The sequence below is a fragment of the Megalopta genalis genome, chromosome 12 (genome assembly GCF_051020955.1).
Source record: "Megalopta genalis isolate 19385.01 chromosome 12, iyMegGena1_principal, whole genome shotgun sequence".
NCBI classification, from domain to species: domain Eukaryota; kingdom Metazoa; phylum Arthropoda; class Insecta; order Hymenoptera; family Halictidae; genus Megalopta; species Megalopta genalis.
The window spans coordinates 6,115,743-6,363,748 of NC_135024.1; the positions used below are offsets into that span (position 1 = coordinate 6,115,743).

General features: G+C 45.6%; 1 protein-coding gene across 4 annotated transcripts; it reads right to left on the reverse strand.

Moving 5' to 3' along the window:
• Positions 1-42,171: 42,171 nt before the first annotated feature.
• fz2 (frizzled 2) lies at positions 42,172-213,981 on the reverse strand. 4 transcript variants are annotated; one of them, XM_033464996.2, is made up of 3 exons: positions 213,591-213,981; positions 118,860-118,944; positions 42,172-51,316 (listed from the first exon to the last, which is right to left on the reverse strand). In XM_033464996.2, exons 2-3 carry the CDS (start codon positions 118,867-118,869, stop codon positions 49,029-49,031), a joined length of 2,298 nt encoding a protein of 765 aa, XP_033320887.2. In that variant the 5' UTR covers positions 118,870-118,944; positions 213,591-213,981; the 3' UTR covers positions 42,172-49,028. The 4 variants fall into 4 exon arrangements, with proteins under 4 accessions (XP_033320887.2, XP_033320886.2, XP_076381904.1 ...); XM_033464995.2 differs by lacking the exon at positions 213,591-213,981 and adding an exon at positions 162,423-163,066; XM_076525789.1 differs by lacking the exons at positions 118,860-118,944; positions 213,591-213,981 and adding an exon at positions 116,720-116,726.
• Between the last annotated feature and the right edge of the window lie 34,025 nt (positions 213,982-248,006).

The following is a 248,006-nucleotide window of genomic DNA, read 5'->3' on the forward strand; positions in this document are numbered from 1 at the left end:
TTTCCTCGCGTCAAGCCTGAACAATTAACGCTTCGGAATCTTCCGTCCCGGCTTTCGAAGCTTCCTAATTTCCAAGACAAATCAGCTTACGCTCTTTAAACAACTTTAACTCGTTCAATAGGGGCCGCGAAGATAATTAAAAATGTTAGGTTCAGTCACTTCAACTCCAAGCATAATTACTTCCACACGAAAAGCCTCTTTGACAACTTTTTAGAAATATTCTAATCTTCAAGACAAATCTATTTATATCGCTTTATTATTAAATAATCACGGTTTTGAGTAAGAAAATTGAATTTGCACACGCTTTTTTTATCTCTAAACATTCCTATTTTAAAATCAACGATCTCCGTTTCATCCCCGACGGAGTCCGGCATTAATCAATGATTTTCTGATTACTTTAACAATGGATTACGAAAAGTAATCATAGCAACGTGTAATCATTAATCGGTAATCTATAATCGCGAACGAACGATTAATTTATCATTTCACTCGGCGCCCGAATAAAAAAGGTTTTCCGCTGAAATACACGCGGATTGTCTAAAAACTATTCAGAGCTATCATTAGAAATACCAAAAATTTTTCATCTCGATCACGATAAGAAAAGTAATCATTGCGTGATTAATGATTACTGTGTTAATGATGACCAACGATTACATTTTCTTCGATCACTTATGTTAAACATTAATCATGATCAGTTGATTGCCTAGTGATTGTAATCATTAATCACGAACATGATCTCACGTTGCTCGTAATCGTTAATCACGAACATGATTTCGCGTTGGTCGCGATCGTTAATCATTAATCGGATTACTTTTCGCCGAACTCTGATCCACGAAAAATTCTGTGAATCAACAGTGAATCAACCCTTAATCAAGATCCACGCCGATCTCGAGCGGAGGTCGATCCAGAGTAACGGCGTTCGTCGCGAACGAAATCATCGGCGCTATTAATATCTCGCCGGGAACATCCCGGAAAGTGAATTGTTTCGCGGCGATAAGCATTCCGTTTTTTTTTTCCCCCCGGATCGTTCGTGTATCTCGTTGCCGCGTAATTAATTACGAATAAAACGAAGGAAGGAAGGAGGGAAGGAAAGAAGGGGAAGGAAGGGGTGGAAGAGGGAAGGGAGAATCGAGGCGATACACGGGGGTCGAGGTTGGAAATGCTCGATATTCCTGACACGCAGTGTGTACTCGGCTCCGTCCACGGCGTCGACGGCACCGACGTCGGCGTCGGCGTCGTCGTCGGCGTCGGCGTCGAGCCGACGCAGCCACCGGAGGAGGGTCACGGGGGTACGTGTCTGGCGATATGGAAATAATTACCGGGCGGGGCGAGGCACGAATTAATTAAGAGATACGTAAGTAGCGTATATTGCGCACGAGATGCAATTACGTCGTCTTTGAATCTGCGGCGCAGCCAACGCCCGGCAGATACGTATAACGAGCCGCGAGCCGGTCAGCCCAGGCCTTTGACATCGTTCCACAGTGGTCCAGAATTCGGGAATAATTTCGCAAGAAATTTCTGCACGCGTTTTGTACGCGGAAATCGGGAACGAAAGTTGCTGCACATAAAGTATCAAAATTAATGCTAATTTCGGCGAGATAGTTGCCGCGGACGGCGGAACGGGCCCAGTTTGCGGCAGAATTTATGCGTCCGCTCCACCGTGCATGCATAAATCATAACGCGAATGTTAATAAGTTCGCTGGAATCGAAATAATAAATAGTAATCAAGAACGTGGGTTTTTCTCACAAGTGGACGAACCATAATGTTCTGCTAACGAAGTAATATAAAAGCGCACTGTTCGCACATCGCGAACAAGAGGAGGTTCGGACGAATCGGATTATGAATTGCGATTACTAATTGCGGTTATAGGCAGATACATAATAGTTTATTGTTTTAGCGATTTATTGTTCTAGCATCGGGATTCTTTGAATATTTAAATAAACCTACCACGCCCTGGAAGTGATCGACGTGCATTGTTTCGTAACGATGAAAAGACCGTGTCTATTCAGACCTTTCGCCATTTTAATGATAATGTATGCTTTTGAAATGTAAATTGTGAATCATTTTGACGTCACGGTAGGTTCAGCGTCAAAGATGAATTGACGCATGGATTTTGTTACAACGGTGCAAACAAGTATCGTTAAGTTTTTCCTTTTGGTACAACGAGTTTATGGATGAAAATTCTAAATTCTAGAAGAAGAGAAAATGATACTGGTCATCTGTTATATAAACGATTAAATTATGTAGATACTTGCACTCTTAAACTTCGCCTCATCGATATACAAAATCCGCTTCCAAAAGGGTGCAAATTGCAACACTATGAAATTCAAGATATATTTTGCGTATTTACGTTTCGCTTCGCCGTGCAACGGAAACGAAAGTCGGGGAAGTCGGGAACGGTAGTCCACGCGGGCTTTATTGGGCGATTCGAGAGAGTTTAGATGATTGATGGACCCGAGCATTAGGCGGGAGAAGTTTCAAGGCTGCAGGGAGTTGAAAATGGCGAAGGTGATATGGAACTTGTGTGTGTGTGTGTGTTGTTGCTCGATTTCGTATTTCCAACTTCTAGCTGCCGGAGTTTATATTGTCTTGGGTCGAAGCAGGGAGCCGCGACTATTTGTTACCGGGCATCGCAGTGTCGTATTTGATACTTTTATGCAAATTTATAACTTCATTTTCGGGACTATTCTTTTGTTAGAAGAACAAGTCAGCCTTTGCTGCATTTTCCAGAGTGACTCGCGATGCAGATTTTTAGCAATAACCTTTTAAACATGAATGTTATTTCGGTCTTTTGCGTGGAAATAAAATTCTATTTTTTCTTTTGATTGATATTTAATACTCTTGCATTGGCGTCGACCAAAAGAGTCGTGTGTACCTGAGCGAAATTTACAAAGCCTGTTTGATGTAATTTGATGAAGTTCCCGAAAGAAAATTATAATAATTTTGTAAAACTTGATAATTAGAAAATTCCAAAAGGGGGGGGGGTAGAATAAATAAGAAATAAAACTGTTACTTATTAAAAATATTAAGAAAACAATGTCTTCTCAACGATGGTATATCGTTGTTATACACTGAAAGGGTTAAGCATTCAAGTAGATGTTGGCACAAAAAAATATAATATAAATATAAAATATAAATATAAATTTTCTTCTTCATCTAAGATTCCCAAATAGTATGCTTCCTCATTGTACATTAACGTTAGTGCATCCTTAAGCTCTGGATGAAGCAGCAACGCTAACGGATCATTGAGGTATTAGTAATATTAGTATTAATATTATGCATCTCATACTTGACACTAGGTTACATACAACACAGGTTGACGGAATCTGTCAAAATGCCGGGTCACTAATTCTTTAATTTACGATTATTCAGCTTGTAAAAATACACATACGAGTTATTTACTCAATATACGCGATACTTGCGGCAAATGTTACAATAATACCCGCTAAAAATCAGAATAAATGTCTCGCTGTTACTTTTATAGACTAATATAAAACAGCTGTTTTTCCGTAAATCTAGCGTGAACGACCTGGTATCTTCGCCATTCCGTAGATACGCCATTATCTAAAATCGTGTTATGAAGAATAATGGAAGAAAACCATCCTCGTACGAGAGTGAACAGCGACTTGTCCATCATCCTCAGACCCCGCGCAGATCGCGTTACAAAAATAATTGAAGAATGTCCCCACCCGCCGATAAGACGACACCGACGCGTCCCGTGATCCTCGGAGGCGTCCCCTTCGAATTCAATAATCCCTCCCCGCAATTTCCAGAGCCACATCCTGGCTGTGAAATTGCAGCCTCCAGTCACGGGGAAAAGGAGAGGATAATTCGGTAACCTGTGATTCCGATAGCAAGATAGACACCAGGAACCCGATGCGAATCAAAGAGTTCACGTTCGCCGCGTCCGTACATACAATATTGTTAACCATCTGACCCCGTCTCGTCACCGTCCGCACAATCAGCCGCTCCCATTGAAAGGCAACACGTGCAGCGTATGCGGTTAACGCTGTCCAGGATGCATGTCGGTCCGCTTAATTCGCCGCGCGTCGCGTGGTAACGTGGTACCATTCATACGACCATAGTAATTACACGGAACGTCAAGGCCGGAGGCTGTTCGCGCAAAAGACAAGATTGCGGGCCCGCGGTACCGGGAATCGGTGAATTAGCATCGGGCTGAAACGATTCCGGAGCGTGTTACACCGGCGGGCACACGCGGAGGGCCGCGGGATTATAAATAGCGAGCGCGTTCCAAACGGTCTTCCCGATCCAGCGTCGCCCTGGGAATTCGGTTCTGGATCGTGTCGGCTGGATCGTGGATCCGCGCAGTTTAAACAAATCCGAGCAGGGACCCCCGAAACGCCGTCTGAGCCGAGCGCCGTAACGAGGATGCAGAAGGTTGCCGGACCCCGGCATGGGGAAGCCGTGCCACCGCCATTAACACCAATTGTGCTTTCATTAATTTTCATCCGCACTTTCGTGCGCGTTCACGCGCTGCCTGCTCCCCGAAGGTGACGGCCGGGAATCCCGAATCGAGAGCCAACCAATTGCCATGGACTTCTATGTGGCCGCAGATGTTTTCAAGTGCTTTCTCCTTTATTCAGTGTTTGGCACCGCTGTGCGAACAGGCTTGGTAAATGCGGCGAGAATTTAATGTTTTAAATGTTTTTTGTTTTTTTTTGTTTTTAATGTTTATTGGGTGAAATGTTTGAGAAGTCAAATCTTTTCTGAAATTTTCTGCTAGCAGAAATGTTCTACGAAGGATATTTGTAGTCTCCACGATGGATATTTTGAAGCTAATGAAATGAAATCTTAATACTTTCAAAACAGTATTTTTGTGGAAATTTTTAAAAACACTAGTTTCTAATTAACATTCGTCTGCAACAGTATTTAGAGTCTTGACAAAACTCTAAGACGAATGTCTATTACCGAACTTGAAAAGTTGAAGCTCTTCCACGAACTAGCTTCCGAATTTTGAATTTCAACTTTGAATTTGACTGCGAATCTGAATCCGAATTTCTGTATCGCCGAAATAAATTTCAATTTGAATTTGAATTTGTGCTTAAAGAACTTAGATTGATCTTTCCTTGTATACGCAAGACGAATTAGAAACGGTAAAAAATACGAACGCGCGGCACGAAATTTTCAAAAGAGTTACAAAATAATGAAGATTAATCTTGTTCAGATTAAAGCCAGATCGAGGACCGGTTCAGTTTTCTGTGGGGACAGATGTTTTCATTCCGCACCGTGTTGTAAAATAGAGATGAACTTTGCTTGAATTCTTTGAACCCTCGAATGACTCAAGGGATTCATAAATTCTAATTTTCTCGCAGCGGGTGTAAATTATCGTAGCCTGTTCTTTCGAAGGAAGAGACCCGACTGTCCACCTCACTCGTGCTACTCCAGACTCGGAACATAGAACTATAGTAGACAGCTATTACGACTGCGAAGATATTTCAGGCATCATTAGAAAAACCAGGTCTCAGTTCAAATTAGGCTCAGATTCGATAAAAGCACCAACGACGATCTCAAAGGAATAGGTTCGAGTGTACGCGAAAGAAAATTGCCAAAGATTCGAATGTATCTAATCGTAGCAGTCATGAAATCGTGTGAAAAGCGCGTGTCTTGCGAAGCTGAATTTATTGCTCCACCTTGGCGATGGTTCAGTTTAGGCTCTGATTGATGGCTGACATTTCGGATTTGGCGTGATGTGCTCGAGATTTAGGTCAGAGTTAAACAGAAGCCATAAATTCAATCTCGTCTGTTGTGTAGATGCAAAAGTACGATTTACGGCTGACGGAACGACATCGCGAGGACGTTTTCGATCTCGGATGTCGTAGTTACACTTCTTATGAATCGTTTAACAGCTTTATCAAGGAACATCGTGAATATCAATTCGCCAAGGAATTTGTGCTGGCGGAGTCGCGGATTGCTTGTTCATTTACAATAGAACGCGATAACGCCGATAATAACTGAGCGCTATAAATACATGTCACTTTATCGGAACGGGTCTATGAATCACGGAATCAAAGTCTGAAATCCTACATTGTGACTCACAATTATAAATAACCCTCAAGGAAAGCTGTAGGTCGTATAAAAATGATTCTATTAAGAACCTTAGCCGGTCTACTAACATTATCGTTTCGCAATGTACATTGTTCCATGAATTTCCACACGGAAATCATCGGCTCGCTTTGCGTCGCTCGCATATCGACGACACTGATTTTTACCTAGGTTCTAAGAATGCAAAAGAATTGGACAAACAGTTGCTATGGTAGCTTTTAAATATCTTGCTTCGATTGAATTAATTAAATGATTTCGACGTTCTAGTTTAGACCGCAATTTTCAACATTTTCTTTTGAGATTTTTTCCAAAAAATTAAAACACATCGATCCTTTTGTTTTGTTGCAACGTGTTGCAAAGCTTTCAAGCATAGCCACAGCAACCGTGAAAGCACTGTCAACGTAATAGGCTGTAATAAAGCAGCTGTGTCTCATAATATATCCAATATTTTTACATTGAACTAATTGTGTACATAGTATATCCTTAAAATATAGGGAAAAATATGCGAAACAATCCGATACAAATAATACATATCCGTAGCAGTCTTTTCCAAAGATCTCGAAAGGAAACGTTAATAATTGCGGTCTAGGGTAGGGTAACCCCATTAACACAGTTCGAAAATCGCGGGCCGAATCGCTCGAAAATTCCGCAAGCGAACTTCCCACTTTCGCTGAGCAGCCGAGGATTAAACGACAGTGCTCTTGAACGAGGAACTACACTTCGTAGCTACCTCTAGCACCAATCAAGGAGCAATCTCCGTCGTGGACTCTGCGCAGCTTAGCAGTAACACTAGACGTTAAACTCGAGTATCGCACGGGGGAAACGGGCATCCTCTTAGTCCAGCTTAGAGCGACGCTTCAGGAACTTCAGGTGGGGTCCGAGCATCGGATCTTCGGCGAAGAACGCGGCTGGCTCCATAATTTTCAGCTCGGCGACCACGCTCGGTGGGTTCAACTAACACGGTCCAATTAGAGTACAGCGAGCGAAACGAGCGCTGGGCACTGTAAGAAACGCGATACGCTAATAACACCGTAATAGAATACAATATAAGAAAAGAGGAGCCGTATTACCGCCGGGCACGAACACCTGTAGGAACGGAGCCGCGATTTTCGCGAGGAGACCTCGCCGTGCACGCGCGCGACCAGGAGAGACAGAGAAACGGAGAAGGAGGGAAAACGGAGTTCGTGCGGCTTGTTAATTAACTCGCAATCCGGTAATTGGCCGCGATAATAAGTTGCAGTTCTGGCACGCGGGGTCGTTCCGCGGGTCATCGTCGGGCCTATCTGCCGTGGCTTTCTCTCTCTCTTTCTCTCTCTCTTTATTTCTTTCTTTCTCTCTCTCTTTCTCTCTCTCTTTATTTCTTTCTTTCTCTCTCTCTCTCTCGCTCTCTTCCTCTTTCTACTCACCGTCGTCACCCGCAGGAAACATTAGAACGATAAAAAAGGTCCGCCCGGGTCAAGTCGCTTTAATCCGTGGGGGCTGTTAGCCGGCAGGATTCCGAGATACAGCTGCGCAAATTCAACCAGACCCGAAGATTATCTCGCGCGGCATTTAATCGGCCCCACCGTCCTGAAAAATTCACGGTGACGCCACGCCGCGTCGTTTCGCCGGATGTCAACGCGGATTTTCTATTTCGGCTACACGAGATTCCTTGACAACCAGCCACCAGATGTTGCTGGAGCATACGAAAACGTTTGACCTCGAAAAATAAGAAATATCGATCTCTCTTTCTCTCTCTTTTTTTTTGTTTAACGCTCTAGCGACGGATGATGACCGGCCGAATGCTTAGCTGTATACGGCTCATAATTTCCTAAAAGCTGCCGAGTACGCGAAGATTATGCTGTTTGTACGTGCAGTGGCTCGCGAAACTGATCGGAGACCATACTCAGAACGGAGCAACTTTTTTAAAATTAGACTGGATGACCTGTTTTTTTTTGAGATGTTAGAGAGACGAGTTTTAAAAAAATAATGTCTACAGAACTATTTTTTAAAACTCCAATTACTTGGAATGGCGAAACAAAATAAAATATTCACGTATTCGCACAATGGTTTCTAACAATTGTTATTGAAATGTGAGTGCTCTACCCGAATTCACGCTTTTAATAGACATTAGATATAATGTAACAGTATTTGAAAATTTTTATAATTCATTTGCTCACCGTTTTCGCTGCTTTGTGTTTTACTATTTGCAGTCCTTTTTCAGATTGGTCAACGCTGGACAGCGGATCTTTAAGCAAGACCAAAATTTTCCTCGTCGATTATATAACACAGAAATGAGATAAAATTATATTTTCTCTGTTAACGATGTTAACGCAACGAAAGTAATACAACATTATTCTAAAATCCTTTGAGTTTTCACTACTCCGTGTCTCGTTTATCTATTTTCGCTATAAACGAATAAAATCCTCGGACTGGTCATTGCTGAGAAAGGAAACAAAAATCGCATCGATCGCACGTACATAGACAATTTTTAGAAAATAATCAGTATGCGCAGCCGCAGCATCAGATAATGCCACAAACATTTTCGAACAAGCGACGGAAAAGTCTTTCCAGCATTAAGAATTCACCGCGCGTGTTAAGCAACTTCGACAAGAATCCAGAAACTCCGCGAGTATGTTGGAAGGAACAACCTCCGAAGTTCTTCTTTTTTTCCCGAGCGGACTACGGTGAAGCGGTAATCTCCGCGTGAATCTCGGAACACCAAAATCGCGAGGAAATTGTTTTCGGAACGGACAATCAACGCGAGGCTACATTTTATATCGGGAGGCTGTAATGGCACAGATAATACCACACCACGATCGGCTCGCTTATCTGATTCGGCAGCTTTAAAACTTTTAAACTTCCCCGACCGAAATTATCCGAAGTGCAACGTGTACCGCTTAGCTAAAGTGGATACAGAGAATCATTGGCAACCCGCTCCGGGAATGCCTTCGCGTATTTAAGAAAGCCTTTCCATGGTTTCGCTAACAAGATTTAATGGATCGGCGTGTGTCTCCCACATGAGGACTGCGAACGACCGACGATTTCCGCGAAAGCATTCTAGCGTAATTCGTTTAAGTAACTTATAGTCAACCGGTTGACACCGTTCAGGGCTCGTCTATTCTTACATCGTATACGCGGAATCGGTTTCAAAATTAAGCTCTTGCTAATTAACCTTTCGTACAATCTCCAGATCGCAGGTCCTCGTAAAAAGTTGCAAACTGCAACAGAAAGCCCACAAGTTCCAGAAGTTCCAGAATTTCCAAAAAAGTTCCAGAAGTTTCAGAATTACGCTCTCTCTCTTACGCTTTCCTTATTTATAAACGAATCTATCCCAAAATTTTCTACTGCAACAAATTACGGAACAGCAAGCCGGTAAAAAATTTAATTGCCAACGTAATCTTGTATTTTCGATAATCACGTTTCTCCCTTCCGCCATTTCTCCTCCATTTTAACAATAGAGCTAGCAATACAAAAATGAACAATATATTCAATAATTATAATTAATTAAACTAAATAAATAAATTATTCAATAATCATAAAGTTTAACGACAGACCAGACGCGAGCAAAGAAATCGGGCGTTCAAATTGGAACTAAAATGTAACATTCCCTAGTAATTGTTGCAAAACGTCCGTTCCCTCGGAATTACTTACAACAATTATCCAACAGCCGCGCGTGCACCATCGAAGCTCCAACACGTCTTATTAATTAAAGTTCCAGAAGTTCCAGAATTTCCAAAAAAGTTCCAGAATGGTTCCAGAATAGTTCCAGAAAGTCCAGAAGTTCCAGAAATTCCAGCCCCGATCAAACAGCAGTGCATCTCGAACAAACAATCATTATCGATCGAGCCTCGAACGATGAAATTCCTAGTTAAACGTTCGTGCTCGAAGTCAAAGGAAGCGGCCGTCCTGGCTCGTTCACCCCGCAGCGTCGCGTTCCGCGGGAAACGGTGCGTTCGGCGGGGGTGGCATCGTCGAAAAAAGCTGCGCGCCCGGAGGCAGGCAACCCTTGCCATTAACGCGAAAAACAGGCGTTGCGGAACGCATCAGCGAGCCGCGAGATGCACGGGCGGCAGGATACCCGCGGTCGGAGAACGACAAACGCGCGAGGAGCGGAAATTCCTCTGGCAGAAGTGCGAACGAGGCCGTTTAAGTCGCGCGGTACTCCATATTTATACCAGCGCGCGATATCACGCACACACCGGCAAAGCAGAAGGGAACGCAGACGGCCGGGAAAAGCGGAGCAGAACGGAGCAGAGCGGAGCGGAGCGATGCGGAGCTGAGTTCTCGCGCTCTTAATCCACGCGCTGTCGAACGTCGCGGCGCAGGCGGCGCGAGGGGGTGGAAACGCAACGTCGGCCGCCACGCCGGCTTTCCATACCGTTCCCCACTAATTGCTAAATGCTAATGTACGCATACACGCTTTGCCGGCGCCTACTTTCGCGACGTGACAGCCGTAGGACATTATTCGCGACTCGGTTCCCCGATAGGTCCGGAATCGTCGCGCGGATGGCTCGTCATCCACTTTCGAACGGAACGCCCGCGCCCCGGGACGATCGGCATTTGCATTTCATCCGTTCGCTGCTCCCCGACCTGCCCTCCCTTCCCCCTTTCATCCGCCCCCAGGTAACCGGGATTAATCATTCCGGATCGGTACTCGCTGATTTATGAAAACGGAGGAACGCGAGACGCTGCCGCGCACCGATGAGATTCACCGGCTACCCGACTCCCTCTCTCTCTCTCTCATCCTCTCTCTCTTTCTCTTTCTGTCGGAGATTACGCGGAGATTTATTAGTGAACGATGCGGGATTCCGGGTAGCAATGGGGTTCGATCCTTTGTGGACCGGCGACAGCGGTTTTTCCTAAATGAGTTGTTAGCAAGCGCAGAATGGATTGAACATTCCCTGTGCTCGCGGACTTTAGGGGCGCACGGTGTCTCGTTTAGTGCAGTCGATTTGCGCGAGTAGAAATTATTTGCTAAAAAAAAAGTAGATATTAGGTTACAGAGAATAAGTAATTTCGAGGAAGACGTCCAAAGTTCCTTGATTTCATAAGTTTAGTATCTTCATAAAAGTAATTTAATCATTATTTAAATAATTATTAACTGCTTTTATTGAATATGTTTATATAAACGTAGACACTCATTTGTAACAGGGAAAATTAATCAAGTAATGCTAATATTAAATAAAGATTGAAAAGTATCCCTTTTACGTTACAATGAGATTAAGAAAAATAACATAATTGAAATCATTGTGAACAAAATTTACAAACTATTCGAATTCCCTTCTAATATTATTCATTTTCCAATATAACTATAATGAAACAATTTTAGACAGAAAAAAGAAGCTATTACGAACATCGACATAACTCTAACCCTCAAAATTCGGAAACGTCTGCTTCGCGCGTGAGTAAAATTTGATGAAGATTAATCGATTCATCGGGCATCATAATTTCGAGAAAAACGCGTTCTTCGCATCTGCGCGCAATAACGTGCAGCAATTCGTGTTTGCATTGAAAATTAGCGGCGGCCAGTGGTCGCTAAACCGTGCACGGGTGCAGCAATAATTTCATCCGTAGCCGAGATCTCTATTAGGTCGATTATTTAACCGCAAATATTTATGGAAGTATATTGACCATACAGCAATTTGGGTATGTAGGAATCGGGAGCAAATAAAAATTTCCCCGCTCTGTCAAGAGAGATACGATGAATATTTTACCTTGTCCGCCCAGTCGCTTCGTTTGAGGACCCGCCGTAAAGGAAAGCTGCTGTCCACATCGCAGCCGTCTCCGACAGGGTGAACGATGGTCAAAAGCTTCGCGGCTCGTACGAAAATCCAGCTCGCGAGAGGTTGGTAAATATATGAAACGACGCGATGGAATATTCGCACATTAGCGACAGGCCATTAATACCGGGTTCGCCGAGTGGCGTTTCGCTCTTTAGCGAACCAGTAAGTGGGTTACCCGTGTGCGTACACGAAAGAAAGAGAGAGAGAGAGAGAGAGAGAGAGAGAGAGAGAGAGAGGGAGAGAAAGAGAGAGAGAAAAAGAAAGAGAGAGGAAGCACACCCACCCCCGGCGTATAATTGTTTGGACACGAAAAGCTCCGCGCGTAAAACATCGTTTCCTTACGAGCTGGCTCTCTTTGTTTGCTCTTCCATGTTCGTGCGTCGCGGCCCGTTAAATTCAATTTACTTCGGCTGCATTCGGCCCCCGCGGGTATATTTGTCTTCGAAAATGCACCGGAACTCGATTCCGGCCCGAAACAATCGAAACCTGCCCCAGCCCGCTCCCGAGACTATTTCGGTGGCCGGGGATACCAAGTCGGATAACGGCGACTTGATTTTTTCTGGCAAATCACGGCCGACGGTATTTTCGGGACGATCGATACGAGGTATTTTCCCGGCGGATGTATCTGGTAAAAGCTTCCGGAGAACGCGACCATCTTTCATGCGATTAGTTCCGCTGCAGCTACTGCGATCGAGTGTTTATCGCTGCTTTTATATTCGCGCTTCGTCTACAATCTATTTCGAGCGTTCTGGGTGGCAGTTTTCCGTCTCGGCGTCTGCGATTCGCCATTCTGTTCTCGTCTGATAAGCTTCCTCGGTTCGTCAAATGCGCGTAAACAGTGGACTAGAGGAGAATCATTTATTTTGACATGAAATTATTTACGTGGACGTCTGAGGAAGTAATCCACGTTATCGAAATTTAGTTGGGATCATCCCTGTGGGCAAGCATTTCGAATAGCTGCTTCGTCGTTGAAGATGATCATCTTAGATCCACTGTTGAATGTATCTGATAAGTATACAAACATTATCTTCTATAATTACTTCTTCGTATTCTTACCACTTCGACGATCGGAGTCACGTGCACACGATTCCGCGAAAATTAAAATGATCAAAATCGATTCAGCGCAGTCTTTTTAAAAGATCTGTCATAATTATACTTTTAACAGAATTTATATATCATGTATATATTATCAATAAAGTATATCATAATCGCGCTATTAAAACAAAAAACACTCTTTAAAAATGTGTTAACCTGTGGAACCTAAAACAGAGAAATTTCGATTTGCATGTCCACATTCTACGCATCGCGCAGTTGTTAACCGAATTAATTACATTTCGGAAGCGTCTGCCGAGTTTCAGGATTCGAGGTAGCTAGAGCAACCCTCGTCAGCCAGCGACAATCATTAGAATCTGATTTAAAATAATTTGAAGCCGATCGGCCTATTTAATCGAAATTGAGACAATGACGCGGGTGGGAAGAGTATCCAGAAGTGACGTCCAATCTCATTAAAAATCGCGAATGGCGTGTTTTTTTTTTGGTGAATGGGGCGTCGTCGGAGGGGCTCGTAAAAGCCGCCCTCGAAGCCGCTATTGACAGTGGATATCGTTCGAGGATTGCGTCACCGATGACGGGACATCGTTAAACACGTTTCTCTCGTCTATCATTCCCGGCCCGGTGTTCATTGTCGCCCCCCGAAAGCTTTTACCGCGACGGTGAACGCGTTACAACGTATTACATCACGGCCGACGACGCGACCGGCCGTTCCGACGTTAACGAGCGATAGTATTTTCTATCGGGACTTTCGCCGGCTTGATGAGAATCGGACCCGATCCACCCACGAGGGAAACTGTAACTGCGCCGCGGACGTGCAATAATTCGTGATTACGAGCCGCGTTTAATAAACGAGCGGGACACGTCCTCTTATTAAGCCGCGGTCGTGGCCCACATGCGCACCTCGAGCTCTGAATCAGCCTCTTCGGAACGTGCCTTTCGACTCGATTTCCTTCAGGTTTCACGCGCTGTTACGAACGATTTGTCCGCCGGTCGAGCGCGCTCGGTTCTTCTGAAACAGAAAATTTACAGCTGTAAACAGCGTAAATTGGTTTCGTTAATTTCCTGTTCGCGGCACAACGAGCGCGGCGCCCGCTCGCGGATTGAAATTTGCGAGTGGAACACACATAGCGGAACAACAGCCAATATTCTTGCCTCGAAATTTTCTCCTTTTATCCGCCGAGAAACTCATTTCACCTAACTCCGCTTCGGGACGAGCAATTTCCCGGATTAGGGAAACCCCGGGAGCTACACTGGCTACGTATTACAGAAGCCGCAACTGCGACTCGCAATTCTTAGTTTGAAGAAGCAATATAAACAGTGATTGCGAGTTACACTCGTTTTTTTTTCTTTCTATTGCGTTGTTTTGGAGCTTCGTTTAAAAGAAGAGCCGTGTCCTGCGAATATTAGGCAATGAGCGCGTTCGGATCGAAGAGTTGATTGTGGAATAGCGCATACGGTATTAAACGGTTAATGATTTTATTGTTTTAGATTTTTTTACAGGCTCGAATAAGCAGCCTCAATAAAAAAAAAATTAAAATTTGGAATAATAACAGCAAGATCTAGGAATTAAATGGAACAGTTCTCGTTTCATAGTATCTGTAGATTGAAAATAATGTAACAGTTTTTACTGTTCCATACTTAACTCATTTTTGTCACAAATGCGTAAAATACACAATTTAATTATAATTTATAGTATGATATTAAAAGGCATCGACGCATAAACATATTGCAGAAATAATACACCGTTCAGTTGATTATCATTAACCAGTTAACTGTTGCAATCGTTTTTGGAAAGTGTTATACCATAATTATACCGTATATTTTTTTATTTCCTCCGCATTTTGTTTAAATACAGCACTTCAGGAAAATATATAATTTAATAAAAAAATATCAGAGTATATATCCTTCTAAAACAATTACCTGTGGATTTATATACATTTATGGTAAATCTGAATGCGAAAACAGAAAATTAGGATAATCGATCAATGTCGACCAATACGATTTCAGTCTCTCCTTAACAACAAGGAAATTTTATCTTTCACAGAGATTAGTAGTCAATCGTACAAGAAATCTCCGTCGAAATCGCTGTTTCAAAACCGCATCTACGAACTCATAAAAATCGTAGTCGCGTTACACGCGAAATCGGTATCAATTACGGAGGCCGGGCTCGTCCTGCGCCTATTATCGCGCTTCACCTGCTCCGGGGAAGCAACGATGAAATATTGAAATTACGATCGCAAGATCCCACGAAGTTCATGGAATTATCCGATCCCCGTGGCTCGTAAAACGCTCGCGTCCTTAATGGTTTCTGGTGGCGCGGTTTCCGCGCGCTAGCCAAACTTCCTCATTACTGCCGGTCCCCGTCGCGAGCGAGATCGAGGTATCATTATCGGTTAAGTGACAGCCGATTTCGACCACCGGAAGCTCGATCATTTTCACGGATAGTTGAGGCCCGTTGGATCGATCGGTTGTAATTACTGGGTGCTGCGTTACGTGTGGGAGAAGGGTACGCACTCGGCCAATGGCACTTTCCACCTCCGGTTCCCCCGTTCGAACAGCCGGGGGCTGGGCGTCGTCATCATCATCGCCTTCGCGGAAAAGGAATCGCGAACAATACCAGTGCCAGCCCGGCGAGTGATCACGATTTTACGCCTCTTTCGCGCCTGCAATTGCGTGCGCTTGCAATCATTGCGTCGTATTACTGTTGCTCGCGTGCACCTCGATGACGATAAAATTCTGTTCCCGTACCGTATCTAGAATTTCCATACACGCCGGTCTTGTACGGCGCGGCGGGAAGGGGACGGCGGAGGGCCGGGGCGGAGACCACCCCGCGAGCGAGTTTTTACACAAATTGAGATAACAATGCCCGGTCGATTTGAATAACGGCCTCCAACCGGCGGCCCACGGTCCTGTTTAAGAAAATTAATCACCGTGGCCTGGAACTCTTTATTAAATAGTAATCATCAGGTGTGCTAATGAATGATTTTGCGACTTTCGCCGCGAGACGGCGAGACGCGATACTCGACGCAGACGTTGCGCCTTTGCTCGTTTATTAGCGCGCCGCGTGTTACGTGCCACGCGAAGCTTTGGCCCGGCTAATCGCGGAATTACTTCCACCTTTCAGACATCTATTTTGTAATTATCTCGGGCAGTGGCTGCCGGGCGAACGCTTTTTTTTACATAAACCCGCAGTTTCGCGGCTAATGCGGGAAACAAAATCGCGCGAAGGTTTCGCACGTTCGTTAAAAGTTTAGCGCGACGGAGATCGCGGGACATGCTTTCGCTGGCTTCGTGGAGTTGCACGATCACGAACGTGGTGCTCCGTCTTGTTGTAATTTTTCTATCTGAAAATTCATGAATTGCAGAAGATTTCGGAGACCACAGAATTATAGTGACGTAAGCGACATCTTAGAAACTTTTGGCTTACGTCTTAACATGAAATCCGTATATGCCAGAATGTTTAAAAGACGAGCGAAATCAGTTGTAAACCGAATTTTAGCTTAACTCTAAATTATCCTAACGATAAATTCGGCCAATAAGCAATACACGTGATAGCAAATGGTAACACTTCTCGTTTCTCACAATGAGAAAAATGTGACACAGCATGGCACGTACGCCGCTATCATCCTAACTCGCTCAATTGTGAGACGTGCCAGAAACACATGTTTACTCGCGTTGGTTTTCGATCGAAACTCCTGCTTTCTTATCTCGTGAAATTTAAGATAAAGAAAAATGTGGTTAAAGCATATCGGTTCGTGGCATCAGTTTCTTTCACTTTACAAATTTACCCGCGATATAAATGCGGAAAAATCCGCAGTCTAGTTTCTCCGTTTTTAAGTACACAATATTGTCTAGAGAGAATCTAGGATTTCCAGCGCAAATTTTAATTTCGAATTCGAATCGTGCCCGTCAAACGCGCTTCCGCCGTATTTATTTTACGAGACGCAAGGTGCTCCGCCAAAGAGGCCCTTAAAAACGCTGCGATCAAACGAAATATGTTATTAAAAAAAATTCCGAGAAATAAGGGAGAGGGAGAGAGCGGGAGAGAGAGAGAGAGAGAGAAACGAGCAGTATAAACTTTTTTCTGCATGGCGGAGCCGTGAAGCGGCCGGTATCACTCATCGAGCGTGTCTCCTCTCTCCGTCTTCCCGTTGACTTCCTGTCGAGCATTAACCGGGTGTCGGATTACCGCGTTCCATTCCTAAGCCGGCATAGAAACGGACAGCTTAATCCGGGGTCCGATTTGCCTAAGCGACTCGCGCCGATCGGATCCGATCAGAGACAATGCGCCGAAAAGCGGGGGAAGCGAGAGAAAAAAAAGGAGCGCGCGAGGAGTTAATTCGAGCACGAATCGTGTGCAATCGTAATTCACTTATCCGCCGATCTGCGATAACTGTTTTCGCGATCGATACACGGAGGCGTCACGTATCCGTTGCGATTGCCTCCCTTTCTAATTTATTAATAAGATTATCGGCGACGCCGTTGCACGTCGAACGTATTAAAGCTACACCGGCCAGCGATGCTAAGGAACGTTATAATAAATTTCATCGCGCGCTGCTGTTAGCTGAGTGCTGCGAGACGTTGAATTGCAAAATAAAATGCCAAGTGAAAGTGCCGCTTCTGAGAGAACGGTTCGTGCAACGTTATCGCGACTGGCTGTGTTGCAGCGGCTCCGCGCAATTTTGATTTAATTCGTTCCTGGAGAGTAAACTTTCTTCCATTGTTCTGTAATCCCGTGCACGAGGCGGAATTCATTAGCACCGTGAAGGCATTAATTCCTCCGATAATGTGAATAGAGTAGATGTACCGGTTCTCGCCGGCGCACCATTTCTGGCCATCCGTATTATTATTCATATTTTCTTGTTTGCAGTCGGCTGAAGTTCCCGGGGATCGACAGAACTTCGGACTAGTTTATTTTCCGATAAACGTAAATATCGCACGGTAAGTAGGGTAGCTACGTTTACTAAGTAAATGCACGAAACATGTAGAAAACGTACGCCTCCCCCCCCTAAAAAAATAAGGAATTAGTAGAAAAAGAAAATGGAATGCAAATAAAATTAATAGTAATGAGGATGAAACAAAGAAAGCAGAAGAAATGAAGGAAACAAGTTAGAAGCAAAAAGAAGGAAATTGGAAGAACAGGAAATATGTAAATGAGAAATATATAAGTAGAGAAATCTATATAAGAAAAGAAATATATAGGTAAGAGTAAAATAAAAATAAAATAGAACTACTGTTACGTCATCATTATTTATCATTATGCATATGTTGTAACACCAAGATTTTCAAATATCGCAAAGTAAAACATGTAAAAGCGAAATTTGAAAAAATGCTATATTTTAATCATTTATATTCTTCCTTATTACAAATTTATAATGCGTGTAACATTATACTTTTGAGATGGTCGCAAACGGTAAAAAATTGTTGTACCGTAATAATTGTTCAATCGTCTTGTTACCCCGTTGCAAGTTGAATATAAAAACTGAAGGTATTGAATAATTGATTGAAACTCGCGCGTTTCTTATTTGATACAAGACTCGAAGAATATTCCCGTTGAAATTCATATAAATGCTTAACGCGGCCACAACCGGTTCATCTGCCCTACGTGGTTCGTAAAGGTGTTCGTTGAAAAATATTCAAAAGAGTTCTAGAAACTGACTTTACAAATCAATGAGCACACGGCGCCATTAATATTCCGAAAGACCGAAGATCGACCGATTACGCGTTTAACAGCAATTCCACGCAGAGGAAGGGACCTGAAATTCCCGGCTAACTACCGAGGTGCCTTAAACACTCCGCTCGAGGTCGAGATTAACGTTTATCGCCGCGATTCTACCCACGGCGCGCAAAAAATGTAATTAAGGTAACCGGATAGCGATCTCCCGCTGAATCGCCGTCTCGAAAAAGAGCTCGACCCTATTCCTTCCGAAAACTCGAGCAAATTCGATCTCGGCATCGATCTCCGACACGAAACAGCCCGCTCGTAACAAAGGTGACCAAGGATTGCGGCTCGTAAAGCCTCGCAAAAATAAGTCCGAATTTAGCGCCGTTCGCGGCCATAAATCTCGGCCACTTCCGACGTTAAAAGTCGTCCGCGCACCTCGATCAAGTTGTACACCGAGGTTCTTGACCGGTGCTTGTACACCTCGAAAACGTTCCGAGGGTGTGTACACCGGTCCCACCGATCGCGTTGTGGCCTCTATGAGGTCTCGCTCCGATGATCCAGAGGGTTGGCGAGCCGATAAAGCGGCTTGCACAACAGAGAGATGATAATGCATCGACATAGTTCGATGGCCATCGGGATGTCTCGCTGCGATTCGTCCATAAGTGTTCGGTTACTTGGAAAAATCTGATCAGCAGCTTCGTTGCAATTGTTATTATTATGTTGATCGCGAGAGGTGGCGCTGATGAGATTTTAAAACTGTACTTTTTAATGATTCGGACAATTTTATCCTGATTTTTGTAAGCTGGTCAGAATCTATACTTTTTATATTTTCATATCATCTAATAGTCAAAGTGTAAAATTTGTGACTGGAATATTTGGTTTCATTTATCTGCATAAGAATTATTATCCATATGAGGCAACATTATAAATATCATTTTTCTTATCAAATATTAGCAACGTATGTCATTGCAAGACAGAAACTGCAGTTTCAAGTTTTGAATGAAAATTATATTTCTGAATGGAAACGATTTATTGCATGTTTCATGGCAACGTTATAAGGAAGACTGCAGTTTTTTATGCAAAATAAAAATTGTTTGCATCGACTGCAAGATGCCGGAGCTGCGTAAACATTTTGTTTAAACATTGTAATATTGTTGAACACACTACAACACTGGTTTATAATATTATTTATAATCCTGTCATTTTCTTCATAAATGCATAAAATCCACAGTCTAGTCCCAAGTGTCTCCGCACAAATAACTGTCGGAGTCATCTCTTGCTCTAACTATCCTACGTATTTTCCCTCTTCTGTGAGTTCACGCTTATTGCTATCTGCTGCTTTCATTATCCCCGCGATCGATTCTTTTTTATTGGAAAAGTAGTTCGCGGCGGCCATTTTCTATGGTTTATGGAGAGCTTGTCGACACGGCGGTTGGTACTGGCACTATCGGCCATTAAATTGGTTCGCGTAATTGCGCTGTATTAATTCTGGTATTGCGAAATTAATTCTGTGGCTGTGTAGCATAAAAGCGACTTCGCTAATTCAATCGTCGCGAGTTTAGCGATCGATAATTCTGATCGTCGCGCTGCAATGAAACGAACACACATGTACCAGCGCGCCTTCGAAGAGGTTGATATAAACGTTGAACAGGTGCAAAAGTTTAAATATATCCAGCCGAAGAAATACATACAGCGTCGAACATCGCGGCGTGATCGTCGTCCCCGTAAAAATATAAAGGTTCCGAATCGATGGCGTAAATTAACGAACTTCTATGTACACAAAGTTGCTCGCGGTGTACGTATTCGCGTTCATCGACGACAAGGGCGACGATTAAAAATCCACGAAATCGGCTATAAAAACACATATTACGGGATCTTATCTCGAACCGGCGACGATCAACACTTTCCCGGGACGAGTTTCGCATAATTAATCCGTTTTAGATGCAGAACCAGTCGATTCGCAGAAGTTGCGCAGGCTTCGAGCCCGAGCCCGAATAACAGCCGCACGATTCCGGTCAATTATTTTGAAACAGTTCTCGACCGGGCCTCGAAACAGCCCGCCGATTTAAATACCAACGCGAGTCGGCCGTAACATTCCGCACACCCGGCCCGTGAATTTCGCCCGCGGAACGGCGCAACATGATCGGCCGAGTCAATAAAAGTCTGGCCGATCGGTCCATCATCGAGTGAATAATCTCCGATAAAGGGCCAATTTTCTGGGCCGTTAAAATCTCGGTGCCGCGCCAACGGGGGACAGGAGAGGAATCCGGTCTGGCGTCGTTGCTCGCCGGTGTGCGCGTCGCCTAACCGCGATTAACTCGCAAATGTTATGTCTCCAGGATCCTGCGGGACCGTTTTACGATCCGTCCGCACGGCGACGCGCGAAATTCGAAACCTCCGAGTGTGTCTGCGGTGCCGAGGTGTGCCGGTCGAATTAATTCGAGGCCTCGACGATATTTTACCTCGGCTGGAACGAGCGAACGTGTTCGTTTCGCCGCGCGGATCGCGTCCCTCCGGCCTCCCCCGCATCGTCCCGGCCGGGTTTACCGCGCGCGTAGATCGATGGACGCGTAGATCGGCACACGGTAGCCCACCGAAGATCGTGCGAAAACTGTAACAACCCGCGAACAAGACTTTCACTTACGCGCGGACTCCCCATTATGCAATCGCGGCCCGATCTTCCCTTAATTACGGCCCCCGCCGATCCACCGGCGAGATACAACAAATTACCGGATCTTAATTTTCTTTTTCCTCCCGCGCGGTTTCCGCGATCTTCAACGACCGAGGATAAATACGGCGATGTGAGAATGCGCTCGCCGCATCGCCGTGCGAAGTTTCAATCGACGTGTGCGGTAAATAACCGTGGGCGGCTACGGTGTTCAACGGCTACCATTTATGGCGCTAATTGTGGACTGCAGGTGCGCGTTTACGCGGATCCCGATCCATCGGACTATAGGGAAAATCACGCCGGACGTCGAAAGACCATCGTCGGGGCCGCTCGAGCATGTTTAAATATGGATTGAGTAATTAGAACGTGATTTCACGGGTCTCGCGATCGCGCTTCGTTGGATCCGAGCATGGTCGTCGCTTCCTTTGGAAAATTTCCAATTCGCGCGGCATGCTCTGCAAACAATTTACCGGCGAACGGTACTTCTAATCTCTGATTTCTCGTCGATATTTAAGTTGTCGATACTTAATGCCCTCGTTATTGGCAGTCGTCGTTTTTCCGTTTACTTTTCGCCATCTTCGTGCACGTTTGCTCGCGAATTTTACGTATCGCGCGTAAAATGAAAAATAGAGAACATCGCTCGAAAGAGTTCGACGTTTCAGGTATTCTGTTTTCGAGCCGCTGGAATTGTTTGGTTTACAAGTTTTCTTTAACTCTTTTCTGCGATCGCTTTCACTAGATCTCGACTCCGCGGAAAAATCGTAGTAACGTAACCGTGATAATAACGTAATCGCGTGTTGTAGACACACGTGCGGACAAAAGTTAAGAAACTTGCGACGCTTATAAAAATAACGTATCGATGATAGGCATGCCGGAACCAGCTTACGTGTAAAAATCTAAATCGGTGGATTATTTCAGAAACACGCGAAACAGTTCTGCGCAGCCGAGCAATGTAAATCAAGCATGTCAACAATGTGTATGATCGGTGGCTATAAGGTCGGATAAGTTAGTGCGAAAAGAGGGTTAGAAGATCCATGGAAGATGCCTAAGCCGCTATATTTCCTAGTTTACGAGTGAACGCGGTTGATCAAGTATTTTCGCGAGAGATTCCTGGGTGCAGGAACCGCGTGTCGGATGGTGTTGCTCGGGAGCCCAGGTCAAGGGTATGGTTCCCATAAACCTGTCACTTCTTTTCTGGCACTCGGTTAGGGTGATTCTCCGGGACCCGTTCCTTCTTTCCTTTCCTTTTTCTCTCAGATACGTTGCACAGTGGGAAAACCTCGAGTCACAAATCACACCTTTTTTTTTTCTTTCCTCGCGGCGGACCACGCCGAGGAAAAATGAAGAGGACGATTTTCGATGATGCATGGCGGATCCGGTGTTTGTAATTCTTTAAAACAGAGCGTAACAAACATGCGGGAGGTCTTGCCTGAAAAATCGGTTAAACAGTGTCGCTGCAAAATATGTTAGGCATTCGTTAGGCGCGCACGTAAACAGCGATATTTTCCTCCGCGTAGATCCATCGCGTGCCTCGTATTTATTTTTCTTAATTATTTTGAGAGCTGCGGCGCGGACTCTGACGCGTATGTACATTCGGCCATTCTTCGAGCAAACTGGAGATTTAAAATCATCGAAATACTTGAAAGAATTATCTCGAACCGTTCCATTGACTTCTATTCAATTGGTAAGTGATATCGTAAGATAAATGCAGTGCAAACTGGCAACGATCAATATCCACATCGCGTTAAGCTTAATTGAATGAAACGAAAGTTGCCTTGGAACATTACCACTCTTTTTATCGGACTAATAATAGCAATTTCTATCACGAACCAACCGAGTAATCCAATAATATCTTCTCAACTGTTGTTTAAAAAGGAAGACTTCCGAACTGTTCGATTTACAACCGGCGAAGGGGCTTTCCAAGGAATATATAGCATCCGGTGTACCATTTCAATTAAAATAGAACGAACGAGCGCCAGCTAGAAGATTATTAAATGAAACGATGAGCTAGAAACTGGCACAAGCTAACCACGGAAACGGCGGGCCCGCCATGATTGAAGTCTGTAAACTCGCGAAAGACCGAAGACACAAACGGGAATAATGTACGTGGCGTGGCGGTTTATCGCGAGCTAGTTTCTCGCAAGGCGAGCCGTCGCCAGACAATCTCATCTTTTAATCGAACGAAACGAGCCGTGAATAATCGATCCGGCTCACGTGATCGGGTAAAAAACGGCGAGAGCAATTTTCAGCGCAACCGGGAGAGTACGTTCTCGAGGGGCTTTCGAGCGACGATAAGTTTATAATAAGATTGTAATTACTTGTTTTAATAAACTCGACGACAAACTGGTTCTCGGGGCGGGATCTCTGGGCCGAGACGAGCCGTGGTTGCTCGATCGATCGATCGATCGAACGATCCCGGGGAAGCGGACCGCAACATCTTATAATGCCGAGCTATTTCAATTAATTCGATTCAACGCCGCCACGGCTTCGTGTTTCGTTCGGCTCCCCGAGGACGTAGGGCTCCGCTTTACGAGCCTTCGCATCGACTTCGATTCCGTCGTTAACGTCAACTCCTCGATCGCCGAGACGAAACAATGATCGATATCGATTTAACGACGGCGCGTCGTGACAGCACGGAATTCAATTTTACTGAAAAATTTCAGGCACAGTTTCTCTATTCCACTCGTTTCCGTTCGAAAAATTACTCGATATACATAATCACCGATTGATGTTTACATTACGAACGTGAAGATACGGTTTTACGTCACTGTAAAAATTGTGAACAGAGTGCGGATCTCCATGCACATTCTCATTCTTGTAAATTATTTAACAATGCAAATCTGCCGATATTTTCAACTATATCCATTTCCATCACAGCGAGTCAATCTTCGAAAGTTCGTATACGGTGGAAGAACAGTGTGTCTTGTAAAGCTTACGAGTGACAATAAAATAAAAACAAAAAATAAACCTTATAAATATATATATATATATATATATTTATTTATTTATTTATTAATATATATATACTTTTTTATATTTATATATATATTTTATATATATAATAATATATATATATATATATATATTTATTTATTAATATATATATATTTTTTTTATATTTATATATTTATTTATTTATTAATATATATATGTATTTATAAGGTTTATTGCTAAGATTTACTTTTATAGCATATATATATTTACTATAAAAATAAATCTTAGCAATAAAATAGAAGAGTTCTCCGACTGTCAATGTATACAGTTCAGCAATCCAATAAATTCTCTAGCTGTATTGAAGGAAAAGAACATTACTTGTGTCGTTTTTGACTATTCGAACTGTGGATTAATATTAAACTCGAAAAATAAAAACCTAAAAGAAATATCGATTTTTTATTTATAACTTGTTCCAGTGGTTTAAACAATTAACAGAGCATATGCCACACGATAGATTTGGACAAATGAAGTGACTTTTGTTTGAAGACATTTTCCTATCTTGTATAGTTTGCAAATTATAGTAATAAAATGAGAAATAACCGAATATACAGATAACACAGACGTTTTTAAGACATGTTAAAAAACTTCTGGAACTACTGGAACCATTCTGTAACTTCTCTGGAACCATTCTGGAACTTTTCTGGAACTTTTCTGGAACTTTCCTGGAACCATTCTGGAACTCTTCTGGAACTTTTGATACTTTTGGAACTTTTGGACGTCAAATTGGGCGTCCCTTGGACGTCATTTTAGGGCGTACGACATTAAGACTTAAAATTAGACGTAAAATCGGCATCTTTAAGACGTCCGGTGCTTATGGGGTATGTGGATTAATTTCCCCCCTTTAAAGTGAATTTACGCAAGAAAAAAAATTTTTTGCGTAATACGTATCTACGTGTACTCTACATAATGCCAAAATTTCAGAATTTTTTGTTTACCCGAGTTCGCGATCACTCCTTGTAAGTACAATTATTTGAAAATATGTGAACAACGGCGAAGGCGACAATAATTTCCGGTGTTTAGTAGGAAGAATGGTGTTGGCCATGCAAGTTCGACAGTATATTTACCGCGGGTTTCTTGCGAACGCTTTTTTCATACATCCATAAATAAGAAAGATTTACTATCCATTTATGTGCCCCACCCTGCGCATATATCCTCGTTGACTAAGGTATTACGACATCCCGTAAGAAATACGGTTTTTCTTCTTGCCTTTCTCACGTACAACTAATCATTCCCATTTTCCGTTTTGTTGCCATGCTAAGCGCGGTTCTCTAGCGGGGCTACTAACAAGCGTAATCGTTGTTACACCGCCGTAGCCGGCACGGCGTACATTCCGCGGGTGCTGTAATTTACTTATTCGTGGTAGGAACGTAAACGACCGATCCTCGTCCTGGATTTAATAGAACAGAGGACGCAAATCATTATTTGGAACGCTGGCTGTTGCTTAACAGCGGATTTCCACGTACCGTTACCATTTTTCTTCGCTTCCTATCTGTTACACGTTTCTCTCTTTTGCACGCTTCCTATTGCGTGTCGTCGAAGTGTTGGAAGGTACGCGCATTTTATTGGACACATTTAGATTAGTATAATTAATTAATTAATTAAGGACTTGAGGAAAGGAAGAATTAACAATAATTGCAGTACACATTAATCAAAAATAGCATTGCATTCTTGGGAACGAACTGCAACTATTTTCAGAATTCCTCAATGTATCGTGTAACCGCTGATCGAGTTCGATATTTCTTCTTATTCCTAAGATTCAGTTCTGTTTCATTTCTTAAACAATCTTCGTTCGGACGTAGCAACTTTCTCACGAAGCCATCGAGTCAGACAGAAGCAATAAAAGCATCATCAAAACTAAGCAGTAAATAAACAGTAGAGTACGTAAATCATCTCGTACGCGACAAAATTCGAACGAAATTACCCTGAAAAGAAGTGCGCGTCCGTAGAACACGACAATGCCCAATTAGCGCAAAGAAATCAGCCCAGTTAAAGGCCAGCGATACCACGAACGGCCCCTCGAAGCGCGCCGCATCTCGCAGCAATAAAACCGAATAAAATGTGTCGGCGCCAAGAAAAAGAATGTTAAATCCTCTCGGTTATTGTCCAGCAATCCGCTCGAGGATCGCCGGGGTGTTAAACGGAAACGCCGGACGATTTCGCGGCCGGTGTGACGAGCACGCGGCGCTGTTACGTATTTACGACGCCCACACACGGTGCGCCAATCTTAGCCGCGTTCGCGCACCTTCTTTTTCTCTCGTCACGGTTGGTATAAATTCGCGAGAGGTGTCGTCCCCCTTGTTTCGTAGGCTCGCCGATCTTCGATTCGTTCGCGCTTCCAGGGCCTCCGGCTCGGCTAATCTCGGGAAACGTCCGTCCGTTTTCAAATCGGGTTCGACTTGACCCGGACTCAGGGCCGATCGATTCGCGGACTACATACTCCTCTTCTCGAGGGTCCATTAGGCCACCGAGTGATACACGGCCGGGAAGAATTACCGAGCTCTTCTTCCTGGTCTTTGTGCAGCTTCTTCTCGGGCCTGGTGAATTATGGCCGAGGCCCGGAAAAGGGTGACGGATGGAAGATATAAGACGTGAATTATGTTCGGTCATCGTCGGCGGTGTAGCTCTCCATGGGGCGTGGCCATTATCCCTTGTTATTTATTATTGAGGGATTATGCGTCTGATATCATTATTAGCTTAGCAGACTCTGCCTCGGTCCACCGGAAATTCGGGTGAGAAATGGGTTTTTGATCTGGTGATATTGCAGAATATTTCCGTGTGATCATTCTGCATTGTCTCTGCCTGGTTCGGGCCCTTTATGGTACTTTATATTAAATTTAACCCCCTAAATGATTGTACCCAATAACATTTATTGAAAATTTATTTCAGACACCATTTTATTGTATCGGTTTCCTCATTTTTCGTTCAATAAAGAAACCACGTTGCTTAGCAAACCATTCGATGACGAAAAAACGATTGGCAAATTTTAGATCAGATTTTTCTAATTTGATGTGCATATTTTGGTTATGCGACGCTTGCGTACTTTTCTGCTCTGAGTCTCATTTATTTAGGCAACGTTGTATGCGATCGTATTGATTTTATTTTTGTATAAAAATTACGATTATTACAAAGTGTGAACGATATTTTTCTTGGTGAATTTCCATACACAAAAATTGCCACAATATCGAAGTAATTTAATTAATGAAACCGAAGCGAGAAAGTTCAAAATCACAGTGGACAGCATATTTTTAACTCCCTTGCCTTCTCAACGGTAAAATTCCGTTCGTTCGAATACAATGCGAATATAATAACGAAAATGAATTAACGGATTTCAGAATTTTTCTTTTTAAAAATCGTGCAACGCCCCGTGTCCAGGTGTCCAATCGTTAAAATTCGCCGGCATTTCTCGTTCAGCGAAATACCAGAAAAACATTTTCAATCTATTCCAGCATCTCCGGAGCCGCGGCAAGAAGCTTTTAATTTCTCGGTGGAGTTTTTCTCGCGGCAAAAGCGATCCGCCGACGTCTAAACGACCTCGGCGTTTTGCTGGCGTCGCTGATTCGCGGATCGTTTTGCCGGTTTCTTCGCGCTCGTGTCCAACTTGACTGTGACACATCGGTCCGAAGGTGACCGGGTGTGCAGTGTGCGGGCCCGCCGGGCTCCAACAGCGGGAACAGGGATCGTTTGGCTGTCAACAAGAGGAAACATGCGTGTCGCAGAAGCTGCCTGCTCTCCTCCCTCTTCGAGCGGAAGACATTTCCCTGAATTGTTCCCACAAGTGTACGCGCGCTTCTTTCCCTTCGGTTACGAAGCGTCGCGTTGTCTGCACGTTATCGCGGCAACAAGATGCTCTTTATCAACGCATCGTCGGTGAAGTACACCTTCCGTCCGTGTGCCGCGAGAGATAACGGCCGGGACGAGTTAAGGGCGCGCCTAAATTCTGTCCTCGGATGTGAAAACCACTCGGCGGTGTTCTTCCGTAATATTTTAAGCGGCGCGGTGCTTCTATCTCGACGTTCACGGAATTTATTCAATCGTCCCGGAGTCTCTTACTGATTGATAACGAGCCGGGGACAGTCGCTTCCATTTAGCTTTCGGTTCGCCACTGACCTGCGGGACACTTAGAGACGTTAGAGGACAGCAGATAGCGGTTTTCGGTAGGGAAAGTCTGCTCTTAGAGTTACTTTGAATAATCTTGTTGGATCGCTGCGAACACTGGAGATTGCCGACGTTCGTACGCTCAATTGCATGCTTCACAAATACCTAAAAACCAAAGCCAAAAAAGCCCAATGTTACCCTTATAGCTTCTAAACGCGCAACGAAGTTAATCTTCATACGACCACAATTCAACCATTTTCTGTTTCAAAATTCTTTACAGATTTTTGGTCTCTTTATAATGTAACTTGGTGTATTTGTTTAAAACACAACATTTAGAGAAAACATGGTTTGTCGAATTAACTTGTATTCGACAAGAAACTTACTAATGGGTAGTTCATGCTCAGATCTGATTTCCTGTCGTTCCAGATCCTAGGAAAATTTGTAAAAAATGCTAAGATTTTAATCCGATTTAATTTAATTTATTTACATGTAATACCCATTTCAACAATAATAAAAATAAAGCATAATTAATGTTGAATAACGGTGACTCGGTGAAAAACGGGTAAACAGTTTATAAAGACTTGTTTTAACTCTCGTCGTGCCACGACTGAGTTTTTTCGGACCCAGAGCTCGAGGGCTGCGTTGACCGACGAGACACTTGATGCCGTTTGCCGTTTGTTTGTGTTAGAAGAAAGAAACCAAATACAGAAACAAATGTAGCATATGCAATTACTATGTTCAAAAAAGTACGGTAAGATAATAGTAATAATAATAATATTAATGATGATAATAAGAACAACATTTTGGTTCTAAATATTTGTATACATAAGATCATGGGTCCGTCTGGACCCGAACATGGAGCTGCACGTGGACGACCAACCGCCGGTTGTATAATATATGTTAGCCAATATTGGCTGCAAATATGTCAATCTTGTCGCCATTGTTGTTAATGCATGCATACGTGTAAAACGAGTCAGTTGAACAAAAGATGATTACAGGCTTTATTTTACAGCCAAAAAGACGATCAAATGTCCCAACTTTTCTGCAATGCTTACAGATAAAAATTCAACGAAAGCTATGTACAGAAAATTCTCCCTGATTGACTCTCAGCTTGAAAACAAAAATTTGAGAAAACGAGATACGATTATTCGAGCCTCGCGGCTCGTATTTATAGTTGTTGGCGATCGGTGACTATAAAAACGAGCCACAAGGCTCGAATAATCGTATCTCTTTTTCTCAAATTGTCCACTTTTGTGGGCATACAAGCTGAGGATCGATTAGCACGAATTTACTATATCCGTAAAAACAAGAATTCGTCGGGAACGCGTCAACCAACGAGATCAAAGTATAAAATAATATATACATAATATAAATATAATATAAATATAAATATAATATAAATATAAATATAATAATATATATACATAATCCAAGCGGAGAGCAATTGTTCGAAGACCACTAGGAAAAGCCACCAGGCAAAGCACTCGTGTTAACAATGCAAGCGGCTGGTCCAGTTTCATCGTCTTCGGATTAAAGGGAATCAGCTAAGCTCTCGATTCCTCCGAATTCGCTGGCGAATGATATAGTTCAATTTACCGTAATCGCGAAGTGGATCGTCGAACACGAAATCGATCGGCGCGAACGGAAGCCGGACCCCCATTCACGACGGAGCTCTGGCGAGGAGATCGCGGAAGACGCCGCGGCGAGCGTAATGGCAGCGGGAATAGGTTTTGATCCGCGTGTGTCGGCTCTATATTTAGCGTTGGCTTACGATCTGTCGATGTCCGTGCGCGCAGCACAAATTCTGCGGATCGATCAGTGGGAGGACGTCAATGACCGGGGAGACGTTCCACGCCGGAGATCAGGCCTCGACGAAAAACAACGATATCATAAGACCGTGGCCCGGGTTACGACGCGGCCGACAGCCGCCCCTGTGAAAATATTGTTTCAACGGCCGCGGAGGCTTTACGGGCACGGGGCCGTTATTATTCCAGAGCCGAATCCTGTCTTGTTTCGTCGGCCTGTCACGGGACAAATGCGGGATGATCGTGAGTCGATACATTGGGGCGGGTTTCAAGAGCCGAGAATTGAAAACCACGAGCCGCCGCGCGTCATCCGGCCGCGGGGACCCAGATACCCAGACGCCTCCGCTTTCACTAATTTATCGCAATTCGATCGCGGAATTTATAATTTACCCGCTGACACTTTTACTTTCACAATAAACAGCGGCGCGACGCGAAGAAAATTAGAAACTGGTTCGCGTCTCGATTTGCTCTCAACTGCCTGGCCCGCGATTAGTTTCATAGCTAATTAGAATTGATTTGTGCATAATAAAAGGAGATTTATGCCCCAAGATGTATGTTCGACGGAACGGTCACCCGGTAGCTTGTTTAAGATACACGCCCAACGCGAGCCTATTTAATAGATCAATAACTAAATTATGTAACCGTAGCCATTGCCAGCCTCCGTCGATGCCGCATAATTAAACCGCAGACGTTTATGTCAGGTCATATTTCATGACGTAATGCGCTATAGAAATTGAATGGACAAATTGTTTAACCGATACTTTCACCCTGCAGCGAAGAAAATCTACTGAAACGATCGGTTCCGTTAAAAAGTTCTGTTCATATTTTTGTATACATGTAATACATACATATAATATACTAATATACATATGTACACATAATTAGTTCCTTTATTTTATATATTTTTGAATTTAAAAGTTTAATACGTCTTATTTCCACGAACATGAAATTATTTATGACCGAAAACAAATCAAAGACGCGGCAATTGGTTATCCCACAGTAATCGGCTCCAGTACCCCATTGAGAATTATTATTACCTCCAATAATAGCATATTTTAATGGTATAGTTACCATATTATATGTACACATATGGTTATTATATTTTACCAGTTAATTGTAATAAAAAAAGTAATTGTTTCATGACCAATGATTACTGTGATAATCATGACTACTCGATTACTTAGTAATCGCGAACATTAATCATGAACATGAGTTCACGTCGGTCATGATCATTAATCAGATTACTTTTTGCTCGATTCTGTTACAGTCTAACTTGTAGGTACAGTACATTCTCCTTAATTGACTCGGAAACAAAAATGGACAATTTGAGAAGAGGAGGTGCGACTATTCGAGCCCTGCGGCTCGTTTTTATAGTTGTTGACGATCGGTAACTATAAAAACGAGCCGCGAGGCTCGAATAAACGTACCGTCTCTCCGCAAGTTATCCGTTTTTGTGTACAAGCAGAGAATCAATTAGGGAGTGCCACGGATAAATAAATCTATTCCAACGATCGTAAAACACAAAAGAAGTGAGTCACTTCGCGTAATCTGTCGGTGTTCCCAGTGTCAACAGACAGGCCAGCAAGTATCCCCCATTCCCGAGGGAGTCCTTCGATGCCGCGCGCGACCGGATTCAGGTGACCCGGCTAGTAATTAATATAATTAAAAAAGGATAAGAGTTGAAGGAGGCCTGATGCCGCCGCGCCGCGCCGCCCACGCTCTCTCCACGGCTCAGATTCCCATTGAGGTATTGACGCAGGAATGACGAATGAACGGCGGAACGGAGGCGCTGTTAACCGGGGCGCGTTCGTTTAACCCGTTAATCCGAAGACACAAATAATTAATGATCAGCTGCGAGCCGCCGTCTCTCGCAGCTGTTGGCATTGCAAAGGAAGATTAACGGTACAAGGGAATCTAATTTGAATGGAATCGAAGGACCTTCGGAAAGCCCTTGGCTGTCGCAAACGCGCGGTCTCTCTGCGCATATTACGCTCGCTACAGAGCGAGGCCGGCATGCGAACAACCGATCCGCTCTCGAGCACATCCCAGTCGACTACTATCGACTGTCCGACGACCCCTGCGCGCCCGGGTAAATCCGTCCCGGCGTCGTTTTAGGGTGAACTGCCGGCGAGCCTCGATGCCGTTTATGGTCGCCGGAACCATTCGTTTTATCGCCGGCGAAAACTGTTTCCGTCTTGCGCGCGCTCCGCAGCCGAGCCGCGCCTCGACGCTCGCACGCGCAAATCCCGGAGATTTTGATTTTCACCCGTTCGCGCGTAACGACGCTTCAACAAAACGAGATTCCTCTCTCTTCGGTGAATCAATCTCTCGTGGCCTTTCGATGTTCTTCTTGCTTATTTGTTAGGCTGCGGATGTTCGCGCGTTTATGCGATACCCAGATACAAGAAGGTATTTTTGTTATCACAAGTTAATAACATTTTTGGTCTAATATTGTTGCAACGAATCTAGCAATCAGCGATCGGAAATTTCCTTTGAATTGAATGTTTAAAAATGTGCCATAAAAATGGAAAATTGCATAGAGATCCACAGTCTAGTTAATGTTTTATCTTTACAGTTACATCGATTGGAACTGCTACGTTTTTCTTTAACTTTCTTTGAGATCTTTTTGTGAAGAAACTACGACGCGTTTCGAAGTTACGTTCGCTTGGTTTATTTATAAATGTTTCAACAATATTTACAAACTTGTTGGATTTGAAAGAATTGAAAATGGTGGCATTGATTACTTTGAAAGGTAGATGAATTTTTACAAAATGGCCCCACGATGACCACGATTTTGGTCATTTTGTTTATCTGAAATAAAAAAAGAAAGTAAAATTCTTAATTAGCATGAGTTTGGCTGTTGCAGGGGCTAGAGCAACGGCAAAGAGTCGATAACTAAAAAGATCGCAACATATTGAAATTTGATTATCGATTCTGGCAACCTAAAAAAAAAAATAAAAATTGCTTCTAGTTGCAACTGGTTAAGTAAATTTTGAGAAATCATGGTCACCATTTTGAAGAACCTAGCTTCGAGTAAAACACGTTCGAAGTTTTGTATGCCAAATGCAGAATGATAATACGAACGATCAATCAGCTGTAATTTCCTCAACTTTAGGAATTCGAGGTTTTGCAGGCGTATTTTTGAACCAATATTCTCCAAGAAAATGTAAAAAGTAATCGAACTTTTCGAAGATCCGAACCAAAATACTCGCTTAATCGATGAATTGACGAAGCTCTCGTCGACGCGAAACAATTTTCTCGGAGTCCAGTAGAATGTCGAAAATCTGAAAATAATGGAAGTCCGATAATCTTACAAGTCGTTGTCGGTACAATGATGCAGGAGCTTCCGCGAGGAAGTTCCAACTTGGTAACTTCGTTCGGTAAATCATCTCGCGACCGGGAGGCGCCCGATGAAAAGAAAATTCAATTTACGGGCCCGATATCTTAATACGCGCGTCTGGTAATTTATATAGCAATAGATTATCGTCGCGGCGACGATTAATCTGCCCCTGGGAATGAATGCGTGGAACGATCCGACTGCACGGACGACCCTTGACACGCCGATAAGGGATGGTCCTGTGGCAACGTTCGTAAGGCATAAATTGCCCGCACGCGCAAATATAATGAGCGCCGCGATAACGGGCAATCGGACTTCGAGCCTGCCTTCGCGTCTCTCTGTTTCGCTGCGAACGGAACGGTACAGTGGCCTACACTGTTGGAAAAATAACTTGTCCGACGGTCGTAAATAAGACCTGACGAGACGGGACGGGGACGGAGAGGGGGGGGGACACGATAGAAAGAACAAAGCGTAGAAATACAAGTGATAAAATTGTGGTGAAGCGTGCAAGAAAAGCAACTGTACATTTTATAATTGGCATCCTCTATGACTATTTCTTGCGTACAAATCCATCATTGTTTTTCCTAAATAAGATAAATAAATAAGATACTAATCGAGGCTCGTTGTAACTGTTTGAAACATGAAGTTACAAATAAGATACGATTGATTGGAAATGGAGGAATATTAACTGGAAACTATTGTGGAATCTGTTGTTTTTAAATCGTACAATCCTACTTCTCATACATCTAACATTTTACTTATTGCATTTCATTGCACAGAAAATTTTGTTACAGAACAGTTTATAGACTTTCAGTTCACGTACGCAGATACTAATTACAATTAATCACTTAGTCATTGTTATATTTATTATATTATATTATATTATATTATATTATATTATATTATATTATATTATATTATATTATATTATATTATATTATATTATATTATATTATATTATATCATATTATATTATATTATATCATATTATATTATATTATATTATATTATATTATATTATATTATATATTATATTATTTTATTATTATATGTATTATCTATTTTAACCTGATTTAATATGCATTATGAAATAATACATTTTATAAAAGTGTCGCGCTTAAACAAAATATAGAATGCACAATATGAAGAAAAGTTAAATGCTCCGACGCACGATTTCAGGGCAAGTGGTTCAGAAAATTCCAGTTTTTAGATCGCGCAGCAGCTATTTACACCCCGAACGATCACCGGCTAATGAGAATGTCACAAGAAACTCGACCAGAAATAAGCACGTGGTGCTCGCCGTTGGGCAGAAAAAAATTCCAAGTCAACCGTGCAGGTTATCGGGGTATTTTCTCAGTGACGGTTTCGATCCGCACGATTATTATGGCGCCCCAGAAAACGACCGGCAATGAGCCTGTATCCGAGGGAAAACGGGAAACGGTAGCGCGTGCACGATACGATCTAATGTTAGACAGCCGGCGGGTTGAAACCGACGAAAACTACCGGGTCCCTTTTTCCGGCGTCGCTCGCGCCGCGCCGCATGGAAAACGTTCTTTTCGCTCGACAAACAGAGGGGCGAACAGGGTGGGCCCGCCCCCGTAAATTAGTTTTCTCAGGCGCAATTAGTCGTCGTCGATCTCGGCTCGTTGGAGACGAGCGTCTCGCGAGGCGATCGGCTCAGGCCTTTCGGCAAATCTGCTCGTAAATCGTTCCCGAACGTGGTCTCTCGGTAAATAATGGAACCCGGGGATCTATTTCGGAGGCCTGCGGCTTAGACGACGACGTTCGCCGTGTAATTTGTGGAGCTGCCGAATAAATCATGATCGAGACGAAAAGAACCGGGGCGGAAGGGTTGAGAGGGTCGAGATTACGCTCCGCGCTCGTTACGGAGGAACAATTGGAACATTTGTTTTCGGATTAAAATTGAAGAACGAAATTTACAGGCTTTCTCTTTCGCCGCTGCGAGATTTTTAAGCGAACGGTCTTCCCCGTCGCAATAAGTATCGCCGTGTCGCGCGTAGGAGTTGATTTATGGTTAATAGGTTGCCGACTTCGCGTGACACGTTCCTTCAATAATCTGAATGCGGCCGTTAACGGTATTCTCGAATTCCTGCGTTGTAATTCGTTTGTAATTAATTGGATCGTAGATCCACGTGAACTATTTTTGGAAAACGCTCGAGAGTCGATTGTTTCTTATTAGTTGCAACGAACGCGCGCGTCGATCGCATCGAACGGTTTATTGTTTCGTAAGTTGCTTACATGTTTTCTAGACATTGCAAGTTCGATGATTGTGTACGAACCACTAACGAGTCTAATCGAGGAATAATAGCGGCCCGAACGCGATTGTTTAACAGCAAAGGGACAAACTGTTGCGCGGCAGGGTACCTTTTCAAAATAGCGGACCATACGGAGATTATGCGACGTACAAAAAAGAACGGGAGGAACATTTGGCGGCCGCAATCATAAACTTTTCAAGTATCAGACAGAGACGACCGGCTAAATTTACGAGGGTGGGCGCGTACCAGACTACCCTTTTTATCCCCCCATCAAGGATACTTCAGTCAAACACGTGTGAATTTATTGTCCGGATAAATCGTTTCGAGTAACGAGTTGAAGATAAAAAGGGGAACTCGTCGATTATTTGTTCGCACAGGCCTAAACGATCTGCGTTTTTTAAATAACCGAAACGGGCAGCGCGTTCCGCGCGAGGTACGCTCGGTGCTGGCTGCGGAGATCCGTAACGTATTCCCGCAATCCACACGATTTACCGTTCTCCGCGTCTAAAAATGTGAAATGAGTATTTACATCGTCGAACACCTAAATGCCAGGCGAAACCCACCCACACACGTGTCACAAGCCGTCATCCGCGTTCGAGTCAAGTCTCTGCCCACTTGCGGCTCTAGTCTCCACTTAAACAATAAGAGGCCCATCCACGGGGAGGGCAGGGACCACCGGGCAGGAGTCACCGAAAATTTCGTCTCCAGCTGGCCGGGGGAACATGACGCACAGCTAATTAGGCGAGCTGATCGCGAGGCGGTTGACAGGACACGCGAGTCAACAGCAAAATGGCTGCCGCGTCCCGCCGCGGCGCGCAAACATCGGTTCCGATAAAAAGTCGGGACATCACCCTAATGCGACTTTTATGGGACCGTTAGAAAGAGGAGATTACGGTCTTTCAATTCGTCGTAATTCGGGCCATGAGTGAAACTTTCTCGGCATTTTACAGCTGATGGAATTGTGTACGAGTTTCGAGAGAAAAACGCGGTTTCGTGTGCATTTTGTGTGGGAACGAAGACGTTAGAAGAATTATTAATAAATACCGACGTTTTCATCCTATGAATCCGTGTCTTTTTATTCGTGTAAATGATACGGATGATTTTTATTTTGCATAAAAGTCCGTGCACTTTCAATGCTTTAGAAGCTTTTCGGTAAAATTGATGGGGAAGTTTTTTAAATAGTCAGTGTGTTCTCTTCATCTACGGTGAATTCATACTTCTTTGATACGTAAAAAGGTTCTTTTTTCGATCTCTCGTAGATCTCTGAATCTAAGATTTTCTATACTACGTGAAATACTAGAATCGCTGTAATACGTCTCGTTAATCCTTTTAATGTTATTTAGGGCAGGATGGAAAGGAGGCACGCCGATTTATATTCTATATATATAAATTACTGTGTATTGATGTTAAATGACTTTAACTTTACAACGGTCTTAGCCCGCGTGTAACAGTACAGGATTATAAGGAATATACATACAAGGAATATACAGGGTGTTCCACAATTATTTTAACAGCCGAAAATGGGGGGTAGCTGAGGTCATTTGAAGTAACTTTTTCCTTTGCGAAAATGCAATCTGCAGCTTTGTTTACGAGTTATTAACGGAAAACACTGACCAATGAGAGGTGACGGCGCGAAGTTCGAGAGCCCGAGGCTTTGACAGATGGTCGGGACGGACTCGAGCCGCGTTCGAAGTATTGAACAAATCACGAAGCGAGAACTTTCCGGATTTCTTTTTACTACGTGACAGTGATATTTTTAAGAAAAACGCTGTTCACCTTTAGTTTAGAACGTTTGAAGAATATTTACTAATTTTTCGGACCCGAAATAGTAAGTAATTTAAATGTGACGACCGCTTTAATTTTCTAGTGTGCATGACACCTTGTGTGTAACACATGAAATTTTTAAGCAAGGTGTACAGTGAAGGTGTACAGTGACCTTGACATATCAAGGTCATGTCAAGGTCAACATAATAATCGTGTTAAAAGACGCAAGGGATATGTTTGTTAGAGAAATATGAAGAATATTATCAATAACCTTGACATAACTTTGACATAACCTTGACATGACCCTGATATGAACTTGACATGACCTTGACATAACCTTGACATAACCTTGATATGTCAAGGTCATGTCAAGGTCATATCAAGGTCATGTCAAGGTGTACAGTGAAGATTAACAAAGTATGTAAATGTAATTTTAATTTAAATAATTCCGTGTCCGAACACAGTTCTACGAATGGTTCGCAATGCTAATTTAATAAATAATAATCGTGTTAAAGGACGTAAGGGACATGTTTGTTAGAGAAATATGAAGAATATTATCAATAACCTTGACATAACCTTGACCTAACCTTGACAAAACCTTGATATGTGAAGGTTATGTCAAGGTCACTGTACACCTTCACTGTACACCTTGCTTAAAAATTTCATATGTTACACACAAGGTGTCATGCACACTAGAAAATTAAAACGGCCGTCACGCTTAAATTACTTACTATTTCGGGTCCGAAAAATTAGTAAATATTCTTCAGACGTTCTCGCTTCGTGATTTGTTCAATACTTCGAACGCGGCTCGAATCCGTCCCGACCATCTGTCAAAGCCTCGTGCTGCGGTCTCTCGAACTTCGCGCCGTCACCTCTCATTGGTCAGTGTTTTACGTTAATAACTCGTAAACAAAGCCGCACATTGTATTTCCGCAAAGGAAAAATTGACTTCAAATGATCTCTGCTACCCCTCATTTTCGGCTGTTAAAATAATTGTGGAACACCCTGTATACATACACATGTATTGTCCCGAGGTGTGTATATCAATGTCGCCGTGTGCAACTGCGCGTGTCTGCTCAATTGCGTCCCAGCTGTACCGATTAACCCTTAACCGGACTGCCAATTACTACCAGTTATTGTTTCAGTAAATATTGCATATTTCCAATTTAGTAAGTGCAAGTGAATTTAAGTAGAGCATTGCAAACTCGATGAGTTGATACAGGATTACATGAATCTTTAAATAATTACATTGACGAATATTAATGATGGCTTGTTTAAAATTGCATGGGACTGCCGCGGCCACCATAATCCGGTCGAGGGTTAATATACAGATGACAGCATTGGACTCTTTCCCTTGCACACTTAAAGAAGGTAATGTTCCTGTTATTTAGAGTACATAGAATGATACATAAAAATACCGTAAAATATTAAGTCGTCCCATAAGTTCGCGAAGTTTACTCTTCCAACTTTCTTTAAACATCTGTGGAAAGATGATGTTAGGATGCGCAAAGTTTCAGGCACCTCAAGAATCGATAAATTTCGCGTACCATCCACTGGATTGCGAATTGCGAATTGCGTCCTCGTTTAAATTTACTTGAACGTCCAAAATGTGACTGATCTTCTAGACAAAAGTTTCCTTCACGAAATCAATCGAACTACAGTAAATTCTCTCTTACTATTATTGTTGTTCACAATCGACAACGATAAAAACGCGGCGCGAGCCTCGAACAATCGTATCCCCTCGTCTCAAATTGTTCATTTTTGTTTACAAGCTGAAGGACAATTGGGAGTGCTTTCTTTCTTAACCCGAGAAAGATAACCTACGTCGCAGAGGCGCCTGCGAAGACTGTTGATTTTTGTTAATTTTTCATAGAGGTCTAGTGATTTAAGTTTAAAATTACTTAAAATATAAAAAAATATAATATAAATGCATTTTATTTTTACAATAATGCCAAACCTTTAAAATGACTAGATTAACTTAAATAAATATCCATTGTTAGTATAAAATCGACGCCTTAGAAAAGCATGCGCCTCTGAAGCGTATGGTTATCTTTTACGTACGTTGTCATATGGTTATCTTTCTAGGGTTAACGAAACCCAAAACCATGAAACGCACTTCTGGACTTTCACTGTGAAAAATACGAAATGCTCGCCGTTCGCTAGCCTTTCCTCTCGAAAATACCTGTGTTTACAAAACACACCGGGCACCCTTAAATCTCCACCAAACTGTCCAAAACGCTGGCAAGTATCGTCGACGTCCGCCGCAATGTATCCAGCAAGCTCGGAGCATTATTTTGCAATTAGACGCCGACCGTTTGGGATGCGCGTGAAACCGAGAATGTCCGATCGGAACAATCCGTTAAATTCTGGATTGTTTATTAGCCACAAAACGGCGTTCGGAGCGGCGTGGAACGGGCCGGCATGGCAGCCGCGGAAGGCGCATCGGGCAACTGCAATTAGGGAAATCAACGCTCGACCAGTTAGCTCAACGAGTGAATGACTAACGGAGATCCTTATCTTCCGGAGCAGCGGCGGAGGGCCGTAAATGTCCGCCGGTTAATATGGTTTGTTTATGGCGGTGATACTCGAGGTGCACCGGCGGACCATAAATTCGTCGGCGAGGGGGTGGCAGAGCGGTGGTGTTTGACCCCCACCGGCGATGTCTGCGCCGCCGCCGGCAATGACTCACGGAACAAGGGTAGGTTTACTTAGGTAGCGGGTTAAACGGCGATTTTCACCGGACGATCCGTAACGTCGTGTAAATACCGTCGTCCACCACCGGTTCGGAACGGCAGTCTGCGTTTACATTAATTTCCCGGCAGCCTCTGGAGCAGGGAGGAGCGTTATAAACAATCCCATCCCGTTTCCCGGCAACTTTTCTGGCCCCGGACCGCGCCACACCCCTCGCTCGCCGCGTCTTCCAAGACGGGTTTATCTTCCCTAATGGATTCGGTTCGTCTCGCAGAAAGCGCGAAATTTCGGTATCAACCCTTTGAGGTCTCGGCCCGAAGTATTCTTAGCTGAAACGTTCCCCTTAGCAACCGGCTTGCTGCCTTCGATTCTTGGTTTACGCAGCGGGATTCTTCCTCGCGGCTCGCAAATTATTCTCCCGGCTATGTATTCGTTGTCGGCTGAATTGTTCGATTTTCTTTTTTCGAAAATCATTAATTACATGACTCTTTGAACAGATATATTTAGAATATTTTATTCCTAAATATGAGCCGTTTATTTTGAAAGTGATATAAGTCACTTTGTTTTTAAGTCGATATATTTAAGGGTTTGCGTTTTAACACGTTTCAAAATATGGATGCTAACTTTCGAGAAGATTTACTTGTATTTGTTATCTCAGTATAAATAATTTCGTATAAACATGAAAAAAATCACCACTTTTCATTACGGTAAAGTGACTTATGCCACTTTCAAAATAAACGGCTCATATAAATTTATTTTACTATGTCGAAAGAAAATATTATCTTGCCTCCTCTATCGGAATTCGTCTGCATCATTCAAAAAGTTGAGACATTTGTATTCCGAGAATCGTATCGAATCGCAGGTAACATTATATTTTGAAAGAAATCAATTAAGCACAAGATTAACGATGTATCGAAGATCGTTATTTAATCGTTTTCGGCGCGATGAACTCCGACGCGGTACAAAATATATAATGCAACGAGACTGTTTTTATGCGTCTAGCTAGTATGACCTAGTATGACCTACTATGACCTAGAATGACCTACTATGACCTAGTATGACCTACTATGACCTAGTATGACTTAATATGACCTAGTATAATCTGACTACAAGTGACGTGTGTAGTACGGCATACCAACACAAGAAGTGAGATTAATCGAGACATTTCAGCGGGAATAATTACAAATCAACGCGTACGGTAACAAAAATTAAGAACACGAGGCAAAAAAATATTTACACGAGAAGTATGATTTCTTTTCTCTTTCGTGGCAAAATCTCCCATGATAAATAAAAGATGACGAACCTCGTCGCGCCGCACATTTTATTCATTGCTTTCACATTTGTACCTTAGAAGAACGAACGAGAATTTCGAATGAGAAGGATAAATTCGGCGTCCTACTGTAAAAAAAGAAAGAAAGACGTTACGAAAACGACTATCGTTTCGAGGAGCAGACGAAATTATCATTCGTTGCTTGGGATCGTCTCGCAGTAGCGGCCGTCGCGGTTTCGCTCCCAGACGAAAGAATGTAGCCACTTGTTCGAACCACTTAAACAGAAGGGACCGTTCCTTTTCTTTTTTCCCTTTTTTTTTGTTTTATACAAACTGTAGTGCGGACCTCCGGGGCTCTCTGTTTATATTCAGCCATGATTTAAAGCAGGAAATATTTACCCAAGCCATTCCGTGTCGAATCAGCCACTGGTATTTCGCCGATCACAATACAAACAATTTCTGTTGGATAAACGTCCCGGCGGGAAGCAAACACGGCTCGATTCTTGGGAGATATTAGTCTGTATACATGATAAACCGTCCGATGAGACGCGTTGAAGTGCAAATCAAATAGTGAACTCGGTACAATTACTTACCTTCCTTTCGTAAACCATTTATTCGCGTCACGGAACGAAGGTGTCCGTGAGATCGACCGGAAACTCAATAGAAAAACAGTGAATATTCGGGGATCGTGAGGACTGGGTTGCGAAGAAGAAACGCAAGGAACTTAAATAATAATAAAGTATATTAAAAATCGTATACAATTTTGATTTCAGTATATATATAACGATATGGTCGTCGGTCGTCGGTTAACTACTATGGCAACGTAAAAATTGTACAAAAGACGATCTCGAGGATCCGCGTGCTTACAGGATGGGAAAAGAGACATGAAAGAAAGAAAAAAAGAGAGAAAGAGAGAGAGTGAGAGAGGGAAAGAGAGCGAGGCTGAGAAAGAGATATCGAGAAAGAGACACTGAGGAGGAGAGACCGAGGAGGAGAGACTGCGAAAGAGAAACGGAGAAAGAGAAGAGGAACACAGAAAACATAAAAGTCCAAACGAGGAAAACGTGCGAAAGAAAAACGAGAAAGGTGAGAGGAGACACGTTCGCTCGGAAGCGTCCGCGCGACAACTACATTCCGTGGGACCGAAATCAACGGAGGAAACAGAAAAACGTCTCGAAAAGAACCGGTCGACATGGATGAAATATCCCGGAACACACTCGTTACACACAGTATTTTCAATTTTATTGACAATCATCGTGACAAAAAGTGGCTTACAAATACTCGTTATAAACTCCTCCCTCTGGTCTCTCTAACGTCGCGTTCGCTCCTCGATTGTTCCGAGGTTACTCGAACCGGGGGCCGCCGGTGATGGCGTCCTCGCCGCCGCCGCCTCCGCCGCCGCCATTTCCTCACAACCCCTCCTGTTTTTATCAACCGTTCTTCTGCCGTTGACCATCAATCGTCGGCCCAACGAACGCGACATTGTCCGTTCTCGCTCGCGCAACGGCCCGGCGTGATATGTGACGCTAAAAAGGTTCTTTACTTTCTCACTACTTTACAATATTACACGTGTACGTTTTCGTTTGGCAGGGATCCCCGTACCCGGGACGCGATACGGCTCGCGTTTCATTCCTTTCCTTTTCCTTCATTCCCTTCCCTTCCCTCTCCGTCCTCCTCTCGCCATTATTTTTTCCGTTTCTCCTTTTTACGTTTCGCTCGCGGCAGTTATCGTTTCTCAGTCCTTTCGTCGTTTCGCTCCTCGCCCGTGTGCCCGTCCTCACCTGCTCTTCCCTGCCTCCCCCCACCCTCCCCCCGATCGCAAACGAAACGTCTCTCCCGCGGGACCATCGCGTGACCCGCCGAAATTTCCGACGTCGACCGGGAAACACGAGCAAAACGAGACCGAGGACCCTCGTTTCTCGCTCGACGTCGAACCTCGGCCCCGGTCCCGATATCCCCGCCGAACGGACGTCCCCCGACGATCCGGGGATCCAGATCCGAGGACGTTCCACGGGCGTACGTTCTCCGGTTCGCGCGAATCGCTCGAGAAATCGTGAGAGATATCGACATCGGCAGCGAAACGAGCGCGTCCTCGCCGCGGTCGCGAGGCGTCGCGCGCCGCTCCGCCACGGTTTCATATGTATATATATAAATTTCTGTAATATTTATACGCATACTTAAATACCTGTACCTACAACGAGGCGCGGTCGAAATCGTGCGCAACACAGACATACATTTGCGGTACTTCGTCGGTCCGTTCGGACCAGTGCGATAGTTTCCCTTTGGGGAACGTCGCGACTGTATCGCGAGCGACGAAATTGTAATTGGACACCGGAATTATGTCACCACTGGTTAATTACGGCTTTCGGGTCCGATCTTGGTGTATTTATAAACTAGGTAGACCAATTAAATCGTGTTATTTCCGTATAAGGCAACACGTACTGCTATAGTAAATTCTCCCTAATTTTTCTTCAGCTTATAAACGAAAACGGACAATTTGGGAAGTGGAGACACGATTATTCGAAGCTCGCGGCTCATTTTTATAGTATAAAATAATCGTATTTCCTCTTCCCAGATTGTCCATTTCCGTTTGCAAGCTGAAGGAAAATTAGAGAGAATTTACTACGGTTGCTTCTGAGGGGTTTTCTATAACCTGAACACGTAATTACCTCTTTTTAACCCATTATCCGCCAATGTCCTATTTTTGGGGCACTTTTTCAAATTTCTTTTCTTTTAACAACTGCAATTTCTAAATAAAATACAGGCATAAAATAGTGAGAACATATCACGTGCTCCGTGACAGTATTAGGGTCGATACACATCTACGTGATAGGCTCGGATCGTGCTAGCAGCGTGATCGATTGACAGTGTTCACATTAGATGTGCAAGCATGATTCAGGCAGGACCGAGATTCGGAGTTCAACTGTATATTTCTCGGATTTTCCAATGCAACTGTGAGCCTTTCCCGATTAAAATAAGACCAAACACGATATCATTTTTGTAAGATTATAATGATTTTTATGAAAAATATAAACATACTTTTCGTATTAATATTAACTTAAAAATTTTAGGGAACCAATAAAACGTCATCCTACACAAAATCTTTATTTTTGTAGTTTAAAGACCCAAAATTATGCCTAGGTTATGGCAAAGTTATGCCGAAAGTTATGTCAGGATTATGTCAGAGTTATGTCAGAGTTATGTGAGAGTTATGTCAAGTTTACGTCTGACTTATAAATTTGCAACAAAACAACATGCACCGTTTAATTATATGAAATAAAAGTTAAATAAATGCTTATTATACTCGTGTAGCTGTATCATACTTGGTAGATTATGCTTACGCCTTGAAATTAATGATAGAGCATGTGTAAAACATTATTCTTTAAAATGGGTCGTCTTGAACAATACAATTATACTTTTATAAATATGTGGTAACACTACGAATTGAATCCGAAAGGAATCAGGGAATTGCCTTTCTTCAGAATTTAACATTTTATTGAATTATGACCCACACATAGTCATCAAAAGTCGAGCAACCATCTAGCCCTCATTGATTCCTTTTCTGTTTGCGTGTTTTGTGACGTTGAAATGCTTTCTCGGGTTTATTGCATGCAACGTTAGAACGAAAGATTGCGCACTTTGTCCACATCGTATCAGTTCCGTAGTTCCGTCTCGTTTTGTTTTGTTTACGTTGACGTCACTTGCCTGGTGCCGGACGGCCTGGCACGCGTAGTGTGAACACTCCAATGTAAAAATCAAATGTAAGAATGATTCGAACTTGGTCAGACTTGGAGCACGGCCCGAGCCTGGCACGTAGACGTGATTCGACCCTTAAGAATTCCCGCTATTTTGTTTGAAATCATTGTAAATTTCAGGTTGAAACTAATTTAACCCGAATGTCATTTTCTCTCGTATTTTTGAATTGCGGCGGGTAATGGGTTAAATTTTAAGTCGGTCATTTTCTAGAATTTTAATAAATTTATAGAATTTATAATATTAATAATTCTATTTATAATTATATAATATAATTATATAATATAATATAATAATATTTATAATTATATAATATTATATAATATAATAAATTTATAATTAATAATTCTATAAATTTATTAAAATTCTAGAAAATGACCGACGAATCTCAGTGTCTACCGACGTTTAATCCGGGCGAGCTTGGCGGCAGTTTCCTTCGCTAATATCGCACAGCAGTTTCCTACAACTAAGATTGCAGCAGTAAGATGTTGTTCGGCCATGGCAACCGATCTTCGCAACACCTCGCGCAGCTCGACGATTTCTTTTTCGGTATTTCTGTGGAATAAATATACTTCGGAGACATTTCGAACGTACGTATATTTGATTGCTTCTTTTACATCTTAAAAGTCTTCTTCACCGGGTGACATTTATTCTAACGTGTGGCGTGCGATTTCGGCTGCGACTCGCTGTCTATACAATATTCATTTATGTATATACACATATATATTTACGTACCCGACGATTCGATCGTCCGTGCGGCGGTCGACCGTTGCTCGACAGCTACCTTTCCAAGATCGCGCGGACACGGACACGAGGTTCGCTTCTCTCCCTGGCTCGTTTTACACTTTTAGCTATGTTACTCGGGGGAGGGTACACTGAATTCTTTGTCTTCCTACGACGTGCTTGCGTACGGGGCTTAACGTGTATGTATGTGTAGTACGGGTTTCGAGTGTTGTGCGCGTGTGCACGACTCGAGTCGCTCGCCGGGTCAAAGATGAGGAAGATCCTTCGACGGATGATTGAAATGATCGAGAACAGGTCGTCGTTTCTCGGCGGAAACATGACCGAAATGTGTGTGACGCGCGGGGTAGAAAATGAGTTTTGTTTTGATCGATGCTGGGAAATCTTGCTCATCTTTGCCGGAACGATGGTCGTGCGAGGTACAAAAACAGGTTTAGAATCTCTGGCAGTTTCTATACACTTTTGAATGCTACGGTCCGAGACGCGCGTATGTATATATGTATATGTATACGAATACGTGATATACATAAAAGACGGTCAAGGGGCGATTTGTTCGGCGGTAAAAAATTGTTCGACGCGCGAGGTCACGTCGTTGCTAACGTACGCGTGTATAACGTATATATATATGTATAATATATCACGCTCCTTCTGGACGCGTACACCTTGCGCGCAAGATACGTGCCGCTGGAGAACAATACGGTTTCCTTCGCTCGTTGTGGCTCTTGGCCGTGGACTAATCGATCGGAAAATTTGCTGCGTTGCATCTGAGATCGATCATCCTCCAAATCTGTTTGAAAACGTGCGAGAAAAGGCAACGTCGTTCCACGAGAATCGACAAAAATTCAGAAATGTAAAAGAAAAAAGGTCAAAATAAAAATTACAGAATCCATTAAGGATCCCTGATCCGAACAAAATTAATTCCTCGATTTTGTTCGCTGTTCCTAGAGGATTTCTCGGGCGAAAATCTCTCGAGCGAAAATAAAAAGACTCGTTGTCGCCACGAGATCGAACTGGAACCGCGCGGACTTTATGCGTTCGCGAGAAAAATGCGTCAGGGAAACGGAAGAATCGAGTTCCTGTTATAGTTCCGGGAAATAAGACTCTGGTTTGCCCTGTTCGTCTAACCAGGCGTTGGTAAAGTAGGGTCTCGCGGACTCGAATGGATCTTACATCGACTATAACTTTTTAACAACACGTGGCAGTGATACGATCCTCCTTTGTAGGCAGTGTAGGTCTTAGACAATACGTAATCTAACATTGATTAAAACATACGGACTTCTATGATACACTAAATTATTTTGGTGGTCCGCGAGACTCCGGCCACTCTGCCATCAGGTTAAATACGTTTCCTCGAAGGTCCGCGCGGTCGAGTTACAATCGCACGTTTCGGCGCGAAAAAAAAAGTGAACGAAAAATCGGATTGGCGACGATAAAAGTGTGCCGTGTTCTTCTCCAGAGACTCGAATCCATGGCGCGAGGTACACGAGCAATCGGTTCACGCGTTCCTCCGTCCGTGGCAAGACTAGCGGCTCCTTCGAAGCCTCCTCCGGAGGTGCGCCGATCGCGGATCGACGTTCTCTGGCTCGCGATCGGTCGGGATCTATGCTTTTTGTACACGGCTACGCAGACAGGGTCCTCCCTCGAGAGTCGGCCGGCTTTCTTCGAAAGCTTCGAGACGAGGCTCCACGGATTGCGGTCGAGGAAGCGAGAGGAACGCGCGCCCACCGCGACCGTGACGTGCTGTACACCTCGGTGGATACATATTCTAGCCGATCCTCGGATCGAGACTTCTTTTTGATGATCGTTCCTCTCTAATGATATATTTACAGCGGTTCACCTAACACCTAAGAGTGATATTTACAGTTTACGTTTACTCCATCGCTTGCTCATCGACATCTGCGCTATACAGTTGCTCGCGTTACACGTCGCGGATTGACGTCGGCGGCCCGGCACAAGGGTCCGAGCACCGCGCCCGACGGGGGGGCGCGATCGATCACGGGGAATGAGAAAACGCTGGTTTTGTCATCGACTAGCGGTTACGGAGAATCCTAGGAAAAGTAGACAGCAAAGAGAGTCCTGCTCGAGAGGTGCCGAGCCGCGGTCGTCGCGGCACGAGGTCTAAAAGAAAGTCGTGTTTTACACCTATACTCGGTTATGGCTAAGTCAGATAAATAGACGAGACGATACCAGTTAGACGGACATGCGGACTGTACGAGCTCCGCTACGATATAATAAGTAAGAAAAGTGTAGAGATAGATACGAGTAAGAGAACTCACACCGTCCATTCGCGCACCCATTCGCTCGTCGCCGCGTGGCGATCGGCGACGCGGTAGATCGCGTCTCACCGCGGCGCAGCCTCGAGCGTCCATCATCTCCGAGCGGTTCTATATCGTGAAACGTGGTCGCGCGCGGCCGAGTGGCACCGTCCTCGCGTCTCCGATATCACTGTGTCGCCCCCAGCACGATCGCAGAGGGAATCGATCACCGGTCGTGGTCAGTCGATCGGCAAACACACGCGCGCACGCACGCACGCACACACAGAGAGCACTCCGAGTCGCGGATCCTTTTTCCCACGATGACACCGTTGCGTTCGAGGTAAAAGAGAAAAGGATGCTCAGCGCTCGAGGTCTACGGGCTGACGGGCTGGGTCGGGTCGGCTGGTCGAGAGGCGCCGCGGCGGGTCTTGTTGCCCGAAGCGTCGGGCAGGTCGCGGGTACGTCGGAGGTACTGGAGGCTGCGGGCGCCGCGGATCCTCGTCGTCCGCGGGTCCTGGGTCCGAGGATGTTCGCTTCAGACCTCGGTCGCCTGCGTGTAGGAGGGCGCGAGCCCGTGGGCCGGCGTGAGCGGGCCCGTGGTCGACGCCAGCGACCTCCTCGAGTATATGGTGGCCGCGGAGTGCGGCGTATGGGGCGCCGTGTGGGGCGCCGTGTGCGGCGTGTGCCTGCGCGAGGCCGAGGCGAAGGGCTAAATGGGCCCGTAGTTGCTAAGGGCGGAAGGCCTCTCCTGTTGCTGCACCGACTGTTGCTGTTGCTGTTGCTGCTGGTCGCAGCCCGCGGTGTTCATGTCGCCCCCCGCCGACTGGTGACGTCATACGTGCGACAAAGGCGGTTGCTTGAGAACGTGATGGTGGAGATGGTGTTGGGACGCGCTGGCCACGCTGCCGGGCGGCAAGAGCGCGCTCCCGGGGCCCGGCGCCGGCGGATACGGAACGCCGACACGTCCGACGACGCCCTTGATGCTGGTGCTGCCGATGCCGCCGCTGACGCCGGTCACGCCGGCTACCATACCGGCGCCACCGCCTCCGTGACCGCCGGCGCCGCTCCCGCCGAACAAACGCCTCCAGAGACGTTTCCACGAGTCGACGGTTTTGCCGCTCCAGATCCACACGCCGGACGTGATGCCTACCGCGAGCGCCATGAAGTACTTCAGCATCAGGACGGAGTAGAGCGGCCGCGCCCTCGCCCGACACGGGCAGGCCAGCGAAGCGAGCCACTCGTCCCGGAGCGCCGTCTCGTAGATGTGACAGGCGAGCACCACTCCGGCCGGCAGGGTGTACAGAACGCTGAACACGCCGATGCGGATCATCAGCTTCTCGAGCTTGTCCGCCTTCGCTCCCGGCTGCCGCTTGATCACCGACCGGATCCGGAACAGGCTGACGAACCCGGTCAACAGAAAGCTCGTTCCCAGCAAGAGGTACACGAACAGTGGGACCAGGATGAACGACTTGACGCCTTCCGGTGCTACCGTGCAGACCCCGGCGACCGGGTCCCCTGCCACCCCACCGTGCAAGTAGGCCAACACCGTTTGAAACGAGGGCGCCAGCCATGCCGCCAGATGGAAGTACTGGGAGTACGAGGCGATCGCCTCGTTGCCCCACTTCAGGCCCGCCGCGAGGAACCACGTGAACGCCAGGATCACCCACCAGACCGAGGACGCCATGCTGAAGAAGTAGATCATCAGGAAGACGGTGGCGCAGGCCCCGGGGCCACGGGCGCTCGACTTCAACGCCGGACCGTCGCAGGCGATCACCTCGTAGCCGAACATGCTTCTCGACAGGTAGCCGATCGACACGACGAAGTAGCAGGCCGACAGGAAGACTATCGGCCTCTCAGGATATTTGAAGCGATGGGTGTCGATCAGGAACGTGGTGACGGTCACGAGCGTGCTTGCGGCGCACAGGCCGCTCCACAGAGCCAGCCAGACGGCCGCGAACCCGCGCTCTTCGTGGGTGAGAAACGCGCCGTGGCACGGCAGGGCGCAGTTCCGTACTCCGGCAATGTCCTGGTTGACGTTCTGGTTGATGTTCCGAGCGATGCTTATCGGCGGCGCCGGCATGGCTCCACTTGCGGCCATGCCGGCCAGCCCAGCCACGCTGCCGATGCTGCCGGTGTTGCTGCCGCTTATCGGACCCGAAAGCACCGTGCCCCCCGCCCCCAGGGGTACGAGGGGTGCTCTGCACCGGCACGTGCAGTCCCTCGCCCTGTCCCCCTGGGGATGCTGGCAGTTTTTTTGATTCTTGCCGGGCTTACACCGTTGCGGTTGTGGCGTCTTAGGCGGCCTCGTGGGTCGAGGCGGCGCCGCTGCTGGGACCGGGGCGCTGCTGGCTGCGCCACCGTTGCCGGACCCTGGACCCGCGCTGCTGGTGCGATTGTCCTGCTCCATGCACAGATTGTCCGGGTCCCCGTGGGTCGGCAGTCTCTCGCACGCCATCCGCTCCGGCCAGGAGAACCCGTACTGCTGCATCAATGGCGCGCAGCCCGCTCGGGCCCGTTCGCAGACGGTGCGGCACGCCGGCAACGGTTTCGCGTACTCCGGCAGACAGATCGGTGTGTACATCGAGCACAGGAAGAACTTCAGATCCGGCGAGCACTTGATCTCCACCAGCGGCCAGAACTGGTGCACCTCCATGCCGGCCTCCTCCTGCGTGTCGTGGTTCAGCTCGTTCGGCATCGCGGTCAGGTTGTACCCGATGCCCCGGCACATCGGGATCGTGATCTCCTCGCATCTGCCGTTCCCATTAGTCGCCCCACTGCTAAGAGACGAATGTCCGCTGGTGCCGCTGCTGCCACCGGCCACAACGCTGCTGCCAGGCCCAACCATGCTCCCGGAACCAGAGCCACTTCCAGGCACGACGCCCACCATCAACGAGGACGAGGCGGAGGAAGAGGACGACGACGAGCCGCCGCCCGATACCGAGCCCACGCTACTCACTGGATTGATCGCCGATTCTAATCGGGCGTTCGGCAACGATGCGAGCAACAGCACGGGTAACATAGACGCCATGGTCCGGCTCGGAAGCAGCTTCGTCCGTCGAGCGGGTACACCCATCGTGAATGACGATTGACTTACGCTTCCGTGGCTCGCATCACTCCGATCTGAAACACAAGCGCCACCGTTCCGGTTAGTACACCTTCTCGATTGCGTAATCGTAACGCTGGAATTCACCGACTACATATCTGTACGCGCTTTGTCACGAGCACCCACTCGAGTCATTTTCCTTACGGTTTCTTTCCGTTGAAATCGTTTTTCTCGCGAAGTTGTATTTGCCTAAAGTTTACATACATCATATGACTTATTTTAGTTATCAAATATTGTTACTTCGTCGATATAAGCACATTAATATAAGAAGAAAGAGAAAATTAAATGGGGGAGAACTGGATCGGAGATGATACGATTTGAAAACGAGCAGGTGGAATTATAAACAGTGGAAAGATTCTGATGCATCATTCTCAAATCATAAAGATTCACAATTTAGTAATCGTATCACTGGAATTCAGAGACCCTCTTAATGACAGTAATACGAAATTGTCCACTCAAAATGTCTTATACACTTCCTCGCTTCAAGCACCCAATTACCCGCAGCCTGCTCTACAATGTGGCCGCGGTATCCTGTAATTTTGAAGTACCAGATGCAAGAGAAAGTCATTAAACAGGTTTTCAATCTTCTCCGATAGAAGAGAACGAAGATGTATTTTTATGGCGTTAAGAGATTCAACAGACGATGTTGCATACCGTGATTCTTCGTGGTGATTTAGAAGCGTTCACGCCCACCTCAACCTTGTAGTCGAGACTGGTTTGGTTGGTGGACGCGTTTATCAACCTTGTCCCCCGGTAGTTACTTATTTTACTGGATCGCATTGCGTGTATCAATAATGCCGTAATTACATGATGTGCGAGGAAAGTTGTTGGATTTTTCAACTGTTGTAAGCGACTTCGCGAATCTGGCTGGAGGATCTTATCAGGGAACAGGTTGAACCCTCGTCCGTTCCTCATTTTCCTGACTTGTTGCTAAGAGTCTCAAGTTCAGGCGAATGAAAATCAAAATGCTTAACTACTAAATTTCGCTATTTCTTCTATTCTTCCATATTTTCTTAGATCTATCCTTACTTCCACTATTGCTATTATTTTTTGTATTATATTTTATTATATTTTTTAATAACGTTCTTCTTATTTCTCACTCACTTATTTTTTTTGTTTCTTCTATATTCTTCTAACTCTTTTTAAATTATACTCGTGTGAATGCTTTTATGTCACCTGTGTTACAAAGGGTCCCTTATATGTCCCAAATATTATTATTATTATTATTATTATTATTATCTTACTTCTTGCATGCTAATATTACAAATTATTCGACGATTGTCAACTATCGCCAATTAGATAAATATGCTGCAACAAATTCGTGAACAAGTGCACAGCATTCGAACAATTCTGTAATTGGTGATAGTCGACGATCATCGCGCGCAAATGGAACGATCATTAGGCGAATGATTGGTAACATTAGCGTACAAGTGGTAAGAACTTCTGTATAATAGCTACAATTTCAATTATGTCCATACAGTCCTGTATTTAATGCTCCGACTAGTCCAACAATTTAACAGTTACATTCACAACCCTTGTTTTCAAAGAAAAGTTTCAGGACACTCTCAGCAGATTGAAGGGGTTGCAACCGACAGGCAGAACGCGCGGTTCAGACGCCGAAAATACGTGAACCGGAAGCGCAGGATGAAAAATGGCGTCTGGTCCTGGGGTCGGGCCGGCCGAATCCTTCCGGCCCCGAATTAGTAGGTGTCCGTCCTCCTGATCCTTCCCTTGCGCGTGTCAATCTCGGTTCCGCAGCCACACACGTAGAGAGAGACGGGCCTCCGTTCAGCGGCGAGCCGAGATGCATCGCCGTCGGCCGTCTTATAAATAGCCGCGAAGCGTGCGTCGGGGTGCTAGCAGTTAACAAACGGTAAAACTAACACCGCCTCCTACAATAACATTTCGCTCCGGTCACGTGTTTTCCGCGGCTCGACTATTATAAGATCCATGACTGTCGTCCCGAGCCTTCAACCCTCCGCCGCCCCCGCGGCCCGTTCCCTTTTTCGCCGTCGCCCGTCGCGTCGCGCACGCCTCCGGCGAACCCTTTCGCCCGTTTCTCTCCGGCTCCCCGCGGTACCTCGAAGTATGCCAATCGTGTCCCTCTCTCCTCTCTCTTCCTCTTTTTCTCCTCGGAGATCTAGCCGGCGAGATCTAGGCCCCACCGACGCTGATTTATGCGCCGGCCACGTAAACCCGGCCGAGCGCCCTTGTTCGTTAAGGTCGCAGACGGTCTTTCGGCGCGGCCACTTAACGAATGCGCTGGCCGATCGAGATTCGGTCGGCGGGTGGTTATGCAAATACACCGGCTACGATCTTTGGGACTTATATAATGGCGCAGCTAGGCCCGAAAGCCTCATCCGGCCGCTTAATTAGGACCACCGTACGCGGACACGCTGCGACGCGACGCGACGCGTTCCCTTGGTTACGTGCGGGGAAATGATCGTGTTCAGGAGGGGAGGCGGCTCGTGATGTTCCAGGGTAGATAGCACCTAGGGGAGAGAGTCGCCCGGGCTCGCTCGCCGCTTCTTCGAGGGGGTGAGAACGCGTGTATGCTCCGTTTCGTCGCATCTACGCGTATAAACGTTTCGGAACTTCGGCATTATCGAACGAGCGCGAAGTCAGAAGTTATCGGGACGATGACGAAATCGGGGAGATAACGATGCGTAGTCTACTTGTCCAAGACATTCAGAAGTAGCTATCAGAAACTGGAACTCGAAGATGCCACTTTGTATGTGACGTTTCTCATTAATTATTGGACCGCGGATCTTTGTGGGAAACGAAATTTCTCTGCCTCGATTACGTGGAACAGGAGTTAAATCAAAATTCAGTTTCGTTCTTAACATCTCTAATAAGTTGAAAATAAGCTGGCAGCATGGTTTAATTATCATAAGCATTTACCGTTTTGCATGTAACTCGCTTCTGTCATAAATGTGTAAAAAAAACGCAGTCTATTGATTACGCATGGGAGTTTAAATCGACAAAGGGAATCGCAGCATAAAATTGATACAACAAGTGAGAATTTAAGAACAGCGTCAAGCTGTTCGCTTTCGTGCAGCGAACATATTGAGAGAGCCCAGCTGTTTTCCAAATTTATTAAAAATCTGTCCAACCCACCAACGGTTTTTATGCCTCCCCGAATGATCCTCTTAAGTAAGTCGCGATTAACTTCGACGAATTTAATGTGTACTCCCGACCCTAATTTTCGAATATTATTCGCCGGTGAATGAGGACCACCGGCCCGACGGCGGCCCGCCGACGCGGTAATCGATAATTAATCGCACGAATTGCCCGCTCGCCAAGAATAAAGACGGTACACCGGAGGTCGATCGGAGCCGGGGATTCAGCCCGCGTAAACGTCCGAAAGAGATGGAGAGGATTCTTAAAAAGAGCCCCGGTAGTCGGCGGAGCCGTGGCGGTTCCGCAAGTGGGCAGCCATCTTGAGGCCAAATGGCCGCGCCTCGTCGACGCTGTTAATGAAGAGGAAGGGTATAAAAACGATTCTTTTGCCCGGGAGAACGGCATTGAGAAGCACGGGAATTCGATATTCATGGCCGACGGCTGGCAGCGTCTGAATGCCGGGCTGGCCTAATCGATCTCTCGTCGGACGTCGACGTGGACGTCGTCTGAGGGGACCACGACGGGGGTAGAGCCAACCCCCGTGCGTCTCTCTCGCGCCGTTCGGGAACACGTGACTCACACGACCAGCCGGGGACACCCCTCGGATTTACGGGACGCTGATGGGACGCGTGAGTCTGCAAAGGTGCACCTTTCGGTTAATCGACACGTGGCTAATGGATCCAGTATTTTTCTTCCGTGCCGACGGCCATTCGCGCGCTTCCCCTCGCCCCAAAACCTCGAGCACTCGCCGACCCCCTCGCCTCCCTCCCGGGATTTCGCTCATGATTCGAGTTTCTTCGTTACGGGGGTTCGAGTTGACTTTGTTCGAGACGGAGGCTGATGACCCGTGAGATCCTCCGGGCTTTCACGGGACCGGGCCCCATTCTCGTCGAAGCTGTTAGGGTGTCAACTCGATATTTTTATTTGCGGATTCAAAGCGGCGTTCGAATACTGAGATTTCATTGAGCTGTTCTCATGCCACGGCAAAAAGTTTCATGGGGCACCGCGTGATGAATGGAGGCGACGCGACCGTACGGGGGGGTGCTGACCTGGTCCCGTATGGTCGATGACGTCTCATTTGGCGCTGGGAATTCCGATTATCCGATCAGTAACAGATTTTCGTCGCGCGTTCGTGCCAAAAATTTCTGGAAGACACCGTGAGCTCCATTTAACTCCAGTTAGCTGTGTTTTCCTAGCTCGTCGCCTCTTCTCGTCACTCGTAAAAAAAGAACCAATTGGTTAGAGATTCGAAGAAGTTTATATACTTTGAGATATATTCTTGATTAAATTATATATTTCACAAGTATTGTTATATTTAAACAAGACACGAAAAAATCAGACATACACAGTATAATTACAGTATTTTACTTGCACGCTTTTCGAGCTGAAAATAAACCTCACAAGTTCCCACAAAAATCTAAGTAATTTGTTTAATGAAAGTCGAACTAGAAAAATTAAAATTCATTATAGTGGATGGCATTTGAACTCTGCGATCTAAACATTCTAATAAAATTCAGTCTGCCCAAATGCTTATACTACATTAAAAATTCTGAGAACTAATAATAAAAAAGTTAGTATTGTTCCGAACAAGTGCCACGTGCCTCGCATCGATTTATTATTCACAAACGATACTCGTTCTAATCTGATTCGTTTTGATCTCGACGTTTAAAACTCGATCGCGTCGGAGCTCGCTTCGAGGGTTAAATAGCGAAGCAATGATTTATGATTACACGTCACAAATTCTTCGCTGGACTAACGGCTGAATAAAATCGTCCACGAGGAAGCACCATCGAAGAGGATTCGAACGCTTCGAAAGGTAGCAGCAGGAGACCGCAAAATTCTTAGAGAAGGCAGTTTCGCGGTAAGACGGCCGCGACGGCCGCGTAGGCAGAAAAGAAAAGGGGGACCGGGCAGAATTTACATGCCAGGGGCGTAAATCATAGCTCGAACAACGCTGCCAGAGGTTCGCGTATCCCTGGCAGGGGCGAGGCCTTTAAAACTGATTCATTACTCCGACACGATCCATCCTGTGCTCCTCGTTCTTTTTTGCGGCCCTTCGCGATGCTATCCAGCGAAAATGTTCCTTAATGGGAAATTATAACGCGAGTGGCGCGGGGTAAAAAGCGTCCTCGGGCCGACTAGTCACGTAGAAGGAAGCGCCCACGGATCTGCTGAGCTGAGATCGGAATAGTAATTGTCTGTTGCCGCGACAATCGAGCCTAACGTTGGAACTGCGATGCACGCGAGAAACCACGAATGTGATGTGTTCGTAGATCTTCCGATGTTTCGTTCAATTCGAAATAGACTTCGGATTCGACACACGTTACAGTGATGTGCATTCTAGATCTAATCATAGACACGAAGTAACATTTACATTTTTACTGATGTTTAAACACAACCCAAAAAAGTTCTATTTTCATATTTCTATTTTTTATTACTCTAATGTAGAAATCTAAATGTTACTGAAAATGTAAAAGTTACTTTCAGTCTATAATTATTCACAGCAGTGTACTTTTTTTTGCTTGAGATTAAGCTATACTGTAAAATATTATTATCTAAAAATCTGTCTAATAAAGTGATACGACGCGTGCTGCATCAGATGCATTTATTGTGATTAGACCACACATTGTATGCGTTTATGTCAAAACTGGAATTGTGGAATGTCGTTGTACTATTTCTGACTTATTCGAATGATTAAAAGAACGAATACATTTTTATTTAAGTCTAGTTAGTTTGATTATGATCGTCTCCGTTCATCATCTAGCGGTCGCATCTTATAGTAAATGATGCGTCCTTAGTCAAATCACAGAATCGTGTCTACTAATCTTTGGTGTCGCATTTCCAGTTCCAAGAATATACATATTAATATAAAAAAATATCCTACGTGTACGTACAGGTATATATATATATATTTCAATTTATTTATTTAACCCTTTGCACTCGAATGGCGACTCTGTGGCGCCACTAAAAATTGGTATACTATTTTTCAAAATCATTTTAAGAGCATCAGACTCGTTTATATTTAAGAAAAAGCTATTAAAATTACATTGTACTTGCCAATAGGCTAAATTTCATATGCATAAATCGCAATAAATTATGTAAAATAGAAATACTATAGATCAGAAATTATGTTTTGAATTTCAAATTCAAATAGCTCCGACTGCAAAGAATTAATATTATTATTTATTTTATCAATATATTTCATGATTATAGCATAATAATTAGTAGTATGTAGTATGATATGTAGAATGTAAAATATCGAGCATTTCGAAACGAATACCAAAAGCAGCATTCGTGACATTCAGTGGTTCAAAGGTTCAAGCGAATTCTGCAGTTCGCGTCGCCGTACGAGGGTTTCTCAAGGGTGGGCTAATTGGGCCCGCGCCGCGGTTTCCCCGCGATAATGCCCCGATCGGTGGGGGCCCATAGGTTGCGTCGACAAGCGGCGCACGTTGTTGTCCGACGATTAACGATCGATCGATCGCTCGCATCGCGCGTGACCGTGTTCCGGTATAAGGCCTGGCTGGCATTCGTTCGGCCGGATGAATTACGATGACTCGGCCACGTGGCGATTAATAATCGAAAAGGCGTGCACGTCCCGGCGTGTCTCGGCCGATCGGTACACGTTGCAGCGATCCCGGGGCCCGGCCCGGCCTGGCCCGACCCGGCCCGTCACCGGCGTTGCGAATGTTAATTAAATCGTTCGCGACTCGCCGAGCCAGTGATACCAGGCTGCTCCACGGGTAGTTTCACGGGTGAATCGATGCCACGGATCGATAACCGAGAGTGGACACGCTTTTCTGTTCCGCGGGGGGGAATGATCCGATGTGAGAAAGACGGACGGAACAACGCTATATCGACTGCGGTGTATATTTAGGTGTTTCCGTTCGAACGGCCACGTCTGCGCGTTTCGCGCTCGCCAGCTATACTACGCTCTCGCATCGATTCCGCCGTGCGATATGCAGTCGGAAACCCGCACTGCTACGCGTGTTCCTTGTTCCAATCCCCTGAGATCGCTCTCGGAAACGAACGTTTCAGAGGAAATGTCCGTTTTGTGGCTAACGCTGCGAAACGGGAACTTTGATCTCCTAATCCTATCGACTCTCGCAGCGCTTTTCGTCCGATAGCTATTGAACCGGGTTTCCTGATGGGATTGTGGCTTTTGTGGAACGGCAATGTGGAATTAACTGATTGTCTTGTAATTTGACCGCGGATTTGTCCGGCCTCGTAGCGTCAGCGAATTTGTGCGACGCGATAAGGTATTTGTGTTATCGCATATTAAAAGATTTGATCGCTTCTGGGTCTAGTCAACGAAGGAAGCTGATCTCCGTGTGAAAATAAGAAATTACAAAGATCCGCGCACAAGAAATCTTTCGACTTTTCGTTCACGTTTTAATTCAACAATGGCGTAATTGTAATTTAATGGCGCGCTGTATATTCAACAAAATGGTGAATATACGACTGAGAAATATTCTTTAAATTCCAGGCAGGAGAGTTCACTTTTCGCTGACTTAACCGTTCGAGATCGTCGAGATAGACACGTTATTTGAATTGCAAAAATCCGCACGCAAGAAATTCGTCTACCGTTTCGCTTAACTTTCAATTCGATATTGCCTGCATCGCTGTCGAAATTGATAACGCGCGAATGTTAAAATGTTAGAGGAGCACTCTAAATTCCAAGCAGGAAAACCACTTTCCGTTCACTAAACCCCTTCAGATGATCAAAAACCACGTTAACTTTGGCCCGATACACGGAACACGGAATTGTCTGCACCGTCATTAGTAAAATTTCCCCGGTTCGCTGCTCCAGCAGCAATTTCCCTGGAGAACGTCAAAGCGGCAAACGAACAAATTGAAATCGATGTGACCCAGTTCGTCGGAAGCGCACGAGCGAAGCCACCCCTGGAAAGATCGTTGACTAAGAAACACCGTGGTTTTGATCGTCCCGAGAAGGGGCCAATTTGTCGACGTCGCGGCGAGCATAACTCACAGGGAACGAGGCTCGTCGACGTTCGCGAGAGATGCGATCCGGCAGGAGGAGGCAGAAGAAAACCGCGTGAAAAGGATCGGCCTCGTTGGGACGAAGGGTTGGAGCGTGTTTGAAGCGTGTTTGAAGCGGCGCGAGTCGACGCGGTGGCCATCGAGAAATTTTTTAATCTCGACACGGCCGATGGTCAAAGGTAACCGTTCGCCTCGGGCAAAGCTCTAACACGCGAGAGGAAAAAGCCGGCTGGTAGGAACGAGAGAGAGTGCGAGAGAGAGAGAGAGAGAGAGAGAGAGAGAGAGAGGAAGAGAGGCAAGGAGAGAGAGAGAGAGAGGAGAGAGCCAGCAGCTCAAAGAAGAAATCCTGCGCGAGACGCCGGGCCCCAAAAGATGCATAAATCAAAGCGCTCGCGGAGATTTATGGCAAGGTATGGATAAGGTACGCCGTCGTGCTTGCTCGTTAGTTGGCAAAACTGACGGCGCACGGTGTCAGGTTTTATATCAAATCGCGCGTCGCCGGCATTAATCATGAATTCTGCCGAGGTAACCGCGCGACCGTGCAACGAGATCGCTCCGCTCGTTCCCGCTTTCGTTGTCTCTGTCCGTTTATCTCATTGTGTGCCAACGGACACGGTGAATGCGCTCGCGGACCGTGCTCCGAACGGAATGTTAATAATTGAACCCCGCGGAAACGCGCGCCGAGCAGTATCGACACCGGTGTCTACCAGCTGGAAACAAACTTGTTAAATCCTCCTCCAACGAGCAAACCTCCACCTCCGACGCCGCGCCGCGCCCCGGCGTTCCGATTTTCCTGCCTTTTCAGCGCGACCTAATGGAGTTTCGGGCGAGCATTGTTGCCGGCGCGACGCACCGATGGAATTCGGAATCTTATTATTCGATCGTTAATACTGTTTCTCGTTTTGGAACGGGCAGCCGTGTAAACTGGTTTCGAAAGCTACGACACCACGATTGTGGGAGAATAACAGGTGTGACGAGTTCCGCGCGCGTTCGTTTTCTAGTTTAGCGCTTGCTCGTGACCGACTAAGGTGTGTGTATGTGCGAGTGAGTGACAGGCCTGATGCCCGAGCTACTCTTTATTCGATGCTAGTCGGCTTTTAATGAGCGGTATTTATATTCCGGGATATTCTTTCCGTAAATGATGGGGGACGGCGATGTTTAATCACTCGCGTGTCGCCCTTCGGCGTGGAACGAGAAAGCCGTTGCCGGGACTTCGCACGGTTATGGCGTTCTTCATTGAACATAATTAAATAGGAGAAATGTATTAACAGTTGCGACCCCTTTGAGAAGTATGCAAGTTGCTCTGTAATTATACCGAGCATCTTTGATTTTCCTCGTGAAATAGATGATCGAATAAAAAAAAACCAAAGCTACATCCTTTTCTTGACACAGCCTTCGTAATACAAAATGTTGACATTCCTTCGTGACGAGTATACTCGTCAAAAACAGCCAACCGGTCAATTATTTTTAGACTAATTTATGCATCAGAACGAGCTAAAAATTCCGTTTAGGGAAAAATATCTCTCGCGGTTTAAATTAAAACAATAACGACCATGCTTGAAGTGCTGGTCGACCAAAGATTGACAGGCTCGTCTCTCGACGACATGATTTTCGAAATTCCGTACAAGAATGAAAAATGAATAAGGCAAAAGAAAATTTTATCTGGCACCTTTCTCGGTCGCAATCGGCGAGGACAATTCCGTGACTTTGGTGGTGCATCATACGCTATCGTTAAAGCAATTTGAACCGGAGATTTTAACATCGAAGGAAGGCCGGCCGGCTGACCTCTGGAACGAGTTTAGGGGCTGAAACAACCCCTGCCAGCATAAAGCTAATAAGAGCTGCCCAAACACGATTCTTTACGATCCGGCAAAAAAAGGAAAACAAACACGGGAACGGCAACATGCAGCAATGTATCAAGCCTCTCCGCACCCCCACCCCGTCGCCGGTCCACGTCCGAAAACGATCCTCGTTAAACTATTCCCCACGTGGAACCGCGGCGAAACTAAAAACCCAGCTATACCACATTTCACCGGGTCCCCGGTGTATCTCGTTTTCCCCGAAACCGCATACACATTCGATCCCCAGGGCGCGCGGAACGGCGGCCACTAAAAAGCCCGGACACGCTCGTAAGAATCGTAATTCATCGCGAATAAACAGGGAGACAAACAGTGGGAACACGAGGCCCGTAAACAGCAAAAATGAATATTCCTTCCGAGAAGACCGATCGGGGCCCGGGTAGCGGCGTTAATTATAGACGAAACGAGCCTGCGATTCGTTTCCCGAGATCGTTCGGCCCGGCCACGAGAAAGCGGAAGAGAGAGAGAGAGAGGGAGAGAGAGAGAGAGAGAGAGAGAGAGGGAGAGAGAAAGAGAGAGAGAGAGAGAGAGAGAAAGAGAGAGAGAGAGAGAGAGAGAGAGAGAAAGAGAGAGAGGGACACGAGGAATCCGAAAACGAATGTATCGCCGGATCGGCTCGGATCGGTTCGGCGGCGTCCCGTCGCGCGCGACGCCGTCGTTACATGATGGATCGAGGAGGATCAAGGAGGATCGCGCAGAGAGAAATCACCGGCCTTAAGATGACCTACGGGTTTCGGGGAACCGCGAATAAATTCTATTCGCGCCCCGGCCCCCTCGCGTCGCCGATTTTTGCATAAATTATCCCGTTGCCGCGGGAGGTCCGTCGCAGAACCAGCTCTTCTTCCCTCTCGCCGGTAGAGAAAATATTTGCGAGCGTGCGCGCAGCGCCTGCCACGTGTATCCGGCGACACCGCTCGCCCCGGTCGTTTTATTCCTCGCTTATGGCCTCCGTCGCGTCTCTTCATCCCCCTACGGCTCGTTTTATTGGTTCGTTTTCAGGCCCGGGTATACCCTGACAGGGCCTCTCCACGAATATACGAGCGGACCGATTTTTTTTTCTCGCCGCGATGCAGTTGTAAAATGTTCAACAAGATAAGAAGGCAGGGTCTTCTCTCTTTCTGGCTGCTACCCTATCCGCGTCGGGGGTGTCCGACCGATTGTTATCGAGCCTCCGGTGTCGCGGTCGGATCTTGTTATGCGGGCTTTTAGGAACGCGTTCGCCAGCTGCTGATACGATTTTAATATGGACGTTTCGTTCCGTTTCGTTGGCGAGAAACGAAACACTTTCGGCGATCTGGCTGTTCGAGGTAATGCGAATTGCGAGGCCATCTCGGAGGCTGCTGGTTCGAGGTACGTATTTAAAAGATTTTAAGATTTGCCGGGGCAGCGTACAGTTCGGGAGGACGCAACGAAGATGGTGTCTTTGCCTTTGGAAACATTTACAGAAACTTGCTTCGGCCTTTGAGGCAGAAAATGTATAGACATCGTGGGAGAGCGAAGTATGCTAATTTGTTCTGCATTTAGAGGTAAATGAAAAGGTTCCGAGGTCTCCGCAGCTTAATTTGTTAACCAGAGAATCTTTTGTTCAACTCGTCTCACAATGGGGACGTTTTTCTTCGCAGCGAACGGTTGCATTAAAGTAAAAACAAAAAAGTCGCTTTTTATTTGTTGATTACTTAATTCGACGGCATATTGTATGACATAGGTAGAAACATTTCCGATGTAGAAAGAATTAAACGAATTGAAATAATTATTTCACGGTTGTTAAATATACATATGTATATGTTCTGACATTTGTTACACCGTTTTTTCTTTGGTATATCCTGAGTATAAATAATAAAAACTGTTACAGTGGTGTCTGACATTAAATTGTGCAAATTCAACATGTCACCATATCGTCACACTAAATTTTAATGCATAAGAACGTAAAATGTAATGCTCTCCACACATTCATGTCGGTAACTCGGCAAAATTTTTAATTTGCTGCAGTCGTGGAAATAAATATTAAAACGTTGAGATTTTCCTTATCCTCTCTTCTAACACATTCCATACTTTATGAAGGATGAAAAAAGATCTTTTTACAAATCTATATTGATTCGTTGCTTTTTCAGATCTTGAAAATAATAAATGATATTTTAATGATTAAAATATTTAATTTGGTTCACCCGCAACCCTATAATGTTATTTAAGCTGAAGAATAGAAGGGAAACTTTATCATAGTAATTTTAAACAAAAATTACTATAATAAAAAATTACGTCGGCATGCCCTGTTAACGGTAGTTAAAAAGTAGTGTGTTAAACGAAATTCATTTGCATTTTCACAAAGAACTGAACAGTATCAGCATCGTAAAGAAGTATCGTGTGCGAATTTCAGACAAAATTCCGTAACGTGCGAGATGATTTCTTTTGCCGCGAAATCAGCGGAAATTCGCCAGCGGAATCACGCTTAGCTCCGTTGCGTGGAAAAAGTAGGATTCTACGGGGTTCGAGCGGTAACCCGACTAGCGAAAGGTTAAAAATACTTCGCGAGAGTGCAAAGGGGTTAACTGTGTGGCTGGGTCCCTGTTTCGAAACTCTACACCAGCCACCCGCGATCACGTTTCACGACTATGTTTCGAGAGAGTCCGGCGTGTGTGTATTAAAAATAACAGCAACAATAAATTCACGTGTCAAACTGTGTGCGGCGCGTATCAAAAAGGAAACAATGTGTCCCGGTTGCTCGAACATCCTTGTCTGAAATTTCAAATGGCGTTTCACGGCGAATCCGTTGCCGGTGGATCGACCGGGATTTACCCCTCGATCGGAGTCGATCGGATGAGAGACACTGGACGAGCGAAGGACTCTGTGCGCCGGGACACAGTGCGCGGAGACAGGTAAAATATGTCCGCTGTCGCTTTAACATTTTACGCGGGACGAAGATATACGTCGGTGCCCGGACGAGACGTTACGCGATCGCGAAAGAAACGCGAGTCTCGGCTCGTGGGACACGTGTGCACCGGGGCCCCATGAAAAATGCCATAGCGTTTCTTTCGCCGCGACGATCGATCGCCCCGCGACGTCGAATCTCGCCGGAAGTCCTCGCGAACGTTCCCTCATATCTCCGGAACGACGTGTTCCCAGGGAGAGGACGATCCTGCAGACGGTTTCGATTCTTTCTCTTGTCTTGATCCCGATCGAGCGCGGCAAAACCGTCCGACCGACGCGTTCCGCATCGATCACTTCATAAGCCACCTCTCTGTTCCCTACCTTCCAATTTTTCCTCCGCTCGAAACTTTCGTTCGACCGAGGAAATCGGTTGATGGATATCCTGGAACTGCGACTATCTCGGCTTCCAAGCTGGTCGATCTATACCGATTTGTAGGGAAACACGATTCCGTTACACGAATCAGTAGGAATTTCTGATAAACAAATGTAGGCATTCGGCGCTCGAAACCATCGATCTAACCTGATCTAAGATAAGGTTTTAATTGTACAGTACAGCTTTATTGCCTATCTAATAAATAAATAAGCAATGTTCCTAGTAATTAGAAACTAGCAGTCCATCCGAAAAATATTAGCCTGATTAATTCGAATAATGTAGGCATTCGGCGCTCGAAACCATCGATCTAACCTGATCTAAGATAAGGTTTTAATGCGAACAACTGCATGAATCAGGCATTCGTTGTTCTAATTTTGTACGTTCGATTCTTAATTATCTATTCGTTTATGTTGTACAATAGAGCTTTATTGCCTATCTAATAAATAAATAAGCAGTGTTCCTAGTAATTAGGAACTAACTGTTCATCCGAAAAAATATATTAGCCTGATTAATTCGAATAATCAAGCTTCTGTTCTATGATCGACAATAGCGGAGTTCTCAGTCAATTTCAATCGGGAATGAACAACGCGATCCACTATCTTTTGGAAACATCGCTTATTACGTTGATTGTCAATTCTATTTTTCATCCAGATGCCAACGTTGAAGTAAATAAATAAACAAATAAATAAATGAAAGATAATAAATATAATATAATAAGATAATATATAACCCTTTAACAGATGCGTCGCGGTGGTCAACTCGTGGTTGGCATTCGAGAATTTCAAGCCTGTTTCAGTATACACCACGAGAAACTGACTCTTACATTTACAATTGCCTTCTAACGTGTGCGCAAACATAATCTATGTTTACAATCCACTTGAACGGTACGGAAAGCACCGAAGTAACATAAATAAGCCGAACAAGAGTACCATAAATAAGACATTACTGCGCCAAAAACCGCTCCGGGTTTACATTGTGCAAACCTAAAGAACATTTATGTACAGGTGAAATTGTAAATTATCACGCGGACGATTAACAGTCGAGTCGCGCGATATGTAATACCGGGAGATCTTATCTGACGCTGGTATCGGGATCGAACACAGTGTAAATCTTTTTCTCAACTTTCCCGGGGCCCCATAAAACCGCGTCGCCGTTCCGCCATTAAATACCTGCGATCCGAGCAGAAACTCGGTCGCACGCGAGCAGCTCCCACCAGGCATTAAACTCGCCTAAATGATCGCCTGTACTTTTATTTTTCGTCGGGTGGTCCCCTAAAACTGAAAACCGTCCGCGGAAGCGTGTCTCCGGCGAGGAATCGCGTGTGCGCGCGCGCTCCCCGACTATTTAACGATCATTAACACGATTTGTGTAAACACAAATCACGATCCGCGTTAATAACCGGATATCCTGGTATTAATTAACGGCGTCGAGGGTGGGCGTCGCGATGCGCCGCATCCGACCGCGGCTCGAATGTGGCTCGTAAATTCGAATTAAAACGGAATCTATGGGAATTTATTGCGAATATGTCGAAATGGATTACTTCGAAGAATGCTTCATTGCTTTTTCGTTTGGAAATATTTATTGATTACGAACTCGCGGCTAATCCTGACAAGACTTGATTAACGCTAAACCTACCGGCGCCTACCAGTGAAATACATGTATTGAATTTAGGAAAGCCCCTTCGTGGAAATTCATTGAATACGTTTCGTAATTCGAGCATACATTCTAATAAAAATGTCGGAAGGTATAATTCTTACAAAGCAGCAAAAGTCGGTCACTGGTTGCGGTCGAAAGGATTAAATGTTACAAAAGCGATTCCTGATTACGCTGCATTCGAATCGAGAAGTTCGGTGAAATTTCTGTAATGTAAAATGGAATCTATATCTTCAATGAAGGAGAAGTTGTGATTTTCAACAGATAGAGGTTCTATGTTCGAAAACAAAATAAAATAATATAACACACAAATCTTATGGAATTTCTACTTTCGAAGAGATTTCTACTCCGGGAGATCGGCTCAGATCTTTACAGTTGAAAAATATTTGTCTACAAAAAAGCGTACGTCGCGATCTCTGAAATAAGCCGTCTGAGAACGTGAAAACATCTTTCACAAGAAAAGTCTTTGGCAGGTTCTCCGGCATAAAAATTCCTAAAAATCAATCGTCCGTGCGAGAAATGAGCGAACAAGTTTTTGCGAATGTAGAACACCTGTTTTCCACGGATAAGTGGAAAACCGTGACTAATGGAGCGAGGTCGTCGTCGAACGTCTAATTTATAATTCTCACCGGTTCCAGCGATCTCACGACGAGGCCCGGTAGTAAGCCAGCGCGATGAAATCGCACGCATCATCGATCTCTGATGCGGCTGGCCGAGTTCTATGTCCCGTGAATTCCGCGCTCGACCTGGCGTTTCCGCGCGCCGATTAAAATGGCAATCGAAACGGTGCGTCCGCATCCGGCTCGATACAAGCGCCGAGGATTTCCATTGATTCACTATCGAGGCTTCGTTTCCGATAATGCCGGGAAATAGTCGCGGCGAACGGGAAGAGCTCGTTTCGATAACCGAATGATGAAAAAATATACCGGTCGTGCGATCCGCGCGGATTACTCCGCGCAGATTTGTATTTTAGTCCGAAACCTGATAACTTTGCTGCTGAACAATCGGCGCGGCGATTCGATTGAATCGGGCCGCGTTTTCATACATACTCTTTAGTGTTGTTGCGCGGAGCTCGAATCGGATTATGGAGCACAGTCGACGCGATTCTCCGAATTAGCGTTTGACTGCCCGATTAAATTCTTCGATCGAGCATCGTGCAAAGTTTCATGCAGTTTTCACTGCTCTGTTCGGAATTCGCGTTCTTCCGCATACCATTTGTATTTTTTTTAGCAGAGAGGTTTAGAAGTTCAGTTATCCATTTCTTTGCGTTTTCCACATCGATTTATTAAACTTTCAGTTAAGTTGGAAAACGGGTCAATGTTGATTCAATCCGCGGACTGCGGATCGTTCTCACAACTGTACTATTTACGGGGGTTTATGACAATTCCGAGTAATCGTATTAATAGCAATTGAGTAATTAAGCGAACGATTTGCGAGGGTTAATCGAGAGCGTAAATGTTATAATTTTAACTGACTTTTGCTGTGACCCCCAGCATCGTGACCTCGCAATACCGTTAAAGGAATTGAACTCTGCACTATCAGATCCTCTTTAAGTCTGGGTCAAACTGCTAATAAAACACGATAGTATCTAAAAATGAAGTAACTTTGGCGGCCATCTTTTCAAAGTAAGTCTGCTCAAGAATACTCCAAAATAGACAGCATTGAAAGAATAATGCAGTGTGAACCGCGTACAGTCTGGGTCAATAACTTCGATAACCTTTATCGTAAGCATTATTTTTAGACGTAAAGAGACTATTATTAAACAATCAAACCAGCGTTACTTCTTTATCCAGTCCCCTTTGCTCAACATTCCGAACCCTAAGACGACCACTTAATATATTACATATATTATTCTTATTATTATACAACACATATTATATGTATATTATTATTGTATACAATATATTATTATTATATATTTATTATATATTATTATTACTATATCTTATTATTATTATTACAAAATATGGATAATATAATATATAATCTGAATGTTTTAGTGTATATATATATATTCATATACACGTTCGCAAACAGCTTAAGCACAGCACGTAAAGAAATAAGATTTACAATCGAAAACAAAGAACTACTTTTGAGTGAAAAGCGCTTACGAACGACGTTAATGAATCAAAGCCAGCCAGTAGTTGCCACTCCGACAGAGTCGGAGAGACAATGACAACATTGTCCGCGAAAAGCGTGAGTAGCGTAGAGACAGCTGAAGGGTCGCACAAATCGGGGCAGGGATAGCGACGAAAGTGTCTCGCGCAGCGATTTCACAGTGGCCACACGATCGTGTTCCTCCTGTCGACCGGCGAGACTGTATTTCAGTTCGACGTGGGCGAGTATCAGGAATACCTTCCGCGGTTTTTATTGGCCTGGTCCATTGGTCGCGGCGCGTAATCGCGCGTGTGCGTGTCCCCGCGGTGGAAAAAGGAACGCGGTGGCATGCCACCGTTGCCTCCCGTGGCCTGTCGCGGAATAAGATATATAGAGTTATTAACCGTGGCCACTCGGGTCGACACTCGGAAACGTATAAAGCGTACTTTATAATCGCATAAAGGCCCCGTGGTACATCGTTCGCCGCGAACACGTATCGCCCCGGGGCTCTAATAAATAGTTCCGGTTATCGGTCCTTTCGCGACTTCGACTCTCGCTCACTCTCTTTCTCTCTCTCTTCCCCCCCTCTCTTTCTCTCTTTCCCTTCTCTCTCTCCTTTTCTCCCCCACTTCCTCCCCCGTACCGCTGTTTTCACCGTTCCGTTGTCAGTGGTTTAATAAACTCGTCGAGCAACGACGGAATCGAGGTTTTCGTATCTGCGACCGTTCCGCAGGCGCGCTCGGCAATCTTAGAAACGCTTCGGCTCCGTTCCACCGCAGCTTTTTCCGCGATAACGTTCCCCGCGAGGGCGACCGTACAGGGTGGCCAGACAATTTTGTCGAGATATCCCGGCTCTGTTCGAGTAATATGGAAAGAACCGTGAGGGAGGCCGTGAAGTCCCGACGGCGGCTGATGCCGGGCGAAGAGGGTGATTTTCAGATGCTCTAGGGAAATGGATGCGGCCATATTGCTCCGCGCTCTCCCCCGGCCGGGGATCGTTATTGTTTACCTGCAGACATTGCCGAGAAATAATCGCGTTTCCTATATTTGTATTCACCTTTACGCCGGAATTGCCGCACGATGTAAGTGGCTTTCGGAACGTGACTGCGTCGGCTACGTGACTACGTTTATCCAGATTTTCTGCGACTCTTTATCGTAATGTATACTTTCGTTTGGCGTAATGGTGCAGCGTTATACATAGCTGGAATGTGCAATTCTGCTGCAAAACGGTGCAACAAAAATGTGGTTCCCCTTTTTGTGTAACCTTGGTACATGTGTGAAAAATATTGTAACGTTATTCTTGTTATGACAATTCTTGTAATGTATTAAAGTAAAAATAAAATGCCTAAAATCTGAAGTCCGATTGTAACGTATATAAGCAAATCATTTGCTAATGTTTCATATGAGTACTTTCAATTTTCTAGCACTTGCAATTTTGTACCTTTGTATCGGGTATTATATGCAAATTCGATCGCAGCATTGATAACAGCATCGTAAACTTCCACCACAGACATTGAACAAATCCTACATGCTAACAGATTAACGATTATCATAAGATTGCGAATTTTTATGCAAAATAAAAATTGTCAATACTATTTGCAAGATATAATAGTAACATAGATATTTATATCGTTTCTCGATAACTTTAACGAGTAGAAAATAATGCAGCAATAGTTCTGAGCTCTTTAAATGTTCTCACAGCCTCGTGTTTGTTCTACTAACTTTTGCCAGAAGAAAACGCGTAAAATCTACAGTCTAACGACGCTAAACGTGGGTCAGACGAGAATCGGTTTCCCGACGATCCGGACAGATTGAAAACAATAGCTTACAGTTACAACGGCAACAGCATTAAAATCGTCCGAGAGAAACAAAAGCAACGATTCGGACAACAAGACGTCGCTGAAAAGCCAGCCTCCCTCCCGGCCACCACCCCCGCGCATTTACCTGCAGATTCCGTAGCCCCGGAGGCATATTGGAGTCCGATAAAAGTTCTGGCGCGGATGGAGCATTGATGTCCGAGCTTTGAAGAAAGCTGCCGGGAGCTGCTGTTTGAGAGAAAGCCGCAGCGTTGCGGAGCGATCGTTATATTTTAAAATTCGTAAACCGCAGCCGATGGGTCGTTACGAGGGCCCCGGCTCTTTCAGGAGCTCCTTTATCCATCCGGGCATTCATCGCGCAGGCTAGTGTTTCGCGATTAACAAGAGAAGGAGAAAGGAAAGAAGGTGGGCTAAGCCGCGGTGTCGCGTGATCAGGATGCAGACGGCCAGTAATCGCACACCGGAACACGCAACCGGTATTTCGGCGGGAACCACGCGGTGCGGTGCCGTGCCTCCTCTCCTCTCCGCACTCTGCGCCCTAACGAGACGCAGAAAACGGGCTAACGCGAGAGGTGTCAACTTTAAAGTGGATCCCAATACCACTTCCTGCGCCGCGGACTCTCGGGTTTCACCATCGTCGGATTCGTTCGGCCGGACACAGAAGGAAGGGTTGCGGAGAGGCCTGGCTCGAACGAGGCTGGCGAAGCCGTGTTAAAGTGAGGGCCCCTCTCCTCTCTCTCTCTCTCTCTCTCTCTCTCTCTCACTCCGTCGTCTCTCTCCAACGAACGCGACACATTACCCAGGCCCAGAACCCGTCCGTGGTTAGCCTCCTGGACCGTAACACGAATACGTGTTTGTTTTCTCGCGGCGTGAATACGCGCATCAGCCCATTGTCGTATCCAGTTCCCGGAGTCGACACCGGATCGTGGCCCCGCCGGACACCTCGCAGAAATAGGCGACGCGCGGACCTCGCGCCTACAATGCCCTGGATCTATGATACCAGCAGTTTGCAAACATGCCCGGCTCGGAGCAACAAGGCTAGACATCGGGTTCTTGGATCTCTGACAGGAGACTTCGGAGCCGGGATGTTCGCGAGAAAATCATGATCCCCTCTTATGCGGCACTTACATTGGCCGTTGTACGTGCATGGAACAGTGAAATGTACATACATGTTTCGATAATGTAAGACGAGCTAGATAATAGATGATAAGCATTCGATACCAATTAGCTTTACAACGACGTCTATTGTTCGAATATTGACTCTAACGACTCCGATCGTCGAGATTTAGATTTACGAAAGTATTCGATGCATGAACGCGTGTTCCTTTGGTAGTTATGTCATATTGTAACCCATATTGTAATAATGAAAGCACATGTGAAAGTGCAGTCCGCTGTGTAATAATGTAAATTATAACATTGGCAATCGAATGTGTAGAACGGAACACTTGCGATCGTTGGCATAAATCTTTCGTTTCGAAGTTATGAGTCTACAGTGTGCAAAGAATGGACACGGAGGACGATATCTTCTCCAGACTCTTTGGTTCGACGATTCTTTCAACCGAACTGTTTGATACTCGATTTCCATTTTACAAGCGTCTTCATCGACGATAAACGTGGATCAACTATTGAACAGAGTACATTCTCGGCAGAAGTTAATGGCACATACGTAACAGGGTGTTTCAATCTTGATATCAAGGAGGATAAGCCGATGCGAGCCATAAATTACGTCTACACCTAATTATTTGTCCGACCGTGTACAATGAAACACCAGCGTTACAGGGGTATTTATACCGTTTCAGCGTCTGTAATTGATACGTAACTCAGAAGTAACGAGTTAGAATCTCCGGGGCTCTATAGGAGCTTTTATTACCACTATCTAGCTGGATCTATGGCCAATAAAATTATAGTGGCTTTGTGGGCATCGCCGTGGTGCACGTTGAATAGGGAATACATACTTTGTTTCGCGAAACTCTGGTAATTACCGCCGCGGAGAGAAAAGAACAAGAAATGGGAAACAAAACAGTTCACGTAAGAGCTGAAGCTAAGGATATTAAAAAGTAACAATCGGAGTCCCCGAAGACGGTCGTTACCGGCGACAAGACACTACGCTGAACAAGCTGAATAACCGAACGAACAGTGCTACGAGTTCATCAGAGCCCGGGATGCTCGAACTCTCTCGCGTGTAGTCGAAGAGGATACCAATTTTCCCGTCAAAGGATGAATCCGAAGTTAGCGTTCTGCCAAGCGACTGTCATTTCACCGCGAACAATAATCCAGGGGTTAATAGCAGCGGGCTGCCGCGAGGCCAGAAGCGGTTCGCAGCCGCTTTTGTCCTAGCTGGCGAGTTTACAGCTCGCTCTCGTCTCGCCGGGCATGAGTAAACGTGGCCAGGAAAGGATTACAGTGGCCTGTCACGCATCTCTCTCTCTCTCTCTCTCTCTCTCTCTCTCTCTCTCTCTCTCTCTTTTCCTCTATTTCACTCTCCGCATCACTCTCCCTCTCTTTTTTCCATGGTTCCGCTCGTCTCCACTAGCGCGAGACCGAGCGCGTAACCCCTTTCTCCTCGCGAGTACGCTAATTAATTAGAAGTGAATTATGGATTCGCGGGCCCCGTTAATTGGATCCGACGCTCCTCCCGCGGAAACGACGCCGATGCGTGTCCGCTTCTGCGAGTTCCCTCCGCCTCCCAGGCCCCCTTTTGCCCCCCTCCGACCAGGCGAACGAGCCGGGGCCGTGACTCCTTCGGGGCGGATGCGCCAAACGACCCGGTGTACGCTCATAACTCGTCCGCGATATCGACGTTATCGAGCGCCCCTTCGCCGGGGAGACCTCGCAGGGCCGCATCTCCGAAACCGTTCGCGAACCCGTCATTTTAATACAACCGAAGCGATCTCGACGTCTACGCTACTCTATTACTATACTCTAGTATTTCATTTTCGGCGCATTGTTGTTAAATTCTAGTTTGGTATTATTAGCAGCCATCGCAAATTTTTATTCTACGAAGTAATCTTTGACGAACTTGTTCGCCGGTTACGGTGGAATTTCATGTCAAAGACATTATAAGATTTATAGCTGTCGATGATAGTAAACGTAAAGAGGCGACTATCTTTTCTGATCACTGTATGGAGATTTGTTACTCGATTTTTATTGTACAAAGCAATAAGAATTTTTTAGCAAATTGTTTTGGCAGTTGCGAGGTTTACAGTGACAGTAACAGCGACGAATAGACTGCGGATTTTTATGCAAAGTATAAATTGTCCGCATTTATTGTAAAATACAGGGTCTAGATAAACATCTATTTCTTTTCTCTAATAGGTGTTACGAGTTGAGCATAACGCAATAGAATTTTGAAGCTCTTTATACACTTATCTCGTTTCGCATCCGATCTGCATATTTTTGCCATAAATGCATCAAATACGCGGCGCAGTGAAGAATAAATAGCGTAGCCAACGTAGCGAATGCATTCACGATGGAAGTAACTTTGTTGAGATACAAAACTACGGAGGTGTGAAAAGAATTTAACCCCTTACTCTAATAATAACGCGTTAGCCTCGTTACGAAGATCTGGAACATATTCAACCAAGTGTGAACATTATTCAAGCCTTTTAAATCGAAGTCAAATTTCTACTCTTCTATTATCGATATTCGAACATATCGAAGTCAAGATTGACGATAAATTAAAATTGTCTGTCTCGTATAGGAATTTATTAGACACAGAAAGGTGCTAATCGACACAGCTGTGAAAGAAATCACGGTGCTAAAGGCTAAGAGTATCATCTCTGTCCCTTTAACACACTTATTTAACGCTAAACCGAGCAAGCTGGTCGAAATGTCCGATTTCACATTTTCTATTCGAACGTTGTTGAAACGATAAGCACTCTCGCGGAGGAAACGAGAGACATTGTAACGAACGTTGTGGAAAGTCTAAATGTGAATTCAGTCGTGTCATCGTTATTGAGTAACGCGCGTCAGTCACGTTTAGGACTCGTTTACGTTCAGCGTTCAGAGAAAATTGACGAACGTAACTAAAGAAACAGTGAAGCAGCAAAATTCTCTGATTACCGAGGACCTCGTCATCGTAGCCCGCTACGAGAATACAAAAGCAGAATCACCAAACCGCGTTTCTTCCACGAATACTGGGGCCCAAAGAGACCATCAAACTCCGCCTCGTCGAGCACAACTTTCTCAGCAATTGCATTTCACAATCATCCACGGCGATGAAGAAGAACCGTGTCAAGGTACCGCCAACGTTCCCCGCGCGACAAAAGTAGGATGAGGATATAAACTATGCGACGGAGTGCATCGAAGTCCCGGAGAGCTTCTCGTCCCACGTCGATATCCTCCGTCTACGTTTAGCCTAACGAGCTGAGATCCCCGAGTCACGAGCCTGTTCGCAGCGTCTAGAAGAGTCACGAACCGACGGATCTGCCAAAAATCCTGGCCGGTCGCGGCCGTAGACACCTTCCTTCTTGTATAAAAGAGTCCGGGGCGGCTTAAATGGCCCGCACGAGTACCGCAACAAGCGGTTCCAGGAAGCACAGGAATGAGGTAGCGGAGAGCGCGTCCCTGGCAGCTCGATAGAAAGTTCCACCCGTTTTACCTGGTCCCCAGGTTCCCTCCACTATCTATCTCTATCGTTTAGCCGGCGGTGGCCTGGAGAGGGCGGTGCAGCGACGATGACGCGCGCTGGGCAAGTCGTTGCAACGGCACGCTGTTTACTTTTCACGAGCCAGCCGACCTGCGAGCAGCCAGCCAGCCGACCTGCGAGCAAGCAGCCAGCCAGGCAAGCTGTGCCAAGCAAGGCAGGCAGGCAGACAAGCAGGCAGGCAAGCAAGCAGGCAGGCAGGCAGGCAGGCAAGCAGGCAGAGGCAGGCGTGCACCGGTTGTCCTCTCGCTCGTATATACTCCGGCGAAACCAGCTCGAAAGATCGGTGGTCAGGTAGTGCGGCGAAGGGGAGGAAGGTCCTGCTCTCGACCTCGCTGGTATAGAGGCGAAGCCGGGAAGAGTCTCGAGGCCCGAGACCGTAAATCATCGTCCCACTCTCCCCGGGTCTGCTCGAAGATGACGCATCTGATGGAAAAGGGAGGAAACGAACAGGGAAAAAACGTCGAAAAAGAAACAGAAGCGAACGAGGCGCGCGGGGTGGGGGAAGAACGGGAGAAGGAGGACGAACGAAGGAGGCCGGGACCCGGGACGACGGATCCTGTGTGCCTCGTTAGACCTCTCCTGCTGCTCTTATCCGCGACGATCTGTCTCCTACCCACGGTTAACCTTGAACTCGGGGTGCTCGTCGCCCAACGAGAACGATGGCTCCTCTCCGGTAACGACACGGCCGCGCCACGATGCCTTCGGGAGATCTCCCGTGTTCTAGCCCGGGGTCCACCCCGGCACGACACGGCGGAAGAGGCTCTATGGGGGTGAGGGAACCAGTTTCGGTAGACATTCGGCCAAGGTGTTGTCCACATGTGCCGTTAATTAGGAGGCCCGATGCAGACCGATTTATGGCGAGGATATGAGGATCCCTTAATGAGAGGGTGCATACAGAGAGATAAACGGTCGGCGTGTTCCGTGTTTACAAGCTCTTTAAACGGCTCGTTGTCACTTAATTAGGTTCCGCGGAGGCGACACCGGACGCGTCCAAGGCGGAACCGAACTACCAAGCAAACACCGTGGCTGTCTCTCTCTCTCTCTTGCGCGCGCGCTCGCTCGCGTTCCCTTGTTGTCTCTTTGAGTGATGGACGAGCGTGACGTCGCGAAATATTCAGACACGACCCGGCCCCGCTGATAGCCCGACGTCGAATCGACTGGCGAACAATGTTCCCGGGAAGCCGCGCCGCGATATCTACAGGACAAACGATAAATGGCCCGCGCGGACCATTCTCGCCGGGGCTTAGACCGAACGGGAACGGCTCCCGGAGGCGCGTGGGAAGCGTGGCTCGCGAGACAAATTGCAGAAGTTGTCAAAGGGAATGCGCAGAATCCGCGTTCCGCCCGTGAAATTCCCTCCCTCGACTCCACACTGGCTACAATGGAATTTATTTTCTGATGGCTCGGATGCCGCGGGACTTCGTCCCTAACCGTCCCGGGATTACTGGCCCGGCATTTCAGGGGAGGGAGTAGGGATGGGGTAGGGGGGGGGGCGAAGAACCACGGTTCGATTCTTGTTAGACTCCGCGCCCTCGGGGTGGGGAGCCCTTTCAGTCGATAAGTCTGAAACTGGCTGGAAAGTATTGCCACTTTCGCGATTCTCGGGAATTCCTTTGTTTTCGCGGGGAACACTTGACTTTTTTGTGTTTTCTATTCGAGGAGGCTTCGAGTGACAAAAATCTAATTTTCTAGGAGGAAGAGAAAACATTGCTGACTTTGACGTATTAACAAAACTTCATTTATCTTTAGCTTTACGTGTAATTAAGATCTCGATTGCTCAAAAATGTAATAATGTTTCGACGATCACATATGACAATAAATAGTTGACAATAAATGACGCATCGGTATTTGGACAGTGTTTTCTAAAAAGGCGTCACTGGACGTACAAGCGATGCCATCTATGAGCATTATTTTATTTTATTGATTTGGAGACACGAGCAAGATTTTGTTACGCTTTTCTCGAGTTTCGGAGATTTTTCAGTTCGGTTTCTCTGATAAGGACAGCTTTTATCTGTACCGGACTAGGACAAGATAAAGCGTGACGAGAGTGTACATATTCCTTTTGAGTCGTCCTGTACACTCGGCTTTAGAAAGTGGCTCTTGTCAATCAGTGACGCTCATGAATGTTAAACATTATACAGATCAAGGTTCTGAATAAATTTTGCACCTTGGCATACGTAATCGTCGCGTAACGCGATCGGTACACGGTGCTCGAAAAATTTTGAACATACTTAAACAGCCTGCACTATATATTGTTACTGATCCTCTAAATTCGTTGATCTTGTACCAAGATCATTTGTCGATCGATTGTCTCTTTGCACTCGAAGGTATCTTAACTTAAAAACTAAGATATTTCTTCCAACGTTAAGTATTTTCATATTGTATTATTTTTGTATTGCACATTTTTCTATCGCATACAAAGTTGAGCCTATTGGAGCGTACAATGCTTACGCTTTCAACAACGTTTTAAACGTAAACCACAATTCGGTAACGTAAAAGTTCCTTGACAAAAATGATACAGCATTTTCTAGCGGTGCCCCAGAATCGCCGTTCCAATGCAAAGGATTAAGCCACTCGAATCCTCGATCTTGCAGCTAAAGCAGGGACAGTTTAGCTCGCAGAAGAGTCCGCGATCTATACACGAGCATGAATGCATCTTTATGCTTTATGCCGAGAGAGTGCCAACTCTTATTCAGATCCACAGAATTCAAGACCATTAAAAGGGCAACTATCAGAGCCAATCTTTTCAATTCCATTTCACCGTTCCAGTGGTGTAACTACTCCGAAGCTTCCGCGGCATGCAAACTGGCAAACCAGGCAAACATTGTCCCAAATCGCTAATCGCGGCGCAATTTTCACCGCTGTCCCCTGGCCGGCTCCCAAGAAGCGTCCCCAGGTGGCAGCCGGGTAACGGTAAAGCGGTTAATTCCCGACCTTCACGGTTAGTTTTTGCCGCGTCCCCGAGGACCGACGGCAGCGGCCAGCGCGGACGGGCAACGTGGACGAGAGAGAATATCAGGGGCCGTCGGAGAGCGTTTGCTCTCGACGCCAATGCAAATCGCTACCGATGCATCACCGAGCTGTCAACCGTTCGTTGCTTCGCGATAAACTTTCCCGCTCGTCCGCTCGAACCGAACCGGCCCGGCAAGGGAGAAAGAGGTCGTGCACGACCGATACGCAAGCCTGGGCGCGTGTATATGTCGAGTCTCGCTCGTCGAACAACACACGGCGCATCGGAGAGCCGCGAAATAAAATTCTCCTCGGCGCGGCGTGAATGGCGGAACAATAGCCTCGTCGGCGACCGGCACCCGGGCGATCGGCGATCGACGTCCGCGCGAACCGACCGACCGGGTTAATCACTCGGGGGTTAAATTTAGTCCACGAGCGGGGCGAATAACCCCGGAGCCGGGATTTATCGGAAAGATTCCGATAATCCGTCGGCCTATCTGCGTTTCGAAGATTACAATGGCGTACGAACCTACGGACCCCGGGTCCGCGCCAAACGGGGAATCGATTCGTCGAAAACTGCTCGGTGTCTCGGGCTGGACTTGAGTTATCCCGTCGGATTACGATTATACAACAAGTATTTTTAACGTTAATATAACGGCGTACCATCAAGGATATCTTCTTTCTCCGAATTTTCAATGTCGCCGATGTTCGATCAGTTCCAATTTAGCGAGGACGAACGAGACTGTGCGATTACATTCTTTGATGGGCCACGATTATTTCGTGCTGTTTTAGAGATTAACCCTTTGCACTCGAAGCCGTTTTAACAGTAAATCTAAAATAATTTTCCTGATTCGTAGTACTTCCATTTTACACGACAAAGTGCGTTTTACGCTTACAGAATTGAGTCTCGTGATTCATACAAAAGTTACACTTTCAGAAACGTTTAAAATCTAAACTTCGATAATACAAAAATTATCGTAGAATGTGATATGATAATTTTAGTGGTGCCTCAGAGTCGCCACTCGACTGCAAAGGGTTAATATTTCCGGTAATATGTTGTACTGCATCAAAATTAATTAGGCTCTACAAAATGTAGATTGAAAGCGTACTCAGCATGACGCACACTCAGCATTTTTATTTTATTAACACACTACAACAATGGCGTCGTGACGTCACACAATTTTATCAATGTCTTCTAAGTCGAAACAAAATTCTTCTGTTATCAAAAATATACAAGAATGAAAACTTGCCTCGTTCGATTGGGAAAATTATTAAGGACGAAGAAGTGCTAATCAACGTAGCTGTGAAAGAAATCGTAGTTTTTAATATTAATGCTTGCTCCAGTAACGAAATTTATTCAAACAAACCTCATGAAAGAGTCACTGAAGTTTGTAAAATTGTAAACTAAGAGCCCAGTCATTTTGACAGTGGTAGATTTAGTGATAAATAAATTACTTTGTTTTATGAAATGTTTGAGATTGTATACTCGTCGAAAACTGCGCGAAGACAAGTACGATAATAAGATTTTGTGAAGACCTCGGTTTAAAAGAAGACTACAATAGCTCGTACACGGGATCTTAATCCGCGTGTCTCACTGAAATCAGCCCTAATTGGAACAGCATCGTAAAAATTCGAAACGAGGACATTGTTCTACGGATTTTCATAGCGCGCGCGCTGTTGTCGCGTTCCGAAGAATCGCGTCGATAGCTCGAGGTTTGTCGAGCAAACGTGAATCACCCGGTCTTTCCACACAGAAGAGGCCTTGTAGTAATAAAGGTATAACGATTCTTTATTAAAAAGCTACGAGATACGGGGGCTGGAAAAAATAGTAACCGGTTTGTCGTCGATAGTAGAGCCAGTCCGGCGGACGGTGTTTATCTTATCTGTTTATACGAGTCGTATTTACTGTTTCAGATGATCAAGGTAGCGTTTAATCAGATTCACCGGGACATGGGCAGCACGTCGATTCGAGGGACTCGAGACTTTACCCCCTTGTTTATACTGACTGTTCGCCTTTTTCCAGCTTCGTGCACCTCCGGAGCCTTTTCAATAACTCATCGATTTTCGCAGAGCAAACACCGGGGATTCTCTCTCGATTTGTTTTTCGATATGAAATACACGTCAAGCTAGATAACGAGCTTCCGCCAGGTAGCTAAGATTGCACAGCACGCCCTGCTGTTCGACTATGTAGTCTAGAATAAATATTACAACGCAACAAACCTTCCCGGTGAGTTTCGCGCAGTATACATATTCGTAAATCTCGACACAGATTCCCATTCGGAGCCGAAAGAGGGCTCGAAATCGACGCACGTTAGCCGCAAAAAAAAGAAAGAAAAAAACGGAAACAATTACGCTCTATCTTATCGGGCAGAGTTTCGACTTTATCAGCTGCCTCGATATCGGGGCAGAGAACTTTTTGATCGCTTTGACCGTGTGACGCTGCCAGCTCGAAACCCATCGATTCCACACGGCTGACAGCGGCTCGCGGATCTTTTTCCGCGGGATCATTTCGCGTCGACGCTTTTAGGTAAATGCGAATTTACAGGTAACGCGCGCGGCGCGGCTCTCTGAGGAAGCTTTCCGCATTCATCGGGATTGGAAAACGCGGAAACGGGTAGCGAGCTTGGACGCGGAGCCCGCGATGAAAAGCTGATGAAGGCCCCGTCTGCGCGCATCGAACTGGATTCCGAGCTTTATTGGACGGAATAATGAGCGAGAGTGGCGCGACTATGGTCGCGGGGCACAAGGCGCGCGGTTGTTCCATATTTCCAGGAAAAATGCTAAGTCGACGACCCATCGACCGGATCACCTGAACGGGGAACACCGCCTCCTCGGAATCTCTCGCGATTCCTTTTAATTACGTCGAATCGATCCGCGACCGAGCGAACGTTTAATCCGACCCCGCGAACGGTTATCAAACTTTTCTACGACGCTGGAAATGCCGAGTCAGAGGTCGCCGCGCGGTTTCGGATTCGGAAGATCTGCCGTCTCTCTCGCGGGAGACACCTGTCCAATTAAATCCGCTCTCCGGGGACTCGAGAACGTCTCGGGCTAAGTAGAGCAAATCGCAGAGAACAAAGCGTCTCTCGAATGTTTCGCGAAAAGATTCTGCGAAGTATTAGTTAGTTGGACGCTGATTCAGAGGGCAGTCGGTTTGCCAAGGTTAGGTTGTTTGCGTATTGAATTCGATCCGGATTCGAAAGTGGTTATCGGGACGTTAGTCATAATTAGATTTTATGCATTTATGAGGAATACGCGTAGGTGGAACACAGCGCTGTTACGTTATTTTCAAGCTATCGGACCTATTAAGAAAGAAAACGAACTTTTATTTCGCTTCAGTTCGTCGCGATTCGGGTAGACAATGTTTATTTTGCGGACAAATCGGCGATCTAATCAGAATCGTTCGATCTGATAGACTAATTTTTCTCTATTTTGAATTGTAAACCTTTACAGACGGCGTCCAAGATGTACTCAACATCGAAACTGCATGTTATATGAACGCTTATCTTGAATATTTACGGTAGAAGATCGTCCGTTCAGCATACACATTCTGCGCATTCTCAGAACAAACGTAACACGGAGAAAGTTTAACTTGCAACAGGCGAAATAAATTCACCTGCCTTTCGCACCAGATGCAAATGAGCGATAAAAATTAGCAAATGATCTTGTCAACAACAGTAAAGACGAAACATTGGGTATTTCGTATCCCGTGTCGCTAAACGTTCAACCTGCTACCTAGAGAAGAGGATTTTTGAAAGTATCCCTGAAATTTTCCTCAGGAAACCGGATCGAATGTCCAAGTTTCAAACAGTGAGAATATAACATCGATACACTGATCTTCCTTTATGGAAATAATTAGCTTCTTGTCCGCGGCAGACGCGCGGACGCCGCAAAAATGGCGCGACGATCGTCCGCAGAGGCAACGGCGCACGCCGAATAAAATTACAAAACCGCGTTGGCTTACATATCCTCAAGGTGTTCCGCTGGAAAAGGATAATTAATACAGTCCGGCTAAAACGAATTGCCAAACCGGCGTCTAAAAAGAGGTAGGAACGAGGCCGTAGGTTCCCGATCGACCCAGTGGAGAGAGTCCCCCGATCTCAGCCTCGATTCCCGTTTCGTCATTTCGCAAAGCGGATCTCCCGAGGCGTCCGCGCCGCGTCTGTTTTTCGCGGTCGAATTATTCAAATGTAATCGACGCGGCCACCGAGATCCCGATCGCCGGCCGGCAAACAGGCTCGGTTGCGCCAAGTACGGTGTCTTATCACTCGCCAGAAACGGGAGTCGTCGCGGCTGCCGCCTAAAAACAGCCCGTAGAACGGGGTGCGGAGCAAGTACGTCATTATTTTGCGGCTCGCTTAAGGAAACGGTCGGTTTTTCGAAACGCGCGCCGGAATAAAAAAGGAACCTGTTCGCCGGCGACGAACGTCTCTCCCTCGGTTCCACACGCCGCGCACACGTTACCGTATGCAAGTCGCGGAGCGGCCGCGACCGGAATTTCCTGCGGGGCCGAGAAATTCTTATTTCGCCCCGGCGACCGCTTTCCTCTGAACGGTCTGAAACGACGACCTCGCCGACAGGGACGCCGGCCGGGGAGTGTTTAATTGATCCCGGACAAAGCGAACTCTACCGATCCGTCCCGTTGACCAATAGGGGAGCCACGAGGTCGTTTCTTCTGCCGCACAGCCGCGGTCGCTGCCGCTTCTTCTTCGGGCCGCTCCGCCGAGGAAAACATTAATTAAGACTCTGTGTTCCGCCGATCGCGATTCTACGGACCGGATCACGGCTATCGCGAACCACCGCGCCGCCTCTTTGCTCAAACGTGCTAAACGAATCGTCCACGCTTCATAGTTCGCCTTCGCGGAACTACAGCATCATCCTACAGCTGCGCCGGCGGGCTCGAGAGCGACATTGCTTTCCCCGTTTTCGAGGAACCCCAGGGAAAACGACGGGCTTCTCCGGACTATAGGGTCGTTCAAGGTCGTGGGGAAAAGTTTTAGGGGCCCATCGAGGGGCTCATGATTTTTCGAACGGCCGAGTGTGGATTTATCTCTGCGCTTTTTTACTGCCACGATTCCGGGATACCGGAATTACCCTGATGCGGCTGTTTCGGAGATAAATATTCGAAATTATGGTCTTGGGGATTCATGGGGAATTTAGACTGCGGTGGAACTTGCCGGATATCGGTGGTCCCGCAAGTCGGCCACCCCTCCGGATATTTGAGAGGGACTCTCCATGGTGTTTCATATTTTTCGGAGAGCGAACCGCGGCAGAATTTTTACGCGTTGGTCATTCATATTGTGTTGTTTTAGACGAATCAATGATCGCCTCGATGTTATAGGCGATCGTTTCAATGTCGTGTTAATTTCCCTGAGCCTTTTGGTTTAATAGACAAGAAATTACCGTCGCGTTAAAGGGTCAAAATGGATCGTTTGAGCGAAAAATGGAAGTTCCGCTTAAAAATGAATAATTAAACAATTTCTAATCCCCTGCGGGTTCAACGTCGAGCAACTAGTCTATACTTTAACTGTGCTGGTCCGTGGGGTTAATACAATTTTCCGATTTTATTAATCAATTTCAAGAAAGAGGAGCCAAAGGAAATTTTATTTCCAGCAGTTAAATATTGCTCGTGGCTGCGGAACGAATAAAAATCGCATTAAACTCCGCCGAACTTCTCGGCATCTACCGAAGAAAGACCGAAGTCCGGTCATAACTTTCAAACGTAAACTCGCCGGTTCGGCGGAAAGAAAAGATTACTACGTTTCTCGGTGGATTCAACTGCCGGAAGTAAAATAGCGCACGAAAGTCGCGTTTCCTTCGTGGGAGCACGCTCTGGAATAAAACCCGAGGGTTATTGAACGTTAAATAGAATCTCACGATTTCCACAAAGACGAATCCCCAGTCGAGTGGATCGTTTGGGAATTGGATTCGACGGGAGGCGCGGCCGGGTATTGATTCGGAAAAATTCGAACTGCCAGGCAGGAAATACGGGCGGCGGTGTGGTATCCCAGCAGACACCATCGTCGTAGAAGAGACCGTGCAGGGAAAATCTTATGGTGCGGTGACGACGTTCCTCGTTGGCACACGGTCGATAGGGCCGCCACTCCACCACCACCGTCATTCCACCCACCATCAGGGTTCCCCTTGGAGAAGCTTCCCGACCGTGCCGGTGCTATCGACCCAACAGCTTCCCGTCACTGGTAAACGCGAAATTTTGACCTAGCCGAAAAACCAATGGCAACCGCGGGAAAGAAACGAGCCAAACGACGCTTACAAATTGTTTTATCCCGCTGGTGCAGCCGAGTTTCCCATTTAAGCCCCGCTTGCGATGCAAATGCGATTGAAATTGCCTCCGGCGCCGGCTGAAATTGTTTTCTCGCCTCCGCCCCCCCCCCTTACATTATGAAAAGAACTCCCACCTGACAGAGGTAAAGCGATTAAGAAATTGCGGGACGTCGGGGCTGCGTCCTCGAAATTAGACCATTTGAATTTTCATCGCGTTTTATTACGAAAAGTTACGGAACCGTGGTTTTACACCACCTCGGGGATGCTTTCGCGACGAATTATTTCAATGAAAGCATCGGCTCTATGATTTTCAACCTGTCGAAATCATTAAGAAGGAGAATGAATGTTTCTAGCTGAAACCTGTTCGAAGAACCACCGCCGTCTAGGTACGTAAAAATGGGAACCCGAAGAGACTAATTAGAGAACGAACGCTATCGGATTTCCATCATCGAGCATCTCTCTCCGTCGAGAATCGATGTTTAAGCCGCGTTAATAGGACTTTTAACATGTCGACGACGTATAAATAGATCCTCGGTCCGAGCACCGGCGCTGTCAGCGTGCACGATCCCGGTTCAGCATAAAGGATCAAGCGATCCTCTTTGAATTTCAAGGATTGGGAAGGCGTCGCGCTTCAAAAGAGCGAAACGCGATCCTCTTCTTTGATACTTCGCGGTTCGGTCTCGAGTTTCACCTTCTCTCTCTCCCGGTTCCGCTTTCGATCATTCTCGCGCGCGGTGCCGATCGGCGCTGAAAACGGGCGAAGCTACTTATTTCGAGCGCAAACGATTCTCGGAACCGGGCCGAAGACAAAGAGGAAGAGCCAAAGGGGTACGTATTATCGCGCGGGCTCCGTGGTTCTTTTTTTCCGCCGGGGATTCCGCGCGTAACGTGATACCGCGCGGAAAATACCCGCAAGTTTCACCGGTGCTCGTCGACGCTGCCGGCCGACAAAGTGGCTGCGATCCTTATCGCATCGCGTATCCCTTGCGAGCAGATTCGCCGGCTCATTCGCGAGAGCCTTAAAAAGCCCTGGTAACGTTTACCAGTTTCGAGTTACCTTCGGGTCAGCATTCAAAAAGGCCCGCGGCTCCGCGATCGACCGCCTAAACAAATATCGTCGGAATCCCGTTTTCTTACGACCGTCTCCGGGCTCCGCAACAATGCCGCGCTTGGAAATGAAATATTTCAGTTCTGTTTGTTGAACGAACCGCTCGGACACCCACTGGATCGACAACTTCTACGTGGGTAAACGTGGAGTTGGATTAATGTATGCACAATTGGTTTTATTTCATCGAGATCAATGTTAATTCTTCGATGAGAATAATTAGTAGACTGCGGGTATTTATGCATTTGTGAGAAAAGATAGAATAATCAAAACTATGCAAGAATTTTAAGATGTTATTTATACTCTTTGCGATTTATTAAAGTTAAACGAAGGAGAAATAAATCTCTGTGCAATGCTTAATCTCTTGCAATCGATGCAGACGATTTTCATTTTGCATAAAGATTCGCAGCCGAATAATTGGTAACTTAAAACAGTTGCTAGAAAGTAGGAGTTTTAATAATCATGGAAATTAGAATTCTGATGAACGTAAGCAGAGATAGAATTGAATACAATTATTTAAGGGTTCGACAAAATTGGAAATTTTGTGGACATATTCAGTGCACGATTTTTGTTCACTAAAAGCTTCGAAAATCTTCAAAATATAGGAATTTCATTCAAACCTCTTTAAATTTCCAGGTAGAGAATGAAATCAAGTTTAAACTATTTACCAACCTGAATATCAAGTACACTTAATAATATGTATATATAATATAAATAAATAGATAGAAATTATAAAATAAATTATCATATAATACAGCGTCATTTCATTTTGATATTGTCAAGAAGCGAAATTCGTACAAAGATGCGCAAAGCAGTCCACATTTAACCGAAACAGCCGATATAAAGCCAGATGTAGCGAAAACATGAATAGCTCCGTCACAATATGATACTGTGGTCAATGTGAAAACGTGAATTGGAAGACTGTGCGCATTGGGCGGGAATAATGGCATTCCCTCCCTATAAGTGTGCGCCCGGGACTGGTATGGTAACCATAGAGAGCAGCAGACACGATTGTACGACGTTCATTGACTGGTCCGATAGAATTGATCACGGTTTCATCCATCGTTGCGAAGAGTACTTAATTTATCGTTTCACGAGCAAACCAATAACGTGACAACTTATTTCCACAAGCCTGTACACAATGCCTAGTTTCGATTAAATCTCACCCTAAAACCTTTTAGAAGATTGCCGTGAAAGTGAAATATTCCATCCTCAATGAAAAGCTAGGTTTCTGATTTTAACAAAAAATGTCCAAGTAAAGTCTTTCAGAAAATTGTCACGAAAATAAAATATTCTTTCTCGAACGAAAAGCTAAGATCCTGATTGAACCTACAAATAGAGCCATTTAGAAGCTTTTCGCCACGAAAAGCTGAGATTCTGATTTCGACTGAAACCACAAAATAAAGCGAAATATTTGTTCACAAATAAACTTAGAGCAAAGGTTTACGAGAGTTTTAGAAACCGGAATCCAAGATTCTGATCTCGATTAGACTGCTAGACGAGCCAGCGAGCCAGGACGGTGTCGCAAAAATGAAATATTTCCCCTGAATGAACCTCGTGTGTCGAGAGCTGTGCGCAGATTCGCCGGGCCTCATTCAGTTTCCCGATACACGAGAAGATCCAGTTACAAGGCTCGCATTTAGGCGGGATATATCGAACAATGTTCGTGCTGCGGAGGCGAGCATCGGTACCCCGTTCGGCAGAATTTCCATCGCGTGTCCCCCGGCGCACGGGAGCCACGGGTAGACAACAAAGGAACAATTCTTTCCCTTCGGTCGCTATCTCCTTTATTTATCTATCGTTCATTCGTGGAACCGAGCCGAACCAGGGATTCCTCCTCCTCCGAAGAGTTACGATCGCCGATCTGGCCAGGATTCACGGAGCTCTCCTGACCTTTCGAAGGGGACCTAGCCCTTCCTTCCTCCCTCCCTCTATGTCCCTCTCTCTCTCTCTCTCACTCTTTCTCTCTCTTTTGCTCCTCTCTGTCCCTCTTGCTCTCGTCTTCGTGTTTCGATGCAGATTCCAGTCGGGGTTCTGGTCGAAGCACGGAGGAACGAACGGGAGAAGAGCAGGAGAGGAGAGAGCCGGTGTGTGGAAGGTAGAGAACAGGCAGCCGAGAAACGGCCAGTAACCGAGTGGAGAAACGGGAGAGAGGAAGAGAGAGAGAGAGAGAGAGAGAGAGAGAGAGAAAGAGAAAGAGAGGGAGTCGTCTCGCAACTGGTGTTAACTCGCATGGCTCCGGGAGAAGACGACCACGACTACGTCGACGACCAAGCTACGAGGAGCACACGGCCGGCCGGCCATTTTTTTTCGACCCTTTTGCGGCGCACACCCGTTATGCAGATACATACGTGGTCCGCAAGCAGTATTCCGCGAATCGTGTGCGGCCCACACGGACCAGAAAGAGAGAGAAAGAGAGAGAACGCTGCGAGCGACAGGCCTCGAGATCGCGCAAATTATGCGGAATTGTGTAACCGCGGGATGAAAAGTGGGCCTCGCGCGTAGGAAAGTTGCGTGGGAGGCTAATCGAGGCGAGTGTCGCGAAACCGAGCGAAAAATTTCACCGGCAGCCTTGCTCTAGCCGATCGCGACGCGCCGCGTTCAGTACGGTTGCGCAAACTTGATGCACAAACTGCGGTGAAATTCGCTGAGACTGCATTTCAGTTCATCAATTTTTTAGAGGAGAATGAACCGAGCAAGATTACGAATGACCGTAAAATTTGACACACTTATTCAGGGTGGATTTAGTCTCTTCGCTTTGACAGCTTGCATTACCTGTCGGTGACACATTCTGTTGACACTAGCTACCAAGCATTAGGTTCGGTAAATTGGTCAAAATGTAGATAACTGCTGTTTACTGCATCGACAAATGACAAAGGATTATTTCCTCAACTCACTAAATTCTAATAATCGATGTCTCCAACCCTTTGCACTCGAATGGTAACTCTGAAGTATCGCTAAAAATTGTTGCAGCACGTTCCAACATAATCTCTGCATTATCAAATTTGCTTGCGTCGAAAAATCCGTCGAAAGCGCCACCGTTGGACGAGTCGCAAGACTCAATTTCCGTACTTAGACAAATTTCCGTATAAAACGCACGAATTGTAAGTCATACTTCGTAAGTCAACACTCGGAGTTAAAATAGCTTCGAGTGCAAAAGGTAAATGCATTCCGCCACACGGCCGACATTCTTGCAAGAGAAAAGCTCCATTCCGATTATTCCCAAACCACCGAAAATACGCGTGTACGCTTGAAACTATAAACGTGTCCACCGAAGAACCAACACCGAAAGATTTCGCAACGGCCGATAAAAGGTCCGAAGGTTATTCGAAAATAGACGAGAAGCGTGGCCCGGTCGGTCGAGGCTCGGCCCGTGCGCGCATGCATCGAAAGTGCAGGAGCAGCGCGGAACAAAAACGAGCACCGTTCACGCCATTAATTTTGCAACGCAGCCAATTGAAAGGCTGATTGCTTAGATATGCTCGATGTTTTTCCGTCGGCGGCGTAACGGAGCTCGATATTCAAATCGCGTGTAAGCCGGGCGGAGGTCGGTAACCCAGATAACGTAACCAATGGGACCGGTTACGGGGGCAGGCCGAACAAACGCGCGTCTTATTAAAACGAAACCGCCGGAAATGAACTAAGACGTCCCACGCGGCAGGATCGATCCCCGACGATCCGCGAGATCCGATCGAGGCCGCGGCCGGCCCGCGCGAACGGAACCTGCAACACAACGGACCGCTCTTTCTCCGTTTGTCGCACGCCCACGCGGGCTGGCTCGTCGAACTCCGGCGTCGCAATCTCGTCTACACGATGCGTATTTATTGCGTTAATTACAACGCCCCGCTTTCGCTTGTTACAACGCCTGCCATGGTTATTGTGAGCGCGGCAAGAAGAGGACGGGGCACGGGGGCTCGGGGGCGGCGTGGGTGGGTTGGGTGTTGCTCGCAGGACAAAAAGGGACGGAGCAGCTGCGATGGAAGGGGCAGTCGACGGTGGGGGTGGTCGGGCGGTGTATCGCCACGAGGGGGTTGAATCGGAGCGTGGTCCCCGCTCGTCTAGCCCCCGCGAGGCGCGCGCGAAACGTTGCTTCTTTTTTCTCGCGCGTCGTCGAAGCATTGTGGTTAAATGAATTATTTTTTAACGAGGCGACATTATGCCCGCGCCGGCGTTGTTCCTCGCCGTTGTTTCGCGGAAAAACTTGGCGAACGTGTCTCGCAATACGGGACTTTTTCTCTCCTCGCCTTTCTCTCCTACCCCGGCGAGCACTGAACGCTTTTCATGTCGCGTCAACCTCGCCGAGCCCCGCGCGTCTCTACCAACTCTCCTCTCCTCTCCTCTCCTCTCTTCTCTTCGCTACTCTCTTCTCTCTTCGCTTCTTTCCCCTTCCCTCGTCCCTCCTCTACCCGGTGCTGCCGCTCTTTTCCTTTCGCCCCCTTCTTCCTTTACCACCTCCCTCTTTTTCTCCCTTTCCGGCGAGCACAGTCGTTTGCCGGGCGCACACAGGGACGCGAGAAGAAGCGTACGCGACACCGTCCCTTTGACTCTTCTCTCTGGTGGGCAGGTGAAACCGTAATCGACGTACGCCAGGCACAACTACCGCTCTGTTCCCGTTCCCTCTCTTCCCAGTCTCGCGATAGAAGCCCGCAGACGGTGGATTAACCTTTCCCCGACGAAGACGAGCCGCGCCGCGCCGCGCCGACGTCGCTGTTCCATCTCGCGTAATGAAATCACGCGTTTCAAGGACGAATGGAGCGCGTCAAGGAATTAATTGCACGAGCGTGTGCCGGATACTAAGCACGAATTCAATTCGGGGGACAACTGCGTGCACGCGCGCGCGTCGCTGAACGCGGCGCACTCTCTTCGAGCGTGTCACTCGTCGAAAATTGACCATTGTGTTCTTAACGCATTAACGATCGCTAATAACGCTTTACCGAGGCCTGGTCGTTGAACGAACGCAGTCGATAATTTTTCGTACGCGCCGAACATCGGATTTTCCTAGGATTTCGTTGTGGCGGAGAGACGGTTGTTTGTGCACGTTGATTTTCTATTAATGGCTCGCGCTGTTCCGTTCAGTGTAAACATTCGCGGCGAAGCTATAGAATTGGCGACGTTAGAAAAATAATTAGCGAGCCGATATACGCAGAACGCGGTGTAAAGAAGAAGCATAAATCTCGTCAAGGATAATGGCGCGTGTGTGTACATTTAATTTTATCTCGGCAACGAAGCTCAACGGTTACACCTGCGAACAGTGTTTCTTTTAATTCACTCGGGATTATGGTCGTTCGTGTCCTCTGTTCTACCTCGTTTCTGTCCCTTTGAGTCGTGCGTAGCACGGCTTTTGCGTCCACACAACTTTCACGTTTTCGCTTTCAACGCGTGTCTCTAATAAATGAAGCGATGCGCATAATTAGAAACACGAAGTAACTTTTATATCGTTGCTGATATTCGAACGAAAAGGGACTATGTTTGTATGTTTCTATGTTATATTATTTTCGATATATTGGGTTGTTCGGAAAATAATCTCGTTTTTCAAAAAACTTTTGTTGTGTACAAGTGTTAAGAAAAGAACACTTGGTTCCGTATTTTGCCAATTAAAAACAGGACTTCTACGAGCATAAGATTTCAAAGCTGCTAGAACGATCGTCGAAACATTGTAGAATAATACATTATTAAATAATATTTACTCTACACATTAAAAAGTCGTCTTTCACTTCCTCGTGAAAGAACGAAAGTACTTTCCGAACAACCCAATGGAAATATACAAAAATAGGCTGTTCTGTTAAATTTTAAAAGTTACTTTCAGTCTATAATTATGCAAATCTCTGTGGTCGCAATTTTTTAAATAATTAGTAATATTCTGGTAATTCTAACGAGCAATTTCATTCCCTTAAAATTGTACGTTTCTCGGTAAGATAGATTTAAAGATTGTCGAAGAAAATAACAGAGTCAACGGAGCAAAAATTGCTGAATTCCTTGGAGCAACGAAGAAACGGCGTACGTTAAAAACGAGGATAAATAGCGAGAGATTGTTGCCGATATTAGCAGCACAAGAGTACGCAGCCGATAGAATCTTACGAAAACGTCGTCCAATGATTTTGCGGCGGAGAACTTGCGTGTAGAACGCCACCACGGTGGAGACGCGCGGCCACGAATTCATCGTCGCAGACGATAATGCGCAATATCCAGAATCGTTAAAAAGCCGATACAGAGAAGATAATGAAGGGAATCCGGAGATGATGAGAAAGGCTCGTCTCAGCGAGACGACTGAGGGATAAAAAGTGTCCGTCAAATTGTCTTCAATTAGAGCTCCATCGATGTTGAATAAATTTATAAGCACCGGGGCTCGATCGATACGAGGCGAAGCGCCCCCAGATTGAATGGAGGGCGATCCAGGATTCAGATGATAATGATGCGCGCGCGTTGCCCGTATCCCTCGGCTCGCATCCCTTTCCCATTCTTTATTTCCCTTTTCCTTTCCCATTTCTTCTTCTTAGAGTCACGCATCTCGAGAAAGAGAGAGAGAGAGAGAGAGAGAGAGAGAGAGAGAGAGAGCAAGGTGCGCGCACACTTTTCAAGAACAATCGAGCCGAAGGCACCGGTGTAACCATTGTCCGTCAGTTGAAAGCGTGTCACGGCCTCAAACGCGCCGTTCCGTTTCCGTTTCGCGCCCTTTCCAAACATTTTCCTTTCTTTCATTAAGCGGTCTTTTCACGCCGACTTCGGAGAGACGAGAGGGAACGATAGATAGAGCGAGAGCGAAAGCGAGAGAGAGGGGGGTAGAGGAGAGGAGACAAGAGAGATCCCGACCGTTCACCTTCGCCTTTCATGGGGTTTCACGGGTCGGGGAGTCGCCGAGGGTGGACCAAAAAAGGCCATGGATTCTCCGGGAACCCGTTCGCATAATGGGAGCCACCTCCAGATGTAGGTTTACCGGATACTAAAGCGTGGAACGCGCTTTTTTGCTCGGCCCAAGTGGGACGACGCGCGAAACCACGTCGATAATGACTCGGCCGTCTATTCGAGCGCCGCGTGCCCCGATCTTCCGACAACGCTCGGGGCCCGATCATCGTGGAGAGGCCCGCGGGGCCCGAGGGGGAAAATGAGACAGCGAACAAGCGAAGGGGAGAGAGAGCCCGGGGAGAAAAAAGAAATTACAAATAAAAACTAGAAAGTTCAATCAAAGTAACAGGTTACGCGACGAGGATCGCGCACGCTGCCGAGATATCTCGCTCGCTGGGCTTCTGCCGTGGGTCGGAAAAAAATTCCCCGACATCGTGTCGCGATCGATGCTAAAACATCCTCGGATTCAGAAGATCCTCAATACGGAACCTACCTCGCGGTCTGCTTCGTAACGAATGCTACCAAAGAAGAGAGATAAAAAAGACGAGTCTGATGTTTCTTGAACTGAGAACTTAATCCCCGGCTGACCGTCGCGCGTCTCCGGGGCCTCGGTCTCCCGAGATTTTGCCCGATCCTGTTCTAATAAATGCATTTCGATCGTGATTTCGCTCGTCGCTCGCCACTGTTGTACACGCATGTTACGGCGCAGCAATTGTTTTTCGGGCAATTTTTATTGCTCGCGGTTAGACCCGCGGTTTTTCTGCACTCGCGATTCTGCGAATACCGAACGTCACTTTTTCATCAATTTCTGCTCGACGACCTGCGAATAAATCGGCAGAAATAAACGAGCAAATGTGAGTTCACGGGAACTCAAGCCTTGAACCAAGAATGTTCTTATGGATTTGGCGAAACTTGGATTTCATCTACAGTTTAGTTTTCTAGCAACTATTTTAACTAGACGTTTCTGCGAGGTTGTGAAAGAAGATCGACGTTGATTCGAAAGGTGTACGTTCGGAAACATGTAACAAGAAATGGATACGCATTTGAACGAAACCAGTCATGGCTGTTATAAAATCAGCGAAAGCGCTAATCATCACACGCCTATCGAGGGTACAGTTTCATACACATCTCGGTCGATTCAATTTATTAAGGGTACCCATACGTGTAACGTCGCTTTATTCAGATTGACATTTAGAGTGTTTACCGAGAAATTAACGCATATGTAGGAAAACGCGGGATAAAACGAAAGTTTGTGCAAGCATTGAAAACGTTCCTAATAATTTCACATCCTCCGAAGATTGATCGTTGAAGACGTCAAGCCTGACAGCATTATTGAAATCGTTTTGTCCGAATAGCAGTGCGGTTCAATTTGTCCGGGACGTAACAGCACGTCGTAAATTAATCACTCCATTACCCGGCGGCGTCATTACGAACAAAAAAATCAATTACTTAACACGTATGTCCGCGACAGGCGCGCTTCAATGGACCCAAACGCATCGTCCAGCGTAATTGAATAAAAACCGGAAAGCTGCAGCAGCCAGCGTGTCCGCTTCGTCGCTCGTTCTAATCCGGCCACCGAGGAGGAAACAGAAGAAAACGACGAAAAAGGGAGACGGAGACGCATAGAGACACACAGCGAGAGAGGAGTATGGGCGAGAGGGAGACCGAGAGAGAGAGAGAGAGAGAGAGAGAGAGAGAGCGCACGAAGAGAATCCGAGCGTCGTTTATCTCCAGACCTTTTTACGACTATCGTTGCGGCTTCCTTCCTGCCCTGTGTCCCGACGCGACGCTCTCGTTAAATTTGCACCAGGCCGCGCGCGACTGCGATATTTGCGGCCGTATAGACTTTTTCTTCGCCGCCCCGCGAGTAACCGTCGGGAGCCGATATTTATACCCGCTGGTCGTTCGAACGGAAACGCGCCGGACGATAAATCGCTGCGCTCCGCCACGGAATCCGCTATCAGATATTCGAACGTCTGCGATAACGTTTCGAAGAACCGAAGATTGTAACGGGCTGCTCGTCGCAACGAGAAACGACGCGCAACGACCCACAGAGATCATCACGCCCAGACGAATTCCCTGGATTCTTGCGGGACTTTTCTAGTTGGAGAATTTACTGTTGTCTCTTATCGCGGCTCTTCTAGTCGCCTGATCGACGTACGACGCCTCGCGCGTGAATCTCTGCCCCTTCGTAATCGAGATTAAAGCTTGTTTTCGCAATTCAGAAATTTGAAGTGCGAGATCTAAAGTCTTGTAATAAATATTAGTGATTGAACTCATGGTTCGCTGATTCAGAGGAGAAAGCATCGATCATTTGCCATTGGCGGAGTATTTGTTACTTTAATTTGGGTTTTATGTGTTGTATGCAGTACTCAAGAGCTATCTGTAGAAATATAATTTTTCATGCTAAATATTTATCATAATATTTACCTAAAACAGTACATTATACTATTTCTAGAAACATTAAACATTACGTTAAAATCAGTTTCATTTGCTCAAGCTTGTTCCTAACGAAAATATTAACGAAACTTATCACGATGACGCACAATGTTCGATCCTACAGGGGACAATAAAACGCGAATATTATTAATATTCTTCTGTATCGAAACAAAATTCGATTCTTCTGCGCTCAAAATTTCGGGATGGAGCTGAATGAAGACGCGCAAGGAACAGAAATGATGTTCTATTAGAGAAAATACAAAGAAGAGCTAACAGACTAACAAAATAAAGTGATTACCGATAGAAATGAAACAGAGAGTAAAAGTAATTTCAGACTTTGAATTCTGTTCGGCCATCTCGTAGAACGTTGTACCGATCCTGTATGGTAGTTCGAAGCGTTCTGTTGCAACCGGGTCGATTATCGATTATCATCATCGACGTGTCCGCGCTCCGGCATTCGCGTTCGATATATCGGGCAAGTCGCGAAAAAGGAGCGAGAATCGCGCGAGAACCGGCCGGTTTCTCGCGCGGTTGTTTGCGTGAGAAATTACGAGCGGGAAAGCGTGCGCCACTGGCAAAGGTAAACTAGACGGCACCGAACCGGGACAGCAATAATTAGTCATGTTGCTCGAGCCACGGTCCCCGTTGCCAAGCCAATAAGAAGTCGATCCCGCCGCTCCTTTCGCGTGATATATCGTCGCCCAGGTGGGTGATGTCGAGACCCGGCACGGGACTCCTCGCGATCTTTTTGGACGTTTCCCGCCGAGGGTGGATACATACGGGCGGAGATGAATACGCTTTGCGTGACTACCTCATTCTTGACTGCGAATTCTTCCTGTCTCGCAACGGCCCTGTCTCCTCGAGACATTTTTCTTTCGCGCCCGGAAAATCCGGCGAATTTTTCACACGCCTCCATTTCGTTCATAGTTTAAAAACCAGGGAGCTCTCGTGCCGTCACGAAGTTATCTCCGTGAGAATGGCTAGTAGAGAAGCAGCTATTCGTAACTGAAGCAATAACGGGGTCGTTGCATTTATAGCTCGAGTTAACTTAATAACTGTTGCACGGTTGATAATGGTCAGGTGGACGGCGGTCTGCACGAATTAATTATTGCCTCTCCGACGTTATAGATTTTCTCTGACAGAAGTACAAGAATTTATTTCTACAGGAAGATTAGATAAACGACGAGAACTTCTCGGCCGGTGTTTTCGAGATCTATCTTTCGAATGATATTCCAGTGACAAAATGATTTACAAACGAGCAACGAGGTAGTCGATCATCGAAGCAAACCACTCGAACGATAAATAGATAATATGCCCAGATTAGTTTATGTACAAGACAGGGTAAACCATCGTTTCGAATAATAAACAGCAGATAGGGAAGATTAAAACTGTGTACAGAGACGAGGGAAAAATGTGTTTCAAATAATAAATAGAAGATAGTACGCGGGCTCGAACCATTGGGCAGAACGTATCTTTCGAATAGTACCAGCAGATAACTATGTAGATAGCCAGATTAGGCTGTGTACAAATCAGTCGTAATACAATGTCGTGAGATTATGAAGCTCGGAACGTGTGTTCGGGAATCGGTGGGAAGGGCTGCAACCAAAAAAAGCGTTCGAAAATACGCGAAGGCCTCGAGAAATATACAAAACTCACCCGTCGCGGCCGATATAAATCTCTGGATTCTTAAGAGAAAAAAAAGATCCCGAAAAACAAACTCGAAAGAATCGTTCTCACACAGCCTCCAATAAACAGCATTTACAATCGCTCGATCTACGTCGATACATCAAACAATCTCCGAATCAGCGTGAATAAACTCCATTACACGGTTCGCGGAACACTTTTAAAAACATTCTCTATTCATTAGCGCAGAGCGTTATGCAAATTTCAGCAAGAAGCAAACATTTCCAGCGTCCCGATGCTTGAACGTCCGTTCGAGGGTATCGAGCGATCATAGTCACGGCATCGTTAATTTCCGCTAAACGAATATATTATGCAAACGAGCCACTCTGCGAACGGCTCTCGGAAGAATTGCTGAAATCGTCGATCCGGCATAAAAGCTCGTAAAGTCGCGGGACAAATGCCGAATCAATCTCGCGGCGAGATCTTGGATAAACGCGAGGAGCGGATCCCCGGTGCGTCGGGTCTCTCTCTCTCGTTGTTATGTGATACAATGTCCCCGTGTTTATTTGCATAAACGTACGCGATCTCGGGACCCCGTAGACGCCGAGGAGAAGAGAGGCGGCCTTGATCGAAGTCCTTATTCGAAACGGAGCTCATCGTGTATGAATAGCAGGTACGCAATTACGAGACCCGCGCAGATGTCATCGGCGAGCGGACTTGACAAGTCTCGTTGAACATGCCGATTGTTCTCGGGCATCAACGATAGGAGAGCAGCAGTTTGTTTCGCAATTTCCCTCGTTTGCCGCGCGCCACGTCATAACCAGATTACAGATATTCATGCAAATAGATTTTTGCGCGACAACGGGAACTCGGATCGAAGGGAAACTCGTTTAACTCTCGGTTCCATCAGCCTCCCATTCGACGTCGAAATTAAATAAAAGAGTGCATTAAAACTCGGAGCCGAACTTCGTTGTTGAATTCTAAAAAGGCCGCTCGTCGATTTTGATATTACGTTAAGCTTTTTACGGTGGAATCGAAAATCTCCAATTGTCGCGACGAGACGTAACTTGTGATTGCAAATGAAAATGTTCTTTGTTGGTTACACGTGCTTAATTTTACAGAAAGTAAAACGAGAGGAAAGAACGCTAATTTTTATTGTATATTGGCTATTGTCTTTTTGGAAGTCTGTCCACGCCGTAAATGCATGAAGATTCGTAGATTACAGCAATGTCTCTCTAATTGACGCTCGAATTGTCCACAGAAATGGGACGAGCTACAAGGCTCGAATAATCGTATCTCCTCTTCCCAAATAGACCATTTTTGTGCACAATCTGAGCGTCAGTTAGGGAGACATTACTGTACTTATAATTAGACAGTGAATTTGTATGCGAAATAAAAATCGTCCGAGTTAATTGTAAGAAACGTAAATCAGACGACGATGTCTCTCCTTCTTCAACAATTCTAATAAGCTGTAAATAATATAGAAACATTCTTCTAATCTGTTTACAGTTTTGTATCGCAGTTAATTTTATCAGAAATACATAAAATCAGCAATCCACTAACGAGAAACATGAATTCGATATCGGTTTTAATAAATCGAACATGACACACTACCTTTTTCATATTCTATTAACGCTTCGACTGTTCTGCACGTCACCTGCCTACTCATGTTATACACGCGTAAAGGCCCGCAGTCTAAACACGATCTTCTGGAGCAGAAACGTTTTGAATTACAAATTCCCAAGGAAATCTACTACAACGCCTAATGCATGAATGCATACCTAATTGGTGCGAGATGTTGAATCGGAATAAGAGAAGGAAACATTGCGCCCGGGGAGACACGAATTTACACAAAGACCGTTCTTTTCCTCGGTAAATTCGGAGCTGGGTCATTGTTGCAACAAACGAACGGCCGCCGTCGTCTCTTTTCTCCGTGGCGTTCTTCTCCTTTTTTTTTCGTTATTTTTACGTCGTCAGTCGTGAAACGGACCGTGTAAACGTTGACCGAGAAAAATGGGGAAAGTCGTTAGACCGAAAAATATCGTGAAAGCAGCCGTCCCGCACAGGCGCCAACAAAAGAATCGATCTTTTTTTTTTATTTTTCTCGCTCGCTTTTCCCCGCGCGCTAATTGCGTCTCGATTATCGGCGCACCGGTTTATTAATACCGGCAGTCGTCTGACCCCGCCGATATCAGATCGCCGTGAAGAAATTGTAAAACGCGGCCTGTACTTGATACTTGAGTCCGTTCTTCTAAATATAACGGATAAACAGCGAGCAGCATCGTCGCGTAAAATTTTATTATAGTCGTCGGTTGAATTACGAGTCCCGTTTCGCAGTCGTCCCGTGTTCAGACCAATGTCTCGCGCCGTTCGTGGAACCGCGATCGGCGAATGTTCCACGGATTCTCCCATTGAAACGGAAAAATCGACGGTCGCGGTGTTGGTGCCGCTCCGGCGATTGTTTCTTATAGGATGTAAAAGTCTGACTGTGGCAACAACGCAATTACAATCCGTAATTACGGCAATATACAGTGCGATAATTGCGTGTCCCGATCGTTAAACAAGATCGACGGCGCGCTATATTCAAGAAATAATTGAACAGCGTTTTCGATCGTACACTCGAAATTGATTCGTTCGAGAGATCGTAATTAAAAAGAAACGCTTCCCCGCGACCGGAAGGCCCACGGAAAAAAGAAAGGATTCCCGGGGACGTGGTTCACACATATCTGCATCGTCTGAATAGCAAACTAATAGCCGGGAGTTAGATAAGGAGACCCGTGAACGGTGTTACTGAAAGATATTGCATTAGCGATTTTCTCACGCGACCGAGTAATCTGGTGTGAGATCGGTGTAACGCTAAACACTCATTGACAATATCCCGACGTCCAATTACTTAATCGTTCGAAAATCTGCCGCGGTACGCTCGACGAGCCAAGACAGCGCGGCGTGGTGGCAGGCTGCAAACAAACGCGCGCGATACCAATCGTGTGCGTACACGTAGCTGGAACAAGGTCGGATTCACAGCCTTGAGATATTATAATATGTTTTGTTCATCTGCAATAATCCGCCTCGTTGAGCGCACATCGCATCGCCGGAGAATCTCGAGAGTTGCGCAGAGCCTCGACTGCGATCGAACACCTCGTCGATTACATTCCGCCAACACATGGCAGACGTCGTTACTCAATTATGTATAAGTAAAACGGCGCGCGTCGTCGAAGGGAAAATTGCCGATTTCGAAATGGAATCGTATTAACGCTTAATCTACCGAGCCGCTTATTATGAATGGCTATATTTTTCTTGTTTGTAAAATGGTGTCGAGATAAATGCTTCTTGTCGTTATAAAGTAGATTCAGCGTTAAGAGAACTGCGGATCTTTGTACAAAATCTGAATTTGTTGCAACTATTTAACGCTAGTTAATTGATTGAATAAACTCCTTAATCGAAGCATACATTGCAATAAAGATTGTGGAAAGTCTAAATGAATTCCGTCTTGCCGACGTTATAGTTTTATAATAGTTTATATAATATACTATAATAATACATATTATATTATATAATATATTATAATAGCTATATAATAGTTTATATAATATACTATAATAATATATATTATATTATATAATATATTATAATAGCTATATAATAGTTTTATAATGTACAGTTTTATATGTATTATTAGCTATACTTTTAGGGTTGATTCGATGTTAAAGAAGCGGATGAATCTTTCTCGCCTTATTAAAGAATTTTAGCGATTTAGAAATTCATAAAAATATGTTCTGTATTACTCTGTACGATCGTGTTTTGCAAAATTGGCGAACGCGAAAGATAAACCGAATGCAGCTGCTTGTATCGCGCCTGAGTTATCAACGACATAATGAGGTCAAATTATGCTATCAGAATCCGTCGAGTCAAAAACAAGATTAAACGGTAACAGGTTCGATAAATGTTCGCTTATAGTTTTTCCGGTCTCTTTAAGATAATTACGCGCGCGCGCGCTTCTAAGATCTCGTACGATTCAGGTGCAAGCTCGCTGGCTCTCGGCACACGTTGAACACAAGCACGGAGTACCGGATTGACACAGGGGTTAATTGGAGTCACTCCCCCTTTCAGCGGCGTTTCGGCGCTGCCGTCGAGTTCCTCCCACGACCCGACGAATTTCACCGCGATCGCGCTACCGATTCTCCGAGGCCCGAGAATCTAGATTCTATGCGGCAAGTAGACGCGCTTAGAATCGGAGTGGACGCGTATAGCTGGCCCAAGAAAGGGAAGAGGAGAGAGAGAGAGAGAGAGAGAGAGAGAGAGAGAGAGAGAGAGAGCATTCGGCGGGCCACGGTCCGCCTGGGAGGGGAATTGGAAGACGCTCGGTCCGTCGTTCGGCATTCAGAATGCATTCAGAATGCGGACGAAGCAACGTGGAGCCAAAGCCAAAGTAAAGGAACGATACGAAAGGCAAGGAAAGGAACGGAGAGGAGAGGAGAGAAGAGGAAAGAGAGCGTGTGCGCGCGGCGTCAGCGGGGTGGCTCGAGCCTTCGCGTGCATGTGTTTCTCGTTGGTCCCTATGCACGAGAGTCGGCTCTCGGAGTGGTCGGGGGTTAGAGAGAGGATAGATCGAGCGGGAGAGAGACGCGAGAGAAGAGGAGGATGAGGAGGACGAGAAGCGAAAGAGCAAAAGGATGGAAAGGGAAGGAAGCGAGAGGCCGCAAAATATATGCTGCATGCTCTCGTGGATGCTCGTTTGCAGCGTTCCGTGTCGTAGAGGGACGGAGATAATCGCGGGCGGCTGGGCCCGCGGACCGACGAGGATGGAAGGAGAGGAGAACGCGGAGGAACGAACGGTTCGGCGAGGAAGAGGAAGAGTAGGAGTAACAGGAGAAGGAGGAGGAGGTGGAGGCTGGTCAATGGTAGGCCGGCTATCGGTACACCCTTCTCGAAAACAAAGCCGGATCTCACCTTGATTTATCGCAGAGTGCTGCCGCGTTGCTGTGCGCGCTCCGGGTTGCGATCAGACCGCCGCGCCGGGGTAAGCTCCCCGGCGAAAATTAATCCATTATCGGCTCGATGAGAAGAAAATCGGAACGAAACACCGTTGTCGTCGTCGTTGTCCTGTGAACAGGCTTAGAGAGAGCGAGGAGCCTCGGATCCTGGACGACCGGTAGGTGCTCCTTTTCGAGCCTCCGCGCTCCGGCACGCTTTGTCTCCCTCCAATTTCTCTCCGTTCCGGAGCAGACAGCTCGGGCTCGTCGAATTCGTGTTTTATACACCGTCCGGGTCCCGCCGCTAAATCGGCTCCGTAAAACGTACGCACGGCGAACGTGAGTCACGGCCAGGAGTCGAATGCTTGCACACGCCAGCGGATCACAGAGAGAACGCGATCTCTCTCTTTCTCTCTCCCTTTTGCTTTCCCTCTTTATCTGCCCTCCCGCTCTCTCTCTCTCTCTCTTCTTCCCTCTGCTATCCGCTCCCGACGCACAGTAGAGACAGACAGACAGACACAACCGGACACGTTTCTCCAAATATTTTCCTTCGGTGCGCACGCTGCTCCCGCTACCGACCAGAAGGCCTCGCACCGCGTCCCCCTCACCCACTGAGAGATATATCGCGCTTCGACGATCCTCGATATACACGTGCGGGTCGCGCAACCGAGCCACGAACTACCCCCAACGCCGGTCGACTACGCACTGACGTGAACGCAACGCGAACGCCGTGATCCGACCGCGACCGTACGGAGACCGGATGGGGGAACCACGGCTCGGACACGTTCGGCAGACTTCGGGACCGACTTCGCCCCCCTCTCTTCTGCCCTCCGCCGTTCCCCCTCCCGCCGCGCCGCTGCCACCGATCGGTCGGTCGGTCGGTCTTCAGGGTATAGCGTACGAGTACGAGGAGAGGCATAGCGTAGGATCCTCTCGCGTACCCTCTCCGCAGGGCCGCGCGAGAGTCAGACTCGATGCGTATCTCTCCCTTTCTCTTTTACTCGGCTCGGTCTCTTTTTCCTTTCTTCGGGGCCCCCCGCTCCCACCGAAGCTGCTCGCTCCGGTCCCAACATGCACACCTGTTTAGAGGCGCGCGTGTGTGCACGCGACGCGCACCACCTCAGCCTGCCTCGGCCCTCTCCAGCGTCGCGCGGAGCGGAGCGGTGCGGCGCGGGAGCAGCAGCCTGTACACGCGCGATGACGTCACGCTGGGCGCCGTGGCGTGGATAACGAGATGGCTCGAGTCTTCCTCGGGACCACCGATCGCTAATTATCGTCCTAGAGGTTTCGCCTCGTTCCGTGACCGCCTTATTCCTCTTTTTTCCCCCGTTCGGTCTCGCTCACCCGCTCGCTCTCTTTCTCTCCCTCCCGTGCGTCCTTGCCGTGTTGTTGTTGCTGGCGCGCTGCGCTCGCAGACGAAGAAATCGTGCGGACCCAGAAGCCTGCTAGGGAGAGTAGGCACCCTTCCCGTGGATTTTCGTTCGACCGCTCGTTCCACGGTGGCATTAACGATGTCTCGTGTAGGTACAGTCACGACCGGTTCCGAGAGGCCTACCTCCTATCAGGATCGGGTATCTAGCGACCCATCCTGGACACCGGCCGACCCGAACCACGATTCCTGACTTGGGTTTCACCCGGTCGTACGTTTAATAAAATTCGAGAGGATCCACCCGATCGGCCCCGGCGACGCTACGTCCTCGCTTTGCGAGATGTCCTCGAATCGTCCAACATCGGAAACTCTTTGTTGTATGTTATTTATATGGTGGCGCGAGTCGAAATCAGTCTTCGCGGTTAGACGCTGCAAATACTTGTTCGAGCGAAAGTTTTTCTGCGACCCGTGATCGATGTGTGAAACGCGTCTATTAGACGACGGAACAGGCAGTAACCTCGGCATCTAGATTATTGATAAGAAAATCTTGAAAAAGAAAAATACTTGCTGCGTTGTTAATGCCAGATTTACGGAACACGACAAACAGCTGTTTTATATTAGTTTATAGAAGTAACAATATATTAGGGGGACCGGAAAGTTATGTCGTTTGTTTACATTGAATTTAAACAGATAAATATGCGCAGAAACGACATTACTTTCCGGTCCCCCTAATATATTTATATATTTATAGTAATGTCTCTCTAATTGACGCTCAGATTGTCCACAAAAATGGACAATTTTGGAAGAGAAGATACGATTGTTCGAGTCTTGTTGCTTGTTTTTTATGGTCATCGATTGTCAACAACTATAAAAACGAATCGCAAGGTTCGAATAATCGTATCTCCTCTTCCCAAATTGTCCATTTCTGTACACAACCGGAGCGTCAGTAAGGGAGACATTACTGTATTCTGATTTTCGAAGAGTGTTATTGTAACATTTGCCGCAAGTAACGTATAAATTGAATAAACAACTCATATATGTATCTTTACAATATGAACAATCGTAAATTACAAAATTAATGAGCCGTCATTTCGACGGGTTTCGTAAATCCAGCGTTAACTGCATCGATCGTCCGTTAGTCGTCAATTGGGCCCAATCTATTTCGACGTTGGTCCAAACGCGCGCACACAGCGCGCCAAGGATTCGCGACGAAAATTTCCACGTCAGCCGCGATTGTTGCTTACAACGCATCTTGCGAAGCCACCGAACCCTGTCATGCGTACACGAAGGAGATGGCAGCAGAACGGTCTAGGTTATTGAACCGCCTAGCATCGGAAAGAATAAATACTGGCCGTGTTATTAATAGTACCAATTGACCATAAGTTGTCAATTAGATCCAACCTAGATGCGCGCACGGAACACCATGGTTTGCGGCGTTGCTTTCGAGAATGGCACAGAAGCCATGATCGGAGCACCGAGAGGAAACGGAGCGAGACGGTCTCGAGACGTCGCGCGTCCTCCGTGCGTGGTTCGTCGATGATGAGAGGACCCGGTGCCATTTCGGGCGACGTGCCGGCCCGCGCAAAAATCAGCGCCGACGTATAAATAACGAAACACCCCCTTGCGAGAACAGGACGCGGCCCGGTGAGCGCCCGTGCAATAAATAACGTCGGCGCGGAGCACACCTGCAGCGACAAGGCGTGTCCGATGGACGATGAAGTTTAACGTCCTCCCTCCCTCCCGCCCCTCCCTCCCCCCTCACCCTCCTATTCCTCCTTTATTTCTCTGCCCAAAGCTATTGCAAGACGCGGCGCCAATAAAATGCTAATCGCCCGTTCCTCGTTACCGTCGCGTCCAGTCCGCTCGAGTCGCCCGGCTCCCCGGACCTGTAACCCTTTATCGCGATTTGAGATACGAGCGCGTCGTGATCGTCAGCGAGAATTCATCCGGCCGGCCGACCACTCGTGTTTTCAATGCGCCACGGGATCGCGGCCGAGAAAAACGAACAGCCGGAACGAAACTGTGCTTTGTTAAGTCCCCGGGCCTCCCCCTCTTGACCCGGCGATCGGATGCGCCGGCTGGCTCGACGGGGTTAGACCACCTTGACTCTCGATCGGAAAGTAGCGAACTTTGGAATCCGTTTCCTTACGGTCATCGTGCCACGATTGATCCTGTTTCTCTGCGTGAAACTGATCAATGGCGACCGTTATTATTGACGCGATATCCGCCGAGCGCTAAGGGTGACCGACGTGTGTAGTAAGAGCGACGAAACTGAATTTATGTAGAGGTTTCGCCATTTTTGTTATTCTTTCTATTTCTTTTATTATAATATTTTTTTATTATTTCTTCTTAACCCGAGAAAGATAACCTACGTCGCAGAGGCGACTGCGAAATAAACAACTGACTGCACCGTTTTCATAGAGGTCTAGTGATTTAAGTTTAAAATTACTTAAAATATAAAAAAATATAATATAAATGCATTTTATTTTTACAATAATGCCAAACCTTTAAAATGACTAGATTAACTTAAATAAATATCCATTGTTAGTATAAAATTGACGCCTTAGAAAAGCATGCGCCTCTGAAGCGTATGGTTATCTTTTACGTACGTTGTCATATGGTTATCTTTCTAGGGTTAAAGTACTTCTTCGTACACTTTATTTACCGGAAATCTATTAATAGACTTTTCAGTGACTGAACTGTGTTTTATTACTGTAAAACATAGTACTACTCGAGCTACTGCTCGATTATGATATTTTCTTTTAAACAAGGATTTCGAATGGATTTCTTACATTATACTAAACTAAATAATTCGATGGATAATGTGCGGGATTACTGTAGTCTTTGAACAATTTTTCACCAAATGCTAAACCGTTAATCGTCGATGTTAATATTCCTGAAGCTTAACCGAACACATCGCATTTGATACAAGTTTTTAAATATTTATCCTTATAAATAACGCGATTTACATGTAATTAACATAGCGTACCCGATGCCGAAGATTTCGGTGCTCTTGTGGGTGGTCTTGGGGCAGGCGCGGGCGGCGATCGATGGCGAGGCTGTTTTATCAGGGATCAGTGATTTCGGTGATTTATGATGTATAAAGTGGGATATTGAGAGTAAAAGTCAAAACTCGGAGTAAACATCCAGCTTTGTTTCGCCTTATCGCGAGGATTACTTTGCGGATCTATCGTCGGGCGTTTTCTGTTTGTTTTGACGAGTGCCTTTCACTAAATCGCTGCGTATATCTCACGAAAAAATCTTCGGTACACTCTAAACGGAACACGAAAAGCAATAGCGTCCACGTTATCGCGTATTGTCGAAGTTTTTATCGGTTGTATTCCGTTGTTTTCCTTCCTGAAAATCGCGCTACTTTCGCAAAATATCGTTCGCATGTCGAATGAGACACGAACGAACCACTGATTCAGAAGGTATACGCGGTTTTATAGACCACTGCGCCCGTGGACAATAAAAATGGGGCCATTCGGTTGCTCCCCGGGCCGAGTCTTTGAATTGCATCAAACGGCGGGTAAGTATTTACTGTAAAAGATGGCGGGGCCTTTCAATAAAGTACGAAGTTTGCGACAAAAGGTTGCTGTAACTGTTTTCGCCGGTGTTCATGGGTGACTCACCTCAAACACGGCCGGCCAGTCATTTCTGTTTGGATAAAACTTTCGAACGACGTACAAAAGATAAAGAAACGTTTGTCCTACTCTCGAGGGATTCATCATTCCACAGGGCGACTTGTAATTCTTGACAGCTTTATTACCATAACCAGCCACCGTGGATACCACCCCGTCGTCCAGCAACATTTATCAACTTTCACCGTCCATCGGGCGACGCGAATGTCTAATTACAAAATTTCGACAGCAAAATGGAAAGCGATCACGCCTCGCGTTCCCGCGCGATCAACAAAATGTGACTGCATTTAAGTCGGCTCGCTTATCGTTCCTTCGAGAGATCGACTGCAAGATTAGCGCGCTCAGTTTTCGCAGCACCGTGTTTTATTTTAAATTCGCGTGAAAATATTGTACGAAATCGCCTCGTTGCATCGCACCACTTTTATCGGATCGAACGAGCACGGAAGTCGGAACGTGACACACGATAAACACCGGACCAGTGTTTAACTGCTCGAACAATATTTACATCTTGAAGAAACGACGCGTCGCTGTGATAGACATACATAAATCAAAGGCGGCCGGTCTAAGCACGACAAGATCGGAAAATCGTTATTTGCTGCACGGCAACTCGGTGCTTCTAATTTTCCCGCGGACGAACGAGTATAGAAATTCCGCGATCGCGGCGCGCGAATAGTATTGGCGAAGGCGAGCGAACGGTTCCGAAGCGAACGGGAAGAAAAAAATATTCAAAGCGAACGAGCACAGCGGCAGGGCAGAAACGAGCCATTCTGTGAAATAAAAACGTCGAATAATATCACGAAAACTCTCGTCTATCCGGTATTCTCGACGAGCCTCGGCTGTCCCCCCTAGTAAACCCCGGTGTCCTCGGCGTCTCCTCGCACGAAGGGAGGTTCGAGCCCTTGGGGCCACGGACACTTTCCCTCGGCGCTCCCGCAATAGCCGGGAAAGCGGAGGGTGGCTCTTTTCTACCCCGAAGAGAGGCAGCCAGCCAGTCAGCCAGGCAGTAGCGGTGCATAGGAATGACGAACGACGGAGGATTGGTTCTGATTACGATCTCGCGTCACCCCAACGTAAGGACCGCGACAATGACGATGACTGTAATTCCGTGTACGCACAAGGTGGTCCATTATAATCCATCGACGGGAATACGCTCGGAGTCGGGGACGAAGGACGAGGGTATTGCCCGGGAATCGAGTCCGCCGCGAAATTGATGATATCGGGTAATTTACTTGGTTTTAATGAAGGCCGGGTTGTGGGCTGACCAATTACCGCGCCCTTCGTTTGTCTTCGAACACAAGTAACTTTACGTTTGTCGAGTAAGACGTTAGATGTTTTTATTCTTTCGCTTTGTTTATTTGCGAATAAAATAGATTAAACACCCCGCAGTAGCCGACTCGACTATCCTATTTTTGTTCGTTGCATTGTGCATAAGGAAGTAAATGCTATTCTTGCACGTTCCGTGGCGCGTATCGATCCGTCGTTAATTTTGCGCCGGTTGATTTAACTGGCGAAACAAACAGGAAAGGCCGGTTAATTTTACCTAATCCTTTGCTTTGAATAATCAACAAAGTTGATGAGAAATGGAGCACGATAGCTGCGACGATCGAACACTGATAGCTGCGACGAGCAAAGTATTTTGTGACGTCAGAGTCTATAAAACCATTTCGTCATATAAAGCGTTTTAAAGATAAGACATTGGTATTTTACGGAAAATGTAACAAAGTGTTACATTTATTAGAAGAAAGCGTTGAAGTATTAGTGAAGCGTTCGCGCGATAAATGAGCCCATTGCACAGTGCAATAAACAGTCTCTTCCAGCGCGATCCCACGAAGTTCCCTCAGGAGGTTAAGCCTAGCAGGGTTCATTAACTCCAGACTATTATTGCGGAGCCCTGGATTTCGGAAAACTATGCGGTTCCGTCTTCGCGGCGTCCTCGATACGATTTATCGAGAGCGATATTAATTAACGGGGGAAAGATTCCGCACAATGGCGGCAAGTTCTCGCGCGCTCGAGACCGAGCAGCCGGCTCGAAGGGGGTTTGGGGCGAAGCCGAAGAATTTCGCCGTTGTTCCGGCAACAATGGCCGCTCGGAATCCGCCGTCGAACTTAAATTTTAAGAGTCACTGGCACGAATGGACTTACCGACCGCTAAAAAGCGATTTTTTCCTTCGGCCGAATGCTCCGCGGACCACGGATTCGGAGCAGCTCTTGCTTTCCGCGCGACGAATAATTCAAGAGAGAGAGAGAGAGAGAGAGAGAGAGAGAGAGAGAGAGAGAGAGACTGAAGGAAGTTAGGCGGAGAGACCGATCCCCGTGGAAAATTCGAACTTTTCTTCGTTTCACATCGATTCCCGGCGATATCGCGTCTACCGGCGGATTTTCCCCGCGGAGTTCATTGTGGCTCGCAGTCGTTCCAAGGATTCAATTACGTTCTTTCTCATCGAACCGAACGGGGGTCGCGGGGTTGGCGGGACCGGACCGAGGGTAGGCGTCAAAGCGAAAGTTTCCATAATAACGCCTTTATGGCGATACTTTTCGTCCTCGGTGCCGGCAGAAGCCCAAGAAGTTACGCAAACGAACCGCCCGGACGCGACCCTGTAAAAAGAGAAGTTGATGGCCAACCAAATTTTCCTGCAACTTCGACATCCGCGACGGCAAGTTCGCCGCCCTTGTTTAACCCCAGCCACTGTTCCGAGCAATTGCTGCTTTGCCGACTTGTCTCCAATCGATGTTACCATTCGATGGAGGAAAACTTAATTTTTCCTCCATCTTTGTTGCACCGTCAATTTTTATTCCGAGACAATTCGATGTAAATTATTGGAAATTATTTGTAAATTCTGTTCTTTCGTCATCGTTATTTCAACGTTTATAACTATTGCAAAAAATTTATAACTATTGCAATTGTTAAGGATGAAGAAGCGCTAATCGAAGTAGTTGTGAAAAAATATCGTGATGTAAGGAGTTAATCTTCGTCAACCTATTCATTAGACACTTTGTCTTAGAATTGTTGAACATGCTTCCACAAAATTTACATGATTTATCCATTTCTTATACTATCGCATCTTGAACAAACAAGAAAATTAGTGCACAGAAATGGCAGTGGACCCAAACCCGGAGAGAGTAGAAGATAGCGGTGAAACCGATAAGTACCGAACACAAAGCGTAGAAAGATTCGTCTGGAGATACTTTTAGAGCGAAACCACGGCGCACCGGTTCGCAAAAGGCGGGATCCTGAAGCGGAAGGGGGTTCGGTGTACACAATATTTTCCCGTGTCTTTTCGAAACGCGTGACAGAGCGTCGCTCTATCGGGATGAAGTCCTCAGAAAACCGGTGTCCACCGGGCAGCAGGTCGGAAATATCGGTTTTTGTCACCGGCCTGGAAGAAGTTAAAGGCCCCGCACCCCAGCCGGAACCTCCGGCAGTGTCTTCCGTAGCCATTGTTGGGTCACGGTTTGACATTCACTACGGCATCCAGAGACTGTCTCCGCCGTCACGAGGACATTCTCGAGGGAGGGCCACCGGTTACAAAGGATCTGGCTGGCACCCTCGAGCTTCCTGCGCCGTAGGACCTGCTTTAGAAATCCCCCGAAACCAATTTATCTTGAGAAGCCCGAACGTCGGGCCCGTGGAGCTAAACGGATTTTCCCTTCGGTGGCATTAGGCGCTTTTATTCGACGTGAAATTAGCTTACGGGCAAGCAGCCCGGGATCGATCGTCGCGAATTACACGCTCGTTTCCACGGAGGCGTTCGTCGGGGTTCACCGATCCCGCGAGCCACCGAATCGCGGCTTCTAATCAGACTCCCACGCAAGCCGACCTCCTTCCTGCCATTATGATTCGTCGTCGTGCGAATGACGGCCGTTTCGAACCTCCCTGTCGAATATCCTGGGATTCCAAGATTTCTCGCAATTACACGATTCTCAGCCTTCGTTGAACAGTATTCTTGCTCGCGAGTCTCGAACACCACTGTTTGGTAGACGTTTTTCTTCTTGCTATTATTATTATCATTATTATTATTATAATTATTATTATTATTTATTTATTTATTTACCGGTAAGATACCCTGCGATTTTCACAAATGGGTTAACAAACACACGTAAGTAGAATTACCACAGAATAGTACTAAATGTAGGACGACACAGCGGTGGAGGTCGCATGACTTCAATCGCATCATTTTGATTCGTTAGCAGCGGATCTTTATGCAAATCTGAATTTGCATAGAAAGAGGAGGATGATGCGACTGGAAAACAGCTTCAGATGAACATGCTATTACGTCTCATTCTTCTGAATCTATGGCAGATCGAGCTACGAAGAAAATTTATCTGTCATTTTAGAAACCTTTCAATTTGCAGTATTTTTGTAACATCAGAAATGACCCTAAATATTTGACCGGCTGACTTTTATTAGTGACTCGCATGCTTCGAATACCACATCTGAAATGGAACGTTTCGTTTAACTTTAATGGTCCAACTTACGTCCAACCTCCACTAATTTGACCCATGAGAAAATTAGATAATTGCTATGTAAAATCGCTTCTTGTCGCTGGACTACATTTCATAGAATGTGTCAATAAAGAATAATGTTCCAAAAATGTGAGTAGAATTTATACATCCCCTTTCATATGTTCTATCTATTTTTTATTGTATTATTTTTACTGCTACGTTCCATGCTAGGTTCGTTTACCTTGATATACAGGTTCTCCCAGCATCGGTGGTACAACCGAGGAGTTTCCACATAAAAAATCAAATCGAAAGTAAAGAACAAATTGTTTTCAGTTGCGACTTCGTTGCCGTGAAAATCGACTTTGAATATTCAGCATTTTTAACAATTTTTGCATTGATAAAGTAAGTCAGCAATTAAACTGCATATCTCATTTTCATTGAAATCCACTCTAAATCCATATAAACGAGTAATACAGCATATCATGTTGACATTAATTATATTAATACTATTTATAAATTGCCAGTAGAGAGAGAGCATTTGTCGATAGAAATTCTCAAATGAACACGTACCATTAAATGGATGGATCTCGATGGAATTAACGTGCCGTATCACTAATTTCTGTCTACACATTTAGAGTGAATTCAAACGAAAATAAGACACGCAATACACTTTCAACAATTTTTAAAATCTAAACATTGTTGATATAAAAATTACCTTAGAACGTGACATAACAAATTTTAGTGGTGCCTGAGAGCTTGCAATATATTTAAAATTCGATTTCCTCGACAACGAAGCCTCGAATGAAAGAAATCTTGCCCCTTATTTTCGATTTGTACAAGACACCGAAAGTTTCTGGAAAAAATTTAGTAAACGCCAGAGATTTACTTGCACCTTGTCTCGAATATCTGGCACCTCTCTTGCGACGAGAAACTAGATTCCCCGTTTGGCCGGAGTTTCACGGAACGCCCTCGGAAAATTGTGATTTCGCGCGGGGTTCCGCAGTCGATTCATCAGTTGGCCGTGCCTGCGAAAGGACAGCCGAGCGGTCGGGGAAGCGACTAGAACTTCAGATCCTCCCGGAGGCAGATTACGACTTCCTGCGACTTCCTATCTCCCGCCGTTGTATACATTCTACCGTGTACACGTCCTGTGGTACGTGTTGGTGACCGAATCCGGCGCAGCCGGGTGGTCGGGACTAACAGATAAGGCGGTCATATCGGTGCAACGAGGAGCGGAACGCGATCCAGGTGCATACAGAACACGCGGGACATTCTCTCCTCCTCCGGCAGCACCTTCTCCTCGCTCGGGGACGCGAGAGAGAGAGGATGATCACTGTCTTTAAGCTTTCCATTGTAACGGTTTAACGCTCGAGCGTTCCTGCGGCGTCGTTCGTTATCTGCTTATGGTTGGCGATACGTTACGAAAGCGTTTCACCCGGAGAGATGGCGCGCGTTTTATATGTATTCTGTGTGCCGATGAAGAAAAGCTTGGGAGGTGGTCGCGCGGCGCTGCTCGACAAAAATTCTTAAGATACACGGGGTCCGCGGCCGCGCGCTCCGCCGCGCCGTTTCGAAACGTCTCTGAAAGGCTCGAGAGCAAGTAGCTCCCAGCCGAGTCATCCTCTTCTCCTCGAGCTGCTTCTCCCCTGGCACGGTAAGGGGAAGAGAGAGAGAGAGAGAGAGAGAGAGAGAGAGAGAGAGAGAGAGAGAGGAGAGCCTGGTCCGAGAGAAAGGGAACGACTTAAATGACCGATAGACTGGCGCTGCGGGAGTCCGTCCAGGTCCCAACCAGTTTCTGGACACCATTTCTCCTGGCCGCCGCCCGAAAAAAGACGCTGTTACGCGCGTATTTCACCTCGGGAATGGACTTGTTTCTGCGCACAGCTTCCTCCCCATTGTTTGCCACGTGAAGGGAACGTACGCGACGCCCCGGACGCGTTTCCACAGAAGTTTGCAAACACCATGGGCGACCACCCGGCCCAGCCCGGCGGCCCGACACGACCCGAGACTCGCCTCGACTCGGCTCGCCGTACGCGCGAGAGTCGCGCACAACGATGATGGACGAGGATCGTTCCGTTCCGCTCGTTGTTGCCCAGACGGAAACGTGGGCACGGTTTTATCCGTGGGATCTGCTCGCCGCTCGTATATTGACAGCTACACGGGCCCGGGAATAAATTATGAAAATAAATCGTCACCCGGCGCAGATGGATTATCTATCGGGAACGGGGCTGACACCGGTGGATTCGAACGCGGCGGGAAGACTCGTCGAACGCATCTCCGTTTTTATCTCGAGAATTTTGAAGGATGGTGAACCGCCGCGCGGTGCGTGGGGCGCGAGAGATCAGTACGAAGCTGTTTCAGACAAACGGCTGTGACGTACGAGAATTTTTCTCGGCCGTTTGTTCTTCCACCGAATAAGGTTTGCTTTCTTCTCGACGGCGCGCGGCCGTCGTGCCCGAGTGACACGTCTCCTAATGTGACGGGGGAATATTAATACTTACGAGATAAAATGCGAGATGGAATAAATTTGGTCGAGGTCTATGAACGGCGACGGGTGCATGGGGATCGCGACAATGGCCGGGCTTCGTTTTATTGTGAAGAGGGTTCGAACCCTGCGGCTATTGTGCGGAGGGGGTTGGCCTCCCGAGGTGTTAATAGAATTATCATTTTCATTCATCGCAGTCAGTGCGTTGAATATTATAATTCGACGATTACTTTGTGGTCTTTCTCACACGTCGGGAGAACGCGAGGGCTCGCGAGACGCAGCCCTGTTTCACTCGCGTCTCGTTAATCCCTTTATCTCTTCGTTTCGTCCTCTTCGATAATTTATGTGCCCGGTCGGTTCCCACAACTTCAACAATTTTCTCCTTCCACGTGTTTGCCTTCGTAAAATGTTCCGGGCCATGAATAAATAAATACGTGAACAGTTCCACACGTGCATCCCGATATCGTGCTCATTATTTGACCGCGGTTTATTGCAGATCGAGGTAGAAAGTTGTTATTAACCGCGAGAAGATCTAATCACCGCGGAGTCTTAATATTTTCTATTCTGATTAACCAAGTTTCCTCGATCTTCCTTTCCCGCGAGGCGTCTCGAAATAAACCGCGAATGAATCATACTAATTACAGGATCGAGAAACGAAGACACGGAACGAAGTGCCTTACAATGTACATACGTACTCGCGTTACGAGGAAAGATCCGGCGTCGGGAATCATAACAGGTGGCAAGTAAACGAGAATTACCTGGGAAAGAACGTTCATAATCGGCGCTATCGCGACAAACGGGGATAATGAAATTCTGTTTCCCAGAAGGTGTATGGGTGCCGGTAGACTAATATTAAGAGTACGATAAGGGGACGCGCGAGGAGGAACCGTTCCGACACTGGTACACTTAACAGGCTCTCGCAGTAATTTCCATCCGAGGAAACCCGTGCAATTTCGAACCGTCTTCTGCCTCGGCTCCCCGCGTAATTCGTCGCCTCGCGTAAATTATGACGAGTCCTGCAAAATATATTGCAATTTCATCCTCGGCGAATCCTCCATTCGAGCCGCGCCGGGGACTTTTCACGAAGGGTGAACTTAATAACGTGATCCCCTTTCTCGGCAAGAGAGAGAGAGAGAGTTCCTCCAAAAAGGCTGCCGAGTTTCCTACTGCGCCTGGCGTCTGTATCGTTCCCCGTCTTTAATCGGAATATTGTTCGATCGGGAAGTAGCAGGTGGCGGACGTCACCGGCGGATTTCTAGGGAGGAGGGAGAGGGAGAGAGAGTAGGAGGGAGAGCGAAGCGAGCCCGTAAATCGCGCAACAAAAGACAGCAAAATCGAGCGCCGTGTCTAGAATGCGCCGTTGGGAACGACGCGGTAACCCGAGCCGGTGGCGAGGCAGAAGATGCCAGAATAAGATTTAATAAATGCCACAGGCCACAGGTAGGCGACGTCTTAGCACCGCAAAGCCGCCTACGGGGAGTCGGATTTCTTCCGAGACTCCTCGATAATTCCAAAGCGTTCCCCACTCTTCCCTTAACGAGCCGCGAGTGGGACGGCCGTCCATTTTCAGTTCGACCACGCGAAACCGATCCACCATCCGTTTCCACGCTTCGGAAATACATACATCGGAATCTGTTGCATCTCGTTCGAGAATCCGATCTGCTTCGTTATTTTATGCGTCCACGATGCTCCACGCTAAATCTAACCGTGCCGGTGAAAACTATCGGTTCCAAGTTTTTCTTTTAAAATTATTGGAATTATTAGGAAATAATCAAATGATGTTTGAATGAATTTAGTTTCGTCATTTTTATAAAGTAACACATGTCGGACATGTTTGGTGCTCAGTAAATGGAGCGTTAAGTATCATTTGTCCCTTCAATCAATTTTAAGATTTCTCTGCGAAGCGATAGTGACAATGCATTTTTATACGTTACCGATTGTTTGGTGTTTGATGCACGACTTACGTTGACAACCAGGCAGTATTATAATTAATACTAAATATAATACTAAATAATATTATAATTAATTTAGAAATATTTTATCTTCTTTTGAAAACGTTATAAAACCGTTTTGAATGTTCGTTTCTTCCAAACTGGTACACCAATGTATAGTTTTCAGCTGAAGTTTTATACTTTAACTCTTAAATACTCTTTCTTAATTTCGTTCTATCTTCCATTTTATTTATAGAGCCTATTCAAACTTTTGACAGACCCGTGAAAATAGAAAAATTCTTAACCCACTGCACTGTATTATAGTGATTATAGTATCATGTCAGACTCGATACCAAGACACAGAAGATAACCTATTAAATCTGAATGTTACGTATAGACAGCGGGTTTTATGCAATTATGTTAAAAACGAGTAGGTCTAATTTAAAACAGTGAACATATTAAAAGAAACTACGAATCTTGATGTATTAATAATTTCAAAATTATTACAACTATTATCAGAAGAATAGAAAACTCGTGCTTGACTTCTGAGTCCTACAATTGATGCAGAGAATTTTTATTTTGCATAAAGATCCGCAGTCTAGGTATGTACTCGTCTTAAATCGAAATAAAATTCGACTCTACAATTATCAATATTTAAACACCGAAGTAAAGTTCGACATGCAATAAATATTAACTTTCTTTGTTATTTAGTAATTTAGTAGCGACAAACAAATGGTATCTGTGAACAAAATCGTAGCACGAACGGGTCGAGTACCGAAGCTTTACAATTGCAAATTCGGTGGCCAACGTCATCGAGATACATTGCCGTCTAGCTTCCATATCAGAAGAACAGCGAAGGTTTTTACCGTGCATAAAGATCCGTAGACGAAAATAATTCCGGACCGGACAGAGCGAATTTGGTAGCGAATGCAGGCGCCGCGCGATGGCAGCGCGCGCCACCGCCGAATTTCGTATTCGGAGACTTGAACGCGTGGTGGACGTGCGCGCGGTACAAACGACGCCTGAAATTATTCCAATCGCCACGAGGCCGAGCCACCCCTCGCGGGACGTCGCTCAATGTCGCTATTCACGCACCGGCGAAAGTTCGTGCCTGAAAAGAGCTTTAATTCGTCCCCATTTTTATGCAAAGGAGGCAAGATCCCGTGGCCATTCGTCGCATCCGCTCGGAAAAAGCTGCTTTAATTCCGCCCTCTTCCCGGTTTTCGATGTCGTTCCCCGACGCTTCGCTCCTTCTTTCTCTCTCTCCGGCGCGGCGTTTCGGCCCGGCCGTATAAAAATGCGGATTTAAGCGGGCCGACGATCACTTTTGTTCGGACAGGGCCAGTGACGTGACCGCGATATTCGCGTCGAAACACCGAGCCCTCGCATACCAATGAAATAGAGATCGTTCCGCGCGCCTTTCCCGCGCGTTATTCCGTAACGGCGCGGCGTAAAAATCGTGGGCGAGAGAGACGTAAGTGGTAAAATGTGGTCGCTTGTAAAACTTCTATCCGGGGTTTTCGGTATTTTTGCCTGGCGGCAACGAGCAATTGTATCGCGGCTTAATAACGATCCTTATCGCGGCGGGATTTGTTGCGCCTCGGAGATTTTGTTTTCTCGCGAGCTAGTCGCCCGGGAACGGGGTTCCTTTGCATAAGTCATTACGCGTTATCCCCGTTTCACGGCCGGCATGGGAAACGAATTGGCCGGCGATCGCTCGGCCGATCTGTTACCACGAAATCCGGAGAAAAAGTTCCTCCTGATAAGCGAGACACTTTGATCCATGAATAGCGATCGGCTACATTATGGACTACTGGCTACGAGTATTTCGACGTTTACACCTTTTCCCATAAAGTGCCAACTATATGATCGTTGCTCCTGTCTTGTACCGATACTGCCGGATAATATTGCGCCGTGAATACGGCGTGTAACATTGATTGTCGTAAATAAGGGTCTAATTAGGACCGAATGGAAATATATGGTTCGTGTATGGACCGCTTAAAACTTTAACCATTTTGCTGTTCGATTGAAATGTGCAGAACTTTTGTATACTGATTAGCCGCGTAGGATGACTAAAGGTTTAGGCGGTCGGACGAAAAAGCCAGCTCATATTTCAGCTACAACAAAATTTCTTCGTTTGTGTATCAAAAGATCGATTTTTTCGCCAGATTTATATTTGATTTTATTTGGTTACGTGTTTTCGGTAAAGTTTTCTAACTAAAACACAAGATTACGTTATAGCGAACGGGTAAAAAGAAGGCAACAGATACGCTAATTTTATTACAAAAACTTGTTTATAAATGGCAAATAACCTTAGACAACTGTTTCTTTTCTTCGCAGAAAGCATCTTAACCAGTTAGCTGTGTTTGACGAGTATACTCGTCATGGAGAAATGGCAATATTTTGTGACACGACGAGTATACTCGTCGTGCGTAAGAAGTAGTGACCATTGGCTATTTAAATTGTAATTTTAAGGAAAACAAAAACATATTCTCAAATTTCAAGATGTTTATGATAGAATATAATAATATATCTATATAAATATATAGAATATTTTGTGAGGCCAATCCTGCACGAAGTTGTTTACATTGTTATAAAAATAAAATTAGAAAAGAATCACGGTATTGGTGTTCGACGTGCAAAGTGCCATTATATATTGTTCCTTGCTTTGCTAAATACCACTCTCTCTACAGCAGCAATTTGAACTTTTAACTTTTATAAGTATTTGATTATCCCTGGGCTTTTCGTTTATCATGTATACGGTATATGTTAACGTCAAGCGAATAAGTAAATATTAGTAATAAAATTGTTAATTTTATCAAATAAAACCGTCTTTTTGATCCGATATTTTAACAGCGACGCTTACATTGTGTTTGACGAGTATACTCGTCATCGTTTGATTCTCGCGACACATATAGCTGCGCGCTCCGAAATGGAGGCGCCACAGCTAACTGGTTAAAATGATTTTTCCGATTGCTAATTCAGTGAACGATGAAACCGCTGTTTACAGAAGTTGCTCGGCCGAGCAAGTGGGGGAACTCGACCAACGGCCGAGTCTATCACCGATAAGCCCTCGAGTCACGTAAACAATCCGAGTCAAAATATGCACGATTTAATCGTGCTGAAAAAAAAGGAAATTTTAGCCTCGAACAAAAATTAATCTATAGTTTACTTAGTACTAAGATACTAAGATATCGGTTTACATTTTCGTCGGTTCCGTCAGCGGGCAACGACGGTGGTGTAATAGTAATAATTGTAAATAATTGTAAATAGTAATAATAGTAATAATAATAATAAAGTGTAATAGTAATAATTGTAAATGTAATAATTGATATAATAGATACCGCGATACATCATCACCGGTACCATTAGATACACATCGTGCCCTGACTGTTTGGGGATCCCAGCGTCACGTATACAATGTGAAACGCGACAAATAAACGTCTCTGATTGGTGGATAAGACGAACCCAAGAAGGGTATAAAAGAAGCGTTTTTTCTTACCGGACTCTCAGTAGAGTTTGGTCGCTCGATCGTTTTCGCCCATATACCTTCTCTCAATAAAGGAATAAAATAAAGTCTTTTTAAGAAAAGAATTAGAATCATATTCATTTTCATTCCATAATCCCAACAAATCGGCCTACGGTGAAAGAAGCGGTGCACGCGGCTTAAAATCAATGCAAGATTATTAACAATTCTCGCTGGGTCGTCGCAGACACGAAGGCATTCGTGAAAACCGAGCAATCTAGTTAAAGAACCGTCAACCAATCGCAACGACGAAAGAAAGTTCAAGAAACTCGGATTGCAAGCGGAGTTTACTGTGCGCGTCTTCAATTAACAACCGGCGAGCAATCACCGGACAAAGTAAAGAGATAGAAGTTAAGACAATTACCGCGGTTAGGGTGCGTTCTAATGGAGCCATTAAGCGTTTGCGTGCGTGCGTGTGTGTATGTGTGTATGTGTGTGTGACAGGTAGCGCTTACCTTTTCCCATAAACGACGGTAGGTTACGCCCTGCAGTTCACAAGTTAAACACGACGTCTGCGGATCGATGTCCAAGTCATCCGTTCTGGAAAAAGCAAACGAGGGTGCGAGGGTTAGAAAAACCTGCACGAAAAACGGGGTTCCTGGGCCGTGCTGGGGGGTAGGAAAGGATGGAAGGGGAACGGTCCGCGGACCCCCCACGGAAGCGAATACACGGACGCAACGGCCGGTCGCGCGTAATACGAGCGTATCGACGCGTTTCTCTTATAAATACGCGTCGATATACTGCGTGAACCGGACGGGACGAGGGTGTGCGGTTACGAAGAGATCTGACACGTCGATAAATATCCCCAGTGATCACCGGCCGCGACTTTACGGCGAACGAAACAGGCCCGCCGCTGTGCACCGTAATATTCTGTCGAATTTACGGGGAGAAGTGCGTTACGACTTTATTATGGACGCGGGGCCCCGGTTTACCGTGGCACGCCACCAGCGCCCACCATCCAGGCTGATTTCCCACTCTCTCTCTCTCTCTCTCTCTCTCTCTCTCTCTCTCTCTCTCTCTCTCTCTCTCTCTCTCTCTCTATCTTTCTTTCTCTCTCTCTCTCTCTCTCTCTCTCTATCTTTCTCTCTCTCTCTCTCTCTCTCTCTCTCTCTCTCTCTCTTTTTCTCTCTATCTCTCTTTCTCTCGGTGTCTTTCGGTCACTCTCCTTTTTTTATTTCTCTCTCACTTTCTTTCGCGGTCTCCGTCCCGTCCGTGTATCTTTGTAAATTCCAGCTTTTTATAATGCTGTCGCGGCGTCTAGCGATTATGGGAAAAATTCGCCCGCGGCTGCTGGAACCCTGGTAGCCGGGAGGCCTGCACAGGGGCGCCGCGCCGCAGCCACGCGCTTAAATCGACCGTGCGGAAACGGGGGTGACATCGGGACCTCTGGAAATTCCTCGCCACGATATTTAGACCGCTTAACCTGCCACCGGCGCATACTGCCCTCCCACAAGCTTCCGCAAAATTGAAAACACTTGTTTTTTTACGGTCGATCTTCCGATGTTGGTCGAATCAAAGCTTAGGTATTGTTTCGTTATTATTATTGATGTTGTAGAGATACGCTCGTGGAAAATCGTTAATTGTATATTTTCTTTCTTTGTTTCTTCTTTCAAGTACATTTTATAATTAATGCCACGCAATGATTTTATACAATCTTGCCTTCTATGATGTTATTCGATTTCTTTTAAATCGAATGAATATTTGATCCTTCTGTTGTTAAAATATAGAAATGAATTTAAATGAAAATATGAAAGAAACAAAAATTGTCTTTTGTTCTATTAGGAAAAATTCTGTTCTGTAAAATACAATGTTTGCGCATCATTTCCTACGGGAAAAGGTTAAGCATTAATTCGTGTTTTATCTTTTTATTTTTCTGTTATTAATTCCGTTCGTTCGAACACAATGTGCGCATCTTGCTAAATTCTTCTAACCCTTTTACCATTTCGTACTTTTAATGCATCATTCCATGCACGCAATACCTATTTTGTGCACGAAATGAAATCTACGTTTGAACGCGAAAAATATTTCGTCGAACAATCCGTTCCGAAGCACACAAATTACGGATACCGACTGTTTCAGACATATGAAAGAATTCTTCGCAACTATTCTGCCATTTTATTACCGAATCTTCTGGTAATTACGAAAGACGATAAACTTGTCGCGTACACGCACGTGATCGCTAATATTTTAATTCTCTGTAAAGGAAGTCGTAAAAACGATTCACAAAAAACCCGGCCAAGACTGTTCCTCACCATTCTGACGGCAGATATTCGTAAATTTATGGCATGCTCTAGCCGGCGAGACGCGGGCGAATAAAGATTTTAGTATTCCATTACGATTGCAATAAAATCCCTGCAGCAGGGAATAAAATTCCCCGGAATCGTTCTTTTCATAGATTGCCGCGTAAAAACCGCGGATTTGCATAAAGCGTCCGCGGCCTACTAATCAGCCCTGTCGGAATCATCTGGAAATTGCACGGCGGAACGCGCATCGGGGAATCCGTGCGCAGCTGCGCGTACGAAACAAGAAAAAATTCGAATTGGTAGCGCGATATCGGGACACAGTGGCCCGCTAAATCATGCTGGCCGATATCCTCGTTCCCCGTCACTATAAAGCCGTCCTTATTATCAGCGCACGCGATAAAATAGCGTGACAATAAAAGGACGCGGGCCTGCTTCGGGAGAAACCTCGTTAATTCACGTCGCCGTGAAAATGATCGCCGTCGTCCGGCACGGAACAAACGCGACAAAGTCGAAGGCAACGGGAACGAGCTATGAAAAGGAGCGCCTCGTGGCTCAAGAGAGCCAGAGAGCCGAGCGGAAAACGATCGACGTGTGGGCGGCTCGTCGGAACAGAGCTTTTCGTTCGGAGCGATTCGAAAGCCGAGCCGAGAGGATTACGCGATCCGCGCCGATCCGGCCGGATAACCATTTTATCCGCGGCGAACACCGGTAGCGGAGGAGATCGCGACGCGACGCGACGCGGCGCGGACCGGATCGCCGGCTCGCAATGTCGAGCGAGTCGAACGTGCCACGAACAGAAATCCCCGCATTATTGCGCGAAGGCAGCGCGCCGCGACCGGGCCCCGTGTTTACAGGTTCCCCGTGCCGTGTACACATCGGGCCCCGAGTGAGTCAGACGAGATAAATAGAGATAAGAGCGCGCCGGTTACCGCGGAGAAAGTATTACTCGCGCGGATAATGTACAGTTGTGGGTTTAATGAGCGGCTACGTTTCGTATGATTTACAGGAATGCCCGCCGATCGAGAGGAACGAGGAGGAGGAGGAGGAGGAGTGAAAAGAGGCTGAGGTTCCCGGCGGGAACCGGGCGAGGCGTACCGATGATTTACGCGGATCGAGATTAGGCACACGATAGCCGGGGACTACCGTGAAGCGACGTTGCCCCGTAAGTCTCGGGATCGACGGCATCGAGTGTTTCTGTTTTCTACGAGACTTCGGGATTGGAAAACTGTTACGTCGTGTCTTGCTGTTTGGCGAAGACACGCCTCTGCCACGACTGGAGAAGTTACATTGTCGGACACGATGTAGGATGGGTCTCGACACTCGGGTGTAACACGTTTCGAAGCAACTAATGGAAATTGAGCTGTTAATTAAAACACTGTAGAATACTTCTCTCGATATGATTGTTTTATTTCTTTTCCTCATTTGCGGGTTTATCTTTAGCTATCTATGATGTAAAACGAAATAAGTACTGTAATAGGGATAGAAAAAAAAATGTAGCAAAAGTGTAAAAGAAAATATAAATGAGGTGTATAGAAGAATACTTCTCGATACGATTGTTTTGTTTCTTTTCTTCATTTGCGGGTTTATCTTTATCTATCTATGATGTAAAACGAAATAAGTACTATAATAGGGATAGTGAAAAGAAAATGTAGCAAAAGTGTAAAAGAAGATATAAAAGAGGTGTATAAAAGGATAAGCACCTACAACAAAGCTATATATAAAAATGCTGAACGTTATTGTAACTCTCTGGATTTCTTTTGAAATTCGCTTTTCGACTTTAGACGCTGTGATAAACGCTGTGTAAAACGAATGCGATACGACAAACCTAAATTTTTTGTAATCTTGATTTATCCGCGTTTATCTCTCTTACTTTTATGCTATTGTTTAAGCTATGAATTTATCGTGTTTTCTTTTTATTGCTGCAAAAAAGAGTTTTGACCCGTAAATACTAACTACAATCGATATGACACGAGGCAGCACAATAATGCCCACACGATCGCAAAAAGAATGGCACGCGGATTAAAAGAAGCTGGCACACTAACGCATTTTCCAGCCTCGGCATTACGATTAACGTTGCTTCGTTTCTGGTATTAGCGAATCGTCTGGCCTCCGGTTTTCCCGTGACGCGCAACATCGATTCCCATCAATGGATCCTCCGGTTCGGAACAGCGCCAGTTATTTATGGGCTTCGTGATACACCGCAGTCAACGAAGCGCGTGAATTTCCGTGTAAATGCCAGCGTGACCAATTAAATACACGTGTAATCGGGTTGGCCCTGTTGAATTCGCGCGGTCGATGGCTCGTCCCGGCGATCCTCGATTCCGTCGGGCCCCGTTTTCCACGCGGATTAAGAATCGCTCGCGTGCAGCCTAATTTGCAATGTGGTTTTCGCCCGGCTCTCGTCTAGTTTCTGACCTGACCGGCCGACACCGTCCGCGGCCGCGTTTACCTCGCGGTTAATTAATGATCGCGTCATTTAGCGACGAACAAGGGTCTCGCGTGCCAGACTCCCTCCGTGACGCCGCACCGCCGCCGCCGCCGCGAGCAATTTTCGGGGTGTTATGACGAATCGGCCGTGATACAGCTATCGATAGCCTTCGTTAATAATCAAGCCGAGAGCAGAGTTTCACTTTCGATCTGATAAGTTTGTTGGTTTGATTAATTGACCGACCCGCTGGGCCGCGTGGTTACGCAAACTACGATGGTCCAAACGATATTGATGTCGCAGGCAGCGGCGAGTACATTTTTTGGGCGAACTGGCACAGCGTTTCAACAATTCGGAGACTCGTATTCATCGGTTCGCAGGAAATTATTTGAAAACGCTGATCTCGATTTGATAGAATTCATGTGAATTGATATGAATTTCCCTCTTTTTTAGACTTTTCGGGCGCGAGCCGACATATTTTCCTGAAATTCGGGTTTAATTGTCCGCTTTTAGTACAAATGTGCGCTTTCCTGGTTAAACAGGCGGAAGGTTTGAGAACACACTCTACACAACGAAGTACAAAAGCATATTGAAACTCGTGTATACGTATGGAATCCAACTTTGGAAGCCGCATTTAACTGTAATATTCAAGTAACTGAGAAATTCCAATCAAAAACGTTTCGAACATTGTCAACAGTATTAACGAACAAATTAGAACAAATTAGCGGCAGAAGAAAGGATATTATTCAACAGCAGGTGCGAAGACAGACTTATAATTCTAATAAGCTTGCAGAAAGTCTACTTCAAGATGTCAGCAGCACTTGAAGGCTGAAGAAATATAAAACAGTCTAAAAATAAAACATAAAACGTGTAATCACACGATATGCAATCACTAATTTTAATCTTATAAATATAAACTATGCAACACTTCTATATGTATATATAACTAGCATCGTTACAGAGTTCTTCATTTTACTAAGAATTTTTCCTGCATTGCATTACAAAATAGATACAAACCATAGCGGAAGTATCAATACATAAACTCTAATATTTTATAATGTTATAAATTTTGCCAAACGACATTAGACATATTGCAAAAATAAAATGGATGTTAAAATAAAATTTCCCTTTACATCGACTGTGGATTTATTTGAATCTTGAAGAGAAAATTCGAATCCCTCCGCAACGCAATCAAGCGGTGCTTCTGAAGTTTATCGACTGCTTCCAGACTGTTCGATTGGGAACGTTTATCGATGGTTGAACTTGGATCACCCAGTATGTCGGCAGCTATTCGATCAAAGACGCGACCGACGCGACGCAAGAACGTGCAAATTGCGACGATAACTCGATTTTCTTACGCGTACCGGCTCGCTTCGACGCCGGCCGTCAGAATGCAGTTTCTGGTTCGAAAGGATACTTGACTTCCGGTAAGTCAGCGCGCTTATCTATGGCCTCCATTCAATGGATTAACACTCCCCGGCTCGGCCGGAGAGTAGCCTCGTTGCCGGCGTGCTACAAGCCCGAGTGTCAAATGGTTCTCCGGATTTTATTTATGTCGACGATAGTACAATTTACAGCATACCGGGGCGAGAGTGGCTAGATAAGAGCGGAATGGCGACTCCCGATATCCAAGACCGGAAGCGAGCGAAGGAGTCGCGAGAACAACGCGCTCGATTCATTTCCTCGGCCGCGCGGAATCGTTTACATTACGCTGGTTTTTTGGGAGCCGGCCGGTACTCTTTCGTGAAAGCTGAACGTATTTCGGAGCTCTTTGTGCTTCTGCGAGCGACATTTGTGCTGCTGCGAGGCGGGATTTCCTACAAGTGTTAAAGGTACGCGATCGACGCTTGCGATCAGACGCAATCTGCTCGAACGCGGATATTTTTTACAAACGTGAAACGTGTGCGGTCGGACACGTTGCATTGTTTACATACGATGCATTTATTATTCAGTATATTACCGTTTATGAGATATAACAGTGTGTGTAGAGAAGGTGAAACAATTTTTTGAAATAGAGCGAAATTTACTTGCACTTTCGTTACTGTTAAAAGAGGAAGATCATGAAGAAAAATTGTGTTGAGAATTTTTACAAAAGGAATTTCGCGATTTCACCAGTAGAACATTAACATTAAGATATTACCAGTTTTCACGTTAAGATAACCTGATTTTTACAAAATAATTTGAATTTTTAATAATACAATATTTTTATAATTGTATTAAATTATAAGAAACGTGTTAGATACAGATTCTATTTCTAATTCGTTAATAATATCGAAGACTTTATATCCCGCTTCTGCTATGCGGGGAAAAGGTGTTGACCATGCTTTTAAAAAATGCCAAGATAGGATCATTATCTCTCGTCGCACGATCTTCGCAGTCCAATATTATCCTCCGGCGTTCGAGGAAATCTTGAACAGCAATGAATCGTATCACAAATCCATTAACATTGTGAGTAGACTGAATCAATCGTTTACAGCTCGTAAAAATCGTCGGGAGAAATATAAAACAGAAATTTCCATACCGGAGTTGCTAACGAAGGTAACAAAATTCTGTTTTACATCAATAAATGACTGGGCCGGTGTGTATAAAAGCGCACGTTTGCATAATGATCTGCAATTCGTATTTTGTTGAGCAACGTCACTCGCATTCTTGTCGAGCAGCGAAGTTTGAACAAAAAAAAGAAAAAAAGAAAAAAAAGAAAAGAAACCGATTCCTGATTGGAGTTCGTGAAATTAAAATCTTCTGCTATACTGTGCACCGAGTGGGCCGATGAATGACCGACTGACTATCCAGTTTAATAAGGTGCTTAACAGCCGCCTATTTAAATCCGCCATTATCGCTTTTTCCAAGCAGCGCTATCTATCAAGAGTTGTCGAGTGCAAAAGGGATCCGCGACAATGCGCGGTTCCTCGCGAGCGTTGATGAGGATACATTGTTAAGCGCGAATGCATGCACGGCCGAAGGACTGCTCGCATCCACCTGTTAACGCAATCTCATTAAATGTTGGAGGAACTCGGCGCGCCAGTTATTTATTATCCGCTCGTGACTTCGTATCTAATTATGTATGTATATCGGCCGGCATAAATGCGTATCTATAATGCTCTTCTACATTAAATGAATAGTTTTACCGGTGGCAGTGTCATTTAATCTCTAATTCTTTCCTCGTTAAACCGCGGCAAGTTTTATTTTACAGTTTGTAATTTATCCGCATCGACACTGATGTTTATAAAGCACTGGGAAAAAAAGTTTATCTTGATATACGATTACGGCGTATTTACTTGATCGTGTGCTACAGCGAATGTATTTAAACCGGAGACATTAATTTCGTTTTTATGCTGGCGTTTAGTAGAGATTAAGATACGGTCATGCAGGAAGATCGGCTTGCTTATTTTATGCGGGATCTCATGTTATTATAGTATGTATTTTGACGGAAGCGTTCGCGGTGATTACGAGGCAAACTGGATGTGTGTGCTCTTGCAACACGCGTGTTTCCATTCTGCTGTGGATGAGTCGAATGGTTCAGCTATTGTAATAGTCAAACTGCAGATATTTCTGCAAAATGCAAGTTTCCTGAAATCAAATGTAAGAAACGCAAGTCAAAATGAAAACGTATTCCGTCTTTTAATAAATTCAACGAGTAGAACATAATGTAAGAACGTGTTTAAATTCGTTTTTATATTGAATGCGTGAAATTTCGAGTCTAGTAGATGCAGAAGAAGGCATCGTCAATTTTATAATTTCATAAGCAGTTGAAATTGAACCGATCCTGAATGTACTTACTCGCGAAAATATATTCTTATAAGAATACGTAAAAACGAAAGCGCATTGTTATCCGAATAATTGATTCGAATAAATAGATAGAATATTTCATAACGAACAATGAATACACGTTATTCGAATAAAATATTCGACTAAGAAAAATTCGATCGGATAATTATCTTAGATAGACATTTCTTCCAAATAATTCGAATACCTTTTCTTTCTCAAAAATGGGTTCAAAAAATATTTACACTCAAAGACGAAGTTCACTTAATTTCATCTTTATCGATCTTCTAATCCTCGAATCGTTCGGTCTAAAAAAAGCCCTACATTCATTTCTGTAATTCTGCAAAGAGATCAAATCAGCCTAAATGCATTTTACCGCGTACGTATACATATATAAAGATACGTAAAAACAAAAAATCATCGAAAGATCGAGCAAAAAACGTAAGCTCGCTTTTGCGTCGGTATAACAATGCGGGTAATGAAAACAGCATCTCGAGCGTAAATTCGAGACCGAGCAATAAACCTAACCAGCACGGTGCACAAGAACAAGAATACGGCCATGAACCGCGGCAGCGAGATGAATCTTCGAATGCAGTCGATCCGTTTTCTATCAGTATCTCCGCGCGGCAGGCATTCTCCGCGGAGCGGAGAGCATAAATTCCGGTTGTCGCGGCGTTTCGAGCTGGCTCCTCCGGTCGCGCTCTTTCCGGATTTCATTTTCTATGGTGCCAGGATCGATTAAATATTGCCGGGGAAACACGAGACACGGAATAAAGTGTTACACGACACCGGCGTGGACCGTGGCGTGCCGGCGTAGCCGCGCGGGGGCCATTCATCCCTTGTCTACCGAAGAAGCAACGTCGCCGGGGGCCGGAGGAACGGGGGCCCCGTTCCTCTGGGCCCGGGGAGCGAAAACGAAAACGGCCAGGCCTCGAAAAGCGGAAACTCGAGATCCTCTCGCGTCCCCTGGCGGGCCTCTCGCGATCATCCTTTTGCGTTTTACGAGGCCCTTAAATCTTCCCGCTGCTGACCGGCGCAGCGCGTCCGCGGGGAACGCCCCCTCCGATGCCGTTCAATCTTTTAACGAGCCGGTAAATGATTTTTATGCCGGTCAAGATGCATAATCCGCGGCCGTCGCCGTCCGCGCGGTATAATTGAATGACGGGCTCGTCTCGGGCCAGGCTCTCGAATTCATTCGATCCGCCGATCGAATAATGGTCCCGTTAAAAAATATCCGTAACGATTATGTGAACGATTATGGACCCCGGGGAACTCTTGGGAACGCGCTCGGTTCGTAAAGCAAATACTGCTGCATCTAGACCGGCATAATTAGGGTGCGCTTTATCGGCTTTGAAATTTTACGAGTGCCCGCTTGTGCAGGGCGTTTTGAGAAATATTAGCATCGTCGATCTCGATCTTCGCTCTCTTCGCAGGAACGGGGAACCATTACGATCGAGCCAATTAATTTCTTTAGCGATCCGCGCGTTATTCAAGAATCGACGCTAAAATTGCCTATCGTTTTTTCTGCTATTAAATGCTTTGCCAAGCATAACCTTTTTATTGAATCGAAAGTGAAGCGATTAGGCGAAGTAAAATGCTGCACGAGACGTTTAATTTCGACACGATTAAATTTATTATTTATTATAACATATTATAGAATATATAATGTTATATAATTATATACTATATATAATGTAATATATTATTTATTATAATTTTTGTTATTTATTATAACCGTCGCCTGTGTTTGTAACACATGCTATTGTCAATTAACCAGTTACACAGCTGTTTTTGACGAGTCGCGACACAAAAAGTTACCGTTTCTTCACGACGAGTATACCCATCAAGAACTGATTAAGGAATGGACGGTTAAGAAATACTTTGATCGTTTTTATTAAATTATATATATATCATAAAATCGGTCTAGTTAAATAAAATATGAAGAAAATCAAACATACGTGTACAGTATAATTACAGTAACTAGCACACATTTGAAACAGATTGCAACAGCTCACCAATCAATTCTGAGCAGCGATGCAAGCGATATAACCAACACTTCTAGCAACAAGCTAACCACTTGTGCTGGAATGACGTGCTACGAGAAAATAAATAACTAACGAAACTAACTGGACATACAAAAAATGTCTCGTCGCATCGCACGTTTTACATCACGTCCAAGTGCATCGTACCGTACAATATTATTAACGAAGATCATCATCGCGCCGGTATTCTTGTAAATAACTGTTTCAGAAGGTTCGTCACTCGCATCTATCGATTTTCCAACGGTTGAACCTGTTTCTCGTTTGTCCCTATAGACAGTACCGCGGTTCAGTTGAACAAAAAAAACAACAACCATAAAACCTTGCGATCTATCGACTCTGTCGAACAAGCCAAACGTCGGAGAATGAATTTAATTCGTTTCACCACGGCCGGGTTCCATCTCAATACCGGATCCATTAAACAATTATTCTTACTGAATGGACGCCGGGAGAAAAAAATGCACGGCTCGTTGAGTTCCCGTTTTTATCGGAACAAGAAGATACACGACATGCTCGATCGCATGGAACGTCTCTGTAAATCATTTCCCCGAAGAAGCGGAGGAACGGTGGGAGCCGGACATTCTAGATGTCCGCGGCGCAAAAACGCGCTCCTCGAAGGATGAAAATATCAAGCGGCGGATTAGAATTTACAAATACAGCCGTCGAGCCGGCGTGTACCGGCGATTCATCGTTAAACGGCCCGCTAGACACATACTCGACACATGCTACTCGAGAGAGAGAAAGAGAGAAAGAGAGAGAAAGACAGGAAAAGAGAGAGAGAGAGAGAGAGAGAGAGAGAGAGAGAGAGAGCCTCGTACCACGCGGATCCATCATTCGTGGCTCGATCGCATCGTCGAGCGTGATGTTTTACAATGCTGTTTGGCTATCCCATTCACGAGTAGCAGAACGTTCTCTTTGACACGATTGTTTTGACTGGTCGTGAATACGAAACCGTCCCGGTACCCGCCCACGTTTTTCCATTCTTCTCGCCATTTCTCCTCTCTTTTTCTCGCTCTCCGTCTCTCTCTCGCGCCCGCCTCTGCCCGTCCGGTCTCTCTCCTTTTTCCCGGGGTGGCCCGTCGGACTCCGACCTTTTTTTTCCTCCATTACCGTTCTTCTACGAAGAGAGCCGGCTTCCGGTTGCCACTCGAAGTCAACGGGTCCGATGATCCGCGACCGCAGAGAGGAACAGAGACCGCGCGCGCCCGATGTCTATTCACCGAACGATGGAGAAACGATCGAAGATGGACGTTCCTGCGCGCGAGCACTCGTCATCCCAGCACCCATTGGAATATGAAAACACCCCGGGAATTAAAATAACACTGGGCGCACCATCGCGATCTTAAATAATTCATGGGCCTTTTTTCACTCTCCGCCCCGCGGAACGCCTCTCTCTCTCTCTCTCTCTCTCTCTCTCACTCTCTCTGTCTCTCTCTCTCTAACGAATCACCATCTTCGGTCCTCAGGGGCCCCGGTGGGTTATGACCGAGGTCGAGAGCTGAACACTGTGTCCGGTTGCGCACCGGCTGCGATTGTCTCTTGGACCGTTTCAAGACGCCACCAGACCCCTTTGTTCGCGGTGATTTCAATGCCGAATCCTCCTACGAATTTAACCCTTTGCGACCTTGCAATTAGCAGCTGCACGAATACTCGACAGTTTGGACATTTCTTTGACCGCGACGTACGGACTCGCTGTGCACTGGAACCGCGGAGTTAATTAGCGAGAGTGCTGGACTAAATTATTACGAATTTGTATCGTTAATCGCGTGTTATGCAATGGATCGTCTTAAAATGTGAAACGAGGTCATATAACAGAGAATTTTGACATCGAAGGATCACGAATACATTTTTATTCGAATAAATCTGACGTGCTAATATATTGATTACAATTGCAAACTTATTCGTTAACTTTCTTGGACACAGAAGCAACCTCAACAGTTTCATAGAATGAAGCTATTCCATCGTAACAAATTCAAATTGCTAAGTACAGTTGCACGTCATCGATGGATTGCGGTTCTTTGCGCAAAATAAAAGTATTTCCCGTCAATTATTCGATACAAATTTCATTCTTTCTTTGACAATTTCGAGTGATTGGAAATGATGCATCGATACTCTCAAACTGTTTTCATTTCTCCACCCGTGTTAAATTGTTCCCATTCGTGTTCATCGTAACGATTATCATAATTTTATTACCTTAATTTTATTAATTTATTATTTTAATATTTTCGATTTCGATTCCTTCGGATCCCCGTAAAACTAGGAAAATACGATAGTTCCGCGTAGAGATAAATTTTCAAATCTCTGCAAATCTCTGCAAATAATCCCGTCACCTACATAGAGAAGCTGACGCTGCAGCAGTCAAGGTGTCAGGCACAGAAACCCGTAGAGAAATTGCACGGACTCGGGCGATTCGGTATACAGACGTCTGCAATAAAACTGGTCACGACGCTTGATATTAGGCCGGAGGCACACGAGCGTCAAAATCAAGGCGCGTTCATCGTCGCACCTTGCTTCCAACTAGCCATAATTAGCCAATCTCGGTTTCAGGTGCACGACTGAAACCGGTGTTCCGAATGTACGTGTACATCCAATAGCCTAATCTGCGTCGCTGATATCAGGGTCCGCGATAAAAATGCAAACTAAAACTGCAGAGCTCCCACGCAGCTGCGCAGTGGGCTGGCAACTCGCTTCCCATCAATAGCCATAAAATCGATCTCGCTGTTGCGAGAAGAGCTGAATCGGCTGGATCGCGTGGCTCGCGCAGAAGAAGCGTAGAAAGGCTAGTTAGTCTCGCGTCCGGTGGCCGTTTTCTGCCTCGCTAAATGCAAAGTAAACGGCGTGGATGGATTAAAGGGGGCGGCGTCGGAAAATAATCCAAAAGAAGGTTCACCGGGAGCTATTGTAACTACACATCGTGGCCGGGGATACGGTCGGCTTAACTGGATCGGACACGGAGTGGCTCGAATTCTATTTGTTGGATTAACGGAGTCGACCGTGTGCTCCGTCGATTGTCTCTCTTTCTTTCTCTCTCTCGCTCTCTCTCCCTCTCGATCGACTCGGCCCGTTTCACGCTCGATATACGGACCGGCGGAATCAATTACCGGGCCGGCGGCGGCGTTCGGCCCGTTGCTTTTTCTCCTCGGCGTGTCCGGGTGATAAGCCGTTCGCGAAATTAATTGGAACGATAGCCCGAATCCAGGCGTACCCGCGAATTATGCCCCGACGACCGGTCGCCGGCGACCGGTTATGACGCGATCGCCTCGCCGGTCGTAATAATTACAAATACAGTCGGCGTTCGAACAGCTAGCAATTAACTCCGGTAATTTATGCGGGTTCCACTGAAAATACCACGGCCGTCACCCGAGACGTCTGAATTAAAGGAATCCGAGGCGCGCGCGCGCGTATTCGTTGGATCAACGGATAGTTTTACTCCGTTGTTGTGTATCCTGATCGCGCACCACTCTCACCCACTCTCTCTCTCTCTCTCTCTCTCTCTCTCTCTCTCTCTCTCTCTCTTTCGCCGACTCTCTTTCTTACGTCTGGCATCTCGTAGTTTCTCTCCAGGGTATATACAACCGGTGGAATCAATTATCGGCGTTTTCCATCTTCGTTCGGAGCCGAACCGGAGAAGCTGAATTCGATGCCAGCGCTGGATTAAGGGTACCGGGGGATCAGCGAGAGAGCGAGAGAGCACGAGAGGAACCACTTAGATCTGACGCGGGGCCCAGCGGGATACGACGCGATGTCCTGGACAGCCTGGGAGTGTCTAGAGACCGTATGGTAGGATCGGATGAACGGGGAACCATCGCGCGGGGCTCGAGGATGAGCGAGACCCACGAACGGTGGAAACGAGACGGAGAAATGGAAAAGAGCTAAAAAGACGATGCTTGCCGGAGGGAGAGATAGAGATAGATAGATAGAGATAGAAAGAAAGAGAGAAGGAGAGAGAAAGAGAGGGTGAGGGCCCATGGGCACCGCGTATATACGCGGACCCATGTACCTTGTATGCCACACGCTGAGTGACTTATGACGACCGATACGCCAGCGGTTCTCATCGCGACCCGGCCAACCGCCGGATGCGGTCGTCATCTCTGCACGAAAACCGGTTGTTGAGCAAATACACGGGCTGACGCGCGTTCCTCGAAACCAATCTCGTTGCCGGCTGATTTTTATGCAGCCCGGATTCGAATAACGCGCTCGATTTCGCATACTTGCGGCCACGGGATCCGCAGGAGCCCTGGATCGCCCGTGGAAATTTCGGTTCGGGGCTGATGGATCGACAGGCTCGGACAGAGAGCACCGTGCTCGATGACTCGCGGAAATTCCTGTGGCGGCGATTCGATGCTGATAATGTAATATTTTGTTGGGGTTACGTGGGGATTATTCGCCGGGGGTACCGAAAAGCGCCGACTCTTGATCATTAATCGCGGGCTATCGCTTTTCATCCGGAATTTCAATCATCCACGCCGCGATCCGAGTTTCAACGAAAGTGTTGGACGTAGGAAGGATTGAAAAGTGTGTTAGGATAAACGAAGGATTAAAAGAACTGGGGATAAAAAGACTGTGGAAGCGAAAAGACATTTCTTTTTTGGTACAGTGAACTTAAACGATAAAATAGAGCGAGACTTGGAAGCCGCGATTTCAAGAATGTGTAATTTTAATGTTACTGTTATAGCAACTCGGTAACAATTGGATAAAGATTTTCTGCAGGTCAGCAGTTCATACTAATCATTTTTCTGTAGGTGAAATCAGACGTTTCTCTATGGTAACACAGTACAATTGTTAGATAATTAATATTAAATGTTAGACTAAACACGAATTTCAAGAACTGGTCAAAAATTGTATAGATTTTGATAGAAAACCAAATTTTATAGTAGATTTTTATAAGGATCCAAATAGAAAATTGAATTCTAACGAATTTCTCGTAGATATTTACATCTGTTAACGGAGAGAACGAAAGATTTCATTGCGTTAACAAGAGCAATTGTTAAGAGCGGCTGGCGAAGTAAACACCGGTTTCCTAGGTGAACGTGTTCTCCAAGGAGGAGAAACCTGAAGAAACGAGAGTGGCACGGCGAGCGCGCCCAATGAAACCAGTTGATAGCCAAAAAAGGGTTGGAAATTGACTCGGCCCGTTTTTATCGGCGTTGCGTAAAGAGTTTGCGCTCCGGTATCGGTATTAGTCATTTTCCAATTACGCCCGATAGATTGCCGGGGCGACCGTTCACCGGTGAGCAACCCGTTGCTCTCCACGATTCGCGTTGTTACGACACGGCTGTTACAACGTAACGAGCCATGTCCTCCCGCGGTGTCCTTAAATTTGAACGCGCGCCGTATGCGGGTCCGGCCACTTGACGTTAACGAGGAATTGCCATCGTCGCCATCAGGGCACAATATTGTCGCCTCGTTGATCGATAACGTTCCATAATCATTAAATAATAGCCCGCGATACTTGTTTCTCGTTCAATTGTCCCGGTCGCTTCTCCCGTTACCGACGAGTGCCTCTTCGGTGTTGCGTTGTTAGTCGAATCAAACACTAATCGGTTATTCCATCGACGTTCTTTACGAACGCTGCATTGTTAATCGTCTCGACGATTGTAAAATGGATAAGCTATAAGACCAAATGAATTAATTCGCGCTTGCCGCGAGTTAGAATCCATATATACGCTCGGTTGGCCAGGCTCCGGGTCCATTTGGACCTGCATTATAAATATTATAATATTTATATTATTATTATTATATTATTATATTATTTAATATTATTATTATATATTATATATATATTATATATTATTATATTATTTAATATTATTATTACATTATAATATAGTATTATAATATTATTTGATTATCTAGCTCTTGGCAAAGAATCTCAACTTTCACAGGTTTCATTAAGGCCTGTACAAAAATAAACGCGTCTGGAAGGAATGCCTTAAAAAATACGTTAAAAAGACCTGGTAAATAAAATTCTAAATAATGCATAGCCAGTAGTGAGTTGCGGATCTTTGATGCTGTAGATTCTTTATGTCCACGATCTTCTATAAAATCCCTACCGTCTAAAATTATATAGTAATCATAACAATAATTTATATACAAGGAGAGTGCTCCTGTATAATATCGAGTGTAAAATATCGAGGCGATAGCTTTATCGTTCATGAAGTAGCACCTTTTTGGAAAAGTCCTTCGTTTATAATTCCATTCTAGTGAAACTACAAAATCAGCAATTTGTATGAACGAATGTGGAACGAATGAAATATGTATGTTTACATTATACTTCTCGAGCGCGCTCGCAGGCTAAAAGTTCAGACCTATCGGAAACTTTCCATCGAGTTCGAGCAAAAGACAACGATGGAGTGACGACGGTCGCAAAGTATGCCACACCTTGCCGGCAGAAAAAGAGATGTAGATATCTTCGGGTCGGTCGTAGATCCCAGGGATGGTCCTAGATCGAAGGGTTGCCGGGGCGAAGAAAAATCGCGGGCCAAGCCGAAAAACAGATCTCGATTTGTTCGGATCCCGGTCGAACCCCGGTGACAACGGTGTCTAGTGTCGACGCGGACTCGACATTCCAAACGCATTACCATGCCGGGAGATCAGGGAATCTGGAAGTTCGCTTGTAGATGTTTATCCTACGCCCACATGTTTCTCCTGTTCCCCTCCGAGCGGCGTGTACCTGCGGTACCTCATCCCGGGGGAACGATCGGCTAACGAGATTAGTTCTCCCGGAGCACGTCTGGCGAGGGTAGAAGATCGGGTTGACGAAAAGCGACGAACCGAGGGGATTATCGATCGTTCATCGACGAGACGGATCCGCCGCCGCTGCCGCCGCCGCCGTGAAAATTCGTAGCGATCTCTGCGACGCGCACCGAGGTAGGTAGAGTTCGTAATTATCCGGGTTTATTGCCGAGGCGGGTCGCGTTTATTATACTCGCGAACTCGAGATCCACCGAAGTCGAAGAGGATGACTGATGAACACGCGTTAAAAAGGCGTGTCTCGGGTTTCATAGCGCAGTAAATCGAGCCTCGAATATCGTATGAGCCACCGAGCCACGCGGGGCTCCTCGCTGACCCTTAGGAATGCAAAATATTACCAGGAAAGAGGGCGCTGCCCCCTCCCGTGGCAGAAAAAGCTGACGAACGGCCAGCGAGCTTTCTCGTTCTTCGAACGGATCGTAGATACGTATCGATTTTTCCTGTAAAAACCTCTTAAAGATTCAGCAATGTAAACATTGCGGACGCGGATCAATTTTTAACGAACTTCGCGCTTAGACAGGAGCAAAGGCAGCCCTTGACCAGTTCTTCGTATTTCGTTTAAATACAGCACTTTTATAAAAAAAATAATAATTCGGTATACAGGGTGTCCCAAAAATGTCTCGCAATCCCGAAATGGCGGGTTCCTCGGATCATTTGAAGCAGCTTCTTCCTTTACAAAAATTTTCAACGAGGCACCGTTAACGAGTTATTAACGAAAAACAGTGACCAATGAGAATCGAGTACGGCTGACGCGAGGCAGCCCAGCCAACCAGCGCACGAAGCCCAGTTCCGCTCATTGGCTCGGTCGCCTAGCGCCAGCTGAGCTCGCCTCTCATTGGTCACTGTTTTTTGTTAATAACTCGTTAACGGTGCCTCGGAGAAAATTTTTGTAACGGAAAAAGTTGCTTCGAATGACCCGAGGAAACCGCCACTTTCGGATTGCAAGACATTTTTGGGACACCCTGTAGAATATCGAAGCATTTTCGCGGCTTTGTACTCGACCTATTCATTTTCGTCGTAAATGCATAAAGTCCGCAGTCTATTAACAACTCCGTGCATTTCCAAAAAAGATGAAACCAAAGTTCGAGATCCAGTTATCACGTTCGGTGCGTGATTCAGGATCGGCTGACGCAGTCTGCGAGGACAATGCGACCTTCAGAATGACGCACAGTGCCGGTAGCTTAAAACATTATCGAAGAACGATGCGCCGAGAAGCGATAACGAGGAACGAACTCGCAACCGGTACAAAAATAAATGAAGAAGAGATCCTTTCCAGAAGTTCTACAATAAGTTCAGAAGGAAGGGGACACTTGGACCTTGCAAGGATACGAGATCAAAGAGTTAAGTAGCTGTTAAGAAGATGTAATTAAATTTAAGTTTAAAGCGACGGCGAGGGACCTTTTTCTCGCGAAGCGATGGACACTTCGACGCGAGGCGGAGCTAATAAAAATGCTTGCACGTCGAAGATAAAATGAGGATGTGACGCAACGGGAGAGACAGAGCGAGAGCGAGCGAGAGAGAGAGAGAGAGAGAGGAAGGGAGGAGGGAGGAGAGCAGAGGGAAATAAATCGCGGAACACGGGTAACAGTGATTTAGTAGCGATAATTCCAGGGAAACGATCGGATTAACGCCGCCGATTCGGTGGATTTATCGGTTGACCGACAGAATTTATTAGCCGCGGACCCGCCGCGCCGGGATACTTTCCTCTAGCGAGAGGAGTCCGCGATACACGTAGGTAGATACCGTTAATTAAAGAAGATTATATCCAGGTTTTCGATCATTGCGACGCCAAGGGGCCTCCTCCCTGATATATCCGCGCAAATATAACAGACACGCCCTCCGTGGCTCGACGCGCCGGCCATCACTGCGCCCCGGCTGAAAGGTCCGCAATTTATGCGTGTATCTACCTGCGTTAATGCGAGTGATGCTCGTTTATCGATTTTGTAGACGCAGCAGAGCCCGGTCGACCGTCCTACGACTTAATTGGACGACGAATGTAGACCGAGAGACAGGCTCGCGCAACCCGATTATTGAACAAAACGTCCGCCGACTCGTATTTTATCTCTTATTACTCCCGGGATTTCGCCGGGTCGATTAATTGTATTTCTCGTTTCGCTAGTGTCGTATAACGCTCGCGAGAGCTTTCGATCGAACCGGTAACAAAACGCGGCCACGAATAACAGCGCGCCATTTTTCAGAATATCCCCGCTCCGCCGACATTTCTATTCAAATGCCACGCTGTTTCCGCAATCCGTAGCTCTTTTCGGCGGCGCCGAAAATTATTTCGCTGTGACATTCGACGAGAGAATTGGCACTCGCTGCGAACCTAGATGTATCTTTTACAACGAGTTTATGCGACGTAAACGCAAACTTTTCCCGACGTTTGCAATTTCTCGTCGAAATATTTTATCTGCAGATTTCGTGCATTTACGGGAGAAATGTATGGCAGGCGAAACATAGAACAGTGAATAAATTGAAAGATTATTTGTCAAAGATAGAGTTGTTTTCAACACGGAACTCATTTTCTACACGTAATAACGTAATAATTTTTTTAAAACTGGAAGCAAGATTTTATATTTATTTTGTGTTTTGTTAAATATTGATGACAAAACAATAGACAAATTATTTCGGCTTTAAAAACGGAATAACAGTCACACTTAGCAGGTTATTTCCACGAACAATCGCCACGTCAAAGCGTGGCTAAAGAGTTCGTGGTTCGACTGTCCTAGTAACAAATTGCAAGGAAAAATTCTAGGATCGATTCGCAATCGCTAATCCCGGTTCACCGGCGGGACCGTCATAAAAGACTCGGCTACCTGGCGATATCAGAGCCGTAAATCTCGTATCGCATATTAGCCGTCCCATAAAGTTTATTAAAGCTCATTTAGCTGGCACCGAGCGGCGCGTTTCGCGTCTCTATCGTCCCGCGAGACAGCTGTTTCACAATAAAATCGGGAACGGAGAACACCGGCGCGAGGCGCGGGCGTCTATTCAAACACGATCACCCCCCCCCCCCCGAAATTGCAGGAGGCCCGGACGTAGGGCCCCGTTGATGCCCGAAAACGGTCGGGACCGGCCGAACGATACCCGATGAAACGATTCTGCAGCGCGTTCTCCTCGGCAATTATTCCCGCCGATAATTCCCACCTGCGGGTTTCCAGGGGCGGATGGTCGCACGTCAGGCCTCTGGCTGCTCGCCAGCAACAGCAGCAGTAACAGTAGCAGCACTCGCGGACTCGAAATCCTTGAAACGATTTCTTCGTAATGGAGGGGCGCGTCGTCGCGCGATCGACCGTGGCTGATTGAACGCCGATCGGCCAGCGTGGCCGCGCGCGATTCTTCGAGCGTACGTTCCTATTAAATTGTCCAGCTGATGGACACGTTGAAATTTAATTCATAATTATACCAAATAATTATTTGTTTCAAAATTAGATTTTTTAATCGGTATTCTTTTCATTTCATTTCGGAGGGAAAACATTTTTTGAGTTAGTAAATTTAGTATGTTTTTTGTTAGTAAAGCAGTTACGTCTTTCAAAGAGAAAAGATTTTCTTCGTTAGGGTAGGTGATTTTTCATTTTCTCGCGTCGCAATGAGTTAATTTTTCGATTCCTTATTAATCAGCACTGTCTAATGCATACGTTGTGTTTATTTAAAAGAAGTCTACTTTCACATAAAAATTTAAAATATATATAATTTATACTATACTATATTAATATATATATATATATATATTATATAATAATATATAATAATATATTATATTAATGATAATAATTAACAATAATTGATAATATATTATAAATAATATTTATAATTAATAATTATAATAATAATAATAATTATTATACTAATGTTTTACTAATGATAAATGACCATGTTTTCGCAGCTAAGTATATAAAAAATATAAAAAAATGTTATAAAACCTGGAGAAACAGCTATCCATCTAATTTTCTCTGTTAAGACTTAATGCATTTCATTCCTCGTGCATTCTGAACGCAAAACTCGCTTATCCGCGGTAGAGAACCAATATATCTGGGAAACGTTGCGACGACGTTACGAAATCACGTAACCGTCCATCTATTGGGCAGTTCACCCTACGTCTTTGTTCGGGCGTGTACGCGCGTGTTCGAGGGTGTGTGCAACTGGCTGGCTCGCTCTCTCGCGAGGTGGTTCTCGATCGAGCGCGACGTGTGGGAGGAAAATGCGTGAACGTGTAAAAAGAAAGCTCGTCGGTAACGAGTGCCCCGGGTAGGGGGATCGGGTTACCGGTGCCGAGGGGCACGGGGGTCCGCCACTTTCCGGGGCACTTGTGGTTCTTCGTTCACACCTCGACCCTCCTCGGTTAGCCGCGCGGCGAGAGAACGACTCTGCAAGACGCGCGAACGGCGCGCGCAAACAGCGAAAAAGAACAAGCCGCGGAGAGAACGAAGAAAGCCTCGTTGGCAGTGAGCAGTCGGTGGGAACGGGGAGGAGAGACAGGGGGGGAGCGAGAGAGATGGAAGAGCAGAAGAATGAGAATTTATCGCGGCCAATGGCGTAGGCAGTGACACGACCGAGCCCGTGAAACGCGCGACCGGTTACAACGCGCGCTCTCGACGAGTCTATTAACGATTTTGGTAGCATATAAAGGACTTTTTACCCCGGTCCCGTTTTATTCCCACGTCACGAGCACAAGCGATTCCACCGGCTACCGGGCGCGGCGGCCGTTGCGTTCGGACACGCGAGCGGAGGCGGAGCCGAGGGCGAGGATAAACAGAACGAATTTATCGCGCACAATGGTCAGGCCGATCCTCGAAATTCAAACGGCGTCGCTCGTATTTTTTCCATAACGAGGCACAGTGTCGTCGCGTATAAACGATTCCGTTGCGAGCCGGCTTCGGGAAGCATCGATCGACGCGTTGTCGCCGGTTTTTCGAGGACCGAGCCGGTCATTTTCACGGTAACAGCGTAATCGTCGTCGCAGCTTCTGCGATGTCGGAAATACGTAGTAGATACAAGGGAGCCCCGTCGCACCTGGCAGGGTAGACGATTTCTCCGCTCACCGGTCAAATATTTGCGAAATTTCGCATGAAAAACTTGCACAGCTTACGCATTTTCCGAACGTCCATAAACCTTGATATTGGGATCATCAAGGTATTAGACGGTGTAAGATCAGCTTAAGAAAGGATCGTTTTGTATCCGTGTAAGAAAAAGTGCCATAAATATAACCTTTTTCTGTTCAAGGTATATTTATTTACACGATACTGTTAAGTAATACGTTCGAGTACCTTCGTAAATGAAATACAAAAAATGTACAATCAACTTGGCGATGCAAAAACAAGTAATTCAGTAAATAGCAACTACGAAATGGAACATCAGCAGACGCGGGCGTAATTATTCATCCCGTTGAAACAACAAAGAGCAACTACTTACATATAATTACCGCAACTATTGTCATGCTCCGAAAACTTACGACCCGCCTGCACTTTGTTATCTCGAATTACCGCGCCCCGTTGTATGCACTATTGTTCCAGGAGGCTGTAACGAAAGTTCCCCAATAAATTTTATTAAACTTACTGGCAGAGCGTTCGCCCACTCGCGCCTTCCGGCATTATAATCGCCGCAACTTCGGCTAGACTCTCGATTTCGTAATCCCTTAAACATGTGCGCAGCGCCGCCATAAAGCAGCCACCGGAAAAAAAGAACGCGGCGAAAATAAGTATACGAGCAATTAAAATTGTGAAGTTCCAAGACATGCGCCGGGGGAGAACGGTGGTATTTTCTCGAGTCGGTGTTCCACGGTCTAAAGTTGTCGAAAAACAATCGTAAAGAGCACGAGGATCTGCTAATAACTGAGATATACATATAGGCACGCTGGATTTCGCGAGCTTGGTGCAATGAACTGCCACCCTGTGCCCGTGCGAAATTTATGAGATTACCCTTGAACGCAGGAAACCGTGTCTGTCGCTCAGGAGGAGCGGTACACTTTGTTATTCGTAAACATTGTCTTCGTCAGGCTTCGCCGCAGAAACGTGTACGAATTTCTGCTCGATTATTCGGAAATTCGATAAGCTGTCTCGCGTGAAATTTTGCGAGGATAACGCCGATGGGCGCAGAAATTGATCAAGCCTGCCAGGAAAATCAGCACACTAAATTATCATAGCGCAGGTTTAAGCTGTGCAAACTCGATTAAATTCGAAACTATTTTCACTTTCTATAATTGCACGAGCGAATGACGTCAATCTTTAGATAATCGAATGAAAATAGGTTTAGCCCTTTCGGTACGAGCGCCGGATATATCCGGCATCCATCTGATGACCAATATGGACGAGTGCCGAATACATCTGGCATCCATGTAAGCCATATTTCTGTAGGCCCTTTGCAGAATGTTTACAGGAAACATTTCAAGAAAGATTTAGAAACGGATTAACACGTTCCGTGCCGAGCTTTTTTTACTCGAATCTTCACACTTTGATATTTTACTAAAACTTGATGTATTACGTGCAATTATTAATTCTCGTACACATAACAACGTAACAAAAACTTATCAACGCCCATTCTTGCGGTGGAAATTGATTCTTCGGTTCTAAATTTCTTGTAAACAATTTGTTCAGTTCACTAAGTAAACATGCAAGCGTGTACCATCGATGGTACACGTGGCACGGAACGTGTTAAGCACAGTCGTTACTTAACGCTTAAGAAAATCTTCGTACAAAGGTGGACTGACCCTGCGTTATGTGCGCATTTTCGGCGCGGCACCCCGTACAATGGGAGTGTCACGGCGGACAACGCGCTCGTACCGAAAGGGTTAAAAAGCGATTTATAATTCTAGAACGGCAGATGCAGAAGAAAATTGCAGCGTCGCCAGTACAGGCGCCCCCCCCCCCCCCCGAGAAAATAATACATATCAATTCCACTCTTGTTTCCCGCGATCGGAATCTTTATTTTGCACGCAGATCCGCTGTCTGGTAATAAAAGATGCTTGATCCATGTCGGGGATTTTCCATAAAACAGCGAAGTGTCTTGTCTCGCGGTGGATGGCGCGCAATCCAAGCCTGGCAACCGCAGGACGAGCGGACGTCGCGTTTCCACCGCAAAAAGATTCCAAGATCAAGGGCCGTGAATTCATCGCGGTGGAAGGCGGTCGCGTCGCCGAGAATCGATGACCCCGGGCGACGGGTCAGCAGAAGACCGAGGTTAGAAGCTGCACTGGGAGCGGTAAGGAGCATCGCGGCGTGGCGCGGCGCGGCGCGGCGGTGAAGGCGGCGGTCTGATGGAAAAGGAGCCGCCGTGGGCTAAGTGAAATGGCGCGTGCCCGGTGAATTTTACGGCGCGTTAGTTACGGGTCCTCCCTGTTCGCTACCTTGCGCACCCCTGCGCATCCTCTCTCCCCCCCCCCTCTCACGAGCTTTCTCTCCGGCTTTCTGTCGCGCACGGGCTGCCAACTGCCAACTTTCCGCGTTCTTACCGGGGCCGGTTTCGTGCTTGTTCCACGGGTCCGCATTATCCGTGGCCGAGCGGCGTGCAGGAATTATAATCTCGCTTCCGCGCGCGCTGTCCCGAGCATGGTCGCGCGCGATAAATCTCCCGGAGGGCTCGAAAGAAGAAATCTTTTCGGTGCGAGCCCGCGGGACGGCGCGAAGGGCGTCTACGACCGCGCAGCGAGCCGGGGGAGAATTAATTTATCATTCGGCGAAAAATATAACCGAGTGCAGCGCGGGTTCCGGGGCCGTGTACAATTTAAAAAGCCCTCACCATAAATCGCGCAGTCTCATTTACAGCGGTAGCCGAGCCGAGCCACGGGGATATTACGAATATAAGGAAAGAGGGAACGCGTGGAGCCGCGGGGGGCGGGCAGAGGCGGCCCGGGCTGCTGGCTCAATGCGCACAAAGAGGAAACGTTCTGAAATTTCTTCTGTGATAGTACGGCCGGCTCCCGGTAACGAGCTCAAAGTTGGTAACGACGCCTTGTTACCTTTGTATCAACTTGAAAATTAAATTCCCCGCCAAGCACAGCGGCCTCTATGAAACTGGCCGGAATTACGCCCTCGAATTCTCGAGCGAGTGAACTGGACGCGGAATCGCTCTCGCGTCTGCCGCGGCACAAGGGCCATGAAAAGACGCGTTCGGGACTTCCAGAGCCGGATAGAAGCAGCTCGAGTATCTACCGCCAGCGGGATCTCCTTTATTTCGCAATGATTTTTCGACGAGCCGTTCGACTTTTCGACTTTTGATTAGAATCCATTGAATACCTCGCCGCTCGCCGCATCGTTTCTGCAACACTTTGAACGCGCGCACACGGTTCGTAGCTCGGCGCAAGGTGACTGATTAAATTGTTGGACCGAGGAGAAAGTATCCGAAGAATAGCGACGTCCTTTTTATCAACCTTCGCCCGTCCTTTATCGATCCAACCACGTTCGTCCTTCGAAGTCGCGTCGCCGCAAATAAATTCCGTCTTTCCGCGATTATGGACGGGCCACGGATCGTTATGCAAAATAAAAACTTTCCCGGTCGATCGTACAAAGTTATACGTTAGATAAAAGTGTGTTTCTTCTTTGAACGACGTTGACACGGTGACCGTAACGCCAACAGTATCTGCAAATTCTTCTCGCGTCCCCACCGCGCCGTTCCGCGCGTTGTTTATCCACTTTCGCTATAAATGCATAAAATCCGCCGGCTAATTATAAACCTTAACTGGATATTATTTTGCAAAAAAAAGAAAAAAAAACGACGAAGATAAAACGGAAGAGAAGCAGAAGCTGTTTACGCAGTCCCATCATAAATATTTCCCGTAGTTCCTCAAATACACGATGTTCGCGTCGCGCGAAAATAGAGGAGAGGAGAAGCGGCAGTCGCGGAAAAATGTATTCCCGTGAAAATTTAGAGAGTCTCGAAACCGGAGTATTTATTTTGTCGCGCGGACGGAAGCCGGGGAAAATAAACGCGCGAACAGAGTGGCGGGGCTGGGACGAGATTTGGATTTTCGATGCGCAAAGGCGAATCGGCTCTCCCATCTTCTCCCCCCGTTCGTGAACAGTCGGACGGGCACGTCGCACCCATTCGCCGAGCAACACGTTTGTTCCTTCGAAAGAGGATTACGGGTTTTCCTGTTCGTGAAGATTTCAAGCCCTCGGTTTCGGGGCTGCCGCTTTGCATGCTTCCCGTGGTACCGTGCGACCGTACCACGACGATTAGGGGAACGCTGTCCCGGGATTAGGAGAGGTTGACTGTCTCCTCGAGCGACTAATATCGTTCCGTGTCTTCCTCGGGAACGAAAGGCGAGAAAGATTAATCGGTCACCGATGTTTGGATAAACGAGGCCTAAATCCTGTCCGTGATGAATCGGGCGTTGTCACAACACGATTGGTCTCTTTTTACGAGGTCCTCTTGTCACCGGGGATTGCGGACGCCTCTGACAACTCTGTTGCCCGTTTCTGCCGGCATTAGAGCCGTCGACGGTGATCGTCCGATCGATTTCGTGGGCCACGAAATCCTTTCGCAACCGCACCGAGATTCCGGTTTACGCCGCCACGATTTCCTAATGATCTCGTAGCTAAAATTGCCACGGACGATCCTCCGTTGATTAAACAAAGCCGCACCCTCGGGAACGAGGTATCGACCCGGCAATACGTACCCTCCGATAGTTCAATTCCGAGCGCTTGCCGTAGCAAATTGTTACACGATAGAATCTCGAAAAAACCGATTATTTCCATTCTTTAACGAGTCCGCGAAAGTCCGGCGGCCGGGGCCGGACATCGAGAACCCTGATTGAATTAATGTATCTGCCAGCAAAAAGAGGATAAGGGGGAACGGCATCAGGAGCAAAACGAAGTCGGAAATAAGCCGGGTACGGCCGCCGTGCAGGCCGTGAGTGAATATTCCAGCCCACTTCCATTTTATACGTATACCGGATCCAGCGCCGGGGATCCAGAGGATTGTTCCGCGGTTCGATCGTGTCCTGTCCGGCGACGGTACCCCGTCGTGCTTGGTAGCTGCCACGCAAGCGATAGGTATCTCGTAACCGAGGATAAATTGGCATTATTTATATGCCCGTCACGCGCTTCATTGTCTCGTAGCTCGGCGAGCAGGCCCGTTCGCGGTGCCGCAATAAAATAATAAAACGTCCATCTTCCCTTTCTCCTTCTGCCCCTTTCCCTTCTTTCTTTCGTGATTCGCGTCACACCGGCCACGAACTGTTGCCCTTTCTTTTCTCGAGTCACCGGCTCGAACTCGCGAAACTGAGCATTTCAAGATTTTCGAAAAATAGTGGCGCCTCGTTTGTATCTCGTCTTTATCTCATTTGTTAAATTTTAAATATAGGATGCCCCCAAAAATGTCTCGTAATCCGGAAACGGAGGGTTCCTGAGGTCATTCGAAGTAACTTTTTCCTTAGCGAAAATGCAATCCGCGGTTTCGTCTACGAGTTATTAACGAAAAACGGTGACCAATGAGAGGCGAGATCAGCTGGCGCGAGGCGGCCCAGCCAATAAAGCGGAACTAGACTTCGCGCGCTCGTTGGCTCCTCTCATTGGTCACTGCTTTGCGTTAATAACTCGTAAACAAAAAGCCGCGGATTGCATTTCCGCCAAGGAAAAAGTTACTTCAAATGAGCTCTGGAATCAACCATTTCCGGAATGCAAGACACTTTTGGGACACCCTGTATAATTGGGTCTACCGAAATATCTCCTCTTCCGAAATTGTTCATTTCTGTTTACGAGCTGAACAACAATTAGAATTTAGAATTTATTGTACCATTTTTGAAAAGCATATCCCTGGAATATTGATCACAAGCGATAATAATACTTCCTAATATGTTGAACTAATTATTAATTTCACTCACCAGTGTGACACCGGAGGATTAAATGGTGCAGCTGATTTAGAGCATCTCTAAACAGATTGGAAAAATTGTAGACCGAATCTGTCGTAGTTTGAAAGATTAACACCACGCATTATTTGCTTTGTATGCATTTTCATGGACGCGTTTCCAACAGCACCCTTCTGTCTCGAACGAGCTGCAGGAACACATAATAACGAATGACCTTGCGACTGATTAGAAACGCGACGCTCGCATCGCGCAGCTGAATAATAGACGCGTTCCAATAAGAACGAAATGGAATTATAAGACAAGGGGATTTTCTATGCTTCTCATTTGATGCTATTGTGGCTGCTGAATAGGACATCTAAGTGGCACGTACGCGTACGCGTCATCATCGCACTAGGATCATTAATTTGCCCGCATAAGAGATGATTGGCCAACACCAATCGACAGGTTTGTCGATGGTCTCGAGGGCAATCAAGATCAGAGGAGGTGTGCTCGGGTCATCAAGCCCCACGGTGATTGCCGCAAACAGTAATTCGCATTCAAGGGGCGTCGAGCCGGCGTCGTACGAGATCGCGTTGCTCGTGAGCCGGTGTCCACGGCTCGCATGGCTCCTCGTCGTGGTCGTTGTCATCGTCGTCGTCGTGGATCGTCGTCGCGTCGCCAGGCATCGAAAAACCCGGGGAAAATCGTGGGGAAACATTCCGTGCGGTACCGTGACCGTGGTATTTCGTGGACCCGAACTGGTCGCGCAGCATACGAAAAAGGGGGGCCGGGGACGTACGGCGACTACTAATTATTCGGCCATGCAAACCGCGGCGAGGCTGCGGGAGGAGTGCGCGCGAGGACGTCGGGAAAGGAGGGACAAAGGGGTGGGTAAACAGAACGAGCGAAAGGCGACGCGAAGGAGGGGAAAAGGAGCTCGACGACGAAAGACAGGGTGGGTCGGAGCAGGATGAATAATGCCGTGGAGGTCGAGGAGAAAGCGGAGAAAAAACACAGTGGACGAGAATTTGCATGGAGACGCGGGCCGAACCTCGAGGAGACGAAACGAGGAGAAACGCGGAAAGCCTTCGCGACGCGACGGGGCGAATTTAAAGGGGGCGCGGCACAGTGAGCACCGAGCCACGGAAGAAAAAAAAATCGAACAAGTCGCTGCTTCGTATTGATTCAACGCTGTGTTTATACTACGCGAAAATGTCTACGCAATCATGTTTGGGTGCAGAGAGTTCAGAAAATTTGGTAGAAGAGCGTACTCTGCGAGCGAGTACTAACCCTTATGTCAAGAACCGAAATTGTCGACGTTGTTCCATAACCGAGGATACCCGGGCACCCCTAAGATGAGCTTCTATATTACGATACTATTTGTATAACTGTACTACGTTACGTTTTACTTAACACTTTTATTATTATATAATATTATTAATATTTTTTAGATAAACATTTATATAATTATACAAACTTTCATTTTTATTTATTTTATATTTATTACTGCTACGAAATATTATTTTTATTAGTTGTCCGGAGAATTTCAACTCCTTCCTACACAGCCTACCCCCTCTATTCCAATAAGGGTTCCTGGATACCCGGTTATTGAACACACGTATATCAAACTTTATCGTCCAATTTTAGTGCTTTTCTGATAACAAAATTGCAGACTCGATACAGCTATCGGTAGGTAATGTGCCAAATAACGACGATCTAGCCGGATATTGAAATATTTTACAGGGGAAAAAAAATATTATAAAGTGAACGTGCAGAAGGGTATCTAGTTATTAACATAAGAATTGAGAAGATGAAATAGTGCACCAGTATATGAACAAAAGATGTTCAAATTAATCAATTAAAAATTAAATTATATGTATATATTATATGCATTTATTACGTAAATCAATGACTTGTTTATAACTATAGTTTTGTTACGCTTAAGTATATAACTGTATTTATAACGATGTAATACTGAGATTACTTTCAATAGAAATGAAACAAAATCTCACTCAACAGAACGGAAGTTATTGCATTTTGTCCCAAAAACGAGCATTTCGGTGCGCCGAGCGCGGTGGTGAACCGGACGGGGACTCCGAGACGCAAACGAGGGAATTGGTGGCAGCGATTTGAACGAGGGACAAGTTCGAAGGTAATATTTTCGAGCGGGAAAAAGGAAATCGAGGTAAATTAAAGAACGAATTGAAACCGAAAGAGGAGCTCGAGACGAAGGTGAAGAAAGGAAAGTCGAGGGGTGGGACGAAGGAAAAAAGAGGACATCAAGGTGGGGGTATCGAGAAAGGACTCGCCAAGAGAAAGAGAAAGAGAGAGAGAGAGAGAAAGAGTAAGGGAAACCGTGGACGAGCGGGAGAGAATTTGCATGAAAATACAGAAAGTTTCGAAGAGCGTTTCCCTTAGACGAGTTCACTCGCGGTAGCACATAGCGGGAGCGGCGCGCGTGTAGTGTATATACAGAGCGTTTCACGCGAGCCGCGACTATGGGTCCACAAAGGCGGCGTAGGAGCTTTTCTGTGAACTCCTGGCGCATTCCGATATGTATATAAGGTGGGAGAGTTTTTTAACGAGCACGGACCGCTCGGCTCGGCACGGCTCGGCACGGTCGCGCTCCTACTCTCCGCTTTATGTGCACGCGTGTATGCGCGCCCGCTACCCGCTTTGCCCGGCGCGGTAATGGCGCTACCGGTGATATTACTCGCCCTAAGCCCTTGCCGGGCTTCTGATCGCGCGCGAGCCCTGCAAGCGATTCCACCGGAGACTGTCGCCCTGCTCCGCGATTATTTCGTCACGCGGCACAATTACCGGGGAAATCGCTCGCGAAACGCGACTCTGTGTCCTCGTCAGGTTCATCCTGCCTTCTGGATCTTCAACGAGGTCTAAGAAGCGAGGAACTGGACCGAGAGCACAGGTATTCCCATCTTAATACGATTTTTGTCGAACTTGTTTAACACTTCGACTGCCGCGTCATTCGTTTAACAACTTATTTTTGTGCTCATGTATTGTATTTTCCTAATTTTATTGGGTTCTCCAAAACGTAATAATGTTGACAAAGTAGTTGATATAATTTAAGTACTCAATTTTAATTTGATGGAATATAGAATAGGTTATTTTTAAGAAATTTTTTAGGAAGCTGATGTGGTAGTTTCAAAGGGAACTGTAAACTTTGCACTGTAAATTTTGCATTCTGGAATGTGTCGAGTGTCATATCAGAATTTTAGTTAGCATTTCGACTTGAGTTCACAAATATGTGTGTGTGTGTGTGTGTGTGTGTGTGTGTGTGTGTGTGTGTGTGATCATCTATCATACTATTTAAAAAGTATTTACCATTTGTGACTAGAATATGTCATATTATGTGCGTAATACATTATAAATGTGACAGGTTTTAATTTATTTACGTTTGAGCAATTTCTAACACGTCAAATTTTGCAATTTCAATATCATTCATCCATTTTGATGGTAGATTTACAATTGAAATTAGGAAAATATGTTTGAGTAGAATTTTAAAGTGATTTCAATTGCAAAATCGTGTGATGAAACGTGGAAATCAATGTACAACATTGCACAAGAGAACAAATACAGCGAGAATCCGTTATCTTTGTCTCTTCGTGAATAACAAAAATCGTCTGCCTCAATGGCAGCAAACGATACATAAATTAAAATATTTTGCCACTAGAAATAATTTTAATATAGAATACCGTAATAGAATCCATTCAACGGTTTGCAGTTCACGCGATCAATTTTCCCATAAATGCATAAAATCCACGCGGGCCACCGATGATAAACCGAAGTGGGGGCCAAATTATCCAACTGACGTTCACCTCGCGGTGTAAAACAGTTTTGCAATAAATTCCCGAAATTACCAAATTCGATATCGCGGCGGACGCGTCACACTATATCCTAGCATTTTGCACCCTCTGTTCTCGCAACACCGAATACAATTAGTTTACCGTGCGTCATCAAAGCGCTGCACCCAAGGCGCAAAGAGCCGCATTGTAGTTCATTTCCGCAAACGCGCCGGCTGGAATGGAAACGGGGGAGGGGACGGTTCCATTTTAAAATTGACTTGCAGAGTGATGCGCTTATCAGCCCATTATCAGTTGGTTCACGACGTTTACAATAGCCGGTACGGCGGCCACCTCATTTACGCGGCGTGTTCCACCAAAAAGTATTCATGGTAATATCTCTTCGGCCGCGCCATTGTGCCAACCAGCCCCCCGTTCACCCTCGTCGCGCAACATTGTATTTGTAATGCTGCGGGTGCTCGGGTTTAATCATCCCTGCTGCGCACAATTCCTATATTACCCCCCCCCCCCCCGACTAAATTTCTATTACATTTACTGGTCGGCCGCTATATTATTCGTTTGCACAATCCGTTTAACAATTTCACGGTTGCTGAATAAAACTTGGACGTTCTCCCAAAAGTTATCGTTTCCTCCGCATAATTATAATCTCTTGTATCCGGCGTCTCGCTCGCGTGGAGTTAATGCGCGACAGGCAAAGACAGTGTTTGCGAAACACGGGCGCAAGACCCTTCGGCTGTGAAGATTTTTTAGTAGAACGAAGTACAATTTAAGATTAAATTTATCGAATTTTGAAAAAAAACTGACGCGTGTTACTTTATAAAAGCAACGAGACTGAATTTCTTTACTCAGTCGTTTCTTAACCAATAAACTGTTGCGACCTCTTTGAAAAGGGTGTACTTAACCCTTTTAGCACCGAGCAAAAGAAGCGTACCTAGGCGAACAATACCGGGCCGAATCGGCGAATTTGTAGAGGTTTGCGAAAATGCTCGTAAAAACCAAAGTAGGCGTGATATTTACAAAATTCAAAAAGCAGCATATTGCGAAAGGAATGGAGAATAAATCAATACCAATGAAGTTTCGATATTTGTTAAAAATCATAAGAATAACATAAGTATAAGACAATAAAAATCGTACAAAGTAATTTCTCTTTTTCAAAACGTAATTGCACATAGAAAAAATCAACATGTTCAGAAATTGGTACGTAAAAAATAAATCGAAATATTCTATTGGTTTGGATATGTTCGGTGGCAAATGTTTAGGGCCGGGTATTTCCGAAAATAACGGGCGCGGGTTATATTGGCTATCGTTTTCAACATTTACTTTCCTGAAATTCGTGAAAGATTCACTCTGGCATATACAGACCCTCGGCACGAAACAACATAAGATATAACAAAAAGTTGATCTAATAAACATTTTTTCACTTGTGTTGCATCGAATATGAACCATTTTAACATTTTATGAAGTTATACTTAAACACAGATCTTTTGTGATGAGTATAATAAGGCTCTAACAGAGGCGCAACGATATATCGTCGTTGGTATTTTTGGCGAGTGCACCGAACGACGATATATCGTCGGTGCTAAAAGGGTTAAAATGTGTCGCAAAGAAAAGAACAATTACATACAATTTTTTCATAATAATTATGTATACTTTATTATACTTTGTTCGTCTTCACTTCGTCTTGGTCTCCAGATACTCGAAACATCTTAAAATTTACGAATATAATTAATTACAGTTGTCGCTAAAATTGCAATTTAAACAGCAAATTCTTAGGTATGACCAGTATCTCGTCGCAATATAAAATATTGTCATTATCACGAGTGTACTCTTTAGAAGCAACTAGCTGGTTAAGAAAGAGCCTTCATAATTTCAACAGTTTAAAAATAAGAAAATCCGTCGTTTTGTCAGCAACGGTAGGTGTCAAAAGAACTCTGAATCACTCGGTATATTCGTCGGCATTCGAACACAGAAGACTTCTAAGTTACGTCAAACGACACCTGAAGACGACAATAAACAAGCTAGACATTACTACATCGATTCTCAACGATCTTTGCTAGAAATCTCGTCTCTCCGAAAGCTCCGAACGCTCGCTCGAAACGATCTTCGCCGAATTAACACCGAGCAGCTTATTAAGGTCCTACTTAACACCCGAGCTAGAAGAGCCCGCGCCCGTGTCGCTACAAGCCCCGATAAATCGAACATCGTCTAAGTGTCCTAACCACTGTTTCTAGGTCAGCCTGTACACCTCCCGCATTCCAGATACCGATCGTAATTAAAAGAAATTCCTGAAACGTAATGGGATACGCTGTTATCACGATCCGGACAGCATTCCGGCTGAATCCGTCGATCCGAGAAACACTGGCAACACTTTGTTCCACGTTAGAATCGTGTTCCCGGCAATTAGACTCGTCCGATCTAGCATTCCTGATCGCGGAAGGTCCGACTGTTCTCGGGGAGATATTCGATTAACCCGATCCCCGAGGGGGTGGCTCTCTTCTGGGCTCGTGGCTCGCACGGTTCGCAGGCTTTTCCTTTCATTTCCCCGAGCCGCGAGAGAAAATGTGCTCGCGGCGGATAGAGGCGGACCTGCTCCTTGGATTTAAGGAAAAACGATTGCACGCCGGATGGATGGATACCGGGGTAAGCGATGCAAAGGCTGTAGCCAGCCGGTTTCCATGCACGCAACGAGGGTGAGCCGACGCAGCCGGAGTAATATACATTCATCCCTAGACAAGATGGATGTGGCGAGTACGGACAAAAGTACAGACAGCTTTATTCCTCTCCCCTGCCGCCCCTGCGCCGCCACCTGTCCCGCTACAGCCGAGTGTTTATATCCTGGTATCGCTTCTCCCGTTTCCTTTCCCGATCCAGCCTGGATCCTCTTCTCGAGCCGATCTCTGGATAAGGTGGCAATCACGCGTGCAGAACGACCACCGCTAATCACACGCTCGCAGGTCCGCGCGTCTTCGACCCGCATCGGGTTAAGATACCTGTCCGTTTGGAGGTTTCTCTTCGTGGTATCTACTCTCGGTGTAGATTTCAGATGGACTTGGAAAACTCTGACGAAGGCGCTGTTTATTGTATTGTTTTGTTTATTGTATTGCTTATCTATCTACAGACTTCATCTTTGTTGATTTTTACAGAAAGTCGGTTTGCATATGGGTTGGGTTGATTGAGCTGATTGCATTAGAAACGTATTTGGAGATTGGAGAATTCTGATATTGGAGGACCGGATTATAAGACATTGAATGTCGAGAATTAAAAGGAATAGAGACGATGAGAGGCGCAAGACGTGTATTTGATTCGTTATAGCAGCCAATCGGTCCACTTTTCTTTAAAAATGAGTTACGCGATGCAAGTACATTTCTATTGTTTATTTATTAAAAAATCGACTATAATGATTTATCAATCGAAGAATCCTATGATAGCAGCACTTATATCGATCACGGAATGACTAAACAAAATTGTTCAGAGTGAATTGCTTTTTCTAAGAAAACATTGACATCTTTCTTTTGTTTCTTTTCTGCTCAAGTTCATCTTATAATAAAAAACTGTGCCTTGCACTATTAGTGGCGTTGCTATCTTTTTATACTTAATTTGCAAAGTTCTTATTTATCTCCATTTTAAAGTCAATGGATTTACACCGATGAGCCGTCCATACACAGGGTGTCCCATAATTATGTTATAATTCCATGTGTTATCATAATTATGGGACACCCTGCATACAGGTGTATTAGAATAATTTCTCACATCTTTTTACAAAATACTATAGCTGTATCTTGCTCATTTTTAATTGCTGCGTTTATTTCTTCCTTCATTATTGATTCTAACCCCTTCTCCTTTTCTAAGATTTTTCGACTCTGAGTTTCTGTAAAATTTTCACTTCTTGTAATCTGTTGCAGCTCCATAAACTATTTTCTTCATCATTCCGCGTTGTCTATCATTCTATCAATATGATTCTCACGTCTTCTGTTTGTCTTAATACGTCCACGTATCCTCCCAGCTCTTCCTAATTCCGTAGTTTGTTTCCTTCTTACGAAAAAAGAGGGGTTCTCCGAATTGCCCTCTTTTTCACCGATTATTATTCCCAAATTTTCTTGGTCTGAAAAATCGACCAGTCCACCGGATACATCATGCCAATCGCCATAAGATCCGCGAATTTCCCGTTTTTTTTTCACAGACAGACCGACATTGTATTTGCAAAAGAAAAAAGAAATTAACGAGGATTCGCTTCCAAGGAGGTACTGTTCTAGAGCAACTCGCGACGGTTTAACTCTCGATTGGACGTCTAGCCTCAGCCCCGGAGAAAGGCTAGAGGTTTCGCCGGGCAAAAAGGTTGACTCGTGATTGAAACGGACTGGGATAGGAGAGATCACGGTTCGCAGAATTTCCGCGGAGGGCGACGAGCGAGTACGTCGCGTGTACAGCCACCGTAACTCAACGGGGTACGCTCGGCTCGTTTGTCCCGAAGGGTGGAGAACCGTGAAGAGGAGACATCGATTATCGCAAACGACCGACCGTCCAGCCGCTGGAATTTTCAAGCGTCTGGCCTCCCGACTGTTTTCCGCTTCGGTTCAACTATTTCTCTCGACTCTTGATACTATCCCGACCGGGCTGCGGGGAGCGTCGGAGAACAAGGCACGGGTAAAGAAGGAAAGGAAACGAAACGGAACGGATCGGAACGGAACGAAGAGCCGGAGAAAAACGGTAGATCGTCGAAGAAAGGCTCGAGCGAATTCCGTGTCTGAGCGGACCGCTCGAACGGCCGATATTACAGCCCCCGGCGGTAATTCGTATCGAGTTTTCCGTGCCGGCCGGCCGGCCGGCCAACTCGATCGGAAATGCGATCAGGATGGCGAAAGTAATTTTCGGACGATCCCGGCGCGGCGCGTCCGTGCCGCGGGCTGATCCTCGCGATAAGGAACGCCAGGCTGCGCGGCGGGGGTGTCGGCCGTAAAATTTATACCGAACGCACGACGAACGCCTGTGTGCGTTCAACCCTCGCCCGCATCCAGCCCACTGGGAACAGGGAAACGCTCTCGCTTTGATCGGAATTGCCAATTTACTCCTGATATTAATCGTCCCTGTCAACGATCGGTCTCCCTTTGTCTGGAGAAGGGTGTAAGAACCTGCGACGAGTCGTCCGACTCTTCCCGGTTCTTGGTTAATCACTCTGCACCGCGCGCGTCTTGGAATTTCTCCCTTTACTCCGTTACGCCGTTGCTTTTTGCGATGGCGCAGCGATCTCTTTATCGTAAAAGAAGAAATGCAAACTTTTATTGGGCTCTTCGAAGCTTGTCTAATAATACGATAATTGTTTGAGAGTAGAAAACATTCAGGTTGAACCTAGCCAGCTCTAAAAGTGACCAATGTATGATGGCTTGCATGAATGACAAAAGAGACTTTCCGCCATTTTTATTATGTTTGAATCGAGAAGTTTATTCGATAATTTTCTATGAGAGGGGCTTCGTAATTCCGGTAAGTTTAAAATAAAAACTGCGTAACCGACCGGGGTAGGTTTAGCGTTGAAGTAGGACTTGAATTGTAGCTAATATGGACATTTTTAACAAGAAAATGTAAATATAAATCTAAATTACAATGAGTTTTATATTAAATCACAAATACAAAATGTAAATATTTTTAATAAATTTCGATTAATTTTAAATTGCAGCATAAACTTAATTATATATTTTTACAAGAATTTATTTGCTTTTACTGTAACGCGTCGATCTATGATAAACTTTTAATATGAACTTGAGTTATAATATCGTCTCTCTCTTGTAGACAACACCGCGGTAATTTCCTCCGAGAATATAATTTCCCAGAGATCTCTCGTTCAGATCATCGAGTCCGTAGCTCGACAGTTACTTAGCAGCGAGAACGAATTAGCTTCTTCCTCGAGGATGGTTGTTTTTCGCGTCAGATAGCAGGCAGACTCCTCCTCTAAATTACAGTTGGAACACCGGGATTTCTATCTGCGAACAGGATCTACAATAAACTCCGAACCGAAGTTTAATGGAGAGATTCGGATCTACGCGTGTTGGTTCTGTAGCGCCAGGGACGATAGATATCGCGAACGTGTGAACTTCCTGGTTGTAAACTGCGCGTGCTTTCGCCGCGGAGCGTGAACTTAATCTCGGCATCACGCGAATTTGTCTTTATTCAATTTATAATCGAGTTGCCGGCGCATAATCGCGGACCCACGCGCGGCTTCGAAAAATATCGATACCAGGAAGCTCGTAATTCCGGGACACATTATCGGAACGGAGATTACGATAATCGATACAGACCGGGCTAACGAAGTCGAGAGGGCTAACCCGTGCGCGAACCTCCCCCCGGAGGCGTTGCGAGGGTCGCGGAACGCGACCTCGTCGTTTTCCGTCGTTTTCCGTCGTAATTCCGGGGTTAGAATTCTGAAATGATCGAAACTCACGGCGCGAATTTTTCTCACTTGGTAAATCGTCGGCAGGCGGCCATTTCTTTTCTCGCCGCGTGTGGCAGCGAATTTTACTTAGTCGACTTCGCAGCGAAGCGACGTATTGGGTGATAGCCGCCGCGCGCTAATCAGAGGCATTCCCCGGCCGACAAATGGCAATTTAACGCTGTCGACCGTCTCGGTCGATATTCGAGCGACCCTTTGACCGTCGACGTTAATGCACGGCCGGCCCTTTATTTCCGGCTGTCACCCCGGCCCGACGATACGCTCGACGTCGTTCGGTCCGGAGCGGTCGGACGTGGGTGCCCACCAACCGGTGCACGGAGCCGCGCTCTATACATCGCTGAAAAGGACCACGCCTCCTAGCCAAAGGATTTAATTACGAATTAATTGTGATTCACAGGCGGCCGGCTAATTCTAGCGGCAGGTAATTGCGCTGCGCTAGATGCCTCGGCCCGGCTCGGCCGACTCCGCGCGCGCGGCGTACACCTGTCCCGTCCTCTTTTCGCCCTTTGTAAACCGTGGCCCCCGCCGTCCTTTTATCTCGCCAATCGACCCCGAGCCACGCAACACCGCGATCCCAAGGGTTCAGCGGGGCTGCTTACCCGCCGCGGCCGTCAAGATAGTCCCGACGAGCTCTACTTTGAATCAGGGATTACGCGGCCAGACACGCTGTTTCACCCTCTTAGATCCCGGATATGGGATCTGTTGTACATTTACTGCGTCGGTATAATTGCTGAATGCGCGGAATCTCACTCGAAACTGCTGCTACGAAAGTCGAGGGTGTCGCCCAGGCGCTGGAAAATTGGGGAACGGCGACGAACGGCGGGAAAAAGAACGCCGATTCTAGGAGTGCAAAATTCTGGATAATCGAGATAACCATCGAGACAATTAATCGAGAATTCTGTGCTAGATGTTATCTTGTTCAGAAATGAAATTTATCATAGGAACAATAACAAGAATAACAATGAAAAATAAAAGGGGGACGATATTTAAATTTTTGAGCATTATAATTACTACCGAAACAATTGTTTCTGAAGCTTTTAATTAGTAATAATTGTTACTGAAAAAATAACCCTTGCGCACTTGTGCGCAATCAAATTTGATGAAAACCTAAACCACGTGTCATTCCATTCTTAATGTTTATACAAAAATTAACGCGAATCCGGTCGAATCTCAAAAGTGTTTCGTACAAAGAACTTAAACAATGAATTTCTTAAAGCCTCCTCGAGAAGCCTCCTCCTCTAAACAAGAAATAACAGGAGACGAAAATATCCTTTACTTCGATGTTATTTTTTTATAAGATTGTTGATTTTAACTTTTACGAGCATATTTGTTGACGCAAGAAATAGTATTAACCCTCTGCACTCGAAGCTATTTTAACCGTAAACCTAAAATAATTTTTCTGACTTATAATATTTCCATTTTATATGACAAAGTGCATTTTATGCATACGAAATTGAGTCTTGTGGTGACTTGTACAACAGTTACACTTTTAACAATTTCTTAAAAGTAAACTTTGTTAATATAAAAATTATCTTGGGATATGCTATAACAATTTTAATGGTGCCTCAGAGTCACCACTCGAGTGCGAAGAGTTAAACGTCTACTCCATTGTTGATTATTGACTTTCGCGCTCCTAATTCAGCCTTTCCCATCACTCTGCGACAGGTTGACGACGAAAGTGCTCGATGCATTTTTCTGCGTATTGGATTAGAGAAAATGTTCGTCCATAGAAACTTCTAGACAATATCGCATTTGCGATTTTGTACTGTGATCTGTTCTCGGCTGTTTCGTATCTCGAATATACCCTGAACAGAAACCACTTTAACGAATAACGTCTTTCCTATTCTCTCACGTTGTGAAATAAATTGCGCTGATTTAGCGTGACTCTTACGAGCGCTTGAACCATAAGATTCGGAACAAGATTCCAGTCAATCGAATTCGATCGTAGATGGAACAATCTGCGCGAAAATTCACTCTCTCTCTCTCTTCGAACATATGTAAAATCAATAATCTTTTCCCATTCTCATTGAACGTGTTCATTTAAGTGTGCGAATAAATCGCAATCTGATTCCGTTTGGAACACGTACCACGAGCTCTAACCGCGTCATCTATGCACGGACGAAATCGCCCGTAAATTACCCGTATGTTTGTACGTGTATATAAGAACGCTTTGGAATATGCACCGTTTCGCTTGGTCCTTCCCGTTTCAACATCGACAGCGATCGAGCGTGTTTGTACAGTTCTACAACCATATTCTGGTTGTAGATATATGTATAAAGCGCGCATACATGTATAAAGTTCAGCGGCGTTATACGAACTAAAAATTCAACAGACATCCAAAATGCAAAAGGCGAACGAAATCGCAGAATACAGTAATGTCTCTCCAATTGACGCTCAGATTGTCCACAAAAGTGGACAATTTAGGGAGAAGAGAGACGATTATTCGATCCCTGCGGTTCATTTTTATAGCCACGAATTGTCAACGACTATAAAAACGAGCTGCAAGGCTCGAATAATGGTATCTCTTCTTCCCAAATTGTCCATTTTTGTGCACAGTCTGAGCGTCAGTTAGGGAGACATTACTGTATACTCGTCGCGACAAGAAATACAATAAAGTCTCCCTAATTGACGTTCAGATTGTCCACAAAAATAGAGAATTTGGGAAGAAGAGATACGATTATTCCAGCCTTGCGGTTCGTTTCTTCATAGTTACGAATTGCTAACAACTATAAAAACGAGCTGCAAGGCTCGAATAATGGTATCCCCTCTTCCCAAATTGTCCATTTTTGTGCACAATCTGAGCGTCAGTTAGGAAGACATTACTGTAGTACACTGCGAACGTCTGCATGTTAAAATCCACATGGAATTCACATTTCGAGGTACAAATTTGCACTTAAAAGTTACTATCACTTCTAATCAATTTTTTCTCAGCTAAAATGTACTACACAGCTTGCATATGATATTCTACAGGGAATAATAAGAAAAATTCATTTTTTTAGCTCGTGGAGCTGTCGAAAGGACTGATATCTTGGATTTTGAACCTTCGATAGGTTTTCGCTTCGAAGGAAAACAGATCTTTTTAATATAAAACTTTCGGCCACAAATCATCGCTTCCCGGACTCTTTGCGCGGCGTCCTCACCTGCGAAGAATGAAACGAATTTAATACCGTTTCCTTATTTGTTCGTAACATTGCCCCCTCCCCTCACTTTGAATCACAGTCCCCACCCAGTTACTATACTCCAGATACAGTAATGTCTCCCTAACTGACGCTCATATTGTGCACAAAAATGGACAATTTGAGAAGGGGAGGTACGATTATTCGAGCCTTGCAACTCGTTGTTATAGTTGTCGACAATTCGTAACTATAAAAACAAACGGCAGGGCTCGAATAATCGTATCACTCTCCCCAAATTGCCCACTTTTTTGGACAATCTTAGCGTCAATTAGAGAGACATCACTGTAATTATTTGCGACGCGCGCGAGGATTGCGGAACGAAGTTTCGAGACGGGCACAGAACGGCGTTGACTTGCGGCCGCTGCCAAACAGTGGAATATGGCGGCCCAAGGGAACCACAGTCGGCTGAGCCGAGACTGCTCGCTACGTAATGAGCCAAAACGCTTCCAGCCAATTACAGGTAAAGCGTTCCCGATATTTGGAGCAGTTTCCTCTCCCAGGTGGCGAACTATCGAGCCCGCCGACAAACTGTCCGACACCGAAATCAGCCGACCCGACCAGGCCCCCGTGCTCCTGTTTCGAATATTAAGCCGTCGCGTCGGTATATCGCGACGCTCCCATCGCATCGGCGGCCGTTCGATCCAGCCGAGTCTGGCAATTGGGGGAAAGGGGATGAAGCTGCAGCGGAGCGCCCTCGGAAGCACGGGTGTTTGCGAGTCAGCCGGCCGAGAGCATATGCGTTTTTCGGCGTTCAATGCGTCGTAACGAGCCCGTCGTTTGCGCTCTTCTTCCAGCCCGCCCAGCGTATTAACCGCGCACGGAACGAGCACGCGGGACCGCTCGGCGAAGTAATTGCGAGATAATGCGCGGGTGGGTCGTGCGCATTGTCGCTGGACGCTGGCCCCGGTTTGGCCAGGTGTCCCTAAACGGGGGCCTCGGCCGGTCCCGGGGACAATGGGCGCCGCCGGATAACAGAATCTAATGAAGCGGGACCGCCACTTGGAAACGTCGCGTTTCGACGCGACAGTGTGTCCGATTCAAAGCGCTCGTTACGAAGGGTGATCCGTGACGAGCCGACGGGGGTGGGGGCTCCGGCCGGACAAAACAGAGGGTGCACGCTTCCGAGGGAGCGGACCCCGCGTCCCGATAAGACGCTTTTCTCCGACGATCGGACCCCGGACGCCTCCCGTATACTAAACAGGAGAACGAGAAACTAGGCGCGTCGAATCGATCCGCCTCACGGTATTTAGCTCGACGACACGCGGTACGTACGCCCGATCCTCGGGACACACCTTCCGTGTGTAAACACGCGTTGGAATTATTGGTCGCCTCGAGATGTTTATGCGTTTGCGGCCGCCGCGGTGGCGCGCAACACTGTCCACCGTGACAAATGCTTTCGCGTGGATCGTTGAGGTGTTTACTACCCGCGGTTCTGGAGCGGAAATGTTCTAGACGACAGCAAATTGCTTTTTGCTACGTGATTCGGTGGTAATTGGTCTGCCGGTGTCATTGGCTCGGCCGAGTGGGCGGCGCGATGGAAATCGACGAAAACTGTATCGGTCGATCGCTGTGCAACGTCGCGTTTCTCTCTATCGTTTTAGGAACACTTGAAAGAAGCTCGCATTTGACAAGAGGACATCAAATCGTGATGTAATTAATTTACGTTGAAGTTCACGGTTTCCTGCATTTACGAATTTGCAGCTTGTATCGAGATTCACGGTTTACAGATTAAATGCATAGGTTTTTATGAAAAGAATACAATATAGATGAAAATGAGACGAAAATAGAGGAAGAACCGGTGTTCAATCTAACAGGAGAGAATATTCTTCTTTTTCTTTCAAGGAAATCTCTCATGAGATTTATTACAACACATACTAAATTATAGAATATTACAGAGTACAGTAATGACTACCTAACTGGCGCTCAGATTGTGCACAAAAATGGACAATTTGAGAAGAGGAGATACGATTATTCGAGTTTAGCGTCTCATTTTTATAATTGTTGAAAATTGGTAAATATAAAAAGGAGCCACGAGACTCGAATAATCGTACCTGCTTTTCCAAGATTGTCCATTCTTGTGGACAATCTGAGCGTCAATTGGAGAGACATTACTGTATAGTGAATGGCGAGAACGATAGTAACATTGTGGAAAGACCCTTAGTCGCGCAGGTTACAAGCCACAGAAGAATATTGACGAAACCATTAGTTGACAATTTAACCAATTTTTTACGTTAATTAATTGTGACCTGTTAGATACTAGCAACGAGTAATAAATAGCGGATCAACGAACGAGTCCTACTCAAAGTTGTATTTTGAAATAGATATTGTAATATCGAGCGATCTTTCGTTCCCCGATAAAAATGCTCACACTTGTCCACCGTTTCCAATCACGAGTTCCAACACACCGAGGACCGGAACAAACACCGACTATATCTTCCTGGATAAAATCACAGTCGGCGCGATCCGAATGGCTCAACAACAGTAGCCTCAATCGTTGGCCAACGGTCGCGATAACACCTCCGCAGCATGTTCTTATCTAATTTCTACGTTTTGTGGACGAATGCCTCTTACCTGATCGCCGGTCCCGATTAGATCGTGGTAAATCGGCACGCGCGTGTCCCCGTGCGTGGTACCTGTCCCTTTCTGCGGGTCGTCAACGACAAGGGATTCCCGACATGTCCACGATTTATGGCACCGATAAAAGCTCCGTTTCGCCGGCGAACGCCACGCGGAAACCGTCTGGCGCGGCGTCGTCTGTCCTGCTCGCGCTCGCGGACGATCTAACGATCATCCATCAACCGCGAGGATCTCTGTCGTTGAACTTCCCGGCCGACGCGGCTCAGTCCGCCGTGCGAGATCGCCGATATTTCCCTTCCATTTAACTGTACCGCGTTGTTCTTCGATCGTTTTCACTGACACTGGCGAACAGTCACGAGAGACGGCTTTCATGCGAAAGTCTCTCCACTCGATCCCCGTTAACCCCGGATGGAACCTTTTGTATCCCTGGAGGACCACGGGACCGTACCGGTCGTATCTACGTGCACACACCTCCGTCTCGCGGCGACGAGCCACGGGGGGAGAGGATCGTCCTTCTCGAGTCTCTCGAGCGTTTGCGAACCGGTGCGTGCGACGTCAGCTCGATTTTCGAAGGGTTTGCCGCGCGTCGTCTCGCGTCCGCCGGGTTGCCGGTCTCGAAGGCGCGCGAGAAGTGTACGCTCCGCCCGGCGGCGCTCGCTTTTATCGACGCTCGCGAGGAGCGCGCGCTTGCTCGCGCGCGCAAGCGTACTCTCGCCCCGTCTCGCTCGCTCCCGCCGGGGTTTTCGCTTTTGCGGCCGGTCTCCGTCGGTTTCGCGCCGATTTTCCAACGTGTGCGTGGCCTCTGTCCCTCCCCCTCCCTCGACTGTGTGCGACGCTCGAGAACGCTCCCGCGACACGCGCACACTCCGCGCCCGACGTATCCGACGACCCCGACGACGCGGCGTCGGCGACGCACCACGACCGCCGATAAAGACGCGTCGCATCGCCTGTACGCGACTGCCCCTTTCGCGCGGATGCTTTTCTTTCATCGCTTCGCACCATCGATCCTGCCGCGGCTTCCGACCTTTCCCAAGTCGCCGAGAAACCGCCGGCGAGAAACTCTCTCTCTCCCGATCCACCGCCACCCCCGCGCACCCTCGTCCTGATGGATGAAACACGAGTCGCCGGAGAAGAACAACATTTAGAAACGTTTCACCCTTGAGACCGAGTCCGCCGCGTTCTTTCGTTTCTTCTGTTTTACATCGTCGAGGTCGCGGACTCGATGGGGTGGGTTTTTTACTCACTGGGTTGCGGGGGTCGGTACTTTCAAGGGTGATTTCCTGATTTACCGATGTCTGTTCGGTTTAACCAGCTTTTGGCGCGGTCTCGACGTGGGTGCTTCGGAGAGGTTCCTTTTTTAGGGGTGGTTTTTAGTTTGCCGAGGGTTTCCATGCTCGATAATATATTTTTGATAAATAATTGTGTGCGACAGTTGGGTGGAAATAGGGCTTTTGGTTTGGAATTATTGGAGATAGCAAGTTGTGTCGACTGAGGGGTGGTTTATTTATTTGTTGATAGTTGGTAGAGATATTGTTTTTGGAGGTAGTTTGTAGTTTGCTGAATGTAAATAATTTTGTCGGGTTGCGAAATGGGAGTAGTAGTTTTGTTTCGGAATTACAGTGGTACAAAGTTTAGTTCATACAAGGACGTGTTTCGTTGGTTTGCTGTTTTCGGACCATTTGTAAAAGTATGCTTTCGGGGGTGATTTTTAGTTTGCTCGTGTTATCCATGGTCGACGATATTGTAAAAACGTCAGTATTATCGTTGGAAGGGAATAGTAATTTTCGTCTTGAATTGTTAATAGCAGAGGGTGTAGTTCAATTACGCGTGGTTTTCTCATTGGTTAAAATTGTTTAGATTTGATAATTAACCATTTCGCATAATCACAGGCTAGAATTATTATTTCCCTATGCGGGAGTATCACTCGGACAAAACTGAATCCAATTAGAGGCGATTCGTTGGCCTGCCATATTTTGCTTTTAAACAACTCTCCGTCATAAAGCGCTCAAGTCTAAATGTTAAATATTATTTTCAAATGCGCGATTGTCGCAGATCTACGGTCAAGCTCGGCGGGGGTTGGCTAATTAAAAGCTGAGACATTCCTGGTTCACAGAGGTTCCTGTTACGAGGCTTTCAGGGCGATTGTAAGGTGAGAGTATTATTTTTTCATGGGCCGAGTGCGACTGTCACAAACATTGAGCCGCGTTCAGTCAGGGGTGGCTAACTAATTAGCTGACATTTCTCTGGTTGAAGAAAAGTCCTCCGTATAAAGCATTCAGCGTGACCGCCGGATGGAATTATTATTTTTTTTTATTTTTGGATGTCAGGCACAGGGTTGAATACATTTAGTGGTAATTCGCCGACATTTTCCCGGATGAAAAATCTTTTATTACAAAGCGTGCGGCGCGGTTCGCGAAGGAGGGATTATTAATTTGTATCTGCCAGTGGCATAGGCGTACGTGCGAGTTCTTTTAAGTTTACATACCGTTTCGCCGATGTGTTCCCGGTCAAAAAATCGTTTCGCCTAAAGCATCGTGGGTTTCCTACCATCGGTGCTCTATTTTCTAAAACGCGGGTTCTTTGTTATTATATTTATTACTGCGAGAACACGAGAGACTAGACTATTTTTCTTCTCTTCTAGTCCTCTAAACTTTTAGTTCTCTTCTTTTATTTTTTATTTATAGAGGATACGGCCATCGCGCGCTACCAATTAAAACCACCGGTAACTTTGTAACTGCGGCCGATGATCACGCACTTTGACCATCCGAGTGTGCGTGAAATATTCGATAAGCATTACAGGTCCCCAGTTTCCCAAGAATAAAATTAGCCGTTGGCTTCGGCAACGTTTAATCAATTAGTCCGTGCGGCAGTTCGTTCGATTCGAGGATTCGTTCGTTTATCTCTTGGAAATCGCGGTTACAACGGTATCCAGGTTCATCGCTCCCTCTGTTTTCCACCCACGTCCCTCGAAGCTCCCGATTTCGGTAGCAAGTGACCTGTCGGCACGAGCAAAGTGGTACCGCCGCGTAGGAAGCCGCCGACGCAAAGCAGCCGCGGCCACGACAGAAGCGTACCCGCTGAACAAATGTTTGCGATTGCTCGATTAAAACCGGCGGGGCGTGTTTGCGAGGCATATTAAACCGACGGAAGGAGACCCGCGCCGCTTACGTCGGGGCAATTAAAAAGATTTCAGCGTCGCTCGGCGCCGATCGAAATCGTCCGCTCGTAAACCGCGCCCGGCCCTATATCATCGTTCTTTCGTTTTTCCAATCGTTCATCCCCGGATGCGCGACGAAATAAGCCGACTATATCGGCCATCGAGCGTCACTTTCGAGTCGATTGTAACCCCCCCCCCCCTTCCACCCCGCCACGGTTTCCACCGGCCGAAAAATTTACGGTCCGTTTTTTCGAACAATAATCGCGCGGCCACGTGACGCCGCAACGCCGACGCGAATTATCCCTTAACCCTTGATGAATTGATATTGGCTCGAGTGTTTTGCCGCGCTTTTTCCCCCCATCGTGTCGCCGTTGAATATGCAATTGATTACACGGCCGATCGGAGGGCCCCGCGCGTTCCGCGTTTCAATGGCCGCGATTAATTCCGATTCCGCGGAGTATCGCGAGCCGTCGCCGCGCCGTTGCTGTTCGATTTAACATATTTGATCGATACCGGCCGGCCGCTCGATTATTCACCGGCACAACGGCCGCGGAATTATCATCCCGTTACCGCTGCGAATTTAATTGGTCCCCGGGCTACCGGAAACCCGTCGTCTCTCGTCCCCGACAAAAGCGGGGGCTGGAAATGAAAAAGAAAGAAAAAACATTTCACGCTCGGTCCAGGTGTGAACGCGCTGTTTGCTCCAGCAGCGAAAGAATTTATGCGCTGTTTCGCGCGCCGGCTACGATTTCGGTGTCGTGTCCGCTGAATATTATACGCGTTTCTGATCGCGCCGCGGCGATCGGGCCGCGCTAGTCGTGCTGCGGTAATGTCTTTCGGTGATTCGTGCTGCTCGTCGATCATTCGATAACACATTGATGCCTTTCTAATACGTTCCAGAGGTTGTCTCGGTCGTAATTGTCTGATCGCGTTCCTGTGAACTATTTGTTAATCGATGAAGTTTAAAGAACAGGTTTCATAGTACGATGGGCGACGTGTAGATGAAGTGGGTCATGACGAATCGAAGTTCGCAATTTATTAGATTGAATTATAGATTCGAAGCGAATTTTACGCTGTTACTGATATTTGTACAAACATAAAAAACATTATATTTGAATATAATTTTCTATTATGTTTTGTATTATTATTGTTTTGTATTATTATTATTATTGTTTTATATTATTTTTAATATAGAAATATACAAATACGAGCTTTTGTTAAGAGTTTGTTTAAATACCACTAAAAATGAAAATGTTTACCTCGAGTCTATACTTCTGTGGCTGTAAGAAAAAACGCAGCAAGTCACAGTTTCAAAAAAATTAAGTTAATGCATTAATTGGATTGCGGAATATAGGATTTAAGTATTTATCAGAAAAGACATCGTGAAAACAAATTCTGAAGACTCGTACAAATTATGCAATTTGACTTATGAAATTTCACACTACTGCAGATGGAAGCGAATGATGGAAACATGATTTTGTCTTTTTTAACAAAAACAATAAATATTATGTAAAAAAGGTAAGTAAGTAAATGCTCCCTAATCGATGCCCAAATTGTGCAGGCTCGTTTCTTACAGTTATCGATTGTCAACAACCATAAAAACAAGTCTCTGCGAGTCTCGAATAATCGTATCTCCTCTTCCCAAATTGTCCATTTTTGTGCACAATCCGAGCGTCAATTAGGGAGAATTTACCGTATTGCCTCGGCTGGGATCCATTTCAAAGGAGAGTAAATAAATTTGACGAATAAGCAAATAGCTTGTAATTTTACAGTTGTAAGTTTACAAATTGCTGGCACTTCTTTTACATAATGTAAAAATATGAAGGGGCGGCACACGAAGAGCATAGAGATTGTCGGTACGATATTTCCTGACCAGACACGAAGCAACAAGGCGTTCGAGAAAGTGCGGCAAAACGTAGATTTCACCGTTTCATTTTCACGACGGAACAAAAAGGCGCGGCCGTCAAATATTTTCCGATCGGCGCTAATAGCTAATGTTTTAGATCCTCGGATAGCGTTAATGATCACTCTCGGTAGGAACGACAGCTTAATTGCGGCCCGCTGGATGCGTGTACAGGACAGCCCAATCCGGGCCGAGTGGAAAAAGTCTGTTTCTTCGCGAGACAGCGGCTCTGGACTTTCTCAGTATCGCGTTAGATTGAATATCGTACGCGCACTTAATCGCGTGCTCGGACAAGTCCCGGTGCACGTCACGCGAGGCCCGAGGTACACGATTGTACACGCCGTGGGCTTAATCCCGCGAAATCTCGTCCTGTCTTGTAACACTGATTGACCAGACGTCCTCGCAAAAACGAGTCGGATGTAATTAAGATATTAATAACTCGTCGGGAGGCGGACCCGCTGCCATAACCGGGCGTGAACCGGGCGATCTTGCGCGCGTCGATCGGATCTACGACACTCGACCTTGGATCGAGGGCCGGCATTTCGAGCGGATCGAATCATCGTCGCTCGGGATCGCGTGTCGCCGAACACCGTTCGCGACCGAATTTCGAGCGAGAAATTGCTTCCGGTTTTGCTCGATCGTCGACGGTCACGTGAACGACGCGGGGACGCGTCGATTCGTGCAATAATAACAGAATTAATCGTTGCTTGTACTTTATCCGGCTCTGTCATCGGAAACGATACGCCAAGGTTGTTTCGCGGTTGCTGCGATCGTTCGTGATCAGTGTCATTTCGTGGCACGGAGTTTTTTTCCTTAAATGTTCGAAAATTTCATGGAACATTGGAGCTCTCTGTCCGCCGGCCTTTTCGAATCGTGTGCATTGACACTTTCCGTGTAGGTCGAAAAGCAGCGATTTCCGGTGGCCGATTAAACGACGACGATGGCAACGTGTTATTACGTAGCTGCATGCTATTGGGTTTTATTTCGCCGGAATCGGTGCCAACAGTGTAACAGGTGAGATGTGTGGAGACTGTTGATCGCGGTATGTTCACGCGAGAAGGGCGCGTTGCGAAATCATAATGGGCGAAACGGTAACTTTCTTTTGACCTTTCGGTGGATCATTACGGCTCTGCTGCGGTTTTGTTCGTGGCAATTATTGTAATTACTTAATCTGTATCGATGCGGCCTTTTAACTCCTCAACCGATGCCAATTACGATAGTCAAATGATACGAAAAGGCTAACTAACTTCATTGCAAGCAGTTATTATATAGTATTTTTTTAATGGTTTTTTACAACACGATGTTTTGTATCGTAGCCGATCGGCTTTATAAAAAAACTACCGAACCCTCAGCTCTTTCCCAATTCGTGATACACGGGACAATGAGCGTTTCTTTCGATTAAAACATGAATAAAATTACAGAAAACGCAAAAATTTAATATATCTTATTCGATAAATACGAAGTTCATTATGCCCGGGGACAAACCGAAGTCACAGTAATTGGTCACTCCCGGGTAACCGGTTCCAGTATTCTGTTACAATCGAGCGACGATCTCGTTCCAGTAAATATTTCACATTTCCAAATCTGTAAGCGCAAAAGCAAATTGCCGTCGACGCACCGCACGCTCGACGAATTGAAAGAGGATTACACGAATTTGCAAATAATTACATTAACGTATGAACTATTAAAGTTACGCGGGGCTGCCGGGGCCGCGATAATCCGGGGTCAAGAGTGAAAGATATCGAGAAACGTTCGGTTATTCGGACCAGCGACCAAACTGGAAAACCAAAATTCCTGTCCGGCACAAATCGAGAGACCTTCTCCCCGAGGTTTCTAATCGGCGCACAAAGTTCACCGTCGTGTCGAAGGGCTCTGTTAATAAACGCTTCGACCGAGACTTCCCCGAAAGTCGGAAGAGAGACCGCACTCGCTCGGGCATTAGGGGCACCGGTGATTTTTCAATTCGAGTGCAGTTGCACATATTTCAGCGCGGCAACGCGATAACCGGCGAGCATTCAGCGGTAACATTCCTTTCGGCGACAGTCATCATCGCGGCCGGCGCGCCGGGGCGGGCCGCTGAAACTTAGGGCCCCGGTATCTGCTTAGACGCGAGAGTGTAGCGGAGCGTCTACTATATTACCGCGACTAATGGTAATGACGCTCGTAATTCTCGGCGATAGTGGCGGAGAGAGCAGGGGTCGAAGGGAAACGTGTCTGTGGCCCGATACCAAATGAGTTATACCTTCGGCGCAGGTACTTAGCCCCCGATGTTCGGTATCGGCGCGCCGAGGAGCGCAGTGAATCACGCGAGGGGGTGGCGGGCGGGAATTGAAACGAAAAAAAAATCAAAGGGAGGCGAGTCGAGGGTGCACGAGCGGAGCTGATCGGCCGTTTATTTATGCGGGCTCATCGGGCATTCGTACGGCGACGCGATTAAACGGCTGTAAATGCTTCCTCGTGGCCTCCGCGTGCGCTCGGACTTCTCGTGCGCGATATCAACCGGGTTCCTGTAACGCTCGCGTGTGCGAGGAGGAGAGGAACGCGAGGAGAAGAACGCGAGAAGTCTGCACGGGCCGCCCGTACAATAGCGTAATGCTTCTGGAGATAGCAGCTGGCTGGACAAAACGATTCTTTCATATTGTACGGTTCCGCCTTCTAAAAAACCATTGCTTCTTTCTCTTCCAGCAATACGACGCTCCAAATACTATGCTAGACGCTCCGTACTAATAGCCAATTAACATCTAACACGGCTCGTTTACACACATTCGTTCCGAGTCGCATCGAAACCGTGTTAAACGAGACGTAGAAATCATGCTAATTATGGAAGTGTGTTTCTTCTTCTCGTTTGCACGAGGTTAGTGCGAAATTATCGTGCTTTATAGATTAGGTAAATTGTGCTATTCGGATTTATTTTATTCGTGTTTATCTATCGAAAGTCTATTAATTGAATTTTTAATTATTGTAGGAGTATAGTAGGAGAAATTTAAATAATCTCTTTCTGTGATAATCCCAAACGAAATTATTAGATAACGTTACTGGCGACTACTTGTTGGTACACGATCGAAACAGTTAGTACCATTAAACAATTTATTAAGCAGTGTTTAACTGTAAATTATAGACGTTGGGAAATTATAAAATGATCATCGAATGTTATTCGACAAAACTATAACTGAATACGTTTACGATCGTTCATAATTTTATTTACCAATTTTTCCAACATATTTTTTAACGCGCGCCTTCTACTCGCGTTAACATTGCTAGAAATCTTAACGAAACACGCGAGAACTTAAATTAATTACAGGAACTAAATAGTCAGATAACAGGTTTTATGCTCCGGGTCTTAATGGACCCGAGTCCCGCGATCCGAGTGTTGAAATAAAGAAATGACGTCCACGCTTTACAGCGTTATAACTGGAAATCGCCGTCACAGGTTACAAATTAGAGAGTTGAAATTTATCAGAGAAAATATTAGTTCAATAATATTGCGTTCTAAAAATCTTAGCAACATTCGATTCGTTCAATATATTAGAGTAAAAATGAATTCCGCAAGCTAGTTAAAAATTACGCGACGCCAATGCGAAAACGAGTGCACGAATGCACTTGACGATGTATGAGAGAATCTTGTAGCAAAACGCCACTAAATTCTTCGATCCGAAGCGCCGTGCACCGCGGCGGGCAGCCGGTGCAACGCGGCCGGAGGGGTTGCAGGTAGAAAAGAAAGCGGGAGATAAGCCGCGCGCGCGAACCGTCCTGATGAATAGCTCGTGAATCGGCATTGAAATCGTACGTGACCATTGTCCGGGGGCCGGGGATGCTTGTATCGACTTTGCCGGCTCGCGCCGGCTCGACCGGTATTGTCGCAAAAATCCGCGCATGAAATTAATAACCTTCGCTGATGGGGCAGCGAGGGGGCGGCGGAAACCGGTGGATCTTGTTTTTGAAAGCTCGTTACTACGCCCGGTGAAATAGTGACCGACGATTATCCGCGAAATTGAAACAACCGCATGAATAATGCATCGTACGACGGTGAAATGTGTACCGGCGGGTATCATCCCCCTATCTTTCTTCTATTCGAGGATTCCGTGGCGCGCGCGCGGCCATCGCCAGTTAACACTGCGGCAGTCGCGTCGGGATCGACTCGCCGGACGGACAACCGATCGTGAATCATTTCGCTCGTTCGATCGAGAGTCTTCGTTCCGAGGGTTATTATTCAGTCGCGTTATTTATGGCCGCTCTTGCGTCCCACTTGATGACTACGATACTTCGTCTTCGGCCCTCTCTCTCTCGAGCGGCCGACGCGAAGTCTGCTACTTTTTACCGAGCGCGCGCTGCACGTTTCTGTAATTATTTAGGAGGGCGATGTGGGCTGCTCGCTGGCTGATGAGAGCGTGCAGATTGGAAGTCGTTTCGATGCTGACGACTGTGTTTTATAAGAGATATCGATTGACCGTGAGTGTTGAGATAATTATCGGAGCTCGTGCACTGTTTGCCGAAGATCCTCCAGTCTCTCGCCATCCTTCGGAATAAGATCCTCGGGCAATGTGCGACTGATCTCTGCTAATTATTGGAATTACCAATTTCACATTACGCTTCGAACGTGTAATAATTTCGAGTTGTATGGTTTCGTTCGTCCGATAACATATTATTATCTGTCGACATATTTCCAGTGCACCGCCATTGTAGTTGCGAACGAGCTGCGTTTGTCTCCGTGCATGCATGCGATCGGAGATTGATCCCTCGAGGTTCAAATTACAGTTAGAATATTTGCAAGTGAATTTTGCTATTGTTTATTTCATAGTTGAATTTCTGTGTAGAGATACAGAGTAATTTCTCTCGGAAATGCCAAATTTCGGATTGCTGTGAATTTCCTTGTGCTAGTCCTGCGTCTATGTAATTTATTGCTACGTCGATGCTAAAGATCGATGGAGCTAAAAACCGCGGAACTACAAGGTACGTAGGTACTAGGTACGTGACCGTCGAATCGTGTTATGTGACCTCCGAATTGCTTTCGAATCGTACCATGTGGCCTCTGAATTGTCTTCAAATTGTGACATGTGGCCTTCGAATTGCTCTCGAATCGTGGCATGTGTCCTCCGAATTGCCTTCGAATCGTGGCATGTGTCCTCCGAATTGCCTTCGAAACGTTTCATGTGACCTCTGAATTGCCTTCGAATCGTGGCATGTGCCTTCCGAATTGCCTTCGAATCGTGGCCTGTTATCTCCGAATTGTCTTCGAATCGTAGCATGTGTCCTCCGAATTGCCTTCGAAACGTTTCACGTGGCCTCTGAATTGCCTTCGAATCATGGCATGTGCCTTCCGAATTGCCTTCGAATCGTGGTATGTGGCTTCCGAATTACCTTCGAATCGTGGCCTGCTGTCTCCGAATTGCCTTCGAATCGTGGTATGTAGCTTCCGAATTGCCTTCGAATCACGTGACCTCTGAATTGCCTTCGAATCGACTGCCCCGAGTTTCTATAAAAAGGAGTCGCGAGGCCCGAAGAATCGCGACTTAGTATTCTCAGATCTGCCAGTTTCAATTCCTACCTCCGAACATATCTGGCAGACTGTATCCCTAACGAGAATAACAGCTGATTTCGAGAGGAAGATTTCTACTTGCGTTTCCAATCTGCGCACAATTTACAAAAATAACGACATCAAAAGAATCTCAAGTCGATCGTATCGCAGCGACATTTTCGAGTTAGAACGTCGAGCGGCTGGCTATCGCCAAGATTCGCAGCGAAACTGCCTCGATGTTGAAGAGCGGGGGATGGCCAGGGGTGGGCGGCAGCTCTGTGAGGCCAGAAAAGTAGCCAAGCATCACTTCCCGGCGAGTAGATATCTCGGTGAGGAGACAATTTCCCGTGTTTTTCGTCATGTTTCAAGTTCACCGCATAAAAGGATCAAGAGTCAATAGTAGATTAATTATTAGAGGCGGTGCGGGCGGCCTCTTACTTTGTGGCATAATACACGGGTCAAACGAGAGCTCGTAAAACCAACGAACCTTTTCCACCGGCAACCTTTTCTCCGCGGGGCCGTGCCGCGCGCGTCGTGTGCACACATACGAGCGGTCCTTCTGGCTAGATGCATCATGTGGAGCATCTTGTTCTTCATCTCGGTGACGGTGCTCGTCCACCCTCCAGCCTTTTTCCTCTTTCTTTACCGTTCCCGCGTACGAGAGGCTCGCCCTTTTCCATCCGCACAGAGCCCGGCAACTTTATGCGTCTCTCTCTTTCTCTCTCTCTCTCCCGCTCTCTTGGTCTCTCCTTCGCTTTCGCCGTACCACCACACCCCCCTTCTTCTCTATCGTATTCTCTCTCTCTCTCTCTCTCTCTTTCACTCGACTTTTTTTCGAAGCTCGAAGAAGAAAAAAAAGAAGACCAAGAAGAGTACCGCCGAGGTAATCAAAGGGGTAGGTGTATATTCGTGGGTACTTTACCCCCTCCCCCGCCCTCGAAACGCCCCGGTGGCTCTCGAGGTACACGAGGAACACGCGGGAGCGTTGCCGAACAATCGTTTCGGGAGCTTTGAAGTTTCCTCGGCTACACGCCCCGCCGCGGCGATCCCCTCGTCCCCGGTCCTTCCATCAGCCACGTACTCGCGTAGGGCGTAGGGGACCGAACCACCGCGTATGGTGTGGGGCGATGCCGGTGACACACACACGGTGGCGGGGAGGGTGCAGAGCGATCGGGGAAGAGGCGGGGGAGGGAAATAGGTCCCGACTCTCCACCCACGTACAACGATAATGCCGTCGAACGTTCGCCTCGTCTTCGCGAACGAGCGAGAGAAAGCGAGAGGGACACGGTGCTCCCGCGGAACGGATGGCGAGTGGGGCACACACCGATACGGTGGAGTGGGAACGGGGAACGGGGGGGACAGGATGGATGCTTAAGGGGCTAATTACAGTATTTTTCCCTCGGAGTTTCGCACGATGGTCATCGTGTTTGGATGGTACCTGCTTTGATTTATCCCTTCACGGTGTCTTTACGAGGAGCCCGAGCTGGTCGGCTTTGTGACGCGTCACGATCGGCGCACTCGGCTCCGGCAGGCTGTCTTCTGTGTCGCGGGGGCTAATCAACCAAAAAGAAGCTCTTCTTCCTCCTTTTGTCTTTGTCGCGCGCGCGCCCTGGCCCGCCTCTCGCCATCTCTCGCCGCCTCCGTCATCGCCGTTTTCGTTCGCCGCCCCCTAGAGCCCGCGCTGCCCCGCCCGCCCCTCCCCGCATTTCTTTCGCGGCCGTGCAGCGAGAAGCCTTTGCTTCCGATGCCGCGTATGCAGAAAACATCGCGGAAGTGCCCACTCATTGTCCCGGAGTGGCAGTCGAGTGCAGCTTTGCCGACGACGGGGTAATTAGTTCGTATTATACTTTGTGACATCGCCGGGGTCGGCCAATGAAGCCGAAGAGGATCCTCCCTGCCGCTCTGTCCCTTTCCATCTCTCTCGCTCTCTCCATCAGCTTTACCTCCTACCGCGACTCCTTCTCCTCTTCGAATCCAATTACGATTTCGGTCCCCGAGCCTCCTCTTCCTGCATTGGACGGTGGACGTTCCGCGTGCCTGCACGAATGAGATCTCTCTCTCTCTCTCTCTCTCTCTCTTTCTCTCTGCCTCGCCCGCTTCCTCTCGCCATGTATCGTCTCTCGCTCTTGCTCTCTCTCTCTCCCGGTTACCCTCCACGTCCCTTGATAGCTCTTCTCTCTCCGATCTATATTTCAGCGCAGCGGAGAGTGGAGGTTGGAGAGGCAAGAAGGACGATCGAACGCGCTAGGTTGACCGAACCGAAGCCTCTTTGTAAACGAAAGATCGTCGAGCACGCCGCGGCACAACGTGCGCGCACTCGAGCATAAAGAGCCGCCCCCGGTGCTACAAACATCCTCGACGTGGCTTCACAAGCCCGGGCCCTATATCTTTTTGCGGCCGTTCAACGGGGTGTATGTACGTATCTCTACTTTGTAACGAAATTCATCGGCGAGCATCGAACGGCCGACGACGAGGGCCGCTGCGCTGCTTGTTGCAGCGATTAGGGATGGCCAGCGGTCCACGAAGCGTCCCGCTCCTCTCTATCGGCTATCTCACTGTCTCTTTATTCCATCACACTCCCTCTTCCTCTCTCTCGTTCTCTCTCTCTCTCTCTCTCTCTCTCTCTCTCTCTTCTCGTGAAAGCAAACTCTCGTTAGCGACGAATCGCATCGAACACACGGCGGAACGGCGGCTCAAAGACATCGCGCGGTATAATTTTCCGTCAGAGAACACATTCTCGCTTCGTTGACTCCGGATTCGAAAATTTCCCGAGGGCCACACTTCTGTTCTCTTCCGTCCGCTCTGTTTGCCGTCGCGAGAGCCTGCGGAACGAGTCACGGGGTCGTCGTCGATGCGACGCGACGGATCTCGCGCGAAAGCACGAGCGGAGCTGAAGGAACGCCGAGAGCAGCGAAATAAATAGAAATAAAAATGTGGAAAGAGAGAGAGAGAGAGAGAGAGAGAGAGAGAGAGGGAGAGTGAAGAAGACGTTGGAGAGGCGACGATCGAAACGAATCGGGTATGAAGAAACGCGCGACGTCTAAGAAACCCCGGGAAAAAGTGTATTCTCTTCGCGTTCCCTTGTTCGGCCGCCTGTCAAGCCGCGCCAGTCGCCCCCTTTTTTCCGTTCCTTTTTTCGGGACGCGCGCATCTCGCGACGCACCCCCGCGTTATGAGCCATCCAGCTGAAAATGGCGTCTCACAGACCCGCGTGAGAAATATTGTCAGACACCGAGGAGATAGACGCGGAAAGCCATGGGTCGAAGGGCGAGCCTGAATCTCGGCGTCTGGCGTGCTTTTTCTACCTCGATGGGAAACGGAATATGGGAACGAACGGAATCGGTGACGGCTAAATATAGCTTTCGATGAATCCGAGTTCATAGGTTCTTGGAATTCACTAAGAAATAGTTTTTCTTGGAACCTCTTTGTAATCCGACTGATATTCTTGTTTCACTTGTATTCAATTCTTTTAGGAAATTTCTTTACGGTGGCGTAAATAAAGTATTGGATTTCTTGGGTTATGAACTGGAAGGTGAATTGATTTTTAATGTTGGAGATAGTGGATACTGTTAGTGATTGACCGTGTGATAAGAATTACAATTGTTATATTGTGAACAACTATTTGCTATTATTATATTGTGAACAACTATTTGCTATTATTATATTGTGAACAACTATTTGCTATTATTATATTGTGAACAACTATTTGCTATTATTATATTGTGAACAACTATTTTATTGTGTTCGAAAATGCATCAGTCTTTTATTTTCCTTAAAACAATTATTTCTAAATATTTCTAAATATAAAGTCTGCACAAATATTTGCAATTTTCGAATCGGATAGAAACATACTCCACGAAGCCACTTACGTATTTTATGCATTTTAGATAAAAATTCCTACATAAAATATCAAAGTTTTGAGCAGGTTAGAAAAATTGAAGAACATTACCACCTTTTCTTAAATATATTAAAATCAATAAAAGGAGAAATACAGTTTTATTGAATTTTTGTTTCTTACAAACTGAGTCAAAAAAATTTTATTTTGTATAAAGCGATCTACTAGTAACCAATAAAAGTTGATGTAATGTAAGAAAAAATTTTCACTAACTGGACGATAAAAAATGTCATGCGGGACATGATTCGCGTGCGAAAGCAAATAGAAATATTTTAATGCAAACAAGCAGTTGTCAGTTGTGATTCCCATTGATATTGCCTTTGAAACGTAAATGAAGAATCCATCCAGCTGGAAATAACGCGTATTAGGAATAAGACGGCAAGAAAAAGTAGCACTTGGGGAATGGTATGCGGAATTCCGTGGAGTGGCGAACGCGGTAAGCAAGTTTACGGGGCGTACCGGGAAAGGACGCGTTGCTCCTTTGAAACGGATCCATTTGTAAATTCGCGAGCAAAGGGTAGTCGCATTCAATTTTCGTCCGACCTGTTAATTTGGTCGGAGCGACCTCGACAGCTGCCGCGGCCTGCACAGACGATTTTATGGGGATTCAGGAGCCTCTTCTTCCCCATTTGCACACCGCACTACATCTGTTTCGCGTACCACTAATACGCAAACTTAACCTACGGCTCGTCTACGTATCCAATTGCGAGCGAACGTGAAAATTGCTGAAGCAGCATCTGGAGCATTGGTCTCTCTCTCTCTCTCTCTCTCGTTTTCTCTCGCATGGCCTCTCTCTCTCTCTCTCTCTCTTGGTTCTCTGAGCTCGCCGCACCGCGGTAAATGAGCTTGCGAGCCTACGCAGCAGAAACTAACCAACATTTTCATCGGTCGTCCCCGGCTCTCTTGAAACAATCGCGTGCACCTGAAGGGTCGTGTAAATTCCAATAGTCTGCAAGTCCGTCGCGGCGGCGGCGTCCGTCGTGTCGTGCGTCGACGTTCGTGCCTCGTTGAAGTTACACGGTGACGCGAAGTCGCGACGGGGCGAGCGGAAAGAAGAGGAGAAAAAATTGTCCGCGTTTGTTTGGTTACTCGAATTGATTCCTCGATCGCCTGTTCTCTCTCTCTCTCTCTCTCTCTCTCTCTCTCTCTCTCTCTCTCTCGTTGACTCTCCCTCTGGTAGGCTTTTTTTTTTATTTTTCCTCCCGTCCGAACTCGACGGGACAGACATCTGCGCGACTGAATAAATCATCCGGGCGATCGAGTATTCGTTTGCGAGTCTCCGTCCGCGCGCTGATTTCCTACGACCGAAATTTCAAACAAATTTCCGCGGAACCGACACGCACACCCCCGCAATCTCGCGGGTGTGAGGCCGGCACCGGGGCCAGTGGAAAAGTTGCGTCGTTAAAAGTAAATTCGGAGCCGCCGCGCCGTTTTATTCCGGAATTAATGAAAACACCGTGGCCGGCCTGCAGTTCTTGAAACACGGCCGGGTACACTTGAATTTTCAGCCGCGTTTTCACCGGCCGGGCTCAAAGCAACGCTATCACAAACAGTGCCGAGTTGTTACCGCGAAGAGGGTATTTATTACGCGGCGCCACAATGCCGGTAAGCGGCGGGAGGGGATGGATTAGCTTATTCGGCAAATTGTTAAAGGTAATTACACAACGGTACCTCCCGTCGGAAATTAGTAGAAAAGGTGGACTGTGTGGCCCGCATCAATATTTGTCGTCAAACAATCGAATATCTCTCCGCTCTCGATTATCATTTATTATGCATGCGTATTAAATGTATGAAATCAAACGCGGATATCGAACTCTGGACTGCGCTTATTTATCCGGGCCCGTTATTGCCGGAGCTTTCTGTGACCAAATAGTTGCGTTCATCCCTAACGTGATACAACATAATATGTCTCAACTATTACGCATTGTCGGAGCGATCGTCGAGACTTTTGCTTGTTGTAAACGATCAGGTACGTTGTTAACCTTTTAGGCACGACGCGCCACTATAGTGGCTTCCGCGGATATCATCTTTTAGAACGACACGCCACTATAGTGGCTTTCGCGGATGTCATCTTTCAGAACGACACGCCACTAATAGTGGCTTTCGCAGATGTCATCTCTCTGGACGACGCGCCACTATAGTGGCTTGCTCTAGTAGTTCATTCGCTCATCGCTTGAACCAAATAATCGTCTTCATATGCATTGTTTCACACTTCTTTTGTCTTCACATCGATTTACAACAGTCTACAGGGTGTCCCAAAAATGTCTCGCAATCCGGAAATGGCGGGTTCCTCGGATCATTTGAAGCAACTTCTTCCTTTACAAAAATTTTCTCCGAGGCACCGTTAACGAGTTATTAACGAAAAACAATGACCAATAAGAATCGGGTACGGCTGACGCGGGCGGCCCAGCCAACCAGCGCACGAAGCCTTCATTGGCTCGGTCGCCTCGCGCCAGCTGAGTTGGGATTCGACCGCCTCGACCGCTGGCGCCGTTGGCTCGGCCGACTCACGCCAGCTGAGCTGGGATTCGACCGTTCGACCGCTGGCGCCGCTGGCTCGGCCGCCTCGCGCCAGCTGAGCTGGAATTCGACCGCTTAACCGCTGGCGCCGTTGGCTCGACCACCTCGCGGCAGTTGATCTCGCCTCTCATTGGTCACTGTTTTTCGTTAATAACTCGTTAACGGTGCCTCGGAGAAAATTTTTGTAAAGGAAAAAGTTGCTTCAAATGGCCTGAGGAACCCGCCACTTTCGGATTGCGAGACATTTTTGGGACATCCTGTATATACAGACACAGAATATACAGTATCAGACTCTGTACAGTACACATTAGATTCTGCCGTCCAGAGAAATAGCCTCGCGCAGAATTCAGCCGTACCTAAAAGGTTAAAGAAATGGTACAACTTGGATTACGTGTATCAATCGAACGAGATTCGTCTAAGTTTATATTATATTATTTGTTGCCTCATTTGTTAGTACTGATTTTTTAATCGATGTATCCTAGCCGTGGCATTGTATTCCGTTCCCTTGGAGTGCAAAGTGATCATTAGTTTACCCTGTAGTCAGAGTTCGGCAAAAAGTAATCTAATTAGTGATTAACGATTATAATTCTTTGGTTATAATAACTAATTTGTAATAATTTAGAATAACTAATTTATAATAATCTACAATAACTAATGTATAACAATTTACGGTGTGCAATTTATAATAATTTATAATAACTAACGAGTTACAATTGCTAATCATTAATCAGATTACTTTTTGCCCAACTATGTCTAATTATAACTTTCCTGATTTCATTTAAGTATACTTATATAAATTAAGGCTATGGGATCCGTGCACCGATAAAAAATGACATATCAGCAAATATATACTTTGCATTACATCGACAATAATCACAGTGCACAGAAACGTTTGCGCCTGAATTGTCGTCAGAAGCTCAAAAGCTTTCAGAATTCAAAAACCCATCGAATTGTTACGCTTCGTATTAATTAATGTTGATTTAAGCCGAACGTTGATTTAATGTCGATTAACACGAATTAATGTTGACTTAAACCGAACGGTTCTTCAATCGTCTGCATCCACGTCGTCGATTATTGAAACGAACGTCGTGGAGCATCGAATGCGATGCATTCCCGTGAATATTATACAGCGCCGACGAGTGCAGCTTGCTCGCCGAGTGCGCAGAAACGCGAGCAAGTCTCTAAGACGGTAGTAATTGAAGAGCAAATTTGAACGGCTAAATGTAATCCCGCCTCGTTAGCATCTTTAATAAGACGTTGGCTGGCGAGTTTGCCGAAACAATTCACGGACACCCAGTATGTATCCAAGAATGGAGGCGGGTAGGATTCGCAACAGCAGCGAGCGTCGAGTGGCGTTCCGTTTATCCATCGTCGCTCTTCCCGTGGATGCATTAAATTCCCACACTGATACGCGTCTCGGTGGAAGCAATGCCGGTGGCAGGACGCGCCGTGCGTCGCCCGACGGCACAGGGATACGCGACGCCGTCGACGACGACGACGACGACGACGAGGAAGACGATGGCGGCGGTGCTTTGAGGGCGCGGAGTGCCGCACTCGACGTGTCATACGGCGCCCTCTAACACTGGCGTAGTGCTCTCTCGAATTATTTTGACCGTACTTTGGCCGGGTTCGATCCCCGAAGACACTCTCGCCCCTTGATCCAACGATCGATCAACCCCTCGAGAACAATGCAAGCGGCCGCAACGAGTGCACCTATTATTTCTACCGCGTGCATTCCGTTTCAAAAGTTCGAGAAGCCTGTATCTTTCCATTATCTTGAGGGAGCGGAGAGGAGAAAGGCTCGTGGAAAAGTAAGTAGAAGAAGAAGAAGAGGAAGTCATCGGAAGCTACGCCAATGGGGACCTAGCCGGCAATAGCGCGAGTCGGCGCCGGCGACGGAGATGGTTTCTCCCCCTTTCTCTCACTCTTTCTCTCTCTCTCTCACACACACACTCACTCTCACTCACTCATTCACTCACTCACTCACTTTCTCTCTCCTTCTCCCTCTCTCTCCTCGTTCCTTAGCTCCGCCACCCTTGGCTGCTGCCCCCGGTGAGCCCGGCACAGGGCAGAGTCGTACTACTTTGATCGCCACTCAAACATTTTTGCTACCCAGCCCCCGCTCTGCTCGCTAGCTTCTGCTGTTACAGGGCCGCCACGCCGCCCCCCGGTTACGGGGAACGGGGCTGCCCGCTGCTTCCCACCAACTAATTACAGTGTGGATCAAAGAATTCATCGACGCGGCCGTCGAGCCTCGACACGACCGACGCCTGTGTGCCACTGTACGTGTGTATGCGAGCGCGTGTGTCTGCCAGCGAGAGCGTGTGCGCACGCGGGCATCGTGCATGCGCCGATGCTAGAGGAAAAGAATGAAGCAAGAAGGGCGCGAAAGGGTGAGAGCCTGCCCGAGAGAGCCGGTGGACCCTTGCTTGCGCTCTCTGTACGCACACCATGCCGCCCTGCGACGTTACCACTCCGCGAATATTCTTGGACGCGTTGCTTCGTCTTCTGCAAAGTTCATTGGACAGCGGCCAACGTCCTCCATTCTAAATGTTTTACGATACTCGATCATTCTTGCGGTTGCTGGACCTGACAGTAGCAGTCTGTAGTTTCGCATTCTAAATGGAAAAACGTTTGCCACTAATCTACGCTGTTAAAATAGCATGACCTTGGAGTGACCTTGACTAGTTTCACAAACGAGCTTCAGAAATCGACAATTTGTAGGTTTCGTTATTTTCAAACCCAATTTAAGACATTAACCCCTTGCCGTACTTTGACGAGTCCGACTCATCATGAAAATTTCTATTAATAACGTATTAAGTATATATGTTATTCTGTGTGTGTGTCCATTAAAATTTGAATAAAATTCTAATCTCTTGTCATCAATATTTAAGCATTCAAGTAAATGTAGGCACACACACACACACACGATAAGCATCAATTTTCCCTTTTAAGAAATTATGGTAATCGAAAAATTTCTAATCGCAGTAACTGCGAAGAGAATAGTATGTCAAGGGGTTAATCCTTTCAATGTGTAGTCCGTACATGGTGCAGCCTTTAATTTGTGAATATAATTTAGGTGCAATTAATATAATCTGTATAGGATTCTTATAACACGAATGTAACGTAAAGGTATATAAGAATAATATAAAAGTAGCTCTGAAAGGGTTAAACTATTTGTCAAAGGAAATGCAAAAATGGTACCTCGTTATCTATACAAGGGTTAAAATTACAAGTGTTATAATTATAATTTTATATGCTTGTTCACGGGATAATATGAAACAATTTAGACACAATTAATTCCTTTGTAGTTAAAAAATTATTAAAAATATAAACGTGGCATGCACTGATCTTGCATTTTACTATTTATAAGAAGTTTCGATTTGCATGTTGGGTTTCAGAGTTAGAGTAGCTTTCGTTGTCAGAGGTCAAAGGTGATTGCAGCAAGCTACTAATTTTACAGTAAGCGTTAAAATTATCGCTTGAAGATTTAAACTGCGAATAAATTGTATGAAACTACTCGCGTATATAAATGTCAGCTGAAGGGTTGCTGTCGCGAAATCACGAAGATCCTCAGGTTTCGTGCGGCTCCAGTACATACTTTGTTGAAGGTACTCGAAAGTTACAGCGGCGTTTCATCGTGGACGACAGAAGAGAAACTTAGAAGGTGCTCGAGTGTTTCCGCAGCGACGAAGAAACTCCCATCGAAGGGTTTCGGTCGGAATATTAAGATATTCGAAGGGAATACGCGTGGTAACCGGACTAGAATCGTCAGAGACATGTTCAATAAACGCGCGCCGCGCCGGGTAGGAAATCCGTTTCAAGAAGTCAGGGATGAAGGAAGGAGAGGGCGGTGCGCGCAAGTAGGTGTATGCACGCGCGTGTACACGAGCGATTTTATGCTCGCCAACCCTCTTTCCGCGCGGCGTAAACCCTCAGACACGAGAGGGAGGCCGGATGGGATTGCACTTTCAGACGTGAATTTTCACGAAGCGAATAAAGCGTGTTAAAGCCCGTGTTTTCGTGACGCTTGCTCGCCGCCACGCTCGAGTAATATCTTAATCCTCTTACACGAGAGAATGGTAACCCAAACTCGGAGCGGCCGGTGCAGAAAAATGGGGCGGAAGGACGAGTTAAGCCCCGGGAGGGATTCCGCGATCTCAGGATCCAACCGGAACCCAGAGCAATCTCCTTTCGATCTAGTAGTCGAGCGTGAGCTGCTTTCGCGAAACATTATCTCGTTTGCTTTTCATTTGTACGAGACCTCCCGCGCGAATTGCCCGAACGTTTACGTCCGCTAATCCAAATGTTAGTTTTTTTTTTTCCCCCGGAAGTAATCCCGGAAAGTAATCCCTCGCTCGCAATTTATACTCTTTTTTTTCCAGTGTTGTTTCTCGCCCGTGTAAAGCCGGCTAACTCCCTAATCGATAACTTTCTGATTTTTATACACACATCCTTTAACCGATCATCCAGGATCTGCTAGCCTGTCCCGGGGATCCTAAGTCTATTATCGGCTTTGTCACGGCACGCTCCTACACTCTTCGGTTTCCCTATGTACACGCTTCAAACGTCTTTGCAGCGGTTTTGGTCAGCGTAGCAGCCGTCTCCAAAGGCGAGCAATTTTTACTGCAGGTATAAAGCTGTCGGCGTGAGGTTCCCGAGACAATATGGATTTTAAATTATCAAGTTAATACAATCTTGAACACGTTACGTACCGAAAATCAAGACCAATAATTCGCATAATATCTAAATAGTTTTATTAGTGAAAGCGAAACTAGACAGTTGAAATTAATCGTAGCGCACGATGAACTCTTTTGCATTCTAAAGTAGTAAATCTAGTAAAATTCAGTTTGTTCGAATATATTGCGATAATAATAAATGTTGAAAACTAGAACACTAAACTAGTAGCACTCGACGTGTTAACCCTTCGACGATGAACCGTACAATCGACCACGTGTGCGACGATTTTCAGTTTTATTCATTAATTTTTCAAAAACATATTTTTGCAGATAATTTGTGTAGAGCTGTAGTGGAACAGCAATTAATTGTGAAAAATTGAGTAATTAGATGAAGATTTAACACAGTGCTATTCACTATAATATACAAAAAAAAAACAATCAAGAAACTTAGATCCGAAGGAACCGTGAATGTTTGACCGTCTAATGGTAAATTATCGTTTTACAACTTGGCTCGCGCACGCGAGCTACAAGTAAGAACACGGGTCGCAAGACCTAAAAAACGTTCATTACCGAAGCCCGGCGCCTGATTCCGGGTTAAACGCTGCAGAACAGTGCACGAAGATCAAACAGCCGGGCGTTATTAAGGCTCTGCGTGGAAGTAATCAGCAGCCAAGTTTCCCGCGGAAGATCCGCGGGATTAACACATGAAGAATGGAGCAGTTCGTTCCTAACGTTGAACAAAAAATTTAATCGAGTTCAATATTGAACTTTCCGACGTTCCACGGAGCCCCGGGAGATCTGGGCGCCAGTACCGGATTAATGAACTAGCGGCCTCGCAATCAAACTTCGTAATTCGTCCGCATTCGAAATTTACAATTCGCGGGCACCGATCTGCGGGACAAGAAAAGCGGGGAAGTTCGATGATTTTCACGATAAAACCGGGCGCTGTCGCGTTCGATTGTACACCGGTTGCAACGTTGCCGGCGCGAAATCAGCATGACAAAGGAGCTGCGTGGAAGGAGCTGTGTGCACCCGGGGCTCTCTCTCCCGTCGGTGTACGTTGCAGTTCGGGGGCAAAAAGGGTGTGTGGCCAGCGAAATCTGTCACCCGGATGTCAATCAATATTTCGAGGGGTTCCGACCGCCCCCTAACCCCCTTTTCTGGCTTTCCCTTGTTCGGAACCCTCCCCGTGCCGTGCCGTGCCGTGTGTTCCGCCGCGGCGGACGCGCGAGTCGCGCAGATCAACGGACCGAATCCGCCCGAGCGGACGAGCGAGCGAGCGGGCAGAACGTTTCGCAAGCCCCCTCGCGGTGATTAATTTCCACTAGGAAATTAATCTGACGGAAAGAATTTGTCGTGCGTGGACGCACCGCGCAATGATCCGACGGCAGATGGGAAGACAGCGCCGGATTAAAGCGTATGACGCCGGGCCTCCTTAATTTACGACACCCACGGCCGCCATTACGAACGTTTCATAAATCACGACTTGGCCGCTCGCCGCCGCTGGTATCGAGTTTACGGTAGTTCATTTGTTTGTTACGATTGGTGGCTTGTGAACCCTGCGGCACCGCGCGTACACCTTCCGCTATAATTCATTGTCGAACCGACTCCACCGTTTGATTTCTCCGAGCTTTTTCTGTATTTTCCTTTGAATTCAGGGAAATTACGGCGGGCTATTTGATTGCCGAGCAACCGTGCTCGGGTAATTGTTACTGATTTACGATCCCTGGCGAGGCAATTGCTCAGATAATTAACGGCCGCGCAACGCAGTTTGTAATCGTTCCTGTTGGTATATTTTAAACGTTCGAGTTAACGAGTAATCAATGCGTGGTCTAGTAATTTGCGCGCGTTCGTGTCTTAAAATAAAACTCTGCCGTGTAATTGTTAGAAGATAGAAACTAAATTCAAATTAGGCAATGATAATGTTGACTCTCGTTGCTCTCGTAGAATTTTCACGGAATTACTCGGAGCTTGAATGTATTCGTTCGTGAAGTAGTATGTATCGGATGAAATATAAAATGGTGTAACGTTGGAAATGATTGTTCTGTTTAAGTAGAAATCGGTATAAAATTGTATTTATACAATTCTATTGCTATTTATACTATTATATTATTATTGATACTATTATATTATTATTAATACTATTATATTAGTATTAATACCATTATATTGTTATTTATACTATTATATTATATAATATGTATTATAATAATTATTATATTATTATAATAATATAGTAGTATCAATACTATATTATTATTAATACATACAATACTCCTGATATTTTCACATTTTTGTCATAACCTTGTTATCTAACACCTCAAACAAACTCAAGTGACGCGGACCAATTTTAGAAAAGTTTTGTTTTAACACATTGTTGACTGCCACGGACACTATAAACAGTGATATAACCTGACAAAACCTAACATAACCTGCCATAACCTGACACATGTATTGTATACTGACTAAATTTATTGTTACGGTAATTTAGCGCCACGTTAATTTATACTAGCATTATAATTTATTTCTCCTGTCTTTTAAAAATTTTTGGATATATAGATTACATTGTAAGACATAAGTCAAAATTTTCGAAAATGTAACTTACACCACCATGACTTTAACCAACTACATGTACAAGTACACGCAGATCCACAATCCGTGTGTAATAAATAATTGCTCGGACAATCGCGCTCGCAATGCCAACCGAAAATTGTCTACCAGGTGTAGTGGAAGCCTTGACAAGACACGCTCCCGATTTAGCATCGGCACCCAATGCCACGGTGGGCTCATTAGACGGTGCTGTAATCGATTCAGAGCCGCTGCAGCGGGCTGTCTCAATTTGTCCGAGCGAGAGATCGATTTCCCTGGACCGGAGCGCCGGTAGCTGCGGACCGATCATCTTCTCGTAAACGTCCGGACCCCGGCCGCCCCCGGCAGCGTCGAAAGCCTCTTTAAACGATCGACAAGCGGTTCTGCCGATCGATCACCGGGTCCGAGCGCTTTCGAGAGCGTGCACGGAATAATTACGACACAGATGTTCCGGGCGTTTCGTGCGGAAGGAGAGAAATCGAGGCAAGCTGCGAGAAGGGGTCGAAGCGGGAGGGGCCGAAGCAGTCCGTAATTCTCAAATTATATATAGAGGAACCCTATGCTCGAGTCTATGTTGTCCCAGTCATCCCGGCTCAGCCGCGACGTCGTCATAACCGTTAACGTTATCTGTGCCGCAGAATATTGCGAGAGAGGGTGGGTCTAGGGGATGAACGGACGGATACGCTGCTACAGCGGAGGGGCGGGGGGCACAGCCGCTCCCCGCCCCCTCGTGCATGTCCCTCAAAATAGAGTTACAAACTGTAACTACGTTTCGGTGCATTAATGCCGCGTAGGAGCGTGAGTCGGCGCCGGTGCCGTCGTCGGAATTCGTGCGGTGCGCTCCAGCGAATCGATCGCGGTTACAACGCCGTTCAGGGGGATGAAACTCGTGCCGGGAGGGCCCTACGCCCCGCTGGATCGTCGCTACAACGGCCACTTTACGCTGAAAATCGCCGCGGCGAGCTGCTCCCGGGAGTATCGTGTTCTTCTTATCTTCGCTTCTGCGAATCGCGCATGAAATAGGATCGCCGAGGATTCAGACGGAATGACGTCGAATGAAATTTGCCGGCAAGTAGCCTCGCTATCGAATGACTGTCGGAGAAACGTTGTTATGACGCGTGGTGTTCGCGCTCTTGGTTCATTTTTCTATCGATTGGTTTCGAGCCGACTGCGAGGCAGTCAGACGGATGGGAGGGATCGCGATTTGTATTATACAGGGTGAACCGCGAAGCTAGAATTTTTCTTGCGCGTGCATCTTTCAGGGGATGATGCACGCTGTGAAGTATTAAAAATGCCGAAGTGATTTTTCGAATCTGTTCGTACGGGAGCATGTCGGTGGAATAAAGAGTGTTGCTCGTTTCTAGTGGTCTTTTCGATGATGCCTTTGGTGACGTTCGAGCGCAAGTTTCGCGAGTGTATGTTTGTTTGAAATTCCACGTTTGATTTGCATTCCTAGGTACATATACATAAATGGCACAGCAGCGAGGCTGACCGATATTTCTGCGTTAATTCCGCGCTTTTCATCGAGAGGAAAAAAAAAGGGGCGGCTCGATATTGGTTCCGACTGACGATGAAGCATAAATACACCAAAGACGCGTATCAATATTCGTATCTTGCACTTTTTCCACTAGTTTCCCTTTCGGCCGAGTATTGCACGTACACGCGAAGGGGGATGAGAATCGAGAGAATTGTAAAGCCAGAGAGAAAGATAGACGGAGAGATAGAGCAAAAAAGAGAGGAAAAGGGAGAGAAAGCGAGAGAGAGAGAGAGGGGGGGGGTACAAGAGACGAAAGGAGTGAGACGGTACGGGAACCGGAGAAAATTAACCCGTCGCGAGCGTACTCCAGTAAAGGCAAAAGAAAACACGCTAGTGAAATATAAAGGATACTCGAGACACTGTAATCGAGTTATATCTCGTAATCCCATTCCTCGAGCGTCTCGCGGCTCGAGGATGCGCATCAATGCGATTCCATATTTCGCGAAATCGTTCCTAGGAATTCAAATGCGCTGGATGTTTCATGAGAAAAATCAACCCCGGTGTTATTTCACTATTGTCTGGCTCGGCATCCTCCAACTGTTCAAATTAATTCAAACTAATTTTACTGCGAAGCATGCTGGATATACATATATATGTATATGTATATAGCTGTCTAGCCTGTCTGTCGCTCGTTTACATTATTTTTCTGGTCGTCATTCGAGAAGCATGTTGAAAGTTTAGCATGCCACTTCAAGCTATTCTTTACCCGTTTTCCCTCCTGCATTTTGTAATATCGGAGTCGGGCATATTTTATTGGAACAACGAATTACAAATCAGATTTTATTCGTAGAATATATTCGAAATATTATTCGAATGAAATTTTATTCGATGTATCGTTTGAACGAACTTTTATCCGAAACGAATTTATTCGAAAGATTATCCGATCGAATGAAATTTTATTCGAGAAACGTTGTTCGAACAAAATTTTATTCGAACGCTTCCCCATCTCTGCACAACGTTTATCTTTCAATTATCGGCCGCATTTATTCCGTGTACTTGTTTAACACGGGGTATTATTAAATTGTAATTAGCACTTAAGCAGACCGGAGAAAAACCGATATCCGTTGTACAATTAACTACAACGCCTGTCGGCGTTGCTGTATTGCAACACTCGAATTCGACAGGTTAAATATCTTCGTGTTATAAATTATCAGAGAGAAGCCAGCACCGGAGCCAATGCCCGATCAATCGCCGTGTAATTTAATTTATCCGCGCTGAAAGTACAATTACAGGGCAAACCGTGCCGTGATTATGACTGCTAAAATCGAGACCGCCGCGCGGCCCAACGACCGAATGGACAGCGGCTCGAATCAATCAAAAAATCCAATAATACCGGGTTTCTGCAAAAACAGATACGCGAGGGCCGCAATTATGCAGCACGTACCGTTCTATGGGCGGGAAATCGAAACACGCCGAATCTCGAACCAGAAATGCAATCTCCAGCTAGTTGGATTCTCGACCTTTGGCCATCGATCCTGCACACGCTTTGGTGCACGATATTCTCCATTTTACTCTAAACACGCTAGAACTTAACTTTCTTCATCACTCGTCGATCCTTGAGAATCTTATCTTCCAAAAAACAAAGTGTTCATACATCGATATTCAATTTAATATTCAATTTAATATTTAATTTAATTTGATCAGTCCTGTGATACGTATGTGTATTATAATTGTTATTATGTATTATATTGTTATAGTCTTGTGCTAAAATGTGGGAGGCGTTGATAAGCAGATCCAAGTACAGTAATGTCTCCCTAACTGACGCTTAGATTGTGCAGAAAAATGGACAATTTGAGAACAGGAGATACGATTATTCCGGCTTCGCACCATGTTTTTATAATCGTTGACAATCGGTAACTATAAAAACAAGTCGCAAGGCTCCTCTTCCCAAATTGTTCATTTTTGTGGACAATCTGAGCGTCAATTAGGGAGACATTACTGTATGTACTTGGAATTTTTGCGATCATGCGAAAATGTTCAAATAGATATGCATAAGTAAATTGAATTCTTTCGTACACAAAACGATAGAATTTAATTAATGTATTTTTTCTTTTATACATGAAATTCAAGATGAAATTCAGCTGGTTGCATGGACACCGCAATTGCGAATTTGGGGAGGATGCGAACGTGTTATGAGCATTTCTTTCGTTTCATAAAAACGTCATAAAAAATCGGCAATATTTCAGTCTCCTTAATGCATAATTCGAAAGTCGGACATTATAATTTGTATTTCAAGAAATATTTTGTCGTTATACGCTTACTTAAAGATTTATTGGAGCAATAAGAAAAGCATAGGTTCCATATATTCAGGAATGCAGTTTTGCAAAGAAATTCGAGGACATTTGGCGGTTTTTCACGAGTGGATCGAAACTGTATCCGCCGCGTCGCAGCTTCTTCATTTATTCAGCAAAATCGCGTGGCACCACCCACCCGGTGCACGTTGCTCGAGGGTGTTAACGAGGCGAAACGGCAAGCAAGAAGTTTGAGGCCGTCGACTCGGAAGCGTGGACCCGTCCGCGGAACGTTCTAAATCTCGCGAAAGGAGTTGACGAGGCCCGGTTCACCAGTTCAGCTTGATGTCTCGAGTTAACACGTCGGGCAGACAGCTGCGCGCGGAGGAACGGAGGTTTGTTTGCCAGCCACTCCGCCGTCTAATAACGTGTAATTAGCGTCCGGTGTATAATTACAATTAATACGCGGCAAGAATCGCCGCTTCCAACTAAACGGTTTCGATAAACAGGTTTCGAAATGTCCTGGGAGAACGTCTGACGGATCCGGCACACCGAATGCCGAGGAGGCCCGCTGATAATTCACCTGATGGAACGAACCTCCCCGACGAAACACGTCGCTCGTTATCGCGTAAGGTTTCTATTTACCATCGAGTTAGCCAGGTATAATCTGCTGCAAGGTGCACGATCTCGTACGCTGGCGTCGCAGTATACCGTTATCAATACCTGGAACGGCGCAACGATTAACATAATCACTGTCCCGGCGGAAACTCTCTTTCTACCCGAGGCCCGCGTGTACGATTATCTTTTTAGCTTCTGGTATCTTGGCCTTGGATCCGGGGGCACCGCGACCGCCACCGTGTTATTAAGGGATCCGATGGGGCCCGGCATTATGCCTGAAAATATTCCGGTTTCCTCCCCAAGTTTTCGGCAGCATCGCCCCGTTCCCTCCTGCCGCGGACATTTCAATCGAGGAACCAACCCGCCGATCTCCCGAGAAGACGTTCGGGCAGTTTGCGAACGCGCCACGACAACCGGGAATTATTAATTCATCGCTAATAATTCGAACCTGCAATCTCCGATTATGATCGCCAGTTTTTAGCCACTTTCTGAAACTATCTGCTCCGGGGCTGCGATGAGAGATCTCTGCGAAAGAGATTCGAGCAAACGCGGGAATCCAGACAGCTGTTCGCCACGAAAATCGTGGAGGTTCTGCTGACTACGTTATAATAGTTAACGGTATTTTCGTACGGTTAAGGTTATTTAGATGGCTACTACACCGCGGATCTGTATGCAAAATAAATACGTTCTGCGTCTGTTGCGTTTCTATCTTTTTCGATTAACTTTAATAAGCTGGAAATGACGTATTGGAATGATTCTACTATTTTTGATCGACCAGTGTTCTAAATTATATTGTAAATTAATCAAATCTATTCGTAACGTCGCGAAATTGGAAAGTTGGAATTTATTGCATCGACTATGTTGTATCATTACTGCAACAGATTGTGTGGAACAAATCTCGTGGAAGTACAGCTTTCTATTAAAAGCTCGATAAAATAACCCGAGGGAATCGTTACATCAAGTTTCGAATAGTGGTCGCAAATAGGAAGCTTTAATCTACAAATCTGTCGTACAGTCAATCAGCACGACAATTTTTTCAATAATTTTGAACGGAAACTAATCTTGATATTCCCACATGCCGTTTGATACAAGAACATTATTTTTTTTATACACAAGAAATTAATGATCTGCGCAAGTAGAGTCGTCAAGCTTTAACCATCTTTCGGATGAAGATTTTTAATCCTTGGCCGGATTAAGGTGGCCACGGCGGCCCCACGCAACTTTAAACAAACACTATAATTGTTTAAAAATTTACGTAATCCTCTATTGACTCATTGATTAGTATACAACTCGAGTTTGTAACGTCTCAACGTAAATTTCCTTGCACTTATTACTTTGAAAGTACGCGATATTTGCTGAAACAATAACTGACAGTAATTTGACACAATCCGGTTAAGGGTTAAACGTATCAAGAGCATTTTCTTCAGAAAACTAGATTATCTATCGGAGACATAAATAACGAGAAAATTGAACAATACGTTCTGATCTTTTGTTATGCACACAATCAAGTTATATGCTTGCAATTTTTAAAATAAGACGAACAGTCGCGATGCCGTCACTATGTCGACATTCGTCCTCAAAGGGTTAAAAAACGTGTCGACATTTTTGTAAAAATTCCGACGGTTGAAATTGCAGTGGCGTTTAAAGCTCGACAGCTCGACAATTTTGCGACATTTGAGATCGCAAAAGTGAAACGCTGAAGGGTGACAACGCCGCCAGAAAGGAGGCCAACGACCCTGTTTGCATTCCGAACGCCGCGCCGGCTCGTGCTCCGAGGAAGCACTATCAGGTCCTATCTGTTGCACTTCCGTTGCAAAAGCTCGACGGCCGTATTTTCGCGCTCGCGCGGCGTCGAATCGCGTTACAGCCGCCGTTGAGACGCAACAGATAAGAAAGGAATCGGCCGGGCCGCCTGTAACAACATAACCTTGACATAACCTTGACATAACCGTCCCTTGACCATAACCTTGACATAACCGTCCCTTGACATAACCTTGACATAACCTCGAAATCACCAGAGATTTCGGTACGAAAACGTTTTAGAGCGACGTCCACAGTTTTCTTTTATTTTAATTAACCCCTTAACGCACAGTTTAAAAAAAGACGGCCAAAAAATCAATTTCTTTTAATGTAAAAGAACACAGTTTAGAGCATTGTTCGAACGACAGAAGAAGATATAGCCGTTGATTGGAAGTAGATAAGCAATATCCAACCAAATCTACATGCTCAAAAGGTTTCCATTTGTTACCGCCACTGATTCAACTTTTCAATGTCAACATAACCTTGACATGACCTTGACATAACCGTCCCTTGACCATAACCTTGACATAACCGTCCCTTAACATAACCTTGACATAACCTCGAAATCACCAGAGATTTCGGTACGAAAACGTTTTAGAGCGACGTCCACAGTTTTCTTTTATTTTAATTAACCCCTTAACGCACAGTTTAAAAAAAGACGGCCAAAAAATCAATTTCTTTTAATGTAAAAGAACACAGTTTAGAGCATTGTTCGAACGACAGAAGAAGATATAGCCGTTGATTGGAAGTAGATAAGCAATATCCAACCAAATCTACATGCTCAAAAGGTTTCCATTTGTTACCGCCACTGATTCAACTTTTCAATGTCAACATAACCTTGACATAACCTTGACAAAACCGTCCCTTGACATAACCTTGACATAACCGTCCCTTGACATAACCTTAACATAACCTCGAAATCACGAGAGATTTCGATACGAAAACGTTTTAGAGCGACGTCCACAGTTTTCTTTTATTTTAATTAACCCCTTAACGCACAGTTTAAAAAAAAGCAGCCAAAAAATCAATTTCTTTTAATGTAAAAGAACACAGTTTAGAGCATTGTTCGAACGACAGAAGAAGATATAGCCGTTGATTGGAAGTAGATAAGCAATATCCAACCAAATCTACATGCTCAAAAGGTTTCCATTCGTTACCGCCACTGATTCAACTTTTCAATGTCAACATAACCTTGACATGACCTTGACATAACCGTCCCTTGACATAACCTTGACATAACCGTCCCTTGACATAACCTTAACATAACCTCGAAATCACGAGAGATTTCGGTACGAAAACGTTTTAGAGCGACGTCCACAGTTTTCTTTTATTTTAATTAACCCCTTAACGTCGCGTCTGCGACGATTCTCGCGAGCCGCAGAGCCGCAGGACGATGATTGCTCCGACGGAGGAGGCAATTGAAGATGTGACAACGGCTGGACGCTTCTGAATCATGTCACACGTCAAATGAATGCTCGGAAACTGTCAACCGGTCCAATTACGTCTTCATACAGCAGCAACCAGCCTATCCACTACCGGCGACCCACCGTGCCACCGTTGTCCCACGCGTCTACCCCCCGGACGACAAAGCAGCCCGGCGACTACGACAGGTTCGATCTAAGCGGTGAAAATTATCTGATCGGTTTATCGCGCGACCTATCAAACCGGCGCGGCGTTCACGTCATCCTCTGTGGGCCGACGTGGTCCAGTGACACATAGAAGCAATTTTATCACCCTCTGAAACGCTGATTGCGATACCGACCCACGTTGCACCGTGAGATTGCGACTCGATCTCCTGCCCGCGCCGATTCCTCCTCCTTGTAACGCACGATCCCGATCATCCAGTTAACGCGTCTTTCTCCGGGAGGAAGCTCTCGCTAACCGGATGATTAATGCGCTGACACGTGATCGTTCGTCGGCCCGTTCGAAACCTGCGCTTGCCCCGCCCACACGGGCCGTCGTCTTTCTTTCGGGAAACGCGGCGGCTTTCGCGAAAAGTTCGCCGAAATTTCGGAAATTGTCAACATACGGTAATGTCTCTCTAATTGACGCACAGATTGTCCACAAAAATGGACAATTTAGGGAGAAGAGAGATTCCTTGCGGTTAATTTTTTTAGTTAGGAATTGTCAACAACTATAAAAACTAGCTGGAAGGCTCGAATAATGGTATCTCCTATTCCCAAATTGTCCATTTTTGTGCACAATTTGAGCGTCAGTTAGGGAGACATTATTGTATATAGCAATAACAAACAAATGTTCTATACATTTCGGAGCATCAAATGCAGCTTGGAGTTTTCGAATATCGTAGCATCATTAACAATAGGTTCGGCTTGATACTTTTAAATTTATCGTTATTGAAATCATAAAGGTACATTTATGGAAAATTTATTCGCTAAAGTTTTATCGGACATATATTATAGTAATAATTGCTAAAGGTCTAAATAAATGTATGTTCGCTATCTTTATGAAACGATAGAAAAAAGCTGTTCTTAGTGGTCCGTAAATGTCGTGTTAACGAGAGTGTACATAATGTAATGGTAGAGAAACAGTTGTAATGGTCATCGAAGGACCTGCTTGATCAAGATTTCCGATTACTTGCAGTAAGCTGTCAAACTACGATATCGAACCGAAAAAATGTTTAATTCATACTGACAAAAAGAAACGAACGTGTCGGCGAAAGAAAACGTAGCCAAGTAAGATCGTATCGATCGACTTTCTTCGACTGGAAGCCGCGTCTATCATCGAAGTTGCCTAGATGTTCGACTTCGAGACGGTTTTGCATATCGTTTCGCACACACGCGTCGGAGCGTTCGTAAGCGATAACGTAATAACATATAATCTGCGAGTGTCTGCAACAAACAAATAGTCCGGGCGACTTTCTCTTACCAGGAAGAGGCAGATTCGGTGTTAGACTTTGGACACGAAAATTGTCGGGAGGCGTGGTGGAAAGGCGACGATATACTTCGTTCCGCGGTGAAATTACCGCGAGTCCGGGCGCGGTATCATTGATGCCCGGTGCCACCGTGTTTGATTGATGTTTCATAAGGTTCCAATTTGCGTAGGCCATTACAAGGAATTGCCGGCAGATCCTTGACGGGTAACAGTTTTGTAACCACCGGGTTGGAACGCGTTACACCGTAACGGTAGTGGCCGTCCTGGTCCGAGCGGGCATGGTAAATAGTTCTCGGACGTCCCGTTAGAATATTATAAAATTACCACTTAACACGACACTTTACGAACATGCGCTTACGACACGGCGTACATCTTAATTTACGCGTCCGCTGGCTTGCAGCCACCGGGACGACGCCGGAATTCACGGAACTGCTCATTTTCTACGACGATCACGAACCAGCCGGGGGGACTACCGGTCGAAATTTATTCCAGCTCACGGATCTACCGATAATTGTTCGTTCCCGAGCCCCGTAGCTACCGCTCCGAGTGTTTTCCTGCACGCAGCCGCCTCGTTCCAGCCGGAATCGCTCGAACGACCGTGTCGAAACCAGCCACATGGAATTCCAAATTCTCCGCAAACTTTAGCACGCCTGGACGGTCAACACTCGGCCGTGGCTCGGCCTGGGTTGGGTGACATTCGCTGTGTCAAAACTTGTCTTATCCCTTGGAACACGGTCCGCCGGGAACACGAAAAAGGGAAACCTCCTTTCTGTTGATTTTTTAGCCGGAGAAAGACCGAGCCTCGCGACGTATTCTGTGCACGATCTCTCGCGGGCATTTCAATCATTTATGGTGATTTGTACCACCCCCGGCAAAAAATGTATTCGAACATCTTTTAAAAGGCGATAACTTTTTTTTTCAAACTCGACCGAATGACTTGAATATCTTCGAGATGTTAGACGAGGCGGTTTTCTTTCTACGGAACGAAAGAAAGTGGTGCCTTTTAAAATTCTTTTTATCCGAGCCTATAACGAAAATTTTAAAAATGCGTTTCGTAGATCTCGATGATTTACGCGCTGAATAAAATTTTTTATTCAATATTCTATTCAAATTTAATAGTGAAATGACGAGAACAACAGAATTTCGAACGTATGCATCCCTTATTTTGGACCACGGATTGCTCATACGATTTAACATAAAAATAGACAAATAATTAACAAGAACAATTAAAAAAAGAACTTTATTTTTTAAAATATTATTTAAATAAATAACTTTTCGAAACATTTTTTAATGTGACTACATCTGTAAATTAAAAACACATTTTTAAAAACTTCATTGTTCCACACTCTCTAGTTCTCGAGATATCTAAAACAATATGGTTTCTACCCTCGGCTTTGACGACTGTTTTCACCCCCTAAATATAGATCATTGCAGATAACGGAAAAGAATCGACGTGTTGCACTTGGAAATGTTCCTTTGTTAAGTTGAATGTTTCTCCTTAACATTCGGAAAGTGAATAAATTAAAACTTGTCGGAAAGAAAGTAGAGCTATTTTTGCACGTCTATTGCATCTGCTCTTAAGGATTCTAATTAACAACAAATTAATGGCAACTCTACTTATTACATTTAGAGAACCAAAAGTTGATATGCTGGGTATTTGCATTACCTTGTCCAACTTCTGTAGATAGCGTTAGAATGTAACTGAAAGACTAACTACGACGAATCTGGGTTTGGGACAATTGAGCACAAAAGGGTCCAGAACCTGCAAACGCTATGGAACGAGCCTGCGCTGAATGTTTTAGGAAGACACATTTTTAATGGGGAGATAACGAGAGGAAATGCGGTCGATTGGCTCGGTGACGTGGGAATAGAGATCAAGTGAATGTAGGAATCTAGAACGAAGGCTCGTTAATAAGTGATTCACGGTTTCGAATGGGACCAGACGTCTTTGGAGCAATCGAATCGATGATGAATGATCCAATGTCATTGAGCGCGACTGTTCATTGTCGGCCGCTCGCGTTCGCCAGTTCTCGTCTGAATAATCGAATTAAAATATTCATTACCGAGAATAAGTCGCAGGTCTCCGCGACGCCATTTGCATAGAACTTCTTGCTCTCTCTCTTCCCCCCTGTTTCTCCGTGTCCTATGAATATATTCCGCGCAAGATGTCTGGTCGGCTTCCTGGTGAGTACGCAGAAGTCGTCTATTTGGTAAACCGTAGATAAATTTAAAACTTCAGGCATCTACCTGCTAATTCTTCGCGGCGTCGAGTAGAAACTTCGTTCTGAATGATTAACATCGTCTCCTTAGCATTCGTTGAGTGTCCGGATAGAGTACCCGCAGCCGCAGTCAATCTTTCATGCAAATGCGGTTTGAGGAGTCGACGTAAACGACCGACGGTTACGACCGAGAAAATCTTGTTGGCCAAGCGAACATTTTTCACGCTCCGCGACAATGGCCGTGCCCGCTGGCACGTTTATACCGAAGGATCTCGGCTTCTTATCAGCTGTTCACACCCTAAATATTGTATCCGAACGGAGCAGCAGCGATCCCGAAGGGTTCGCCAGTGTTCGACGGCTCGCGCATCGATTCCTTTGTTTGGTCAGCGGGCAGACACTTTTACGGGACACCACGGGGATGACTAAGGGAGACAGGAATCCCAGGGAGTGGATAAAGGCAGACGGACGGACGGATGTTGACCTCCCTCGCGAGACAAGAGACGCGGGACGAGAGAGAGACAGGCTCTTCGAGGAAGCGGACGCGGGCCGAATGAGCAACGCGGCCGCTTCGAAAATCGGAAATTGTAAATCGTCTGGCCGATCGAACCGTCTAGCCGGGTCACAAGGTCGCGACCCGGCACAAGGAGGCCCGCGCGACAGGTCGTGGTTTCGTTTCCCGCTTTCGGCGCGCGATAAATCGGCCGTTAAACGCTCGTAAAACTCGCGCCCCGTGGCCACTTGTCGCTGCCGACGGAACTGGGGCTGTTTTCGACGATGGCTCATCTTCGTGGCACCCGGTTAGAGGATGCACTAAATTAACGGCGCCACCCGTCGCTACGTTCGCCGGCGTTTCTCTCCCCGCGCCCACGAGGGACCCGTGAAAATGGCGGCGGGAACGAAGTCGAGGCCGATACCTTTCGCTGTTTATGGGAGGGTGGCCCCGGTCGTTCCATCCAGTTTACGATAATGGATAGTAAATCGCTTGATGAGCATGGGGTGTGATTCCGCACTCGTCGTATCGGCCGATGTTTATCATTATATCGCGTCGGCGTTGTTCGCGCGGCTTCGCTTTTAATCTCTGCTGGCCGAACGCGGCTGGTAGCTCGGATTAGGCTGATGGAATTCTTCGTGGATTGGGCTGCTTCGTTGGATTTATAACGATGGTCTTCGTGTATTTGGTGCGAAACAATTTGCATTTTCGGAGACGAGGAGAGGAGGCTGGATGATCCAGGAAAGTTCAGACAGATCTTGAGACGATGAGGGAAGATTTTATCGAAAATCGTTTATGATACGAATCAATTGGTGGCATTCGTTGAAGAAGAATATCAACTATATTTAACAATAAACCTACCATAACGGCTTCACAAATTTTATTATAAAATTGTTAGGATTAAAGCGACGCCTCACGTAGAAAATAATTCAATCAATTTCTTAAATCAAGCGTGAATTACAATAAAAACGTCGTAAAGTTCAAATGAGTACAGTCTTATCGTTCTTGTAAAGTGCGGTCAACATAGAATAGATAGTAATTGGTTCCTGTCTCTCTCAATTGATGAAAACAATTGTTATTTAATAATTATTAAATAATTATATTTTTAATATTATTATTGTTATTTCGCTGATGTAACTTTTCGGAGATAAACGTCACTGCGTTGACAACGTCAGCCTCGCTCATCCCCTAAAACTTAGGTGTTTAAAGTGGCCCTAAACTAGCAGAATAATTATTTAACCTTTCAAGCAACAAACGATCAGAATTTGACCGCACTTAACGAAATGAAAATACTTCGAAAAAATTGACACCCGCGAACGGATCGATAAGATAAACGTCACTGCATTGGCAACATCAGGCTCACTCATCCCCTAAAACTTAGGTGTTTAAAGTGGCCCTAAACTAGCAGAATAATTATTTAACCTTTCAAGCAACAAACGATCAGAATTTGATCGCACTACCCTTAACCAAATGGAAATACTCCGAACAAATTGACATCGGCGAACGGATCCGTCTTGTCTCCGACTTCGTCAACGGATCGGCGTGGATCTCGCAGATGCATGCTCGGAAGCGTGACCTCAGAATGCAGGATGCTAAGAATAAAGGTCCGCGAAGGCCAGCGTTGTGTACAGTTAAATGGTAAGCGGTGCCAAGCTGGAAGAAGGAAAAGCAACGACAACGACAACGATGAATGGCGTGTCGTGACTCGTTTCTCGATGCTCGTGCGAGCACCTTCGCGCGCGATTTCCTCCCGAAGAAAAGTTCTCCCGGCGTAACGAGCGCGTGCACGACCGAACGATTTCCCGAGTCCTCTCGTTCGTGCGGCACAGATCGATGAACCGATCGGCCGACAGAGTCGTGACTCGTGGATACGCGTTCGCTCGAGATGATCCGGGCGGGGTCATGTGTTCGCGAGCGTGCGAGCGAACAGCGAGTTTTGATAGGCGCCGTTGACGAACATTCGCTTCATCGATACGTTTGTACAGGGCGCGCGAGGGCAGACCTCTCTCTTCGCACATCGAGTCCGCGCTATGTACGTACTTGGTTATGACAGCCAGCGAGCGCACGCTTCTATGGATCCTCGAGCGCGTGAGACTGAACAGCCGGTGAATCGTGGCGTGGCTCTGCAAGACACTCTAGACGCCTAAAGCACACTACACACCGCCTACGGCCGCGATGAATTGACATTTCGCCGCGTATCTGCTGACGACGCGTCAGGTTTTTCTGGTCCGCTCGACCGAACCTGCGTTCGTTCGAATTTCGCTGATGGCACGCCGCGCCGCGCCGTGATCCTACGGTTCGCAGAATTTATAGCGATCGGAGAGAGCCCCGTCTGTTTTCAACGTGCGCAGATTTTTACGCCGGGATTTGCCGGCAATTGACCACTTCGTCTTGCGGTAACTGGACTCCGTGTAATTGTGCGGATAATTTTTAAGAGGGACTGTTCTCGTTTGCTGTATTTGTGGATTCGATGGACGTACAACAACTTGAAATTGTATTCATCATTTGCAGATTACTAAACTCGTTTCTTAATGTTTCAATTGAGTGCTCCGTTTTAATCTGTACGTTTTTATATAAATTCGCGAAGGGAAGGTTCACCGGTGTGGGAAAGGTTCACTTCTCATTAAATAGTAAAACTACGTCACTTGGCAAACCTTCTAATCTACATAATTGAAGTCACTCGATCCCTCGTAATAGAAGTTTCTCTGCATGCATAAAGTATGAAACGTATTCTCGAATTAAGTAAAATTTATACGTTTTGCGACTATTCTCTCTTGACCCGTTACCCGCCGCAATTCGAAAATACAAAAGAAATTAAATTGAGGTTATTAGTTTCAACCTGAAGTTAAGACGAAATAGCGGGAATTAATCCTTAATCCTTTGCGCTCGCGTGGTGACCCCGAGGCATCACTAAAATATGTTTATATCACATTCCAAAATAATTCTTACATCAAGAAAATTTAGATTTGAAAAATTGTTAAAAGTATAAACTGTTGTATAAGTCACAAGACTCAATTTCACACGCATACAATGCGCTCTGTCATATGAAATAGAGACAGCGTAGGTCAAGAAAATCATTCTAGATTTACAGTTAAAATGGCTTCGAGTGCAAGGGTTAATACTTTCATGAAGCACGTGATATGTTCTCACTATTTCGATGCCTGTATTTTATTTAGAAGTTGCAGTTTTTAAAAGGAAAAAATTTGAAAGAGTGTCCCGAAAAAAGAGACATTGACGGATAATGGGTTAAATTAGCGTGCCTGTGCCTACACCTACTATTTGAGGGATTAATGACAGAAAAACGGTAAACAATTATTAGACTTGTGAATTTTGTGAATCGCTTAAGGTAATAAATATTGAGCTAGTAAGTGCAAGAGAATGCATAATGTAATAACGATAGAAGAACAATGCATCAACAACGCGTACTTTCAGAGTTTCAAGAAGAACAAAAGTGAAAGATCCTTGAAGATGAAGGTTTCTATACCATCAAAAGGCCAGCAATTTTATGTGTACAGAGGAGATGAAGAAACTACCAAGCTGGAAGTTACTATTAACCTGAACAATGATCTTGAACCCGATCAATACTGACAAACATACTGCGCATCCGTTCGCGAGTTTTGCTTCGGCTAACGTATCTCTGTAAAAGAGGCTGCAGATACCATCGATCTCACTCCAAAATGTTTCTCCCGACCTCCCGGTCGAGGCTGGTAAGCTCGTGAATTTATCTCGCGTCCCGTATCTAAGTCGGCAGCAAGTTGCAGAATTACTTTATTCCCACGATGAATCCACGTCTAACCGCGAATCCTGGCTGAATGCAGCAAAACCCGGACGCAATATCGTCGACGGTATTATTATATGAAAATGTAGCCGGGATTGTGATTCAACCATCTTCTCTCTCTCTCTTTTTCTCCCTCTCTCTCTCTCTCTCTCTCTCTCTCTTTCTTCCTCTCTCTCTCTCTCTCTCTCTCTCTCTCTCTCTTTCTCCCTCTCTCTCTCTCTTTCTTTCTTTCTTTATGTATGTGTGTATGTGTGTGTGTGTGCATGTGTGCACATTGTGTACACTCACCATCTAGAAGTCCATTAAAAGATCAGACTGTTCCCGCGCCTCGCGCATTAAATTCCGATTCATTCTTGAAAGAGCTGACCTAAATGCGCGAAAGCACGCTCGCGTTTATCGTCTCTTTCAATCATGGATTCTTCGAGGAAACTGAGCGATACGCGAGCATCGAACTTTCTTCCTGAACGACCCAATCGAACACTTCGATCTGATCGATCGAGCAATTTAAACGAACTATGGTAGAATGCCATTTGGAAAAAGCAGTCGATTTCTCGACGGATGATTTCTGTTAAAATGCTCGAAGTCCTCTCATCGGGATTATCCTGGATTAAAGCGCAAATGTTCGAAATGATTTTTAATAAATTCCACCATAGCGGAGAATATTCGATCGAAATCGTGAACGGCGCGCTTGTTCAATGAGTTATTTGAGAGTATTCCGAAATTCATGCAGCGAATCGTGTGCTTAAGTACGAGAATTTTTATATCGTCGCTCTGAATTCAATAAATTAAACAAACTGAAAGATAAAGTAGGGTGACGACCTATGAATGAGCATATAAGCTGTAGGTTTGTTAAAGTGCTCGCTATTTGATCACCCGAATATTATCGCAAACGAGCGGTTCTATTGCTAACAATAAGTTCACGCATCTCCAAACACAATTCTTGCACTGTTTGCTATCTACAGGATTTAAAAAAAAAATGTAATGTGAGATTCTCGTGAAAAATACGTCAAATGGTCAATGAATGAATTTGTAACGCTAAACAACCTATCATGCTGAGACTCCTTCTTAAGAAACGATTAAATAAATTCCTTTATTCAAGCATACATTATAATAAAAATGTCCAAAAGTTTGAATAAATTCAGCTTTGCCATCCTTATTGAACAACTCACGTTAGTCACCATCAGAGCTCAGTAAATTTAGTATTAATGAAATCGATGAATTTTTACGAAATCATATTTTCAAAACATCTGTGAATGTATAAAAGAACAACCGTATAAATTCAATAAATAATAAAAAACTTGATAAACGTCACTTTTTCATATACTGATGCAGCAAACTTCTGTCAAACTCCTACTCACTACTGTCGAGCATTGCTGTGTAAATGAATTAAATGTTAAATTCATTTACCTGAACGCGAACTCCGGTTATTTAAACGAGAAGTAACAAGTATGTAGGAATAATCGGTGGACTCCTATTACACATATGATTCTGCCCAGTTATGCGAACTGATTGCCTGATTCCATACAAACGGAGTACGATCGTAACAGGAAAAATGTTTGTTCACTGTTCAGATTCGCAGTTTCCGATTGTGCAGAGAAATCGAGGGGGCGGGGGGACGGTAGTAAAATACGCGAACGATCCACGAAACGTGCCAAAGAACCTGGCGCCATAAATCCAAGCCGGCTGTTTGTTCTGTAGGAAGCCGGAGGAAGGAGCTTCCTTATGAAGCGCAGCCCACTATCGCTGAACAAATTCGGCGCCGCGTGTATTAGGTCTGCGTCCCAGAATTACGATTTGGCAAGCGGTGCAGCCGCGGGGGAGGAGCCCGCGCGTGAATCGCGGCAGCGTTCAATCGTACGTATCCAAATATTGGTCCATTACTGGATCATAATGCTCCCTCGCCTCCCGTATCAAACTCCCGTCCCGATCCTCCGGAGAGTTTGCCCACGGATGAATAAGGTAGATCGTGTGTACACGGTGCTCGAAAGTGCATTCTGATCTAGGCCACGTTTCCTTTTGTGTCCTGTTATCGGCCCTTGCACCTCGCACAATGGGGCCCGCGGAACATTGTGCTCGAACAGTTGAACTTCCGTCGGCGGAGCCGCGTCGATTACGCTATTCGTTTTTCGCGCGATTGCCATTCCCGACAGCGGGGATCGTAAAAATTTCTTACCCGGCAGCCCCGCCGTTCGCGCGCGTGTCTCCCGGCTTTACGACGCTCGACGGAAGCGAACAAGCCCTCTTCTTCCATTTACAATAATATACCGAGAGATATCCGTATCCTTTCAACGTATTGCCCTCCCCTCCCCCTCTGCCCGCCAGCTTCCTTTCTCCTTCAATTCGCGGAATATCGGGGACCCGCCGACGGCTTCCTTCTTGCCCTCTTTTTTTCAACCTCTATCCGGTCTATATAGTTTCCATTTCCCCCTCTCCACACGTATCGCGAGCGCCATATCACCGGTGCTTTCTACGTTATATGCGACTGTCATCCGGCCCCGAAAAGAATCCCGCTGATACGGGATAGCTCCAATGAAGATCCCGACTTATTGTTTCGAGATATTCCGCCCGTGATTCTCTGCACGCCCGGTCAACCGCTTAAGATTAGAACCCAAAGTGTCCCCTGTTACTTTTTAATATACCGGCGTAGATAGAGAACAAAAGGCTCTTAGTTCGAGACGACGAACGAAAGAGCTGCCTCTTCTTCTTCTTCTTCTTCTTCTTCGTTCAGCCTTTAAGATTTTAAAGTTTGTCTAAGTAATGTATTTTCTTAACAACATTAACGAAGTCAATTTCTTTCGTCAAAGTGACAAAGAAGGGTTTTGTTAGAGCGCGGATATTGAAGTATTAGTAGAGAAGAAATGCTATCAAGGCATAAGGCTAGTTGTGCTATCGAATGTTCTTTAATCAGTTAACTGTCTTTGACGAGTATACTCGTCATACTGCTGCAGTTTCTTCGTGACGAGTGTACTCGCGAATAAACGCTAATTTTATTAACACTTAGCGCTCCGAAGGCTCCGCTACGGAGACATTTGTTATTTGTTCCGTAAATCTGAAGGCTCCGCTGCGGAACCAAATGTTTTTAGCATAGGTTATCGTCGGCGTTAGCAATTGTTATCTGTAGTTAAAACGTGCTAAGTCTGTACCATTACGATTAAACAATTTTTTGACCTTTTCTATGTTTAGCAACATGGAGAAAAATCAATATTATGATGAGAATTTAGAGCCGAGCGATACCGAAGACGTATTTAATTTTGAAGAGTTAAAAAACATTGTGGAAGACAATGTTGGTTATGATTCTGACACTTCAAGTAGTAGTAGCGAAATTATACTACCAAAGAGACGAAGAATGAGAATTATTGAAAGTGAAAGCGAAGATTCGTTAGAAGACTTAGATGAATGGCGTGATGTTAAGGAAAAATTACATATTCCAGATAGAATAGCTTTTCGTGTATTGCTGCAGGTCATTGGACCACCAGTTCCTACAAACATTGAACTGCCGATACAATATTTTAAATTATTTTTCACGGACGAATTGGTAAATGAAATTATAAAGGAAACCAACAATTACGCAGAAAATATTCTAAACTTGAAAGAAATATCTAGTAACTCTATTTGGCAAAGTGAATACTGTGACACTTGTCCAAGTAAATCCAGAATACACATGGGAGATTGTTACCAAAAATATCAAAGCATGGTAAATTACAAAATTTAAAATTTATCTTTTATTTACAATAGGAAAATGTATATTTATAAAATAAATAAAATCAAATGCATTCGCAAGGACGTGTAATCTTTTCCGCTCAAAATAAGACTTCCTTTATCTCAGGCGCTTTGCTCCAAAAATGTGCCGGAGTTGCTGGTAGAGGCAGTACATACTCGAGAAACGCGCGGAGCGCTAAGGATTAATCAGTTAGCTGTCTTTGACGAGTATACTCGTCATACTGTTGCAGTTTCTTCGTGACGAGTGTACTCGCGAATAAACACTAATTTTATTAAATTATACATTATATAAATACGATCTATTTAAACGAAATACGAGGAAAGTCGAACATACGCAGCATAATTACAGTAAATTATACGCTTTCCAATGAGATTGCAACAGCTAACTGGTTAAACTTGTGACAAATGTACATAGAACGTAATACACTAGAAGGTTTCCCCAGTTCCTTTGACGGTATATCCTAGCCGGGGAGAAAAATCTCGAGCATCGCAATCCTCTTAGAAAGAGTTGGGATTCTCCCCGAACGAAATAGGAAAAGCCTTGGATTAGTCTGACGTGAGATCGGCAATCCCATAACCCAAAAGTCGGACCCCAAGGTCGGCCATCCAGAATTGCGTTCCTTAAGGGATGATTCTAAATTATTTCGATTTCGTTTCGATCGCTACACCGCGAAGATGAAAATGCTGTGCACAATCTAAAAATGAATCTGCACTGTGCTTCAGTGCATTGTCCAAGAACATCGGTTCTCGAAGTATCGATCGAAACGATCGATACCGACCGGTTGCGATCGGTGTCTCGGTCTCCGACGAATGGGCTCAAAAATGAATAAGGTGACACGCATACACGCGACGCAGATTGTGTTCCAATTGAGGCCTCCCTTGGCCGTATTATTGATTTCCGCCCTTTGTGTCGCGTGATCAAGAAAATTGCCGTCGTGCTGGCAAGGAAGCACATCAATGCCGGGAAACGAGCTGGATGGAGAGAGGGGATGGTGGTACACCTACCCCTAGGCTGGTAATGCAGCATCCTCTGCTGACAGAGTAGCTGCGAGTCTCGGCCAACCAGATCAGTCTCTACGAGCTCCTCGTTTTCATTACCTAATAATCGACTGCGAGTCGTTTGGACTGTCAACTTTCTACTAAATCATTCTGAATCGTTATGTGCGTGTTCTGGAAACATCGTCGCAAATTTAGGGCGTACAGCGGCCCACGAAAGTGTTCGTATACCTTTTAAAACGTAATAACTTTTTCAAAAGTGAACTAAATGACTTAAATATTTTTTAGATGATAGTGGGACTAGTCTAGTAGACGATGATTTAAAAGCTTTTTTTTAAATTTTGCTATTACTCGAAACGAAAAGAAAAAATTAAAAACCCTCGTTTTTTAATTTTTTTATTTGAGCCTGTAACGAAAATTGAAAAAATTTCGATAGAATTTTCAACGTGCATATATGTTACCGAGATCTACGAAAGACATTTTTCTGATTTTCGTTATAGGCTCAGATAAAAAAGTTAAAAAACGAGAGATTTTTATTTTTTTGTCATTCAAAGTAACAGGAAAATTAAAAAAAGAAATAATTTCAGTCATTATCTAACAGACTAGTCCCTCTATCGTCTAAACAAAATTCGAGTCACTTAGTTCAGTTTTAAAATAGTTATTGCGTTTGTCGAATCACTTCTCTCTCCTTCGTCGTATCAAAAGTTTAAAAAATAATATGAAACACTTCGTTTTAATGCAATAAATAACAAACACATTACAAAGAAATTGTAAACTGTCTTTCTATGACAATGTTTTCGAAACATACACAAATTCATAATGTTTCGAAGCATTAAATTTATCATTTCAATTTTCGAATGTTAAGTAGAAATATAAATTGTGATGAAGACGGGAAAAATATTAATTTCCACAGCAGTTAGCTATGAAAAAAGAAACATGTTTATATTATGGTTAATTGGATCTCCCTTCAAAAAATGTTGAAACTTGATCCACAGATTTAAATCTATGCGTCGGGAGTGAAGCACGTTTCCGATCGGTGGTCGTCACGAGACCCTTATCTCGATGTTTATATTATAAGGCCCTGTGAAGTCACCGCAGCGACACGAGGCACGGGGAGAGGCGGTGTCGCCGAAATCACCGTCGAATAAAGATCATATTCTCCAAGCAATAGTCGATATAATATTATAGTAAACGCCTTACCCTATTAAACTAGCAACTTGAACGTATCGTCGGATTCGATCGGTTCAGCTGTCGGGATTGAACTACTTAGGCACGCAGAGAGCTGAGCGTCGCCGTAATAGGCAACGGGATCGAAGAAAGTGACATGAGTAGGTCGGGTTATAGTCTTCAGGCGCTAAATACTTCAACTTGCGAGCTTCTTGCATGTCGTCGAACTTCGCATATGCCGCCGCCATTACTATAATTTGATTCTCTATCGTGCCCCAGATAAAGATGCCCAGGCTAACCATTGTTAAATTATGTATGCGAAGTATCAACTGAAAGCGAGAGATTTCACGTGCTTGAACTATAACTTGTTCCACGGAGAACTTCTCTAACAACTGTATCGGCTCGTTCGAGCAGCGATTCGACTAAACGATCGTTTATAAAATCAACACTTCCAGGAATAGAATGGAAGAGATTCTTCTGCCCCAGATTCCTCCGCGTCGTTTACCACGATTACAGAAACGCGAATCGAAAATTGAAATCGACAAAAGTTGTCACAAAATTTCACCGGTACTGTAAATCAATTTTTGAACGCGTTTTCCAGCGGCGGTGTCGAAAGAAAATCGACGTCGCTCGATCGCCCGCGATAGAATCTGTAATGGAAAATTAAATGTAGTTTCGAATTTCGCGAGATTGTTAAACTTTGGTAATTTAATGACACGCACACGGGCACGGCCGTTGACAGGTTAAGAGGGCCGGGACCGCTCGCAGCGAAGCTGCGGACCCAAAGTCGTGTTCCGCAAGAGGAAATTAGTATCGCGAGGCTTAAACAATCTTCGGCTCGTTACCAGAAACGACTCGTTAGAAGGATTGCGCGGAGCCGGCGAAAAGTTCCGGTCGTTCGGATAATTGCAGGCTCGGGCATGTCCATCTCATCCCAGGCTCGATAAGCGAAACCACCAATTTAAATAAGATGACCGCGTAATAAGCCGTTCCGTATCGACAGGCCTGTCGTGCGCATCTCCGGGACTAACCATCGCATCGTGGCGGAGATGGTTGCCGCGTCAGAGGCAAATCGACAGCGGCAACAAGAGCGAGGCCGGGAACGAACGAGCGGTGATGCGCGGCGAGGCGAGGCGAGGCGAGGCGAGGCGAGGCGAAGAGCGGTGTACGGGAGGGTGAGACGAGAAAAAGAGAAAGAGAAAACAGAACGCGCCGTCCCGTGGGATCTGTTGGGCATTGTTGAGGGGGTTGTTTGGTTCGTCGCCCGTCGTTCGAGGGCGCCACCGTTTTCCCTCTCTCGCACACCTCACCCCCGTTAACGTCCCGGCCCCGCGCCGCCACCTCTGTCCATTCCTCTTGCCGGTAGGGTGCGGGGCACCTTTCCACGGAGGGGGTTTGGCACGGGTCTGTCACTTGGTGATGGATGATTCTACCCCAACGCGATCAATTCGCCCACAGCGCGTGTACATGCCTCGGGGGGAGAAATTCACCCCACGCCACGAGTCGCGGGGCGTTTTCAAGCGATCTAGCGGAAAGACGAGTTTCTTCGGAGGAGCACGCTGCGAAAAAATTGCGGCCTCTGTATCTGGATCGAACACTCGGGCTGACGTGGAATTGCTACTTGCGAGCTTCCGAAAATTGATTACACCCGAACGAAACTTTTATCGGGTCTTTCGATCAAGACACGAGGGAGTGAAGCTTTTAATAGTTCCATTCGGAACGTAAATTGTAGAGCTTATTCGAGAGACCTGTATTCACGTTGTATGCTCCCACGAGAACGGACAGAGAGAAGTTCTATGTGAAAGAGGATGTGTAAACTGTAAAAATAAGAATTGTTTAAAATCAGAGGGTATAAAAAACGTGTTCGCGTTATGTGCAGATAGAGAACACAACTATCTGCACGAGAGCAGATAGAGAACGCAATTATCTGCACGAGAGCAGATAGAGAACGGTTCTAGTTGAAAGAGAAAAATTAAAAATATTAGATGTAAATATACATATTAAAAATATTAAAATTTTCAAGCGAGAGGAAGGTTTGAGAAGGAATGAAGTGCAGACTAGACCATTTGCAAAGTAATTCGAAATATCGCGGGTTTCGTTTCGCGTTACGGCATTGAGTACGGTTTGCGAGATCGTCGAGGATGCTGGAAAGTTGCTGAAAGTTGCAGCAACGGAGAGCACAAGTGGCGAGCGAACTCGGCTTCCCTAACAGGTCAAACCAGTCGGTACAAGCCGCATACTAAATTCATTCTTCCGAGCGAAAGAAAGAAAGAAAGAAAGAAAGAAAGAAAGAAAGAAAGAAGGCTATCTTCGGTTATTGCCGCTTTCACTGTAAACTGCGCGAGTACAGCAGGTATTTACAGAACGAGATCCTTACCGTGGTTCGTCACGCGAGGGGTTGGAACGCATTGTTTTATTATCGAGCCGCCGGCTTCTTTGGTCGACTCGTTGCGAACGTGTCGGGACAGCGCTGGGGTTCTTCGAAAGCGAATTTCCGGTGTGTTTGCGGTTCAGGGATGCGAGAATCATAAGGCTGCGTGGCGCAGATAGGATAGTGGAGGGTCGACGGGGCGAGGCGGGGGACGTAGGTATCGACTGGCCTCGGTGAAACGGACGGAACCGGGGAGATCCAATAGCCGGGCGGCGCGATAACACCGACAGGGTCCCGTCAATGCTGAAAATGCTAATGATAACGATTCATCTTTTCAGAGGGGCGGTCCCGTCTTCCGCCCACGCCTCCGCCGCCTCCTCCTCCTCCTCCTCCTCCGCGCGGCCGTCGCTCCGAGGCGCAATCTAATTTGCATAGTAAATTTTAATCAATCTAACCGCGAGCGGTGCCACGTAGGTGCGTGTGCACACGCGTGTCCGCGCGTCGGTGTGTATTCCCGGCGCGTGGTAACGCGCCGTGGCCCGTGGTATGTGCACACGATCCGGCGAGGTCGGGAGCTTGCGCTCACCACCCCGTAATTACTTTCCTCTGCCGGTGCACGTCAATTCAAATTGCTTTCGAATTACCTAACGCTGCGCGCGGAGGGACAGAGCCGCCGCCGTAGCGATAGGTGCAGACAGAGAGCCCGCTCGCGCGCCGGAGAGGGATCGAGGACAAGAAAGAGGAAGGGAGGAGGAGACGGTGGTAGCGGGAGGTAGGAGAAAAACCGTGGGCTCCGGGGGAAAACTGCGGAGGAAGCTGGAAAGAGAGGGAATCAAGGAAAAGAAAACGACGAAACTCGCTCTGTATCCACGATTCGCCTCCTTCTCTCCCCGGCTCTCGCTCGTAACAAGCTCGAGAATTACTCGAGCGACGTTATTTTCCTGGTTACATAGCCACGGGCGTTTAGTTCATCGGAGTGCTGTTGCCGCTACGGCCGACCTGTCTAAAGAACTGAAACGACGGTTCTTTGGATTATCGTTGCCCGACAAAAGATAACCGCGCTTATCGCGCCAAAAGGGGGAGAAAAATTCTCTGGAAACGCGCGGCCCGCATTGTTCAGCCGCGACTCGTTCGCTCGCCTGCGACACCGTTCCGAGGTGGCTCACGGCTAACTGGATTTATGTGGGCAAACGTTCCGCGTCGCCGATAACTCTTATATTTGCGTCTGTTCCGCCGACGGAGAATTCAGCGAGTCCTCTCTTGCTCCCTCTCTCTCTCTCTCTCTCTCTCTTTCTCTCTCTCTCTCTCTCTCTCTCGCTCTTTCTCATTTCGCGCGCGGCGAAGGCGAGAGGGTCACCTTCAGCCGCCGATGACATTGCCGATTCTTATCGGCGAGGAAGATTGCCCCGCAAATCCTACAACCTCGACATTTTCCACCGATTATCGGGCGATAACGGTGCCTTCTTTCCTTTACGACTCTTACGTAAGTCTCCGTTGCTATCGGAACGGTAATTGTTTCGCCGTAATGGCTGCTATAGTCCATTAATCTGCCCGCTCTATAGATTATCGCTCTACTTGCGAGTCAACGCGTTCTCAAGATAACTGCATCGCTCATGCGGCGCGATCTTCGGAATATTTAGGTGCATCGCGAATGCGTAGGCGTAAATTGATTCGACGATATCATTTACTGTTGTGCCGATCTTATCGCGCGTGACACAATCCATTGTTCGTATTGGAAAATTAATCTTTGCCAAGGTGTCTCGGACATTCTGAAGCGTGGAGGGGTTTTCGAAGGCATGCGTGTTCAAAGTGATCGAAGGACCGTTCTAACGTTATGCGATTATTATTTGCGTATGTATTATTATCGGGCAAAACCTCGTTACAACGGTTCGTAAATTCGATATACGACACAATTTACAATACTTTAACACTTTAATAGGGAATTGTACAAGTAAGTAGGCTGTATGGCTTCATAATGACGAAAACACTGTATTTATTTAGAGATTTTTCGCCATGTTTATTATAATGTACGTTTGAATTAAGAAAATTCAGTCATTATGTATAAAAAAAAGTCTTCATAATTTCAGCAACTTCGCAACAAAACTATGTAAATTCGGTCGTTTCGACCGGCTCGATAGGTTCGTTAAGCATTAAAGTCTTGCCGAGAAACTTCTTCGAGCAGCTCAATGCTCGATCTTCGTTTAAAGACAACAAAAGCGTCTAAAAAGATAAGAGAGTTCGATGCAATTCTAAACACCCTGTAGTTTCACTTAATTTAATTAATTAATTAATTAATTAATTTCTGAAATCTCGCCTCGAAAAGCACGCGTACGCGTGAAAATTTCGAACCAGCCGCGCGACTGTTCCAGCAACGCGAGCCGTACGGTTTCCCGTGTCATAATCGACGGGGCTGTTATTGTCTCCTAGCAATGTCAACGAGTGAGTAACGATTTCTTGTCGGCGCACATCCCCGCGTTTCCATTTTCCGCGGCATAAATCGTGGACAAGGAAGTGGTCATTCCCCTCTGGTGCCGCGGCCCGAGAATACCCCGGCTATCAAAGCACGAGGGGTGGTTTTACGTTTGCGTGATATCGGCGGTATCCCAGATCGATTGTCCATTTACACGAAATTACGGCGTGCCCGACGGTGCGGCGGTACACACCGGGCCCTCGGCACAAGTCGTTTTCTCGTTCGCGGAGCGAAGAAAATCCGCGGCGTTCGCTCTGATCCGGCCAATTAGCCGTCGGCTAATTGCCGTCGTAGCTCGTTGCACCCCTACAGACGCGGCGGCCTATCATCGGCAGCCGTTCGACGCTATTTATTCTGCCACCGTTACGGTCCTAACGACAGCTGCCGCTCGAAGAAAACAGTCCCGTGCGCGCACGTTGCGATTTTAACAGGCACCGGTTCGTGTCGTTGTCAACCCGCTGGAATCGTCGGGGGACGCTGAACGGGCAATTTGAAACTCGCGCAATCCGTCCGCAAGCGATTCGAGAGAAAGCAGGGAAAAAAGAGAAGAAAAGGCCATTGTCCTCCGGAAATCAAAACGAACGCGCAGAGTACAAAGGACAGGCTGTTACTCACCGTTTCGAAAACAAATAGAAGACCGCGGGGGACCGGGCCTCGGAACGCTCGGCGAACGTCTCCGCGTTTTTTTCGCAATCTTCCAAGATCACCAGTCCAATTTTCACCGGCGGATCGGGGCGCACACGCGAACCAAATACGAAAAAAGACACCGCGCGGCGCAAACGGGACACTTAAGACTCGACTACCGGCACTTTCGGCGGCGGCGGCGGCGGCGGCGGTGCTCGTTCTGTCTGTCCGTATGTATGTACGTATGTATACATATATATATATATACATACGGTTATGTATGTATGTATGTATATATATACATATATTTTACTATCTATCTATACGTGTGGGTTAACCTTGAAAAGGCAACCCGGTTGCGACGATACGCGAGGCTGTTTTGGGTGGCGTGCTGGTGCAGCGGGAGCGCGGCTCTGGGTACGCCTCCTCGTGACTGCCACGCGAACCAGAGAAATCGATAGAATGACCCTGGCACATGCGTGCATCGTGTCCCCTTGCTCGGAGACCACGTAGCAGACCCTAGGAGGAAGCGGAGGAAACGGTCGGGGACGGCGAAAGGAGGCGAGGAAGACGACGATGACGACGATGACGACGACGACGACGACGACGACGGCGACGACGACGACGACGACGCGACGGCGGCGGCGGGGCAGGAAGATGAAGAAGAAGGGTACTAGACGTCTCTCCCCCAAAGTAATGGGAATTTCTTTTCCATTTTCCATCCCTCTTCTTTTTTCAAGCTTTCGCCTCTGTTTCCGTCCTCGAACCCCTATCCGCGAACCCCTTCCCACGGCCCCGCACTCTTTGCTCGCTCTCGGGACTCGGGACGCCCTCGCGAGCTGTCTCTTCCTCGGCGGCGAGCGCCGCGCGCCGCCTAACAAAGGCTAAGGAGGTCTAGGAAAGCCGAGTTTATCTTGCCGATGAAAATGGCCGCGCTACCTAATCGTCAAAGTGGTCCGAACCGATGAGCATGGCTATCACGGGCATAACAGACGGCCCCGGCCCTTTGAAATTTCCAATTTTCTTCTCCCCCTGCCCACCCCCTTCGGTTCCGGTCCAGATCGCTTCGACTGTTTCCGCGGGGATATCTGTCCCCGGTTATGGTCGAACGGACGATTCTAACAAGCTTGTTTTTATCAGGTCGTCGAGCGAACACGTTCGCGCAGCGCGCTCGACCCTTGACCCTCTCGCGAGACTGTGCTTTTGACGATCTTATGGCGGACCTCGTGGGTCCGTTTGGATCCTTATACTTTCACGCTTCGCTTATTTGAGATCGACGGGACCTTGGACTTGGGTAGATAACGATTTGAACCGGCTGATAGGAAGCTGGAATTTAAGCAAAACGTTGCAAACGTCCGTCTGATTTTGAGATAGACCAGGGAATGTGAAATTGATCGACTGAAGAGGTTCGACAGAAATTTTGAACGTCCCAAGATCAATTGTCACTGTGGATTTTAGGGATTTGTGAGGACAATGTGATTTGAAACAATGCGTTGTTTGAAACTGAAGAAAGATGAAGAGAGAAATTTGAGAATACTGATAGATTACTTTAAACTGGTTCAAATTATTACAGGAAGATATTTCTAAGTGACACCTGTCTCTTAACCCTTTTACTGCCGACCAAAAAAGTCGTGCTGTACTTGAGCGAAATAATACTAAACATAATTTAGTAGTTTCTGAAAGAAATTACAAAATTCTTGTAAAATTTAAAAATTGGAAACTTCGAGAAGGAAGAAAAGGTGAGAAATGAAATCGTTGTTTATTGAAAATATTAAGAAAACAGCATTTTCTCTAGTGCAGCCATCAACGATATATCATTGTTCAGCGATAAAAGGATTAAAGCTGATGCATGAAATTTCTATTTTGCATAACGATTCGCAGAGATATTTGCGGACAACGAAAATGGTATTAAAGCTAGTAGATTCCAGCGATCTGAAAGCTATAAATCATTTCGATTCTGCTGCAATAAAACGTGACATAAAGGATTACGCGTGTACCATTCATATTTGACCGTATTCGACAGAAATTGCCCCATCGTAATCTGTTGTATCAGCTATTCCGGGCACCGTAGACATGTTTTAACGAAAACAAAATTTGCTAACAACAAGAATTATTAATGGATCACCGCTTAGCGACGACGTATCGCTTTTGGCAGGGAGGTGCGAAGATCTCCCGAAACGAGAGGATGATTTTCTCATAAAATTGAGAGGATATTTAATTCATGGGACGGCTTAATGTTTCCTATTGACTCGAGGACGATTCTCAGAGAGGTGAGAGGAGGCTGCGAGTCCTGCGGAGGTGTTCGCGCCACTTTTTCTCTTCGGAGCGTTTACTTTTCGCCGAGGCAAGCGGATTGGCGGCGATGTAGGCGAGCATAATTCCGAAACTTATTCCCGGCTAATTAAACGCGACGCGGACAAATGTCCCCCCGGAAAAGAAGAGGAATTTCGAGCGGTCCGCCGCCGCTGCCGGCCGGAGCGAGCAGGAGAAGTTTAAATGTAAGACAAACACGGATAAACCGGGCTGGATAAAGTCCAAGAAATTTATCGTTTGGAAAGGCTAGCTGGCCGCCTGGCTGGAGCTTGTAAATTCAACCCCCGATAAATCCAGCCGTACACAACGGTAAATTTTCATAAGGGTTGGAAAACTCCGCGAGCCGGAGTTCTTTCAGTATCAATCAACGGCTGCGGAGCAACGGACTGATCTCTCTCTCTCTCTCTCTTTTTTTTCTCTCGATCGCGTTGCTCCCGGCGTATATTTTAATGGCTCCGTTATATCTGCCGCCACTTAACGCGTCACAGATACGCGATCTTTATCGTTGATACTTAGCGGCGAGCATTCGCGCGAACGGGCGATTTCCGATTCGATGGATTTTTAATCTGCGATTTCGGAACTCATTGTTAATTACCAGTCTGCGGATCTTTATGCAAAATACAAATTTTCGAAGCCGTAAAATTTTTCGAAGAAGCGAAATACAAAAGAAGATAAAGAATGTAAATAAAAGTAAATTATTTCTGTTACTAATTTTTGTGAGTTGAAAATATAACGTAACGATATTATGAAAATTCTTATATATTTTCACAACTTTATTGATTCAGCTGGTCATTATTTCCATAAATGCATAGAATCCGCAGTCTTTACCATTTACAATCGAATTCACGATGTCAAAGAGTTAATTATGATTTTAACACTTTATTCATTCGCGATGACTTTGTCCATTTTTATGCGCAATCTAATCGCGAATTAGGGGAAGATTACTATAATACAATGCATCGAAGACGAAATCGTCTATTCAGAGATTAGGTCTCCAACAATCCTCGCATTAAATGATAACAGCGGGCGGGTGTGGAAGAAGAAGGAATATGCAGGGGAGGGGGGGCTCTTCACTGCGGGAAAGTTTTTCAAGAGGAGGGACGGCTAACCGTGAAATGTGCAGAAAGGTAGGATGTACGACATCGGAAGACGCGGCGTCAAAGGGGAAAGGACTAAAGGAGAAAGAGCAGGACGCTTGGAGCGGAGCCAGCCTGCATTTCGGAATAGGCGGGGATGCTGCGATGCTGCGAGTCCTTGCCAGAAAGAGATTTTGCATCGTGGCTTTAAGCTCCGCAAGCGTAATGGCGCGGAATTGGGTACGCTAGTAAAATTCTCGATGGGAGAACGCTCGTATAATATCCAGCTCGTTTTTTCCCTCGAAAGAACTGCCCTGGAACGAGTTACCCCGCGAGAGTCCTTTCTCTGGACTCTAGACGCTCCTCCGGGAAACAAGCTTCCTTACGATTAAATACGACGTTAGTTATTAACGAGGATCCGCTTTTTACCAGCTTAACGTTTTCGACGGTAGTTAATTGGAGGGCGGGCCATCGGATCCTAATTAGCGACTTCTTAATCCGACCACCACTTTCGTTTTCCGCCGCGACCGTATTTACATCTTGGACCGGTGCTGAGATTTTCAGCTCGTTTCATTGTCATCTTGACACTCCGGGAGCTCGAAGCAGTTTAATAATTTGCTTCTAACCCTTCTGCAACGGTATGCCGGTCACATAGACACGGATACAAAAAATACGCGAACGTCACGATTGCGTCTGGCATTTCTTAATTTCAAATTATTGAAATTACGAACGCTCTGTCTCGAGAAGTGATCGAACAAAGAGTACGAGAATATCTCACACGAAATAATCTATTATTTCATGCACGAAATTGCTTTTAAATTGATTTATTTGCACTATATATTCTCGAATTTGAAAGACTATTAAATAAGCGTTGATAGGCGAAGCATTGAATTTGAAATTCCAGAAGACTAGGCATTCGCTGTGAGAATGGAATATTTGATCAGTCAAGATTGTGGAGGACAATAACCGGAAAGAGTCTCTCGGGTGGCATCGTTTTAAAAAATTGAATACGCCCGAACTCGCGTTAATATATATATGTATATTCCCACGAAAAGTTCGTCTCCGGGAATAGCGTGGAGCGGCGGCGTCCCTCAGCCGTTAAGGAATTTTTCTCGAGGAAATGCATTACGAATTCACATCCTCCGGGATAAAATGGGGAGACTTAGCGCGACAAGTCCGCAGCCGTGTTTACTGCGCGGTATTAAAAGTTTGAACGGAAACTGGCCAAGTTTCCTCGTCTTTTACCCGCGTTGAAACATACTACTTACTTACCCGAAGCAATCCAGTTCGAGGAATACATCGTGCGAGATAGTGTATCTAGGTTATAATCCATGTAAAAGAGATACATACGTAAATATTTTCGCAGACGAGAGGGAGGACGCACGGCGTCTTTCACCGAACCATAGAAATTCTTAGTATTCCCTCGTAACGGGGGCCATTGTGGAAAAAGTGCTTCCGAATCAATGGATTCCGTCTTCTTTTGAGAGGGCACAATGATAGATTCGCTTTCGTTCGCACAAAGCCTGTTACATCCTTTAAACTCTTACGAATCCGGTTATTGGATTTTCGGTGCATCGCGCAACGCCGCTTTGATGCATTTACCATCGCGTGTCTGCAGTACGAATGCAGTCGTTGTATTACCGTGTAAATACCTTAATATTGTCATATTCGTCTGTAATCCTCTTTTCTGGCGAATTTTCCGTATCCAGTTTGATGGGTCGCCTCTGCGTTTTTACCACGCTGTATACCGTCATTTTAATAAGAAGCCACTAATCGGTAATGCAATTTCTGCTAGTTTTTATTGCCTCTTTCTGTACTAGATGAAGTTATGGCAATGCGGGAACTTTGAGTACAACCTAAGGGTACTTCGAACTTTCTCATTCAAAACCTACATTCATTTTATAAGTACATACTTACTCGCTAAAATGAGGCAAATCTTTGTAATCCACTTTAAATTTTCAGTGCTCGGTGCTAACTTCGAATTGTTTCCGATGCTACTTGCTTTTGCCATAAATAGATTTAATAGGTAAAGAATTGTACAGTAATGCAAAAGAAAATATCAAATTAAAGAAATATAAAAAGTATTTTAAAGCAAGTGTTTCTTGCAGCAAATAATGATCACATTAATTATTTCTTTAATATTTTATAGTCGTAGGTCGAGCCCGACTTGACAATGACTTTTGCATTGGTGCTTATTTATTCGTTGATTTCCATAGGCATAGAGTAATATAAGAAAAATTGTAGTACACCTGATTAAATAATAAACATGATCAAATTACACAGTAACATAGCAAATTTTGAACAAAATGTAGGGAACGAAGAGGTAACCCTTTCAGGTACTAAAAAATATATTGAAATTTGATGATACATTGAAATTTGTTACGCCAGAGAGATCATAATACCAATTATTAGCAAGAAATCATTTTGATTGCAAATTACCTCTACTAACTAAATATGCATCCATTTAAAGAAAACTAAATTGTGTGTGTGACCTGCATAACCTGCATAACGGAGAGGTCACAGATAAAAAAGTAATTTACGTGCACCTTGTAGCTAACATAAAACCGTGTGCATTTCTACTATTAAACTTCATGGAACCTTCAACCATTTATGAAATATTTGCTTGGACATGTACGGACTGGTACATCAAAATTAAACAATAATATTAACTCAGAAACTTGCGTCCACTTGTTTTGATAATTATTTTCCTCAAAATAAGTAAGTGTCCGAAGACTTATGGACAGCAGTGGATATCAAAAAAATCTTCCAAGAGCTAAGGATTAAGGGATTGCCTCTAGGTAAAAGGTCAAAAAGCGCAGCATGGAAAACCATGCCGTAGGTCCGCGATAGAATTCACCATGGAAGAATACGCGTGCTCGGTTAGCCGAGCGAAAGGGATCGCCAGCGCAAAGTGTACTACGTCGGACGTCTTGCGTGGCTTTTAAGAGTGAACCGTGTATCCTACGACCGGTATAATTTCTTTCTACGCACCTTATCGCTTTTCCAATATGCCCGGCAGATGCTACCGTTCCTCTGATAAGATGACCGTGCTCGAGTACCGAGAGCTCGCCGGGGGTGTGGGGAATCGATCGCGTGGCCGATTCTGCTTTTGAAGGAGCCGGCGTTAACCTCGTACGGGCTCCTCGAGCGCGGCGATACGCTTCCATTCTAGGGCCTGTGCGCCTGTGTGCGCTCGCGCGCGGCCGTGTGCGCGCTCGTATCCGCGTCCGTGTGCGCGCCGGTGTGCCGCCAGTGCAAAAGGGGGCCAAAGGCGTTCTCTATCGCGACGGGTGTTGCCATGACACCATGGAACCTCCACCCCGCTTCTAAATCTTTCCCTCTCCCGTACCTCCTCCCTTGTACACACACCCGTGGGCAACTACAATTTCTTGCTTCAAATTTGCCGGAATCACTCGTAAAACACCGTTGGCTCCGCGCGGTGCACGCCGCCCCCGCGTATTTATTGCAGCGAAGCGTTCTCGTGGATCTTTTAAGCTTCGATTGAGCGCGGTTCGTCGTGCCGGGATTTTTCTGCTCGAGCCAATCCGAGTTATCGGGCCCGCCGATCGCGAGCGATGGGACACATCCGCGTCGCCGAATAACCGATAACTCCACCAATCTCTCTCTCTCTCTCTCTCTCTCTCTCTCTTTCTCTCTCTCTCTTGCTCTCTCTATTTATCTATCTATCTATCTCTGTCTCTCCGTCTCTCTCCGATTGTATTTATACGCCCGGCGATTTAGGGTACTCGCTCGTCTCCGGTCCGAAGCGTTTCGCGTATTTTTATAGACATCGGAATATCGAGCGTTGCCCCAGTTCCCGCGAGCGACACGCTCGCTCGATTAAATTTGGAAAAGCTAGCCGCGCGAGTCCGCGAAGCAGCCCGATCGATCGACGGCCTCATGAAATATACATCGGCCAGCGAATCGAGGACCAGAAGAATTCTCCCCGGCATGGCGAAACCAATGTAAGCGGACGGCGTAATTAAATACGAGCTATTTTCATTTAAGGGAATGGCCGCGTGACACGGGATCTCTGCGAAACGAACGCGAGCGGATTCTTTCTTCGGCGGAGACTCGCTTCGGCGAGCTGAAATCAACCCCCAAAGTTTTCGCGTTTCTTGAACGTAACTTCGTAACGGCGTGGACGGGGAAACGGGGAAACTCCGGGGGTCGATGTCACCCCCGCCTCGAAGTGATTTTCCGGGGCAAAAAATATTGTTTCTTTTATACTTCGACGAGCTTCCCGTCGAAGGGAGAATTCCACTTACGGAACTTCAAAAAATCAATTTCTTTCCGCCTTAATCAATCGCGGTACCTATGCGAAGTATATTCCGGAAGTTTTCGACGGAAATAAGAAGTTACGCAGATACACGTTTACGAAACGGTAACGCATCTTGCAGAGACGTTTGCTCGAAAAGTTTCAATGTGTTTGCAAGAAACTACCCGCTTTCGCAGTTGATTAGAACGCTTAGAAAAAAAGAATAGTATCGAGCAATTTGAAACTTTAAAAGTTTGGTGTACCGGCGAGATTTTAGGTTGAATACTTTTTGTTCAATTCCAGTTACGGGTCGCCGCAGTCAACGTGTGATGAAAGTATAGCAAATTCTCTCCAACTGTTCCTCAACTTCCCGAATGGACTATTTGGGAAAACGAGATACGGTTATTCGAGCCTCGCGGCTCGCTTTTATAGTTGTTGACAATCTATAAAAACGAGCCGCGAGACTCGTATAATCGTGTCTCCGCTTCACAAATTGTCCATGTTTGTTTACAAACTGTGGGATAATTGCAGAGAATTTACTGTATAGCTCTAAGTAAGCAGATGAAACTATAAAAACTTGAGCAATAATTTCAGTTTAGGTTGATTAATTGAAATTCTTTATTTGTTTGTAAAATAACGTTTTAGGATCAAGATAATTAAACCCCTTCCTTAACTTGCATTCTATTTCTTTTCCCATTCATTTTAATGGATCGGAGAAAATGCAAGATGTTCAATCTGAAGAAAGCCATTTACTTCCCCTTCATTTCATTACAGAAATGTATGTAGCCGAATTTAACGCTGGAACAACCGATGTCTAAAAATGTCTAGCTTGTATTGCATTTTAGAAAGAACAAGGTCGGATTTGTCGAGTTAATATACGATTTTTATTGCGAAACCGAAATAAGCAAATCTATCCAGTATTTCCCTACGAAAGCATTGTTAGAACCTCCGTAATTGCAAGATAAAAAAAAAGTTGCAATTCACCATTTTAAGGGATTCGAGTGTTCCATCGTGAAATAATTTCCGCAGAAGAATATCGCGGAAAGAAAAATAGTAGCGTTTGCATTTTTGTACTTTCCTGGCAGCTTGTCAACCTTCGTCATCGGAGAAAAATTACGAGCTGACAATACGTACAAAAGTATCTTTAGAATCTCGATAATTGTAAAACAGGAAACTCTAGAGATTCGTTATTTTCACGGGTTTTGGTTGTCGTTGGAGCGATTTCCGAAGAAAATAACGCGGAAGAAAGATTTATAGCGGCGTCCGTAGTTTCGAACACGCCCGTCAGACCGTCGAAGCGCGTTATCGCAGGAAAATAGCGAACAGACAATTCGGCGCGCAGTAATTGCATCAATTCGACTTCGGCGTCGCTTTTGAGGGGGACCAGACGTTTCGAAGCGGAGTTTTCGCGCGTCGAGACGACCGACGGTGATCCCCTGCGGCTGGCCACGCGAAGGGTATTTTGTCTTCCGTCAGCACTCGAGCGAATTTCGAATTTCGGATATATGCAGGAGTCAGACGCCGGCTTGCGCCTAGGAAATCTGAATTGCAAATCTGGACGCAATTAAAAGTGTATCGCGCGCGCGCGCGAGCGCGGGAGTTGCAGGCCAGCCAGCCGGTGTACGGACCGTCAGGGGTCGAATCCGCAATTAAGGCGAAACATTATATAACGATCGCTGTCGAGGGGTCGGGTACCAGCCTCTGCGACTCTTGTCCGCAGAAATTAGTGCTCGCTTAAAAAATCGCGACACAGGCAATTAATCGCGGGCTCCGTGCCTGCGAGATACGGAGTTCTCCGGTGCCAGCGCGACTAGATTCCAGGTGAAATCCTCTTACCCCTTAAAGCCACTCGCCTTATACTCACTTTCACGCTATGACAGCCCTCCGCTCTGTTTGATTTCTCTTTTCGCCTTTTCCGTCCGCGGCAAAATCCGGCTGCGTTTCTATCGATTTTCCCAGCAGTCTCCGCCGATCAACTCTTTCGCAGACACTTTTTCGTGATTCAATGTACGACTCGATGCTCAACGATTTCTAATTTAGCCGTTTTTGACGAGTATACTCGTTCGGAACAGAGTTCGGCATTATTCGGATTGTTTCGAATAAATATTTAACTAAGATAATTGCCCGAACGAGTTCCTTTTGGTCGAATGTTTTGGTTCGAACAATTCGTTATTCGTCGCAAAATTACATCTATTTAGGTTAGCACGGTTAGAATATGTGCTTCGGTAATGATATTGATTCGACTATTTTCAGTGGAAGAATCTTAATCTTTTGTAATTTATTTTGCAGCATCAGTGATTAGTAAACTGGATTTACAGTGCGTAGATCGATGTGAAACAGGGAAATCGTTCGAAGAACTTAAGAATACACTGTTCCATTATTTGCTGCTAAGTAAAAATATTAAGACATGATATAAATGGTTAAACATCGATAACAAATTAATAGAAGTTAATATCAGATTCATGGAAATTAATACAGTAAATTCTCCCTAATTGACTCTCGGCTTGGAAACAAAAATTGACAATTTTGAAAGAGGAGGCACGAGATTATTCGAGCCGTGCGGCTCGTTTACCCGGTCACTATAAAAGTAAAATAATCGTATCTCGCCTCCCCAAATTGTCCATTTTTGTGTACAATCCGAGATTAAATTAGGGAGAGTTTACTGTCCATACATGCCGAGTAAATCGTGTTAAAAATCTTCATCGCGAGACTGGCTCGTTATTCGATAATTTTAGTAGTTTAAAAACAAGCCAGCAGCCGTCTCTTCGCGTCAGTATTAACGAGGAAACGTAACTAGTATAACATTCAAGTGGAAGAGCCGGAACAACAAGAGGGATCGATCGGAACATGAAGAACGCAGGCGGCGAGCGATCCACGGTATGTATTTATAAAATTCATTAAACTTGTAGATCGCGGGGACGGAATCGTTATCTTTAAAAGACCGGCTTCACGTAACTAAATATCACTGCTGTGACGTAATTCCGGGTGCGGGGCTGAAAGATGCCAACTATAAACTGCAATTTACTTTAGCACCGTTAATTGCGTCCAACACAGTGCCGCGAAACAAACTCTCCCGGCGGATTTATGCCGCTATAAATATGAGGCTTATGATGTGACTCAACCGAGCGATGAATTTCATTAGCGTGGAAAATTTTCGGTAAGCCGACGTTAATCTAGGCTACCTGTCGGTTTAGCTTTAACCGGATATTGGGACGTCGACGATCGATAAACGCGAAATGCAAAACCCCTCGTGGCCGATTAATGTTCCCGAAAAGGCAGGATTTTCGTCCGCGGACGCGTCACTTGAGAATCACTCGAAGTCTGCGAACATTAATAACGCTGCGTTCGTTCGATGAAATTCAATTTCTTTCTTTAAAACGTCTCATCCCGTCGATACGCGTTTCAGTCACTGATAGCTTCGTAAGCTACTTACCGATCCCAAAGGTCCGAAGATTGTAGAACGTTACAGTAATACACTATTTTCTGCGCTTATGGCAACATCGAGTGACTGTAGATTCAGACAGTAAAAGGATCGAAGAATCAAAAAATTACTGCTGTTTCCTTTTTATGTTTTTATGTTTCCAAATCCACGTTGATGGCATTTATTGAATACTTGGGATTAACAACGTCGACGACGATCGCGCAGCAATGGATCCGATTAATGCGTTGAGTGCCGGGTCGGTAACATATGAATGATACTAATTTTTTAAAAATTCATGCTCAATGCAATACGAACATCCGAATTTAACTACGGTGTTCAGAACGCAACAGATTTACAATACCATCCAGTTTGATAAACTCTAACTCTCTGGTTTCAGTTTCGTTCATTAAATTCTATTTTCGTAGGAACTCATAAACTTTGTTGTTCAACATGTAGCGCAGAAGGTATCAGAGATGAAACTGAAACGCGACATGCAGAAGAGGGTAATGCAAAATTCTAGAATGTATTCATCGGGTTTCGATAAAGCGAGACGCAGTGAGAATTGTGCCAAACTTTCCGTGCTAGTCAGCTAATTAAGATCGATCGCAAGTGTGCGCAGACTGCGGAGACAGACGGCAGTGACGGGGAGGGTCGAAATAATTGAGGAAAACTCGATTCCCGTGCACGGCGACGGCGGTTTTGGGTCTCGACTTCTGCTCGGCCACTGTGTGTCCCGCTAGCCTGATTCACATTTCGCTCTCCGTCACGCCTTAACGGTTCCGTTTTAATTAAACTTTCGCTCCTCTACGCAGCGTTCGTTTGTTCGCAATAGTGGCCACGTTCCCGGCGCGAAATTGCATACTATTAAATTGTTTAAATTACGCTCGGCGTTCGTACTTCCAAAAAAAAAAGAAGAAAGAAAAAAGGAATCCTTTCGTTCGGCTTTATCTTGCGGCCGTTCCCGCCGACCCGAATACCAATAATCATTGACATTTTTCCCGCTGAACCAGGCCGCACAGGAGTCGTACAAAATCAATTCGACACCCACGTCGACCACCACCGACGGATCCTTTGTGTGCGCGCGTACGCGACGGACGTATAACGTAATGATTTCGGAAAAAGCGCGAGGCCGAGGGGAGCGGGGGCTGCCCGATGAGTGGGAATCATCGTGATGGGAAAAATGCGTGCCCTTTCCAGCTCAGCGCATCATATACCGGCCGCTATCGAATGTACATCGTTGTTGAAAGGCCGGCACGGAAGCATCGCGACTCGTATTTTCGGGCCGGCGCCGATTTTTCAGCGATGCGTAATTTTCGAATAAAATTCTGCCACCAATTGAATCCACGGCAAAAATGCGCAATGAATTTCGCGGATCGCGATTTATCGTCCGGCCCCACGGTTTTTAAACGACCGACAGCCGAATAAAGGGATTGAAAAACGGTAGACGAATGATTCTTTTTTCCTTGTCCGTGGTAAATAAAATCGATTCTGTGATTTAGATACCGCGGAATACACATACTACGCGCGATTTCCACAGGCCGCGGTCAATAATAAACGAGCCGACGCGGTGTCGAACGATGTTCTATGTAAGTCGTCGTTTTCAAACAACGGATGTGCGTAGAAAACGAAGATGACGAGTGCTTTGCAATTCTAATGGAACGAAGAATCTGTTGTCAAGTCTTCTGTGTTTGAATACTAATCTATTTTACGCGTTATGAAAATCTCGCGAATAGAGTCTGTAAATACAGAAGCAAAAATATTCGAAATAGAAGCTGAGATATAAATTGTCGAAATACGTACACATATTTATTTCATATAATTTAACATGAAGATAATTATGACACTCCAGAAAACGGAAGTAAACTTTATTCGGTCTGAATATCGGTAATTTAAAGCAATCAACCTTTTCTTCTTAATTGACACAAACTCATCGTATTCATTGATCGAAATATTTTGAAATTCGACTTTATCAAGTTCTCATCAATTTGCTGATACTCGCTGCAACATTTCATTGAATTTTTTTCGAAATTTGAAGGCTCGTTGAATGCTTGAAGCTTTGCAAAGATTTACTGGTTGCGTAAATTTAGATCACGTATGAAAAATACTCGCGGAAAAAGTGCCACACATATGTATTGAGGATCGTGTACATATTCTCTTGCAAAAGAAATTAATTCTGGATTAATAAGAGATTCGTTCCGTTTTTCATTGAAAAATAAACTATACTTGAGTTGACTTATATATATATATATATATATATATATATATAACTTATATATATAAGTTGACTTATAAGTCAACTCAAGTATAGTTTATTTTTCAATGAAAAACGGAACGAATCTCTTATTAATCCAGAATTATATATATTATATATATATAAAGTATGCTATTTAATTTTCCAAATACCGTAGAGACTCTCTTATCTGTAGGTTTATTTTCGCAATATCCTGATAACAATTTATTATCTAAAAATTGCATTCAAGTTCTCTACTAGGCGATAACGTGACTAAATAATACAATGATCAGATAATAGAACATTTGGTTACCAGACTATTGTAAAAATAAATGTTCGGATAAGGGAGCCTCTATCTACAGTAATTTAAAAATCGCGCGATAGTTGAATCGCGAATACTCTCCATTTTTCAATAAACTTTTACCGACTCCCCGAGGAATGTTTATTTCGCGTCAGTTAATTTAAGCGCGTCGATCGGCTATTTCTCTGGATCGCTCGTCGGGGATAAAACGACAGAATGATTACCGCGATAAACTTGTTTTCCCAATTTTTCGCTCGCGCTGAACTAGGCGATTGTCGCACGACTGCGCGGAACATGTGTCACGGCCTCTTTGTTTACGGCTCATTTCCGCAAAGTTTATACGAGTGGAATAAAGTGTGATGTATATACGCTCGCGTATTTACGGGTGCAGGTGACGATCGCTAGACGATGTTCCTGACAGGTTTATGACGAGGCGCGGAAAATAATTCGCGTCCGCGGATCGACTTCATCGAGCCGTTTATTATTCCAGCCGAGTTTCAGTGACAGTCCTGCGAATAAAGGCGATCCCCTGAATACGTTTTTAGACTGCGAATGAAACTCAAAGCGGATCCGTATTCTTTCGTAACTGCGATGGAAATCTTGGTGGCAAATTAAATCACTATTCAATCTGCTCCCGACTTAATTAAAGTATCGTTGTAAAAAAAAAAAGGAGTGAGGAAAAACTCTCGTCCCAGCTGTCTCGTCTAATCGGAAGCTGAATATAAAAAGAGACTGCCATTAAGTTTTAGCGGTGAGAAATCAATAAACGTAACTTCCTTGAAACTCTCAGAGTATCGATATTACGTTCGCAACGTGTACAAAAAATTCAGGGATCCCAACTGTTATAACCACAATGGAAAAAAGTCGGAGCATGATAATTATTTGCTCGATTAACATTTTTCCTTGCCGATAATAAATTAAGAATAACAAAAATAAATTTGCTTGGTCGATAACTTATGCGTGATCGAAACAAAATTTCTTCTTTTTATAACTGTTATGAGCCACGAAAATTAAATTTTCTTCAACGATAATGGTTATTGATAAATAAAAGAGTATTCTCTATATTACAATTGTTATTTATAATCAAAATGATGAAACTCGATATTTTTTAAATCACGTATTCCCTCTCTTTAATTTTGTTATGGTTTATATGTTTTATCCTTAACCAAACAATAAACGAATTTTTGTTAAAATAATTTTGTCCGTCGAAATTTCTCGAATAACTGTCATTTTCAATTCCTGTAAAACTTGTACATTCAACGTTTTGTCAATAAATGGCCCTTTGATGTCAAATTTGTATGTCCGTCACGGGGTTTCTCACGTCCAGTCTCATTTATGAAATACAGCACCTGTTCCGGACCAGCAGTCACCATATTGAACGTAGATAGACGACCGACACGTAATTTGTAGTGGATGAAGGGTTAGACTCCGTCGGTCGTTTTTTATCTACAGTTTGGATCGTCCTTAAGAGGGAGGTTCGAGAATCCATCGGGAGCCGAATTCGAAAAAAGGGGCACCGATTAACGCGAAACCTTAGACGAAGGGCGGTAACCGAAAACCGTGAAACACGTGTTCGATTCTCATCGGCCGGGTTTTTCAGGGCTGATAACGTAGTCGGGACGCATGGTGGCGGCGGATGTTTGCCGGCAAACAAAATCCGTATGGCAGGATCCACACCGGTATTAATTTCAACAGGGCCGTCGGCGTCTGCACGGTGCAACGGCACCGGTGGAAACTGGGAAGTTGCAGTTACCGGAGTCTACCAAAATTGAATTACCTTAACACTTAAACTACTTCATACCGGTAATAACGCGGACAGGTTACGATGCTCGTAACGACGTTGTAGAACGCGCACGATACTCTCCTGTTCAGTGTTCGAATTTCATGTTCTAATCTAATTACAAGCAGGGATGCGAGCCTCGCCCGCAACTAATTATGTAATAATACCCCGCGATATTATTCGAATTTCCCGCGCAACGGCTTCGTACGGTGCACAATCATCTGTGAAACAATAATTTCTCGCCAAAATTCAATTTTCCAACTTTTTCAACTTCTTAGAACTTCGAAATCCAGAATATTAACAATTTCACGTATCTCTGTGATTAGATGCAGCGTTATAAAGGCAGAAAACATGAAATTAAGATTAAAACTTACTGTTTCTTTTCTTCATTACAAAATATAAAAATTCAGGTCCTTGCTGTACTTACTTACATTTCAATTGTTTATGGGTGCCAGAAGCATTTTGTAGCGCATGTAGGAATAATGTTAGGCTTTTAACAATATAAACTTCAACAAGGCTTATAAAAGAACGTTTAAGAATGTTTAACGTGAGACACTTTTTGTATGATTTATCCATTTTTTGAAAGCGCGTAAATTTTTAGAAGTAGACGTTGGACGTTATTTTGTGTTTTGGGCTCGCATCGCCGCGCCCTGGACTCTTGTATCCAATTTCAAAACGGACCACGATTTTTCAGATATTTCCAGGGATCGAGCCAAAAATTCTTCTAACAAGAGTTGACCAGAATTCGCTTTTCTACACGTCAAAATATAAAAACTTCCAAAAAGAAATTTTCCTTTTACAAAAACTGCATATTTTGGACTTGATAATAGTCTGGATGCCGTCGAAACGAAATCAACGACCAACTATACTACGACCTTACACCGTGGAGCAACGATGAAATAATTTTAAAAGCGAATTCACAGATCACTGTACAAACGGCACGAGCGCACGGCGGCCCGGAATCGAAATTAATACGAGCAATAATTTGCTTCGACAAAATGAAAGCCCGCCGAGTGAACAGAAATTCATTGTCCGGGTGTAGGAGGGGCGGCGTTGATAATTCACTCAGAAGGGAATCGCTCCTACTTAGGCGAGCGATCCGGGGAGACATTATCGCGGAACGGTGTGCGATTTCCGCATCGGCGGCCGTTCCGCTCGGCGCCGGCAAAGAAATTAGAATTCCTGGCGGAAAATCAGGAAAGATTATCGTCGCGGAGGCTGTTCCTCTGACGGAGAAAGGAACGAAGGAAAGGGGGAGAGTGCGCGAGGGGGGTGAGCGGGCGGCGGAGAACGGTCGGCGGCGGAGAACGAGGGAAATAGCTCTAACTTTGTCGCGTCTTTTTGCAAAGGCAAAGCTACGGGGCTGAATATATTAACGAAGCCGTGTGCTTTGACGCACACGGACCGCACGCGGCATGTAATTTTTAATTACTAAAAAGAACCATGCCTCCGCTCAACGGTCTTCTTCCTGCGGCCCGCATTCACGGATACCGTTGGCTGACTGTGCCCACGTATTTATCGCGCCCCGCACGGTCTCGCCCTTTAAATATATGCGACTGCAAACGCGAATATGCGAATACGCGTCGGCGCTGCGCCGTCGATTTTTTCCTGCGATCTGCTGTCGAACGAACATACACGGGTCGCGCGCGCGCGCGCGCGCTCGCGGCGGTCTGGGCGCGCGATAATCAAACGGGACCAGGCCTGAATGTAGCCCCCGAACACCGTAATTGATGCAGCTAATTCATCATGTCGTGCTGGCCCGCGTCGAGCCCCCGCACAGAGCACAGAAAGCCGCCGCTCAAATTTCCAACCATGGAAATAACGGCCCGCCGCGGCGGATTTTTTCCTCCTCCACTCTGTCAGCGCCGCGGCGCGTCGCGTCGCGCGTCGCTCGCGCACCGGCAAACGCGAATATCGGAAACCATCCGCGTTAATGAACCGTGACGGTGGACGGGGATTGTGGTAGATTCGATTTCGGCATTATTCAGCCTCGTGTTTTTGTTTTCGCGGTTGTAGAACCATTTCGTAATGCGCGAAACCGGCGCCGCCGCGTGCCGGCGAGGAATCGATTATGCCTCTACAGAGAATCTGCACGGGATTCTAGTTACTCTTGCAATGAATGCGAGCAATTTGACCCCGGCGCTCCGAAACTGTTATTGCAGCCCCTGGAAAAGAATATTCTAACATTTAAAACGCAATAACCGTTTTCAAACTTGGCTAAATGACTTGACTTTTTTTTTAATGTTAAAGAGACCGGTTTACTGTACAGCGATTAAAATACGTTTTTTTTTAATTTTGTTATTACTTGGAAGGACAACAAAAAATGGAAAACTCTCGTTTGATTATCGTGATAATTTTAGTGCTTCGTACTTCGCCTACTAGTTTTTGTTGGAATACAACGATATCATCGTCGTAAGCGATAGACGCACGGGGGTAGGTGGCGTTCCTTCCCCGGCTGCGAAGGGACCCAGGCGGGGGTGTGAAGTGGGGACTGCAAGTCAGTCCCAGAAAGTCAGCGAGCATAAGCGCATCAAGGCACTGTTTCCCGTTCCCTTGTCTACACTTCAGCAAATATCTAAACACAGCAACGTGGAAACACCGACGCACATAGTCATTTCTAACAGTTTTCGTCGGAGATAAACAAATTCTCAACCCTTAAACGGATTATGGCAGCTGTGGTAGCTCCACGCAATTTTAAACAAGCCATTGTGTTAGTTAGGTTCATATAATTATTTAAAATTTAATATAATCCTCTATTGACTCGTCAAGTTTGAAATGTTGCAACGTGCAACTTGCACTTACCAACTTGGGAATATGCAACATGCACTAAAAAAATAACTGGCAATAATTGGCAGTCCGGTTAAGGGTTCAAGTACTAATTGCTGTTCTATTACTGATAGAGCAAAGCGCTTCGTATCCACTTACCTAAAATTGCAATCGAAAGTAACTTGAAGCAATAACAGGGAGGGCTTGGTTGTCCGTCAAGTGACATCAAGTGTTTGGTTGTCCTATAAGCCTGCCAATCCTGCGACAACATAAAAGGAACTTCATTACTTTCACCTTTCTAGTGCCGCCTAAAAAAAGAGTTGTGTGTACCTGAGCGAGAAATACGAAACCTGTTTGATGTGGTTAGGTAAAGGTTCGGAAAAAGACCGTAAGAATTGCGCGAAGCCTGATAATTAGAAAATTCAAAATAGAATATAAATTAAGAAGTGAAATTGTTATCCACTGTATTAATAAAGAATTTCGATGGTTGTGGTAATTCTTTAAAAATTATGCTTCTAGCTATGTAATCCCTCAAGATATTCCATTTTATGTAAAAGTCTTTCTGATTAGATTAGTTAACGGTTAGCAAAAGTACGAGTAAACTCGCTAATCTCTCAAGATGCCCCAATTTGATTAGTTTCTCGCAATCCACATTGTATGCCTTTTATGCCTTTTACGCCTTTTACGCCTTTTAACTGTAGGCTCACTATGAGCTGTATTTATATTTTGACCCGAATTGTTTACGTTACTTTATCGATGATCGAGCCTGCCGTCAGCTGCCCCCCCCCCCACTTGCTCTCACTGTGTTTACTAAATTAGCAAGGAGAACAGTCGTTTGAGCAAGAAGCAGTTACGTCGAAAAACATAACATAGACTTTCTATTTCTAAATAAATGTTTGTAATAAAATTTGGCGTATCTGGTTGCTTCTTTTTCACCTATTCTCTATAACATAATTTCATTTTCATAGAAAAAGTTACTGAAAACATGCAGCCTGTTGGATTCAAATATAAATCTGGCGAAAAATTGAGTATTTCACACGTAAATAAAGAAATTTGGATTTCATGAAATGCGATCCGACTCTGCCTTTCGTTCGATCACTAAACCTTTGGACATTCTACGTCCAATATAAATCTCGCTACTCTATTTTATGTCATTGAACGATCGCAGGAACAGAAACTATTTATTCCAATAATCCACAGAGCCGTTCGTCAAAAAACCTGAAAATCGCTTTCCCGTCGGTGTTTGTGTACTTCGCGCCGAAAGTTTTCCTTGCCGTCTTAAAATACAACATAAAAGCCGGCATCCATCGATCCGTCACGGTCTCTTCCCCGATTGTCGCTTTTTTATTCCTCTTTTCGGCGTACAACCCTCGACGCGAAATCGATTATGAAAATACGGGGCGCTCGAAGGCGAAGCTGCCTGGCATTCAACGTCAGCCAAGGAATGAATGCCTTGCTAGTCATCCTTCTTTTACGCGCTCCTTACGATATTTCCTTTAACACTTGAATCTCCTGCGCTTTCACAAGATCGTTCGGTGTTTCGCGATCAAAGCCGCCCTCCGGATCGGAAAATGAGTTGAAACTTGTCGTCGGACGTGCTTCGGGCGTGTAATGGAAAATATAGGTTGAACGGGCAGGGCCACCGGGTTCACCTATATTGGCCTGACCCTCCGATCGCTCCGATTCATATGTGCCGTGTAACATAATACAGAACGTCGGGTTTATTTGCAGAGTGTGTCAGAAAAGCCCTCGGAGATTTCGCCTTTCATATCGCGGTCCCTGTACTGGCCCGCGAATGCAATATACTCCTCGGGAGATGGAGGAAACGCGCCGGGGAACGGAGACTGTGCGGGTGGGGGGCGGAAACTGTGATTCAAAGTGAGGGGAGGGGGCAGGGTTACGAACAAATAAGGAAACGGTATTAAATTCGTTTCATTCTTCGCAGGTGAGGACGCCGCGCAAAAAGTCCGGGAAGCGATGATTTGTGGCCGAAAGTTTTATATTAAAAAGATCTGTTTTCCTTCGAAGCGAAAACCTATCGAAGGTTCAAAATCCAAGATATCAGTCCTTCGACAGCTCCACGAGCTAAAAAAATGAATTTTTCTTATTATTCCCTGTAGAATATCATATGCAAGCTGTGTAGTACATTTTAGCTGAGAAAAAGTTGATTAGAAGTGATAGTAACTTTTAAGTGCAAATATGTACCTCGAAATGTGAATTCCATGTGGATTTTAACATGCAGATGTTCGCAATGTACTACAGTAATCTCCCTAACTGACGCTCAGATTGTGCACAAAAATGAACAATTTTGGAAGAAAAGATACAATTATCCGAGCCTTGTGGCTCGTTTTTATAGTCGTTGAGAATTCGTAATTATAAAAACGAGCCACAAGACTCGAATAATCGCATCTCCTCTTCCCAAATTGTCCATTTTTGTAGACAATCTGAGCGTCGATAAGAGGGACATTACTCTAGTTCTGTGACCGAAACAATGCGACTGCGGCTGGACTGGAACTTAACAAGATATTTCCAAGGAAAATTCATTAGTTATTCATTCTCTTACGAATTTTAATATACACGATTTCAGAGGCAAAATTTTTGTTATAAATAATTGAAGTCACTTTGATCTTTTTCAATATTAACCTCTTAACGTGCACACTCGAGTTAACTCGAGCGCGCTAAACTGGCCAAACTGTGCACACACTATAATTTTTCACACTCGAATGCAATCGAGAATTGAAAATAACAATGTGAAAGCAAAAAAAAACCAATCGTTTTATTGATATTTATCGTTTACATGGGATTGTATATAAACTATAACACTTACTTATTCAAGTATAAAATATATCCTTTTACTACTTATCACTTACGACTTATCTCTTCCTTGTGAGCCGCTTTCCGACAGCGTATTCATATTCAGATTCTGATTCGCTCATTTTTCAATATATATTTTACTAAAATATAATGTAAAATATAATAATAATAATAATAATAATAATAGTAATAATAATAATAGTAACAATAATAATAATAATAGTAAAATCCAAAATTGCAAAATCCAAAATTGCAATAAAAATTTTGATTATTTTTGTATTTTTGTAATTTTCTTGCCAAGACAACGTTTTGAATTGTGTTTTTTTACATGAAAAAAAAATGATTTTTTTTGGCCGGCCATTTTCAAAAAAGCTGTGCATTAAGGGGTTAGTACGTATGTTTGTCTTTGTAAGATTATGGCCGGTGCCGGGACGAATTCGATGACCTACTATACAATGACCTTAAACCTTGTAACAACGCTAAAATAATTTTGGCCACACAAATTACCGCTTCCCGGACTACTGTGCGTCGATAGGAGAGAGCGCGGGCTCCGCGGAAAAATTCACATCCTCGCGGAATATCTTGAGGAACCTTTTGCGCCGCTCGGTATTCTTCTGTGAGGCGGTGCCAGCGGCAGGTGTGTAGGTGAACGTACACGAGGGCGCCGTACAACCCTTTGCCCTGGCGCCCTTGCTTTAATTTCAAACAGCGTGCCGGTAATTCCCGCATCACGGGCCTGAAAAGTCTGAACCGTGAAACGTCTCTCTCCTTCTCCCGCCCGTCTATCCGCCGGGTCCTTTCATCTCTTTCCGTTTTTCATAGCCGCCCCCGAGCTGCCCCCGAGCCGCCCCCGTCCCTGCCGTCGTCCCCGGTCTCTCCCTCGTTCCCTCTGTTACCTCGACGCCGTTGCACCGGCAGATCTTGAAAATTCACAGTTCCGGTGTCGAAGAGAGAATTCTCGCAAGGCAACGGTGGATTAAGGGATTAAAGGATGCGTGCTAGGCTTTGACGTTCTCTCGTTTCTCACTTCTCTCAGCGTTTTACGACAGGAGCATCGCTTTCCAAATACCCTTTTTCTTTCTTCTCCGCCTATCCCGATCTCTCCTCGTGACCGTGGATCCCTGGGCCCCACCCACCCCGACGTCCTTTGCCCTCGTAACACGCGACACCCCCTTCCCCCCCCGTTATTTTCCCTTTGAACCGCTTTCTCTCGAATTGACATCGCTCATTTCGCGTTAATGTTCGCGTTACGGTGTGGCTCGCGATCACGGTGACTCGGTGTCTTCCCTTGTTCGCGATAATCAAATGCTGTTTTCGTGAATTAAGGGGGTATTCTTGTCTAGAACGCGTTCTTTTGTCTTCGTTTTATGAAGAAACTGTGCGAGTTCGTTCATCGGCGTTTTCTTTACTTATATTAATTACTCTTTCGACAATACAATAATGTCTTTCTAATTGACGATAAGATTGTCCACAAAAATAGACAATTTTGGAAGAGGAGAGATACGACTGTTCGAGCCTTGTGGCTCGTTTTTTATGGTTATCGATTGTCAACAACTATAAAAACGAGTTGCAAGGCTCGAATAATCGTATCTCCTCCTCCCAAATTGTCCATTTTTATGCACAGTCTGATCGTCAATTAGAGAGACATTACTGTGTTTGCAATTTTTGACAATCGAAAACAGTCAAAATTGGCACAGAGGCTCGCGAGCAATCGTGTATCAAAAAGATGCACGCATCGCCCGTTTTCAATCATTCTAATTTGCTTCTCTGTTCAATTATAGAAACTTGCGTTTTCTGATCATTCGAAATATCTTGAATTCCTCGACATTCTTGGGATAAGAATCATCAGTACAATAATGAAATAAGAATTATTGCCTCGCAGAACGGCGCTATAACTAGAAATACAACTAGAAAATATAACAAGAATGAAACGAATATTTGAAAAATACATCGGTTGGAAACTATTATAAAAGTCGTATGGTCAAATGGCGATGTGATAACGTTGCACGTAAGAAATTTAACCAGGAAATTTCAAAAGTCTCATCTAATTTTAAGCGAAAAAGGAATCATGGTATCGACCACCGTGATTACGCAGCCACAACAGTGGAATACGTTTGTACGTCGTGCGCAAGAAACACGGTACACATATAGAGTGTTTTGACCATGTTTGAGCGAATCGAAGGCAGCGCACACGAGTCGAGGTTGGTCTGCGTAGCGCTTTGCGACCGGTTGATAAAGAGATCGACGATCGAACAGAGACGTTCCGTTTGAAGCGGAAGGGACGCGGAACGCCAAAGGGAAAACGGTTGCTAATCACACCAGCCGGACGCGAAAGGAATTGCAGATTCACAAACACGCGATCGCCGTCTCTCCTTTCGACGTCTGTGCGATCCGAGGCTGGTCGCGCCCAATAAGCCGGTATTGTGCAAGGCGCCGCTTGTAAAACGAACCCCGCCGTCGTCGGACCATTTCAATGGGATTAATCAATTCTCGGTCGAGTGCCGGTGATTTGCAAGGTTTTTGATATCGAAGTGTCTTCGCTGCGACGATTCTTACGCAGAATCCTCCAGCTAACAACCGGGCTCTTTCTACCTCGATAATTACCTCTGTTAACTACCCGGCCGGCCTCTGAGCGATCCAATCAGCGGGTTCGGGTCACTGAGATATTATTATGAATACGCCTGTGCAGAAGAACGCGTCTTCCGATCAAAGAGCCCCGGACACCGGGCCAAAGGAAGACGCGCCTTTACCAATCAATGAACGCTTAGTCGAACGTTTAATTGCAACGGCCGAGTACGAGTTCGTAGCCACCTTTGCGATACCTTATACTTATTCAAACGGTTTCACCTTTACCCTTTAATCAACCGATTCGGTACATTAGTAAATAAAGATGCTCTCGGTAGAAGCTGGTTTACCGAACACTAGATTCTTAACCCGAGAAAGATAACTTACGTCGCAGAGGCGCCTGCGAAGACTGTTGATTTTTGTTAATTTTTCATAGAGGTCTAGTGATTTAAGTTTAAAATTACTTAAAATATAAAAAAATATAATATAAATGCATTTTATTTTTACAATAATGCCAAACCTTTAAAATGACTAGATTAACTTAAATAAATATCCATTGTTAGTATAAAATTGACGCCTTAGAAAAGCATGCGCCTCTGAAGCGTATGGTTATCTTTTACGTACGTTGTCATATGGTTATCTTTCTAGGGTTAAATTTCATTTGCTACTCGCGTCTGCGTCTCAATTCGTCGTCGAATAACTTTGGAAATTCCTTCCTTGAAAATGAAAAATTCTAGCGAGAAGGATGAGCGTGAAGTGACTCGAAGAACGGTCTAGAATTAAACGAGTAAATGCGCTATAAATTATTCTTCCGGATATGTTCTATACATGTATATTCCAGTACAATAATTCGTCAAAAATTGTCGAGGTAGCAAAATTTCATTCGTTTCTTCGCAGGAAGAGCCATATCTCTTAGACAAATTAGTTCACTTTATTGCGATTCATTTATTGTGCGATAAGTTTCAGACTTCCTAGGCATTTTTGGATTATATCAGTTTCTGCGTGTACGAAGTTAGCACGATTAATCATACTATTAATCCAATTTTGAGATCCTATGCTGTGCGACGGTTCACGACAGAATAAAACAGTGTGCGATTGTTTTTTTTTTAAATCGATGGTACATTCACAAGGTGCATGCAGAATCAATAGAAACATAATCTAGTCCTAATATTCCTTCAAAACATCAGCGACCACAGATTTCCGACGCGAGCCGCGTCGTGGTAACGAGACATCGTCCAGAAAAAGATCTCCCATCGGAGTTTTCCGACCAATTCGCTTCTTCGCCGGCTGGCGGGTGTAAAGGTGAGAAAGTTAACCGGGAGATAATTACCGAACTGATCCAGTCAGCCAGCGACGCGAACTCGTATTAACGGTCGGTTGGCTAAATACCTGGCATTGTCGAGTGTACTTGCCGGCGTGTGGGTCTGTACGTGTACGACTCGTATTACAATCTGCGGTCGACGGATAGTGGTAGATGTGGGATCCAATCGGGACATTGCCTTGGGGCAACACGGGATCCCCTCGATCGAGGAGGCGTCAGTCGTGAACCGTTTCATTGGTTCCTGGCACACGTGCACCGCCGCCACGTCCCTGTACGTGTACACGATACACACGGATCGATGCCCGATTCCGTGCGAAAAGCCGGCGGAGCCGTAGTATCGGCTCTGCGCGCGTTTTAATCAGTTTATTAAATGCACCGGTTCCGCGAGACCGAGTCGATTCGCTTTGATGTGGTCCTCCTGGCCCGGCTAGAGCACCCTTATCCGATAGGCGTGTCAGCCGCACTGCGTAAGAGCTGCGAAAATTTTAAGTAGGCACCGCGGCAGAGAAAAACGCAGCTTTATGCTGATCCACGAGCAAAATCAAATTTTACCGTGTCTGCGAGACGCAGCAGTCGTCTGGTAATTTCCAATATGTTAGTCGGTGCCCTGATCTGTAATTTTGGATGCGAGCTAAATGAACGTTGTGCTTCGATCGTCGAAGTATAATTAGTTCAACCAAGAATATACGTCGATCGATTACCTCAAAATTAAATTTTTCCATCTATTTTAGCATCTTATAGCATTATTAATTACAGCATTTTAGCATAGTATAATTATCCATATGTTTGAACATCGCAAATCAATCTACCTTCTCTATCTTATCTTTTTTTCATGTTTTATATTTACTATCCATAAACATCCGGACACCTAACAAATGTTGACAAATAATATATTTATATTGTAACATATTCTTTAATGAAACTATTATTAGTAGAATGGATTGATTTTATGTAGTCGACAAAAATTCGTTTTCATTTGGATTCGATTGTCTCCACAACTGCGCCCTAAAATTTTAATACAATAGTACTTAAATTAACATGTGCCTCAATATTAGAATCGTCTGATATTTAACCCTTTGCGGTCGAAGCTATTTGAATTCGAAATCCAAATCATGACTTCTGATCTACAGTAGTTCTATTTTATATAATTTATTGCGACTTATGCACATGAAATTGAGCCTGTTGACAAGTACAATGCAATTTTAATAGTTTCTTTTCAAGTAGAAACGAGTCCAATGCTCTTAGAATGATTTTGAAAAATGGTACACCAATTTTTAGTGGCGCCTCAGAGTCGTCATTCGAGTGCAAAGGGTTAAATACTTCTTACCTGTAATCAACTTATTCAAAGGCGTATTACGAACAAAACGATTTATTGTACAAATCAATAAAGGTAACATCTGTCACTTTAACCAAGTAACTGTTGTATTGTCTGATCATTTGCATCCATAACTCGATTATCCCGCAAAACCTCTATTTCTATAATTTCACTGTAACAATTTCATCAATAACGACTGGACTGTGAAGACAGAACTGTGAAGAGATCGGAAGAAATCGTCACATTATTTCCAACTTTCTACAACATTTTCGTTTAACTTCTCTTTCCTAAAACAGATGTAGGAAATCTTTATTTTGCATAAAGATCCATAACCTAATAATGTCATAATATCCAGGAAAAAAATACTACAGAATTGAAAAGAAATTGCCTGACGAGACTTTGTTAAAAATCTTTCGGCTACTCGAAAATCACTGAACGCCGTACATTTCAGGGCCCGGACGTGTGTCAGATAACGGTGGATGATCGATGAGCACGAAAAGATGGTGGCCAGGTGAGTTTTGTCCGGCAACGAAGCGTAAATACGCGCGACAGCCGCGGCCAACTTTGACGCAATGAATATGAATGAGCGTAACCCGCGCGCGGTTCTTGAAATTGCGCTGGTGAAATTTGAGCGGTGTTCGTTGTGGCGTCCGTCCGTCTCTGCCGAGCCTGCCCCGCCCCCTCCCTATGGCTGCGGCCCGTTGGGAGAGGGTGCTTGTCGAACAGCGAATACCTCCGCGGATATGCCAAATCGAATGTGACATTATAATGGAAGCAGCATTAGTGGTTTTACCGGTCGCTTCGACCGAGACACGGGAACACGCCGCCCAGGGAAAATGCCGGTGGAAATTGCGAGCGCGGCGCGGAAACGAGGTTTCGGATCCGGCGAGGAGAGAAAAAAAAGGACGATCTTGATCGTTCCGCAGGCGACCAGCCCCGCGGATTTTATCTCGGTGTATCTCGGGACTTGTACCTTTCCTTATCTGGGCTTCAAATGAGCGAGGATATCTTGTTTCCGCGACGCGAACTCGCCCCCTGAATTATGCATTTTAAACTTTCGTAACCTGTGCCCTGTATTTGGGAAGGAAAGCAGGAAATGAAGATTAATGGAACGCCGTCGAGATATCATCCTGGTCTCGAAAGCGTTGCGCAATTTTCGTGAGCCAACTTTCGGACGCCAAAGTACCGGTGACTTTCGAAGTTTCTTCGGCGACGAAGAATCATCGTAAAAATCCTTCTGGATAACTGAGCGCACGGGGGTTGCACTCGTGGCTTTTTTATACTGTCAAAATCAGTCCAAATGTGGCGGCGACGGCATCTAGTTCCCCAGGAATTGTTGTACAGTAAATTCTCTGCAATTTTCCCGAGGCTTCTAAACAAAAGTGGACAATTCGGGAAGACGAGATACGATTATTCGAGTCTCGCGATTATCAACAGCTATAAAAAGCGAGCCGCGAGGCTCGAATAATCGGCGACGAAGAAACATCGTAAAAATCCTTCTGGATAACTGAGCGCACGGGGGTTGCACTCGTGGCTTTTTTATACTGTCAAAATCAGTCCAAATGTGGCGGCGATGGCATCTAGTTCCCCAGGAATTGTTGTACAGTAAATTCTCTGCAATTTTCCCGAGGCTTCTAAACAAAAGTGGACAATTCGGAAAGACGAGATACGATTATTCGAGCTCGCGATTGTCAACAGCTATAAAAAGCGAGCCGCGAGGCTCGAATAATCGGCGACGAAGAATTATCGTAAGAATCCTTTTGGATAACTGAGCGCACGGGGGTTGCACTCGTGGCTTTTTTATACTGTCAAAATCAGTCCAAATGTGGCGGCGATGGCATCTAGTTCCCCAGGAATTGTTGTACAGTAAATTCTCTGCAATTTTCCCGAGGCTTCTAAACAAAAGTGGACAATCCGGGAAGACGAGATACGATTATTCGAGTCTCGCGATTATCAACAGCTATAAAAAGCAAGCCGCGAGGCTCGAATAATCGCCTCTTTAATATCTCCTCTAATATCTCCTCTTCTCAAATTGTCGAGTTTCGTTTAAAAGCTGTGGTACAATTGGGAAGATTTTACTGTATAACTAGTCGCAGTGGTTCGAAAAAGAATAACTGTTTTCCCTAAAGAAAGACTCCTTGTAGTCGCAGATGTCTCGTCGAAAGGTTAAGGGTCGCGAAGGAGAGATTAGAAAAAGTCCCCGAAAGCGTTCGGATAGCCTCCGTGCGTACGAACACAGTTCATAAAACGATTCCCCGATGTTATAAGAAACATTTATTGCCTTATCCAAGTAACGTACTAACTCTCGTGATTCCAGGACCCTGAACGTAGAACATTCAGCAGTAAGACTGCGCAGGAATGCGGCTGCGATTTCAGAAATCCGCGCGGACCGCTTAAAATGTCGGCGGGAAAGCAGCGGGAAACCGGCGGAAGTGCGAAATCAATAACGGGCGACGACGGGCGATTTAACGGAGCACCGGACGACGGGCATGAGAAAAATACGAAACACCCGGTGGAATATTGAAGTATTAAGAAGAGAATAAACGTTCCCATTACCCCCGCCGCGGGGATCATAATTGTGCCGGTATTCAACGGCAGTCTCGGCGGTACGCACGAAATCGACAAGAAATAACGATCTTGTAAACACAATGCGTCGACGAGAGCCCCCTGCAAAATTCTTCGCTCTCCCCTCGGGTAATTGGTCGCCGCGGGTGGTGAACTTGCTCTTCGTTACCGTTCCGAATGGTCGTTACACGTTTCGATGGCTCAAGGACCGATCCCGAGGACGATTCGAGCCGATTCGAGCCGGTCTCCCAGCGTAGCAGTCCGCCAACGATCAAGAGAGAAAGCGAGAGAGAGAGAGAGAGAGAGAGAAGACTGGACCCGATTTCCCTCTCGGCTGATGACATTAGTCGACAATCGAATCGGACGCGAGACACGGAATTTGTCGCGGCCGGTGACAGCGAAGGGGAGGATCCGACGCACGTGTGAGCAGTCGCAAATTAAAAGAAAGCAATAAGAGTCACTTTAGCCGGAGCGCGATTGAAGGCTCGGCCAGGGTTAGGGGCGCGGGGACAACTTGACGAAAATCCAATTGCCACTGCTGGAACCAAATGACTCATTTGTCGCTCGATTCGCCACGACGCGCGACGTTCTAATCCCATCCCGATAAATTCTTTCGCACGAGCTGGAACCGATTGGGCTTCGACCGAATTGCTTCTGAGCAGACTGCCAATCGTTCCAGGCTCTAAAGATCTCTTTTGAGAACGAAGTAGACAGGCCGAAACTTCGTTAGTCGCATTTCGCTCAGGATTCTTTGTATCGCACTCTAGAATGCGAAGTGAACCGTCTCTGTGCATCTGCATACGTCTTTAGCTTTGGATGATCTTGAAATAGGATTTGTGGAATCCGAAAATGACATTTTATCGAACTGTTAACACACACACACACACACACACATTGATCGCGGGTCGTCTCTGACAATTTGATTGAAACAGATTTAGAATATCGTTTCTATTATTAACCCTTTGCGGGCGAGAATTTCTGAAAGCACATTGGACATTTTCCTGAAACAACTAGATTATGTACCAAAGACTTCAGTAATTGGAAAAAATATCTGGAGTAAAATACGCTGTCCTAATATCATGCTGACATTCGTCCACAAAGCGTTAATACGCTATGAATTTCCATTTGATTTTATTCAGTTCCTCGTCATAAAGTGTTCCTGCAATATCTTTCCATCCAAAGCCGTCGTTTCATGAAGTAATGGTTTATGCAAACAGAGATACGCTTTTCAATCGGCAATATGCGAATAACATACGATCTTTTGAAGCAATAAGAATATTTTCCTTGTAGAAGCAATATATTCTCGTTCCGTATATAATCAAGTTATACGTTTGCTACCGTTGGAATAAGGTACAAAATCCTGATGTGAGCACAGCGTCGACATTCGTCGGCAATTGATTAACTAGGCGTTAGTGTGGTATAAAAATTTGACGTCATAAGTACAGTAATGTTTCTCTAATTGACGCTCAGATTGTCCACAGAAATGGACAATTTGGGAAGAGGGGATACGATTATTCGAGCCTTGCGGTTTGTTTTTATAGTTACGAATCGTCAACGATTACAAAAAACCGCAAGGCTCGAATAATCGTATCTTCTCTTCCCAAATTGTCCATTTTTGTGCACAATCTGGGCGTCAGTTAGGGAGACATTACTGTATAGAGGATTATTTCATAACGCAATCAATTTCCTTAATAAAATGTCTGAAAGAATAATATAAATAAGAAAATTCTTAGTGAAAATGCATTTGTCAATAATGCTATAAAAAATGTATCATTATTGTCATTTCGTGTAAACCAGGTTGGAAACATAAAAATCGATGGGATACGTCGCGCTCCGCCACACCGACACCAGATTGATACGAGAAACGATATTCTACGTTTTGCTCGAGATTTCTACAGTTTGTAAAGTTTGTCCGCTTAGAAACCGAAATCAGATTCGAGGAAAAACATATTTATGAGCACTGTAGTGACCCGGAGACAGCGTCCAATTGTTCGCAGCGCGGAAGGCGCCAAAATTATGGCAGAGAAATAATGGACGGCAAGAAAAGCTAATGTCCCCTCGGATGCATTAACCCGCGAGCCGAGGGCACAAAAACACTTTGCTCGTTATTCTTTACCGTAATGTACAAGTGGCGGCGAGCTCGCATAAAATCTTCCTGGCGATGTCCTTTGTTCCCGCGGGCCCCGAGGACAATGTTAGAGGCACCGGTGTTTAGCGACTCGATGCATGCGATTGCATTATTTCAGAACCGCGTAGCCCCGGCGCCATTATGAATAATGAAATACGCAACTGTTCCCGGGGACGTTTCCGGCCGGTTGGTACAGTGCGCCGACGGAAAAAAAAGTAATGGATTATCCCGTAACGAAATTTATGAAACAATCTGCATAATTTCCTCTGCGGTGCGGAAGCGATGAACCCGGGATTACGGTGCGTCGATAATCGCACGCGCCGCCAGGTCAGAGTTCTCTCTCCCCCTCACCCTCTTTCTCACTCTCTCTCTCTCTCTCTCTCTCTCTCTCTCTCTCTCGTTTTGGCGTGACTTTCGAGTGGCTGGTCGGTAGCGGCCGTTATTTCATTGCGGCCATCAATATCCTTTTTTCCATCGAGTGCGTGTCACCCGGAAGACTGACAACCGGCCGATGACGAGGAGAAAAAACGCCGGAGCCAGTGGCTCGTCTACGTTCGCGCGCGAGTTTCCATTGTCGTGAAACGTTCTCGTTCCTGGTGTGTCTCTCTCTCCTCTCTCCACGGTGTCTCCGTCTCTCTCTTCGCAGCTCGTCCCAGGCTCTCTCGGTCCCTCCATTGACAGTTCGAACAGAGGCGAAGTGTCGACGATGGTCGGGGCGCCGATTCGAATCTCGTACTCAAACGCGGACTCCATTCATGGGAGCATAATGGGCTACGGAGGAGAATGGAGGGACCACGCACACGCGTACCTACGTGTGCACAAGCCGTGACAGTGCGAGAGCTTTTGCCACAGCTTCGGCACAGCACGGGATAGGTCCTGCAGACACAGCCGTCGACGTCCACCGACGCGACGCGTCGCGACGAGACGCGACGCGCTGCTGCTGCTGCTGTTGTTGCTGCGTGGATGCTGCCGGGCTACCGCTGCTGGCTGTTCGCGCAAAAACGGAAACCCGCCCGTTGATACGCGCCACCGTTCTCGCCGCTGAATTTCCCGTTCGCGTCTCCGATAAATCCTTTATTAACTGTCGTGCTCCGAAGCGCGGAACTTACGGCCGGAAGCTGTGGGGAGATCGAATTTTCCTCCTCGCTCGGAGCGCAGACGACGGTTCAGCTGTCTGCGCCGCGCGACAGACTTCCGACAGTATCGGGACGTATCTAAATGCTGGCCGATCCTTGCGATGGCCGGTTCTTTTCACCGACTGTGTTTTCGCCGCAGCTTCGTAATCGTTCTCGTGGGAATTTTGACGAAATTTTTCACAGGGTTTTCATATAAAGAACGCTAGAAAAATTTTGTTAAATAAAACAAAGAGTGCATGAGATGTCGACGATTTATTGATATCAGTTTCATGGTGGTTCACAAGGCATTGACATATAATAAAGATCAATATTTCGAAAACATAGAGAGACAGATTTATCAATATTTTCGTTTAATACTGTAAACGCAAGGACGTTATGTATTTGCGACTTATGAACAGCAATCTGCAGAATAATAAACGTATGATACGGTAATAATCGTTAGTAGTCATATCGCGACGATTTCACTTTTGTTTGCTTCTCGATCAAAGTATTCGATGTAAGTACAAGCAGCGAGAACCGCGCGCGAAAACGTGTACCACGCCGCAGACGATTCTAAATCGTTTTTCTCCACGTTCGATTCTAAATCGTTCCTTTACTCGCCCGCTTTCCATGCTCAGGCAAAGTAGCTGCTCTCACTTCACAGACCATTGCCCGCTGATTAGAGGCACTTAAACGCGAACGACACGATTCGCATCGTATAACTCAATCTTCCAGGTACAACGTTTTTGTTTACGTTGCCCCTGATCTCAGTCGCCGCCGCGTTCGATCGAGAATTTAACGCGGCGGAAAACAGTTAAATCAAGCAAACGGTCCGTCGACGGGTGAAAAAAACGGCCCCGGTCGATCAGTAAATTCTTATTCGTCGTTTCTGTCCGTTACACCCAGCCGGGCTGATATATCCCCGACGCTTCGCAGCCGATAATGAAATAAAACTCCGCATCCCCCGTAAAATTAATATCAATTCTTTCGTCTTCGAGAGTGCACGCGCGTGGAAATGAATTCATAACCGAGCCCAGTTTATAACGAATTCACGCCTGATCGGTTTATTTCGCTGGACGGCCACCGAATCGGCGCGCATTCGATCGGCCGAATATAAATTCTCCGTCCGGATACCGAGGCATAAATCCGCGGGGGCGATTTAAACGGTCGCGTTACACCGGCTGATTTACGGGCACTGATAAATTTTCGACGGCGGTGTTCGCCATGTCAAGTTCCGCCGAATATACTAACTCGTCCCGCGGTCATACCGAAACGAATCGACACAATCGGGACCGAAAAAAGAGGTCAATATAACTTGCGCGATTTTTGCGCAAACGGTGAAAAAAGATCCACAGTTAAACTTCATGAAAATCAATCACAGTTCATGCGTTTTTTAGCCGTCGATTGTACCTGGCGTCGATTTGATACTATTCTCAAATTTCATTCTCTTATCTGAAGCTTTATTTATATAATATCCCGATACCGAAGGATTCTCTTATCTAGAAATTTAATTCGAGTTCTCTGCTAGGTGACAATGTATCTAAATAATACGATGATTAGATATAGATATATAATAGAACGTTCGGATACCAGAGTATAGTACAAATAAATGAGAGTGTAATATGAGTCGCTGCTCTACATATATTATCCTGCTATTTTTAGGAAAATTGATCTCAGACCACGTGACTTACATTTTTTTAACGTGAAGAATATGTACCTATTGTTATCAATGAGAAACCTTATTACGTAATTTCTATGTGAAAAATTCTTCGTTCTATGCGAAAAATGTGAAGAGAGCATTGTATAAATATGTTCTCCTTACTTTTCAATAAAATAGTTAGTAAAAGAAATTGCTTGCAATTAACTTTTTACGACAGTGTCAATTTGACACACGAGGGACACATTAAGTTGGAAAAATGAGGGTCGGCTGAGAGTTAAATGGATTTGCGAAATCCGAGGCTCGAATAATTTAATTAATGAGCTCGAAACCGTCGAGGTAATATTTATCACAATTATCGCGTCTTCAACTCGTTTAGGTGCTACGAGTATTAAATGAAAACTCGTGTACGCAACCGCGTTGCGACAGACGTCGATTTTTACGAATCCGGCGAAGAATTGTGTCAGTCAGATATGACGGACGTGGAAGGTTAATTGTCCTGACGTAATTTTCTACCCGTAGAATAGCTGGGTAGATAATTATTTACACCCACATTTCTCTTCATCCCACTGGACGTGTATCGTGATGCAATCATTTCTAGATAGATACACTTTGTTTACGAGCATCGAAACGCTTTGCGTAACACGTTTTATAAATTTAGCATACGATTTAAATTATTTTAAGCCCCACGCCTATGAAGGACGCCCATGCAACCTGAACCGATAAGATCCTTTAGCAAAACGTCGCACGAAAGTTTCGACGTGCAGTCGAAGAATCCAAAT